At 33.6% G+C, this 243,493-nt stretch overlaps 2 protein-coding genes across 9 annotated transcripts; both read right to left on the minus strand.

Annotated features, from left to right (window-relative positions):
* Positions 1 to 1,733: 1,733 nt before the first annotated feature.
* ADAM2 (ADAM metallopeptidase domain 2) lies at positions 1,734 to 132,923 on the minus strand. 7 transcript variants are annotated; one of them, XM_038560007.1, is made up of 21 exons: positions 132,769 to 132,922; positions 132,204 to 132,280; positions 127,131 to 127,186; positions 119,777 to 119,855; positions 111,321 to 111,397; positions 110,529 to 110,697; positions 106,177 to 106,233; positions 81,746 to 81,817; positions 81,140 to 81,306; positions 80,097 to 80,178; positions 61,313 to 61,449; positions 58,534 to 58,714; positions 54,334 to 54,432; positions 54,026 to 54,221; positions 41,572 to 41,677; positions 26,699 to 26,882; positions 7,363 to 7,440; positions 7,009 to 7,144; positions 3,754 to 3,906; positions 2,493 to 2,554; positions 1,734 to 2,083 (listed from the first exon to the last, which is right to left on the minus strand). In XM_038560007.1, exons 1-21 carry the CDS (start codon positions 132,821 to 132,823, stop codon positions 1,973 to 1,975), a joined length of 2,334 nt encoding a protein of 777 aa, XP_038415935.1. In that variant the 5' UTR covers positions 132,824 to 132,922; the 3' UTR covers positions 1,734 to 1,972. The 7 variants fall into 7 exon arrangements, with proteins under 7 accessions (XP_038415935.1, XP_038415940.1, XP_038415938.1 ...); XM_038560012.1 differs by having other exon boundaries at positions 3,747 to 3,906; positions 132,769 to 132,921; XM_038560010.1 differs by lacking the exon at positions 127,131 to 127,186 and having other exon boundaries at positions 110,676 to 110,697; positions 132,769 to 132,923.
* A 14,526-nt stretch (positions 132,924 to 147,449) lies between these two features.
* Positions 147,450 to 241,900, minus strand: LOC607729 (A disintegrin and metallopeptidase domain 3-like). 2 transcript variants are annotated; one of them, XM_038560013.1, is made up of 21 exons: positions 241,742 to 241,900; positions 241,121 to 241,203; positions 236,532 to 236,587; positions 231,393 to 231,471; positions 225,650 to 225,726; positions 224,794 to 224,971; positions 215,285 to 215,347; positions 208,172 to 208,243; positions 207,770 to 207,936; positions 206,571 to 206,652; positions 204,529 to 204,665; positions 193,427 to 193,616; positions 179,292 to 179,390; positions 177,438 to 177,633; positions 176,861 to 176,951; positions 176,474 to 176,666; positions 162,148 to 162,234; positions 159,964 to 160,078; positions 154,712 to 154,874; positions 151,258 to 151,308; positions 147,450 to 147,618 (listed from the first exon to the last, which is right to left on the minus strand). In XM_038560013.1, exons 1-20 carry the CDS (start codon positions 241,797 to 241,799, stop codon positions 151,260 to 151,262), a joined length of 2,235 nt encoding a protein of 744 aa, XP_038415941.1. In that variant the 5' UTR covers positions 241,800 to 241,900; the 3' UTR covers positions 147,450 to 147,618; positions 151,258 to 151,259. The 2 variants fall into 2 exon arrangements, with proteins under 2 accessions (XP_038415941.1, XP_038415942.1); XM_038560014.1 differs by lacking the exons at positions 231,393 to 231,471; positions 241,742 to 241,900.
* Between the last annotated feature and the right edge of the window lie 1,593 nt (positions 241,901 to 243,493).

Below are 243,493 nucleotides of genomic sequence, written 5' to 3' on the forward strand. Positions count from 1 at the left end.
AGGCTCAGGGAATTCACTGGCTCTCCACTGTCATGAAGCTGTTGGCTTGATAGAATGGTGGAATGGCCTTTTGAACGTTCAATTACAGCATCAACAAGGTGGCAATATCTTTTGGGGCTGGGACAAAGTTCTCTAGAGGATAGTATATGCTCAGTGTTCAGTATATGGTGCTATTTCTAACATAACCAGGATTCATGGTTCCAGGAATTGAAGGGTGGAAATAGGAGTAGAGCCACTTATTCTTACCCCAAGTGACCCACTGGCAAAATTTTTGCTTCTCATTTCCATGACTTTATGCTATGCTGACCTAGAGTCTTAGTTCAGAGGGAGGAATGCTTTCATTAGGAGACACAACAATGATTCTTGAGAAGGAAATTGGAAGATTTTTTAGGATGTGTCTTAGTGTTGCCATGCCCTGTGATAAAAGTCAATAGAGAACTACAATGACAGGACTACTGATAGTCCAGAAGTGAAGGTTTAGATCACCAAACCAGGCCAGGTGCTGGCTGAGGTCATAAGGAAAACTGAATGAGTAGTAGGAGAAGGTAGTTGTGAATACCAGCTATGACCACATGACCAGTTACAAAAATGAGGACTGAAATGTTATGAATATTTCCTCTTTATTTTGTTATAAATACACTTATGTGTATATATGCATATCTTGAGCTTTATTTTTTCCTCTCTTATTCTTTTATAGTAAGAGGTTTTGACTTTATATCAATGTTTTAATTATTGCTGATTTTATTTATATCATAGTATTTAAGCTAAAGGATATCAGAAGAGTAAATATTACTCAAGGACTTTATTTCCTTTTCTGAGAAGGGATTAGTGCCTTTTTGTTTGTACACAGGATATTTATATCACAATAGACAGCAATGACATTTATTTGAAGAATACATATAGGAATGCAAGTTGAGCAGGGGTAGATTGTGATAGTTAATTGTAAATGTCAACTTATGAACCACCAGAAATCTGATAAATCATTATTTCTCTGAATGTGTCTCTAAAGAGATTAGTATTTTAATCAGAAGATTGAATGAAGATTACCCTCATCAATGAGAGTAGGCATTATTCAATCCGTTGAGGACTTAAGAGAAAAAAAAAGGTGGAGAAAAGGTGTATTTGCTCTCTGCTTGAACTAAGGCATCCTTCTCCTGCCCTTGGACATCCACTGGCACTTTTGGTTCTCATTTTGAACCCAGACCTAAACTTACACCATTGGCTTTCAAAGTCTCAGGACTTTAGATCCATACTGAGTTACACTACCAGCTTTCCTGGTTCTCCAGCATCCACATGACAGCTCATGAGACTTCTTGGCTCCTATAAACATGTGAACCAATTCCTATAAAAAATCTTCTCATTTACCTATCATCTATCATCTTTATCATCTAATTATCAATCATTGATATCCTATCAGTTCTGTTTCTCTAGACAATTTGACTAGTGCACTTGTATTGTTGTAATTTCCTTTTAAGAATAACCCTTTGCATTATGATTTTTTTTTTATCTCTATGAATGCTATCAGTGTTAAAGTCTATCAAGCTTTCTTTTGTATAAAGTTTTTGGATAAAGTTCCATGGCATATATCCTCCCATCCCTTACTTTGAACCTTTACATAACTGAGTTGTATCTTTTGTGAAGAGCATATAATTGAGATTTTTTTCCAAATCTTAGAATCATTGTTTTTTGATTGGTTACAGATCTGACTATAACATAACTACATAGCATTGCAATTTAAAATATAACAGTGAGCTTTAATCATGGTATTGGATTTATTATATTATAAAGTTTTTCTCATGCCTACTGATAATTTAGTGCATACTAACAATTAGTATGACATAACTTTAAAAATAAGAAATGTAATATAAATACTCATAAGCATGCATTTCTTACAAGTAATTCATCTGTGGCATTTTATATATAAGTATAGAGGTATATTTCTGTTATAGTAGAAATCTTCTATATATTCTTGTCATATCAGACCAATAAAATACAGGTTTTGAATCCTAGACAATCCAGCAATGCAAGTAGTTTTTTGTTTTTTCTTTTTTTCCATTTGTCCTGTCCATTGAAGATAACTGCTCTGAAAGAATAAATAAAAGGGGAAAAGTTACTTGTTTGACCAATCAATTTAAAAGTGGTTAATTCAACAAATAGCATGAGGTTATCCTAATTATAAGAGTTCTATCATGCAATTTATTTGTGACCAACTTTTGAATGCACAAATACTAAAGGATTAAACATTATTAGAAAAAATTTAAAAGATCACAATGCAAAGAAGTTTTTAAACTGCAAAATGAGGTCATTTATACTTTATCATGTCATGGTATAGTTTGCAACATTGAAAATATTCTGCAATTCAATTTTATTATATGTAGCTATATGACTATCATCATTAATATATGTTTATAGTATTTACATTTATTTAATATGTTAAATTTTTTTTCATTTCTCTGCCTCTACCTTTCACCTTTAAACTATTTTATACTCACTGTGATATGACGGATTCTGTTGTCCTGCCTACTCTTTAGGTTCACTCTCACTTTCAAGTTGCCTGTATGTTTCAAAATAAATATAGTCACTTAAAATTATATTTTCTTTAAGATTGTTCTATAAAACTCTGTATACAATATCAATTTTGAAAAATGTTTGAATTCCTATTTAGGATCTGAGGGCAGCCACTACTTGAGAATATCTTACCATTGAGGACATTTCTCAACTAGTATCTCAAGATTAACTTGAGAAAAAACACAGTAATACAATTTTACCTAAAAATGAACTAATAATTTTTCATAGTCATAACATTAACTAAATAGCTTTAAGTTTTCCTGTGATTCATCTTCTTACATATTTATTCCTACACATTTTCATAGCTCTTTCCCCTAAAGATATTTGATATCAGTTTTTCCACAATAAAGTCCTCCAACATATGAATATTACTTTAATATTGAATTATGTTAACTACATACTGCATATTATTCAGTAATTTTACATAAACTTTTCAAAACATTTCTGTGAAATGTATTGTTCTCTTTTCATCGATATCTTATCAATTTTAAATATTTTAATAAAATTTACTTTATGTTAAATAAAATGAATAATACAGATATAAAAATTCAAAAGCAGAAACTATTTTATAGCAATTTCTCTGAAGAAAACTAAACAATTTTAATATTATTTTTATTTTTGAGGCATATCATCAGATGTTTCTAAGGTTTTTTTAATGAAAAACCATTTGTCTTATTTTTTTTGAAGATTAGCTTTTACTATAATTCAGATTTTTTCATTCTAACTATTATTTATTGACTTTTAACATTTTCTATCTCTGGTTGCCCTACTCTCAACTTATTTAACTGCCTAAAGGGCTAACTACTCTTTTAGATTTATCTGCTTTCTTTTAGTAAGATAATAAACACAAAATACTTTGAAATATATATTAAAAAATAATGTTTATATTTAATAATTAAGATCAAATAATAAAAGGAGGTAAATAATCATTAACTAGAAGTCATTTCCACTTAATTTTACCCCAGCAGAGTTCAAGTTGTTATAAGACTAAAACTGCTGACCTTTGAAAAAATTCTGTTAACCACTATACTAATTATCAACATATTAAGTATTTTGTTTTCATGTAGAGATAAAATCTAAATCTGAATTATTAGTTACATCATGATGATATTTATTAATGTTATATATATGCCTACAAATTATAAAAGTAATGAATCTTAAATATTAAATCAACATACTCATCACTTGTATACTCCTCAGTTCTCCATTTTTTCCTTTGGAAATAAACTTTTACCAGTATGATGATCAGTACAGAGAGAATAATGAGAAAAGGAATTAGTAAGAAAAATGGCCATTTTGTAGATTTGCCATGGTAAACATTCTCAATGTAGCGTCTTTCTGGGAGAGAAAACATCAGTGATTTAAAAGCAATTACCAGGAATATAATAAAGACATTTCTATATTTTAATATGACTATCAGCACAAAATTTTTAACTCTTGTATAATGTTATAATTAACATGTTTTTAAATGAAGTAGATAAGTTAACAGCATTTCAATGTGCTCCAGAATCTTTTTAATCCATAATAGTCCTATTATTTGCTTTATCATTAAGAACCTTTTATTTAATACTCTTTTCAGAATAGTTTAATAATTAATATAGATGAAAAGAAAGTGTGACCCCTGGAAAAAAAGAATTTTTCTCAATACCCTATTTTTAGTAAGAGATACTGCTGTGAATGTTATAAAATTTTCATGAGGTCCAAAGTACTTTTCTTTTATTGCATCGATATGTATCATCACATCGTATCTAATAAAATTTATTTTATGTTAAATAAAATGAGTAGTACAGATATAAAAATTGCTTATTCCAACATCGTGTGGGTATTTCTCTGCTTCTTTCAAGAAGATATATAGTTTTCATTTATGTTCAGATTTATGATTTATTTCATATAAATTGTTAAATGAGTTGAGATTTTAAGGGTCATTTGATCTTATGTGAATATTCAATTATTACAGAAGAATGTTTTGAACTAATTTTCCTTCTTCATGGAACTATCTGTATTTTTCTTGAAAAATTGATTAACCATATAACAATGGGTATATTTCTGCCTCCCTATTCCATTCCATTGATCTAACTGTATATCTATCATTTACCAATGCCACATTGTCTTCATTAGTGTAACTATATGCTAAATCTATAACATAGTATATTCAATATAAGGGCAATAGACTAAGGTGTCTTTCTTTGTTGTTCTTTTTCAGGATTTTTTTTGGCTATTCTGAGCACTTTGGCAAATACTGTAGAATCAAATTGTTAATATATAAAAAGTTGCATGCCTTTATGATTGGGTTTTTCAATCTATAAATTTTGTGAGACTTGACATCTTAACAATAATAAACCTTCCAATGGGTAAACATGGCATATTTCTCCAATTATTTTTGTTTAACATCTGTCTACATTTCTTTTTTAGTTTCAGTGTAAAGGTATTACATTTATTTTGTTAAATTTATTTCTAAAATTTATATTTTAATAGTGTCCTAAATGGTACTGATTTTGATTTCCATTTACAGCTGCTATTATATAGCAATACTACAGACTTCTGTTTGCTTCAAGTTTTCGTTTAAAGTCTAGTTAGTTAACATATAGTATAATGGCAGTTTCAGGAGTAGAATTTAGTGATTCATTATCACATCGAGTGCTCAACACAAGTGCCCTCTTAATAACCATCACCCATTTAGTCCATGTCCCAACCACCGTCCCTCCAGAACCCTGTTTGTTTTCTCTAGTTAAGAATCTCTTTTTAAAAAGAAACTCTCATATGGTTTGCCTTCCTTTAATTTCCCCCCTCCCCCAATGTTCATCTGTTTTGTTTCTTCATTAGTTATTATTGTCTTCTCATGTTTTATCATAGATTACTTATAATCACCTACTGGAAATCTTTACAATCTACCTGGAAACCTTGCTGACCAGAACCAATGAATTTTATTTTCCACTTTACCACAGGCTGCAGTGATTTAAACTATTTACCACTTCATAATAAATGTCCTATTTCTCCAACTTCTAATAACATGTTTTTGAATTGTCTTTGGATTGCTCACCAACAGTATTCTCAAGACAATTTCAACACATAATAAATGTCTTCAACAGTTTCCTAGAGGTCTTTTTATGTTCTGTGCGCCATTCAGTTCCAAAGCTAATGCCACATGTCTTAGATTCTTTTTATATAAATACACCATCTGATTACCATATTGCTTTCTATATTATATATATAAATATATATTGTTTATGGATATGAGAGAGAGAGAGAGAGAAAGATGTGTAGGAAACTTCTCCCAAATGTAGTAATTTAAAACAACCATTTAATTTTGTTCATTTTGTGTGGCATGAATTTGAGGATTTTGCATTTTCATGTCTCAATGTAATCAAATTTCAAACAGGGAAGATGATTTTCAGCACAATGAATGTTCTAATAATGAGAGTTCCAAGAATTAGTATTCTAAAAGACCCAGTCAGAATCTCACTTGTATACATGTTATTGATCAATTACATTGTAAGGTCAACCTGGAATGATATGTGTGTGCTCAAAATATGCTTTTTTTAAAAAGATTTTATTTATTTATTCATAGAGACGCAGAGAGAGAGAGAGGCAGAGACAGAAGCAGGCACCATGCAGAGAGCCTGACGTGAGACCCGATCCAGGGTCTCCAGGATCATGCCCTGGGCTGTAGGTGGTGCTAAACTGCTGCGCCACTAGGGCTGCCCCAAAATATGCTTTAATTATCTGTTAATTTAGGTTTTTATATAGAGTTTGGCCCTAAGCATCATTGGATATACTGCATTATTCTAAAACCCACCTCTCTTTGGAAAAAAAGAAATGTAGGAAACTACTTCAAACTTCTACTTATAATTGGCTAATAGGAATAACTGGCTAACATTTGCAGGGTCAGAATAGGTCAGAAATATTAAAGATATTTATTCCCCAATCTCTGCAGCATCTCCCATAGTGGCTGCACATGCTCTATAGCTCCAACTTCTGCTGGGCAGTACTCTCCCTGTGACTTAGATCCTGATATGTGGCCCTGACCATAGTTACATGTCATGAAGGTGCCTCGGATTCTGGTTCTAGTAATAGTGCCTCCTTTCATTGTCCTTTTAGCCCTAAGAAGTAGTAGTGGATCCCTCTGTTGCCTCAAGATTCTCTGATTGGCTTTCAACTCTGCCATTATGTGTTAGCCTTATATTGAATATCTTCTGTGTGAAGGACTATAATGATTTTTATTTCCCTGTTTGGGCCTTTACTGATATATCTTATTTATGATATATGTTATGTATGTTATATTATTCTCTATGGTAAAACATAAACTAGCTTTATATGTTTTACTATTTGATGTCCATCTAAATATAGATTGGTAGGCAAATAAATAAAATTTTATTTTATTAAATTTAATAAATTAAAATGTTGTTTTAATTATGTTTTCAATTTGCTATTAATACTTACCAGAACTGAGTTGGGCAAGTTGAGGTGGAAAATTGCCACTGTCAACACTCCCACCAATCCATGCATCATCAATATTTTGGCAATTAGGAGGCAAGTATGAAGGATTACAATGACAGTTCTTTTTATTATTGCATATCTGAAACCAGGAAAAATATCACCTTATGAGATAGGTAGCTATAATTATTTGTGTTCCAGTAGAATTTTAAAATAATACTTAGGTCAGATAAGGCCAATCTTTTTACATGGTTTATGAATATATAAATGTGCGTGTGTGTGTGTGTGTTTAGTTATATGTTTGCTTTCTAGGATTATTCTCAATGAGTTTTATTCTCCCATCATATTACTGGTACTTACACCCCGTTCATTGCATTTTCTTGGAGTACAATCATAATCCAAGTACCCAGCATCTACACATTCTTGGTTCTTGCAAACCTAAAAGGAAAATAAGCCAAAGTAAATTAACTGAAATAACATTTGTATTTGACATTTTACTAAAAGAATTCTATATATTCTTATATAAGGATATTCATTTAGCTATAAGTGAAATATACTAAGTGATTAATTTATAGGGCTACTATGTTTCCAGCACTAGATGAGACTCTGATTATCTGATAGTAAAGAAAACAACAAAAGTATCTTCCCTTCTTATACCGGGTTAAAAAATACAGACATCAAATAAATAAAGTGGAGATAAATATGTCATAAATACTATAATGAAAAAATAGTCTTATGAAAGATTAAAGTACAGGCAATTTATCTGATATGTGAGAACTATTCTCATATCATATGTTCTCATATCATATATCACATATATCATAACTTTCTTATCAAACCTGGATGTTGAACAATACTTAGTCAAGAATAGAAATGAGAGGGGATCCCTGGGTTGCTCAGCGGTTTGGTGCCTGTCTTGGGCCCAGCGCGTGATCCTGGAGTCCCGGGATCGAATCCCACGTCGGGCTCCCGGTGCATGGAGCCTGTTTCTCCCTCCTCCTGTGTCTCTGCCTCTCTCTCTCTCTCTCTCTATCTCTCTCTATCTATCTCTATCTCTATCTCTATCTATCTCTATCTATCTATCTCTCTCATGAATAAAAAAAAAAAAAAAAGAATAGAAATGAAGAATGCCTGGGTGGCACAGTTGGTTAAGCTTCCGACTCTTGGTTTCAGTTCAGGCCTGATCTCAGGGTCCTGAGACAAGCCTGCATCAGGCTTCATGCTCAGTGTGGAGTCTGCTTGAGTTTTTCTCTCCCTCTACCTCTTCCCCCCTAAAATAAATAAATCTTTTTAAAAAAAAAGAATAGAAATGAAACACAAAGTACTTATAGGAAAAGAAATATTTAAAATGACCCTACATTGAAAGATAGTATAGAAATTTGAGAAATATTAGCAGCAGTGTAGCTGTTACACAGAGAATAGCCAATCATTAAATCACTATATATTTGAGTCCTACAATGTGCCTACCCTAACAACACACCAGTGAACAACAAAAAAATTCTCATATTGTTCATATGCAGTGAAAGATACAGAAATACAATACAAAATTTATTTGTAAAAGGGCAGGTATGATGTGATAGAAATTGTTATGGCAGGACTGTGTCGGTCCTGTGTCGGTCCGAAAGTAGGCCTATAACCTACAAGCAACTGATTATATTTAGAGATTTTATTGGAAGATGGAAAGCTAATAAAAATAGGTTTTTGAAAGAGGATGGAAAGGGCAAGAGAAAATGTAGGATACCATTACAGTAGTCCAAGAAAATGATAACTATAGAGTGAAACTGAGTGGCTGTGGTGTAGTGAAAATCTGTGGTTGTATTTGAGATATAACTTAGAAATTTAAATCGTTTAAGTTTAATTATAATTATGAATTTTATATAGAGAATGAAAAGGGAGACAGATCAATGACACTAAGTTTCCTGGCTTATCTAACACTTTGGTGGTGGTACAATCAATTGAGGTAGAGAAAGCTAAGCAGAAAACTCAAAAGTGCAGCAATTATGTTTTGAAATTTCTTTCAACTATGCTTCATATTTTAAAAAAAAATTTAAAATTTGCTGCCCTCATAGAAAGGTTCTGCATGATATGGTGAACATATAATTGGAAATAGTTTTTCTAAAAATGTTTTCTAAATAATATTGTCAATATTTCTTTGGAATTCTTTCCTCTTGAAAACATATGATCAAAATATACTATTTATAAAGATTTGATCTATTTGTTTATTTTAGAGAGAGAATGGGTGGGGGAGGGGGTAGGACAAGAAAGAAAACTCCACTCTCAATGGGGAGTCCAACATCAGGCCATGAGATCATGATCTGAGCTGAAACCAAGGGTCAGATGCTTAACTGACTAAGCCATCCAGGTACTCCCATAATATGTGAATTTTTAAACCCAGAGAATGAATCTGCTCAAATAGGTTTTGCAAAAATTACTGAATGTGGAAAAATATATCATTAAAGGTGTTTGATAATTGTAGCAACTCATATCTCTGTTTAAGACTTAGAAGGATATATACTGATGTTAAATGGATGGCCAGGTTATTCTGAGGGGTTATGGTAAGAGTATAAAACTTCTAGCTCTGGTTACAGACTAGTGTTGCTATAGTTAGAGATATATGTGTTCTGTATAAATGACACATTAACATCTAATTAGCACTTGTGCAGAGAAGTTAAGTATGTAATTTGCAGAGCTGTTGTCTAGAAGAAGATAAACTTAACTCTCAGAACCATGAAATAAATTCTTTGAACCAGAGAAGAAAAAAGTTGAAAAGATATTGTTGATATTATGGGTATCTATTACTGCAATGATTTTATTTTATTTTATTTTATTATTTTATTTTATTTTATTTATTTTGCTTAAACATGCTTACTTCAGTAGTGCCATGCAGAAAGGCTAGAAAAATATTATCTGAAGTGATGAGCTAGCTACAAAACCACAGAAGTTCTTTATCACCATATAATAATAACACAAAGAAAACAATGTTTTTTCACTAAAGTCTTTGAAATAGATTTTCAGAAATGTGGCTGTAGATAAGAAAATGATGCAGTTTCCTATTTCTCTTACTATGATAGAATAAGATTCTGTTTAAATCTTCTTGTACAGAGAACTTAAAATGGAGGATAAAATAAATTATGTACACCTATTCTTTAAAAAGAACACATGCCTATACCAGAGATAAAATAAACATTATTTTTATGTTCTCAAAATATAAGACATTGTGATTCCACAAAACTAACCAGAAACTGAAGCCAATATTCCTCCACAGGTCATCAGTGACCAAGCACATAGGCTTTAAATAATCATATTTACCCTGCACCAGTGACAGAATAACAAGCAGACTTTACCAAATACTGAAAAAATAATCTGGAGAATTGCTCAATATAATGGTGCACTAAGAAGTCTCAAGTTCTTGTTCTCCCTTGGAGATATTTTTTTAAAAGAAGAAGAAAAGCTGGCTAAAATAACCAATAGGAACTCTAGAAACAGTCAATGGTCTACGGCAACCAAGAAAATGCCCAATCAAGAAATAGCCACATTCAAAATGGTGGAAAAATGAGTGGGATGTTTGATCAAATTTTCCCCACTCCTTCCCCAACATGGCACAGTCTTGGTCTGGAGGAGGAAACTGCTGAGGTCACAATTATTTCCTTTGAACTGAAGGGAGCAGTGGAAACCTAGTTTTCAATATTAAAATATTTCTAGGAGCTTCCTGAAGGACTGGTCTCTGCTTCACCTAACTTAAATCTCAAATAGAGAGAAGCAATGAACGCTGCTCAGGAAAGCTGCAAGGAGACTAAGATTCTCAGACAGACACCTGGGGCAAAAGATTATGCATAAAACACACAATAGACTATTTAAGCCCCAAGGAGAGGCTGGTATGAGACTGTTTGGAAAAGTAGTACATTTGAAAGCATTCGTGTATGTGAGAAAAGGAAAAAGCCAAAAGGAAGACCAGAAAGAATGCATAATCACAAAAGTTCTGAAAAAACCACAAGCACTCTCTCTTCTCAGGCTGATTGCAAGGCCCAGAGCATCCCCAACTGCCCTAACACAGAGCCAGTCTACAGACAGTAGAAGTGTCTCTTTTTACAAAAGTCCAATGTAAAAAAAAAAAAATTAAAATGCAGAAAAAGAAACAGGAAAACATGTCCCACTCAAAGGAAAAAAAACAAAGTGATATAATGGTATTTTAATAACCATACTAAAAGGGTGCTTGGGTGGCTCAGTTGGTTAAGCATCTGACTCTTGATTTAGGCTCAGGTCATAATCTCATGGTCATGAGATCAAGCCCTGCCCTGGGCTCCATACTGTATTGAGCTTGCTTAAATTTCTCTCTCTCCCTCTCCCTTTGGCCCTCCCACCACTTGCAGTCTCTCCTCTAAAATAGTTAAAATAAAAATGCTGAAAAGCTAAATAAAAACATGGATTGAAAATGACCAAAAATCAGAAAAATTCCATATGAATTAAATAAAAATATCAACAGAGAGCAAATACAAATAGCAATCCAAAAAATATGATACTGAAACATACAACAGCTAAATTTAAAAGTTCAATATATGAGTTCAACAACAAATTTTGGTTGGCAGAAGAAAGAATCAGTGATTTAATGATAGGGTATTTTACATTTTGAAGTATTAGAAAGAAAAAAAGAACAAAGAAAAATGAACAAAACCAATGGGACTTATGAAATACCATTAGGCAAATCAAATACATATTATGGGAGTTTCTGAAGTAGATGAGAAAAAAAGGGAGAAGGAGATTACTTGAAGAAATGATGGCTGAAAACCAAAAATGATGGCCCCATGTTTGAAGAATAACATAGATCTAAAAATTCTAGGAGTCCAGTGAACTCCAGTAAGACAAATGCAAACAGACTCATACCAAAGCACATTACAATCAAATTCAAATGACAAAGAAAAAAAGAGAATCCTAAAAACTGCAAGTGAAAAAGTAATCACCATGTACAAGGGATCCTAAACAAGATTACAATAGGTTATTCAGAAAAACTTTGAGGCCAGAAGGCAGTGGACTGATATATTGGAAGTACTAAACGGAGAAAAAAAAGCTCTGACAACTGAGAATTCTATATCCAACAAAACTTTCCTGAATTTAATGGGGGAAATTAATACTTTCTCAAATTAAAAAGAAACAAACTTTAAAAAGTTGAGGGTACTTAATATCATAAAATTTAGCCTACAAAAAATACTAAAGGGAGTCCTACAGGAGGAATAAAAGGTTGCTAGTCTGTAACTAGATTTTAGAGAAATAAAGGTCTGTGGTAAAGTTAAATAAATGGTGAAAGTATAAAAAACAGTGGGACTCACACCAGGATCTCCAGGATCACGCCCTGGGCTGAAGGTAGGCACTAAACTGCTGAGCCACCCAGGCTGCCCCAGACAACATAGATCTTAAATCAACCATTACAATAAAAAAAGTTCTAGATTAATGTTCTAGATTAATAAGTGATCAAATTAATCAGAAAACATACAAATTATAGACATGTATATACCAAACATCAGAGCTCCAAAATATATGGCACAGAGAGAACTGCTGGGGAAATAGACAGCTCTACAATAATAATGGCCTTTAATATCCCACCTTTGAAAAGAAGATCAATAAGAAAACAGAGGATTTGAACAACACTATCTACCAATTGGATCTAAAAGGCATATATAGAACATTGCCTGACAACAGCAGATACACATTTGTCTCAGCTGCACATGAATATTGCTTAAATTAGGCCATATGTTAATTACAAAATGAGTCAATAAATTTAGACTAAAATCATACAAAGTACCTTTTCTGGTTAGAGTAAAGTAAAACTACAAATTAAAAGCAGAAGGAACACTGGAAAATTTAAAAATATATGGAAATTCTTACATTTTAATAAAAAATTGGTCAACAAAGGACACAAGGGAAATTATAAATTATTCTCAAACAAATTAAAAATGCAATACACCAAATCTGTGAGAAGCAGAAAAACGCTGTTGACAGTCATTTTTAACTATAAATCAGCATGTTAAAAATTAAAAAGTACTTTAAATCAACAACTTGAACTTGCACTATCAATAAATAAATGAATGAATAAACAAACCTAAAGATAACAGAAGGAAGAAAATAATAAAGAATAGAACAGAAACAAAAGAAAATTTAGAGAAAAAAAAAGACCAATAAAATTGAAAAAAACTTTTACCTAGGAAGACTAAAATAAATAATTTTCAAATAATTAAATTACAAATGAAGATGGAACATTGCTATCAATTTTACAGAAATAACAAGGTTTATACGATCAAAAACTGAAAGCCAACATTTGAATAAGATAACAAAATTGGGGATCCCTGGATGGCTCAGCGGTTTAGCGCCACCTTCGGCCCAGATCTTGATCCTGGAGTCCCAGGATTGAGTCCCACATCAGGCTCCCTGTGTGAACCCTGCTTCTCTCTCTGTGTTTCTGCCTCTCTCTCTCTCTCTCTCTCTCTCTCTCTGTGTGTGTGTGTGTGTCTCATGAATAAATAAATAAAATCTGTTAAAACAAAGATAATAAAATGAACACATTTTTAGGAACACCCCATCTACCAACACTGAATCACAAAGACATAGAAAGTCTGACTAGACCTATAACTCATAAATAGATTAAATCAGTAATCAAAATCCTTGAAACAAAGAAAATTCCTGGACCAGATAGCTTCACTGGTGAATTTTACCAAATATTTACAGAAGAGTTAGATCTATTTTTGTCAAACTCTTCCAACAAATACAAGAGGACATACACCCAGATGCATTCTATGAGGCCAGAATTACCCTAATATAAGAGCCAAGGACACAATAATAATGGAGAATTACAACCAAATATTATGAATATTAATGCAATGTCCACAACAAAACACAAGTAAACAGAATTCAACAGAATGTTAAAAAAAATTCTGTATTATGACCAAGTGGGAATAATTCATGTAATGTGAGAATGACTCAACATACAAAAATTAATGTAATATACCACATTAAAGGACTAAAAGGGAAAAAATCACACAACCATCTCCATTGAAGCAGAAAAATTGACAAAATTTAACATTTTTTAAAATTATAAAAAAAAATCTAACAAATTAGGACTAGAAGAAAACTCCCTCAATATAGTAAGGACTATCTATAAAGAACATACAGCTATACTTCCAGGGAAGATGACAGAGTTGGAGAATCCTAAGTGTACCGCATCCCATGGATACAACTAAATAACTCAGTATAAATAATCCAGAAAATGATCCAAAGACCAGCAGAACAAACTTTCCACATTCGAAATGTAGAGAAGAGACCATCTCAGAGAAGGTATGAAGGACAGAGCTATGGACCAGAGCTAAACAGCCCTGTGAGACTGACCACAGGAAGGACAGACATCTCAGGTGTGGAGAGAAGAAACAGACCCTCACACCAGAAAGCTCAGGCATGGGAGATTCATATGAGAAAGACAAATCCCCATAATATTTGGCTTTAAAAACCAGAGAGCATAACTTCATAAGAGTTTACAATCAGTGGGGCCTAATACTTGGAACTTTAAAAATCACTGGGCTTGGCTCTGGGAGAGCCTTTGAAAGGTGAGAGGAATTTGAGTCCCAGCCCTTAAGGAGAAGGCACAACAAACAGTGTAGAAGGAGATGGAGCATAGAAAGAGTTTTAAAAACACCTGGGTTATACAAGGGGGATATTTATTTACTAATCTCAGAGCCTGTGCTGGAGTGGAGGGATCTTTGAGATACTTCTCCAGGAACAACAGAGCTGGCAGACACCATTTCCCTCCTTTGCCCCACACCCTAGATATACAGACACCTGTGGGAAACAATGTAGCAAAACACTAGTTTGCTAAAAGGCCACTCTGCCCCAGTATTCTACTGCAAACATGCCCTTTCCAGCCAGATCTTATGCCAGGTTTCTTCCCATAGTTCCTGACACTGCACACCTTGCTCCTGAGTTACCCTGCAAACTTGTCCCTTCAATATTCCCTTGACCAGAGCCCATCCAAAGTGGTACCACAAGCCTGGCAGTGTGCAAGCTGTCCCAACAGGGGCCAGTGCCACTCCAAAGTGAGTCCAGCTCTGGGGAGAGAAGAAGGCATCTGGTCTGACTGCAGGCCCTGCCCACCAAGCTTCTCAGGGGACAACACAGGGAAAGTGTCTGCAATTTGATGCTAACATATCTCTGGGAAACTCCTGGTATGACCCAACTCAAGCCCAAGATAGCCCCAGATTTGCCTCCTGACAGCACAGGGACCAAATCCTGTCCATACAGGCAAAGAGAAATAAGGCAGGTGACTGAACTGAAGGCAAAACCAGCTTAACCATAATAGTAGGTGCATACAACAAACAAAGGAGATACCCTTGATGCACTAGGTTCTGGTAAACAGGGGACATTGCACTGCAGGGCACTTTGTAAAGCCACTACTTTCTAGAGAAGGACACCTAGCTTCCTTTCCTAACACATAGAAACAGAGAGGTAGACAAATATGAAAAGACAGAGGAATATTTCCCAAATGAAAGAATGGGACAAAAATCACAGCAAGACACCTAGATGAAATGGAGAGAAGTAATATGTCTGAAAGAGAATTTAAATTAATAATCATAAAGATACTTACTGGACTTGAAAAAAAGAGTGGAGGACATCAGTTAGACCCTTAACAAAGAGTTAGAAAACAAAAAATAAATCAGAGATGAAGAATTCAATAACTGAAATTAAAAATGCACTAGACAGAATAGTAGACTATAGGAAGGAGAAGAATGGGTCTGCAACCTGGAGAAAAGAGTAATGTAAAGCGATCAAGTGAATAAGAGAGAAAAAAAATAATACCAAATGAAAATAGGGAACTGGGCAACATCTAAAAGTATAATTACATTTGCATTATGGGATCTCAGAGGAGAGACAAAGGCAGTAGAAAATTTATTTGAAGAATAATAATAATAATGGTAGACAACTTCCAGAATCTAGGAAAGGGAACAAAACTCCAGACCCAGTAGGTATAAGTGGTCTCCACCAAATCATTCTGAGAAGGTCCACACCAAAAGACATGGTAATTAAAATGGCAAAAAGGAGTGATAAAGATAATTTTAAAAGGAGCAAGAGAAAAGAAAATGGTTATGTATAAAAGAAATCCCATAAGACTATCAGTTGATTATTCAGCAGAAACTTTGCAGGCCAGAGAAGAGTGGCATGATATATTCAAAACTGAAAAAAAAAAAAAAAAAAAGGCTGTGACCACAAACATTCAATCCAGCAGACCTATCATTCAGAATAGAAGGAGAGATAAAGAGTTTCCCAGATAAACAAAAATTAAAGGAATTAATGGACACTAAACTAATCCTATGAGAAGTGTTAAAGGGGATTCTTTGAGTGGAAAGGGAAAACCATAAGTAGGAGAAAAAAATAGGAAGCACAAAAGCAATAAAAATAAGTATATCTATAAAAATGAGTCAAGGGATTCACAAAATAAAAGGATGTAAAGGATACTATATGTATAAAGTTTAGAGATATTAAATAATGGGTTCAAACTTAAGCAACCATCAACTTAATATAGACTGTTATATGCAGAAGATGCTATATACAAATGTAATGGTTACCACCAATCAAAAAACAGTAACAGAGCTGCAAAAAATAAAAAGGAATCCAAATATATCACAAAAGAAGAAAGCAAGAGAGAGAACAGTGAAGAAATACAAAAACGGCCATTATACAAGTAACAAAATGGTAATAAGTACATACCTATCAATTATTTTGAGTGTAAATGGACTAAATGTTTAATCAAAAGATGCGGGGGGCATCTTGGTGGCTCTTGGTTGAACATCACACTCAATTTCAGCTCAGGTCATGCATGGTCTTGGGGTCAGGATGGGGCCCCATGCCAGGTTCCTTGCTCAGTAAGGAGTATGCTTCAGGATTCTTCCCTTCTGTTCCTTCCCACCCCCTCCACTCACTCTCTCTCCCTTTATTTTCTCTCTTTCTCTAAAATAAATTTTTTAAAAAAGATATAAAGTGACAGAATGGATAAAAAAGCACAACTCTTCTATATGCTGCCTACAAGAGACTCATTTCAGACCTAAAGACCAATGCAGATTGAAAGTGAAAAAATGGAAAATCAGTTATTATAAAAATGGAAGTGAAAAGAAAGCCACAGTAACAATACTTATATTAGACAAAATAAAATTTTAAAACAAGATACAAAGAAGAACACTATATAATCATAAAGGGAACAATCCAACAAGAAGAGAAAGTAATTATAAATATTTATGCAACTATCATGGGAGAATTCAAATATGTAAATCAGTTAATAACAAACATAAAGTAATCAATAGTAATACAACAATAGTAGGAGACAGTAACATTTCACTTACATCAATGGATAGATCATCCAAACAGAAAATCAACAAGGAAACAATGGCTTTGAGTGGCACATTGGATCAGAGGGATCTAACAGATATATTCAGAACATTCCATCTTAAAACAGCAGAATACACATCTTTTTCAAGACAATTAAAACATTGTCCAGAATATATTATATATAGGAACAAAACAAATATCAACAAATTCCAAAAGATCAAAGTCATACTACTTATCTTTCATCTTTTCTGACTACAATGCTATGAAACCAGGAATTAACCACAAGAAAAATCTGGACAGAACACAAATACATGGAGGTTAAATAACATGCAACTTAACAATGAATGGGTCTACTAAGAAATCAAAGAGTAAATTTAAAAATACATAGATATATACAAATGAAAACACATGGTCCAAAATCTTTGGGATGTAGCATAAGCTATTCTAAGAAGAAAGTTTGTAGCAATATAAGCCTACCTTAAGAAGCAAGAAAAATAAAAAAATAAACAATCGAATCTTACACCTAAACAAGCCAAAGAAAACAAACAAAACTCCAAACCAGGAGAAGAAAAAAAAATACAATAAAAATTAGAGCTGAAAAAATGAAATAGTAACTAAAAAAGTGAAACAGATCAGTGAAACCAGAAGCTGATTCTTTGAAAATACCAATAAAATTGATAAAACTTTATCCAGACTCATTATTACTCATCAGTAATAATAAAATAATAATAATAATTAATAATAATAATAATAATAATAATACAAAAGCTCAGGACCAGGGGCACCTGGGTGGTACAGTCAGTCAAGCACCTGCCTTCAGTTCAGATCATGATCTTGGGATCTCAAGATTAAGCCCTGTGTCAGGCTCTCTGCTCAGTGGGAAGTCTGCTTCTCCCTCTCCTTCTGCTCCTCCTCTGCTCATGCTTGTGCTCTCTCTCTCAAATAAATACTTTTTAAAAAAATTTCAGGACCTCACAGAGGAATTCTACCAAACATTTAAAGATGGGTTAATACTTATTCTTCTCAAACTATTCTAAAAAAAGGGGGGGGGAGGAAAATTTTCAAATCCGTTCTATGAGGTCAGCATTACCCTGATAACCAAACCAGATAAAGACACTCCAAAAAGAGAGTTAGATAGAGAAAACTACAAGTCAATGTCTCTGATGAACATAGCTGCAAAAATCCTCAACAAAATGTTAACAAACTGAATCTAACTCTATATTTTAAAAAATCATTCACCACAATAAAGTGGGATTTATTCCCAGAATGCAAGAGTGGCTCAATATTCACAACTCAGTCAACGTGATATATCACATCAGTAAGAGAAAACATAGAAACCATATGATCATTTCAATTGATGTAAAAAAAGCACATGGAAAAGTACAGCATATATTAATAATAAAAACCCTCAAAGAGAAGGTTTAGAGGAAACATACCTCAAGATAACAAAGGCTGTATATGAAAAACCCACAGCTAATACCATCCTCAACAGATAAAAGGTGACAGCTTTTCTATGATTTAAGCAATACAAAAATATCCACTCTCCCTACTTTTATTCAATGTAGTACTAGAAGTCCTAGCCACAGCAATCAGACAACAAAAATAAATAAAATTAGTAAGGAAGAAGTAAAACTTTTACTATCTGCAGAGAACATAATACTATATACAGAAAGCTATAAATAATCCATCAAAAACCTACAAAACTGATAAATGAATTCAGTAAGGTCACAGGATAAAAAGTTAATATATAGAAATCCATTGCATTTTATACACTGATAATGAAGTAACAAAAAAAGAAATTAAGAAAAAAACACCTTTACATTATATCAAAAATAATACCTTGTAATAAACCTGAAGGAGGTGAAAGAATTATATTCTGAAAACTATAAAACAATGATGAAAGAAATTGAAGTTGAAACAAATAGAAAGATATTCTGTGCTCATGGGTTGGGAGAACAAATATAGTTAAAATGTCATTACAATCTAAAGCAATCTACAGATTTAATGCAATCCCTATCAAAATATCAACAGCATTGGGCTACTTGGATGGCCCAGCTGGCTAAGTGACTGACTCTTGATTTGGGCTCAGGTCATGCTCTCAGGATCATGAAATTGAGCCCTAGGTCAGGCTCTCTGCTTAGAGTGGAGTCGGTTTAGGATTCTCTCTCCTTCTTCCTTTATCCCTTCCCACTCACAATCTCTCTCTCTAAAAACAAAAAATAAAAAATAAAAGACCAACAGGATTTTTCACAGAACTAAAACAAATAATGCTAAATTTGTATGGAGCCACATAAGACTCCAAAAAGCCAAAGCAATCTTTTTTTTTTTTTAAGATTTTATTTATTTATTCATGAGAGACACGGAGAGAAGCAGAGATATACGCAGAGGGAGGAGAAGCAGGCTCCATGCAGGAGCCTGATATGGGACCTGATCCTAGAACTCCAGGATCATGCCCTGAGCCAAAGGCAGATGCTCAACCACTGAGCCACCCAGGTGTTCCGAGCCAAAGCAATCTTTAAAAACAAAACTATAACATCTGGAGATTTGAGTCCTTAGGTCTGAGATGGTGCCTGGGAATCTGTTTTTGTGAGTAGAGCTTCAGGTGATTCTTAAGGACCAAGCAGGTTTGGGAAATATTGGTGTTGCAGTTAATAACAAGGCTTTGATATCAGATGGATCTGGGTTCTAGTCACATTGCATTTGCTTGACAGCTGTGTGTTTTGAAGCACAGAAATAACCTCCTTAAGTGTTAGCTTCTTCTAATAGCAGTACTTACCTCTTAGAATTGAGAGGATTCAAAGAAATAACATATATAAAGAGTGAGGCCCACAATAAATATGCAATAAACATTATCCACTATACTCATGTTCTATTTAACCATAATTAGACAGATATTTGACCATTAAAGGCCAATGATGAAGAAAACTCACTTTGCTTTCTAGGTGGAGTTGAGATTTTACAGGAAAGTCAGTAAGGGGCACTGACTGGCTTAGTTGGTAGAGCATGTAACCCTTGATCTTGGCGTCCTGAGTCTGAGCCCACTTTGGGTATAGAGTTTTTAAAAAGTTATATCATCAATAAGACCCATTTTTTAAAAAAAGATTTTATTTATTCATTTTTTCAGGTGCCCCACTTGTTTTTAAATGGACCATATCCAAGTCTCTACTATGGACATTTTTCTTTACTTAGATTATTAGAAAGTCTTTACTATGGACATTTTTTTCTTTATTTACCTAGATTATTGGAGTTAAACACATTACCTTTCAGATGTATTTTAAGCATTTGTATTTTGTTTTGAGATGTAGATTCCTATTGTTATTAACCTTGAATTATTATTGCATCACTATTACTATTGAAACAAACTCCTAATTTTTCCCCAAAATTAATTCTTACATTCACATTGCCAGGTTAATTTGAAGTACCTTTTTAAGATGTGTAAAGTACACTATACTCTTATTAATATTCTCCTGTTCAAAATCTTCAGTAGAAACAAAAGCCAAGCCCCTTAAATCTCTCAAAAACCCACCAATCTTATTATCTTTATCTCCTGACACTATTCCAAATTTACATATGAAAGAAACCAATGGGATTGATCCCTGTTTTGTGAAGAAGCTTTATCATTTCCTGCCTCTGAGTCTTCATTGTTCCTAGTTCCCATAGGACTCCATCTCATTCACTCACCCTATAACCCAATTCTAATATATTCTATTAGAATATATGTAATTTCTTTTATTCAAAAAATAGATCTTGGGGCACCTTGGTGGCTTAGTGTTTGAGCATCTGCCTTTGGCTCAGGTCATGATCCCTGGGTCCTAGGATGGGCTCCCGCATTGGGCTCCCCTTGGGGATCCTGCTTCTCCTTCTGCCTATGTCTCTACCTCTCTCTGTGTATCTCTCATGAATAAATAAATAATAAATATTTTTTAAAAGTAAAAATTAAAACAAATTTTTTTAAATGTAAAGCAAAAACAACACTGGAGTTATCATAATCCCAGATTTCAAGATATATCACAAAGCTGTAGTAATTAAAACAGTATGGCACTGGCACAAAAATAGACACATAGATCAATGGAACAGAATGCCCAGAAATAAACCCATGACTGTATGGTCAATTAATCTTTAACAAAGGAGGTAAGAATATGAAAATGGGAAAAAGACAGTCTCTTCAATAAATAGTGGTAGAAGAACTGAACAGCTACATGCAAAAAAGAACAAATGTTGATGAGGATGTGAAGCTACTGTAACCCTTTTGCACTGGTGGCAGAAATGTAAAGTAGTAGAAAATAGTAAAATTAACAACAGTGTTAAGTAAAATTAACAGTAGTGGTAACAACCCTACTTACAATAGCCAGAAGAAAAACAAACCAAATGACCATTTACAGATAGATGGATAAGCAATTTATGGTACAAACAGGCAATGGAATATTATTCAGACTGAAAAAGGAATGAAATTTTGGTATAGTAATAAAATGGGTGAATTTGAAAACATATTATCAGGTGAAATAAATCAGATTCAAAAGTTTAAATACTGTATGATTCCACTTGGATTAGGTACCTAGAATATTCAAATTTAGAGACAGAAAGTATAATAGTGATTACCAAGCATTGTGGGGAAGGCTCATTGGGGAGTTATAGTTTAATGTGTAGAAAGTTTCAATGTTTCAATTTATAATAAAAATTATCTGGAGATAGTGATAGTGGCTGCAACAACAATGTGAATGTACTTATGTTTCTGAACTGCACATTTGAAAATGATTAAGAGGGTAAAATTTATGCTATACATATTTTACCACAGAAAATTGTATGTATTTTATACACAGTGTTTTAAAAACTAAGATAGTAGGTACAATCACTAAACTGTGAGAACAGTATATACTACTATTCACAGCAGCCGAGGGCACCCTAAAAGATGGTATATTGTTTGTTAGTATTTGGGGAATATACAGTCTAAACAAATTGAATTATTTTCCACAGTTGAAAGGGTGGAGGAAAAACAGAATATTTATTTAATACACACTATAAAGTGATTACATGTAAATAAAATGTGAGATAAGTCAAATCAATCCAGATAAATGTTTTTAAAAAAATTAACATTCATTCCTTATAATAAAACCTATTTGAAAATAAGAAAGGGGCATCCTAAAGGAGTACCATTTTATTTTTTATTTATTTATTTTTTTTAGTAGTACCATTTTAAATGTTATGCATTTTTGTCCATTAAAATTGATTATGCCTGGAGTTTTATTCAGCACAGTCAACCAGTGTGATTTTTCAGACCCAGCCAGGTGACTTCCAACAATCTATTTCATTACCATCAGTAATATGATATACTGACTTGTTTTAATCCTTTATGTGAGCATGCAAAAAGTTTATGTTTTAGGAACATGAAATCAACTCTTGTTTTCCATTCTGTAGGAAGAGGCAAATAAAAATTACCCTGCCCACATTGTAGAGATTTTTCTCATACTGTAATGTTTTAGATTTTACTCAAGGAAAAACAAATAAAACCAATGTATAGCAGTGCTCATAATTATCATTTCTATTTTTAGTGCTGTCTTATTCCTGTCTTCCCTTATAGCTAGCCATAGTAGCAGTAAAAATGATGGCAATTGTCAGGAATTTCTTGTTTCCACCATATTCTTTTATAACTCTTTCAGTTTCTACCTCAGAATCATACAATATTTTCTACTCTGATCTTCCATAAATATTGTAATAGAGTATCTGTGCTAGTTTCTTTTTTAAAAAAATATTTTATTTATTTATTCGAGAGATAGTTAAAGAAAACAGGATCAGGGAGAGAGAGAAGCAGACACTCTGTTGAGAAGGAAGTCCAATGTGGGGCTCAATCCCAGGACCCCAGGATCATGACCAGTTGAAAGCAGACATTTAACCAACTGAGCCACCTAGGTGCTCCTGTGCTTATTTCTTTTGAGAGAACATTTTCATATTAGGTTTTGTGCTTATCATTTTTGTTTGAATTTCAAGATCAAGACTTAAATACAGATCTTAGCAAATCTGTGTTAGATTCCCTTTAAGATTAACTGTGCACAAGGAGGTAGTAACATCTACTATTTCTCATACTTAGTCACTAATGTCTGAAAATTGAAACAATATGTTTAGGATTCAATATCTCCTGCTATTTCTTTTTTTTTAAGATTTTATTTATTTATTCATAGAGACACACACAGAATGAGAGAGAGAGGCAGAGACACAAGCAGAGGGAGAAGTAGGCTCCATGCAGAGAACCCGATGTGGGACTCGATCCAGGGTTTCCAGGATCACGCCCCGGGCTGCAGGCTGCGCTAAACCGCTGCGCCACCGGGGCTGCCCTCTCCTGCTATTTCTTTGTAAACAAAAAGAATTATAAAATTTCTTGTGATGATGAATCCATTATAATTCAAATGAACATTTATATATGAAGCATGTAAAAAAACAATGATACTCTAATTTTCAGAATACCAAAATGATTTATTAGAACACTAACATGAAGCTAGCTTGATTATCTTTTGCTGGTAGAAATATATGATATAAATGAAGCCAAAAATCTTGCAGATACCATTTGGATAATATCTCCCATAATCTCTGCCCAGCACCTGTATCCTCCTTACCTTGAAACAGAAACTTTTCCAACATTATATCTATTGCTTATTTAATGATGAATAGTATAATGGTTTAAATCTGCTGACACAGATGTCTTATTTAATAAAGCATCACCTTAATCACAAATACTGTGGCAGAGTAGTGACTACCAAATATTCCTCATTCTGTTTACTAACTGTGGTGAATAAAAATGACATGCATTCTTTTTACACTTTAGCTATTTCCAAAAATCATTCTTAAAATGTGGAGATAGTTGGAGTTCCACCAATCATCTTGAAAACACCAGGAAGAGTATCACTGTTACAGGATCTATAGCTGAAAATTAGACTGAATCTAGATCATTGATGATATGGAACCCATTAACTCTTCTGGATAAACAATCTCCCCTACTTTTTAAATAATGGGAAAGAATAAGCCATCTACTGTTTAAGTCATTCTTAGTGGGTCTTGTGCAATTCCTAATTCATGATAGCCTATGTTTGGCTGCTTAGAAATAATGGAGAGTTAAAAATACAAGACAGTTTAGGCAATAATTTAGGAAATATTTTGTAAAGTAAATTTTATGAAATTAAAACTTATTACAAAGTTTAAAAATGAGTTTTTGTGAGAATTTGGGGTGACAAGTTTTAGATACTTTTTTACTTACTAATTTTTAAAATAAACATTAGTAAAGCTAGGTTATAATAGGACATTAATTGTATGGCAAATATTTCCATAATTATCAGGTAATATGTTAATATGTATATCCTTATTGAATATAATTAACATACAATGTTTTATTAGTCTCAGGTGTACAACATACTAATTTGACAGTTCTATGTATTATTCAATGTTCAACACAGTAAGCTTAAAAACATCTGTGACCAAACAATGTTATTATAGTATTATTAACTATATTCCCTATGCTGTACTTTTAATATATATATAAATATATATATATATTTATTTATTTACTTATTTATTTGAAGGAGAGAGAGAGAGGGTATATGAGTTGGGGGAGGGGCAGAGGGAGAGAATCTTCAAGTAGACTCCTAACTGAGCATGGATCCCAACATGAGGCTTGATTTCACTACCCATGAGATCATGACCTGAGCTGAAACAAAGAATCTGATGCTCAACTGACTGAGCCACCCAAGTGTCCTCTGCCTCCATCCTGTACTTTTTACCTCCATCACATTTATTTTATAACTAGAAGTTTGTACCTCTTAATCCACTGTATCTATTTCATGCATCCCCCAAACCACCTCCTTTATGGCAACCGCAACAAATTTGTTCTCTGTATATAAAAGTCTGAACAGATAGCCAAGACACACATGAAAAGACGCTCAACATCACTAATCGTCAGGGAAATGCAAATCAAAGCCACAGTCAGATATCACATCACACCTGTCAGAATGACTAGTTTCAAAAACTAAGAGGGGCTCAGCAGTTGGGCATTTGCCTTCAGCTCAGGGCATGATCCTGGAGACCCAGGATTGAGTACCTCATCGGGCTTCCTGCATGGAGCCTGCTTCTCCCTCTGCCTCTGCCTATGTCTCTGCCTCTCTCTCTCTCTCTGTGTCTCTCATGAATAAATAAAATCTTAAAAAAAATAAGAAATAACAAGAGTTATTACATATATAATAATATATACTATATTATATATAATAACTAAATAAAAAATCTATATATACTTTATATATAATAAATATAACATACACCAATATATACTACATTATATATAATAAAATATGTATTATATATAACATATTATATATAATAACTAAATAAAAATAAGAAATAACAAGAGTTATTATATATTATTATTACATATATAATATATAGAGAGAGGGAGAGAGAGAATATTTGTCATAAAAGATAATGAGATCTTGCCATTGGTGACAACATGAATGGACCTAGAGGATATTATGCTAAGTGAAATAACTCAGGCAGAAAAAGACAAATACCATATGATTTAATGTGATATATGGAATCTAAGAAACAAACAAACAAATAATAAAAATAGCAGAAGCAGACCTATAAATACAGAGAACAAATTGATGGTTGCCAAGACAGGGTAGAGAGGAGATGGCCAAATGAGTGAAGGACAGTGAGAGAAACAGGAATGGTGATAAATGGTAACTACCCTTGTTGTGAGCATAGCTTAATGTATAGGCTTTCCAAAAATCACTGTTATATACCTGAAACTAATGTTGTATGTCATCTATACTTCAATAAAAATTCAAGTATTGTGTATACAAAATATAGTTATTATAATAAATATTCTATATTTATGTAAATGAGTTGTTGGAAGGTTCATGAAAATAGAGAGTGGTTACATCTCAGGTGTGTGCCTTTGAAAGATTTTGCTTTAGTCTCTTTATGTTTATTATTTTCATTGCAAAAATGACTATATATTATTTTAACAGCTATTTTAAACAATTATAGGAAAAGATAAATTCATGGCATTGGTACTCTCTATGTAATATGAGACAGGTTAATAAAATACAGTGAATAAACAGTATGATTCCCAGTACAGTGAATATACATAATTTCCATGAAAAAAAGTATGAATAGCCAATAAAATGTTCATAGCAAAGTAATGTGTGTGAATGCAGATTTAAGTTTTTTTCTTATTCTTAAAGTTTTTTATTTTTGAAATCAAATGTGCACTTAGTTATGAAAAAAATATTGAACATGCATTTGAAAATAAAGTATAAAATACTAGGAATTTATTTGGTAATAAAAGACTACGTACCTTATTAAGACCACAAACAGTTCCTTCTTTTACCCACATCTTATTGCCATCAATAAAATCATGTGGAAAATCCAATGCAACACAGAGGCGTCCATTTATTTTGGTATAAATAGCAGTGGCATTTGGAATATTAATTATTTCTTCTCCTCTATATTCACATATTAATTTTCCACATGGCAGATCCCTATAATTTACAAATAAATGAAATCATTAGCTTTTAATAAAAAGAAATATTAGAATATCATTTATAAAGTAAAATGATTTAGGTAAAGCATTGAAGGCTTGCAAAGAGACGCATGCAAATTAATTGTAAAACGACAAAAAGTATTAAGGCCTTGCCTGCATTGTTAAAAATAACTCAATATTTTAATAATTTTTAATTATTCTCAGCCTGATCACTTTTTTGGTAATAATTCCTTCACTCTTTTTTTGATTTTTAAAGATAAGTAATTCCAAGCTTATTCCATTTTTAAAAATTGGTAAAAGTTCATCTAATTATGAATCTCATTGGATTTTCTTTCCAATTTTTCAAACATAATACCTAATATCAGAATTATTAGTCCCAAAAAGACAAGACATTGAGACCCATATTCAAAAAGCATTATTCATAATAAATATTAAAATATAGCCATGAAGATTCATCATAAAGATAGTCTATAAACCACAGACAAACTGGTAAAAGTAACCAGAATATAAAAATGTATTAAAAGCAAAAGGGCAATAATAAAATTTAAAATTGACTTTCCAAGAGAAACAATGGAAACCAGAAGATTATTGAATGACAGATTCAAAAAATAAACAAACTGTCTTCCCATTCTATAGATAGAGAAAAAAATCTTTCAAAATGAAATATAGCATTTTCAGACAATAATTAAGAAAATTTGTCACCAGCAGTCCTGGACTAAAGAAAATGTAAACCAAGTTCTTTACACTGAAGGGAATTTATCCTAGATGGAAGCTTGCAGAAGTACAAAATGTATATAGCTTTACCAGATTAAGGAAGTCTCTCTTTTTTTCTTTTTATTTTATTTTATTTTATTTTATTTTATTTTGAGACTGAGAGAGAGAGAGGCAGGGAGAGAGAGGGAGAAGCAAGCACCACGCAGGGAGCCCAATGTGGGACTCGATCCCAGGACTCCAGGATTATGCCCTGGGCGGAAGGCAGGCGCCAAATTGCTGAGCCACCCAGGGATCCCCAAGGAAGTCTCTTTTTATACTTAGTTAGATGACAGTATCTATCATGGATCAGTGCTAGATTTTGTGATAAGTTAGACACAGAATCAAGAAAATTGTGCAGATAAATCTAAATGAGGAGGCTATGAGAGAGAAGATATATTTAAATCACCTACCCCCAAAACAGATATAAAACTGGGCAAATTTGTCAAAACAACCATTTTGGGGTGACAGATCAGACAGAAATTAAAGGCATGATCCTGAAAATAATAGCTCCATAAAGAGTAATGATAAACTCTCCTTATATCACATCCCTAGCTGACAGGGAGGCTACATGCATGTGCTAGAGAGAACTAAGAAGACTGACAGGAAGTAACACCAGTGAAAACTTTAAATTTGCCTAGAATATAAATGTACTCCCCAATTACAAAGAAAAGGGCAATGCCATGTGGCTCATATGATAAAATCTATAAAATGCATAAAGAAAAAAGTAATTCTACCTAAAATTTACAGAAAGCGAGAAATCAATGCAAAACACATTAATAAAAGAAAGGAATAGAACCATATAATCATTTCAAGAGTTGCAGAAAAAGCATTCAACAAACTACAACATCCATTCATGATAAAAATCCTCAATAAAGTAGGGTTAGAGGGAACATACCTCAACATAATCAATTATGAAAAACCCACAGGTAATATCCTCTTCAATGAGGAAAAACTGAGGTTTTTTTTTCCATATAGTCAGGACAGGGATGTCCAATCTCAACATTGCTATTTAACATAGTCCAAGAAGACCAAACACAGGAATTAGACACACACAAAAAGAAAAAAAAGGAAGGAAGGAAGGAAAGAAGGAAGGAAGGAAGGAAGGGAAAAAGACAAAGAAAAGGCATCCAAATTGCAAGAAAGAAAACAAAGTTTCACTATTTTCAGATAACATGATACTATATCACATACACAAATTAGGTAAAGTCACAGGACAGAAAAATCAACGTAGAGAAATCTGTCACATTTCTATACAACAATAATGAAGAAGCTGAAAGAAAAAAGAAAGAATTGATACCTTTTATAATTGCACCAAAAATCAAAACATACCTAGGAATAAACCTAAACAAAGAGGTAAAATATCTGTAATCTGAAAACTATAAAACACTAATGAAAGAATTTGAAGATGTCACAATGAAATGGAAAAACATTCCATTCCATACTTATGGATTGGAAGAACAAATACTGTTAAAAAGTCCATATTACCCAAAATAATCTACACATTCAAAGCAATCCTTATCAAAGTACCACCATTTTTTACAGAGCGGGAACAAGCAATCCTAAAATTTGTATGGAACCACAAAAGGCCTTGAATAACCTATAAGCAAACTTGAAAGAGAAAAGCAAAGCCAGAAGCATCACAGTTCTGGACTTCAAGGTATATCCCAAAGAAAATATAGCTCTGGTATAAAAACAGACACATAGATAAACAGAATAGAATAGAAAACCTACAAATGAAACCACAACTACATGGTCAATTAATCTTCAACAAAGCAGGAAAGAATATCCAGTGGGAAAAAGACAGTCTTTTCCAGCAAATGGTGTTGGGAAAACTGGATAGCAACATGCAGAACAATAAAACAATATTTTTGGACCACTTTCTTACACCATACACAGAAATAAATTCAAAATGGATGAAAAACCTAAATGTGAGGATGGGAATATCAAAATCTTAGAGAACACAGTCAATGACCTCTATGACATTGGTCACAGCAACTTCTAACTAGATATGGCTCCTGAGGCAAGTGAAACAAAAGCAAAAATAGACTATTGGGATTTAAGCAAAATACAAAGCTTCTGCACAGCAAAGGAAATAATCAACAAAACTAGAAGGAAACCTTTGGAATGGAAGAAGTATTTGCAAGTGGCATGCCCAATAAAGGGTTATTATACAAAATATATAAAGGACTGATACAACTCAGCGCCCAAAAAACCTTGAAATATCCAGTTAAAAAATGGGCAGAAGATATGAAGAGACATTTTTTCAAAGAAGACATATACATGGCCAATAGACACACAGAAAGATGCTCAACAATTGCAAGTCATCAAGGAAATGTAAATCAAAACTACAGTGAGATGTCACTTCACAACTGTCAGAATGGTAAAATCAATAACACAAGGAACAATAGGTGTTGGTGATGGAGAAAGGGGAAAACAATAGCTATTGGTGGGAATGCAAGGTGGTGTAGCTACTCTGGAAAATAGTATGGAGGTTAATAGAATTCAAGAGACACCTCACTGGCTTAGTAGTTGAGCATCTGCCTTTGGCTCAGATCATGAATCCAGCATCCTGGGATTGAGTCCCGCATCAGGATCCCTGCAGGGAGCCAGCTTCTCTCTCTGCCTATGTCTCCGCCTCCCCCTTTGTGTCCTTCATGAATAAATAAATAAAATCTTTAAAAAGTAGAACTCAAAAGTTAAAAATAGAACTACACTATTATCTAGCCAATGGCACTGCTAGATATTTACTGAAAGGATACAACTTCATGTTTACAGCCACATTATGTACAATAGCTAAATTATGGAAACTGTCAACTGACTGATGAATAGATAAAGAAAAAATGATATATATATAATTTATATATATGGTAGAAGTGATAAATATATGAAATGGTGTACATATATAATATATATTATATATATACATCATCAATTGGTGCTTATTACAAGTGCACTCGTATGTATATATATATATGTATATATATACATAATGAGCTGTTGCTCACTACAAGTCCACTTCTTTATTAAGAAGCAATGAGCAACAGTAATGAGCAATGTTGTAATGAGCAACAGTTGTATGGAAGTGTTGAGTGACCATATTGTACAACTGACACTAATATTACATTGTATATTAATTAACTGGAATTTTAATAGAAACATTGTTAAGAAATTTTTAAAAACATTGTTAAAAAGATATTAAACATATAGTTGCCATCCAAGTATGCATCAAAGTGAAATTTTAAAAATATCTGTTTATCCAATGACTTGGACTTGCATCTTTGTCACTTGTTATATCCCAAGAAAAAGTGAAACAAATACATGACTTTACAAAACCAATCACAAACAATACTACATGAGAATGTTCACAGCAGCATTATTCTTAATAACCCCAAACTAGAAAGTCTAAATTCCCACCAACTGTTAAATAACTTAAGAAATATAACCATATATATCCACACTGAAAAATTCAGCAATAAAAAATTATAAACTACTTATTTATACCACAAAAAGGATGGACCTTAAACACATTATGATCATTAAAAGAAACCATACAAAAACCCTTATGATTTCCCTTATATAAATTTTCCAGAAAATCCAAATATATGGAGACAAATAGCAGGTTACTGGTTGCTTGGGAATGGAATCAGGAATAAAGGTTGATTTCAGAATGGTCATGAAAGAAAACAGGCACCATGGAAATCTGGGGAAAAAGTAAAGAATAGATGATAATAGGAAAGTATTTAAGAAAATTGATTGGGGGTGCTGTAGCTGTGGCAGGGACTCAGCAATGGTGGCATGTGATGGGAAACTCTATACCTGCAAAAGGAACCATAACACTTCCAAAATCCATACCCCTGACACAGCACATTAAAATACTAAGCTTACATGAAAACTACAAAAGGTCCCTACCCACACCCCATCCCCATTCTAACAAGTAACAACAAAAGTGGATTATTACTGAAAGAACTGCAAGATACATATGATCTCCGAAGGCCAATGTGAAGGAAAACCCTAATCTTAAGAGGGGAGAGAGTGTCCCACTAGAGAAATTTGAGGATTCTCGTGCCCATAGCTACAACAAGAGCCAAGCTTCTAAAAGATTAATATAAATCCTCGCTCTAAAGGCCCATTTATTTCAGTGGCTATTATCCTATAGAACATGCCCAACTGTATGTGAAAAAGCAAAACAAACAAATAAAACACAGTCTAAAGAGATAAAACAAACATCAGAAGTGAAAATAATATAAAACAGATGTTGGAAGTACCAGACATGAAATTTAAAATAACTGTGATTAACATCTTAAAAGCTCTAAAGGCAAGTTGACAACATGAAAGGCTAGAGAGAAAATATCAGCAGATATATGGAACCTGTAAGAATAAGATATAATGAAAAGGAAATAATAGCAAAATAATAATAATAATAATAATAATAATAATAGAAATTAAGAATGGCTTCCAAGGGCTCATCAATAAAAAAAATAAGAAAAATAAAAAAAAATAAAAATAAAAAGAGCAGAAGATTAAAAAAAACTCAACGATAGGTCAATAGAAACTTCCTAAATGAAAACTCAATGGTAGAAAATAACAGAAAAAGAGAACAGAAAATCCAAGAACGATGGAACAGTATCAAAAAGTGTAACATAGGGCAGCCCCGGTGTCTTAGCGGTTTGGTGCCACCTTCGGCCCAGGGCGTGATTCTGGAGACCGGGGATCGAGTCCCACGTCAGGCTCCATGGAGCCTGCTTCCCCCTCTGCCTGTCTCTCTTTCTCTCTGTCTCTCTCTCTGTGTGTCTCTAATAAATAAATAAAAAATCTTTAAAAAAATGTAACATATTCAAAAGAATTACAGAAGGAAAATCGGGCAGAAAAAATATTTTTGAAAATAATGGCCAAGATCTTTCCAAACATCAAGCAGGATAAATACCAAAACATAAACCACCTACAAATATATGACATCCAACTGAAGAAACCAAAGTCAATGAGAAAATCTTGACAACTAGGTTGTGAGCACATCTTACTTACAGAGAAATAAGGATAAGAAATAAAATAGACTTATTAAAAAATCCTAAAATTAAGAAAAGAATGGAGGAGGGCCTCCTGGGTGGTTTAGTCCATTAAGCAATCCACTCTTGATTTGAACTCAGGTCATGATCTCAGGGTTGTGAGATTGAGCCCCAGGTCTGGCTCCACACCTAGCACAGTCTTCTTATCCCTCTCCCTCCACCTGCTTGTGCTGTCTCTCTTTCTCTCTCTCAAAGAAATAAATAATAAAAATTTTCCAAAAAAACTATAAGGCAATGGAAGAAAAATTTTGAGGGGTGAAAGCAGAAATATCTAACTTGGAATTCTGTCCAGTAAAATGATTCTTTGAAAGTTAAGGAGAAATAAAGACTTTCTGAGACAAACAAAAAGTGATAGAATTCTTTGCCAACAGATTTGTTTTGCAAGAAATGTTAAAAGAAGTTCTTCAGGCAGAAGGAAAATGATTTGGGATCAGAAAATTGGATCTACATAAGAAAAAGAAGAGCATCAGAAAATGGATACATTAAAAAAATATTTTAAAAGCCATACATTTTCAGTGGATAAAAAAACATGACGCAAAGCTAGCTTAACATCTGAAAATCAATTAATATAACATACTATATTAATAAAAGAATGGACAAAAATAGAATCATGTAAATAAATGGATGAGAAGCATTTGAAATATACAACCAGAACTCAAGATTTAAAACTCTCTACAATAAATAAATAAATAAATAAATAAATAAATAAATACTCTCTACAAAGTAGGAATACAGGAGAACTTTCCTAGTCCAGTAAAGGCCATCAACAAAGCAGAGATAATGATAAACTTAATGCTTAATTTTTCTAAAAAATTTGGGAATAAACAAGTATCTCTTCTTTCTCCACTTACATTTAAACATTTTCAAGCAAAAGAAACAAAATAAAAAGCATCCTACTTAGAAAAGAATAAACAATTCAGACTTTACTTGCAAATGACATAAACTTGGACATGGAAATGCTAATAAACTCAGATACAAAAAAGAGAGAGAGAATTTAGGAAAGTCATGCAATATAACAATATAAAATAATATAAAATACAAAAACAAAAAAATATTTGCATTTTCATTATTACTGTTATTATATACCGGCAATGAACAATGTGAAAATGGAATTTAGAAAACTATTCTATTCACAAGTTTCAAGAGTAGAATGCTTAGAACATACTTAATGAAATAAATGCTACACTTGAACACTGAAAAACATTAAACCTTCCTTAGAAAAAATAAATAAGATAAATAAATTGAGATATTCTATATTTATATCTATCAATTGAAACTCAATATTGTAAGGTGGCAATTCACCACACACACACACACACACACTTAAAACTAACAAAATCTGAAGAGTGAGGTCTATTTACCAGTGATAATTTCCTGATTTTGATATTGTACTACAGCAAAAATACATATGATATAAATCATAGAAAATGCTACCATTTGGGGAAACCAACTGAAGGGTACAGGGGGGCTCTGTATTCTCTATATTTATTTTTGCTACTTCCTGTGAATCCACAATTAGTTCAGAATAAAAAGATATAAAGATACAAGTCAAAGATAGGAAGACTAAACTATTCTAAATACAATGGGAAAAAAATTGAACATATTCTCCAGTGGAACAGATTTACAGGTAAAAATATGCAGTGACAAGAGGACTTGGAAAATGCTCAAAAGTTTTAGATTAGATAAATATGTAAATTTAAACAGTTAAGACTAGAATGCTAAAATTAAAAATAATGGTAATACTAAGTAGTAGAATATTATAGAAAAATAGAACTCTTGCATTCTGCTAGTGTAAATGTACATTGCCACAGTCACTTTGGAAAATAATTTGGCAACTTCTTTAAAAGGCTAGTATGAAGTTATCATATGACTCACTAATTATAGTCCCTATGTATCTCTAACTACAAAATATAAATGAAAATATATTGCACTATAAAGACCTGATCTTAAAGATTTATAGCTTTATTCATATAGCCAAAAACAATGTACCACATAATTGACCATCAATAAGTGAATTTATAAACTAATCATGCTATTGTGATATATATATACATAAGTATATAAATTTTCAGTAAGATTCAGAATTATTTAACAATAAAAAAATGCTAATATAGTAGTAAACTATTTGAATCTCAAAACTATGTTGGTAATATAAAGTGTGACACAAAAAATGCATACTGTAGGAATCCATTTGTATGAAATTTTTTAAGAGACTACAATTATCTATCATCGAGATAAAGCACAGGTTTTATGGGGCAGAGATTAAAGAAAACATCTTTCCATCATGAAAATATTAATTAAGTTTTACATTTAAAGTACATTCAATTGGGCAGCCCAGGTGGCTCAGCGGTTTAGCGCCTGCCTTCAGCCCAGGGCATGATCCCAGAGACCCGGAATCGAGTCTGGTGTCGGATTCCCTGCATGGAGCCTGCTTCTCCCTCTGCTGTGTCTCTGCCTCTCTCTCTTTCTATGTCTCTATGAATAAATAAATACAATCTTTAAAAAAATAAATAAAAATAAAAAATAAACTACATTTTTAGTTTACACAATTATTTAGGTCTATGTACATTTAAAAGTCAAATAAAACCAAACAAAGTGAGGATAAACAAAAGCCTCAACAGGAGTTTGTATATACTCTACCTTTAGTATGCTGTATCTACACATGGACTTAAAGAAAAACTTTACAAGGCTAAAACAATAGTGTTTTCAGGTATTTAACGTGAAATTTAAATTATTTTAAAAGTTGTTTGAAGTACGAAGGGAAAGTATTATTAACAATAACAAAAATAAATAAAAGGCATCCAAATCAGCAAGGAAGAAGTAAAACTTCTACTATTTGCAGATGACATAATATTCTGTATAGAAAACCCACAAGAATCCACAAAAAAAATGCTAGAACTGATACACAAACTCAAGAAAGTCACAGGATACAAAAATCAACATACAGAACTCTGTCAAATTCCTATACACCAATAATGAAGCAGCAGAAAGAGAAATTAAAGAATCAATCCCATTTGCAATGGCACTTTAGATAATCAGATACCTAGGAATACACCTAGTCAAAGATGTAAAAGACTGTACTCTGAATACTATAAAACACTGATGAAAGAATTTTAAGATGTCACAAAGAAATGAAAAAAAGAAAAGTCCATGCTAATGGATTGAAATAACAAATATTGTTAAAATGTCTATATTACTCATAGCAAGCTACACATTTAATGCAATCCCTATCAAAATACCACCAGCATTTTCACAGAGCTAGAACAAACAATCCTAAAATTGGTATAGAACCACAAAAGACCCTAAATAGCTTATATAACCTTGAAAAAGAAACGCAGAGCTGGAGGCATCACAATTCTGGACTTAAGTTATATTACAAAGCTGTAGGAATAAAAACAGTATGGTACTGGCACAAAAATACTTACATAGATCAATAGAATAGAATAGAAAACCCACAAATGAACCCACACCTACATGGTCAATTAATCTTCAACAAAGCAAGAAAGAATATCCAGTGGGAAAAAGATAGTCTTTTCCAGCAAATGGTGTTGGGAAAATTGGATAGCAAGATGCAGAACAATGAAACTGGACCATTTTCTTACACCATACACAGAAATAAATTCAAAATGGATGAAAAACCTAAATGTGAGACAGGAATATCAAAATCCCAGAGAACACAGGCAATGACCTCTTTGACATCAGCCATAGCAACTGCTAACTAGATATGGCACGTGAGGCAAGTGAAACAAAAGCAAAAATAGACTATTGGGACTTCAGCAAAATAAAATGCTTCTGCACAGCAAAGGAAATAATCAACAAAACTAAAAGGAAACCTTTGGAATGGGAGAAGATGTTTGCAAATGACATATCCAATAAAGGGTTAGTATCCAAAATATATAAAGGACCGATACAATTCAATGCCCAAAAAGCAAATAATCCAGTTAAAAAGTGGGCAGAAGACATGAATAGACATTTTTCCAAAAAGAAATACAGTTGACCAAAAGACACATGAAATGATGTTCAACAGCACTGGTCATCAAGTAAATCAAAAGTACAGTGGGATGTCACCTCACACCTTTCAGAATGTCTAAAGTCAATAACACAAGAAACAAGTGTTGGCAAGGATGTAGATGTTAGTAGGAATGCAAAGTGGTGCAGCCACTCCAGTAAACAGTATGGAAGTTAATCTAAAAGTTAAAAATAAAATTACTCTATGATGCAGCAACTGCACTATTAGGTATTTACCCAAAGGATACAAAAATACTGATTCAAAGGAATATATGCACCCCAATATCGACAGCAGCATTATCTACAAGAGCCAAGCTATGGAAAAAGCCCAAATGTCCATCAACTGATGAATGCATGAAGAAAAAAGTGGGAGTATATATATATATATATATATATATATATATATATATATATATGTATATATATACATAATGCAATATTATTCAGCCATAAAGAAGAATGAAAGAAAAAGGTGGGAGAATATATATATATATATATATATATATATATATATATATAATGCAATATTATTCAGCCATAAAGAAGAATGAAATCTTGCCATTTGCAGTGATATGGATCAGCTAGAGTATTAGACTAAGTGAAATAAGTCAATTAGAAAAAAACACATACCATATGATTTCTCTCATTTATGCAAATTAAGAAACAAAGCAAATGAGCATAGGGGGGAAAAAGAGAGAGGAAAACCAAGAAACAAACTCTTAACTATAGAGAACAAACTGAAGGTTACCAGAGAGGAGATGGGTGGAGGAAGATGGGTTAAATAGGTGATAGGGATTAAGCAGTGCACTTGCTGTGATGAGCATCAAGTGTTGTATATAAGCATTGAATCACTAAATTGTATACCTGAAACTAATATTATACTGTATGTTAACTGGAATTTAAATAAAAACTTTAAAGGACACCTGGGTGGCTCAGTTGGTTAAGCATCTGCCTTTGGCTCAGGTCATGATCCCAAGTTCCTGGGATGAGCCCCACATTGGGCTCCATACTCAGTGGACAGCCTGCTTCTCTCTCTCTCCCTCTTCCTCCCCCAACCTTGCTCATGCTCTCTCGCACTTCTCTCAAAAAAATAAAATCTTAAAAAAAAACATAAAAAATTAAGATTTCAAGGGCTAAAGTTAGATTAATTAATGAAAGCAATTCAATTATGTACTCTAGAATTATCACTATGTACATTATTTAAGGCATATGCAGTATTTTAACAAAATGTGTATCTTGAAAATTATGTCTGATGGATAATGTGAGCATCTACTTAAAGTGTATTAACATACACTAAAAATTTTATTTGGCTTATGAATCCTTTTGGAGATCTTAAATTCTACCACACAGCCAGTGGTACATCAGAGGCTTCACCAAAAGTGGTAGGGGAGAGTAACACCAGCCTAACTGTACACAATGTTCTCTAAATAATTTCCTAAGCAGTAAAATCATAGCAATGATGAAAATATAGATATCTTGGAGCAATTTTTCTATGGTCTGATTTTTTTCTGCCTTTGGGCAAAAAAGGAAAGTGGAAAAGAAAAAGCAGCTCTTGACATTCGGGTGAAAGTATTAACAGCAAGGCATTAGAGTACTGACCTGCACTCATAACTAAATCATCATGCTTAACTGTTGAATATAAGCAATTTTAGGAGTATTAACTTTAAGCCAAGCCACTCTGTGGCCATGATGGATCAAGAAAAAAGAAAAACTTGCTCCATAAATTATGTCTTGAACATAAAAAGACATGACATAAATGTTGTCCAAACAAGATTACCAAGCATCCCTTTCATCCAGCTGAGTGACTATTGCTTCATTATCAATGACTTTAACTTCTCTCCAGTCTTCCTGCTTCGTATATAAGTTCTAATGAGGTATCCAATCATAGAATTACCTTCACTTTCTGAGAACATCCGATTCAGAAGAAAGATCCACTTTCTAAAATCCTGTTGAAAATCACTTAAAACACACCCAAATCCTATAAGAATAAGTTTCTAAAACTCTCGAACCAAGATGTCCCACAGTTTCCCATAGTGTTTAGTTTCACTGGTACATGTAACATATGTTCATATATGATACGAACATCACATGTTCAACTACAAGTGTGTTCCTGTGGTCTTTGGCTGGAAGGCATTGACACAGAACCTCATCTACAAAGCATGGGTTGAAGTATATTCCAGTAAGGGTACAATTCTAATCTGAAACACATGCACATACGCATACACACACAGAAGGCACCTGAATATAACCAGAAAGGGAAGAATTATATGATTAACTGAGCCTTACGAATGAGAACTAAATCAAGAGATACTGCGGATTGGGTTTTTTTTTTTTTTTGATTCAGTACAGAACATTCAATCTCTTAACTTGAATAATCAGAGTGCAGAACAAAACAATGGGCCTCTGTCAATTAGGTAACTGGAAATTAAAAGGTACTTAGCACTAAAGTGTGTACAAACTTCATCCTAAAACCTGGATGACCACTGAACCAACCATGTGCAGCGAAGACTCCAGGAAGTTCATAAAAAGCATCTTAAGAGGCTTAAAGAAATAAACAGTATTTCAGCTGCTACTCAAAGAGAGATTATTGTTTATAGCATGAGTCCAACTATGTTAAATGCCTCCCATAACAAAATTCTATAGCTTTCAGAAAGCATAAATGAATGCAAAGTATCTGCTACATATTTTTCATAGTATCCAATATAAAATTTAAAAATTGTGAAACATGCCAAAAAAAATAAATGTGACATAGTTAAGAAGCATATTAATCACTAGATACCAATATCAAAATTATTCAAATATTGCAATTAGCAGAGAAGCACTTTATAAAAGTTAATATAAAAATGATCATTAATTTAAAGGAAAATACAGTCATAATAGCTAGAAGTTTTTCTTTAGTCGGTATACACAATTTTTATACACAATTTTAGTAATTGTGAAACAAACTTCAATGTATTTTGAGCTTGAACATATGAAAAGGCAACTTATATAAATATACTAAAATGTACTTTGTGGTGTTTAATCAGAAATGAAATTATCACTGGAAGTTCATGTCTTAAATACAGAGATATATGTGAACATATAAGAAATTGCATGATGCATATATTACATGTATGTTCTAGCTCTACTGACTAAGAAGGCTTAGAAGTAATGAAAGACATTTTAAATAAGCACATCTGGTGCCCAGATATTTATTTTTTAAATATTATTCTCTACTAAAAGGAATATGGGCTACTTGGATATATAGCTGTATCCAGAGTAGGGGTAGGAAAAAGCATAACAGGAGTATAGAACGTTTTGTGATAGAAAAACTTGGAAGTTCTTAAAGAGCCATACACACTTTTGATAAAACACTATAGCCAAATAAAAGAAACTCTCAGTAGCCAAAACTGAGACAATTTGAAAAGGAATAAAAATAAATAACAGTAATGTATTCTATACTATTAAGTAAAATAACAATTGGTGAATCTGAACTGATATTAACAAATATGTAAACAAACAAATAAATATAGTGAAGGGAATACTTCCTACAGCACATTTCTAGCTTAAAAAAGTAGAATCAATAATGGAGTTACAAATCATCAATGGATTTTAAACCTAGTGGGTGAAAGTTTGAAGAGGAACAGAGTATGTCCATGGTCTCAATATAATGTAACCTAAAATATCCAAGATTGAGAAAAAATGCCAAGCACCTTTTAAAAACTTCATTAGGGCATACATCACTTCAGTAGTAAGCATGCCAAAATGCATAACATGAATAATTATGAAAAATATCCATCAAAATCAAATTGAAGGAAATCTTTAAAACAATTACTCTGTAGCATTTTTTAAAAACCCTATGGAAAAGAAAAAATTAAAACAAAATTTTCTAGATGAAAAATTGGTATGACTGGGTTTGTTCCTTAAAAAGGCAAAATCGCTATAAATACTTCACTGAAACAAAGAAATTTTAATACAAGCTATGTTTTTATAGCTGCAATGTAGTTATATAAGAAAATATCTTTATTCTCAGGAAAGACACACGATTTATTTAGGGGTTAGAGAAGGATAGTTTTTAATATGCTTTCAAATATTTTAGGAAAATCATTTTGAAGACAAGAGAGGAGAGTTGGAAAAACAGAAGGATAAAGCAAATGGGCAAAATGTAAACAATCGGTAAACCTAGGTAAAGGTGTATGAGGAATCTATACTATTCATGCAAACTGGAAATGTTTTACAGAATTTTTACTTTTACTATCAAACAAATTTTTAAATCATATCAAAATAAAATATTATAATAACAGCAACATTCTAAATATTCCCAACAGACTATCTAAATTCCACACTGGCATCAACCCAATAGTGTTAGTGGAATTCATGTTTATATTTTACATATCAGAAAAATGAAGCACATATCTAAGGTCACACAAGTAAGTAAGCAGTGGGATTAGGATTTGAAACCAAGATGCATGACTATAGAGTATCTATTCTTAACCACAGTGCTTTACTTACTGGATAGTAAAAATTCATGTATTTTCATTTCATCACCAGAAGAATGCTCATTCTTTGCAAAATTAAAGTGACAATCGCTTCTCAGCCTTTTGGCTAAGATCAAGTATTGTAAAATTAAAGTGACAGTATGCAAAATAAGAATGATCAGTCTAACTAATGTTAATGTACCTATATAAATTAAACACTGTGGGAAGGCATAAGGGATAATTAGATATAGAAGAAAGAACAGTATAAATATTCTGTATTAAAGACATAATTTCTAGTCTTACTTCATGATCAAGTAATATTCTGATTACTCATAACTTTAATTATCTGGTGGTATTTTCTAATTTAAAGCAATAGAGTTTCTCAAATAGATTTCTTAAAGCATACTTAGTTTTACACCGTATGTATCCTGAAGCACCTGAACCACAGTTCCCAGATATATCAGCCTTAGTATTAAGGTAAGCATAACACTCTTCAGGACCAAAATCTGCATCTGAAAAAAATATGTGGTTAGTCATATTGAGCTTGTATAAATTTAAAATATTTTATAAATATATTTGAAATTCTGAAATGTTTTAAAATATATTGTAGAAAATACAATCATAATATAAATTGAAAACAAAAACTAAATTTAAGATCACACAAAATTACCTCAATGAAATATTTAAAAATTGAAAGCACTCTTGTCAACTATCCAAAAGGATATCTTAATCATAGTGTACAGTTTTTTTTCTAGTTTTTAGTAAGTCTAGATATCTGTAAATGTATTCTTATTCACTTACAGATTCAATTAAAATTTGACTTATTAGTCAATAGCCTATTTTCCATAAATGTCTTTTTAAGTCAAACCATTAGACTAATATCTTATTTTTTATATTTTTCTCAAACCAAAAAATCTTGGGAGGTCATAATTTTTACATTCACTATTCAATTCATGCATATGATATGTTCAATTCTCTTAAGATCTAACCTACTCAAAGTAGTTTATTTATGATGACCTCTAATCAGTTTTAATGTAGTTGAAAGATTAACCCAAGAACTTTGATAGGAAGATTTAACCTCTGAATTGTGGTACTGAAGAAAAATGACACACCTAAGAGGATCCACAGTGGACACATCAGGATCTCAGCTGAAATTCCCACAGGCTCTAGTGAACTGAAAATAAGCAGTTTATTTTATCCCAGAGGTCATTTGCAAACCTCCTTATGGGTGAGAAGTCAAAATTATGTGCTTCAATAGGGAAGCAGGCCATTGCTGGTGGAGATAAAAATAGACCGAAGTTGAAAGATCTTTATAGCTATAGTGACTAAATTAGAGACTCAAAGGGCTTCAACATATAGTTTATCCCCTCCCCAAAGCTTTTTCCTGCTTCTAAATGTGTGAAGAGCAAGAGATTAACCCATAAGAGATCCTTGACTATAGGAAACAAACTGAGGGTTCCCAGAGAAGAGGTGAGTGGGGGGATGAGGTAAATGAGTGATGAGTAGTGAAGAGAGCACTTGATGTATGAGTACTAGGTGTTATACACAACTGGTTAATCACTAAACTCTACCTCTGAAACTAATAATACACTATATGTTAACTAATCGATTTTAAATATTTTTTTAAATAACAAAATTAAATAAAATATAAGATGACTTCCATAGAGCAGGATGGATTTTTCTGCAGTCTCTGTATTGTCACGTATCTGCCAAGGGCAGGAGTCTCAGTAAATACAACTCTCAGTTGAAAACCCTGAAGAGTTATGCCATAGAAACAGTGAACTAGATGGACCAAATTTTATTTAAACCACGTATCAGTGTCTGATTTAATTAAAGTGATGAGTCTCTCATTTCATACACTTAATAGAAGAAAAGATAGGAAATAGTAGTATCTATACAAAAGAAGCATTTTAGACTGAAAGCAGGGCTTCAAAAAGGCAAAGATTGAAGAAAATAAAAAAAAATTACTAGAAATATCTTTGTCATTCAAGAAAAAATATAAGATAAAGATATCTACCTACATTAAAATAGTTGAGAAAGGGAACAATGATATATATATGAAAATTACAAAGGATATAAATATGCGAGAAAGAAGAGTATCAAAAATAAATATATTGAAGTAATTTATGGAGAGACAATTAAATATAAATATAAACTGAATTTTTAAGAAAATATGCATAATAATACAGGGTTTACACCAGAGTTTCAAGAAATTCACAGAACATTAAGAAGAATTAAGCATACAAATATAGTTAAAAACGTCCAAACATATGATATGAAGACTGGCCAAAAACAAGGAAAATTTGTATCGTTCAAGGAGAAAAGAGACACAATTTGACAGATTTTCTTTAGAAAATATGGAAACCATATGACAATAGACTAACATCTTTAAAATGTTAACGGGGGGATAGAGGTTCTAATTCAAGATGGCAGTGTAAGAAGAGTCTGGGCAAATCTTCAGCTCCATCAGTAAAACTGATGGAGTAAAAATTTCACTTCAATTTCATCAGTAAAAATTTCACATCAGTAAAACTAAAAACTAAGTGGACAACTCCTACGGATTGAGCAAAGGAGAAAAATCCACATAGAATTTGATAGTAGAGACTGAGACACAGACAGCACCACCCCACCCCTGGCATAGTGACCTACAATCATAAGGGAATACAAAACCCAGAGCAATAACACAAAAAGAGCTGGAATGCCTATACTAACATCACAAAAATGCAGTATAAGAAAAATATTGTTACTAAAGACAACCAAAGAATTCTTACAATGATAAGTCAATCCACTAATAAAATATTACAGTTACTAAGTGTGTTCCCTAAGAACAAAACACCAAAATCTAGGACATAGAAACTGGCAGAATTGAAGTAAGAAATAGGCAAAAATAATACCTGATTTTTGTCAGCTTTTTTTTTTAAGATTATTTATTTATTTATTTGTGAGAGACAGAGAGAGAGAGAGAGAGAGAGAGAGAGAGGCAGAGGCACAGGCAGAGGGAGAAGCAGGCCCCAGGCAGGAAGCCTGAGGTGAGACTCTATCCGGGGTCTCCTTGGGCTGAAGGCAGCGCTAAACTGCTGAGCCACACGGGCAGCCCAGTCAGCTTTCAATAATGAATAGAACAAATAGATCAGTAAGGAAATACAAAACTAGAACAACATTACAAATGAAATAGACCTATCAGATATCTGTAGAACACTATCCAACAATAGCAGGATACATATTCTTTTCCATGCATTTGGAAATTCTCCAAAATAGATCAGATAAAATGTCAAGATAGTCTAAGTAATGTGAAATATGTTCTCTGAACACAATTAAATTACATTAAAAATCAATAATAAAAGTACATTAGGGAATGTGCAAATATGGGAATTATAAAACACACTCCTAAATAACCGAAGCATCAAAGAAAAAAAATCTCATGGGAAATTAGAAAATAATTTAAAGTAAATAGGTATAAAAATATGACATACAAAAATTTATGGGAAACATTGAAAGCAGTATTTAGAAAGTGTAAATTTTCTTAAAAAAAGATTTTATTTATTTATTCATGAGAGACACAGGTAGAGGGAGAAGCAGGCTCCACGCAGGGAGCCGGACATGGGACTCGATCCCAGGTCTCCAGAATCACAACCCAGGCCAAAGGCTGCACTAAACCGCTGAGCCACCCGGGCTGCCCGAAAGTGTAAATGTTTAAAATAGGAAATAGTATTTCAAATTAATAACCTAGAATTCCATCTTAAGATACTAAAAGTAGAATTCTTAACATAAAGCAAACAGAAGGAAAGAAATAATAGTGATTATAGCAGAAAACAATACAATAAAAGATACACAAATGACAGAAAATCAACAAAACTAAAATTTCGTTCTTTGAAAAGATCAATAAAGCTGACAGATTTGAATTATTAATTAGGAAATTTCCTGCAATAAAATGGCTGAGTGCAGATGACTTCATTGGTAAATTCTCCAAAATTTTGAGACAATATGATACATTACAGATTCTTCTAAAAATATGAGTAAGGAATGCTTTTGCATCATGCAATGTGACTTATTAAAACAACTCAAGATATTTCAAAAAAGAAAAAAATTAGAACAATATCTTTTACAAATATAGATATAAAAATTTCAAAAAATCTACAGAATTTAAGAAACAAAACAAATGAACATAGAGGGAAAATAGAGATGAGAATGAAAAAACAGACTCTTAACTATAGAAAACAAATGGATGGCTGCTAGAGGGGAGGTGGGTAGGTGGATGGGTTAAATAAGTGATAGGGATTAAAGAGCACACTTGTGGGATCCCTGGGTGGCGCAGCGGTTTGGCGCCTGCCTTTGGCCCAGGGCGCGATCCTGGAAACCTGGGATCGAATCCCACGTCGGGCTCCCGGTGCATGGAGCCTGCTTCTCCCTCTGCCTGTGTCTCTGCCTCTCTCTCTCTCTCTGTGACTATCATAAATAAATAAAAATTAAAAAAAAATAAATCTTTAATAAAAAAAAAAAAAAAAAAAGAGCACACTTGTGATGAGTACTGGTTGTTGTATCGAAGTGTTGAGTCACCATATTGTACACCTGAAACTAATATATTATACTATGTGTTAATTAACTGGAATTTAAATAAAACCTTTAAAAAATCTACAGATGAATGCCCTGTGTGAATAGCGATTTTAAAAATCTCAACAAAATGCTAGTAAGTTGAATTCTAGAGCATATTTAAACATTGTACATCATTACCAAGTGAGATTTATTCCTGGCATGCAAGGATGATTCAAATACAAAACTTTGTCAGTGTTATACACCAAACTAGCACAATAAAAGGGGAAAACACATGATCATGTCAACTGATGCAAAAAAAGTATATGAAAAATTCAATGCATTTTAATGATAAAAACAACAAACTAGACATAGGAAAGTCCTTCAATATAATAAAGGCCATCTATAAAAAAACACAGTGAACATAATACTCAATGGTGAAAAATTGAAACCTTTTCCTAAATGACAAGGAACAACACAAGAATGCCAGATTTTGTCACTTACTTAATGTAGTAGGAGTCCTACTCTAGAGCAAGAGGCAAGTAAAAGAAATAATAGGCACCTAAACTGGAACAGAAAAAGTATTATCTCTGTTCACAGTTGCCATGATTTTATACATATAGAACCCTAAAGATTTCACACAAATACACACACACACACACACACACAACTAACACATCAATTCAGCAAAGCTTCAGGAAACTATTAAGATGATCTACAGCTCCAATGCAAACTATATCAAAATACTGACTTTTCTCTGCAGAAATAGAAAAATCTGTCCTAAAATCTGCATAAAATCTCAAGGGCCTTAAATAGAGAAAATAAACTTAAAAATGGAGGACAAGCTTGGAGGACTCATACTTCCTGATTTCAAAACTTATCACAAAAGCTACAGTATTCAAAACAATGTATATTGGCATACTAGGATAAAGACAGATATATTTATATATATATATATATATATAGGATAAAGACATATATATATAAAGACAGATATATATGTATATATATAAATATATATACTAATAGAATAAAATACAGATAGAATAAAATAGAATAAAATATAATTTATAATAAATATATTATTTAATTATTGAATTAATTAATTATTAAATATTAATTAAATATAATAAATAAATAAATTTAATAAAGTAGAATTTATAGAATAAAATAGAATATATATAGAATAAAATAGAATATATATATATATATATACACACACAAATAGGATAAAATAGAGACCCCGGGAGTAAATCCTTTCATACGTCTGATAATTTTTGATTAGGGTGCCAAAACCATTCAGCTGGAAAGGATGGTCTTTTTGATGATTAGTGTTAAGAAACTGGATATACATATGCAAATAAATGAAGTTGAACCCTTAGTTATATGATATTCTAAAATTAACACAAAATGGAGTAGATACATAAATATAAGAACTACAATTATAAAACTCTCTTTTAAAATGATAGGGATTAAGGAGTGCACTTGTTTTGATGAACACTGGGTGTTTTATGTAAGTGTTGAATCACTAAATTGTACATCTGAAATTAATATTACCCTATATGTTAACTAACTTGAATTTAAATAAAAACTTTAACATCTTTTTTTATTTGTGTATAATTTACACAAAGTGTGTTGCATTAGTTTCAGGTATACAACATATCAATTCAATGTCTCTATACATTGTAGCTAAAAACTACAAAACTCTTAGAAGAAAATATAGAGGAAAAGTTTTCTGACATTGGATTTGGCAATTATTTCTTGGATGTGATGCAAAAAACACAGACAACAAAAGAAAATATAAGTCAAAATCTTAAAAACAGTTGTACTTGAAAATGAACAGTGAAGTCACCTTTAATGGATATGAAATTTCAGTTTGGAAAAGTGAAAAAATTCTGCGGATGGATCACCGTGATGTTTGCAAAGTAATGTGGATACATTTAATGAGATTGAATTTTACATTTACAAATGGTAAAAATGATATGTCATGTATATTTTTCACAATAAAAATTTCTCAAGCGTATACCAACAATCCATATCCATCAATATAAAAAAGAATACACCATGACCAAGTGGTATTTTTTCCAGATATGCAAGGTTAGTGTGATGCACTGTATCAATAAACTAAAAGACAAAAAAAAAAAAAAAAAAAAAAAAAGACCATTTCAATAAACACAGAAAAGCATGGGAAAACCTAGCATTTTACTCTTGATTTACAAAAAACAAAAACTGGGTGACAGAAGTAGAACTTCCTTAACTTAATAAAGAGTATAATAAAACCATAGTTAGCATCATCTGTAACATTGAAAAACTCAACTCCCAACCCCTAAGATAGGGAATAAATGAGAATATATGCCCTAACTACTTCTACTTAATATTGTACTGGAAGTACTAATGGAGGAAAAATAGCCAAGAAAAAAAAAAAAAAAAAAAAAGCATATAGATTGCAAGTTAAGAAATTAAAATATACTCATTTCCTATGACATTTTCTGATATATAGAAATTCTAGGAATCCACTAAAAATATTTATTAGAACTAGTAAGGAATTTTAGTAGTTTGTAGGATAAAGGTTCAATAACCAATATCAATTGATATCTATACACTAGTAATGAACAATGAAATTGAAAAAAAATCCTATCTATGATAGCATCAAAAAGAATACCAAGAAATATATTTAACAAAAGTATAGAGCTTGTATACTGGTAATTACAAAACTATAAAACATTTAGTTAAAATTAACTAAATAAGATACTAATAATTGGAAAGAAATATCATGTTTATGGATTAGAAGTCTTCATATAGTTGATATAACATTGCACCTCCAGTTGATGTACAAATTCAACACAAAATTACTATAAAAATTCTACATCTGACTTTTTTGCAGAAATTGATTAGCTGATTCTGAATTTCAAGAAATAGAAGAGACCCAGGATATCTAAAATAATATTAAAAAGAAAAAAATTGGATTTCTCACATTTCTTGATTTCTAAACTACAAAGCTATAGTAATCAAGACACTGTGCTACTGACATAAACACAGTGATGTATATATCAATGGACTAAAATTGATGGCCCAGATATAAACCGTTACTTTTGTAAACAAATGATTTTTCAGCAGAGATGCCAAGTCAGTTAAATAGGGGAGTAATCATCTTTTTAACAGTGATGCTGAGACATTTGGATATCCACATGCTAAAATACTGAGTTGGAACCATATTTCACATCATATACAAAACTAACTCAAAATCGATTCTAGACTCAAATTTATTTTTATTTTTTAAAAAATATTTTATTTATTTATTCATGAGAGACACAGAGAGAGAGGGAGAGACACAGGCAGAGGGAGAAGCAGGCTCCATGCAGGGAGTCAGACGGGGGACTCAACCCCGGGTCTTCAGGATCATGCCCTGGGCCAAAGACAGGCGCTAAACTGCTGAACCACGCAGGGATCCCCTAGACCCAAATTTAACAGGAAAACTCCCAGAAGAAAAAGAAAAGGAGTAAGTCAGAACCTTGGAATAAGCAATGCTTTCTTGTATATAACACCAAAATGTAAAGCAGACACACACAAAAATAGAGAATTTGAACCTCATCAAAATTAAAACTTTGCATTTCAAAGGAGGCTATCAGGAAAGTGATGATATAATCTACACAATGGAAGAAAAGATTTGCAAAATATGAACTTAATAAACTGAATACAGATTATATAAAGAGCTATTACAGTTCAATAATAAAAAAGACAACCCAATTAAAAAACAGGTGAAGAATGTAAATAGATATCTCTCCAAAGAAGACATACAAATGGTCAATAAGCACATGAAAAGATGCTCATCTTTAGTCTTCAGGTAAATGCAAATGAAAACCACAAGATACCACTTCACACTCATTAGATCTCCCACAGAATAACTCAATATCATATAGATATTAATTAAACTAAAATTAATGTATGAGTTAATTTATTAATCTAGTTCTTAAATTCATATGGAGAGGAGTAAGTCAATACATATGAAGAAGATACAAAAGGCTAAGATGCCTTATTTTTGAGATATTAAAATAATTGTAAAGGGAGAGAAATTAAAATAGCATAAGATTGACAAAGCAGAGAAAAATGACCAAGAGAACACTGAAAAACATTCACACTTTTAGGTTTAAAACCAACAACCAAACAGTCAAACAAACACTTAGCTTTTAGCAGATACCACATTGCAGTGCATTTTAGAATTAAGTTGAAGCAGTAAAGGTGATCACCAATATGCTGTAATAGTAAACTGAATATATGTTGAACAACACACACACACACACAATCACATACATCTTTTCTTTCCTTCCCCTAGCTTCAGGCAACTATTAATTTACCTTCTATCTTTATATATTTGCCTTTTCTGTATGCTTAATATAAATGGAATCAGAATCTGGTTTTTTTTTTTTGTGGCTGGCTTTCTTAGCTTAGCATAGGTTTTCAAAATTTATTCACATTTAGCAAATATCACTTCATTTTTATCAATTAAATGATATCCTGCTTTTTATTTACTCATTCATCAGTTGATGGATATTTGCGTTGTTTCTACATTTTGGCTATTATGAATAAATGGTATCAGGAATATTTGCATATAAGGTTTTGTGGGCATGTTTTCAGTCCTCTTGGCTAATACATACCAAGGGTTAAACTGCTATGTTCAACATTTTGAAGAACTTCCAAACTGCTTTTTTAAGCAACTGTACTATTTTATATAGCAATGCATAAGAGTTAGGATTTTGCCTTATCCTCACAAAACACAAAAATTGCTATTTCAATTATGGCTATCCTAGTGAATGTGAACAAGTATATTTTTGTGGGTTTAATTTGCATTTCCTTAATAATTAATGATATTGAGCATCTTTCATATGATTTGCCATTTCTATGTCTTTTTTTCCCAGAAATGTCTATTCAGATTATTTCCTTATTTGTTAAACTACATTGTCTTTTTTATTGTTGAGTTGAATGTCTTATGTATTCTGTATATGACCATTATTAAAAATATGGTTTGCAATATATTCTCCCACTCCTTGAGCTGTCTTTTCACTTTCTTGGTGATTTTCTTTGAAGAACAAAATCTCCTTAAAGTTTTGAAATCCAAATTATTCCTTTTTCTCTTATAACTTGTGCTTTGAGTATCTTATCTAAGAAAATTTAGCCTAATCCATGGTCATTAAGATTTATGCCTATGCTTTCCTCTAAAAGCTTTATGGTTTTAGCTCTTACATTTAGATCTACAATACATTTGAAGTTAATTCTTGTGTTTGGGGTGAGGTAGGGGTTCAAATTCATTCTTTTGTCTATGTACACTTGTTCAAGGACATTTATTGAAAATATTTACAGAGTATTTTGGATCATTACAGAATTCTGGGTGGGCAGTTATTTTCTTTTGGTGTTTAAGAAGTGTCTTTACTTCATCATCTGGCTTCTCTAATTGTTGACAAGAAATCTGACTCACACTTGCCTTTTCAAAGGCATTGTGTCTTTTTTCTCCCACTCTCTATGTTTTGTTTTCATCTTTTCATTTTTTGTAGTAGTTTTGCTATGATGTCTTTATGTGTTTTATCTTTAGACATTCTTCTTAAGATTCTTAGAGCATCTTGAATTTGTAGGATTAGCTTTCATTTGGAAAATTATTGGTTCTTAACTCTTTAAATATTGCTACTTTCCATTCTCTATCTTATCTTTTTAATGACTCTTTCCAAAATTAGGCAGGTTGACTGAGGTAGTGACCACTGAAATCAAATCAGGCAATTAAATGTGTCAGGGCTGATGTACAGTTTTATTCTGAATCTGCTCATTATCTTGGGTGTGACCCTTGCAAGCTACTGACTTATCAATATTTGTCTTCACTATAAGTCTGCTTGAGATAAATGTTTACCTTCAGAAAATCTCAGAAAGCTTCCTAGCCTGCTAACATAGGCACTTTAAATCTTTTAGAAGACTAAGGATTTGTGGTGGTAAGCTTACTCCACCATTTGGTCTTTGATTATCTTGTGACTGCAGGGAAATTCATAATGCCTTTTTAATGTTTTTAATCTAATTAAACAAATTGCTGAGCAGCTTCAAAGCTCCCAAAAAGCCTCACGGAAATTTTTTTCTATGGTTTTGACAGTCCCCTTAAATTTCAAATGCTAAAATTTTCAATTTTTTTTTCTAGTGGAAGATTTCTGCCTAATCCAAGCCTGACTTTCAGCTTTCAAAATCTCCAAATGTCTCTAGGAAAAAAATTGGCTAATAATAGTCCCCTAAAATACACAAACTTTCTCTCCTGTGGTAATTTAAACAATTAGCTATCTTTGGTTTCATTATAGTCTAATACTTTTTAAAATATCATCAGGGGACACCAGGTGGCTCAGGGGTTGAGTGTCTGCCTTTGGCTCAGGGCGTGATCCTGGGGTCCTGGGATCTAGTCCTACATTTGGGTCCCCACAGACAGCCTGTTTCTGCTTCTGCTTGTGTCTCTGCCTCCCTGTCTCTCATGAATAAATAAATAATTTTTAAAAGAATTTAAAAATACAGTATCATCAATACAATGCATCTTGGTTTTTCTAGTTATTTTCTCACAATTACATCTGTCGCTACTCGCTACATCCTATCCCTAAATTTAATATTGAATACAGATTTTATATTTAATTTAATTGCTAAATATTTAAATGTAAATAAGCTATCTTAGAATTTATCGTCCATTCTATTTTCTTTTTTTAACTTTGTTCTTGTCTTCTTTGGGGCTAATCAAGTATTGTTATTCTTTTTGGTTTTCTCCTTTATGAGAGAAATATTGTAGTTTCATATTATTTTATTATTATTCTTGTAGCTATCTTAAATTATAAAATGAATACTTGATTTATGAAAATTTTTCATTTTACTTTGTGCCACATTTTATTGGAATGATTGACTTTTGTTTCAGGATTTGTTTTTTTTCCTCAGTGAAACTATTTTTTTCTATTTTTATTCTTCTAGGGATTACCACATTTTTGATATATTAAGAACTCCATTTCATATTATTCTTTATGTTTTAAGAGATATGTTTATTAGTCAACAGTGAATTTTGCTAATTCCTATGATGATTATTTCTTCTGGCTAATTCTTCTATCCCCTGGTTTAGTCTCCCTTTTCTGCGACATCATTAACAACCAATTCTTATAGAAATAAATTTGGAAAGTAAATTATAGGAGTTCAAATGCATGCTATCACATACTTTTTTTGGGGGGGTGGATATCTACCGATTTAAGATTTGGTGAAATTTGCAATTCTATCATAGATGATAGATGATGATGAGGAGGAAAATAGATGATAGATGATAGATAGATGATAGATAGATGATAGATAGATAGATAGATAGATAGATAGATAGATAGATAGATAGATATCTGAGAGAGAGAGATGGGGAGATAGAAATATCTCTCTTCAAAATTTCCTTTGTGGTTCAAGTCACCCAGTTCTTTGGGAGAGCACTTTACCATAATATAAGTTTCTTCCCTTGTATCTTTGTGTCACCTTTCTTCAAACCAACAGTCATTCTATGTCATTGTATTTTTATTTTGGGTTAATAATCATTTTGCAACTCATTTTTACACAAAAACGAGAGGAGGCATTTACCTGTTACAATTGAGAAAAGATTGACCCACCTGGCTATCTATATGAATATCCTAAATAATTCCTCTGTCAATTGCTCTTGCCTTTTCTGATACAGACATGACATGCTGCTGCCATTGCTGCTGTCTCCATCTTTTTCAGCAAATGATTCTGTGTATATTTTGTACCATGATTTTCCTTTTTGTTTTCAACTTTGGTGCACATCATCTTTCAATGATTCCATAGTTACTGGATCTTCATGACCCCTTTTTGGGATTTTATAAGCTATCCTTGTGGTTCCCAGGTGTGAATTTGTGTAACTGGAAGTGTGTACCTGCATGTATGATTTAAATTGTATTCGTATGCCAACTTACATTTATGACCTTCTAATGCCCATAGCCATATGTATTTATTTTATATTTACTAATAAAAATTGTGGATATGGAGTAAGAGAAGGAAGTGTAACTTATGTTCAGTCTGCTTTCTTCCTTCTTAAATGAAGATCCCATGGACTTTGAATCTTTCCCTTTATTATTTTGTGGAAATAATTCATAACTTTAATTCCAGACAACTTGTCTAATTTTTTTCTTACAGAGTATTCATTATATCTTTCTGTAATCCTTTAAAATATTTATACTAAAAATCACATTATTTTTTAAAATCACAATTATGTATCAACATCTTTTTTTTGCTTTCCAGAAAAATACATATATGAGAGATCAAATTATAATAAATACCTTGACCAAATACAGCTATACATTGTCGTAGCCCACTTATACAACTTCCATTCAGACAGACCCATTGATTCTCTCCACATGGATGCCCATTCTGAACAAAAAAGTTATCTTGACATGTTGCAGATGATCCATTGCAATATTCAGGGAGATCACATTCATCAGTGGAAATTCTACATATTTCTCCTTTTGCAGAATACTGATGGAGTGAAGTAAATGACATTGAATAAAGCAGAATGTAAACATATAAATATTATGAAAAAATGACTTTGTTCATGTAAGTAACATAGAAAATTTTAAAAAGCTCTTACTTGACAATTTTTACAACATGCACCAGTATCACAAATTGAGCCAACTTTTAGTGTACATGTGGCAGGATTACAGCATGTGTTTGAAACAGTTTCACAATCCTAAAAGGCAAATCAAATGCTCTGAAGTATCTTCCAATTTTACTTGTGTTAGAGACATATTTTTATGATGACAACATATTATATAATATACAGATAGATGTTTAAATAACATGTTGGCGAACAAAATATGAAGCTACTTAATCATTTACTTAACAGATATTAGTTACTACTCTATGCTATATTGTATATCCCTAGGTAGGTTTGACTATGTTGGTAGTAGGATTTTCTGAAACTCTGGAGTCCACGAAAGGCAAGACATCAAGCTCTCTGATAAAGAGAGCTGGGTAGACAGAGATAGTTAAATACAAGACAAAAATAAATAGAAGCTATAATTTATCGCTTTCATTATAGTGACTAGCTCCTAATCAAGTCTTATGAATCTACTGTGTCTTAACAAGTCTGTAACTTTTATGGGATGCTCAAAGTTTACTTTACATTTAATTCTCTGAAGATGAAGAGCTAGAAAATTATGTTTCTAAACAAACATGACTGAAATTAACTCCTCTATATCACTCATCTATATTATTATGTCTTGATTAGTGCTATGATTCATTCAATATTCCCAGTAGTTGTCTTTTCAAAATTCAATTGTTATGCGTAATAAAAGCAACAGTTAAAATGGAGAAGGCTGGAGAAACAATTCTTACATACAGTCACACACACTTTTACTTTTTAAATTCCTAGGGATTTGGTATAGGGTTAATGGACAAAAATCTCAATAAGTTACACAAAAATAAATCATGTATTTCACTAGTCTTAATATGAGTTATAGCATAATACTTATTAAAGCAAACTAAATTTGCTGTATTTTCCAGAACTAATCTGTCTAATCAAATCATTGTATTGCCATCTATATGGGATTCCAGAAAGTAAAGTTATATCACAGGGGCTGTCTCAATTATATGATAATTAATAGAGCTATAATACACAGCTGTCAATTTTTACTAGAAATTTTCAGAGTTTCCATTCAGACCCAAACAAGAAAAGACAAGTGGGTACTGGGAAATAGTTTCTTAAAAACACATCACCCAACAAGGTATGTAAAGCTCACTTTCATATTGGGGAGGGTGCACATGAGTGACTTAAGCTACTGCTGTAGGGAACACTGAACTCCTTTCTTGTCTTGATTTTTTCACCTCCATATGCCCATTATGAGTCTCATGAACTCTTTCCTTCATTACATTCCTTTTATCTCAACTCTTCCCACCTTCCTTCAATTTATCTAAGACCTATGTGGTTTAGAAACATGTTTTTTTTTTTTTTAAGATTTATTTAATTGTGATAGAGAGAGAGAGAGAGAGAGAGGCAGAGACACAGGAGGAGGGAGAAGCAGGCTCCATGCCGGAACCCGACGCGGGACTCCATCCCGGGACTCCAGGATGGCGCCCTGGGCCAAAGGCAGGCATTAAACCACTGAGCCACCAAGCAATCCCCAGAAACATGGTTTTATTAATTATATATGGTCCAATATTTTTTACTTAAATATTGACCTGTATTAAAATACTCAAAGCCTCAAGTATGCCTCATTTTCTTGTTGAATTGTGAAAACTTTGTATCTATTTTTCTGAATGCCAGAAGATCCTAGGTTAGGAAGAAATATGGGAGTACCTTATTTTATTGTGCTTGACTTCATTGCACTTTACCGATATTACATTTTTTTTAATTGAAGATTTGATTTGATTTGATTTTGATTTTGATTCTATCAGTGTCATTTTCCCAACAGTCTGTGTGTCACATTTTGGTAATTCTTGAAGTATTTCAAACTTTTTCAGTATTATTATATTTGTTATGATGATCTGTTTTCAGTGATTTTTGATGTTACTATTGCAATTTTGGGTAGTGTCATGAACCATGCCCATATAAGACAATAAACTTAATTGTGTATTCTCTTGACTATTTCACTGATGAGCTGCTCCTCTTTCTCCCTCTTCTCCGGCTTCCTATTCCCTGAGACACAACATTGAAATTAGGCCAATTAATAACCCTGTAAAAGGAGTCGTCTCGTATTTCTCACTTTAAGTCAAAAGCTAGAAATGATTCAGCTTAATGAGGAAGGCATATTGAAAGCTGAGATAGGCCAAATCCAGGACTCTTACACCAAAAAATTAGCCAAGTTTTGAATGCAAAGGAAGAGTTCTTAAAGGAAATTAAAACTGCTGTCTCAGGGACACTTGAATGATAAGAAAGCAAAGTGGCCTTATTGCTAATATGGAGAAAGTTTTAGTGGTCTGGATAGAATATCAAATCAACCATAACACTTCCTTAAGCAAAAACTTCATCTACAGTAAGACCCTAATTCTCTTCAATTCTGTGAAGGCTGAGAGAGGTGAGGAGGCTGCAGAAGACTCTGAAGCTGGCAGATGTTGGTTCATGAGGTTTAAGGAAAGAAGCTATGTACATCACATAAAAGTGCCAAGTTAAGTAGAAAGTGTTGATATAGAAGCTGTAACAAGTCATCTAGAAGATTGACTAAGATAATGAAGATGACTATACTATGCAACAGGTTTTCAGTGGAGATAAAACAGGCTTCCATTGAAAGATGTCATCTAGGACTTTCATAGTAGGACAGAGAAGGTAATGCTTAACTTCAAAGCTTCAAAGCACAGGCTGACTCTCTTGGAAGCTAATGCAGCTGGTGACTTTTAGTTGAAGCCAATACTAATTTACTATTTCAAAAATTCTAAGGCCCTTAAATTTTATGTTAAATCTACTCTCTCTGTGCCCTTTAAATGAAACAACAAAGTCTGAATGACAGCACAGCTGTTTACAACAAGGTTTAGTGAATATTTTATGACCACTGTTGAGACACGCTTCTCAGAATAAAAGAAGTCTTTCAAAATATTACTACTGATTGACAATACATCTGGTCATCCCAAAGTTCTGATGGAGATGTACAATGAGATTAATGTTCCTATGATTGCTAACACAACATCCATTCTGCAGAACACTGATCAAGGAGTAACTTCAATTTACATTTCATAAAGTTACAATTACAATACATAGTGATTTCTCTAATGGATCTGAGCAAAGTTGAAAACTTTATGGATAGGACTCACTGTACTGGGTGCCATGAAAAGCATTCAGAAAGCATTAACATAAGTTTTGAATAAATTGATTCCAACCCTCATGAAAAACTTGAGGGGGTCAAGACTTCAGTGGAAGAAGTAACTATAGGTGTGGTGGGAATAGCAAGAAAACTAGAATTGAAAGTGAAGCCTGGACTGAATTACTGAAACCTCATGATAAAACTTTGACAAGGAGATGCTTCTTCTAATAGATAAGCAAAGAAAGTCATTTCTTGAGATGGAATCTACTCCTGCTGTGAAGATTGATGAAATGACAACGAAAGATATAGAATATCATATAAATTTAGTTGATTAAACAGCAGCAGGGCTCGGGAAGATTGACTCCGATTTGAAACAATTCTACTGTGAGTAAAACATCGTCAAATGCCATCACATGCTTACAGGGGAGCTGTTCATGAAAGACTCAATCAATGCAGGAAACTTCATTGTTGTATTATTTTAGAAACTGCCAAAACCACTCCAAATTTCAGCAACCACCATCCTGATCAGTCAGCAGCCATCAACATTAAGACAAGATTATGACTTGCTGAAAGCTCAGATTATAATTAACATTTAAAAAAAATGTATTAGCAAATGTATTTAGCAAAAAAATTATTTAACTATTTACCTTGTTTTTTAAACATAATTCTATTCCACACTTAATTGACTATTTTTATAGTCAATTTTATTACATATAAACATAACTTTTATATGCACCAGGAGATCAAAAAATTTTTGTGATATTCACTTTATTGTGGTGGCCTAGAACCAAAGGTATGCCTGTATGAAGGAAGACAACACTCAAGAGGGAAAGTAAAATATCAGACAACTCAGTTATATAATTAGTGACCTTGAAAATCACCTGTATGAATAACCTACAAACCACTGAATCCATATAATGATATACAAGTGCACTCGACATTTTAATATAAAAGTGAGTTTGATGTATTAGGGAAAATGGCAGCATAATACTATAAAAATTTATTTACAACTTTTCATGTAATTCTGTTATATATTCTTCCAAATTAGTACTAACCTCTGCACTTCCACAGTCACATTGTTCTCCTTGTTCCACTTGTCCATTACCACAAACTGCAACTTTGTATGATGGATCTAAGTGTGGCTGATTTTGAAGACATTGGGACTTTGGCTTTGAAATAAACTGTGCAAAATCCTCCATGCTGCAGTTACTAAAGATCTTCACACCACTGGAATGACTAAACATACATCAAATTTCAATTTTTTATGTAAGTTGTTGCTTCATAAATTGCCTAGACTTGGAATAAAGCTACTTAATAGCATTCCACAAGAGTCAAAATGCTCAATTTTGTTAGTGTCAAGCTTTCAAAATCTGTACAAGGGAAGTCAAATGTGCAAGAATTTATATTAAATAATTTTAGTTAGGATTAAAATTTTATTGGTTCTTATATTACACTCACTCATGACATTATTTTCTCTTATAGCTCCTATCTCACAAAGTACTCCACCTGTTTCATTTGTTGCTTCTTTTTTCTTTTCTTGATTCCTATATATATAATACCCTGTATTAACAAAAGAGATTGGGCTTTTTGCTGCTTTATCTATATTTAATTATAGATAATATTATCAGTACTGCATTTTGAGTAACATCTATACCTGACAGCTCAGAGAGTTGTATCTCTAACTCAAACATATCGCCTAAACTCAGGAGTCCAGTATCCAATTCTTTATTCAGAGATAACATTTATAAGCACACATTTAAAATATCAACCCTTACTATTCTTATCCTTTTAGTGACATTTATTTTTAAAATATTTATTAGCAATCAAAATTTTATTATTTGCTCATTATCATCTCCTACTTTTTTAGCTTCAGGAAAAAGGCATTCCCATTCTTGTTCTTTAGCCAGAGTAAAAGCGCTCTCTCTCTCTCTCTCTCTCTCTCTCTATATATATATATATATATATATATATATCTTTAAAAATGAATTCATGGTGGAAACCTTCTGTTGAAAATAGTACATTCTTTGGTTGCTTTTCTATTATGATTTTTATTATGCTGAGTAGCATTAACATGTGAAAAGATTATATTCATAAAGGTTTATAATTTGATGACAGATATAGCTAATGTGAATTTTTGAATATTAAGGCAATAGACTCAAATCACAGTTCTTTGAATTAGCACAGGGAAATGTTATTTACATAGAATCGAACAAATTAGGGTGTTTTGAATGAATTGCAATTTTGTTTAGAGGTCATATCCTGGTTGAACATACACTTCAGTTATGACCACAAATAATTTATTATTACATTGCCAGTAATTCAGATGATTTCCATTTATATACCAAAACACATAAAACATTATATTACTAAAAATTAGGCAATGCAAAATATTTTACTATGTGTGAACTGGTTTATAAGATATAAACTTTCTAGTAGTAAAATTAATGCTGTTATAAGAAAGAAAATATCAATAATTATATCCAACTAGAGAAATTTTTTGCAGCTTGAATCTTTGCAAACATTTGTTGGATGTTCCCATTCTCTCATTTTTCCTTGATAATAGAGCTGATTTTCAGTTGAATACAGGACTTCCAATCAGTTTATTTAGATTATCTTGACCTTATATCTGATCTATTTTGGAGAATTTCCAAATGCATGGAGAAGAATATGTATCCTGCTATAGTTGAGTTTGTTTTATGCTTTGCCTCCTTTCTCCCCTATGTTCATGTCTTATTTCTTAAATTCCATGTATAAGTGAAATTAGGTTTTTGACTTTCTCTGACTTATTTCTTTCAGCATAATACACTCTACCTGCATCCACATCTTTGCAAGTGGCAAGATTTCATTCTTTTTGATGGCTGATTAGTATTGCTATATATATATATAGCAATATATATATATTGGAAAGAACCCAAATGTTCATCAACTGATGGATTATTATTAGACAGAATGTGTTATTATCAACTTTGCTGCTGTAGGCAGTGGGGTTGATTTTCTAAAACATAGACAAGCAGAAAATGGCTGTGAGAAATGTCCTTCAGAAAGACAAGGGGCTGGCTCTAGTCACTGACTGGATGATGGTTTCCTAAATCCTATATTTGATCCTAATTCTATAAAATCTAACCATCATACTCTAAAAATAATTATGACTACAACAAATTCACTAGATCTTTAAGGCATGACAAGGATACTGCAAAAAAGCCTTCACTAGTAACAGAAAAAGCTGAATAACAGCTCCTCTGAAACCAGGAGATGCCAATACTTTTGGTTGAGTGAGGTCAAAATGAAAGAGATTGATGCAGACAAGACCAAACTAATAAATCATTCTTGTATAGGGATCACGAGCCTGAATTTGGCTTATCAAATCATGGATTAGATTATAAATTCAGGCATATAGTAATAAATGTAGAATTAGATCACATATGATAAAGCAAGTGTGACATCAGAATACAAGTGACAGGGCAGCCCCGGTGGCGCAGTGGTTTATCGCCGCCTGCAGCCCAGGGTGTGATTCTGGAGACTCGAGATCGGGTCCCACGTCGGACTTCCTGCATGGAGCCTGCTTCTCCCTCTGCCTGTGTCTCTGCCTCTCTCTCTCTCTCTCTCTCTGAATAAATAAATCTTAAAAAAAAAAAAAAAAAGAATACAAGTGACAGTGAGGTAGACAATCAGCTTGGGCATTGGAATGGATCCAATGACTTGGACATTGTTGGATAAAGCTTATATTTGACCATAATTAATTATTTTAGCAGCCTAGACTCTTTAAACTAAATATACCAAACTTATTTTTATATAAACTATGTATATAAAGCATATAAAAGTAAAGCATCTTACATCGCTTCTGGGTTCATTATGCAGACAGCTCCTGAGCACTGGCATTTGTTAATATCATCATAAGCTATTCCCATACTAAGGCTCAGTAATTGGGCTAAAATAACTGCAAGCGATTCCAGACTTATGGTTCTGGGGTGCTGGCAAAAAAGAACACACATGCACACACTCACATTCAGGAAGATAATTCATTTGCCTGGACGTTAATGTAATTATTAAAGATAGTCACTCAATAAAATTGAATAGAGTCATCTAATGTATTAAACACAGGCATGCCATCCATATTGGTCTAACATGATACAGGTACTATTATCAATACAAGAAAAATATAAAAAGTGACATCTGAAATTTTACCAAAATGTAAATACATGGTTCACTTGGCATCAGGGCAAGAAAAATATTACCCCAATAACTTTTAATTATATATACAAAAGTTATATTTGTATTCACAAAAGAATATCTTTAGACATAATACATATTGATCAAATTATTAACAGATTATGTTCATCTATAATTTAATTATAATTAAATTATATTTATATTATATATTATAATAAATTAATTATGTGAATCTTCCATACATTTAAAAAAATCAAAAATTAACCCATTGAGTTAGGCTAAATAATGACCAAAAATAAGAATGCTGACTTGGCACAGTTGCTTAAACTTTATTTTCAAAACTAAAATATCTTTATAATTTTGTTTGCAAATATAAAATACTTATTATCGTGCACTTGGGACATACTAAAACATACACAGTCTAAGAAAAATCCAAAACCCACACTATCACTTTTTAGTATATCCATACTTATCACTATTAGTATATATCTAATAGCATTTTGTCGAACATACTTCAAGAATGGTTTCTGGGAATACATTTGGGTATCTTATGTTTGTCTCTCTATATCAGCTTTGCAGCATTTTCCACCCTGCTCTCTAGCCCAGAAGGTGACACCAACAGATTAGGTTAAAGGGTTCCTTTACCCTCTGCTTTTACCTTGATTTGGTCTAAAGAGAGGAACAGGCTGAGAGCAAAGTATTTATTACCACCACTGCCAGCATGCCTATAATTGTCTGAAATATTGAGTGGAAGCCTCTGTCTGTGACCGTAGTAAAATGACATTGTCCTTTCCTTCAAGTCTGGGTGACATTTTTTTATTACTATCCTTACAAGCATGGCAAAGTTCTTATGTCTTGCATACCCATTGACAAATGGTCCCTTTATCAAATTATCACAGTTTAATATACCACCCATCTCAGAGAGAGACAGAGAGAGAGAGGAAGAATGCTAAAGAAATTGAAGGATTCTGAGGATTTGGCTAAATTTCAAGAATTTAAATAATAAGATATTATATAATAATATAACAAATAATAGCATATTATTACTATAGTTACAGATTTGCTTGTTTGCAGGATAATGTGGAAAAGGTATAGCAATTATTCAATGTATCCTTACAAAATCATTTCTTTTTTTAAAAAACATTTTATTTATTTATTCATGAGAGACACACAGAGAGAGGCAGAGACACAGGCAGATAGAGAAGCAGGCTCCATGCAGGAAGCTGAGCCACCCAGGCATCCTTTAACAATCATTTCTTATTCTGTATCTGTCCTGTTCCCTGTTATCATTTATAGCTCAATAAGATGGAAAAAAATGATATTCAGAAATTTCAATTTAGTTATTTGTGTAAAAGTAGTTTCCTTCTCTCTCTCAATGTATAAACAAATCTTTAAAAAAAAGTAGTTTCTTACCCCCACTCCCCATTAACTGCTTGTCTTCTATCTTCTTACTACGACATGTATTTTGACCTTTCCTTTCATAGTATGATGGGATCCGATACATGGTTTAGTTTTTGAGATGACCTTCCTTTACACTCTCATTATGACAATCTCACATTGAACTTCTACTAATCAGCTCAGGCCGCTATTACAAAATACTACAGATTGAAGTGGTTTAAATAACTAATTTATTTCCTCATAGTTCTGAAGATCAAAAGTCCAAGATTGAACTACCAGCAGGGTTAGTCACTGGTGGGATCTCTCTTCTATGGCTACCTTTTTGCTGTGTTCTCTCACGTGGATTTTCCTCTATGTACGTGCAGATAGGTATTTCTGGTGTCTGTTCCTGTTTTTGTAAGAACACCAGGTCTATTGAATTAGAGATCCACTCTTATGATCTCCTTTAATCTTAATTATCTGCATAAAGGGCAGCCCAGATGGCTCATTAGCGCCGCCTTCAGCCCAGGGCCTAATCCTGGAGACCCAGAATCGAGTCCCACCTCAGGCTTCTCCCTCTGCCTGTGTCTCTGCCTCTCTCTCTCTCTTTCTCTCTCTCTCTTTCTCTCTCTGTGTCTCTCATGAATAAATAAATAAAATCTTAAAAAAATATATATTTCCATAAAGGTTAAATCTCCAAATACAGTCACATGGGGCTTAGGGCTTCAATATATGAATTTTAGGGGGCTCGATTTAGTACATAACAGACCAATATGAAAAACTTGTAAAAGGTAAGGACTAGAGTATTAGAATCTCCTACAGAATATGTTTATGATTACTTCCATTTTGAAAATAAAATAATAGAAAAAGTAAAAAGTAAAATTAAACATTGGATTTTTAAAAAATATTTTAGGAAAAATATTGCAACTAAGCAGACAAGTTTCTTTTTGCAAATAATACTTGCTTAGGACAATAGTTGTAAAATAACAACAGTAACTGACATTTATTAAGGCTTCTTATGTGTCAATCACTAGAATGAAAAAAAATATGCAGATGAGTATTGATTGAGCAACATGTGATTACTTACCATAGTATGCCTGCCACTTATGCTTATAAAATCTTTTAGTCTCTAATTTAAGGTCAGATTCTATATATGCCTTTCAGACAAAGCTTGCCAATATTGTTCAAGTCTTCTAAATTTGGTCTGAAAAATTAATTATCCAAGTATGATTTATTTGGGCTAGTAGCTCTTTCAGTGTTTTCTTTGTGTTTTTTGTAGGTATTTAGTTAGGTACATATGATTTCAAGTTTATTATATAAGGCTGGTAAAATTTTGTTTAATTCGAAATAGTGAATCACTTAAAATTCATAGTTTACTTGAAGAACATTTTGCTGATTTACATTAACACTGATACATTAATTTTCCTTTGGCACTATATTCTGCATTTTTGTACTCTTCAAGGTTAAAATTTCTGGCATTATATATGGTTTTGAAACATAAAAGAGAAAACAATCTGATAACTTTTTTATTTTTAATAGTTGAAATTAAAATATTTTTAGCCACTTCTGGTTATTGCCTTTTCAAAATTGATAAAATTTTGTGTAATGGTTTCACACAAATCTTATGCCTTGATGCAGTTTTATGTACATGTACACATATATATAGAATACTTATTTAACATATATACACATTCACATACAATTTATACATATTATATGTACATACACATATACATACATATTTGAATTGTATTTATATGTCACATACCTGCATACGTAGTACACTGTAGAAGATATAGAATGTTTTTATTACTCAGAAAGCTTTCTTCAGCAAGTTTCCAGGCATGATCTCTCCACGAAATGTTTCTGTTCTGATTTTTAACAATATGGCATATCTTTAGCTATGCTTTAGCTTCATAAAAATGGCACCAAGAAATAAATAGCCTTTGTTTCTGTCTTCTTTTTCTCAACTTACAGTTTTTGAGATTCATCAATATTGAGTGCACCAATAGTTCTTTTATTGCTTACATTATATGAATATATCACATGTATATCCATTTCATGGATAAGAGGACTCAGTATTGTTAAAATGTCAATCTCCCTCAAATTGACCGAAGGATTCAGTTCAAAAACCAATCAAATTCCAAGCTTTTTTTGTTGGAATTGACAAGCTGATTTTAAAACAGAAATACCTAAATTAGTCTGAAGTAGTAGGGCTTATACTACCATTATGGATGATTTACTATAAAACTATAGTTATCAAGACAATGTGATGTTAGCAGGAAGGACAAAAAGACCAATGATACAAAAGAATACATAAAAAGAATATATATATGATGATTTGATTTATATAATAAAGGCACCACTGTAATTCTGTGAAAGAAAAATAACCTGTTTACTAAGTGTCATGAAATGATTGCTTGCCTACTGTGAATAAATAATCCTGACCCCTAACTCACAGCAAACAAGTTATTTGAATGTGATTTATATAGATCTGTAATTGAAAGGCAAAAATAAGTTTGTATTAGAAAATATAAATGATTAGCAAAAATTCTTTGAAGGTGTTCTTTTTTATATCTAGTTTGTTAACAGTTTTCTCTCTTTTTTTGTCATAAATGGGTTCTTTTTAAAATTTTTTATTTAAATTCAATTAACCAACATATTGAACACTACATCTGACACGAATGATGATATCATAAATGAGTTCTAACTTTACTAAATGTTTTTTTCTGCACCTATTATTTATTTTGGTATGATAGATCATGATTGATTTTCAAATATAAAATTAACCTTGCATTCCTAGAATAATTCCAACTTGGGCCATGTGTTAATCTGACAGATTGCAGACATAGTTGACCTAAATCTCAGTTCATAACACAAGTGAAGAAACAGGCCCCTCTTTTAATTTTCTCTAAAAGAATGTGTTATACATTGGTACTAGAACTTTTCAGGATTTCCTGAAGGAGGCCATATCAACCTCAAGTTTCTGTGTATTTTCATTTTTTAGTTTTATAAGATTCAATTACTCAATAGTTCAATGTTGATTCAGATTTTCTTTCCTATTGACTTGATAGATTTTTATTATTCAGGAAATTTGTTAATTTCATCCAGATTTATTGCCATCTGTTACTTAAGAACATGCCTTGTTTTATTTTTGATATGTCTGAGATCTGTGTTGATGGTGTCCCTTTTTTGTCAATGATGTTTTGATAATTCATTTGCTCTTTATGAGATAGCCTACTAATTTTGCTTGGAATTTATCAATTTTATTTATCTTCTTGAACAAATTGCTTTTGTACTTGATGATCTCCATGATATACATGTTTTGTATTTTTCACTGATAATCAATATTATTTTTATTACTTCCTCCTTTCTATACAGTCTTTCAGTTTAACTTACAACTACATGGTTTTGAAATTGGATTTAGATTGTCTATATTTAAGCTACCTTTATTTTAATTTTTATAACTAAAGCTACAATGTTCTCTGTTCTTTTTTTTTTATTTTTTCTGGCATCCCAGGAGTTTAAGTATGCTGTATTTTTGGTATCATTTAACTTAAAATGAGTTCTAATTTCTCATGTTTTATTTGCAAACCCTTAGAAGTTTTATGTGATGCTTCTATTATTTAGTTCTAATTTTAATCCATGGTGGTCAGAAAATTTTCTCGGTAAGATTTCTCTCATTGATGCTGTTTATTTATCACTGTTTTATTTATTTTGGTAAATTAAGAAAAAAGCAAGGGAAGAGAAGAAATCTTATAGATAAACATATCTGATAGATATGTTTATTCCCTTGTTTGGAGTGATGATATTATGGATTTATGCATATAATAAAATTAAAGTGTATACATTAAATATGAATAAATTGTTATGTTTAATGCAGTTAAAAATAAAATATTATTCTGCTGCTCTTTGGTATAAAGCTTTTAAATATGTTTCAACAAAATGGAAAATAGGGCATTTCTGAGTTAGATTTTTTTCTCATTCTCAAATATTATCATGGATGTCTTTTCTTCTTTTATTCTTTCACATTTGCTTTATGTATTTTGAAGCAGTGTAACTAGGTACATGAAACATAATGATTGCTATGTCTTTTCAATTCCTTTATCATTTAGTATTCCCATTTCTTGTTTTTTTTAAGTTTCTTTTTTAGATTTAATTATTCATTAATGAGAAACACACACAGAGAGAGAGAGAGGCAGAGAGGCAAAGACATAAGCAGAGGGAGAAGCAGGCTCCATGCAGGGAGTCCAATGTGGGACTTGACTCAGGATGCCCTGAGCCAAAGGCAGAGGCTCAACTGCTGAGCCACCCAGGCATCCCAATATTCCTATTTCTTGTAACACATCTTTCCTTAAAGTCTACCGCTATGGATTGAATTGTGTCCTCTGCAAAATCTTAGGCTGAAGCCCTAGCCCCCAGTGTGACTAATGTGACTGTATTTGGAGACGGGGTATTTAGGAAGTAATTAAGGTTAAATACAGGCATCTCATAAAACTGTGGGCTTAAAAAGAAGATCTCTTTCTCTTCTTTTTCTCTCTCCTTCCCCACTTCTCCCCACTATATAAAAACACAAGAGAAGATGGATGCCTGTAAGCAAGAAAGAGAGAGAGCTGTCACCAGAACCTGACCATGCTGGCACCCTTATCTCAGACTTCCAGCTATAAGAAAATAAACTTGTGCTGTTTAATCTACCCACTCTATGTTATTTGGTTATGGCAGCACAACCTAATTAAAACATCTATTTTATTTGCTATTAACATCTCAAGAAAAATTGATTTTGTTTAGTATTTACATTGTATAAATTTTCAATGTATAGATTCCATTTTCAGAAAAATGGAGCAAACAAACACCAGTTTATCTCTCCCATTGAACCCATCTATAAAACCTGGACAGAATGAAGAGACAGCTCTTCAACAAGTCTGAAAGTATCAGCATTCAAAGGGGGAAGAATACCCTAACCCAAAGTACCAGTGAATTGGTCTCTTCTGGCCTAAAAGCCATGTAGTGTGAATTTGGAAGTGAGCACTATATTGCAAATGGAGAACCAGGAGAAAAATCTAGAATTCTAAACTGAAAAGTGGGAAAGGAAACTTGAATCTCAGGGAAAGTGGGGATGTCCTGTGTATTTCTTTTTTTCCTTTTCCTTCTGTTCTTTCATGTCCCATCTATCAGATGATTCTTCAGGGACTGTAGCAGCACTGAAGTGGACAAAATGGGGGAAATTACAGAGCCAAAATTCTGAATCTGAAGGAAGAGCACTTTTCCCTTCTTTTAGTGGAGCTTTGGGTTCAAGAATTTGGGACGAAATAAGGTATCCTTGTTTTGTCATACTCTGTTCTCTACTGCTTGGCCTCCGGAGGTGATACAATCACAGAAATGGAAAGATTCTGGACAAAAGACTAAAAAAGGCAACCACAAATAAGTGAAACATACTGGATGATAGAGAGGTGTGAATTGAGGAAATCAATCCCACAAAGCTATCGTCTATCTATTTACCATCCATCTATCATAATCATCTCTATCCTGTAACCCTCTCTTAATATTTAAGTCTATATTTTTTAAAATTTATGTATAAACCATTGTATTAATCTGGGCTTGCTAGAGAAATAGAACCAATAGCACAGTGAGAGAGAGTCGGAGAGAAAGACATGTATTATAAGGAATTGGCTCATGTGATTATGGAGGCTGACAAGTACAAAACTGGGAGAGTGGGCCAGCAGCCTGGAGACCCAGGACAACTAATAATGCTATTCCAGTTTGAAGGCCAGCAGGCTGAACACCCAAGGAAGATGATGGTACAGATGAAATCTGAAGGCAATCTGCTGACGAATTCTCTCTTGCTTGTGCCGGATGATCCTTTTGTTCTATTTCAGCCTTCAAATGATTGGATTAGGCCCACCCACATTAAGGGAGATAATGTGTTTTACTTAAATTTCACCAATTTAAATATTAAATATTAAACTCTCCAAGTCAACATGCAAAATTAATCATCACAAGCATCATTCTAACATTTCAAATTCAGGTTCAAAATTAAACTCCTCTTTTACCCTTCCACTTCCCTTATGCCTCTGGCCCTGTTCCTCTGTCTAGTTTTTTTAAAGACAAATCTGAGGCATAATCATTTATTTTTCTATCCTACAGATTATGTATTCCAATAAGGTGGTAAGCCCTTTATGTTCTATTTTCATAGTATTTACTGAACAAAATCTACTCACAAATCCAAGAATAAAACACTAGCTTATATCATTCATCTGCAATTATCTCCTATCTGGTCTCCTTGTTTTAGAAACTTACCACTCAACAATTATTTTTCCATAAGGCTACTAGAAGAATATTTCACATTGGCTTAAAAACCTCCAGTGCCTTTTTATTGCAAGTTGAATAAAATTCAAAACTATTTACCAAGATCTATAAGGCCCCATATAATTAGACTCTTGTTGACTTCAACAATCTTAATATTTTTTCAGCCATCTTGTTCATGACATTCATGTCCATCTGAAAGCCTTTGAATTTAATGATCTTTCTTGTAGTCTCTGACTTCTTAGACCTTGCCATAACTGCCTCTGTTTCATCCTTCATCCTTCCCTCTTAAATATTTTCTCCTTAAGGTTTTTCTCTGATCACCCTAGCTTAAATAGTCCCCTCTTCATCCCACCGATTATATCACCCTAATGTATGTTCTTATTAGCAAATGCCATTAACTAAATATTATGACATTACTTTCAGTTAAATGATGTCAACAGATTTTCCAAGTAGAAATGATCCTACATTCTTTGGATAAAATCACCTTGGTCATGGTCAATTATCTTATAAATTGTTAGGTTCAGTTGGTTAGTATTTTTGATTTATGTTTCTACTTCTCTTCATGTTTGTGGATAAATGAGCTCTAATTTCATCTTGTGTAACATCCTCTTTGGGTATTAATATTATTATGGTAATTCTGGCTTCCAAATTTGTATTTTTATTTTTCTATTCTCCATAAATACCTAAGATTGAAATAATCAGTTCCCTCAAAATTGTGTAGAATGCCTAAAAACATTGTTTTATTTTCCTTATGAGATTTTTAAAATAATTGATTCCTTTAATAATTTGGTTATTCTGAATTTCTAGTTCTTCTTGTGTAAGTTTTAGGAAGTGATAGATTCCTATTAAAAATGTATTTTTCTACATTTGCAAATTTGTTATAATACCTACTATCTTCCTAATGTTATCTACATCTGCAGTATTTCCCCTTTATTTTTATAATTTTATTAATATGTCTATTTTATAAAAATTAGTTTTGACAAAAGTATGCTTGTTTTTAGTTTTTTTTTGAGACAATATTCCTTTCAAATATTTCTATTCTACCTATAATGCCTTGCATTGATTTCTGCTTTTATCTTCATTATTTCTTGCCATTTATATGTCTTAAATGTTATCTTGTTTCCATCTTTTCACATATTTTATATTAGATAATTAGCTCATAGTTTTCAGCTTTATTATCTGCAAAGTTCATCAGATACTAATTTCCTGGACTATTCTTCCTTTACTCCTTCACTCCTAAAGTTTTAGTATCAATTATTTTAGCATCAACAATGCTTTTGATTTAAAGTTTCTTATGAACATGAGATTTTAATTTTATTAATTATTTTTGTTTATTGTATAGCTGGAATTGCCTTGACAACTTGTCCAAAAATCATTTGATTATATATGTGTGGGTCTATTTTTAGATTTCTATATTGTTACATTGATCGGTTTAATTACACTGCAATATCTTAATTACTGTGTTTTTTGGAAGTTTTTATCTTCCACTTTTCCTCAATTTTCAAACTTGTTTTATCTATTTTCTTAATATTTGTATATAAATTTTTTGTTATCAGCTTGTCAATTTTTTCCAAAAAAAAAAAAAAAAAGCCTGCTGAGATTTTGATTAGGACTGCATTATTATCACTATAATATTGCAAAGGACAATTTAATTTCATATGAGAAAGACAACAATTTAATAATTTTTTTATAAGAAACAGATATAGGATTAAAAAATAAAATACCTTTTAAAAAGCTAAGAAAATTAGAAATGAAACTGAGCCTCCATATTATGTTACAAAGTGTCTATAATAATCTAGGATTATTAAATCTGGGATTTTTGAGGTTCTAGCCAATTCGATAGGAGAAGAAAGAAAAGATATAAGTATTAGAAAGGAAAAAAGAATGAAATTGTTCTTATTCACATATGACAAAATTGGACACGAAAAAGTTTAAATCTAATACTACTTTAGGTAAACATAGAAATATACAGGTCAGTGTATAATATTTGTTTTTCAACATAACAGAAACACATTATATTTAAAATATAATATTGTCAAAATCAAACCAAATATATGCAAAACATCTACATGGAAAGCTACTGTGAAGTTTATGCCTATTTGCTATGATATATATATATATATATATATATATATATATATATTTTTTTTTTTTTTTTTTTTTTTTAAGAACTGGTGCGTTATTGGCTTCTCTGAAGGTTCTTTTTTTTTATTTTTTATTTATGATAGGCACACAGTGAGAGAGAGAGAGGCAGAGACATAGGCAGAGGGAGAAGCAGGCTCCATGCACCGGGAGCCCGACGTGGGATTCGATCCTGGGTCTCCAGGATAGCGCCCTGGGCCAAAGGCAGGCGCCAAACCGCTGCGCCACCCAGGGATCCCGGTTCTTTTTTTTTTTAAATATAAAGACTTTATTTATTTATTCATAAGAGCCACACAGACAGAGAGAGAGGCAGAGAGAGGAGCGGGCTCCTCGCAGGGAGCCCAATGTGGGACTCGATACCAGATTCTGGGATCACGCCCTGAGCTGAAGGCAGACACTAAACTGCTGAGCCACCCAGGTGTCCCTGAAGGTTCTTTTTTTTTTTAAAGGATTTTATTTATTTATTATTGAGAGACACGCACAGAGAGGCAGAGACATAGGCAGAGGGAGACACAGACTCCATGCAGGGAGCCTGATGTGGGACTCAATCCCGGGACTCCAGGATCACACCCTGAGCCAAAGGCAGATGCTCAACCACTGAGCCACCCAGGCATCCCAATATATTTTACTATCAATTCTATTTGCTCATACTTGCTTGTTTCTTATTTAAATAGAATATATTTTAACTTTTTATGTTCACTTTCACTTAGTCCTAGTAATGTATCTCTTGTAAAGAACTAAACATTTGAACTTGAAAAAAACTTTAAATTCATCAGAGATTTTATCACTTAGTTGGTGAGCTTAATTCATTTACATTCACATAATTACTGTTATATTAAAATATATTAAACCATTTTATTTGATATTTTCAATTCACTTTATTTTATATTATTATCTTTCTTCTTCCTTAGCTATAATTTTCATTTATTTCATTAGATTATTACATGATATAGTTTTGTTCTTACTATCCATTCTTAAGATCAAAGTTCATCTCATATGCCCGTACTTCTTTTTTTTTATAATTTATTATTTTATTTATTTTTTTTTAAAAGATTTTATTTATTCATTCATGAGAGACACAGAGAGAGAGAGAGAGGCAGAGGCACAGGCAGAAGGAGAAGCAGGCTCCATGCAGGGAGCTTGATGTGGGACTCAATCCCGGGACTCCAGGATCACACCCTGGGCCAAAGGCAGGCACTAAACTGCTGAGCCACCCAGGAATCCCCCTCATACTTCTAAATTTTACTATTATCTATAACTTTCTCTTAAGAAGACAAGTTCTATAACATTCTTTTATGTCAATTCTATTACTCCTTAACCACACCATCATAGAATATGTTCTGGTTTAATATTGACATAATACCTATCATTCTCCACTGCAGCACAGTTCCAGCTATTTTCCTTTATAGCTTTTCATGTTATAAGTAATTTCTACAAATATATTCTGAATGTTAGTATATCTGGGAATATTTTTATTGTGTCTTATATTTGAATGACTTCTTTTAGGTATTAATTGTGCCTTTCAAGTACTTTTATATTACTTTTTTTATTCATTATTCATTATGATTTCTCCACTATAGAACTTCCTTGTTATTATGATCTTCATTTTTCTGGAAATAAAGCAATTTTCTTCATTGTATTTGATATTTCATTTCATTTTTGGTGTGATTTTTTATCTATTCTGTTTTGATGTTTTATATGACCTTTTCATCCAACGACCAACTTTTCTTTTCTCCTACAAGATGATTGAGTATAAGGGATATGGGAGACTGCAGAAGGGATTGCTTGACAAGGATTTTGTTGATCTGATAGTGGCTATGATTTAGTGAAATTTATTTTCATTTCTCTTTCAAAAGTCTTCTTATGACTTTTAATTATTTATCTCCATTACCTTTTTCTTAAAATATTTAACATACTTATTTGAGAGAGAAAGAGAGCACACACTCGAGTTGGGAGACGGGCAGACAGAGGAAGAGAATCTCAGCATGGAGCCCCATAGGGCGCAGTCTTATGACACTGAGATTATGACACGAGCTGAAATCAAGAGTCAGACCCTTAACCAACCAAGTCACCCAGGGGCCCCAATCTCCATTACTCTTAATATCTAGCTATTGGCACTTTTACTTCAATAATATATTTCCCTTAACTTTTCATTTACTGTTCCTATACCTTTTCTGATGTCTCCTGGGAGAGGTTCTAATTCTGATTTTATCCAATATTTTGTGCAGTTCTTATAATTATATTTTTTGTACCTAATGCTTCAAAGTAGTCCACTCCTATAATATCTTACACACTTCATTCTATAACTATAAATAGTTCTGCTTCAAGTGGTATATATTGTGTACTGTGTTTTCTTCCAAAGACGTATAATACTCAGGATCTACATAGTCCATGAACTGAGGTCAACAGATAATATGTCCAGTAATACATAATGGTATAAAAACCTTGAGGCCAAGAACTGCTTGTGTCAGTCCTCATGAATGAGTAAATTAGTGACTAACAAGTAAGTGGATGAGTCCAAGGAAAAAGAGTTGCAAGACATCAAATATCTTCTGCTAACTATTCTTACATGTTTCTACTAATCCAAAAGTCACCTGGGTTGTAGTTTCATCTACAAACTTTTAGGAAAAAGAAGCAACTGAGGGATATAGATCTTAGATTTTATTCCACAGCTCTGAGAAATTAGGTAGGGAGGTGGTGTTTAAACATAAGAGGACAGAGAGGAGCTAAGATAGGGTAGTAGGAGGACCCTAGGCTTGCCTGGTCCCTCAAACACAGGTAGATAACTATCAAGTCATTCTGAATATCAAGAAATTGTTCTGAAGACTAGTAGAACAAATTGTACAACTAGAGAGAGAGATAGAAGAGGCCACATCATGGAAGGTGGGGTGTAGGGAGGCATGATTTGGGGGAGAAAAGGATCCCAATGAGGGAGTCCAGGTCAGGGAGGGAGGCAAAAGAGAGAAAGAGAAGTGCACAAGAGATCACACAAGGAAAACATTTATCCAAAGACATTGACTGATAAAATGAGAGGGGCTGATTTTCATGAGCCCCTGGTTGTTTTTTTACAACCAATGGGGCCAAAGATTGGAATTTCAGAGGCCTAGAGTGTGATCAGGGTGGAGCCTGGTGGGTATTGCATTACTCCAATGGAGGAGGACAAATAGCCCAGTAGCAGGAATTGAGAATCCCCTGGTATACCCTGAGAGAAGTTCCCCTCCATAGACCACATCTTGGATAGATGGCATTATCTTTTCAGGGACAAGAGAGCTGGTGGGTGCCGTTATTCTTCCCTACCTTTAGGTCAGAAACACCTGCTGAGGGTAGCTCATCTGGACACTGGTTATTTGCTGCACTTTATTCCAAAACCCACTCCCTGTACTTTGCTGTGTCAGCTTTTCTGGGAAAAACTTACATCAACATCAGCATGGCAAGACCCTTCACCAGAGGACCAATGGGTCCATGTGATGACTGTTCCCTAAAGTTTGGAGTTCTAAAACTCAACCAGCCTGCCTGGGATAGAACACAGGTGCATGGTGCCACAAGAATGAAGTCAGTCACACAGTAAAGGAAAAGATCTGAGGGATGCCTGAGACACGTGATAGGTGATTATTTGCTCTTTAGGGAGGGCTTCCTAGACAGTGGCAGGCAAGAACTCCCTTCTCTAGGATGAGGGAAGGGGCTGGCTACATTTTTCTTCCCTTCCCCTCAATGTAAACTAACTTCAGTAAGCACAGCGCCAACAGCGGCAGCCTAAACTGCTTACACCAAATCCCACCTTCCTACACTCTTGCCATTGCTGCCTTTCTAGAGCAATTGTCCCAGAGAATGAGATCAGTGGATCCCTACATCAAAAGATTAGCACAAACTGCATGTACCACTTCTACTGACCATAAAATTCTACAAAGCTCAGTGACAGTAGAAATAGTATCAGGTCTCTTTTAACAAGCAAACCAGAGAACACTAGTTAAAATTCACCACACTCTAAACAAAGTCCAATGCTCCCCACTGCAGGCAAGAAGAAACTCTCCAGAGGGCTGACTTGAGGGAGCCAGCAGCAAAAAAACAGCAGCAAAGTGCACATAAAACACACCAGAGACATATCCTGAAGTGCCAGGACCTGGACAGTATATGACCTCTTCTTAATAAAGCTATTACTCCCAGGAGCAAGAGATATAACAGGCCTTCTGAAGACAAGACACCTAGCCAAAATGCCACGACAGAGGAATTCATCCCAAAAGAAAGAACAAGAAAAGATTACAGTCAATCAAAACAGATATAAGTAAGATGCCTTATCCATAATTTAAAACAATAATCATAAGGATACTAGCTGGGTTTGAGAAAAGCATAGAAGACACCAGAGAGTCCCTTACCATACATAGGAAAGACCTAAAACTAGTCAGGTTGAAATAAAAAATGCTATAACTGAGATGTGAAAAAGACTGGATATAATGACCTCAGGATGGAAGAAGCAGAGGAATAAAAGATAAAACTATGGAAAAAGTGAACTGAAAAAAAGAAGGAAAGAAAACTATTGGATCACAAATGTAGACTCAGAGAACTCAGCGAATCCATAAAGCATAATAACATTCATATCATAGGAGTCTGAAAAAAAGAAAGGAAGGGAAAAAGTTTTAGCAAATTGTAGCTGAAAACTTTCCTAATCTGGAGAAGGAAACAGACATTGCAATACAAGATGCACAGAAAATTCCCACCAAAGTCAACAAAAGCTGGCTAACACCAAGACATATTGTAGTCAAATTAACAAAACACAGACAAAGAAAGAATCTTGAAAGCAGAAAGGGGGGAAGAAGTCCTTAACTTAAAATAATCACTCTGAAAATGACCACTAAACAAGAAGCTGCAAGAAATATTAAGGGGGACTCTGAGTAGGGAGAAAAAAGACCAAAGGAATAAAGCAACAAAGACTAGAAAGGAACACAGAACAATTGTAAATATATATGCACCTCACTTGGAAGCATCCAGATATATAAATCAATTAATAATAAACAAAGAAAATCATTGGTAATAATACAATAATAGTAGGGGACTTCAACGTACCACTCACAGCATCCAGGCAGAAATTCCTCAAGAAAACAATGAACCAGATGTACTTAACAGATATATATATATATAATATATATATATATATTATATATATATAACATTTCATCCTCAAACAGCAGAATACACACTCTTCTCAAGTTTCCATGGAACAGTTTACAGAATAGATCATATACTGGATCACAAATCAGGCCTCAACAAGTACAAAAAGACTGAGATCACACTATGCATATTTTTAGACCATGACGTTATGAAACTTGAAGTACTTGAAGTCAACCACAAGAAAAAAATTGGAAAGACCATAAATATATGGAGGTTAAAGAACATAAGAATGAATGTGTTAACCAGGAAAGTACAGAAAATAAAAGTATATATGGAAATAAATGAAAATGAAAACACAACAGTCTAATACCTTTGGGATGCAGAAAAGGCAGGCCTAAGACAGAAGTATATAGCAATACAGGCCTATCTCAACAAGCAAGAAAAGTCTCAAATACACAATCTAAACTTACACCTAAAGGAGCTAGAAAAGGAAGAGCAAATAAAGCCTAAATCCAGCAGAACGGAAATAATTAAGATTAGAGCAGAAATAAATGATGTAGAAACAAACAACAACAAAAAAGTAGAATAGATAAATTAAACTAAGAGCTGGTTCATTGTCAGAATTAATGAATTGATAAACCCCTAGTCAGACTTATCAAAAAGAAAAGAGAAAAGACTCAAGTAAATAAAATAATGAAAGAGGAGAGATCACAACCAATATCACAGAAATACAAGCAATTATAAGAGAATATGATAAAAAAAGTATATGCCAACAAACTGGGCAATCTGGAAGAAATGGATAAATTCCTAGAAACATATAAACTACCAAATCTGAAACAGGAAGGAATAGAAAATATGAACAGCCCCATTACCAGCAAAGAAATTAAATCAGTAATAAAAAGTGTCCCAACCAAAAATAGTCCAGGGCCAATGGCTTCACAGGTGAATTCTACCAAACACTTAAAGAAGAGATAACTCCTATTCTTCTCAAATTATTACAAAATATCAAAAAGGAAGGAAAAATTCCAGTTTCATTCTATGAATTTAATATTTCATATTTAATATTCTACAGTACATTAAAAGAATCATTCACCCTGATCAAGTGGGATTTAATCCCAGGCTGCAAGAGTGGTTCAATATTTGCTAATCAACTTGATACACCACATTAATAAAAGAAAAGAGAACCATACCATCCTCTAATTAGATGCTGGAAAAGCATTTGACAAAGTATAGCATCATTTATTGATAAAAAACCCTCAACAAAGTAGAGATAGAGGGAACATACCTCAACAATGTAAAGGACACATATGAAAGACCCATAGCGAATATCATCCTCAAGGGGGAAAACTGAGAGCTTTTCTTCTATGTTCAGGAACAAGAGAGAAATGTCCACTCTCACCACTGTTAATTAGTTTTGTGCTAGAAGTCTGAGCCTCAGTGATCAGACAACAAAAAGAAATAAAAGATATCCCAATTGGCAAGGAAGAAATCAAATTTTCACTATTTGTAGATGACATGATACTTTATGACATGATACTTAGGCAGCCTGGGTGGCAGAGCGGTTTGGCACCGCCTTTGGCCCAGGGCGTGATCCTGGAGACCAGGGATCAAGTCCCACATCGGGGTCCCTGCATGGAGCCTGCTTCTCTCTCTGCCTGTGTCTCTGCCTCTCTCTCTCTCATGAATAAATAAAATCTAAAAAAAAAAAAAAAAAAAAACCTCCACCAAACATTTCAAGAATAATACATGAATTCTGTAGAGTCATAGGATACAATATTAACATGCAGAAATCTGTTGCATTTCTATACACCAATAATGAAATAATAGAAAAATAAATCAAGGAATTGATCCCATTTATCTCTGCACCAAAGATAATAATACCCCTAGGTATAAACCTAACCAAAGATGGAAATGATCTAAATTATGAAAATTATAGAACACTTATGAAAGAAATTGAAGAGGACACAAAGAAATGGAAAAACATTCCGTGCTCATGGATGGAAGAACACCTATTGTTAAAATATCTATACGACCCAAAGCAATCTACACATTCAATGCAATCCCTATCAAAGTACCACCATTTTTCACAGAGCTAGAACAAACGATCTTAGTATTTTTATGGAACCACAAAAGACCCTGAATAGTCAGAGCAATCTTGAAAAAAGAAAAGCAAAGTTGGTGGTATCACAATTCTGGACTTCAAGTTATATTACAAAGCTGTGGTCATCAAGACAGTATGGTACTGGCACAAAAACAGATACAGAGATCAATGGAACAGAATAGAAACCCCAGAAATGGACCTATAAGTATATGGTCAACTAATCTTTGGTAAAGCAGGAAAAAACATCCAATGGAAAAAAGACAACCTCTTCAACAAATGGTGTTGGGAAAAACTGTACAGCAACGTGAAAAAGAACAAAACTGGACCACTTTCTTTCACCATAGACAAAAATAAATTCAAAATAAATGAAAGGCCTAAATGTGAGACCTGAAACCATCAAACTCCTAGAAGAAAACACAGGCCACACATATAATAAGAAGCCAGAGGCAAGAGAAACAAAAGCAAAAATGAACTACTGGGACTTCACCAAGATAAAAGTTCTACTCAGTGAAGGAAACAATCAACAAAACTAAGAAGCAACTTTTGGAATGGGTGAAGATGTTTGCCAATGACATATCTGGTAAGTTTAATACCCAAAATTTATAAAGAACTTATCAAACTCAATAATCAAAAAACAAATAATCCAGTTAAGAAATGAGCAGAAGAGGGATCCCTGGGTGGCGCAGCGGTTTGGCGCCTGCCTTTGGCCCGGGGCGCGATCCTGGAGACCCGGGATCGAATCCCACGTCGGGCTCCCTGCATGGAGCCTGCTTCTCCCTCTGCCTATGTCTCTGCCTCTCTGTCTCTCTCTCTGTGTGACTATCATGAATAAATAAATAAAATCTTTAAAAAAAAAAAAAAAAAAAGAAATGAGCAGAAGATATGAACAGCCATTTTTCCAAAGAAGACATATAAATGGCCAATAAACATATGAAAAGATGCTCAACATCACTGATCATCAGAGAAATACAAATCAAAACCACAATGAGATATCACCTCATACCTGTAAGAATGGCTAAAGTTAACAACACAGGAAAGAACACATGTGGCCAAGGATGAGGAAAAAGGGGAACCCTTGCACTGTCGGTGGGAATGCAAAGTGGTGCAGCCACTCCAGAAAACAGTATGGAAGCTCCTCAAAAAGTTAAAAATAGTGATCCAGCAATTGGATAGTAGATATTCACCCAAAGGATATAAATTTTTATTTATTAAGGATATAAATTTATATCCTATAAATAGGATATAAATTTTTATTTATTAAGTTCAGTAAGAACTTTTTAAAGTTCAAACATTTCCAATGATCTTAGAATTATTTTGTAAATTTTAATATACATAAAATAATAAATATTAACTGTATATTAATCTAAATAGCATTCTACTTATACATTTCAGCCAAACAATTAAGCCATACTATACCAGAGCAACACCTCCTCCATAATGGCTATCACACATCTTCCCTTGAAAGGTTGCACCAACATAATTTGATTTTTCTCTGTAACTTAAGTTTAAAAACAGGATTATAATTATATGATTTTGTAAAATTAAGCAAATTACTATTGAATTTTCCTAATAAAACTTTTTGGTTTGCATATTTATATAATAAATTTATAAATATTTCCACCTAACATTAGAGCTTGAAATGACTAAACGTGTCTGCTTGTTTTGAAAACAGTGAAGCACATTTAAAAACAATAAAAAGTTTATTTTCATATTGAAGTTTTAGAAAATAACAAATCTTTATGTAATAAAATTTTTTAAAATTTTTGTTACATAAAAATTTTTTTAAATTTTTGTTACATAAAATTTTTTTAATTTTTAAATTATTTTTTAATCTTAAAAATTAAAAAAAATTTAATTTAAAAATATTTTTCAAAGTTAAAATTTTTTAAAAATTTTTTTAAATTATTTTTTATCTTAAAAGTTTTAAAAAATTAATTTAAAAATATTTTTCAAAATTAAAAATTTAAAAAAATTAAATCAATCCTAGAATATCAAAATAGAAGAGGAGGCTTATATTTTTTAAAGTGCAGCACAATGTAAATATGGTATGTTAGAGATATTAAAATATACAGTAGTATTGACATATCCTTGGAGGTTTTTTGTTATCTTATGAAAATAAAACATTAAAAGAAACCCTAACTACTACATCCATCATGTGTGTTTCTTTAGATACATATTATTAATATTTCAAACACAGTTAGGGACATTTAATGATATATTACACATTCTAAGGTAAGAAAGCATAAGAACAATATTGAAAGAGTGAGTTTTAAGTACAAATAAAATGATTGACATCAATAATTCTCTGTAAAATCTATGTTTTAAAAAATAATATTCCCATGATGTTGTATGTAGGGCAAAAATGGCATATTTTCCCTGAAGGCCTGTCGTTGTCAGAAATTGGGTCAAATATAGGTGTTTCCTTTGTATAAGATTTAGTAAAACCAAGATATGCTTACACAAGTAAAAATGCTACATCGTGAGGACGCAAAACAAGATAAGATCTTTTCCATTTTAAAAATCTGTGTAATAATTCATTAGCATCTCCAGTTACTGAGATTTTATTTTCATCTATCCAAAGTTCCAATGAAGAGAGAATTATTGTAACATTAAATGATGTAAAAATCTAAATAGAAGACATAAAGAAAATATGTTTAAAGGTCATGGTTTAAATAGATCCAGGGATTTATCTATAAAAATAAACACTACATTGATAACAATATTAAACAACAAAACTGCTAAGTCTGGTTCAGATCTTATAGAGTATATTAGTAAGTAATAAATACTACTTGTAAAACAAGTAATAATTAACATTTTGAAATACTTGTACTTCAGCAAGCCCCATGTGACATGCTTTATCAATTTTATAATTACCATAACTTAATTAGGTATATATAATAACTATTTTTCTTTTTATTATCCCTACTCAGAAAACTGAAACTTAAAATGGTTATATAATTTGGCCTATTCCATACTCATGTGTATTCAGGCAGTGCCATAAAAAAACGTATGGAAATTATTTAGGTAACACAGCAAATGCAAAAAACTAAAAAGGAAATACTTACAGCGTTGGTCAGTCCAATCAACTGGAAAATTTTTTGAGTGACAACAATCATATCAGAACCCATATAATTATACTGAAAAATATAAGAAATTGTTTAAATTACCAATTTATTAGTTTTTAAACATTATTATAGAATTATATATATTTAGTGTAAAATAGAAAAAATATTTTTACAATACAAAAGACACTAAAAACTCTTCCAAAAATAAAAGAGGAGGGAAAATTTCTAAACTCATTTTATGAGGCCACCATCACCCTAACACCAAAATCAAACACTGCAAGAAAGGAGAAATACAGATCAATATTCCTAATGAACATAGATGCAAAAAATCCTCAACAAAATATAGAAAGACTAAACTCAGCAGCATATTAAAAGGATAATACACTGTGATCAGTAGGGATTTTTTTCAGGAATATAAGAATGGTTCAACATCTGCAAATCAGTCAAAATGAAACACTACATCAACAAAATGAAGGATACAAATCATGAGATCAGATGATGAAGAACCATCAGAAGATACAGAAAAAAGCATTTTAACAAACTTGGACATTCTTTCATAATGAAAACTCTCAGCAAAGAGGATATCTAAGAAGGTACATCAACATAATAAAAGCCATATATAACAAGCCTATAACTAGTAGTATACTCAACCAGGAAAACCTGAAAGCTTTTAGTCTAAGATCAGGAACAAGACAAGGATGCTCACTCTCACCATTTTTATTTAACATAGTATTCAAAATCCTACCCAGAGGAACTAGGTAAGGAATAAAGAAGTCATATAAATTGGAAAGGAAGATGTAAATTGTCACTATTTGCAGATCATGTAATATTATATATAGAAAACCCTAAAGTTACACACACACACATATTTAGAACTAATTTTCAAAGTTAGCAAAGTTGCAGGGCAAAAAAATCAATATGCAAAAATCTGTTGCATTTCTGTATACTAGTAACAAACAGAAAAATTAAGAAAACAATTCCATTTGTATTTACAACAAAAAGAATAAAATACCTAGAAATAAGCATAAATAAGGAGGTAAAAGATATATACAGTGAAAACCAAAAGACAATGATAAAAGAAATTTAAAAAATGTATAAATAGAAATGTATACTACGTTCATGGATCAGAAGAATTAGCATTGTTAAAATGTGTATATTACCCAAATGAATATACAAATTCAAGGTAATGCCTCTCAAATTTCCAATGACATTCTTCACAGAAATAGAACAAAAAGTCTTGAAATTTGTGTAGAACCACAAAAGACCCTAAATAGCCAAAATAAATTTGAAAAAAGAAAAGAGCTAGAGACATCATACTCCCTGATTTCAAAATATATTACAAAACTATAGTAATCAAAACAGTATGATATTGCTATAAAAACAAACACATAGACCAATGAAATAGAACAGGAAGCTCAGATATAAATCCATGCCTTGTGGTCAATTAATTTATAACAAAAGAGTGAATAATACACAATGGAGACATTTTTTATTTGCCTAGTTATCAACTTATAAGAATTCTATGAATACTGAAAATATTCATGTTTTATTCTCTGAAATAAAATATCAAAATATTGACTTTGATAATTAAATTCATTTGCTTTTTAATCACAAAAATCTTTAATTTTCATGTATTCAAATATGACCTCACATTCCCACACAATTTTCACCTTTGCAATTTTAATTAGGAAGGTATCAATTCTTCCTATACTTTTTAAAAATGAGAAAAGATATAAGTTGTCAATTCAGAAAAAAGCTAATACCAGTGACCACTAAATATTAAATGATGTTTAAATTAATTATCAATTAAGGAGAGAGAAATTAAAATCACATTTAGATTACATTTTATGTGCAATGACTAGCAAAACTTAAAGAGAAATATAAAATGGATGGTTAGCAGGTATGAAAGGAACATTAGATTTTCATTTTTAACTTGGATATATTAAAAAAAGTTACAATCTTTTTATGAAGCAATGAATGATATCTATTAAAATTGAAAAGCATAAATCTTTTGAGCCATCATCCCTACTCCTGGTCACCATTCTCACAGGGTTAAATATCCAAGATGGAAGTACACATGAATAAAGGATAATTCATAAGCACTATATACAGTGGAAAGCAAAACAAAACTGGAAATAAAATGAATACTCAGCAAAAAAAGGAATCTATTTCACCACATGCATACCTGAAAGTCCTCAAAAAGAATTAACTACTCAGTTGACTTGAAGAAACACACACACACACACACAAACACACAAATTAAAAATTAAATAATCCAAGAAAACATCCTACACTGCCAGACTTGATCAAGAGAAGAATTAAATGTTTACAGAAGACATACTACATTTTCAAAGATAAAAATAACTTGAAAGTAAAAGTACTGAAAGAGCATACCATGCAAACAACATTGAGAACCGACATGTCCATGAGGAAGACATGTCCATAAAATTATAAATACATATGCATCTAAAAAAAAGATCCTGGGAAAGGGGAAAGAGTTAAGATGGCAGAGGAGTAGGGGACCCTAATTTCATCTGGAACCTGGAATGCAGCTAGATAATTATCAAATCATTCTATACACCTGAAAAATTAATGGAAGATCTGGGAAAAGAATTGCTGCAGTTCTACAAAGAGAAAAGTGATCACTTTTTGCAAGGTAGAAAGTGCAGAGGAGATGTGACTCTGGGGCAATATATCAGAAGATAAGCCTTGGAGGAGAGGGAGTTCCTAAGCAGGTTACCAGAAAGTATTAGAAACATCAGAGTGTAAAATTAGAACTTTAAGAAGTCTGTTACAATTGGGAACATCCCTAGCCTAAAGGTGCTCAGGTGGTGAATTAGGCAGAATCCCAGGTGGACAGTGTGGTCTCTGGATTGTCCAGGTCACAAAAAGAATGGGGGTGCCTAAGTGCAACAGATTTCCCAAGCATCAGAGTAGTGAAGTCAGCTGAAAGTAGCAAGTTTAAGCATCAGCCTTCCACTCAGTGTTGACATAAACTGAGAACCACTGCAAGGTCAGGCAACCATTCTCTGGGCAGGAGCCCAGGAAAAGGCAGAAGCTCAAGGACAACTCCTTCTTTACCCAGTAGGAATGGCTCAGGTCCACACTGTAGGAGTCCAAAAGTTTGGAGACTGGAAACTGGGTGATGTGCCTGAGATAAAAAAAAGGCTTAGTCGCAAGCTGGGTGAACATAGAGTTAGGATGAAAATCAGGAAACAGGATGAAAATCAGTGATTGACTACTTTTCTTTGAGAGATCAGTGAAGAGTTGGGGGCATGAACTTTTAGCTGTGGGGCTAGAGATCAGAGTTCCATCATTTTTATGACCCTTATTGGTGCTGAAAGTTTTCAAGGAGCAAAACAGCACCACATAGTGCAATCTGGAGCCACTTACAGATTGGCAAGGTGGGCACAATTCCATCGGCAAGAATACCTGAGAATCAGTGCAACAGGCCCTTCCCATAGAAGACCAGCAGGAGCAACTAGCTAACACCAAGTCAATCGATCATATAGAACTGCAAAATTTCAGCTCTTGGAGAAAACAGTACAGCATTTGTGGTGTTTTTATTATTCTTTAGTCTTTCATTTTTTTCCAGATATTTTCTTATTTTATCAATTCTTTTTTTAAAATTCCTTTTTAATTTATTAATATATATATTTATTTTTGGTTTTCTTTCATTGTAATATTGTAATAATACAATATTATTATTGTATTATATATAATGTATATAATATGTATGTATATAAATATATAAAAATCTATTTAAAAATATATTTTTTCTTTCTTTCTTATTTTGTGATCTAGTTTCCTCTAACAAACAGACCACAATACACCTAGGATCTAGGTTATTGTTTTGTCCTGTCTTACTTCTTGTTTGACTTTTTCTCATTTTGTTTTGTTTCTCTTTTCTTCCACTTTGGTTTTTTTTTTTTTTTTTTTTTTTTTTTTTTTTTTGCATCTTTCTGGTGTTGTTGTTGCTATTTTTGTCTATTCTCTCTCTTTCATCTATTCTTTTCTGGACACAATGAGGAGAAAGAGAAACTCACCCCAAAGGAAAGGACAGGAGGCAGTACACACTACCAGGGGTTTAACCAATATGGATGCAAGTGACATCAGAACAAGAATTAAAAACATGGCTATAAAGATACTAGCTGGGGTTGAAAAAAGTATCGAAGACAGTAGAGAATCCCTTACTGCAGAAATAAAAGAACTAAATTCTAATCAGTCCAAATTGAAAATGTTATTAATGAGATACAATAAAAAATAAAAAATGGAGATTCTAACTGCTGGGATAAAGGAGGCAGAAGGGAGGACACAATGATGGAAAGTAAGAAAGCTGAGAAAAAAAAGAAGAGAAAAAACACTACTGGATCATGAAGGAAGACTTCGAGTAATCAGTGATACCATAACACAAAATAATATTTGAATAATAAGAATCCCAGAAGAGGAAGAGAGAGACAGAGGGATAAAAGGTTTATTTGAACAAATTAGAGCTGAGAAATAAATAGACACTCAAGTCCAGGAAGCACAGAGAAACTCCCTCAAAGTTCATAAAAATAGGTCAACACCTCGACATATAAAACTGAATCTTGCAAATTTCAGAGATAAAGAGAAAATTCTGAAATAAGTTTGGGACAAGAAGTCCTTAACATACAAGGATAAAAATATAAGGCTAACGGTAGACCTGTCCAAAGAGACCTGGCAGGCCAGAAAGGATAGATGGCATGACATATTCAATGTGCTAAGTATGAAAAATAAGCAGCCAAGAATACTTTATCCAGTAAGGCTGTCATTCAGATTAGAAGAAATAAAGAGTTTCAAGGACAAACAAAATTAAAGGAAATCATGAACATTAAGCCAGCCCTGCAAGAAATATTAAAAGGAATCCTTTAAGTGGCGAGAAAGCACAAAGGTAACAAAAACCAGAAAGGAACAGAGACAATCTACAGAAATAATGATTTTACAGGTAATACAATGGCACTAAATTCATATTGTTCAATAATTACCTGAATGTAAATAGCCTAAATGCTCCAATCAAATGACATAGGGTATTAGAATGGTAAAAAGCAAGACCCACTGATAATGCTGTCTACAAGAGACTTATTTTAGATCCAAAGACACCTCCAGATTGAAAATGGAGGAGTGGAGAACCATTTATCATGGTGATGGGCATCAAAACAAATCTGAGGTAGCAACCCTTTTATCAGAAAAATTAGATTTTAAACCAAAGATTGTAATAAGAGATGAAAAGGGATACTTATATTATACTTACAATGTCTATCCAACAAGGAGATCTAACAATTGTAAATATTTATGCCTCTAGCATAATTGGGAGCAGCCAATTATATAAAGCAATTAATAACAGAAACTTAAAGAAGCTCATTGATAATAATACAAAAATAGTAGGGAATTTAACAACCAACTCAAAGTAATAGATAGGTCATCTAAGCAAAAGAGCAAGAAGGAGACCAGGGCTTTGAATGATATACTGGACTATGTCAACTTCACAGATATATTCAGAGCATTTCATCCTAAAGCATCAGAATACATATTCTTCTTGAGTGTACACAACATTCTCCAGAGTAGATCACATACTTGAGTCACAAATCAGGGTTCAGTCGGTACCAAAGATTGAGATTATTCCATGAATATTTTCAGATCACAGTGCTTTAAAACTTAAACTCAATCAGAAGAGAAAATTTGGAAGGAAAACAAATATATGGGAGTTAAAGAGCATCCTATTAAAGAATGAAAGGGTCAACCAGGTAATTAAAGAAGAATTTTTAAAATACATGGAAACAAATTAAATTGAAATCACAAAAGTTCAGAACATTTAGGATGCAGCAAAAGCAGTCCTAAGAGTAAAGTATGTAGCAATAGAAGCCACTCTCAAGAAACAAAAAATGGGGACCCCTGGGTGGCTCAGCAGTTGAGTGTCTGCCTTTGGTGCAGGGTGTGATCCTGGAGTCCCAGGATCGAGTCCCACATCAGGCTCGCTGTGTGGAGCCTGCATCTCCCTCTGTCTCTGCCTCTCTCTCTGTGTTCCTCATTAATAAATAAAAATAAATAAAATCTTAAAAAAAAGACTTAAAAAAAAAGAAAAGAAACAAAAAATGTCTCAGATATACAACTTAACCTTACACCTAAAGGAACTGGAAAAAAACAGTAAGTAAATCCTAAATCCTGCAAGAGAAGATAAATAATACAAATTAGAGCAGAAATCAATGATATAGAAATCAAAGGAACAGTAGAACAGATAATGAAACTAGGAGCTGGTTCTCTGAAAGAATTAATAACATTGATAAACCCCTGGTCAGACTTATCAAAAAGAAAAGAGAAAGGACTCAAATAAATAAAATCATAAATGAAAGAGGAGTGATCAGAAACAGCACCAAGGAAATACAAACCATTATAGCAATTATATGCCAACAAATTAGGCAATCTGGAAGAAATGGATGCATTCCTAGAAACATATAAAGTACCAAAACTGAAACAGAAGACCTGAACAGACACACAACCATCAAAAAATTGAAGCAGCCATCAAAAAACTCCCAGCAGAGTCCATGGCCAGATGGCCTCCCAGCAGAATTCTACCAAACATTTAAAGAAGAATTAGTAACTTTTCTCTGAAGCTGTTTAAAAAAATATAAATGGAAGGAAAACTCATACTCATTCAATGAAGCCAGCATTTCCTTGATCCCAGAATCAAATGAAGATCCCCCACCAAAAAGAATTATAGACCAATATCCCTGATGAACATGAATGCAAAAATTATTCCTAAGATACTAGCTAATAGAATCCAACAGTACATTGAAAGGATTATTTACCGTGACCAAGTGGGATTTCTTCCTGGGATGCAAGTGGTTCAATATTCAGAAATCAATCAATATGATAGACCACATTTAAAAGAAAAGACATATGATCCTCTTAATAGATGCAGAAAAAAAATTTGACGAAGTACAGCATCCTTTCTTGATTAAAACTGCACAGTGTAGGGATAGAAGGAACATACCTCAAAATTATACAAAAGCCATATACAAAAAGCCCACAGTGACTATCATTCTCAATGGGGAAAAACTGAGGGCTATTCCCTTAAGGTCAGGAACACAACAAGGATGTCCATTCTCACCATTGCTGTTCAACATAAAACTAGAACTCCTAGTCTCAGCAATCAGACAAAAAAAGGAAAAGAACGGTATCCAAATCAGCAAAGAAGTCAATCTTCCCCTCTTTGCAGAAGACATGATATTCTAAGTATACAAAATGTAAGAATCCACCCCAAAATTGCTAGAACTCATACAGGAATTCAGCAAAGTAGCAGGATACAAAATCAATGCACAGAAGTCAGTTGCATTTCTATACAATAAGAAGGAGGCCTAAGAAAGAGAAATCAAGGAATGGATCCCACTTACAATTGCATTAAGAACCATAAGATATCTAGGAGTAACCCTAACCAAAGAAGTAAATGATCTGCAGTCTGAAAACTATGTAACACTTTTGAAAGTAATTGAGTAAGACACAAAGATATAGGAAAACATTCCATGCTCATGGATTGTAGAACATTGTTAAAATGTCTATAATACTCAAAGTAATCCACACATTCAATGCAATCCCTATCAAAATGCCATCGACATTTTTGACAGAGCTGGAACAAACAATCCTAACATTTTATATTCATATGGAATGAGAAAAGACCCTAAATAGCCAAAGGAATGTTGAAAAAGAAAACCAAAGGTGGTAGCATTACAATTCCAGACTTCAAGCTGTATTACAAAGCTGTGATCATCAAGACAGTATGGTACTGGCACAACAACAGACACATAGATCAATGAAATAGAATAGAGAACCCAGAAATTGACTCTGAACTCTATGGTCAACTAATCTTTGACAAAGCAGGAAAGATCATCCAATGGAAAAAAGACAGCCTTTTCAACAAATGGTGTTGAGAAAATTGTACAGCCATATGTAGAATGAAACTGGACTACTTTGGGCACCTGGGTGACTAAGGCGTTGAGCATCTGCCTTCAGCTAAGGCCGTGATCCCAGAGTCGGATTGAGTCCCACATCCAGCTTCCCACAGGGAGCCTGCTTCTCCCTCTGCCTCTGTCTCTGCCTCTCTCTGTGTCTCTCATGAATAAATAAATAAAATCTTTAAAAAGAGAGAGAGAAAGAAAGAAACTGGACTACTTTCTTACACCATACACAAAAATAAATTCAAAATGGATGAAAGATGTAAATGTGAGACAGGAAATCATCAAAATCCTAGAGGAGAACACAGGCATCAACCTCTTTGACCTCAGCCATAGCAATTTCTTGGTAGACACATCTTGGTAGACACATCTCCAAGGTAAACAAAATCAAAAATGAACTATTGGGGCTTCTTCAGGATAAAAGCAAAGAAACCAGTCAACAAAACTAAAAGATGACTTACAGAACTGGAGAAGATATTTTCAAATGTCTTATCAGCTAAAAGGCTAGCATCCAAAATCTATGAAGAACTTATCAAAGCCAAAATCAAAAAACAAATAATCCAGTCAAGAAATGGGCAGAAAACATGAACACACATTTATCCAAAGAAGACACTCAAATGGCCAATAGACATGAAAAAATTCTCAAGCTCACTCAGCATCAGGACCACAATGAGATACCACCTTCCACCAGTCAGAATGGCTAAAATTAACAACTCAGGAAATGACAGATATTGGTGGGGATATAGAGAAAGGGGAACCCTCTTACACTATTAATGCAAGCTGGTACAGCTACTCTGGAAAACAGTATAGAAGTTCCTCAAAAAAGTTAAAAATAGAATTACCCTACAACCCAACAATTGTCCTATTAGATATGTACTCAAATGATACAAGCATAGTTATTCAAAGGGGCACATGTGCCCTAATGTTTATAGCAGCAATGTCCACAATAACCAAAATGTGGAAGGAGCCCAGATGTTCATCAACAGATGAGTGGATAATGAAGATATAGTATATATGTACAATGGAATATTACTAAGCCATCAAAAAGAATCATTATTTTGTTGTTTGGAACAATGTGGATGGAACTAGAGGGTATTATGTTGTGAAAAATAAGTTCATCAGAGAAAGACAAATATCACAAGACCTCACTCATATGGAATTTAAGAAACAAAAAAGATAACTAGAGGAAGGGGTAAAAAAATAAAATAAGATGAAATCAGAGTGGGAGAAAAACTGTAAGAGGCTCTAAACTATAAAAAACAAACAGGGTTTCTGGAGCAGATGTAGGTGAGATCATGGGGTAATGGGTGCTGGGCATTAAAGAGGGCACTTGATGTAATGAGCACTGAGTGTTATATGTAACTGATGAATAACCAAACTCTACCGTTGAAACTAATAATACACTATATGTTAATTAATTGATTTTAAATTAAAAAAAGAAAATAGAACATGAAATTACTAAAAAGATACAAAATGCAGAACTGAAAGGGGAAACAGAAAATTTAACAATAATATTGGAGACATAAGTATACAACTCTTAATAATTGAAGCAAAAACTTAGCACAACATAGAAACCTGAGACAAAACCAACAGATATCAATGGGACATCCCACCTCAAACAGTAAAAATTGATTTTTCTTGTATAGGCCACAAATAGACCACATGCTATGCCACAGGACAACTCTTCAATAGAGTTAAAACAATTTTTTAAAGTATAAAATATACTCTCTGACCACAAGAATTAAATAAAAAATTGACAACTAAGGGAAATTTGGAAAATTCCAAAATATGTGGCTATTAAGCAATCGATTATAAATAACGGATAATCAAAAAAGACATCATGGGGGTAGTAGGAAATGCTATATTAATCAAAATACAACATAGTAAAACTTAAGTTATTTAACACAGTGCTCAAAAGCAATGTATAGAAAGTGGCTATATATTTTTTAAAAATCTTCTCAAACTTAGGAAATTAGTCAAAGTAAAGCAAAGAACCCAAAGAAAGGAGGTTAAAGAAATTAATAAAGGTCAGAGCAATGTGCTTGAAATTCACATAAAAAATAACATAGAATATTAACATTCTTTGAAAAGATGAATATAATTGACAAACTTTTACTGACATTGACAAAGGATATGAAAGAAGTCTACAACTATTTATTTTTTTAAAGATTTTTATTTATTTATTCATTAGAGACACACAGAGAGAGACAGGCAGAGAGACACAGGCAGAGGGAGAAGCAGGCTTCATGCAAGGGAGCCTGATGTGGGACTCAATCCCGAGTCTCCAGGATCAGGCCCTGGGCGGAAGGTGGCGCTAAAACGCTGAGCCACCCAGGCTACCCGAAGTGTACAATTACTAATTCAAGATGGAAGAACTACAATTACTGACCATAAACAAATGATAAGTGTTATAAGGGAAGTCTGGGAATAGTGTGGTGAAAACTTAAATTAAATAGTTAATTCCTGGGATTCCTGGGTGGCTCAGTGGTTTGGTGCCTGCCTTCAGCCTAGGATGTAATCCTGGAGTCCTGGGATCGAGTACCGCATCAGGCTCCCTGCATGGAGCTTGCTTCTCCCTCTGCCTATGTCTCTGCCTCTGTGTGTGTGTGTGTGTGTGTGTGTGTGTGTGTGTGTGTTTCTCATGAATAAATAAATAAAATATTTAATTAATAAATAAATAAATAGTTAATTCCTTATAAGACATAAATAACCAAAACTGACTCAAGAAGAAATAAGAAATCAACAAGCTAAAGATTGAATAAGCATTTAAAAAATTTCTACCAAAAATAAATAAATAAATCAGTTTCAGAAGGCTTCATTGGTAAATTCTTCCAAATATTTAGAGAAAAACAACACAAATCCCTTATAAACTTTTCTATAAAATAGGAGGAAACTTTTTCCTATTTGTTCAATGAAGTTAGTATTACCCTGACACCTAAAGTCATAAAAGATATAATAATAAAATAAAACTACAAAAGAATATGCCACATGAATATAACTATAAAAATCTTAAAATACTAATAAACCAAATGATGCAATGATTTGGTTTGTAACCACACATTTGGTTATTCCACACATAACCAAGTGGAATTTGTCCCAGGAATACAAGGTTGGTTTAATATCTAAATACCAATCAATATAATTCAACTTATAAAACAGACAAGAAATGTGAAGCTTTAAGCAAATACAGAAGAAGTACTTGAGGGGCAGTCCAGCCTAGCGGCTCAGCGGTTTAGTGCTGCCTTCAGCCCAGGGCCTGATCCTGGAGACCTGGGATCGAATCCCATATCAGGCTCCCTGCATGGAGCCTGCTTCTCCCTCTACCTGTGTCTCTGCCTCTCTCTCACTCTCTCTCTCTGTATGTCTCTCATGAAAAAATAAATAAAATTTAAAAAAAAGAAGTACTTGAATAAATACTTGACTAAAGTATTGACTAAATATACTTATTCATGACAAAAACAGTCAATAAACTAGGGATAGAAGGGAACTCACTCAATCTGATAAAGGATATCTATTAAAAACCCACAGATAACATCATATTTAACAATGAAAGAATAAATGTTACTTCTTTTATATCATGACTAAGGTAAGGATATCTGTTCTCATTGTTCATTCCACCTTTAACTGAAGGTTCCAGCTAAGGCAATTATCAAAAAAGGAAAAGAAACAATAGGCATCTAAATAGGAAAGAAAGAAGTTAAGCTCTCTACTGATAGATAAAAAGATTTATATATTGAAAAATCCTAAGAGCCACTAAAGTATGTATGCATATAAAAGGTATTTCAGCAAATTTGCAGGATACAAGATCACTATACAAAAATCAATTACATTTCCATACATCTACAATAATCAATTCAAAATTAAATTAAGAAAATGAATCTATATACAATAACATTGAAAATAATAAAATATCAAAATATAAATTTAACAAAAGCACAAAATAAATATCAAAAACTCAAAGCCACTATTGAAAGTAAAAAGACATAAATAAATGGAAAGTTATCCTGTGTTCATAAATTGGAACATCTAATATTCTTAAGATAGCAATAATTTTTAATTGTTCTATAGATACAATTTAATCTTTATCAAAATTTCAGTTTTCTTTTTTGTTGATAGATTGACACATTGATCTTAATATGTGTATGATAATAAAAGTGATGTAGAGTGTCCAAAACAATTTTAAATAAGAACAAAGTTGGAGGACTCTCCTTACTCTCCAATTTCAAAACTAACTACAAAGTTACAGTAATTAAGAGTTATTAGGTTAGACTCATAAGTCAATGAAACAGAATTGAATGCCCAGAAACAAAATCTAACACTTATGATGAATTGATATTTGAAATTTTAAAAAAACAGCAAGAAAATTAAATGAGAAAGATGGATGCTTTCAAAATTTAAAGTCATTATGGTTTAAATGACACCATCATGAAAATGAATACACAGAATGGGTAAAAATATTTTAAGTCATATATCTGATAAGGGTTTAGTATCTAGAATATGTATAGAACATTTACAAATAAACAATAGAAAAACAAACAACCCAACTAAAATATATGTAAAGAATTTGAATAGACATTTCTCCAAATAAGATATGCAGATAATTTATAAAAAGTGCAAATATTCTCAACACCTCTGCCACGCATTAGGGAAATGCAAATCAAAAGCAGAATGAGAAACCAATTCACTTCCACTAAGGTGGCTATAAACAGAAAGATAGTCAATAACAAATGTTGAAAATGTAGAGAAACTGGAACTCTTATACATTTATCCATTGCTGGTGAACTATAAAATAGAGCAACCACTTTTTAAAACCATTTTTTTCCAGTTCATCAAAATCTGAAACATAAACTTACCATATAACCCAGCAATTTTCATCTTTTGCATCCACTCAATAGAAGTGAAAGTATATGTCCACAGAAAACCTTATACATAAATTAGTATTATTTGTAATATTAAGAAAGCAAAAAAACAATGTCTAACAAATGGGCAAACAAATGTGATTCATCTATATGATGGGATATTTGGCGATAAAAATTACTACAGTGTTAATACATGCTATAAATTGTATGAACCTGAAAATATGATAAATTAAAAGAGCAGAAATAAAAGGTTACATATTGTATGATACCATTTATATGAAATGTCCTTAAACCAAAAAAAAAAAAAAAAAGCATATGATTGCTTAAGTCTTCAAGGTAGGAAAGCAGGGAGTGACTGCTAATGGATATAAAGTCATTTTGTAGAGTGATGAGAATGTTCTAAAATTAGATTACTGTGCACACTGTACAGCTCTGCAAATATACTAAAACTCATTAATCATACACTTCAAATAGACCTTCTGAAGTATAAATTATATCTCAATAAAGTTAAAAACAACAATAAAACTGAAGCAGTTACATAGCTCCTTTTGCTCTTCAATGAGTTCAGTGACTGCATCTCTCCACTATAACTTAAGACTGGGAGGTTTATTTTCTTTTAAGGTTATATTACAGGATTTCTAAACAGGACAACAGGTAAGAAGCATTTCCCAAAAAGGGAGTTCAAATGCAATGTTGTTTTTTTATTTCTTCAATTAACTCTCGAGACACCTTTAATTTTGCCTTTCCAAAAGGAAAGATACACACATATAGACATCTATGCTTAACCAAAGAACACAAAGAGATCTTCTGATAAGCCTCAACTTGAAAATTCCTATCCCTGAAACCCAGTTTATCAAAGAATTTTAAGAAGACAATCTCTGAATATACTGGCATATTTAACTGCTTCGAACTATGCTCATAAATTGAGTTGGATTAGCTCTTTGAAGGAGATAATTAATTTAGAAAGATGGAAGTAAATTTTACATTAAGTTAATTTGGAGAATAGAAATAGAAATTTAAAAAATGAGATTGGACAGGTTAAGAGAGAATATTAAGAGAGGAATGGTGTTCAGTAAGTACAAACAAGTCTTTCAAGAAGTGTTATAAATAAAAGAAAAATATTGCTGTGTTACCTAAGAGAAGGGAGACTGTTGTTTTGTTTTTAACACAGAATAACACTTATTTTTTTTATGAAAATTGATGATGTGGGCTGGATTTTTTAGTGTCACATCCTTCAATGAGTGAGTGTTAATGTACACAATCAGAGTTCTCATATTAGATTGGAGCACCATTTCATCCATACTAACATCAAGGAAAGTAGAGAATATGATTATATATCCAAGTTCAGTATTTGATAAAGACTAAAGTTTGTGGGGTTTCTTCCTGATTTGTTCTATTTTATTAGTAAAATATGAGTCTGTAAGGTAACCAGTAAAAAGTGGAAAAGCACAGTGAAGTTTGGACATGTATGAGATTAAAGTGAGAGCATTCCCTATTATGGTGTATTCTTTCTAGTTATAAACAGATTTTTTCTAGACTTCAATTTAACCAGGTGTGAGGCTTTTCCAGGAAGATAATTAAAGGAAAAAATGGCAAGTGGGTTGAAGATGTTTGCAAAGGAGTGACAATAATAAGGAACCATAGGATACATGGTTTATATGGGAAAGGTTGATTACATGGTGAAGGCCAATGCAAAAGTGATAGAATCAATGATGAAAGTCTTGGTGGCATAAAATATGCAAGACTGGAAATGAGGAAAGAGAAATACCCCAAAAAAATGGAAGTCAAAGACTGTAATGCTTGAATATAAAAATATGGAGAAATGATATTATAGTAGTCATCAATTATAATGTATAATCATGGCAGCTGGTGGTTGAAGCAGGCTGATGAATAGTACTACTGAAGTAGTAAAGTCAAGGAATTGAAAAGTATGGGAATTGAAATGAACATTCATGTAAAATTATGATACGAGTATTATTGGAAAGTAGAGAGTGACCAAAGTGTTAAACTTTTTAGGAAAAAAAAGCAAGGAAAATGCAAAACTTTATTTATATTCTTTCCATTCCTGTATGATGTTACTTTGTAGTGTATTAAAGTATATTTTCCTACCCCTTGAATTAGAGGCTGGACATTGTTGCTCTTTTTGGATGTTTTAGCAATCATGATGTAAGGAGAAGCTTATAAGCCACTTACAAAGTGAATGTTGCTGTTTTGAAGGACCCTATCAATGCTAATAGCATGCAAACAACCCCTCAAAAAAAAAAAAAAAGACAAATTATAGGCCTATTTGCAGACTGATGAGACACCAAGTGGAGCAGAGATAAGATATGCTAGCTGAGACATCCTTGGACCAGTCAACCCAAGCAAAATTCAACCTTACTGAAGATACATGAGTGATGCCAGCCAGTAAGAGAAAATCAGAATAAATTTTAAAACTGTGAGTTAAATGAATAGTTGGGTGGCTTTTTTTTTTTTTTTTTTGAACCACTAAATTTTGGAGTACCTTATTATACAGAAAAAGCAAACTGATATACAAAAAAAAAAAAAAAAAAAAGGATTCAAGAATCTTTGGAGGTGCAGCTCCCGGCTTTAATGAGCCTGGGCTGCCCGCGCCCACCACTTGGGAGCTGCCGGTGCGGGCGCTGCCCCTCGCGCCAGCGCGCCTGGCCGCCTGGCTGCTGGCCCTGGAGCAGCTGTGCGCAGTCCTCAAAGTGTTGTTAATAACAGCACTTGTAGTCGAAGGGATTGTTGTGGCCCAAAAGACCCAGGATGGACAAAATATTGGAATCAAGCATATTCCTGCAACCCAGTGTGGCATTTGGGTTTGAACCAGCAATGGAGGTCATTTTGCTTCACCAAATTATCCTGGCTCTTATCCGCCAAACCAAGATACAAAGGAGTGTATCTACATTTTGGAAGCGGCTCCATGTCAAAGAATAGAGTTGACCTTTGACGAACATTATTATATAGAACCATCATTTGAATGTCGGTTTGACCACTTGGAGGTTCGAGATAGGCCATTTGGTTTCTCTCCACTTACAGATCGTTACTGTGGTGTGAAAAGCCCTCCACTAATTAGATCAACAGGGAGATTCATGTGGATTAAGTTTAGTTCTGATGAAGAACTTGAAGGACTGGAATTTTGAGCAAAATATTCATTTATTCCAGATCCAGACTTTACTCACCTAGGAGGTATTTTAAATCCATCCCAGATTGCCAGTTTGAGCTCCTGGGAGCTGATGGAATAGTGCGTTCTAGTCAAGTAGAACAAGAAGAAAAAACAAAACCTGGCCAAGCAGTTGATTGTATATGGACAATTAAAGCTACTCCAAAAGCCAAGCAGTCTTCACACCATCTTCACCAGGAGTACCTTCCATCCGAAGAATCACTTTCTTTGCTCACCAGTGAGAAAGTCCTCTTCTGTTAAAGTTTTATCATGAGATTGTTGCAATTCAAATCTAGTAATTTCAGTTTGAAATATTGAGAAAATTACCAAATGTGATCCAGAGACACAAAATGAGCAAATTCTGTTGGAAAACTGGCTCTGATAGATTTGCTTGATACAGCATTGCCACAGATTTTCAATATGTAAAAAATGCAGTATCTGAGAAGCACAAAAAACAGGGTATGCCTGTATTTTTACAGAAAGGCCACCAAGAACAATGAACTGGAAAACTACTTGCATACTCAAACACCAGTGACTTCTTTTTTATACATAAGTAGATTTTTCTGAAACATCACCCATTAACTACTTTATCCCATTTTGAGTATTCACTGGTTAGGGTGGTTAATCTTTAATATTTTTTACTTTGAATTTTTTTTTAAGATTTTGTTTATTTATTCATGAGAGACACAGAGAGAGAGAGGCAGAGGCAGGCTCTATGCAGGGAGCCCGATGTGGGACTTGATCCCTGGACCCCAGGATCTTGCCCTGAGCCAAAGGCAGACACTCAACCGCTGAGCCACCCAGGCGTCCCTCCTTTGAATTTCTTAAATCTGTTTGCCCATTTAGTTAAACACAGTTTTAAAAATTTGATCCAATTCCCATGTCAATTGTGTATAATATTTTGGATTTTTAATTTAAAAAATGTAGTGATTAAAGTTACATTCTCCAGTGTTCAATATTAAATTTCTAAAAATTTATGAATATAGAATTTCTCCAAGAAGTATTTCAGAAAGAGAGCAAGAACTAAAAAATAATAATTTCATAAACACTTAGATGACTAAATATTATCAAATAAAAAAGGAAAAACTATGTAATATTATAGGTATAGAGGAAATCTATGTTCCCATTATCTTTTCTACGTACCCTATCATGAGTTTGAGTTTTATAATTCTTATATACAGTTTTGTATCTTCATATTTATGTACTATTCAAATATATACTATTCTGTATATTTTAAAAATTTGTATCAATTGTGGAAATAAATCAGTATCCATTCTCCTTTAAAAAAAAAAAAAAAGAATCTTTGGAGGTGCCTGGGTGGCTCAGCTGGTTAGACATCTGACTTTTGGTTTCAGGCTCAAGTCATGATTGTGGAGCCTACTTGAAATTCTCCCTCTCCCTTCCCTCTGCACCCCCCCCCCCCCAAAAAAGACTTTAAATTACAAGAAAAAAATATACAAAAATATCTAATTTATGGAAATAATGAAATAAAATGCCTAACAAATGTGTGAAATCTATAGGAAGAAAATTCATAAACTTCTCGGGGATTAAAAAATAATTACAGGCAGCAGAACTTCTGAGATGGTAAAATGATGAGCTCTGTAAATCCTAAATCCTTTCCACAATAAGCAATGATAAAACAAAATTTTCAAAAAAAAAAAAAATTTTCAAGATTCTTGAAATTGACCACATACAAAAAACAAGAAGCATTTATTAAATAAAAACTTCTAATATTATGGAGAGAGTAGTAAGAATCTGTTGCATTTTATTTACTTGAGGCTGTTCCCATCACCATCTCAAGTTCTTCTGTATAGTAATTCTGCCATGCTAGGTCAAGACATATAAGCGAGCAGCTTCCCTTCTAGAAGAAGATGAGTTGATATGGAGCAGAGCAAGGGCAAAATGCCCTGAATGCATGCCTAGATACATCGTCAAAAACAATAGTAATCTCTGTATCGATTGAACATCAAAAGTCATTATTACAGCTAATCTCAGGATGTGATTCTCATTGTTTCAAAAAACAATCCAAAGACTAACATGGAGGTGGAGGGAATACAACAGCCATCGTATACAACGTATATGTTGATTCATATATCTTTGGTAGTCTGGAATATTCCATAAATACACAAGATATCATTCAGGCTCAGGAAAGACAATATAAGAATCCAAGATATCCACAAGATCATGTATAAACAAACTGGAGACATTACTTACTAGCAGAAGACACATGTGAAAATCCTGATACAAAATTAAAACCTCCCTGACTTGGAAGACTACGTAAATATTGAATACTATCCCCCATCCACAGATAAATCCCAGATAGAAGACTTACTGCTCAGTTGTTGAAAGATAACCTTTGACTCATCATTGACTAGCTGACCACTAAAATATGCTGACCATATTATACATACAAAACAAAACAACAAAACCTAGGAAACCTGGCTTAAAAATAGAAACAAAGGGGGAAAACCAGTAATAACCAACATTTTTAAACTGCCTACAAGAGACTCATTTTAGACCTACTACATCTGCAGATTGAAAGTGAAAGGATGGAGAAACGTACTTGATATAAATGGATGTCAAAAGAAACCCAAAACAGTAATATTTACATGGGATAAACTAGACTCTAAAACAAAGTCTTTAACAAGAGATAAAGGGCACTAAATAATCATAAGGGGGACAATCCAACATGAAGATGTAACAATTGTAAATACTTATGCCCCAACATGGGAGCACCCAAATATGTAAAAATTAAAAACAAATATAAAGGAACTCATTGATAAAAATAGTATGAGACATTAACCTATTACTTATATCAATAGGCAGATCATCTAAACATAAAATCAACAATGAAAAATGGCTTTGAATAGCACACTGGAACAGATAGACTTAATAGATATATTCAGGATATTCCATCCTAAAACAGCAGAATATAAATTCTTTTTAAGTGCACATAGAACATTCTCAAGAATAGATCATATATTAGATAACAAATCAGGCCCCCTCAAATACGAAAAGACTGAAATAATACCATGCACCTTTTTTGACCACAATGCTATGAAACTTGGAAGTCAGTTAAACTACAAAATTTAGAAAAACCACAAATACATGGAGGTTAAACAACATGCTACTAAACAATAAATGGGCCAACCAGGAAATATAAGAAGAAATTTTATATATATATATATATATATATATATATATATATATATGCAGTATATACATATATACATATATATATACATATGTACATATATACATGTATACATAGAGTATATATGTACATGGAAACAAATAAAAATGAAAATACCACAGTCGAAAACCTTTGAGATACAAGAGAAAAATATATAGTAATACAGGCCTATTCCAAGAAGCAAGAAAAATCTCAAATAAACAACCTAGACCTACATTCAAAAGAGCTAGAGAAAGAACAACAAGTGAAGCCTAATCCAGCAGAAGAATGATATAGAAACTAAGAAAAACAAAACACAATAGATCAATGAAATCAGGAGCTAGCTTTTAAAAAAAATAAATAAATAAAATTGATAAACTTAAAGCCAGGCTTATCGAAAAGAGAAAGGACCCAAATAAAATTACAAATGAGAGAGGAGAAATAACAACAATTACCACAGAAATATAATTATAGGAAAATATCATTAAAAAATATACCAAAAAATTGGTCAACCTGTATAAATTGCTAGAAATATATAGACTTTCAAAACAGAAATAGGAGAAATAGAAAACTTAAGCAGACCAATAACTAGCAAAGATATTGAATCAGTAATAAAAAAAAAACAAACTCCAAACAAACAAAAGTCCAGGGCCAGATAGCTCCACAGGCAAATTCTACCAAACATTTAAAGAAGAGCTCATGCCTATTCTCAAACTACTCCAACAAATAGAAGAGGAAGGAAAACTTTCAAACTCATTCTATGATACCAGCATTACCCTAATACCAACACCAGATTAAGACTCCACTAAAAAAGAGAACTATAGGCCAGTATCACTGAAGAATATTGATGCAAAAATTCTCAATAAAATAGTAGCAAATTGAATCCAACAACATAGTAAAAAAGTCATCCACCAATCAAGTAAGATTCATTCTTGGGTTGCCAGGGTGACTCAATAAGCACAAATCAATCTATGTGATATGACACATTAATAAAAGAAAGGATAAAAACCATGGTTATTTCAATAGATGCAGAAAAAGTACCTGACAAGTACAACAGCCATTCATGACAAAAACCCTCAACATAGTAGGCTGAGAGGGAACATACCTCAACATAATCAAGACAATTTATGAAAAATTCATAACTAACATCATCTTCAGTGGGAAAAACAGAATTTTTCCTCTATGGTCAGGAACAAGACAGGGATGTACACTCTCATCATTGTTATTTAATATAGTTCTGGAAATTGTAACTACACCGATCAGACAACAAAAAGAAATGAAATACATCCAAATCAGCAAGGGAGAGATCAAACTTTCACTATTTTCAGATGACATGATACTCTATATGAAAAACCTAAAAGACTCTACCAAAAAATTGCTAAAACTAATACACAAAGTTAGTAAAGTTGCAGGATATGAAATTAACGTACAGATATTTGTGCATTCCTATACACCAATAATGACACAGCAGAAAGAGAAACTAAGGAATTAATCCCATTTACAATTGCACCAAAAACTACAAGATACCAAGGAATCAACTAACCAAAAAAGTTAAAGACCTGTACTCTGAAAACTATCAAAAACTAAGAAAAGAAACTGAAGAGAAATGAAAATATGTTCCATGACTCATGGATTGAAAGAACAAATACTGTTAAAATGTCTATAGTACCCAAAGCAATCTGCACATTTAAGTAATCCTTATCAAAATACCAACATTTTTCACAGAAATAGAACAAAAAAATCCTAAAATTTGTATGAAACCATAGAGACCCTGAATAACCAAAACAATAATGAAGAGTAAATCTGAAGACATCATGTTTCCAGCATCATAATCACATCTTTATGTTACAAAGCTGGAGTGATCAAAACGATATGGTACTGGCACAAAAATAGACACATAGATCAGTAAAACAGAATAGGAAACTCAGAAATGAACTCAAAACTACATGGTCAATTAATCTTTGTCAAAGCAAGAAAGAATATCCAAGGAAAAAAGACAGTCTCTTCAACAAATGGTATTAGGAAAACAGGATAGCAACATGCAAATAATGAAACTGGACCACTTTCTTATACCACGCACAAAAGTAAATTCAAAGTGGATGAAACACCAAAATGTGGGACTTGAAGTCGTGAAAATACTAGAGAACACAGGCAGTAACTTCTCTGACATTGGCCACAGTGACTTCCTTTTAGATATAGCATCCTGAGGCAAGGGAAACAAGAAAAAATAAAACATTGAGATTTCATCAAAATAAAAACTTCTGCACAGCAAAGGAAACAATTAGCAAAACTAAAAGGCAGCCTAAGAATAGGAAAAGATATTTTTAAATAATGTAACTGGATAAAGGTTAGTACTCAAAATATATAAAGAAGGTATAAAATTCAATACCAAAAAAATCAATAATCCAATTTAAAAATGGGTGAAAAACATCAACATTTTTTCCAAGAAGACATACAGATGGCTAACATATACATGAATGCTCTACATCATTCATTATCAGGGAAATACAAATCAAAACTGCAATGAAATATCACCTCACAGTTGTCAGAATGGCTAGAATCCACAACACAAGAAGTAGCAGGTGTTGGTGAGGATGTGGACAAAAGAGAACCCTCTTGCACTGTTTGTGAAAATGCAAATTAGTGTATCATTCTGGAAAACAGCATGGAGTTTCCTCAAAAAGTCAAAAATAGAAATATCCTATAATCCAGCAATTACACCACTAGGATTTATCCATAGTATACAAAAATACTAATTATAAAGGATACATAAACTCCAACATGTATAGCAGCATTATCTACAATAGCTGAAATATGGAAACAGCCCAAGACTTCATCGACTGATAAATGAATAAAGAAGATGTGAGATATATATATATATTATATATATATATATATCACATGTGATATATGTATCTATCTGAGATATATCTCAGATATATCTAACGCTGTGGCCAATGTCGATAGATAGATAGATAGATAGATAGATAGATAGATATCACATATCAGAGGTATATATATATTATATATATTATATATAATGGAATATTACTCATCCATAAAAAAGAATGATATCTTGCCGTTTGCAACGACATGGTTGGAGCTAGAGAGCATTATGCTAAGTGAAATAGAGAAAAACAAATACCATATGATGTCACTCATATGTGGAATTTACAAAATAAATAAGCAAAGAGGGGGAAGAAAGAAAGAGGCCTAAATAAACAAACAAACAAATAAATAAACAGATCTTAACTATAGAGAACAAACTAACGGTTACCAGATGAGAGGTAGGTGGGAGAATGGTTGAAATAGGTGATGAGGATTAAGGAGGACACTTGTGATGAGCACTAGGTATTGAAAGCAAGTGCCAAATTACTATATTTTACACCTGAAATTAATATTATACTGTATGTTAACTAACTGTAATTTAATTAAAACGTTCATAAAAGGATAACAAAATATGCTGAAACAGCTAAGAGAAAAGAAAGAACTAAGGAAATTCAGGAAATGGAACATGATTTATGAACAAAATGAGAATAATAAAGATAGAGAAATTATAAAAAGAAATGAAACAAATTCTGGAGTTGAATAATGCAATAAGTGAATTGAAATTCATTAGAATGGTTCAAAAGTAGATTTGAAGAGACATAAGAATCAGCGGACTCAAGAATAGAATAATTGAAATTACTGAGTCTAAGAATCAGAGAGAAAAAAAATAATTATAAGATACTATTGTGCAGAACAATATATGAATTATGGAAGTCCCTAATAAAGAAGTTTTTTGAAGAAACAATGGCCAAAAACTTCCCAAATTTGATGAAACACATGAAACTATAAATCCTGGAAGCTCAACAACAATAAGAAGGATAAATCCAAAGGGCATCACATCAATACACTTTATAATCAAAGACATTACAACCAAACTATCAAAGTTAAGATAAATATAGAATATTGAAAGCAGCAAGAGAGAAGTAATAATAAATTATCAGTCAATTTTTCATCAGAAATCTCAGACACCAGGGACAACTGTGTGGCTCAGTCAGTTAAGTATTGGACTCTTGATTTCAGCTCAGGTCATGGCCTCAGGGTTGTGAGATCAAGCCCCGGATCAGGCTCCATGTTAAATGTGGAGTCTGCTTAAGATTGTCTCATTGCTCCTTTCCCTATTCCCTCTGTGTCTCTCTTGAAAAGAAGAGGAGAGGAGAAGAGGGGGGGGGAGGGGAGGGGAGGGGAGAGGAGAGGGAGGAGATATCACATATCTCCTATAGAGATTCTATCTATAGAGATTCTCCTATAGGAGATTCATATCTCCTATAGAGAGTCCCTAAACAAGAAAATAACACTGTTTTACTGGAGGATAAAAATGAGAGAGAAGAGAAGAGAAGAGAAGAGAAGAGAAGAGAAGAGAAGAGAAGAGAAGAGAAGAGAAGAGAAGAGAAGAGAAGAGAAGAGAAGAGAAGAGAAGGGAAGAGAAAAAAATGAAAAAAAAAAAAAAGAAGAAACCTCAGAGGTCAGAAGACAATGGGATGACATATTTAAAGTGCATTTTGCATTTATGCAAAATGGTACATTCACTTTAGAAGAAAGTCTAGCAGTCTCTTACAAAATGGAACAAACTCTTACCATATGATCTAGCAATAATACTCCTTGGTATTTACCCAGAGGAGTCAGAACTTATGCCCACACAAAGACCTGAACATGGATGTTTTTAGCAGTTTGGTTCACAATTTTCAAAACTTGTAAACAACCAAGATATCCTTCAGTAGCTGAGTGAATAAATAAATTGTGGTATATTCAGACAATAGAATTTTATTCAGTGCTGAAAAGAAATGAACTATTAAGCCATGAAAAGGCATGGAGTAAAGTTAAAAACATATACTAAGGTGAGGAAAATAGTTTGTAATGGCTACATAGTCTAATTTTCAATTATATGACATTCAGAAAAAAACAAAACTATGGAGATAGTAAAATAATTAGACATTTCCAAGCATTAGGAAGATGAGAGGGATAAATAAAAATTACTAAGAAACTATTCTAAAGGTAGCAATGGTTTTAATTTACGTCAATTATGTAAAACTAAGAATAAATTGATAGAGATTTGATTTCCAACTTATTAACAATACTAATAATTTAAAATACATTAAAACAGATATAAAGCAAAAGTAGTCATTTATTGTCATTTCTTAAAAATTTATTCCAATTTCTTATAAACCTTCATTGCTAATATAAATGGACATAAAACAAATAAATCAAAATATACTTACCAAATTCTTTTCAACTACAACATGCATTTCTATATACTGAGAGAACTCAGAAAGTGGCTGAAAAAAAACAAAAATTTTATATCAAAATAGAAGTATTACTTAAATATTTTAATATATATCATTACCTCATGAATTCAGTGTCACAAAATATACTTTTATATATAAAAAAAGAATTAGATAATATAATCAAAACTTGCTATCATTGAATCATTTTCAGAAATTTTGCCTTTGTCACTTCTTTTGCATTTGATCAAATATTCAATTTACTCAAGAAAAGCTTTCCATTACTTCCAGTGGGCAACTTCTCATTGGTACTGGGCTATTCATATTATTTTCTCTAAAGAAACTTTTCTATTGACTTTCCATTACAAAATATGTGTGTTTAATTAGCTTAAAAATTCTATTATACTGTAGCGTGTGGTCCTCTTTTTTTTTCCTATACCCCAAAGGAGTGAGGACACATCTCTATCTAAAAGAATGAGATATCATTTGAAAGATAAAGTAATTTTTGTATAATTTACTTCAGAAAAACGTTAGCCAAATAATTTTAAAAAAATGTTCGCCAACAAATAATTAAAATGACAAACTTTCTTAAATCAGATCACAGATATTTCAAGATGTATATTCTGAGTATGATGTGATCCACTTAGATCATAGTAGTTAAATTAGGCATAAATGTGAAGCCTAACGGTATTTCAAATCTTGCTTATCATTTATGTGACTTAGATTGTTTTCCCAAAATGAGGACAAAGTAATAATTGTTATAATTACTATTAATAAAATGTTACTTTTATTCATCATTATTTTTCATGAAGGAGGAACGCACATGTGAGACAGATGCTGCAAGCACTTTGAGACTATAAGTGTGGAAAATTCAAAATATTTTGTTACTAAAATAGCATATCGTCTATATGCACTGAAAAATATTTGGAAGCAGAAAAGGATAATCAAATATCAGAAATTGAGGAAAATTTTGTCATGTTTATTTTAGTGTCTGCATTTTTTCTTCTTTACACTGATATTTAATCCTTTGAAAGTTCAAAACCATTGCATTTTAAACTGTTTTTCTTTAACATAGAAAGAGAATAATTAAGGAGGGAACAACAAATCTGGGGATTTAATAAAGATGAAAAGAGTGATGATTTTAGTAATTTAAAGGAAAAAGAAAAGTTGAGAAAGGTCAGATAGAAAACTTTAGGATTGATTACTCATTTTCCCCCCCTCACTTTAAAATTCTTTCTTAGCCCAACTTTTGGAGATTTGAGGGTTTCATTTCAAAAATGCTGATGAGGGATCCCTGGGTGGCGCAGTGGTTTAGCGCCTGCCTTTGGCCCAGGCTGCGATCCTGGAGACCTGGGATCGAATCCCACGTCGGGCTCCCGGTGCATGGAGCCTGCTTCTTCCTCCCCCTGTGTCCCTGCCTCTCTCTCTCTCACTGTGTGCCTATCATAAATACATTTTTTAAAAAATTTAAAAAATAAAAATAAAAATAAAAAATGCTGATGAAATCCCCTTATGGTTTACTGCTTTCTTGTCATTTCTTCCAAAATTAAGCACTAAATTTTGCATAACAGTCTTGCATATAGGATTCTATCCTTTTATTAAAGTCCCTAAACAAGAAAATAACACTATTTTACTGGAGGATAAAAATAAAATAAACATTTAAATTAATTGAGAAAAATAATGTATTAATGGATTGAAAGATTCAAATCTGTTTTTGTTTTGTTTTGTTTTGTTTTGTTTTAATGAATATTAGTGTTGCTTAACATACCCTGAATTAATTTTTGATCATTGTCATACTTGAGATTGGGATTGGTAATATTCAGTTAATAATAATTTATTCATTTACTGAGCAATAAGCTTGTATGCAGAAAAAATACACAGTTCATCCTAAACAAATAAAAATTTAAGACAAAAATGCATAAAATAATGCCAGGAATTGTGTGTGTTGGAAAAGTGAGTAGATATTTGATTTCAAAAGACCTCTAAAGCCATTTTATTTAATAAGAGAAAGTAGCCATATACAGAGACAATTTGCTTAGATATATGTTATATAAAGATATCTCCAAATGCAGGAAAGTTTCCTTTAGTCAAGTAAATGCTAAAGAATTATATCTAAGCAAGAAAATCACATAATACTACCTGATGATCTAATTGCAACATGGATAGGTTAAAGATTTAAGTTTAAAAATTGTCAAAGGTCATTAATACAAATATTCAGGGAGTAAGATGGGACATGAAGATAAGTGATGATAGATACATAAATGATAGATAGATATAGGTAGATAGATAAGTAGGTAGATAGATAATGTGTGTTTGTATATTTTATCTTGGGATTACTCAAGAAAAAAACTTGAAAGAGAGTGGCAGATCTGTAAATCACAGTAGATAAATCAATGGAAAAATACATGACAAACAAATGAAAACCTGAGATATAACATGAAAAATATCAGTATCTAAAATGTGAATGCATAAGGAAAAGTCAGAAAAAGTGGGATAGAATGGAAAACTGGAGAGTTTTATCAGGGAGTAAAGTGAGTAAAAAGTTCTAGAGAGTTTTTATTTTATTTCACCATCCATATCAAACTTAATGGCAATGGACTGAATCCTTTCCTCCTAAGATTGGAAAAAGACAAAGATATCTCTTCTCACTAATTCAACATTATACTTGATGTGCTAACCAGGGCAATTTAGCAATTAAAAATAAATGGAAGGCATCTTAATTGCAAAAGAAGAAGTTTGCAATAAAAATTAAGTGTGCAATAGTATTTCAATAAAAAATGTAGAGATAAATTTCACAAAAGAAATTTTGATGACAACTTGAAGACTAAACTGTATAAAACATTGCAAAAGAAATTAAAACCTAATAGCCAAAGGCTACTCAATGTTCACAGATAGAAAGAATTAATATTGTTAAATGGCAATATTTCCCAGAGAAATCTACAAAATCAACAAAATCCCATCTGGCTTTTTAAGGGAATTAAAATAAATAAAATTTTAAATTTATTTGGAAATGAATACTACCCAAAGTAGCCAAACAGTTTCATAAAAGAGCATCCCTGAAGAGTGTACATCTACTAATTCCAAAGCATACTTCAAAGGTATAGTGGTTAAAAAAAAATAAAATGTGGTTCTGGTATATGAATAGACATAAAGATCAATGAAACATAACTGCAAGTGCAGAAATAATTCCAAACATTTATGATCAACTGTCCTTTGGGTGAAAAAAAAAATGAAAATTCAGTGGAACAACGTATATTTTTTTCAATAAAAAAATTTTTTGGGAAAACTAGATTCCAAATAAAAAATGATGAATTTAGAACTCTATCTGATTCCATTCAAAAAATTGACTTAAAATGTATCATATATTAAAATGTAAGAGATTGAATAATAAAAGTTTTAGAAGAAATATAGTAATGATTTTTCTAACTCTGGTGTGGTGGATAGTTTTATCTGTCAACTTGATTGGGCTACAATGCCCTGATTTGTAGTTAGACATTATTCTAGATGTTTCTGTGAAGGTAGTTTTGAAGATAAACATTTTTATTGGGGGACTTTGAGTAAAGCAGATTACCCTTCAAAATGATTGGACCTCATCCAATCATACATATATTACATGCATTTTGTTGGTTATGTTTCTCTGTAGAAATGTCTGCCCTGAAAGAAATCCTTAACTACTGTATTTGCTGAGCTGAGATTGTTGAAAACAAAACTCAATCTCATTTATATGAATGGATGAAATATTATGCAAATTGAATTTCCAATGTTACATGTGTCTACTATTAAAATGTGGACATAATTGGGAAGGAATAAGATCTTGAAAATTGGAATAAAAACATATGGGAAGACTCTGATGAAGCTCGAGTTCACTGAACCCCTAAATTCTGATGAATCTTCTTTTCTAGTAGAAGCAATCTCTCCATTCCTGTATAAGAAGATTAACCCTGTCTTTCTTGAGGAAAATGTAATGGTCTCTCATGAGGCTGTCGCCTTTAAAGATGCTGGTGACTCTCTTCAGGACCCTGGATATGTATCTTCAATATTTATGTGAATTGCTTTTGTGTTAATTATATCAAAATTTTGGCATAATAAATATGGAGAAAGGAGTGCATCTGCAGACAATAAAGATCTAGATCACAAGAAAACATGCTACTAACAGTGGAAAATGCCAGGTTGTAGTTCTAATAAATTGAATACTAGTTTTAAGGCTTACAATAGAGGTCATGAAGTTTCTGGTATATCTATCTATCTATCCAGTCTGTAATGTATGTTAATGTAAATAATTTGTACATTAGAAAAATACATTGTTTATATTGCTGCATAGTAATCATATAGTTTACTCAATCACCTACCTCTATACTTTGTATTTTATGGGACATTTCTCTTGACTCAATATCCTTCTCAGCATATAAAGAAACACCTTTATTCTTATGTTTTACTTGATAAACCACATGTTCAAAACCAATTGAAGGCTCCAAGGGCTCAATACCATAACTTACATTTTCAAACTGTAGTAAGCCCCTACAAATATCAAAAAATAAGTAAATAAATAAAATAATGCATTTTTAAAGTCAATACAATAAATAAATAAGAAAATGACAGTGAATGAGTTTAATAGTATGTAGATTATTTTGAGTCAGTCTTAGATGGTAAAGTAGGAAAGAGTTACTGAATGTCCACAAACTCACTGAATGGCAAGAATTGTAACATAATTGGTATTCATTTAGCCATTAATATTTTATAGTTTACAAATATATCAAAAATCTCAATTCAAGATTGAGTAGGAGACATAACAAGAATTTGCATATTATGCTTTTCCACTGACAGTTTTCTACAATAAGCCATGCCTCACTTTAAAACTCCTGAATATAATTTTTAAGAATTTAAAAATTTGGGGGGCCCTTGGGTGGCTCAGTCTGTTAAGCAATTGACTCTTGGTTTTCGATCAGGTCATGGTCTCAGGGTCATGAGATGGAGCCCCCTGTGGCAGGCTTCATGCTCAGCCTTCTCCCTCTGCTCCTCCCCACTTCTGCTCTCTCCCTAAAAAAATAAAAAATAAAAAATAAATAAAAAATTAAAAATTAAAAAATTAAAAATTTCTAAAACACGGTTCTACTTTGTAATCATAAAATTATATAACGAACCTGAGTCCAGAACATGTGCTAACGATGGCCATAGAATTTGGATAACCTTCAATATACCCTTGGTAGTAGCAAAAATTCTGAAAAATAAAGATACCTCTATTAGCATAATTCATTAGAACAATTCATGTTAAAGGAAATATTTTCAAATATTTAAAACATATATGTTTATTTGCATATATGTGTCAATTACTCATTATTTCCAAAATAGATTTATAAGATTATTCCTTGAGCATTTGATTCAATTATCCAAAAATTTTCCTGTTATAAATTACACATGACATTTGCAGTCACTAGGGTCAAAGTAAAAATCATCAAAAACTTTTTTTCCACACTCTCTTGACTTAATTTTGCAGGATAGAGGTTAAAAAATTGAATCCAAAAGATAATTTGTTCTTTTCAGAATTACTTGAGTACAATGGCCAACTAACTTGCATTAACTCTCACTGATAATAAAGCAAAAAGGTAAAGGAGGGGGACAGGGAATCCTCACTAGAAACAAAACTGCATTTTTTTAAGATTTGCATTTGTAATGGTTTTCACTTGAGGGCACTCCTCAAGTCAGGTCAGCATAATATTTCAACAAAAAAACCCAAATTATTGACCAGAGTTTGAAAGTGTCTAGAAAATGAGATATGATATTCAAGAAAGGAGGAGGCACAGAATCAGGCTTTAAAAATGTGTGCTATTAACTCAGGTGTAGGTTTTTTACTTACAACTAAATTGACACTTTATGAAAATAGTTTAGTAGAAACTAAAACCAAAAAAAATGGAAGAACTAAGGAGAGCTTTTTGGTTGTCTCCAAACTCAAGAGTAGAGTTTGGAAACTGGTTCCCGTCTAGTTATTTGTCTGCAATAGCAAGAATAAAAAAAAAAAAAAAAGTCACAAGCTCCAATGTATCATTGAATATGGCTAGTATATGATTTTAAAATATTGTATATATGAATAAAAGAAAAACGTGGCCCCTAGTCAAGAGAACAATCCAAAAGAGAGCTGACCCTGAAATAAGTCAGGATTTTGGAATTAGTAGAGGAAAAAAAAAGGCATTAAATCAGTATTAAAAATGTGATCAAAAATATAAAGGAAAGTTTGAGAACAATAAGCAAATTCAGCAAAGAAATAAGCGTTATACAAATGCCAACTCTAAATTTTAGAACAAAAAATATATTTAAAATGAAATGTACAGGATAGGTTTTACTGCACATTAAAGAAGGTAAAAGAAAAGGTTAAAAAAAAGAGTATGGATCTATAAGATATTATCAAATCTGAAAGAAAATTGAGAAAAAAAAGGGACTTTAAAAATTAAATATAGTTGCAGCTACCAGTAAGGCTATATTATCTAACATATGCTTAATTGGAGTTTCTGAGAAATGGAAAGAAAAAAATAGGTAGAAAAATATTGAAGAGATAATGGCTAACACTTCCCCAAATTCAGTGAAAAACTACAATTACAGATTCAGAGACTGAATATACAAATGGACAAAGGCCAGACCAAATATTAAAAATAGTCCTTCAGTAACCTGTCCAGAAAACCAATCCCATTGTTGACAATAAATAGCCCAGAAAGCCAGCCCACTGCAAATCAGATTTCATATTGCTATCTCCAGTAATAATCCAGGAAGCCGAACAATAACTTATATAACAGTCACCCCCAGATAATCAAGACTTGATTAAAAACTTTCAGCTTACCTAATTTTTTGTCTCTCCTTCCAATTTAGGACCAAGCAGAGAAAATTAAATATGTACTCCTAAACATAAAACATAAAATACTTCACCATTTCTAGTTAGCCTACACCTTCCTCAGGCCAACAACCTCTAATCAGGGATTCATGAAGCTTTCCCTTTTTTCTATCATATGAATGAGATAGGGACAGATAGGGCTAGGCAGGGAAAGATAAGAGAAGGCCCCCCCGAGTCAGGTTCCCATAAATCCCAAGGACATTGAGATGCAACAAAAACAGAGATAGGAAGTAAATCCAGCCCCCTAGCCCCAAAATGCTAGGGAGTATCTTCCTTTAACATCTACCAAGTAATCACCAAGACTCAAAACAATCATATGTCATTCATTCAAAATGGCTCAAGAAATCCCAAGTCCATCAACTTTCTAATGAGGTTTTCTATAAGAGGCAAGCTGAAAAAGCCCTCAGTGGCAACCCTGTCAGGATCCCTTTCACTTCTGAGAGCTTTCTCTGTATCTTTGCTTAATAAACTTCTATTCCTTTACTCCTCTCATTTCTCCATGAGATTCATTTTTTGACTCTGTAAGACAAGAGCCAAGTTCTCCCACTTCATAAACCTTTCCTACTTTCCTCCTGCTTTTGAGTGTCTGCCAAGATTCAACTCTCTCACTCTGGCAAGCTTTGAATAAGTAGTCTTCACTTATTCTCATTGTTTGGTTTTGCTTATTTCCACAAGATCTAAGGAACTCATTAGTATAAAAAAAAAAAAAGCAAGCAGTAGAAACTACTTATGAAAGTGACCAGATATTAGATTTAATAGGAAAAAAACTTAAAGGAGACATTATAATTATGTTCAAAGAATTATTGAAGGAAACCATGATTTAAAAATAGATGTATGATAATATCATATCCAATAGAGACTATCAATAAAAGGTAGAGATTGTCAGAAAAAGTAAAAAACAAGACAAATCTATAATCTGTCAACATGTACCATGCTTTAAATTCAAAGATACAAATAGATGGAGAATAAAAGAATGAAAAAAGTTGTATCATGAAATAGCATCCCCAAGCAAATCAGATAAAATAGACTTAAAAAAAATTTTTTTACTAGAAATGAAGAGTAACATTCTAGAATTATTAAAGTTTCAACACATCAGGAAGATATAACATTTTTAACACATGTGCACCAAATAACAGAACACCAAATGCACAAAGCAAAAAAAACTAGGTAAAATTAAAAGCAGAAATAGACAATTCAACAATCATAGTTGGAAACTTTTCTTTTTCTATTTCACATTCAGTAATGGATAGAACAACTAGACAGAAGATCAACAAGAAGATATAAAGCTTGAAAACAGCATAAATCAATGAAGCCTAGCAGACATCTGTTAAACACTCCACCAAATAACAATAACAACAGAATATACATTCTTCTTATGTATACACAGAACATTTTCTAGGATAGACTATATGCTAGGCCATAAAAAAGCCTCATTTAAAAGTATATAAATAATAAAAATATGTTCCTAAAATAGCATGAAATTCAAACTCGTTTACACAAAAATTTGGAAAAACTCACAAATATGTGGAAATGAATAACCTACTATGGGTCAAAGAACAAATAAACCTGAATCCACAAAATACTTTAAAGTAAGTTAAAATGAAGGTATACCATACTAAAAAGTATGGTAGGTAGTTAAATTAGAGATAAATTTATGTGGATAAGCGCATATATTAAGAAAGAAGAAAATCTTTTCTTTTTTTAAATATTTTATTTATTCATTAGACAGAGAGAGAGAGAGAGGCAGAGACATAGGCCAAAGAAGAAGCAGGCTGTCTGTAAGGAGCCTGATGCGGGACTCAATCCCAGAACCCTGAGATCACAACTTAAGCCAAAGGCAGATGTTCAACCCTGAGCCACCCAGGTGCCCAAGAAAGAAAAAAATCTTAAATTAATATCCTAACCACCCACCTAGGACATGGGGAAAAAAAAAAAGAAAAGAAACTAAATCTACATCAAACAGAAGAAAGGAAATAATAAAGATTAGAGTAAATAAATAAATAAGAACAGATAAAAAATAAATCAATAAAACCAAAATGTGACTCTTTAAAAAATTAAATAAAAATGACAAATCTTTATAATAGCCTGAGTTTGATACAGAAACTTATTTCTCAACAAATAAAGTGCATTAATGGGTTTATGTGCTTGAGATTAACATAAACTTTACCATATAACTCTATCAGTTGAAAGCAGCTAGTCTGGTTGGAAGATTCCCTAGGTTCCTTAATAGTCATATACCATGCCAGTTGGTACTCTAAAAGGCTAGGGTTATATTTGAACCAGAGATCATCATGGTTTTCTGATGGAATATGTGGGTTCAGGAAATAGTGTTGAGGTGGGAATGTCTCCTCTCACGATTATACCAAATAATCTTTTAGAATTTTTGCATTCCATCTCAGTAAGGAAATTTGTCCTTACATAAAACAGTACATAGCAGGGACATAAAAACAGTTCCACTAATTTGGAAGATGAAAACTTCCAACTGGATGTGTTCAGATTCTTATTTCACTAAACAAAGGCTAATCTAGTAGTTGGAGTGACTGACTCTGAATATCAAAGGGAAATTGGTTATCTTTACCAATAAAAGCAAGAAGGGCTATGACTTGAACCCAGCTGATTATTACAGCAACCAAAAGAAAGTATAGTTAAAGATGCAATAAAGATTTACTCTATTCTGCTTGATTAATATCCATAACAAGCTAAGGTTCTGGGTGAAAGCAATGGGAACAAGGAATAGGTAATAGGGAGGAAAAGCCATAGACAGCAATTATAACTTAATACAGAAATCAAGAAAATAGTGCCTTTGCATATTTTCTCTTTTTTTCTTATATGTATACATATGTGTTTATTTGTATGAGCTAACCATTTTCTTTTTCCTTCTTCCTATTGGTTTATCTACAAGTTGTTGAAAGTTAACTTCACAATTTAATCTCTAGTTATCATAGCATTAATTAACGATCACAATGGCTCTTGTGATTCTTTTTATCCTCAATTGAAGGGAAGAGTGGGAATTTCTTCACTCGTAAAAAGGGTAGCTGAATCTTGTTAAATAGAAATATAGGGTAAATATGTTGTTTTACCAGAGTTCAAATGTGTGCAAATGAAGCCTGACTAGTCAAAGTTGTAGACTTTATCAATTATTGATGTATTGGCACTCAGCTTCTAATAAATCTTTTATCCGCTTTGTGCAAGTAAATCTAGGCTCCTAAATTATTTTTTCCTTTGCCAAGAGGCACTGGAGATTTGCCAGAAGAGCATGTAAGAGAGCATGAGAAGAGAGCTTTGTTTCCTGGTTCCAGTGTGCTGGTTTGGAAAGCTCCTGTAAGTGTCCTGCTCATTGTACCACCAGGATCCCTCAGTACTTGATGATTCTCCAGTACACAGATCCTTTAGTGCATGATGGTCACTAGCACCCATCAACCAGTAGTTTCCTTTCATGATTCAGATCCCTTTCCTTTTGTAGCAGAGTAGTTTTGTGAGATACTGCTTGGTGAACAGCTTTCCTGACTACCTTAAACAGATTTCCAGAAAGTTCCAAAAAGAAATTCTATGGCAATACTTATGGGTACAGCACCATTGTGGCTTCCTGCTCTTCAGCTTTAAGTGTTCCAAATACATGAGATATTCTTAAATGTATATGAAGAGAGGCACAGTTGTGCCTCTTCTAACAAGGTTTGGATCGCAGCCCTGGGATAACAAGACTGTCTTCTTTATCCCAGTTCTAGGGTTGCTGGCTGCTTCTTGTATCTGGTATTCCAACGTTAATTTTAGAGTTCTCTCTACTTATTTTTTAATCCAGTCTCTGTTGCACTTAATAATTCTTTATGTAATATTTTCCCTGTTTAAGTTACTATATGGTTTCTTTACATTGAACTATAACAGTATCTTATTTTTTTTAAAAATTTTTTCATTAGCATATCATCATAACAGATTACTTTGCCTTTTTTTTTTTTTAATTGTGGGCCCATGTAGAGTTTCAACGGTTCGAATCATAGTTTATAAGATCAAAATAAAATACCTGGACCTTTCTACCAGCTTTTTCTACTTCCTTCCAAAGGTGGTTTATATAATTCAGATTGATAAATTTCTAATCTTTTGGAATAATCAGTAAGTTATATCAGCATTATAAATATTTGGAAAAGTTAAAAATAAATAAGTAAAAAAATCATTTTTAAGTAAGCATATGATAGAATTTTCAGAGGAATCAAAAAATTATTATTATTATTATTAATCAATTTCCTTCTTTGGTTTTTTTCTATTTTTATCATTGCCATTTCTTGCACTGTTTTCTTCTATCGCATCTTGTTTAATGTTCTTTTTGCACTAAAAAGAATGTGTATACTGTTGCTACTCTGTGTTATCTCCTATAAATGTTGATTAGATGAAGATGATGGATAGTTCCTCTCAAGATCCACCAGATTTGCTATTTGTTTCCTCTTCATCTATCAATTATTGAGAAAATATTTAAATCTTCAATTATTTTAATAATTTATATATTTCTCCTTTCATTTCTGCCAATTTCTGCCTCATGTAATTTGAGATCTATTTTTATGTGCATACAAATTTCGAATTGTTATGCTATCCTGGTGATTTTACCTTTTAATAACATGATGAATATTTATTTGTTCTAGGGAAATTGTAAAGTCCACATTCATGAATGGCTTATACTTGTGAGCTCTAGGCAATAAATAAATTCTTTCTATGTCTAATGGACTAATCTGTTCTTTTGTAGCTAAGTCTGTATTTTCCAAGATAATATGACTTTGAGGGATAAAAATCACTTGTAGATTTTATTAAAAACAAATTTACCTACACTTTTAACCTAATTCAATAAACTTTCCTGATTTTCCCTGCACTACAAATAGGCCTGCAGTTTTGGCAAATATCAGTTATCTATGTGGAACCATATATGTATTACATTTGAAGCCAGCATTAACAACCTACTTCATTCAGGTTTTCAATAAAGTATTCTTTGCTTTGTTTTTTAAATTATACATTTATCTCTCATGGTCACCTCCTGGGATGTAGGGGCAGAGGTAAGTGCTAGGAATGGCAGAATTACATAAAATTCCGGTATGGGATATTGTAGCTCTGGTGTCTCTTTGTCCCACTGGTTCCAACTCGGTCTCTCTCTCACACACATGCACATACATGCTTTTATGCCACACACACGTATCATACATTTATGTGTGTATGTGTGTATAGCGTTGACAGCACATAGTATTTATGTATTTCTGTAGATGACTCACGTAAAATTTAAACCAACTCACCATATCTATTATTTCTTCTGTTAAAAGCTTAGTCTAAACAAAAATGCTTTAATTTCAAAGTACTGGTTGATTCACTACACAGAAATCAGGAATACAAACAGAAAAAAAAAGCAATAAGAATTGGTAGGGCAGTGAGAAAGAAAAAAGAAAACAGTATATCAGACATGGGTCATCCTAGCAATTTTATGCACGTTTCTTGATTATTTTTACAACAAAGCATAGACACTATTAAACAAAGCTTCAACTGTCCAAATACATGAGATATTCTTAAATGTATATGAAATTCCATGTATATTTATTTAGTCCTTGAACATGTTAGACAAGTCTTTGGACTCTCCTTCTCTTCCCAGATTTACCTTTCTTGATTCAAATTGTGGGTTTTTTTTTTTTTTTCATTTTAAGTATTTCATGGTATTTTCAACCTTACTGCTACCTGTACTTAAGCACATACATCATCATGAAATAATAGCTTAAAGAAATCACAATCCTTTTTGGTTTGGTTAACCATCTTTGTAATAAGGGCTAACTTGTGACGCGTTGTAAGCAGAAGGTTAGAGGTTCTCAGAAAAAGAAAACGAGACACAGTTTTTGTGACCCAAGGGAAGTCATTTTAGGCTGGCAGGTTTTTTCTGTAATTTATCCCCACCAGCACACTGTATTTGCCCAAGCACACTTCCTGCAGAGCTTCCTAGGAAGTATCAGAATTATAAAGAAATGCAAAAACCTCAGTATTTAAGGATTTTAAGGTAACAAAAGGAATGCAAAAACTGAATCTCTATCAGGCCCGGAAATAGCCTAAGAATATCAGAGGAAATAAATCTGTAGTAAAACTCTCAGAGCTGTTTCAAAAATAAACAAGGCCCTGCATTCTCTACCCATGATAAGAGCCCAAGACTCCATCTCATTTATACTGACTCTCTGAGCATGCCCCATAGCCTCTAACCCCTTGTCCAACACTTACCTCTTTTTCATTATTATGTTAAAATCTCCACACCATGATGAACACAATCTTCATTAACAAGCATAAAAATGTATGTATAGGCATGTTTTCTAACATGCCTGCACAACATTTATCTGCACAACATTTTCTGCACAACTTTATCCCTGCCTTTGCACATGATAACTAATTTTCCCTCTCTGATTATTCACCCTAAACACAAAATAAAAAGAACCTGCTCCCTCCTGCTTAGGCTTTGGTGCTATTCCCTGTGATCTTGTTTGTTGCAAATAGTTTCCTTTGTGTGACAACCACCCAGTGTAGTCCCTATCTGTAGCTCACCAAGGAGAGAACCATCTTAGTTCAGTTACAGCATCATCAAAAGTAAATGTTAACTTCATTTTAAAACAACACATAACTCACAATCCTTTGTTTTCCAATATGCGAACCCTAAGTTACATAATCATAGGAACTCACATAGTAAAGGTAAAACAGACAGTAAAATCATACCTGAAACTGTTGTTCAAGAGGCTTCATACTTCCTGTGCCATTATATCCATAAACTCTAAAATTATGAGGCAAAAAAGCTCTGTAAAATAAGGATAAAAAGTATTTAATAGGAAGTTTGTTTTCTAAGCTCCTATTTTGAAAATATATTTATTGTATTGTATTTATTATAGACAGGAGTAGACAGGGTCAGGGGAGAAATAGAAAGATTACTTTATTCTAATTTTACTCAAAAATCCTGGTGTCCAGACCTCTCCTCATTCACTTTACCATCATACTGTCCTCTAGGCTGTTTTAATTTTATAATACACTAGGCAAGGGACACCTGGGTGGCTCAGTGGGTTGAGTATTTGCCGAGCTTAGTGGGGAGTCTGCTTCTCCTTCTGTTTCTCACCCTACTCTTGCATGTGCACTCTCTCTCAAGTAAAATCTTAAAGAAAAAAAAAAAAAACAGTAATAGGCAACATCCCTTCCTGGGATGTTCTTCAGCTCAGTTTATTGTCTTATCTACTTCAAGTCTTTACTTAAATAACAACTTATCAGTGAGGCTTATCTTGGCAAGTTTATTTTAAAAATTCAACTTTCCTAATTATCAAAACAGGATTTTCAAACAACACTTCTAACTTTGCTCTCTATTTTGCTTAAGCATTTATCACCTTCTAACATTCTTCCTAATTCATTCATTTTTATTGATGTAGGAAAGATGTTAGGGTTTGAAACCGACAGCCAAGAGTTCTTGAGACCTCTTTGGTAGAAAAAAGGTGATTTTATTAAAGCACAAGGTCAGGATCTATGGGTAGAAAGAATTAAACTAGGGTCATGAGGAGTGGCCAATTATATACTTTCAAGTTGGGATGGGATTCAGGGTAGACTTATGTCTCTAAGAAATTCGAAAGCAAGGTTTCCAAGACCTTGAGGGGCTAGCTGTTGTTAGGAAAAGTTCATTTATTACTGTCTAATAAAACCTTAGTCATGATACCCTTCAGATGTATATCAGTGGGTCATATACTTGGGGCATGGCTGCCAATATACATCTTGTGGGGTAGTGATAAAGGAAGTTTCTGAAGGAATTTTTGTAGGTTAAAGTAGACTTACAGGATCCCCGGGGGGGGGGGGGGGTCGGGCTAATACTACCTTTTGCCCCTAGCAAATATTAGTGCCAAAGCAGATGAGTTTCCCAAAGAATGTCACTCTGCCTGTTTCAAGGATTTGTCAGTGGGCTATAGGTAATAAGGAAATTTAATTTTTTCTTTGCCTTTGTTTCCCACATTAATACCATCAATAATCTCATTTGATAACAATATAAACAGAGATTCTTGTTTATTTTGTTTACTAGTGCATCCTAAGCACTTAGAAAAATATCTGTAATATAGCAAATGGTTACTAAATATTGAACTAATGTGACAAGAATTCAACAGATTAGATGGAGATCTCACATTGCAATATATTATTTATAAATATGGGAAGAATATGCCGAAATGGCTCTGTAAATTTTTAAAAGATTTTATTTATTTATTTATTTGACAGAAAGAGAGAGGGCACAAATAGGAGGGGCCACAGAGGAAGAGGGAGAAGCAGGCTCACCATTGAGCAGGGAGCCCATCATGGGGCTCAATCCCAAGACTCCGGGATCATGACCTGAGCCCAAGGCAGATGTTTAACTTACTGGGCCACCCACGTACTCTTGAAATGACTCTATAAAGAGAAAGGGTAATTGTAGATATCCCATTTCATTTTCCTAATTTAAGCGTAATATACAAATCTGTGACTGCCATGGCAGTCTGGATTTGTTGAAGCAAAAGGTCAAAGAGCCAAACCACTGACAAGCGGAGCAAGATTTTTTGCAATTTTGTCATACCAAAAAAGACTATGACCCACAGTAGAGTGGGGCTTCAAGAAACACACAGATCCTGAGTTGAAGGTCCTATAAAGAGATTTAGCTGTTGATATGTGGACACCATTTTTTGGCAAAGAAAGAAAAGGCCAAATGTCCATATTTGGGCAAGGAAGCTACTTGGGGATGCCTAGAAACAGGCAGAGCCCCTGATGTCATGTATCCCTCCAGTGAAAATAATGAACATTTGAAGTATATCAAATACATAGCTTCTCTCCCTGTAAAATCTTTTGCCAACATTGGAAATTATTCAGAGTGGCCAAGGAGCTAAACTTAAATTCTCTGAAAATAATAACGAATTTTTTTTTCAAAAATGATGATACAGAATCAATAAACTCAATGTAACTCACGTGTAATAAAAGCAAAGAAAAAGCACATCTGATTTGTTTAAAAGGCTAATGAAAACCAAAATAAAATCTTCAAAGCATTAAGACAAAAAAAGAACAAAAGATTTTATCTTCAAAGTAATAGCAGTAAGACTGATAACTACCTTGTCAATAAAAATGAAGAAAATCAGAAGATACTAAAATGACAATTTTAGAAGACTGAAGTTATTTACAAAATGTCATCCTAGAATTTATTCCAGCAAAAAAAGTTAAGAGTAGGGTTAGGTAAAAATGTAACAATGAACACAAACCAATATAATTAAAAACAAAGAGACTTACAACAGAAATATGGAGAATTCCAGAGATATATAAATTAACTGCACATAGAAATGAAATGCAGGAAGAAATGAAGAGCACCAGACTGAGTAAATTTATTGTTAAATATAAAAGAATATTGACTGGACAAAAAATAATAGTAATATCTCATTGGGATTGACAAGTATGCAGGATTATAATGGCTGAAAAAAATAATGCCACATGTATTGATATTTAGAAATACAGTAATGTAATATAAACTTGAGTATTTAATGTAATGTAAACTTGAGTATGTTTGCTAATAGTAAAACAGAAAATTCTACACATTCAAAGATATGAGGGGGAGCTAAGAAGTATTTGGAGAAAAAAGTTAGCCTTAAGTTTATAAACTAGAAAATAAAATTGTTGATGAATAATCACTTTAGAATTCACTTGCAGAAGTAATAAAGGTCAAAATAAGCACAAAAAAGTCAAAAGCAAAGCAATAATACAAAAATCATATAATGTAGGCGATGACTGAAGTAAAGGAAATTTTTTTTACATAAAACTAAATTTTTCAGAAAGGAAAAATTCTCTTTACTAAAATGTCATAAGTGTGAAAACAGAAGGCATAAAATAAAAGAAGTTATTTGAAAAACACATCATGAATTAAAGACTTTTAGGCAAAAAGTTGAAAGAATTCTAAAAATAGGAACAAAAATGTTAGATTACACATTACTTTTTAAAAAGTATAAACGTCTTACATAGTGCTTCACAAAGAAGACAATCCAAGTAGCCAAATGATATATTTTAAAAAGTATTCAGACTTACTTGCATTTAGAGAGATACATATTAAATCACAATAAGATGTCAGTATATAATCAATAGTTATTGAAAAGTTAAACTATCTACCATTATTAATAGAATATGCAATTCAGAGGGGTATATAAATTAGTATAATGTTTCGGGAGAATTGCTTAATAATTATGACAATGCACGTAATTTAACAATCCAGTCTATCTTTAGTTATATATCATAGAACATCTTGTGCACATGAACCAAAGAATATATATATGAATTTTCATATTTGAATATTTGCAATATCTCCATAATAGAAAAAAAACACAAAAAAGCAGAATATATTGTTGTATAATCATGAAATTGGATCTTATGCAGTAATAAAAATGAATAAACTGAAATTACTTTTAACAACATTGGTAAATCTCACAGGCATTATTTTGAGTGTCTAAAATAAGCTGTAGAAGAGTACATCATTTAAATTCAAAACAAAGAATAGAAATATATTACTAGGATAATTAAATAAAATCAAGGAAATGATTATCACAATGATCAGAAAGTGGTTACAAATAACAGAGATGGAAAATGATATCCATTTGGCTCTTGGAGGTCAGTCAATGTGTGTTTGATGTCAAAGGGATACAGGAATGTTCACTACATAATTACTCATTTAACTGCATAAACATATTTCAACAATTAATTAAATAAAGGTAATTAGTAGTGATTTTTATGAAAGAGAGAAGATTCAATCCCTTATTTCCATTTCTACTCTCAACACACAGAAATGACCAATTAACCGTACTAATACATTTTTTAATATGTTACTACACGTTAAACAATAAAGTGGTTTGACAAAGTATGGCCCATATGCCAAACCCAGCCCATCACTTTAGTGATATTAGAATATAGCTAGGTATATCTATTTGCATATTCCCTATGCTGGCTTTCACAATGGCAGAATTGAGAGGCTACACGAAAGATCAGATGAAGTTCATTCTAAAATGTTTACTATCTGGCCCTTTGCAAAAAGTGTACTGATTCTTGCTTTAAACAGAATGATCAAAAAAGTAAAAGCAAGACTAGTGCTTCAGCTAAAAGAGTAAGCAGGTGACACTACCAATTAGTACGGAATCTGAACCAGATTGTGTCTTAGGGATGGAGTTTTTTAAAATGCCCTTTAGTCTCTGGCATGAGAACACATTGTGGGCTTTCAAGTAAAGAGCATGGAGCTAGAAATATTCTCAGTAATTTGTAAACAGAAGGAGAAAAAAAATTAATGCCTGCTGTTGGTGAACAACAGGGTCCATGATTAAGATCCACATCAGGCTCCCTGCAAGGAGCCTGCTTCTTTCTCCCTCTGTCTGTCTCTGCCTCTCTGTGTCTCTTATGAATAAATAAAATCTTTTTAAAAAAATGAAAACCCTAAACTACAGCTCATGCAGATGTGGAATGGGTTACAAATGGTCCCATCATTTCTGAAACTCTGAGATAATGAATAATATAAACATTGGAGCCAGATAAATGGACCCACCAGGAATGAAGCAGAAACATCCATAAATCCATTGCTCTACTTACAGTTGCCACAAAAATCTTCACTATGTAAAAAATATAGTCTGTGTGAAGCACAATAAAATGAGGTTTGCTTTAGTATTATCCTCACTATTCCAATCTAGATCCATTCCTGATTTTGGCAAGAACAACTTTGAGCAATATGATAAAATTGGTGTTCTAATTCTTTTATATTAATCCCTGGGGGATTGCCAAGTTTCTGTGACAAGGCACATATTTTTGCTAGCTCTGCACACAGCCAAAACTTCATAGGCTGTTGAGAGTGCAAGTGATAGCGCCCTGTTTGTATATAGACTGTTGGCTAAGCCTGAAGCCAACTATCTGCCAAGACACCCTGAGTAGAGACAGTGGTCACTGAAGGCTTCATGACTCCACCAGCAGGGATTCCCTGGCCACACTTTATTTTGCTTCCTTTCATCACAGTATTAATCACTATATTCTCATCTGTTCATATAAAATGAAAGGAAAAAAAAACACAAAGTTTTACATTTTACTTTGATTAGAGATTTTGTCATATATATAAAGTTGAGTTCTATTTGTGATTACTTTATTGATATTTTGCAACAATATTTTGAATTTTTTGAGCCAAGATTTATTTGGTGACTTTTATTTTCCAAAAAGCTGGTTTTTCTTTGATTAAGCATTTGTAATTATGTTCTAATTTTATCATGCTAGTCATTGAGAATATGATTACTCTTCAAAAGATTTTGTGTTCTACTATGTGATAGCTTTTAAGTGTACTTTGTATGTAAATAAAAGCATTAATTGTAGGGTATGCAATACTCAATTCATCAATTACATTCTCACTAATTGTATGTTCTGTATCTTTTTTTCTTAATATAAAAAAGATAGCTTATGAATAGCAGTATACTCTTAAGCTCTATCTTTTTTTATATTAGAAAAAAAGTATAGAATATACAGTTCAACTAATGATGACACAGATAGCTAACAGACACAAGAAATGATGCTCAATATCACTTATCATCAGGGAAATACAAATTAAAACCACAATGAGATATCACCTCACACTTGTCAAAATGGCTAAAATTAACAATACAGGAAACAACAGATGTTGGCAATGATGTGGAGAAAGAGGAACCCTCAACTGTTGATGGGAATGCAAGCTGGTGCAGCCATCTGGAAAACAGTATGAAGATTTCTTAAACAGTGAAAAATAGAGCTACCCTATGATCCAGAAATAGCCCTACTAGCTACTTATCAAAGAATACAAAAAAACTAATATAAAGGGATACACGAACCCCGATATTTACAGCAGCATTGCCTACTATCACAAAGTTATGGAAATAGCCCAAGTGTCCATCAACTGATAAATGGATAAAGAAGAGGTTTTATATATATATATATATATATATATATATATATATATATACACATTGTATGTATGTGTGTGTGTGTGTGTGTATGTATATATATATATATGAACAATGAAATATTAGGCATAACAAAGAATGAAATCTTGCCATTTGCAATGACTTGAGTGGAGCTAAAGTATATTATGCTAAGCGAAATAAGTCAGTCAGAGAAAGGCAAATATCACGTGATTTCCCTTATAATGTGGAATTTAAGAAACCAAACAGATTAACATAAGGGAAAAAGAGAGGGAGTCAGGCAAACCATAAAATAGATTTAACTATAGAGAACACACTGATGTTTACCAGAAGGGAGGTGGGTAGGGGATAGGTGAAATAGGTGATAGGGATTAAGGAAGGCACTTGTGATGAGCACCGGGTATTATATGTAAATGATGAATCACTAAATTCTACTCCTGAAATTAATATTATAGAATGTATTAACTGGATTTTAAGTAAAAATTTGGGGAGAAAATACACAATTTCAGAGTTTTAAAAATACATATGTAGAGTTCTGAAATTCTTATTTTTACCATTTAAAAAGTACCACTACAGTTCTGATTTTTCTTTATTCCATAATATAATGTACCTATTTTTTTCCTCAATTCATCAGCTGGCATAGGATTGAGTTTGGCTAATCACAATATATATTCTAAGTCCTTAGTACATTCTGACAGGATATGCTAAGTAATTTTCTTTTTTTTTCAGTTAGTAATTTTCTTTTAATTATCACTATTCTTTCCACCCTAAAATTCATGATGTTCTTTTCATTAATAGCTGAATATTAGGGATTCAAAAACAAGACATAAAAAAAAACAAGACATATTTATGTTCTGATAAAATAAAAATAAAAACTAATGTTTCATGAAATCCATGGATAGCCAAATAAAAATCTGGTGCTACTGAGAAGGAGGAAGATGGGAGTATACACTACAGGTCCAACTTCTAGATATTTATTGTATAAACTGGAAGTTTTTTAAGGCATAAGAGAAAAATGAATAGCCAGTTACTAGGAACATCTGAAAATACAAAATAACTACATTCTGGATTAATTATAAACAACAATTAGAATAAATACAGGTGATAAAATAATGTAGATCACCTACTTTTGCATTAAGTTCACCGTGTATGTTTTCCCTTCAATTATAATGTTGTAGGACACCTGGCAGGAGAGTATATTAAAAAAGCAAAGAAAAGTGAGAAGAATGTTATTTTATATTAATGATAATTACAGTCAAAGCACATTAATACAATAAAGAGAGGAAAATATATAATTTAATGTTGCTTTATTTCAACAAAATTTGATATTTAAATATTGGCTTTCATAATAAAAATAGATGGAAGAATATGATTTGTGCCACTTCTCGTTAATTTTTAAATGAAGCTAACAAAACCTTTGACTCTGAAAGATTGGTTTTTTTTATCCAATAATCACATTAGCTTAATAAAGAATGAGATCACTGCAAAACTTATGCTAAATTATTCTACATTTGACTCTGAAAGATTGTTTTTTTATCCAATAATTACATTAGCTTAATAAAGAATGAGACCACTGCAAAACTTATGCTAAATTATTCAATACAAGATTTATATAGAAGAGCAAAGATTTAACAGCATATATAGTATTTGCAGATTTTATAAAATTAATTCCACTTTTGGATCAAAACTCATTGATCTATTTTATTAATAGTAAGATTAAGAAATGATGTCTCTTAAATGGGCAATTTAGTCTTAGTACATCAATTTGGGTAGCTTTGACATCTTTACATCATTAGGTCTTCCAATCAAACAGCATGAGATATACTCCATTTATTTAAGTCTTTAATTTTTTTCGTGTTTTATTGTCTTCAGGGAGGAAGTCTTGCTTATCTTTGTTAGATTTATTAAGATTTTGATTTTTATGTAGTGTAGATTTTCTTTTTAAAAGTTTCATTTTATATTTTTGTTTTGCACAAGGCATTTGATCTTCTCTATAAGCCACAATTGATTATTATTTTTAATTGTTACATACTTTGGGCATATAAACATTACAGCAAATTACATTAAATGCCTTGTAGTGAAAGGGAAGATGAGGGAAGGGAGAAGAAATGTGTGGGAAATATCAGAAAGGGAGACAGAACGTAAAGACTGCTAACTCTGGGAAACGAACTAGGGGTGGTGGAAGGGGAGGAGGGCGGGGGGTGGGAGTGAATGGGTGACGGGCACTGGGTATTATTCTGTATGTTAGTAAATTGAACACCAATAAAAAATAAAAATAAAAAAAAAAAAAAATAAATGCCTTGTCACCAATGTCTATGTTAAAAAATAAAAAGATTGCAAGTATTTGAAAACAATTTTAAGTGCTCTCTCATCCCATGGTTAATTCTCTTTCTTGCACTCCAGCTAACCAACATCCTGAATTTTGTGTTTATCATTCCCATGCATATTTTTATATTTGTACTAATTATGGATGTTTAATTTTTTGCATAAACTTTAGCCCTGCATAAATATAATACTTCTAAAAGTTATATATTTCATTGCTGGATTTCATTTGCTTGAAACAATCTCATACAAAAAGCACTATGCAAACATTTGCTATCATCATTGTCATCAATATATGTAGCTTTAAAATTTTTTTTTCTGATGTTATAGTATGCCATTTTCTGAATATAGCACAGTTGTTTCATCTATGCGGTTGATGGATATTTTATCTTGTTTCACTATTTTAGGAAATGCCCCAATTAATAATGTTAAACATATCTCTTTGTGAATATTCCTGAGATATATATTAAACTAAACCCATGAAAGAACTTCTTTTATTAAAAAGTACTTTTGCAACTTCACCTGAGGTTTAAAATTAATCTGCAAATTTGTTGTACCAATGTAGAGTCACAAAATGTGAATATTATCCTTTTATACAACTCCTCTAATTGCATTTTTTGTTAGATTTAACTTTTGCCATTGATGATGTTTAATAGTAACCTATTGTATTTCACTTGACAATTACTGATAAATTTTCTGATTTGTATATATGTTTGATAATTATTACTTCCTCAAGTTCAACACTTGTCACTCATAACTTTGCACATGTTTGTATTTTCTTTTTGTTTTTTATATTATTGTATGATTTCTTGATATATTCTGAATACCTTTTGTGTGTTATGTTATATGGGTTGCAAATATCTTCTGTGAGTCTAGAATATTTTTCAGTTTGTTTATGGTAACTATTTATATCTTTAAATCTAGGTATTCCCTAATCCTTCTCTTAAGAATTTGTGTCCTTTTTCTTTTTGGTATAATTCTTCTGTATTAAGGTCTTAGAAATAATCTTCTATCTGGTCTTTCAGATTTATAGTATTTTACTCTCAGATTTAAATGATCTTGAATCAATTTTGCTGTATAATGTAGCACTAATACACACTTTATCATAATTCTGTATCATTAATCAACTGTGAGTTCACTGTTTATTAACCAGTCTATTCTTTATCCAATGATTTCATTGCCACCATTGAATAGAGTAAGTTAATATGTGTGTGGGTCTTTAGGTGGCACTCTATTCTGTTCTATTAATTTGTCCCTTAGATCATATCACATCATATTAATTACTAAAACTTTATTTTTTTTAATTTATTTTTTATTGGTGTTCAATTTACTAACATACAGAATAACTTTAAAATATGTTTTGAAATGAATCAAAGTGAATCACTGTTTTGTTCTTCAAAGTTAGCAATCTTTTACCATTTATCATGCCATATATATTTTAGAATCAACCTGCCAATCTCCACGAAATTTTTTTAAAGATTTTATTTATTTATTCACAAGACACACATACACACACAGAGGTAGAGATACAGGCAAAGGGAAAAGCAGGCTCCCTGCAGGGAGCCCAATGTGGGACTCATCCCAGTACCTCAGGATCATGCCCTGAGCTGAAGGCAGCCACTCAACAACTGAGCCCCCCAGGCAGGCGTCCGTCCATAAAATTTCTTATTCGAACAGCAATCTATGGATTTGGTGAAAATTAACCCAAGAAAATACTAAGTATTCTTGACTGCCAACATGATCTATCTTTTATCTTTCCACTTTTATTAGTGGTTGTGTAATGCCTTTTTTAAAAAAGATTTATTTATTTTAGAGAGATAGATGGAAGAAGAGAGAGCATAAGTGGGAGGGGAACAGGGAGAGAGAATCTAATGTCTTTCAATAAAGGTTGACTCTATCCTAAAAAGTCTTTACCTTTTAAATAATATTTATTGTTAAGGGACCCATATTTTTGGCCTAAATGTGTGTGTGTTGTACGTATTTATGTGTGTGTGTATACATACATACACACATGTATACAATATGTACACTCTATCAAGATGTTATTTACCAATAAATATTAAATATATGTGTATATTTTCCCTAATTTTTTGTTCTACATTTCTACTTAATTTTAATATTTGAGTCTTATAGTTTGTTCTTATTTTACTCTTAGTTTATAATACCATGTAGAATATCTGGTATTCTGATTTCACTATGTCAAGGTGTTGTCAATACTGATTTTTATTTCTTCCGTGTTGTCATACTTGCATCTGAGGATTCTCTTTTTTTCTACCATTTCTCAGTTATTATATGTTTAATATAGCCTCTTCTCCAGGTTTTTTCCCCTCTTTCAGGAATTTAGTTATTATATACCTAAGCCTCTAATTCTATATTCCTCTTCCCTAGGCATTTGTATGTTACATCTATCTGGTGTCTTTAGCTAACTCTGGTCTACTGTTAATTCTTGATTTTTTTCCCGCTTTCATTATACTTTTTCCCAGCTAGATGTGCCATTCAGTTGTTGGGGTTTTTTTAACTGCTAGTTCAATATTCTTTTCTTATAATCTATATCATTTATCTGTGAATTATAACAATTATACACTATGTGGTTTTTTTTAAGATTTTATTTATTTATTCATGATAGACACAGAGAGAGAGACAGAGACACAGGCAGAGGGAGAAGCAGGCTCCATGCAGGAAGCCCGATGTGGGACTGGATCCTGGGTTTTTAGGATCACGCCCTGGGCCTAAAGACAGGCACTTAAACCGCTGAGCCACCCAGGCTGCCCTATACGCTCTGTTATATTTATAGCTTTGTTAAACCAATATATAGCCTCACTGTTTCAAAAAATACTATATATGTATCCAGCAGTATTCTAGAATGGGAGATAGAGATATTAACAAAATAGTAAACTTTTTCCCTGGTGAATTTGACAGTTGAGGACTGGTAATTTTTTTTTTTTTGTACTTCTCTTATGAGAATTATTATCATAGAAGGTAGTGATGCCTGGTTGGAGATATATCCTTCTAAGTCATTCTGTATGTATTTTCTAATATGAGCAAGCAATTTCATATTATTTTGCATTCAAAAATAAAACTCTTTCAAAATACCTTAATGCCTCACCTTTTTTCTATTTAAATTATTAAATTTTAAGTTTTCATAAATATGCATTCCTTTTAAAATGATATATTGATAATTTTAAGCTTATAATACCTGAAAGAGGGTGACAAGTGAGTAGTTGCTAAGGAAATATTTGCATTCAAATACTGGAACATTTCCTACCCAACCAAAAATAAAATTAAGGTGTGGTGTTTGAAAAAACACATTTCATATCTTGGAAATGACTCTAGAAATCAGAAATAAATAAATAAATAAATAAATAAATAAATAAATAAATAATAAGATATTTTCTAATCCAAAGAAAAGGAAACCTAACACCCTGAACCAAGATGAATTAAGATGGCATGAAAAAAGTCTTAATGATTAACATATTTGCAACCAAGATGCAAAAATTACTCATATAAAACTTCATTAAATGAAATGATCATTAGATAGTATAAGGAAGCCATAAGCTTAACAAACAAAAAAAACCCTCCAAATATAACCTAGTAAGTAAAAAGAGAATCTCTAGATGAATTGGGTCAATGATTATTCAAAAAAACTCAAGAGGGAAACATTTAAAAAATGGGACTTGGGGCTTTAATAATAAATATCACTGCACTATATTTCTATGAAGCATTATCTTGATTCATTTTCAAAAGGGCTTTTCCACTTAAGGAAAACTGGATATAAATATAAAATTCACCAAGTTGCATGGATGAAAATGCCAAGTTTTCTTCTTACAAAAAAATATCCACATGATTTTAGAATGTGAAGAATGTTAGTGCTTAATTACATGTGATTCAGCTCCTCCACTGATTGTTGACCGTATTTTCTCTGGTATGGTAATTTGCACACGAAGTCTTTCAGAATCTGCAAGATACAAATGTTTTATTAAAGTAATACCATCACGTCATAGCTTCCTCCATTATTTCCTCATCTAAATCCACAATATTTCATATATCACCTTTTTTTGAGCTATCTTTTCAAATACACTCTATTCCCACTTCTTTCTAGAATTACAAGAGAAATTCAGTACAAGTAAAGTCAGGTCCTTTGGACCTTCCAACTACAGAGTCCACAGGTCGAAAAATGCAGAGTAGTATATGAAACTCTAACCTTGAGGCATTCACTCGAACCATGGCATCTCTCATTTTTCATATGGTACCAAGATGACTGGGAAAGCCCCCTCATGTCCAATGTGGATTTTGGTCGGGGAAGGTGATGTGGTGGTGGGCCCTGGCTTACAGAGTCGGAGCCCCTGCAAGAAGGCACTTTTCCAGGGTATCCAGCCTCTTAGAAGAAAATGGAGAGAGGAACTGATATTCCCGAAAGGTCAGAGGCAAGGTTTTTGTACTTACTATTGTCTGTCTGGAGCCCGATGAGCCCGATGAGCAAAAGCAGAAAGCACAACATAGCTTCATGTCCTTGATGCCAGCCCGAATATTGGCGGTTGGCTTGCCTAGAGGGCAGTTGGGAGCGCGAGGAATATCCCTCCTGGCCACGCACCCTGCAAGAGACAGCCAACTTTGAGAGCAGAGGTGAGTCAAGAGCATGGGTATTGTGCACTGTTGAACGTGGACTATCTTGCCACCTGCGTCTGTGTAGATTTCGAACAGTGTGACCCCGCTTTGAGGATAAAAAGGAACAGAATCACTTTCAAAAGGAAGAGCTGAAGAACAATTAATGAACAGGAAGATTCATATATACTTCTTACTGAACTTTTAATTCAAGATATGTATGTATTTTCAATCAATATATAAGATAAACTTATATTCTTAGAAGTTATAAAAAGAACAAATTACATCCAGTATAGAAAAAAGGAACATAAGAGGAAAAATCAATAAAATAGAAAACATGTAATAGAAAAAAACCGAAATCCCAAATTTAGTTATCTTAAAAGTTAATAAAAATAATAAACTCAAAGAATGAATAATGTAGAGAAAAATCACAAATTATTAATCTTGAAAATGAAAAAAAGGAATTTGTTCTACAGAGTTCAAAAGAAAGATAAAGGAGGGAAGGATACTATGAACAGCTTTGGCCAATATATCTAACAACTCAGAAGAATTGGGATGAATATATATATCTTCAAATAATATTCAAGTAAACAAACCAGTGTAATTAACACCTAGATTCAGATCAAGAAATAAAACATAGAACCACAAAACCCCAGAGTGCCCCATGATAATTGTTACTGTCACCATCATAGAATAGTTTTGTCTGTTTTTGAACTTTAAATAATTGGAACCAATCACCATGTACTCTTTTATATGTGAGTTCTGTTAATATAATGATTATGAGAGCCAGCCAGCCATACTCTGAAGAGCAATAGCTTTGCTTTTTCCTTATAGGTGTTTATCACTCACTGAATGAATATAAGACCATCTATATTTTCATTTTACTGTTGATTGACATTTGGTTTGTTTATAGTGGTGGATATTAAAAACTATATTTAGCTATTTTATTTCTTTGATGAACATACGTAGTGATTTCCTTCAGTTACATTTCTAGAGTGAAGTTGCTAAATCACCATGTATGTTTTGTAGATATTTCTGAGTTTTCCAAGATTGTTGTACTAATTTATTTCTTCACCAGAAATATTTGAAAATTCCAATTCATATCAGTGCCTACACTTTTTTGTTTTTTTATTTCATTGTAGTCATTTTGGTGGACCTATAGATGCCCTGCATTAATTTGCAGTTTCAGTTATTAACAAATTTTACCACAATTGTATATGTTTATTTATATAACTTATTTGGTAAATGCTTATAATAGTCATTTATATAACTTATTGGCTAATGCTTGTTTGACACTTTGGTCCATTTTTCAATTGACTGGTGTTGTCTCTTTTGTATTATATGTTGAACCTAATAATGCATTCTAGATATGATTCTTTTGTTGGATATAATGGTTTGCAAATATCTTCTATACTGGGGCTTACATTCAATGGATTTTTGTATATACACCTTGGTATTCAGAAATTTACTCCCCACCCCTTCCGGTTTGCTGGGATTTTCATGATATGTATCTTATTGTGAATGTGAATTTTATCAAAAACTTTTATTATAGGGGCACCTGGGTTGAGTGTGGGTTGAATGTCCGACTCAATTTTGGCTCTGGTCATGATCTCAGGGTAGAGCCTACTTAGGTTTCTCACTCTCCCTTTCCTTCTACTCTTCCTCTCCACTCCACACCTTCATCCTTACTGATGCTCTCTCACTCTCTTTCAACTAAAAAAAGCTTTTGCTATATAAATTGAGGTGACTATATAGTTTTCTCCATTTTCTGTTAATTTGGTGAATTAAAATTAATGGCTTTCTAGAGTTTAAACAAATTGTATGCTGGAATACATCCTATTTGATGTACTATCTTTTTATATTTTGCTGGGTTGATTTGCCAGCATTTTGTTTAGGATTTTTGCATCCATAGTCATAACAAATATTTGTCTGTAATTTTCTTTCGTTGAATAAGCTTGTCAGTTTTTGTACCAGAGATATGCTGCCCTCAAAAGAAAGTGGGAAATGTTGTTCCTTCCTCTATCCTTTGAAAAAGTTAGTGTAATGTTATGAATATTTCTTCTCACATTTCTTAGAATTTAGAAATGGAGTGATTTGGACCTAGAATTTTATTTGGGAGAGACTTTCTTTTTAATTTATGAAACCAATTTTTAAAAAGAAATGGATTCAGATATTCTTTTCTCTTTGTGTTAGAAAAGTATTGTTTCTGATGGATTTTATCCAATTCTTCTGAGTAGTTAGATATATTGGCCAAAGTTGTTTATAATATCCTTCCCTCCTTTATTACCCTTTGAACTCTGTAGAATCTGTACAAATCCCTTTTTTCATTTTCAATATTTATAATTTGTGATTTTTCTCTAATTCTTCAATCATTCTTTGAGCTTATTATTTTTATTAACTTTTAAAATAACTAATTTTGGGATTTTTTTTCTATTACATGTTTTCTATTTTATTGCTTTTTGATCTTATGCTCCTTTTTTTTCTATCAGGATGTAATTTGTTCTTTTTCTAACTTCTAAGAATAGAGGTTTATCTTATTCATTTTAAACAATTCTCCTTTCTAATATGTACATTTAAAACTTTAAATGTTCATCTATTCATCACTTTAAATTTATCACCAAATTTATATGTATTATATTCAGTGAATGTTGATATACTTTATTACTGTTCATTTCAAAATGTTTTCTAATTTTCATCATGGTTTCCTCTTTGCCCCATGTGCCACTTAAATTCCATAAGTATGAGGATGTTCCACTCACATTTTTCTTATTAGTATCTAATTTAATCCTGTTGTGGTCATGGATCATACTCTGAACGATTTTAAGCCATTGTAATTCACTGAGATAAGATTCATTTTGTTCATTTAATGCTTCATTTGTTCATTAATGCTTCATTTGTTCATTAATGCTCCACATAAACTTCAAAAGAATGTGGATTATTCACTTGTGAGCTGTTATTCTATAAATGTCAAATAGGTCGTTAGATAACAGAGTTTCAAATATTTTTACACCTGTGTTAATTCTTTTGCCTGCTTGTTCTTTTAATATGCTCAACTAAGAGAATAGATATATCTATTACTCCTTTGTGTTCTATCAATTTTTTTATTCTTATATTTTTAAGACATGTTATTTTGTATATCCCCATTTAGAGATGTTTTGTCTTCTTGATGAATAGCCTTTATCATTATGAATTTCACTCTTTATCTATTGTAATACTTGTCGTCATCTTCTATTTTGTCTCACACTTACATACCCAGATTTTGTTTTATGGTTAGAATATGCATGGAATATTTTTTTTTTAATTTTTTTTTACTTCTTTACAGAGAAGGGTAAACTGCACCATGAATATACAAATAGAAACATCCAGACCAGGAGAAACTACCAAAAAACTACAAGTCAAACACCTGAGGCTTTTATGAAATAAATTTTTGGGGGAGAGGGGCAGTAAAATGGCATCTTAAAAAATGCATTCATATGTTGGTTTTCAGTATTTATGTCTTATTTTACTTTGTAAATAAGAAATTTCAAATTTCAAAATATTTTTAAATTGTTTCCTTATTTTTAAGGTGTGTATGTGTATTTTCAATAATATATAGATTTTTTAAAATCCAGATTGGCAATATTTAGCTTTAATTGAAGCAATATGTCTATTTCATTTACTGTTCATACAAATATGTTTACTTCTCTCATATTGCTAGTTTTTCTATTTTTTTCTGGTTATTTTGCTATTTTCTTTCTTTTTTAAAGATTGATTGATTGATTGATTGGTGATTGATTGATTTTAGAGAGAAAGAGAGCGTTGGGGGAAGGGCAAAGAGAGAGAGAGAATCTCAGACTTCCCGCAGAGCACAGAGCTGGCAGGGCTCCATCTCATGACCAGAGACGAAATCAAGAGTCAGGTACCTAACTGACTGGGCCACCCAGGCACGCATTGTCTTTTCTTTTTACTTGTTTACCTTCTTAGAAAATTGTAATGAGCACTGGGTGTTGTATGGAAGTGTTTAATAACTATATTGTATACCTAAAACTAATATTACACTGTATGTTAACTAACCAGAATTTAAATAAAAATTTAAAAAATATAAAGTCATTGTCACTTCCCCTCTAGTGACCATCAGTTTCTTCTCTATAGTTTAGAGTCTGTTTCTTGGTTAGTCTTTCTCTGTTTTCCCCTTTGTTCCTTTGTTTCTTAAATTCCACATATGAGTGAAATCATATAGAATTTGTCTTTCTCTGACTATTTCTCTTAGCATAATACATTCTACCTCCATCCATATCATTGTAAATGGCAAGATTTCATTATATTTTATGACTGAGTAATATTCCATTGTGTATATGTAGGACCCCTTCTTTATCCATTTATCAGTCAATGGATACTTGGGCTGCTTCCATGATTTGGCTATTGTGGATTATTGCATTGTAGTACTTTTGTTTTCTCCTTTCCACTCAAAGAGTCCCTTTTAATATTTCTTGCAGGGTTGGTTGGGTGGTCACAAACACCTTTAGTTTTTATTTGTTTGGGAAACTCATTATTTTGCCTTCTATTCTTAATGATAGCTTTGCTGGATAGAGTGATTTTTACATGTTTTCCCATGTAGCACTTTGAATTTATCATGCCACTCTCCTGTAGCTTGCCAAATTTCTATAGAGAAATACTGAGCTAGCCTTATAAGTTTTCCGTAGTAAGTTAAAGGCTCCTTTTATCTTACTGCTTTTAAAAATTAACTATAATTTGTTAATATAATATGTCTTGATGTTGGCCTGCTTTTATTGATTTTGATGGGAGTTCTCTGTGCTTCCTGGATCTGGATGTCTGTTTCTTTTTGCCAGATTAAGGAAGTTTTCTGCTATTATTTCTTCAAATTAATTTTCTACTCTATTTTCTCTCCATCTGAGGTTCCTATAATTCAAATATTATCCTGTTTGATGGAGTCACTGTATTCCTTAAGTCTATCCTCATATTACATTATTCTCCTCTCTTTTGTTCATCTTCATTATTTTCCATTACTTTGTCTTCCAGATTGTTCATGTGCTTCTTTCAACCTGCTGTTTGTTGTGTATAGGCTGCTTCTAATCTCATTTATTTCACTTTTCATCTCTGATTTATTCTTTTTTATTCCTTTATCTTTGTGGTAAAGGTATTATTAGTGTCTTCTATTCTTTTCTCAAGCCTAGTGAGTATCCTTATGATTGTTGCTTTAAATTCTCTATCATTTATGCTACTTACATCTGTTTTGCTTAATCTTTGGCCATGGCCTTCTATTATTTTTTCATTTGGGATAAATTCCTCCATCTTTGCATTTTTTCTAAGTCTCTGCCTCCTTCTCTATGTTACAAAAGTCAGTTGTATCTCCTGCACCCAAAAGTAATGACTTTATGTAAAAAAGCTCATGTGATGCCCACAACTTGGCACTTCAGGGAGCATCTCGGGTATGTGGTGCATTAACTCTGCTGTTGAGTTTTGGCTGTTCTATCCTTCAGACAAATCATTTAAAGAGGCTTTCTTTGCCTGCTGTGGGCTGTATATAGTCCTGGCATAAATGTGATGAGTTTTAACTAGGTATGCTCTGGTCTGCTTGTGAAATAACACTTGAAACCACCTCCAACAAAACTGAACCTCTGCAGAATTCTGGTTGGGAGACACAGTGGGGGCATTTGTGCATGTCTTCTTGGGGAGGGTCCTGCCACACTGGGATTGAGGCAAGCTTGACTGAGGAGAGAAATCCCACCAAAGTGCAGGGCTGTGGGGCTTTGTGTAAGTAAGTTAAAAAGCCAGTGTTGGCACTGTGCTACTTCCCACAGGTGGCTCTGTGTTTATGCTGAGGGGTAGGGAAGTGAAGGTATGTTGTCAGCCAGCTCCTTTGTCCCCAGAGAGGCATCTCTGTAAATTCCATCTCTCAGGGAAGCATATAATGAAGAGTAAATAGTCTGTCCATTGTGTGCCCCAGGCATTCTTCAAATCTCTGTTTCCATGCTACCTGGCCCCAGATTGTTTGCATGCCTTCTCTCAAGGAGCAGGGAAGTGCTCTACCCCAGCCATGCTCACTGACCTTTAAGACTCCAAGTTATAATCCCTGCTGGTTGAAAGAACTCAAAAAACTCAGCCTTTCTTATATCCCAAGACAATGGCTTTGGGGAACTATTCTCCTTGTATGATACCTCTGTGCTCCTCTCTCTCTCTCTCTCTCTCTCTCTCTCTCTCTCTCTCCCTTCTCTGCAAACACAGCTCCCTGTCTTCATAGCACCCATGATCTGTTTGTCCCCTATACCATGTCTCCACATTTCCTACCTTCTTCAATGTGTCTTCTCTCCCTTTAGGTATGGAATTTGTTCTGTCAGTCTTCAGGTCAATTTCTGGGGTATTTAGGATGATTTAATAGTTATGTAGCTGTGTTCCTGGAAAGAGACAAACCTAGGGTCCTCCTACTCCACTGCCGTCTTCTGACTCCAGACCATAGTTTTTTGTTTGTTTGTTTGTTTGTTTTTTTAATTTTTATTTATTTATGAGAGTCACAGTGAGAGAGAGAGAGGCAGAGACATAGGCAGAGGGAGAAGCAGGCTCCATGCACCGGGAGCCTGACGTGGGATTCGATCCAGCATCTCCAGGATCGCGCCCTGGGCCAAAGGCAGGCGCTAAACCGCTGCGCCACCCAGGGATCCCCCGACCATAGCTTTTTAAAATAAAACTGGTTGGGATCTCAGAAGACAGACACTCTTGAGAGAATTTAGAAGATGGAGATCTAATGCTTCATAATCAAGACTTCAGAAAGCAATTAACTAATTACCAAAAGGACAATACCCTCAGGAAAACAGATCCTGAAAAACACTGGGAAGCTTAAACAAAAAGAAGGATCTCAAATCCAAGAAGATACTTTCTAAACCAAAAGGAAAAAGATTACTCACGGAAGTGGAAAGCTGACTCCATTAATGTTGCAGTGGCTTCTCATTGACTGAAGGTAAGTAAGGGCAGCCTGCTTTTGCCAGACAAAGAGGAAATCTTCCTTCTTTCTGCTGGATTATGCAAGCTGTGATGAATGGTACATGCACGAGAGCCCTGCCTCCCTGACTTCTTCACACCAATTTAGTTAGGTTTCCTTGACACAGCATCACAAAATTGATCTAGAAATCTAGAGCCATTCCCAATAAAAGTCCCATTGAGTGAGTTTATATGAGCATGTGTGTGAATGTGTTAGAATTTATCAAGCTAATTATAAAAGGTTTATGGAAATGAAAAGGATCTAAAATGCCCAAACAATTTTTAAATAAAAAGTCATACAAGCATACTTTATTTTATTGAACTTTGTTTTTGCACTTTGCAGAAACTGCATTTTTGCAAATTCAAAGTGTGGCAACCCTCACTGAACAATTTCATAGGTGTGATTTTTCCAACAGCATTTGCTCACTTCATGTCTCTGTGTCACATTTTGGTAATTCTCACAATGTTTCAAACTTTCTCTTTATTTGTTATGGTGTGCATTATGTACATCTGTACATCTATAGATATGTACATTGCTTTTTTGGACATAATGCTGTTGCACACTTAGACTACAGTACAGGGTAAATATAACCTTTAATATGCACTGAAAACCCCCCAAAATTCTTACTTTATTGCAATATTGCTATACTGCATGGTCTGGAATGAAATCTGAAGTATGTCTACAGTATTACTGTACTATAAAGCTCCAGTAATTAAATGAGTGTGTTAATGGCTTCAAAGAGACACAGATTAGTGGAACAGAATATAGATTGCAGAAACAGATTACCTTTTTCATCTCTCTCTCTTTTCCTATAACTATATATGCATAGAAGTACACGTTTATATATAAACACATATGTATATATAACATATATAATATGTATATTCATGAACATATATATATATTTATATGTATAAATATACTCACAAACACATATTCAATTCTTTGTAGGTAAAGGTAACAAATAGTTTCATGAGAAAAGCACTGCCATGTCAATAAGTGGTTCTAGAAAAACTACATGTTCCTATGAGGACAGGAACCCTAAACCCTTCATCATGCCATATACAAATACTAATTTGAAATGAATCATTGAGTCAAACATAATCAATAAGACTATAAAACTTCCAGAAGAAAATATAGGGAAAAAAAGAAAATATAAGGCAACTTTTCATGAACATATGTACAAAAATTTTTTGAGGTAAGTGCAAAAGTAACTAATCAGAAAAGAAAAAAAAAGATAAATTGGACTTTGTTGGAATTAAGAAAATTTGACCTTTTTTAAAAGTTTTATTTATTCATGAGATACACAGAGAGAGAGAGAGGCAGAGAACACAGTGGGGAGCTAGATCAGAGGTTTTTATACAGAAGATGGAAAAGCAAAGTATTTAATTGGCTATAGTTTATTTATTTATTTATTTAAGATTTTTAAATTTTCTTATTCATGAGACACACAGGGAGAGAGGCAGAGACATAGGCAGAAGGAAAAGCAGGCTCCCCACTGGGAGCCCAATCCTGGAGTCCTGGAATCCTTACCTGAGCCAAAGGCAGGTGCTCAACCACTGGGTGACCTAGGCATCCCAATTGGCTACAGTTTAAATGGTTGCCCTTTTTGGGCTAATCTAGTTATTTAGATGTTTATAATTACTTATTTCTTGAGTTTCATTTTATAAGATACCAAAGCATTGATTCTGCCTTGGGTTTTGGTTTGCTTATATGGACTACCAAAGGCACTAGAGCCCCTCCAGTTTAACGTCTTTCTTGTTTAACTTCTCTAACAATATACATAAAGAGAGATGTACAACTTAAAATCAACCATCAGCTGAAGTAGATTATCCTGGTATTAAACCTTCCCCAAATCTCTATGACCTTATAAAGCATTTTTAACATCTTCTTGCTGAGATGCTCCAGGGGTCCCCAAAGTCTGTGTTCTTTCTCATTGCAATGACTAATAAACCTAACTTGTTTTACTACAGTTGTGTTCACAATTGTCTTTGGCAGGAAGGCATTGACAGGAGGAAATAAATCCACTATAACTCTCTCCTCAGTTAAGGACTTTCTTCTCGATGTTACAGCAATTAAGGCACTATGGCCTTCCACAAATATGCTTAGGTAAACCTTCAAAGGTTAGACACTGTCTGCATTACTCCTGCTATATCCCCATTTCCAAGCCATGCTTTAGTGGAATATACAGGAAACGTGAAAACGTGAAAAATTGAAAGCCCATGAGAAAAGAATCCTTTATATGTCTAAAAAAACCAACATGGCATAATGAGGTATTAAAGGAGGTAAAGAAGAGAGATAAAGGAGGTCAGCTCTAAGAAATAAAATGAGTATGTAAGCATACTCTATCACAGAATATAATGGCTTCAGTAATTCCATATATAAAATATAAAATATAAAAAATGAAGACAGGTACTGAACACTTCACATAAAACTCTTTCATGTCCTATATAGTTATACTTTTTGACAGACAATTTGATGTAAACAATTGAAGTTTAAAGTGATCATGCAATGGTAACTTACAAACAGAAGTAAATCTGAAAAAAATAGAAGAAAATAAACTTTTATGCAAATAATTTTTCAGCCAAAGGTAATGGAATTGTAATGGAATTACATTCATTACTGGTTTTTGATTTGTGATTACCATTAGGTTTGTCTATAGCATCTTCTACATATAATTGTCTATATTAAGTTGATGGTCACTTAAGTTTAAACCCATTCTTTCCTGCTTTACACACACACACACACACACACACACACAAAGACACACACACACATTTTAGGTATACGTTGTCATACCTTATATCCTTTTATCTTGTGCATCCCTTGACTGGTTTTAACAGATATACATATTTTCACTGCTTTTGTGCTTTCTATTTTACTCCTACTTATGGTCTTCCTTCCCACTCAAAGTCCTCTAACATTTCTTGAAGGAGTGGTTTAGTAGTCATGAATTCCTTCAGTATTTTTTTTTTTGTCTGAGAAACTCTCTATCCCTCCTTGTATTTTGAATAACAACCGTGCTGGAAAGAGTATTCTTGGCTGCAGATTTTTTTTCGTTTCAACACATTCCATATATCATGCCACCTTCTTCTAGCCTGCAAAGTTTCTGCTGAAAAAATAATAGCTTTATGGGAGTTCCCTTGTATGTAACTATCTTCTTTTCTCTTGCTGCTTTTAAAATTATCTTTATCACTACTTTTTAATTTATTTTTATTTATTTATTTTAGAGAGAGCATGTGTGTGCATGAGTGGGGGGAAAGGCAGAAGGAGAGGGAAAAAGAGAGAGAATCAAGAGAATCCAGGGTGCCTGGATGGTACAGCCAGTCAAGCAACTGACTTTAGCTCAGGTTATGATCTCAGGGTCCTTGGATTGAGCCCTGGGTCAGGCTACCTGCTCAGCAGGTAGTCTGCTTATCCCTCTATCCTCACCCCACCCCCCATTCATGCTGTCTCTCAAATAAATCAATTTTTAAAAAAGAGAGAGAGAGAGAATCTCTTGCTGAGCATGGAGCCTAACATCAGGCTTGATTTCAGGACTCAGATCATGACCTGAGCTGCAGCCAAGAGTTGGATGCTTAATTGACTGAGCCACCCAGGCACACATCACTACTTTTTACATTACTGTATGTTTTGGTGTGGATCTTTTTGGGTTGATTTTGTTCAGTTATCTCTGTGACTTTGGGATCTGGATTTCTGTTTCCTTCCCCAGATTTGGAAAGTTTTCAGTTATTATTTCTTCAAATATATTTTTCTGTCCCCTTTTCTCTTTCTTTTCCTTCTGGGATCCCTATAATGTGGATGTTACTACGCTTGATGGGGTTGCTGAGTTCCCCAAGTCTTTTTGCATAATTTTTTTCTCTCTCACTTTTTCAGCTTGATTACTTTCCATTACTGTGTCCTCCAGGTTGCTGATTCAGTTTCAGCTTCATCTAGTCTACTATATATTCCACTTAGTATATTTGTAATTATATTTATTATGTTCTTCATCTATGATTGGCTCTTTTCTATCTCTTTTTTAAGGGTCTCACTGTTGTCTTCCACTCTTTTCTCAAGTCCATTTAGTATCTTTATGATCATCACTTTAAATTCTCTATCAGACATATTACATATTTCCATTTTGCTTAGGGATCTTTATGATTTGTCCTAATTTGGGGGGTGGCGGGGGGGGGACATATCCCTCTGTCTCCAGTTTTTCTAACTCTCTGTGTCTGTTTCTCTGTATTGGGAAAGTTGATTACATCCCCTGCTCTCAAATTCAGTGGTCTTATGAAGTGCCCTGTAGTACAATGTCCCTTATTCACTAGAACCAGCTGTTTAAAAGGTGTCTCCTATGTGTACTGCATACACTCTGCTATTATGGCTAGGCTGCATTTCCCTTCAGTCTAGTTCTCTGGAGTGGTTCTCTTTAACCTGTTGTGGGCAGTGTTTGGTCTCTATGGTGTTAGTGGGCCAATGTGGGGCTGCCTTGGGCTTGAGTTGAGTTAGAACAGCATTTGCCATAGATGTGATAACACCAAATTTCAGAGTACTTTCCCTGTGTTGTCTCCTCAAAATCTTTAATTGGTGGGTGGGGCCTGCAGTCAGACCAGTTTTCTGCCCAGGCCCACTGCTGAGGATGCAGTCTGACTTGTTTGTATGTGGCTATTTTTTCTTCACCCTGAGGAAGAGGTCACTTTGGAGTAATGGTGGCCCCTGTCTGAATTGTTTGCCTACTGCTAGGCTTATGACACTACCTTGAATGGGTTCTGGCCAAGAGCATATTTTATGGAGTGGATCTACCAAATTGCAGAGGGGCAAGGCATGCAGTGTTAGCAAGTTAGCTAGTTAGTGTCTGTGCTACACTGGTTTCAGCTTGTGGCCCTGTGTTTATGCTGGGGGGCAAGGGAGAGAAATGGCATCTGCCAGCTACTTTGTCCTAGAAGAATCTCCCAAAGGTCTCTGTTCCTGCAAGACAAGTTCTGCTGGTTGTAAGAACTCATGAAATTCAGCCCCTCTGGTTTCAAAGTGAAATCTTATGGGGATTTGTCTTGCCCATGAGGAATCCCCAGTGTGGCAGTTTTCTTCACCATGCCTGTAGGCTCCTCCTTCCCGTTGACCATCTCTTGGGGTCATTTAGCTCTCCCACCACATCTACACCATTCCTACAATTTTCATGAGGTCTCCTCTTTTCATTTAGTTGTGAAGTTGTTCTGTCAGTATTTGGATTGTTTTCTGGGTTACTTACATTGATGTTAGAATTATCCCATTGTATCTGTGGGATGAAGTGAGGCTAGAGTCATCCCACTCACCATCTTTCCAGCAATCCTCACCCTTGACCCTTGATGCAGAGAGTGTATACCTTGGCTAACATCCTCAACCCTGGCCTGGGAATTAGGAAGACAGAGAGGAAGGAAGGAGCAGATTTAGGATGGGAGAGGTAGGGATCCCAGAGCTACAGGAAATTTCTCTCTGGGAAGAGCCTGGTTGGAGACAAAAAGAAATGGTTGAAGCACTAGTAGTCTCACCCTATTGGGCGTTCAATCTTCCAAGCTCAGAAAGCAATCCAAAGAGAAGGAACTAGGCTGGGCTAGAGCACAGCCAGCATGGCCAGGGCTGAAGGCCATTGGGAAGCTCTAAGGCTGCAGGCAAGCAATACTCAGGAGTTCATCACACTGCCCTAAGCCCTGTAAGGACTGTACTTGCTTTCAGCTCATGCTGGATCACCCTTAGGGCTTCCATGTGGCTCAGCAGCTGCCACAGGATGCAGAAGAAGAAGCAGACACAGGCTTATGCCTTTGCACACAACTGATTTGTTCTGGCTAAGTTTACATTGATTAAAGCCTTCAATAGTGACACAGGAGCAAATGAGCATAATTTGCTATTCTGAAGTTCTTGGTAATTTCATTTCTCCATTTCATGGTTTTCTGGCATGTTTTATTTGCTGTTTTGGAGGAATAGAGGAAAATAGAAATGTTAAAACCTTGTACAAGAAATTTTGTTTAAAAGCTACTGCAGAGTTAATTTAGGAAAAAGAAACCTAAGTGTTTTGTTAACAGTTACTCTAAGCACTAGCAGGGAAGCTATAGAGGTGGGAAGGGCAACACGGCAAATAGAAACTGTGTCCCAGGTGGACAAGAGCATGAAATTGTCTTTGAATATCCTAAGAGAAATCTTAAACCACACAAGTCCAAAACCTAACTCAACTTCTACCCACCCACTTCTCATCTATATCTCCTTTTATCCCAGCACACCCTATTGCAAGCATGAGTTGTGTCAACAGTTGCAACATTAAACTCATCAGGCTTAAAACGTGAGCCTGCTAGTACTACACCAGAGATCCTCAGAAATTTTTATTAAAATAAGGCAGGCCAGTGATCACAATGACCTAAAATAAGTTAGAAATGAGGATGGGGAAAGTAATGGTAGAATTATCCTATGTGTCATATACATGTATGACATATACATGTATGATATAATATATATATCATACATGTATTATATATGTATATATTATATATAATATATATCATACAATTCACCCACTAAAGTGTACAATTGAATGATTTTAGGATTTTTTTTCATATATTCACAGATGTGTACTTTGACCACCCCTCACCCAGCCTAAACAACCCAGCCCTACACAGCCATTAATCTTTGTCTCTATAGATGTCCCTGTTCTGGATATTTCATTAATATTGTCTCTATAGATGTCCCTGTTCTGGATATTTCATACAAAGAAATATGATTTTGTGACTGGATGTATTCACTTAGCATAATGGTTTCAAAGGTTCACCCACGTTGTTGAGGTGTGTTTCATTCCTTTTTATGGCAAAATAATATTCGTTGTGCATAAATTACTATCCATACAATGTTTATCCATTTATTAGTTGATGGACTTTTGGCAAAGGAATCTCTTGGGCTCTGTGGTGAGCTACTCTCAGGCCTGAACCAGGAGCAAAGAATCTTTGTTTATTGATGGAGACTCTGTAGGTTCTCATTAGATTCTACCTAGGTTGATGGTTTCTTTATCCATGTACAATGCTTTGAGGTATGCAGAAGTGCACTCATTTCAGTAAGAGGGAGATGAGGAGGAGGGCACTGAAGCAAGAAAATCTTACCCCGAAAGCTCAGCTCAGTGAAGAAGGAGTAACAATTCTGGGTTCCCCAAAAGAAAAAGATATATCCTAGATCTCAATTTACCTGAGGCCAAGGATGTATCACCTGGAGATGCAACATTTATATATGACCAGGAACTCAGTTCAAGCAATTCCCTGAAGATAGAGTGATCTTAATGACTCTCTGAAGGTTCTGGGGCTGTCCTTACCTAGCAATATTTCCTCTCAATATCCAAAAGCCTAGAATGTATAGAGCAGGGATACTGGAGAGATGTGGACTATGGGTGTCTTTCCCTGAGAAGGGATCAGTTAGCATGGCCCTGGGGATCTAAGGGTGGGCAGCAGCAGTGTAGCTTGGGATGTAACAATTTTCTTGGTTCAAAAGAGGCAATATTGTTTTTCCCCATTAAGGATCACAGCAAGTAGAGGAATCAATAGACACAAGCCTACATATTTCACTCTCAGGATTTATTTTTTTGTTTGTGAAATTGAAAGCTTTAAGCCATAACAAAAGGAGAGAATAGCAGATTTTTTTCATTATAAAATCAGATCACTTAATGGTGAATGTCTTGGTTAATAGTCTTTCTCCAACCTATGGCTTTTGATGTTGCTTAGTCACTGTTGTAAAACAGAGAAAAATGGAAATGTTAAATTTTAATTGTTAATAAAAGCTATCTAATTTTACTATGCAACTACAGGTGTAGGAAGTAATTAACATATAGAACACTGCTTATAATGTCACTGTCTATGCCAGTGCTCCATGAAATTATCAAACCCAGCTTTCTTTTTCCTGAATTGTCTGTGACAGCTCCAGTAAAAGGAAATACTATAAAGTGGTATTCACATGTATTTCAGTTACACAGTCTTAACAATTCATGTGGAGAAAAGAAAATTATCAGCAAGGAAAAAAGAGGAAAAGAACATATTTAAAAATATGTGAAGAAATAAATAACTATTGTCTATTTTTATCTTCCAGGGAAGAGTACTTCCAGAAGTCCTCTATGCATTTCCAACAGGTGTCCAACCTATGTACACGTTAAACTCAAACTCATTCTTCACTCCCTCCACGTGGTCACTCCCAACACAAACTGGTGCTGACCAGGCTGTACCTGTATGTCATTAGTAAAAGGTGTCATCATCCATTGGGTCAGAAATATTTATCCCTGCAGGTTTGTCTCTGTAGTTCTCTTGTATTCTAACCTAAATACACCTATCCAGTCACCCATTCAATTGAGTCTACACCTCTGTTATATCTCCTAAAACAATTCTTTTCCTCTTAATCCTGCCCTTCTCACACATTTCTGTGTATTCTATAGTCTTAAAGTTGTTTCACTAACCTTTAGTTCTTACTGACTCTGAATGACTTTTCCCCTACTTTATCCCAGTAAAATTTGTAAAAAGCAAACCATGTCATCCTGAATCCCTCCCTTACTACTTCAAAAATACTTTAACTATACAAGAAATACTTCTATATAAGAAAATGACTCCTTGTCATGGCATACGAGACACTTGTCTTGGCTCATAATTACTTGAGTAAATTTTCTCTTGCAATTTTAATTTTAATAAATTTTAAAATGTATTAAGAGCACACATTTGAAAACAGGACTGCATTTACATTTAATCTTGCTTATCTTGCTACTTTATCAATAAACATCATTTAAGTACTTCTTACACTTTATACTCAAACTGTCAATTCATTTTGTTGGTCACCTTCAAAATTTGTTCCTAAAATCATCTTTACTATCCCTGATCGCAGGTACCATCCCTTCCCTCCTGGATTGTTACAGTAGTTTCTCCACTCTCTAATTTCTCCAGTTCTACTGTTGCCATCATACAGACTATTTTTAACAAACCAACCTTTTATGTTTTAACAAACCAGCCTTTTAAAGTGGAAGTAATGTGCTTCAAACTTTAATCTTCCAGTGATTTCCCTCTTTCACTGGGAATAAAACACAGATGGCCCCCAAATCTCCCACAGCCTACAAGAGTTTTACTGTCTGATCTACTACTACCACAGCCCTCTTGCTAACTCTGCTCCAGCTAACCTGACATGACTTTTATTCATCAAACATTCCTGGCTTATTGTTTCATTGAATCATTCATGTGCTTGGAAAGCTCCTGCTCAGGTATATGCATGGATACCTCTGCTAGCTCTACTCCTATGTCAGAAAGAGTTGATTTACAGCTGGAATGGAAAAGCTCTACCTTTATCTCTGGGAAAGCCAGGGTCCCTGGTTTCACTTTTTGCCAAGATGTCAGTGAGATTTGTCATGGGCTCTTAATTTTTTTTTTTAATTTTAAGTTCAATTTGCCAACATATAGTATAACATCCAGTGCTCATCCCACCAAGTGCCATCCTTAATGCCTGTCATCCAGTTACCCCACTTCCCCTCCTGCAACCCTTTGTTTGTTTCCCCAAAGTTAGGAGTCTCTCATGGTTTGTCTTCCTCTCTAACTGTTCCCCACTCAAGTTTCCCCCTTACCCTAAAGTTCTTTTCACTATTTCTTATATTCCATGTATGAGTAAAACCATATGATAATTATCTTTCTCTGACTGACTTATTTCACTCAGCATAATACCCTCCAGGGTATTATGGATACCCATCCATGTCGATGTAAATGGTAGGTATTTGTCCTTTCTGATGGCTGAGTAATATTCCACTGTGTGTGTGTGTGTATATATATATATATATATATATACACACACACACACAATATATATATATATCACATCTTCTTTATTCATTTATCTGTCAAAGGACATCTTGGCTCCTTCCACAGTTTGGCTATTGTGGACATTGATGCTATAAATATTGTGGTACAGATCCCATCATTTCACTACATCTGTATCTTGGGGAGCAATTGCTGGGTTGTAGGGTAGCTCTATTTTTAACTTCTTAAGGAATCTCCACACTGTCTTCCAGAGTGGCTGTACCAGCTTGCAAGCCACCAACAGTGCAAGAGAGTTCCCCTTTCTCCACATCCCTGCCAACATTTGTTGTTTCATGTCTTATTAATTAAGGAAACTTGAGGCCTTGTGCATGAGGTGTACCTGTGGTGCCCATTGCTTGCCTGCACTCTCTTTGCTGCACTGTACCATTTACATTTAAATAAAAGCCTCATGTGAGTTGACCCCAGAAAGTCAAGTACCTCCTTTCAAATATCTAAACTGGGAAATACTCATTCAATCATATTCAAAATTTCTATCCAGCTCCTCCCTCACCATCAACTCTCCCGTTTACCTCTACTGAAAAATAAGAACATTTTACATGAAGGGTAGTAGTTATGTTTTCTTTGGTGGCAGATGGGAAATAGAAATCCATTAACAACAACAAAAGAAATCCAAAAAAACAAAAACAAACAAATAAAAACAAAAGAAATCCATTAACTTAACTCTCCATCAAAGTAAAATATGAAGGAGTGGCAAATTAGTAATTGGATGAACTCTTGATTTCACTAATGGTTGAATTTTTAATTTTTCCATTTACTCCCAGTGATAGGTCTGTCAAATACTATGATTTCTCTATGTATCTGACTTATAAATATGAATAAATATAGGTATACAAATGTATATATGTACATATACAATTTATAGATATATATTTTGAATATATGCAAATGCCAACTTTATCCTATTTATAGTAAAGAATTTTCTTTCTAACCTGGAGGGACAGTGCATTTATCATTTTGCCTTGCATCTAATAGATCATCAAAAATGGAAATTTCATTTTCCATCACCAGGTATATATCAGGCTATATGTATCAAAATTGTGAAGTTCTTAAGAGTTAAACCCTGGAGTCTGGTTGTCTTAAATGAAATTACATCTCCCAAATTTACTAAAATTTTGTACACATAGTAACTTAAGTTTTTTATGTCTGTCCCTTCATTTCTAAAATGAGGATAAATATAACCATGGAGCCTTAGTGAGGAAGAAATATCAATGTTGGGAGTCAATCTGTGTAAATCTACCAAGTTAGAACTTAAATGTGTGAGCAAGATGCATGATGGCTCATAAATATTTTAAAGTCATTTCTTATCATAAAAATGTTGGTTAATAAATCTCTGGTAATATTAACAAAATATTAAATTTTAGTTTTCAAATTAAATTAAAACTAAATTAAATTTAGTTTTAGTCTTTGTTTTAGTATGTCATGATGTAATATGGAATAATAGCTTTTTAACACTGAGGTATTGTTAAAAATTTTAAACTATTTTATGAATTATGTCACTTTCACTAATTTGTTTCCTCCATTTACCTTTAACTTGATGACTGGTGGCTGTTACTTTTGCTGTCTTCTGATACAGATCTGTAAAAAAGAAATAGCATTACATTAGGGTTAAAAAACATTATTTTTTTCTTTTTTGAGTATACTTTGCACACAATGTTACATTAGTTTCAGGTATACAATGTGGTGATTTCACAAGTATATGCACTATGCTATATTCACAAGTGTAGATACCATCTATCCTATTATAGCACTATTACAATGTCATTGACTCTATTCTCTGTTGTGCCTTTTATTGCCATGATTTATACATTCCATTACTAGAATCCAACCTTTTCCTCTCCCTTTCACCCATTTTACCTAGCCATCCACCCCACTCCCCTCTGGCAACCAACAATTTCTTTTCTGTATTTATAGATCTGATTCTGCTTTCTGTTTTATTCGTTATTTTTTCTATTCATAAGTGGAATCATATGGCATTTGTCTTTCTCAGTCTGACTTCATTTAGCATAATACTTTCCAGGTATTTTGTTAATTTTGAGAAATCTTCATGATGTTTTCCACAATAGCTATACCAATTTACAATCCTACTAATGGTGTACAAATTTGTTTTTATTTCCTGCACATCCTTCCCAACACATTATTTTTTGTTTTATTGATTCTAGCTAATATGATAGGTGTAGGTCATATCACATTGTGGTTTTAATTTGCATTTCCTTAATGATTAGTGATGCTGAGCATCCTTTTATGTGTCTGTTTGCTATCTGTATATCTTCTTTAGTAAATGTCTATTCAGGTCCTTTGCCCATATTTTAATCAGATCATTTATGGAGTCTATTTGGTTTGAATTGTATAAATTTGCAAATGTCTTCTCCCACTCAGTGGGTTTCCTTTTCCCTACTTCCCTGAGTATAAGCTGATTTTGGCGTAGTCCTAATAGTTTATTTTTGCTTCTGTCTCTTTTGAGGACACATATGTAGAAAAATGTTTCTGTCATCAATGTCAATGAAATACTGCCTATTGTAGGATTTTTATGATTTCAGGTCTCACTTTTAGGTTTTTTTAATCTTTTTTTTTTTTTTTTTTTGGTATATGGTGTTAGGAAGTGGTCCAGTTTCTTTTTTTCTTTCTTTCTTTCTTTCTTCTTTCTTTTTTCTTTCTTTCTTTCTTTCTTCTTTCTTTTTTTCTTCTTTCTTCCTTTCTTTCTTTCTTTCTTTCTTTCTTTCTTTCTTTCTTTCTTTCTTTCTTTCTTTCTTTCTTTCTTTCTTCTTTCCATGTAGCTGTCCAGTTTCCCCAGCGCTATTAGTTGAAGAGACTGCCTTTTTTCTCATTGTATATTCTTGCCTCCTTTGTCACAGATTAATTGACCAGTTTTAGGTTCATTTCTGCCTTCTCTATTCTGTTCCATTGGTTGATGTATCTATTTGGGGGCCAGAACCATACTGTTTTGATTACTAAAGCTTTGTAGTATATCTTGAAATCTGGGACTGTGATACCTCTAGTTTTGTTCTTCTATTTCAAGATTGCTTTGGTTCTTTGGGCTATTTTGTGGTTCTCTAAAAACTTTAGGATTGTTTGTTCTAGCTCTGCAAAAAGGAAATGCCACTGGTAGTTTGAGAGAGATTGTATTTAATCTGTAGACAGATTTGGGTAGTATGGATATTTTAACAATATTCATTTTTCCAATCCATGAGCATGAAATATCTTTTAATTTGTGTCATCTTCAATTTTGTTCATCAATGGCTTATAGTTTTCAGAGTAAACTTCCTTGGTTAAGTTTATTCCTAGGTATTTTATTCTTTTTGTTCCAATTGTATATGGAATTATCTTAATTTCTCTTTCCACTACTTCATTATTAGTGTATAGATTCACAATTGATTTCTCTGTGTTAATTTTGTATATTTCAACATTGCTGAATTCAATTAATATATCAGTTTTTTAGAGGAGTCTTTGGTTTTTCTATGTAGAGTATGTTGTCATCCACAAATAGTAACAGTTTTACTTCTTCCTTACCAACCTGGATATTTTTTATTTCTTTTTGTTGTCTAGTTGCTATGGCTAGGATTTCTAGGACTATGTTAAAAAAGTGGCAAGAGTAGACATCCTTGTCTTGTTCCTAATCTTAGAGGAAAAGTTTTCAGAGTTTCATCTTTGAGGATGATGTTAGCTGTGTGTTTTTCATATATGGTATTTTTTATGTTGAGGTATGTTCCTTATAAGTCCACGTTCTTGAGAGTTTTTTTTTTTTGGTGGAAGTTTTATATATTATCTTTATTTGCTCAAGTAAGCAACAGAGACATTTTCCTTTAGCGTAGAACAATGAGACCTACTTATTTATCCTTATTTCTGCATTCTTTTTTCCCTAAAGATCCACTGACTAAACAAAATTGTGATTTGTATAGTGATATGGTAAAGAAAAAAGTTGTGTGTAAGTGAAATGCTAGATAAAGAAAGACAACTATCATATGATCTCACTTATATTGGAATCTAATTTTTTTTAATTTTTTTTATTTATTTATGATAGTCACACACAGAGAGAGAGAGGCAGAGACACAGGCAGAAGGAGAGGCAGAGACACAGGCAGAGGGAGAAGCAGGCTCCATGCACCGGGAGCCTGACGTGGGACTCGATCCTGGGTCTCCAGGATCGCGCCCTGGGCCAAAGGCAGGCGCTAAACCGCTGCGCCACCCAGGGATCCCGGAATCTAATTTTTTTTAAACATAAAATAACCTCATAGATACAGAGAATTGATTGGTAGTTACCAGAGGTGGGGGTGTGCTGTGAGTGAAATGAATGAATGAATTCAAAAGATACAAAGTTCTGGTTACAAAACAATTAAGTCATGAGTATATAATGTTAACTATATTTAATAATAAAATATTGTATATTTGAAACTTGCTAAGACAATAGATCTTAAAAATCCTCATCACAAAAAAATAAAATTTTGTAACTATGTGTGGAGACAGATGTTAACTAGGCTTTTTGTGGTGCTCATTTCAAGTACCTTAAGTCTAATTTTAGAAACATGAGCAATATTAAGTGTAAAATGGGCATTGTCTTATCCATATTCTCCCTTTGCTATAATGTTTTTTTTATATTTTTCTCAACTTCAACATATTCTATTCATTAAATTTCCTTATCTCTATTAATCTCCTTGGCACAATGTGAAAAAAATAGAGGTTGCTTAGGTGGTAGACAGAGCCTACTAAAGCAATTGTAGTCAACATGGCTTTCACTTTGAAAGGCACTGTGAATTTATTAAGTAGCTTCAGTTATTTCTATATCTATAAGAACAAGATAACTACTACATGAAATTGGAAAAAATTTGGTATATAACAAGACTGAATATGTCTAAATACTAACCCAATTCATCTGAGATCCAAACTTAACACTTTTAAGTCCTATTAGTAATATTCTAAAATATATTTTAGTTTTTCCACAATTGGATTTTAATATGACTTTTAAAAATAATAAATTTACTTACTCTTCACTTTCTGATCCCTCTCTGTTCCAAAATCTTATTTTATTCCATTTAAGGGCAACAATGGCAATTAAAATAAGGACAGGTATAAAAATGTAGAAACTGATCAAGAGGCCATTTTTTTTAGGAGCAGCATGTCGCTTTCTGAATAAGGTGTTGCTTTTCTCTGAAAATGTGAAAGTACATTTTAACTTTTTCAAAAATAATATTCAAAGCTTATTAGTAATTTGAAATATAAAAATTTGGGATTCAAATAATACAGTCCTAGGATAAATAAGTTTATATTTTTAAATGTTTCCAGTAAATAAATAAATAATTTTTAAATGTAAAAAAATAAAAATGTTTTCCAATATTCTGACTATGCCCCATAAAGTATTATATATTTGTCAACTCAATATATAATTAATATAAATCTACATTTAATCTTTATATGTATATTCAATCTTTCTATATATTTTCATATTTTTCTATACCCTTTTATGGACTGCTACTTAAAACACATTAAACTGATATTCAAATTTATTCATTTAAAAAATAGAGTAAGTATAAAAGAGGGACTCTAGGGTTGGGGAAGACACTGGAGAAGTAGGGACCCGACTTTCATCTGGTCTCTGGAATTCAGCTGGATAGCTATCAAATCATTCTGAACTTTTGTGAAATCAACCAGAGATCTAAGAAAAGAATTGCTGCAATGCTACAAATAGAAAAGCAACCATTTCTACAATGTAGGAGTATGAAGAAGTGAATCCTGGTGATGTTCAGAAGATAAACCAGATGGAGGGAGCCTCTGTAAGCTGGCTGTGGGAAAGTGATATAGCAGCAGATTGCAAAATAGGAACTTTTAGAAGTCTGCTCTGGCAAGGGACATCCCTGCCTGAGAGGCAGTCAGGTAGAGAAGCCAGGTAGAATCCCTGGTGGGACAGTGTGGTCTCAAGTTCCCCAAGGTCACAGAAATAATAGGAGTCCCTTAGTGATGCAGAGTTCGCAAACATCAGAGCCAGGGAGCCAGCTGCAATCAGTGAGCCCAGGAGCGGGCTTTCAGCTCAGTGTTACCATAAACAACATAAGTATTAACTTTTTTTTTTAGTATTAACTATTTTTAAAGACTTTTTTACATTTACTTTTTATATGCATATTCTTCATTTTTGGCTCCCTTTTATTACGTTCATTTTTTTTTTTTTGTCTCTATGTTTTCCTTTCTTTACAATTTTGGGATCTAGTTTTTTGTAACAACAGACCAAAATACACCCTGGACATAGTGTATCACCCTGTTCTGTCTACCTATTTGATTATATTCTCTCTTTTTTTCCTTATTTTCTTCTTGGTTTTTGATCTCTTCTGATTTGTTTAGTGTATATTTTGCTGGGGTCATGGTTGTATTTTGTACTTTATTCTCTCATTCATCTGTATTTCTCTGGACAAAATGACAAGATGGAAAAACTCACACCAGAAAAAAGATCAAGAGGCTGTACTAACCGCCAGAGCCTTAATAACTATAGATATTAGTAAAAATGTCAGAGCTAGAATTCAGAATAACTATTATAAAGACACTAGCTAGATTGAAAAAAGCATAGGACACACTAAATAGTTGCTCTCTGGGGAAATAAAAGAACTAAAATCTAATCAGATCAAAATCAAAAAGGGTATTACTGAGATGCAATTAAAAATTGAGGCTCTGTCAAGATAAATGAGGCTGAAGAGAGAATCAGTGACATAGAAGATAAAATGATAAAGAAACTGAGGAAAAGAGAGATAAACAAGTACTGGAAAATGAGAGAAGGATGTGTGAGATCAGTGATACCATAAATCAAAATGATATTAGAATAATTGGGATCCAAGATGAAAAGAAAAGGGGGGGGGCAGAAGGTATACACTGGAGTAAATTCTAGCTGAGAACTTTCTCTAGTCTGAGGAAGGAAACAGGCATTCAAGTCCAGGAGGCACGGAGAACACCTTTCAAAATCCATAAAAATAGGTCAACACCTCAAACTATAATGGTGAAGCTTGCAGATTTCAGACAGAAAAAATCCTAAAAGCAGCTAAGGACAAGAGGTCCTTAATCTACAGAGGTAGAAACATAAGGCTAGCATCAGTCCTATCCACAGACAACTAGGAGGCCAGAAAGGACTGGCAAGATTGGAGCAAAAATAAATGATATAGAAACAAAAAAAGTAGAACAGATTGACAAAACTAAGAGTTGGTTCTTTGAAAGAATTACTAAAATTGATAAAACCCTCACAACACATATCAAAAAGACCCAAATAAATTAATAAAATCACGAATGAGAGGAGATCACAACCAGTACCACAGAAATGTAAACAACTGTAAGAGAATATTATGAAAAATTATATGCCAACAAACTGGGCAATCTGAAAGAAACAAACTACTAAAACTGAAATAGGAAAAAATACAGAAAATTTGAACAAACCTTTAACCATCAAAAAATTTGATTCAGTAATAATAATCTATGAACAAACAAAAGTACAGAGCCAGATGGCTTCCAGAGAGATTCTACTAGACATTTAAAGAAGAGTTAATACTTATTCTTCTCAAACAGTTCAAAAAAATAGAAATGGAAGGAAATTTTCAAACTTATTCTACAAGGCCAGCATTACCTTGATTCCAAAACCAGATGAAGACTCCACTAAAAAGGAGAATTACAGGTCAATATCCCTGATGAACATGGATGCAAAAATTCTCACCAAGGTACTAGCAAATTGAATTCAACAGTGCATTAAATGAATTATTAACCACAATCAAGTGGGATTTAGTCCTGAGCTGCAAGGGTGGTTCAATATTCACAAATCAATAAACATGATATGCCACATTAATAAAAGACAGGATAAGAACCACATGATCTTCTCAACAGATGCAGAAAAAGCATTTGACAAAAAAGTACAGCATCTATTCTTGATAAACTCTCAACAAAGTTGGGATAGATGAAATATAGCTCAACATTATAAAGGCTAGAGACAAAAGACACACAGCTACATATCTTGACATCATAAAAGCCAAAGAAAAAGAAACACAGCTAATATTATCCTCAATGCGGAAAAATTGAGAGCTTTTTTTCTCTATGGTCAGGAACAGGACAATGATGTCCACTCTTACCATTCTTATTTAATATAGTACTGACTTAGCCTCAGCAATCAGAGAATAAAAAGAAATAGAAGGCATCCAAATCAGCCAGGAAGAAGTCAAACTTTTACTATTTGCAGATGACATAATACTCTATGTAAAAAATCTGAAAGATTCCACCCCAAAATTGCTAGGTGATATACCAATTCAGCAAAATTGCAGGATAAAAATCAACATACAGAAATCTGTGGAATTCCCATATACCAATAATGAAGAATCACATAGAGATCAAAGAATTGACCCATTTACAATCAATCACACCAAAAACCACAGGATACCTAGGAATCAATCTAACCAAAGAAGTGAAATGCCTGTACTCTGAAAACTATAGAACTTATGAAAGAAATTGAAGATGACACAAAGAAATGGAAAAGAATTCCATGCTCATAGATTGGAATAACAAATATTGTTAAAATGTCTATACTATCCAAAGCAATCTACACATTTAATGCAATCCCTATCAAAATAACAAGAGTATCTTTCAGAGAGCTAGAACAAACAATTCTAAAATTTGTATGGAACCACAAAAGACCCTGAATAGTCAAAGCAATCTTGGGGGGTGGGGGGGAAGCATGAAGGGCACCTGTATGGCTCAGTCAGTTAAGCATCTGCCTTCAGCTCAGGTCATGATCCTGGGGTCCTGGAATTGAGCTCCCATGTTGGGCTCCCTGCTGAGCAAGGAGTCTGCTTCTCCCACTGCCTCTCTCTGTGTCTCTTTCTCTCTCTCTGTCTCTCTCTTTCTCTCTCAAATAAAAAAAAAATAGAAAGAAAGAAAAAAACAAAGCTGGAAGTATCACAATTCCAGACTTTAAGCTACATTATTACAAAGCTGTAATCATCAAGACAACATGGTATTGGCACACAGACAGATACATACATCAATGGAAAAGAATAGAGAATCCAGAAATGGCCACAACTATATAGTCAACTAATGTTTGACAAAGCAAGAAAGAATATCCAATGGAAAAAAGGCAGCCTCTTCAACAAATTGTGTCAAGAGTACTAGAAGCAACATGTAGAAGAATGATAATGGACCACTTTCTGACACCATACCCAAAAATAAATTCAAAATGGATGAAAGACCTACATTGGGACCAAAGATATAATTGAATCTTTGAACTGCTGAAAGTGAAAATTCTCAGTGCAGAATTCTACTTCCAGTTAGAATACACCTCACAATTTGAGACATTTTTTTAAAAACATTTTAAAGACAAAAGCTTAAAACAGTTGGTCACCACAAGGTACATTTAAAAAAAAAAAAAAAAAAAGAAGTTTTTTTCAGTGAGAAAGAAAATGACCCACATGGAAATTTAAATGTGCTGGAAGAGTTGAAAAGCCCTTAAAAACAGTAAATGCGTGGGTAAATGGGAATATTTATATAAAAAATTCTTTAACTTTCTTTTGACTGTTTAAGGCAAATATAAAATGTATTGTCCAGTTTGCAACATATCTATACATACACACACACACACACACACACACACACACACAGAATATATAGTTAAAAATGCAAATGATGGAAAGACATAGGGAATTATACCATTATGAAATTTTAACATAATATTTAGAAAAAATGAAAATGCTGTGAAGAACATGAGTTAATGTTCATGAATGTTCACCAAATACATTAAAAAATGTTTTATACCATCTACTATCCATATCTTTCAATAGGATGGTCTACTTCAAAGATGCAACTTGGTTGTGAACTAGCACATCACAATAGTTAACACCCTTGGAATATACAGAGTATATAATAAAACAATTACCTAGTCTGTAATTTAACCATACTTATCTATAAAACTCTGCCATATAAACAGAAATGTTTTGGGAAGTATGGTTTAAATTAAAGGAAGGCCTATTAGCATGTTCACTTCTTGACTGGAACTTAAAAGCATATGCAAAATTTTGACTGATAGTATGATCTGGAGCTGTACTGTTTAATTGCCACTAGCCACAAATGGCCACTTAAATTTAAATTCAATAAAGTAAAATAAAATGGAAATTTTAGTTCTATAGTGGCACCATCAACGTCATGTGCTCAATAGCCACACAGTCAGTGGAGACTATTTCTCTAAGTGCAGAAATCACTACTGAAGCACACTGATCTTGATACTAACTTTGTGGATGCCAAAATCCATCATTATAACTTCCTCCTGGTGATGATGGTGATGGGAGACAAATTGGAGGAGAATATCCAACATCACAGTGACAATTAAGCCTATCATTGCAAATCTAAAACCAAAACCAAACAAAAAATTAGATCATTTTAGGTAAAATGCAAACATTAAATTCATCATTTGTGACTGTTGGTCAATGTAAGTTATTAAAATATAACTTCATATACTATAATTTTTATTTTAATATGGAAAATAATTTTTAAAATATAATAAATATTTTGTAATATCTTTTCAATGTCATAGGTACTTCCTCTTATTTTCTCTTGTATTTTAAAATAACAATAGATTACTAGCTGATACAATGAAAATGTCTTATTCTACAAAGGCATAGAAATTATGAAGCTAGAAATTATAAAATAGTGGAAGTTGATATATATAATGAATTGTGCTAGGTTTTAAAATATGCCTGATATAAGAGCCAATTTTTACAAAAAATGGAGAAAAAAAACATAAAGGAAAAAGCTTGCTTAACGAGACACAGATACCAAAATGTATTTTGCTAGAAGTAGGAAGGCTATAAAATATCTATAAATGTGATCTGGTGGATGGGCACTTGGGTAGCTCAATCTGTTGAGCATCTGCCTCCAGCTCAGGTCATTGTCTCAGGGTCCTAGTATCCAGCCCCACATTGGGCTCCCTGCTCAACAGGGTGTCTGCTCCTCCCTCTCCCTTTGCTCTTCACACCTGCTCATGGTTTTCTCTCTCTCCAATGAATAAATAAAATCTTTTTTAAAAATGTGATCTGGTGGATGAATCAAAAGGGTCAGAAGCAGAAGAAAGAGTCTAGAAATAGATTCAAGCAAATTAAATTTAAACTAAATAAGAAAAGAAAGAAACAAAAGAAACTGTTAATAATAGGACATGTAAGTGATTTGGGAGAAAATTTGATACAAGTCATGTAGGCAGGTCACTTTCTTCCTGGATTATTATATAAAATATGAAGCATCAATATAGCAGGAGATATTAGCCAAAAAGTTAAAGCCAAATGCAGGCTTGGAAAATTTACTAAATTTACAAAATTTCTATTCCCTGGTAGATATTTTCACAATGGATGGACAAATAGAAATGCAAATGGTAAATATGACCATACATGCTTAAGAACTGTATCTTAATTTCTTAACTAAATGTAAATTAACAATAGATTTAGCATGTGAGAAGAGATTTTAAAAACTGAGAATGTAGTCTTGCCAAAATTTGAGAAAATGCATTTTTATCTATAAGGGTGAAAGTAAAAACAGTATAGTATTTCTAAAAAACATAATATCTATGAAAATTTAAACTGCATAAATTTGACCCATCGTATTTCATTGCTAGCAATTTAAGAAATCAGATAATTGTGTGAGGGGTAATATATAACAATGTCCATTACACCATTATTTACATTAGTAAAGTAAAAATTTGACATTATCTTAAAGTCCATTGGTAAATGAGTTTTTAAATATAGTTTGGAAGAGACATACATGGAAGTAAATTGAAGTTATTAAAGGATGAAAGATCTGGATGGATAAGAAATACTGCTCTCACAAAAATATTAGATTTTAAGTAATATGTGTAATATAAACAATATGTGCAATATAAATAGTGTGTTTAAACATCAGTACACATACATTCAATTACAAGCAAAATTTATATAAACATGTATAAATATATATTTGTAATCTTCAATGAACCCATTTCTAAAATTTTATACTGGAGTATTTTTCATGCTGCATTTTTGTACAAAGTTCAAAGTTTTTTTAGCTCATGAGGCCTATAATAACCTGAACACATAAATCATATGTATATGTATATGGAATGGAATCCACTTTATTAAATTTCTAAAGGAAATTTCTACATTGAATAATTCCAAACTTTATTACCACCTTGGAAAAAGTTACTGACATGGATTTTATTTTATTTTTTAAAATATATTACTTATTTACTCATGAGACACACACAGAGAGAGATAGAGGCACAGGCAGAGGCAGAAGCAGGCTCCTTGCAGGGAGTCTGATGCTAGACTCTATCCTAGGACCCTGGGATCACTAACTGAGCTAAAGGCAGACACTCCACCACTGAGCCACCCAGGTGCCCCTGACATGGATTTTAAACATTATACATGAAAATAGAGGAAATATTACATACCCCATGTCCACTGCAATTTTTTTCTGACTCACAATTTGGTCTATTTGGGTAGTTATTGATGTCTTCGCAGAGTCCATCAAAACAATACTAAAATGTTAAAACAACCAACAACAATTTAAATGTAAAGTCAAGAGTTGCACAATTATACTTGGTACAAAAATTAGACACACAAGATAGATTCATATATACACACACATACAAAGCATATGAATCTGGATTTCATGACATCTATTCCTTCTAATAAAATTAAGTTGAAGTCTAAATGGCATGTTATTACTTTACCATATAAAATTCTGAGAATGAGATACTAGTTATTTCCCCATGAGGCAGCAGAGCTGTAAGTTAGTTGATACTAACTGGCCTAAGAACTAATATAGCCAACTTGTACTGACCATTTGTAATAAGCTAGTATCTGTCTTTGCATTTTCTATACATTTTTATAATATATACTCAGAATGACCCTCTGAAGATGTTTTAACCTCACCTTATATTTGATAAAAATAAATGTACTCTTTCATGATCATGCATGAGTGATTAACAGAGGCAATATCAGTGCAGAAACTACTTCAGTCTCAGAGCCACATATTTATAGATCAATGTTAAATATTAATGTTCCTGTCATTTTTAGATTTATTTCCAACTTTAATGATAATCTTTCTTCTCTTTCACATTAGCAGTGTGACCTAGTACAAATTATTTAAACCCTCCTTGCCTCAGTTTATCCATCTTTGAATTTGGAATATAATTGATACCCAAATTTTTTTAAAACTATAGGTTATAAAAATGTAGGTTATAAGGATGAAGTAATTTGTTAGACATAAAGGGATAACAGCAATGTTTGGCACATAGTAAATTTTCACTAACACAAGATATTGTTTTACTGATTATTTATTTCATTTTTTTGTAGACTTTAAGTGCTTATTCCCCTATCCAAATTTTAATTTACCCTAAATATCTTACCTGTTGACAAAACCATTTTCATTCTCCTTAAACATTGTCACTGTGGCAATAATACACTAGTCATATTTCACTTGGTTGTCCTTAAGGGAAAAATAAGCTATGAAAAGTTAAGACCTATGCTTCTGATACAGTTTCCTTCAAGTAAACAGACCAATTTATAGGTGGCTTTTTTGTAATGACAGCAAACAAGAGATGCTATAAAAGTACATAGCCTTGGGATGATGTTTTGAATATAAACTAATACACAAGACTTCCTTCTTTGAACAAGAGACACAAATAGTGTCAAACAGAAGCAGACACATCATAGTTCAAAGGAAAAAAAAGCAATATAAGTAAATACATATTTCCTAAAGAGAAATACCTGGATTATATAAGCATATTTTCTTATATAGTCCCAGGTATGAGTAAGAAAAAGGCAGATAATTTTTTTTATTTATTCAATGATTAGCTTATCTCATTTTGGATGATTAAATGTCTCAAACATACCCCTTTTCAAGTGTAAAATGAATGTGCTGAGATGTATTTGTCCTAGCCTACCTGTGTGAGCTAGAAATCACTGAAACTCTTTACCTGTTCTAAGTCTTTTTTTTTTTAAGATTTTATTTAATCAAAAAAGCTTTCTATCACATCTAATATTAAGCAAACTTGTATTATGAGAATAATGTTTATCTCCATGTAGTATACTTTTCACTCAATATATTACAGTATTAAATACATATGTTTTTAAAATTTTTAAAAAATACATATGTATTTAAAATTTCATTGTGATTAGTAAGAGAGACATACTTTTCTTTGTGTTAATAAGTAAGATATAAAGTCTCCCCTCTCCCTCTTTCTCTTCTTATCTAACAAGATAATTTTTACAAAGGACCCACATTTAATGAGAGTAAGGTAAGAAGTCTTTCCTTTCCAACCATTCTGAAATCAACTGAATAATGTAGAATAACAGATGAAAATAAAGTGTATCTTTAATTTTCTAAACAATCATAGAATAATTCCAGTTCAAGTTCACAGACATGGCAGTCACGATTGTTCCCCCTTTCCTAATTCATGTGAGTAAAGGAGAATCAGAACAAGCCAATTAGAAGATGAGAGAGTTAAGAACTTCCTGGGGTTTTGAAATAAAATGAAGGCCACTGGTGGATAAAATGCTGTGTGGAAGCGACCACATCAAATGCAATGATAAAAGAGAGAGCCTAGTTGATCAGCCTCACAATGCTCTGGAGGAGCTTCAGCCTCAGAGTAATAAGGAAAAGCAGAGGAAGGAGACCCAAAAAGTCAGGTTGGGCAGGGAGGCTAACAGGTGGAATTGTCCATGGAAGTCTGTCCACAGAACCACAGAAGTAGTTAGCTCTCATGTTCACCACTTGCCTCTCCTTTCTCTCAATTACAAAATGCAGCCAACACAACATTTTTTATCCCAAGGAAGAAAATTTAGAAAGGTATTTTGTTTCCTAAAGCAACTGAATTAATGATGAATATAGAATTTAGGCTTTTCAAGTGGTCTGTCCTCTAGGAGAGTCCTAACCAATTAAACTACAGGATGTACCATAGCCGAAATGGCCAGTTCCCAAATGAAGACAGTTTGTGAAAAGTCCCTGTCACATGGATAAGGCTGTAAATTAGTTTTTTTTTTTTAATTAAAAATAAAATGGGAGTAAAAAGTCATGCCAGCTCAAAGTTCCTACTGAACCAAGTAGGAAGAGTCAGTTTCCCTTCCTTCCTTTCTTTCCTTCCCTTCTCTTCCCTTTTCTTTCTCCTTCACTTCCTTCTTTTCCCTCCATGGGCACATTAGTCAAATGGGCATAAGCTAGTGATCAGACCTTCCCAGGCAGAGAATCACTGATGGTGAGATGAGTGGTCATACAGGGCAGTAGGACACACCAGCATGGCATTCTTCTGTGGCATTCGTATGCCTCATCCTCATATGATTTTATTTCAATTGTTATCGTTATTTTAATTGTATTCTCCCTGTAGGTAAGATATGGTTTCACTCTCATTACTTTTTTTTAACATTCTTCATCTTGAGGGGGTGTGGCAAGATGGTGGAAGAGTAGGGTCCCCAAGTCACCTGTCCCCACCAACTTACCTATATAACTTTCAAATCATCCTGAAAACCTATGAATTCGACCTGAGATTTAAAGAGAGAACAGCTGGAACACTACCGAGAGAAGAGTTTGCACTTCTAACAAGGTAGGAAGACGGAAAATAAATTAATAAATAAAAAAGAAACCAGTGGGGGAGGGGGCCCCACAAGGAGCCGGGCTAAGGTCAGGCAGCGACAGCCTCCAGGACAGGAAAGCCCAGGCCTGGAGAAGCAAGAACTTTAAAAATCTTCTCAGACAGAAAAGTGCTTGCAGGGAACTTGGGCAGGATCCCAGGGGGGCAGGGGGGAGTGGTTCCTGGGGTCACTAAAAGAGGAGGTGCATCCTGGGGGGAGAGCGCGCGACACACTGCAGGCCCAGCGGGGTAAAGGGCAGGGCCTTGGGGAGAAGCTCAGGCAGCGGCTCCAGGCAGAGGGGGCTGCGGGCCAGGGAGCACAATTCCTGCAGTGCAGGCCTTGCATTCCAAGGCTCATGCGGGACACAGCCCAGGATCTTGCATCCCGCCCAGGGGAGGCGGAAGCCATGAGGGCACAGGACAGCGAGGATGATCCAACCGCAGGGCGCCCCCAGAGCATCCAGGCCAGTGCGGACTGGGAGACTGTGGTAGTTACTACGGGAGGTGACTCTAGGGATGGAGAGCTGGCTGCTGCCACTGTTGCTGTTCCTCCTGACATCCTGTGCCTGGGAGGGTCGGGGCCACCGGGGAACTGGGCCTCACATGATAAACAGCTCCCACTGAGCCATGCACCTGGTAAGGGCAGGGCAGCTCCCCCAGGTGCACACACCTGAGAATCAGCAGAGCAGGCCCTTCCCTGAGAAGACCACCTGCAAGGACAGGGGAAGAGCAAGTTCTTGACCAAGCAGCACTGGGAAGCTCCACAGGAAGTCGAGGGATTTACAGTACATAGAACCAGAGGATACCCCTCCTGTTTTTTTTGTTTTTTGTTTCTTTGTTTTTCCCTTTTTTTCTTCCTTTTTCCAGTACAACTTGTTTTTAGGCACTCTGCACTGAGCAAAATGACTAGAAAGAAGAGCTTACCACAAAAGAAAGAATCAGAAACAGTACTCTCTCCCACAGAGTTACAGAATTTGGATTACAATTCAATGTCAGAAAACCAATTCAGAAGCAAATTATAAAGCTATTGGTGGCTCTGGAAAAAAGCATAAAGGATTCAAGAGACTTCATGACTGCAGAATTTAGATCTAATTAGGCCAAAATTAAAAATCAATTAAATGAGATGCAATCCAAAATGGAGGTCCTAATGACAAGGGTTAATGACGTAGAAGAAAAAATGAGTGACATAGAAGACAAGTTGATGGCAAGGAAGGAAGCTGAGGAAAAAGAGAAAAACAAAAGACCAGGAGGAAAGGTTAAGGGAAATAAATGACAGCCTCAGAAGGAAAAATCTACGTTTAATTGGGGTTCCCGAGGGTGCCGAAATGAACAGAGGACCAGAAGGCATATTTGAAGAAATCATAGCTGAGAACTTTCCTAACTTGGGGAAGGAAACAGGCACTCAGATCCAGGAGATAGAGAGATTCCCCCGCCTAAAATCAATAAAAACCGTTCAACACATCGACATTTAATAGTGAAACTTGCAAATTCAGAAGATAAAGAGAAAAATCCTTAAAGCAGCAAAAGAGACAAGAGATCCCTAACTTCTATGCAGAGAGATATTAGATTAACATCAGACCCCTCCACAGAGACCAGGTAGGCCAGAAAGGGCTGGCAGGATATATTCAGGGTCCTAAATGAGAAGAATATGCAGCCAAGAATACTCTATCCAGCAAGGCTCCCATTCAGAATAGAAGGAGAGATAAAGAGCTCCCAAGATTGGCAGAAACTGAAGGAATATGTGACCACCAAACCAGCTCTGCAAGAAATATTAAGGGGACTCTATAAAAGAAAGAGGAACTCCAAGGAAATGATCCACAAAAACAGGGACTGAATAAGTATTATGATGACACTAAATTCATATCTTTCAATAGTAACTCTGAACATGAATGGGCTTAATGATCCCATCAAAAGACTCAGGGCTTCAGACTCGACAAAAAAGCAAGACCCATCTATTTGCCGTCTACAAGAGGCTCATTTTAGACCTAAGGATACATATAGCCTGAAAATAAAAGGTTGGAGAACCATTTACCATTCAAATGGTCTTCAAAAGAAGGCTGGGGTAGCAATCCTCATATCAGATAAATTAAAATTTATCCCAACGACTGTAGTAAGAAATGAAGAGGGACACTATATCATACTTAAAGGATCTATCTAACAAGAGGACCTAACCATCATAAATATTTATGCCCCTAATGTGGGAGCTGTCAAGTAGATCAATTAATTAATAACCAAAGTTAAGACATACTTAGAATAATACACTAATAGTGGGAGACTTCAACACAGTGCTTTCTGTAAATGACAGGTCTTCTAAGCACAACATCTCCAAAGAAACAAGAGCTTTAAATGATACACTGGACCAGATGGATTTCACAGATATTTTTACAGAACTTTACATCCAAATGCAACTGAATACACATTCTTCTCAAGTGCACATGGAACTATCTCCAGAACAGACCACATACTGGTTCAGAAAACAGGTCTCAACCGATACCAAAAGATTGGGATTGTCCCCTGCATATTTTCAGACCATAATGCTTTGAAACTAGAACTAAATCACAAGAAGAAATTTGGAAGAAATTCAAACACGTGGAGGCTAAAGACCATCCTGCTAAAAGATGAATGGGCCTACCAGGAAATTAGAGAAGAATTAAAAAGATTCATGGAAACTAATGAGAATGAAGATACAACCATTCAAAATCTTTGGGATACAGCAAAAGCAGTCCTGAGAAGGAACTACATTGCAATACAAGCATCTCTCAAAAAACTGGAAAAAACTCAAATACAAAAGCTAACCTTGCACCTAAAGGAACTGGAGAAAGAACAGCAAATAAAACCTACACCCAGCAGAAGAAGAGAGTTAATAAAGATTCTAGCAGAACTCAATGAAATAGAGACCAGAAGAACTGTGGAACAGATCAACAAAACCAGGAGTTGGTGCTTTGAAAGAATTAATAAGATAGATAAACCATTAGCCAGCCTTATTAAAGAGAGAAAAGACTCAAATTTATAAAATCACAAATGAAAAAGGAGAGATCACAACCAATAACAAGGAAATACAAATGATTTTAAAAACATATTATGAGCAGCTATACGTCAATAAATTAGACAATCTAGGAGAAATGGATGCATTTCTGGAAAACCACAAACTACCAATACTGCAATATGAAGAAATAGAAAACCTGAATAGGCTGATAACCTGGGAGGAAATTGAAGCAGTCGTCAAAAACCTCCCAAGACACAGAAGTCCAGGACCAGATGGCTTCCCAGGGGAATTCTATTGAACGTTTAAAGAAGAGATAATACCTATTCTACTAAAGCTGTTCTGAAAGATAGAAAGGGATGGAATACTTCCAAACTCATTCTACGAGGCCAGCATCACATTAATTCCAAACCCAGACAAAGACCCCACCTTAAAGGAAAATTATAGGCCAATATCCCTGATGAACACAGATGCAAAAATTCTCAACAAGATACTAGCCAATAGGATCCAACAGTACATTAAGAAGATTATTCACCCTGACCAAGTGGGATTTATCCCCAGGATGCAAGGCTGGTTCAACACTCATAAAGCAATCAATGTGACTGATCATATCAGCAAGAGAAAAAACAAGAACCATATGATCCTCTCAAAGATGCAGAGGAAGATTCGGCAAAATACAGCATCCATTCCTGATCAAAACTCTTCAGAGTGTAGGGATAGAGGGAACATTCCTTAGCATCTTAAAAGCCATCTATGAAAAGCCCACAGCAAATATCATTCTCAATGGGTAGCACTGGGAGACTTTCCCCTAAGATCAGGAACACGACAGGGATGTCCACTCTCACAAATGCTATTCAACATAGTACTAGAAGTCCTCGCCCCAGCAATCAGGCAACAAAAAGAAATAAAAGGCATTCAAATTGGCAAAGAAGTCAAACTCTCCCTCTCTGCAGATGACATGATACTATATATAGAAAACCCAAAAGACTCCACCCTAAGATTGTTAGAACTCATACAGCAATTCGGCAGTGTGGCAGGATACAAAACCAATGCCCAGAAATCAGTGGCATTTCTATACACTAACAATGAGACTAAAGAAAGAAAATTAAGGAGTCAATCCCATTTATAATTGCATCCAAAAGTATAAGATACCTAGGAATAAACTTAACCAAAGAGGTAAAGGATCTATACCCTAAAAACTACAGAATACTTCTGAAATTGAGGAAGACACAAAGAGATGGAAAAATATTCCATACTCATGGATTGGAATAATTAATATTGTGAAAATGTCAATGCTACCCAGGGCAATTTACACATTCAATGCAATCCCTATCAAAATACCATGGACGTTCTTCAGAGAGTTGGAACAAATCATCTGAAGATTTGTGTGGAACCAGAAAAGACCCCAAATAGCCAGGGGATTTTTTAAAAAGAAAACCAGAGCTGTGGGCATCACAATCCCAGATTTCAAGTTGTACTACAAAGCTGCGATCATCAAGACAGTGTGGTACTGGCACAAAAACAGACACACAGATCAGTGGAACAGAACAAAGAACCCAGAAATGGGCCCTCAACTCTACGGTCAACTAATATTCAACAAAGCAGGAAAGACTATTAACTGGAAAAGGCCAGTCTTTTCAGTAAATGGTGCTGAGAAAATTAGACAGCCACATGCAGAAGAATGAAACTAGACCATTCTCTTACACCATACACAAAGATAAACTCAAAATGGATGAAAAATCTAAATGTGAGACAAGAATCCAGTGTCCTAAAGGAGAACACAGGCCACACCCTTTTTGAACTTGGCCACAGCAACTTTTTGCAAGATACCTCTATGAAGGCAAGTGAAACAGAAGCAAAAATGAATTATTGGGACTTAATCAAGATCTAAAGCTTCTGCGCAGCAAAAGAAACAGTCCACCAAACTAAAAGGCAACCTACAGAACGGGAGAAGATATTTCCAAATGACCTATCAGATAACAGGCTAGTATCCAAGATCTACAAAGAACTCTTTAAACTCAACAGCAAAGAAACAAACAATCCAATCCTGAAGTGCGGAAAAGACATGAACAGAAATTTCACCAAAGGAGACATACACATGGCCAAAAAACACATGAGAAAATGCTCCGCATCACCTGCCATCAGGGAAATACAAATGAAAACCACAATGAGATACCACCTCATAGCAGTGAGAATGGTGATAATTAACTAGACAGGAAACAACAAATGTTGGAGAGAGAGGATGTGGAGAAACGGGAACCCTCTTGCACTGTTGGTAGGAATGTGAACTGGTACAGCCACTTTGGAAAACTGTGTGGAGGTTCCTCAAAGAGTTAAAAATAGAGTTACCCTACAACCTAGCAATTGCACTGCTGAGGATTTACCCCAAAGATACAGATGCAGTGATATGCCAGGACACCTTCACCCCAATGTTTACAATAGCCAAACTCTGGAAGGAGCCTCTGTGTCCATCGAAAGATGAATGGATAACAAAGAAGTGGTCTATATGTGCAATGGAATATTACTCAGCCATTAAAAATAACAAATACCATTTGCTTCAATGTGGATGGAACTGGATGGTATTATGCTGAGTGAGTAAGTCATTAGGAGAAGGACAAACATTATATGGTCTCATTCATTCGGGGGATATAAAAAATAGTGAAAGGGAATAAAGGGGATAGGAGAGAAAATGAGTGGGAAATATCAGAGAGGGTGATGGAACATGAGAGACTCTGCGAAATGAACAAGGGGTAGTGAAGGGGAGGTGGGTGGTGGATTGGGGTGAGTGGGTGATGGGCACTGATGGGGGCACTGGACGGGATGAGCAATGGGTGATATGCTATATGTTGGCAAATTGAACTCCAATAAAAAAAAAAAAAGTCAGGAGCTTAGCCGAGGGATTTGTATTAATAGCAGAAAAATAGATATCTTGGTGTGGAGACATATCAACACAAAGTCAGAGTTTATTAAATGTGAAAAAAAAGATTCTTCAGCTTAATTTTCATAAATTTAATTATGCTGTATCCTACTGTAAATTTTACTGGGTTCATCCAATATGATATTTCTTCATGTTCTTACATTTTTATGTTTTTATGTTGATGCTTTTTGGCAAATCTTTCTGGCAAACTCTTTCCAGGAGTCACTTCCTCAAATACTTTTCCATCCTTAAATTCTTTCTCCTATTCTAGAATGACAATGTCATGGATATTATATCTTTTGTTATAATCTCACAGGTCCCTGAGGCTCTATTCACTGTGTTTTTAGTCTACTTTCTGTTATTCAGATTAGGTATTTTCTATGGTTGTATCCTCAGGTTACTGATTCTTTACCCTGTCCCCTCCATTCTGCTCCTGAGCCTATCACACTGAGTTTTATATATTGATTATTTTTATTTTTTTAATTTCCAGTTGGTTCTTTTTTATATCTTCTCTCGGTGTACTAGAACTTTCTATATTGTTTCTTTTCTTTTTTTTAAATTTAGATTCAATTAGCCAACATATAATACACCATTAGTTTCAGATGTACTTTCTATTGTTTCATTAGTAGTTTCAATCATGTCTGTAATTGCTCTTAAAAAATGCTAATGATGGCTGCTTACATTCTATGAAGTATACTGATAACCATCTTGGTGTTGTCTTGGTATTAGTGTTTGGGTTTTTTTCCCTTTCAAGTTGAGATTTTCCTGGTTCTTGGTATGAAGAGTGATTTTTTATTGAAAGCTAGATATTTTTAGTTTTATGTTATGAGATTCTAAAACCTGTTGAAACCTGTTGTAACAGTTCCTGTTAGAGCTCTAGAGGAAAGGCAAGGGACATTGCCTCATTATTGACAGGTAAGGTTGGAAGTTTGTTTCTTGGTGGTATATTCATCTATTGATTGAGAACATTAACATCATAACAAATTTAAGTCTTCCAGTAAATGAGGATGGTCTATCCATTTTTTAAAAGATTTTATTTATTTATTCTTGAGAGACACAGAAAGAGAGGCAGAGACATAGCCAGAGGGAGAAGTAGGCTCCATGCAATTAGTGTTTCAGCACTAACACCTGAAATGAGAAGAACTCCTAATTACTAGAAGGGTCAAAGAAGGACAGATGCCACTGGGCCTCTGCTCATTCCACCTTGGTGAGAGTGTAGATATGACCCCAATTTTTTCTATGTTTTCAGTTGAAGTAGAACAGCTATTATTTAAAAGTGTGCTATTTGCTATACTGCTTTTTTGGCTAAAGAAGTTTGGCCTTCCTTGATGACTTCTTTTTGTCTGTTCTATTTGGCATTTCTGAGTTGCTAGCTTCTCTGACACCCAGCTTGGGATATATGAGGCAAAAAGGAAAGGAAACACATTGCTATGTTGTTCCTTGGGTTTTGAAGTCTCTACTTAGTTTGCCTTTCTCTCTTCAGCTTTCAGAGTCTTCTTATTTTTGCCTTACATATAAAATTGTTTTTTTTAACTGTACATAGTAGAAAAGTATGTCTAGTGCATCCTTCTGGAACCTCAAATCTCTATCTAGTCATTTTTAATCATCACATATATATTTGTCAATATTTTCCTATACATGTAACTCTTTTTGTAGCATTTAAGAAATCTTTTAGTGTACTAGACACTAAATTTTCTTTGAGCTCTGTATTAAAAATCTTTATCTGCAATTCCTCTGAAATAGTATTTTCTATTTTAGCCTAGAGATTAGTTTATCTATTCTTATACCAATACTGCAATGGTTTAATTATTTTAACTTTACAGTAAGTCTTGATATTTACTAGTATGAATTTCCAGTTTCCTTTTTCTTTAAAACTATATTGACTACAGGGTGTCTGAGTGGCTCAGTCAGTTAGGTGTCTGCCTTTGGCTCAGGTAATGTTCTTAAGGTTCTGGGATCCAGCCCTGCCTCTGGATCCTCTGCTTCTCCCTCTCCTTCTGCCTCTGCTCTCCCTCCTATTTATGATCTCTCTCTTTCTCTCTCAAATAAATAAAATCATTTTTAAAAAATAAAATTACATTGATTATATTGCCCTTTGGAGTTTGTTTCTTGGTGGTATATTCATCTATTGATTGAGAACATTAACATCATAACAAATTTAAGTTTTCCAATAAATGAGGATGGTCTATCCATTTTTTAAAAAATTTTATTTATTTATTCATGAGAGACACAGAAAGAGAGGCAGAGACATAGCCAGAGGGAGAAGTAGGCTCCACGCAGGAAGCCTGATGTGGGATTCGATCCCAGGACTAGGATCACGCTCTGAGCCAAAAGCAGATGCTCAACCACTGAGCCACCCAGGCATCCCAGATGGCTCATCCATTTCTGTAGATCCTCTCTATTAGAGTATATCTCTACTTTACACTATACTTTGCAGTTTCAATGTAGAAGTTGTCTTGCATATCTTTTATTTAGTTTTCCTAGGTTATAAATGCTTTTAAATGCTATCAATGCCACAATGTCATGATGCTAGCACTCCTTCTAAAAACTTCACTTTTAAACTACTTATAATGATATAACTTCAAAGACATAAAGTCACAGGGCTGTTACAATCTTGGCTTGGGAAGGACCAGCAAGACAACTTTAGCAAAACCACAATCTACACTTCAGTCAAAATCAAAACCCACAGAATTTCCATGTGTAATCCAAACAGAAGAAATGCATGTTTTGTAGGTTTTGCTCTTATTTCTTATACACTATGTTGGAAATATATGGTGGGGTCATTAAAAATTATTTGCAAATGTTGCTGTATAGAGAAATGTAACATACTATAATTTAACCAACCTACAGTTGGTGTTTAATGTGTATTAGTTTTATTCTCTATTGTAACTCAATTCATAATTGCTCTATACTAGTGTATATTTCCTAATAGCTAAAAATTAATTCATTATTACATTAGAAATGGATTTAAAAGTATGTTAATATATTAAACTCTTTACACATTATTTTTAAAGTAGGCTCCATGCCAAGCACAGTTCAAACTGATGACCCCGGATCAAGACCCAAGCAGAGATCATGGTCATACACTTAACTGACTGAACCACCCAAGCATCTCACTCTTTACATATTTCTAAATCACTTTACAGAAGGCATGTGCTAATTTATACTTAGTTTAAGATGATACTAATTATGCTTCTCACCATCAAATGCTATTTTCAATGCCCAAATAACACAAAAATAATTGCTGGATATTCATTTAATTTGTATTCATATAGTAACAAGTTAGATGGAACATTTTCATATTCTATAGTCATATATTCAATTTCATGAGACTTTTTTGCACTGATATATGTTGGGGTATGTGTGTATGTGTGTGCATATACACATATACATACTATACACATATATTGTGATATATGTATATGTTGTGATATATATATATTATGTGGTGTTTTCTTTAATACCAACTGAGTGTCTAATAATTCCATATAACTCAATTCTGACACTATTTGGAGTTAAAATCACATTCTACAACTTAAAAGTGCCATAAGACTGCCCCCATGTCAGATACCAGATGCAAATCCCAGACCACCTATACTTCTAACCATCTGGCTTATAAATTGGAGGTTCCCATGGCCCCCTCCTCAGGTTTGATAGTTTGCTCATTTGGCTCACAGAACTCAAGAAAACACTTTACTTATATTTACCAGTTTATTACAAAGTATGCAACTCAGCCACAGTTGAATGAAAGAAGTGCATAGAGTAAGTTATACTGGGCACTACGGGGCAAAGAGGATGTCATAGTGCCCATGACATCTCTAAACATCTTATCATTGCAGCAAATTGTTCACCAACTTAGAAAGACTCTGAATCTCAATGTTCAAAAGTTTTTATGAAATTCAACCTCTAGCCACACCACTTTTCTTTCATAGAGGTCTGTGAGTGGGGCTAAGTCTTCCAACTCTAATCATTTGGTTTTTCTTATAACCAGTCCCACCCTAAAGCAATCTAGAGATTCCACCCTAAGTCATCTCATTAGCATAAACTCAAGTTTGGTTGGAAGCAGATGAATAACAGAACACATTCTTATCACACAGGAAGTTCCAAGGGGATTTAGAAACTCTGCCAAAAATGAGGGACAAAGACCAAATTATTTTTATGTGTTATACCACACACACATACACACACACACACACACTCAAATACCACCTTAAGGTATATTAATGATTAAATTAGTTAATAAATTTATGTATTTACTCTGTCATATTTATAGTAAATATTTTTTTTCATTTTAAATATCTTTGAAAGGATGACATATTATTTATAATATAGTCAGTGATAGTTTGTTCCTTTGCAATTATGTCATTTTTATGTCAGAATATCTTTTCTCATTCTTAGACAAGCTTACTAGTCACTTCCGTTTTCCTCTTGATTTTCATTTCTTAAAATATTATATCTCAATATAAATATTTTTATTAAAATATGTGTACTTTTTTCCTTTGGTCAACTTATTTTTTAATGGTAGTTTAAAAAGTTTATTTTGTTTCTCAAAATTTTTAAGAAAAAAATATAAACAAAGCTTAAACTCTGTTTTATTATTGTGTCTTATGGGAAGGCCAAATTTTTAACATACATATATTTTGCTTTTGGAGGAAGAATTAGGCAAGTTGGCCAATGACAAATAAATGTTTTACTTTCATTACAATCAAATTGTCAATTATAGAAAGATTAAATTCTTGGCTTCTTTTGCTTTTCTTCGTTGTTCTTATTAGATTGTTCTGACCTCCTTTTTCATGTATTATCTGATTCTTTTTTGTTTTTTATTTACACAGATTTTTGAAGATTAGATTCTGGCTTACCTAAGAGGTTTAGATTCTCAAGTATGAGAAAACAAGTTTAAATATCTATAGCAAAATTTATAATTAAAAAATGATAGTGAAGTAAGCATTCCTTTGGTTAATAGAAATTCTGATGTTTTAATCTTAAGATCACGAAACAGTAACCAAAATTTGTAATATTAAATATAAATGAAAAATCTTAAAGTCTCTCTCTTTCCAGAGGGAACAGTTCTATATCTCAGTGTAGATGCAGCGTATCCAGCGGAGGAAGTGAGTTCCGGGTCTTTCTAGATCATCATCTTGGACCTCACCCTCTTTTTTCTCTTTCTTATGCACAAATACTTACATACACAGACACTCAGACACACACACGTATCATGTATGGAATCAAGTAAAATTTTTACTTACCTTATTGTATCCACACATAGTGCCATTGCTCATTTGGGTAAGATCCATAGCTGAAGATGTTGTGTCATTTCTTACATGGGCTGACAAACAAATATGGCCTCCAAGGTAAGTATATTGAACATCATGAACTGATGATTTTGGTACTATTTCTGAATGCGTCCAGTGACAAACTAACTTTCCACAAAGGATACTCCTGGCAATATGAAGATAATTCAAAATGTTATTCAGATCATAACATCAAAGTTATTCAGAACATACAGAACATACATCATCTTATAGAACAAATAAATTCATCTGTATATATTAGGTCCATCTCTCATTTGTATTAACTTATTTTTGCATACACACACACATGCATTTGAGAAAAGCAGTTAGCTAAATACACACCCAAAACTGCAACCTGTGTTTCCACAATTTCCAAAAATATCTGCTTGAAAATTCACTTCTTGTGTACATAGATAAGTAGAAACTTTAGCAACTGAAAATATAAAGTTATAATTAGTCATCTTAAAAAATTTTTAAAATAAAAGTGCTTAATTACTATAGGGACATCTAGACAATAGCAATGCCCAGTCAGTGTCATCTGCTATAAATATTTAGTGTCATCTACTGGATATATGAGAAGGAGAAACACTAAAATCTACCCACTTGAGAATAGGAAAATTGTATCACAGGCAGAAATAATTAAGAAAGTAGACATTTGCTCTTTTATCTATAATTCTAATATTCTGCTCTCCTTTGCACCTATCACCTGAAATTGGATTAATATCCTCTTTTATTGGTCCTGTACTTATTAAATCTGTTTTGCCTGTTTACATAGTTCAAAGTCACATTGATTCACAATTTTATTTTCAAATTTGGATTTAAACAAAACATATCTTTTATAATGGCTATTGGATGGATTATTGACTTTAGAAAAATATAGTTTGTAAATGAACCCCAGAACAAAAGACACAATGATTACATTTTCCAAATAATTTTTCACACTGTACATCCGGATCTTGGCATACTCCTCCAAAGCAAAAGGCAGTCTTATTATTGCATGGTTCTAAATCAATAGATTTCACATCAGGTACACAAGATGTAGATGTTCCATTGCAAAATTCTGGAAAATCACATGGATCTGTCCTTTGCCTACATAAACGTCCTCTTTCTGCTATCTGTGAGACAAAGAAAAACTAGTATTTTTTTAAAGTAGTAAACCAAAAATGTAAAAAAATTCTTAAATGAGAGCAGCATATTTCTGTTACTTCCACTAGTAAAAGTGGAAGTAACATTTTAACTACTTAAAGTCAAATTATGAATTTACTTAAAAGCTCAAATGAAATAGATTGGAAAAAACCCAACTGTCCATCAATGGATGAATAGATGAACAAATTGTGGTATTCATACAGTGGAAGGAGCACTGATATATATGCTACAAGGTGGATGAAACTTCAACACTATCTTAAGAAAGCCAGACACAAAAGGTCACATATTCTATGCTTCTACTTATATGAAATATCCAGAATAGGTTACTCCAGAAAGAACACAAATTGGAGGTTGTCAGAGACTGAGGCAGAGGGAAAAAGGAGAGCAAGTGCTTAATGGGCTGGGAGTCTCCTGTTTGAGTGAGGAACATGTTTTGGAATTAGGTAGAGGTGGTAGTTGTACAGCATTGTGAATGTACCGAATGCCCCGAAATTGTTCACCTGAAAATGGTAAATGTTATGCTATGGGATCTTACTCTTAATTTTTTTAAAGGCTCTACCAAATGTAGGAATTATCCCCATGTGTACGGAAAAGGGCAAAGGACTGTGTAGAAAAGTCTTATTGTTCAATACCGCTGATTTGGAGACCAAGGCCAAGATGAGAGTTCTGGTGAACGGAAGAATGATAAGCTTTATAGCTAAGTAGTAGAAACTCTAGACTTAAAAAAAAAAAAAAAGAAAGAAAGAAACTCTAGACTTGCCTCTTTATTCATGCTCCTTTAAGACAAGTGACCACTGGCTTTAATTACTAGCACAGAGAGTGAAAAAGAAACACACAGAACAAAGTAGAATGATGTTAGGAGAGATTTCATTGACAGAGAACCTACCAATCAAAATCTCTAATGGATCAGCTTCTATGACTGTTGTTGACACCTGAAAGTGACACAAAGGCAGCAAGAGGCTGCAATGAAGTGATCCCCAAACACAAATCTTACTCAGACTCCTTTTAGGTGTGGCAATAAAGGAAAACTGAATGGAAAACTTGCCAAGGGAAGTCAATGATTCAATCCACTTCTGGGACCAGGAGTCCTTGCATAGAACTTCAGTACTAAACATGCTACATCTTGCTGACTATAGATTGTTATTGTCTGTTTATTCAAATATTGTATGTCAACTGTGTGTTGGGCAGCTTATTTTCAATTTTGTCATAAATTGCCTGATCGTGAAGAGCTAAATTCAGGTATGATCAAGAATAATTCATAGTGTCCAAATAATCAGAAATTAATACTGAATCATAACTGGATGGGTCCTGAGTAGATTAAAAATGATGCAGTGAAAGGCATAGCTAAGGAGGTTGGAAAAGATCTAAAGACATCCTTGGAACTTAGAATTAAGTACATATATGAATGTATGTACCTGAGTCAGGTACATAAAGTTGTATGAATGTATGAATTAACTAAATGTATGTATCAGGTACATAAAGATACATATTGTATATATAAGTCAGGCACATAAAATTGCATATTTGAAAGCTGTGTAAAAAAAACAGTCTAAAAAATGCTAAAAAAAAATGAACACACAACACAAAAAAATATGGAAGAAAACCAAATAGTATTTTGAAAGCTTACCAGACAAGTTTTTCTATCACAGCATGGTCCGCTGCCACACTCTGCAAATCCAATCAGAGTACAATCTACAGGGTTACAACATTTTCTATGACTGCATTCCTATAAGCCAAAATAAAAGAGTTAAATAATAGGAATTTTCAATCAAATAAATAAATGCATGTATTTCAAAATATACAAAATATTTCCTCAAGTTAATTACAAACACAGTATGATTTTCACTTCTGTATTTAACACTACATCTAAACTTATATTTTCAGCATAGGAAAAAAAAAGATGGTAATTAAATCCATGCTTCTATACTCAAGAAACTGAACTACAAAAAACTGAATGCAATTTCTTTCAATCTTCTAGGAGTATGTAATTGAATGCACTCTAACTTCTTAGTTTTTAATTTATTATGCCCTAAGTACTTTTCTATTTTACCAGACCTCCTCAAGATCTCATATTGGGAACATATAACAATTTATGCATGTAACAGCATAGATATTCTAATCTATAACATTTTATTATCATAAATAATGGGTCAAAGAAAATAGTTTATCTTTTTAGCTCTAAGGCCTTATATTAAATATTAATTCTAGAAATTATTAGATAATAGAGCACAAAAATATGACTCTTCATAATATACAATTTTTTCTTTTCATACAGTAAAAGAGTGATGTTTTACAAGACTGATAGTAATATCTAAAAATTATTAAAGTGGAAAGGCACAAATAACTGTATTTATATTTGTTTCAATATTATTTTTATTGCTAGAGTGATGAAAATGTCACATATCTGCACATTATGGTTTATTTTATATTTTGTGTCTGTATTTCTGTTCATGTATTCCTGTTTATTTTATTTATAAGCACTATATTAATGATGTTAACTTCTAGCCACCAATGTATATCACTACATTTTAAAATTTGTCATGACACTTACTTTTGTTTTGATTTATTGTTCAGGTAAGTCTTTGAAATTGTGATATTGTGAAATGGTATACCCATGAAATCTGAGAATCATCATCTTATTTTTTTCTTCTTTTGTTCTTTAAGTTTATGGATAAAACTTTATTCCACCCTGACCCCACTAAATATGTGAGTTTATGTTTATAAAATGTTAGTGTCATATATTCACATATATTCACTTATTTTCATTTTACCTTTTTTTTTAGATTTATTTATTTATTTATTTATTTATTTATTTATTTATTTATTTGAGACACAGAGAAGGGGGCAGAGACACAGGCAGAGGGAGAAGCAGGCTCCTCACAGGGAGCCCGATGTGGGCCGGGATTCTGAGATCATGCCCTAAGCCAAAGGCAGACGTTCAACTGCTGAGCCACCCAGGCAAACCTACATTGAATTTTTAATTTGAGTATAGTTCACACAATGTTATACTAGTTTCAGGTGTACAACTTTGTACTTTGACAAGTTTATACATTATGCTAGGTCTGTAAGTGTAGCTACATCAGTCCCCATACATCACTCTAACAATATCATTGACTATATTCCTTATGCAATGCATTTTATTCTTGTAACTTATTCATTCCATAACTGGAAACCTGTATCTCTCTCTCCCCTTAATCTATCCTGCCCAACCATTCACTCTCTACCCCTCTGGTAACCATCAGTTTGTTCTTTGTATTTATAGATCTGATTTTGCTTTTTGTTTGTTTATACATTTGGCTTTTTTTTTTTTTAGATTCCACTTAGAAGTGCAATCATATGGCATTTTTCTTTCTCAGTCTGACTCACTTCACTTAGAAAAATGCCCTCTAAGTATATCCATGTTTTCTCAAATGGCAGAACTCAGCCTATTTTACAGCTGCAGAATATCCCATTCTGTGTGTGTGTGTATGTATCATTTTCCTTATCAATTTGTCCATTGATGGACAATAGCTTCCATATCTTGGCCATTGTAAATAATGTGATAAGTGATGTGTATGTCTTTTTGAATTAGTGTTTTTGTTTTCTTTCGGTAAATACCAGTAGTGGAATTACTGGATCATATGAATTTCTATTTTCAATTTTTGCCTCCATACTGTATTTCACAGTGCTGCACCAATTTAAATTCCCACAGTGTACAATTCCCTTTTTCTCCACATCCTTACCAATACTTGTTATTTCTTATGGGTTTTTTTATTGTTATATATTCTTTCCAGTGTAAGGTGACATGTCATTGTGACTTTGATTTGCATTTCCCTGATGATAAGTGATGTTGAGCATCTTTTCATGTGTCCATTGGTCATCTAGATGTCTTCTTTGGAAAAATGTCTATTCAACTTTAAATCAGATTGTTTTTTTATGTTGTTATATCAATTCTATATGTATTTTTTATATTAACCCCTTATCGGGTATATCCTTTGCAAATATCTTGCCCCATTTCATTTTCCTTTTTTTTTCTTTATTTTAATTCCAGTATGGTTAACATACAGTGTTATATTACTTTCAGATTCCATACATCATCCAGTACTCAGCATGCCAAGTGCACTCCTTAATCCTCATCACCTATTTAACTCATCCCCCTACCCACCTCCCCTCTGATAAATATCTCTTTCTTCTATATAGTTAAAAGTCTGTTTCTTGGTTTGTAAGGATGTAGAGAAAGGGGAACCCTTTTGCGCTGTTGGTGGGAATTTAAAATGGTACAGCCACTATGAAAAACAGTATGGAGGTTCTTCAAGAAGTTAAAACTAGCCTAGTTGTGTTACTAGGTAATTGCTGAAAGAATACAAAAATACTAATTCCAAGGGATTGAGGAACCCAATGATAGCAGCATTATCTACAATAGCCAAATTATGGAAGCAGCCCAAGAGTCTACTGATTTATGAATAGATAAAGATGTGGCATATATGTATGATGTATTATGCTAAGTGTATTATGCTAAGTGAAATAAGTCCGTAAGAGAAAGAAAAATATGTGATTTCACTCATATGTGGAATTTAAGAAAACAAATAAGCAAAGAGGGGAAAAAAGAAAGACAAACCGAGAAACAGACCCTTAACTATGGAGAATAAACTGATAGTTACCAGAAGGGAAGTGGGTAGGGGGATGTGTTAAATAGGTGATGGTGTTAAGGACTGCTCTTGTTTTGATGAACACCAGGTGTGGTATAGAATTGTCAAAACATTATATTGTATACCTGAAACTAGTATTACATTATATGTAACTGGAATTTAAATTTTAAAAATTTAAAATTTAAATTTAAATTTTATCTGATGCAAGTAGTGCTGTTACACGTTTCTTTCTTGTATTTGCATGATTAGTGTTTCCCCATCTCCTCACTTTCAATCTACGGTATCTTTAGGTCTGAAATGAGTCTCTTGTAGGCAGCACATGGATGGTTCTTGTTTATTTTATCCACCCTAACATGCTCTGTCTTTGGTTGGGGTATTTAGTGCAGTTACATTCAAAGTAATTATTGATAGGTATGTATTTATTGCCATTATGTTACTTGATTTATGGTTATTTTTGTAGCTTTACTCTGATCCTTTCTTCTTTTTATCTCATGTTTTGTTGGTTTTCTTTAGTGATATACTTGAATACCTTATTCTATTTTTTGCACATCCATTACTGTTTTTTGATTTATAATTACTATTTGTTTTATATATAACATCTGCACATAGTAGTCTATATTAAACTGATCGTCACTTATAATTTTGAACTCATTTGGTACTCCTCTCCCTTTCATATTTCAGATATTTGTTATCATATTTTATATCTTTTTATTTTAGGAATACCTTAATTGACTTTTACAGAAACACTTATTTTTTACTGCTTTTGTGGTTTTTATTTTTTGTATAGTCTTTCCTTTCCACTCAAAGTATGCCCTTTACTATTTCTTGTAAAGCTGGTTCAGTGGTTATGAAATCCTTTAGTTTTTGATTGTCTAAGAAACTCTTTATCTTTCCTTCTATTCTGAATTATAGTCTTGCCGGATGGAATATTCTTGAATACCGATTTTTCCCTCAGCACATCATTCCACTCTCCTCTGGCTTGCAAAATTTCTGCTGAAAAAACTAACTCATAGCTTTATGGGGTGTTTCCTTTTTATGTAACTGTCTTTAATTCTCTTGTAAACTTTAAAATTTTTTATCATTATTCTTTGCTATTTTAATTACTATATGTCTTGGTGTGGACCTCTTTGGGTTGAGTTTGTCTGAAGATCTCTGTGCCTCCTGAATCTGGATCTCTATCTCCCTCCTTAGACTTCGGAAGTTTTCAGTTATTATTTCTTCAAATACATTTTCAGCCTCACTTTCTCTCTCTTCCTCTTCTGGGATCCCTAAAAGGTGAATGTGATTATGCAATAATGACAGTAATTATTGCATAATAAAAATACACTCTGTCTCTCCCTTGTTTAGCTTGATTACTTTTCATTACTCTATTCTCTAGGTCACTAATACATTCCTCTGCTTCCTATGGCCTACTATTTAATCTATCCATTGTAGTTTACATTTTATTTATTGAGTCTCTGTTATTTTTTATCTCTTTATCTAGGCTTTATCTGATCTCTTCCACTTTATTCTGAATTCCAGTGAGTATCTTTATAATCATCAAATTCTCTATCAGGAATATTACTTATTTCTGTTTCACTTAGATCTCCTGCTGTGATTTTGTCTTGTTCTTTCATTTGGGACAAGTTCCTGTTTCATTTTGTCTTCCTCTGTTTCTCTGTGTTAGGAAAATTATATCCTTTGCTCTTTAAAGTAGTGACTTTATAAAGAAGAGGTCCTACAGTGCCCTGCAGTGCAGTATCCTCTGTTCACCAGAACCTGGAATGTCAGAGGAGTCTCCTATGTGTGTTGTTTATGTCTTGCTATTGTGTCTCAATGTCTTTTCCTTTCAGTTCAGACTTCTGCACTGATTCTCTGCCTGTTGTGGGCTGTGCTTGCTCTCTGTGGTGTTAGTGAGACCCAGGCAGGCTAGCTCTCAGGGACATGACTGCAGGAGGGCTCACAGTGGTGTGATGGTTTTAGCAAAATTTGCACTGAGCTGCTAGTCCTAGGCTCAGATCCCCAAAGTGCAGCAGTGGCCAGGGACATGGCACATGTTAGTGGCAGCAGCCAGGGTGCAGTGTGTGTGGATGGCAAAGTGGCCAGGATCATGTGGTGGCTGGCCACAGTGTGAGGCATCTGTGAACACAGAGGCTGGGCATAGAGCAAGGTTGTGGCTGGATAAGGCACTCACAGCATTAGCAAAACTTGTGCTGAACCAGTAGTCTTATGTTAGATTCCCAAAGCAAAGTAGTAGTCAGGGGCACAGTGCATGTTAGCAGAAGCAGAGAGGGATGCTGTGTGGTGTCTATCTCAATCAGTCGGAGGCCCCCAAATGTGGAGCAATGATTGGGTGAAAGCCAGTGGTATGGGCAGTGAAAGTGGTATGGAACAAAGGAGACATTAGTTTATTGAATACACTACAAGGGAGGGGGGCTGGAGGCAGGACAACAAAGGAGAGAGAGAGGCTGTCTGCAATGGGAGCCATATTTAAAGTGGGAAAGTGAGGAGGTATGGGATGTGTGGAATTTTTCCTTTTATCTAATGAAAGGGAATATTCCCTTTATTTATTTAAAACTGCCTAGTTTTAAGTAGTTTATTGGTTTGTTAGGTCATGGATATCTTGAGGTGAGTGGCCTGATGGGGCTGTCTGTATTCAGCCAGGTGGTCACTGGGGCCCTCTCTACATTGCATTGCTCAAGACTGTTTGCCTGAAAGCAGCTTCTACAGGCAGCACACTGCAGTTGTGACAACCAGGATGATGTGATGTCTGTCTGCCTGATGGCTTGGGAGTGAATTGTGGCAGAAGCTGGGGACTTGTAATGTCTTTACCTTCTGCAGGTGGGTGGGGCAAAACACAGCAGTTAGCAAAATTTGTACTGAGCCATTAATCCTGGGATGCAGGGCCTGGAGGCAGAAGTTGGGCAGGGTGTGCAGCATTAAAACAATTCCCACTAAGCCCAGCTCTGAGGCTAGAAGGCTTGGAGTGGGCAAGTCTTCAGTGGGTGGCTCAAAGTGCTAGCAGGTTAGGTAGCAGGTATACATGTGGCACCACCTTTTGCACCTTCGGCTCTGTGTTTATGCTGTGGGATTGTGGAGGAAAATGGCAGCTGCCAGCTCCTTTGTTCCCAGAAAAGACCCCAACATGTTCTAAATCCTTATAAAGAGGTATCTCTCCCGTTTGCCCCAGGCATTGTGCAAAATGTCTATTCAATATTGCCTCCTGTAGGCTGTTGTCTTTTTAAGTGTGGGGACCCAGCTATCACTTGCCCTCCAGGTTAGTTCAGTGCCTAGTCAGCTGACTTTTAAAGCTCCAGGCTACAAGTCCCCCTGGTTATACAAGCACAGTTCAGTCCCTCTGGTTTTCAAGGCTGGACATTATAGGGACTCATTTTCCCCATGTGGTCTCCCTAGTACTTTCCACTCTGCACACCTGCAACTCCCTCCTGCAGACAACTCTCAGCCACTGTGTCTGCCTTTCTTAACCTCTCAGATTCACCTTCTTCCCTACATGTAGTTGTGGAGTTTGTTCTGACAGTCTTCAGGACGCTCTCTGGCTTATAAACTCAGATATGAGTGATATCTAGTTGTAAACATGGGGCAGGGTGAGCTCAGGGTCCTGCTACTCTGCCATGTTCCTGGAATCTCCTTGGCTTTTTTATTTTCTTGATGGCTTCCTTCACCATACAAAAGCATTTCATCTTGATGTAAGTCTCAATAGTTTATTTTTAGTTTTGTTTCCCTTGCCTGAAGAGACATAGGTAGAAAAATGTTGCTATGATTGAAGCCATAGTAATTATTGCCTCTAAAAATCTCTTCTAGTATTTTCATGGTTTCAGGATCACACTTAGGTCTTTAATCCATTTTGAGTTTATTTTGTGTATAGTTTAAATGGTCAAGTTTCACTCTTGCATTTTAGCCATCCAGTTTTTCCAACACCATTTGGAAATGGTAAGAGACTGTCTTTTCCCAATTGTATATTCTTGCCTCTTTTGTCAAAGATTAATCGAATATATAAATTCGGATTTATTTCTGGGCTTTTGATCTATTCTATTGATTGATGTGTCTAACTTTATGCCAGGACCATACTATTTGGATTACTACATTTTTGTAATATATCTCTGATTCCGAGATTGTGATACTCTCATCTTTGTTCTTCAAAGATCACTTTGGCTATTCAGGGTCTTCTGTGAATCCATATAAATTTTAGGGTTATTTGTGTTAGTTCTGTGAAAAATGCTGATGGTATTTTGATAGGGATTGTACAGAATCTGTAGATTGCTTTGGGTAATATGAACATTTTAACAATATTAATTCTTCCAATCTATGATCATGGAGTATCTTTCCATTTGTGTCATCTTCAATTTCTTTCATCAATGATTTTTAGATTACAGAGTACAGATCTTTCACCACATCTAATATCATACTTGGTGTGGAAAAACTGGGAGTTTTTCTTTAAGATCAGAAACAAGATTCCACTCTTATCCCTTTTATTCAACATAGTACTAGAAGTCCTAGCCACAACAATCAGACAAGAGAAAGAAATAAGAGCCATCCATATTGGTAAAGAAGTTGAGCTGTCTCTATTTACAGATAACATAATACTATACTCAGAAAATCTCAAAAACCCCACCAAAAAACTACTAGAAATAATAAATGAATTCAGTAAAGTTGCAGGATACAAAATTAATGCCCAGACCAATAGTGTTTCTATATGCTAATAACAAAGTAGCAGAAAGAAAACAAATAGAAAACAACACCATTTATATTTGCAGAAAAAAAAAAAATTACCTAGGGATAAACTTAACCAAAAAGGTGAAAGACCTATACTCTGAAAACTATAATACATGGAATTGTTTTGAGTGTTAAGTTGTAAGAGCAGCTTTGATGAGAGATTTTTCTTCTGAAATAGAAGATAAATTTTTTAGGTGCCTTTATAACACAACAATTTATTCCTGACCTTTTGTAATACCTGGATTATCATGTAATATTTTATATAAAATTAGATACAATGTTTTCACACTAACTGCAAAGTTAGTGTATTATTAAAGTATATCAAACCTTTATTACTATATAACATCTTTTGAATTTATAGGAGTCAGATGATATTCTTTTTCATTTTTATATTTCAATATTAACAAAAGTTTGTTATTCTTCACAATATAAGTATTTTAATGAAAAATTATCTAGAGTAGGGAAGATAGAGGATTGAATATACATTAAATATTAATGTGGGGGGGGACAAAAATCAATGACATGACAGGGAATTCCCAGGATAGTATCAAAGAAAGGGCCTATAGTAGAGAGCAAGTTTTCACAATATTCGATGAATAATGTAAATTTAGACTAAATGCCTGGCTTAGAAATTGACTTGTAAGGGCAACTGTGCTGTAGGAATAGAATCTCATCATGGGACTAGAAGCCAGAACTTTATAAAATAGGTAGCTAAGGTTCATCATTGAGAAATTTGAGAGTCAAAAAGACATTTCTTTTTCTCCTACTTGTCCAAACCATTATCAAATTCTCTTCAATATTTAATATCCTACAATTTTTCTCTCTTGGTAAACTTAATATATGTTGAAAAATACTGAAATGTTTACTTCTGGAATAAACCCCAGAAGCATATTCTTTTTATATACTAATTTCAGTTGATAATTCTAATTTAGATATTTTGTAAGTATTTTCCAAAATGTAAATCAGTCATTCAAAGTAACATTAATAGAAGGCATCAACAATTGTCATGATTTAATTCTATTTCTATATGCCTGCAAAGGATACTGGGAATTAAAATTTTTGCAAGTACTCATTTTACAATAACATTCAAAAACATTAAATATTTAGAGTTAACTTTAAGAATTAAAGATACTAAATAAGTGAAACAAAATATGCTCATCTTTTGAAAATCATAACATTATGAATATGTCCACTCTCCTCAAATTCATCAAGATTTTTAAAAATCTCAGTCAAAATTGGATATACATACATATAGAAAAAAAATACCCTATGCTTAATTTACATACATTACTTAACATGGATCATATATATATATATATATATATATATATATATATATATATAAGCTAAAACCAAAAAAAATTCTAGAAAAACATTTATGAGAAATCTTTACAACCTTGGAAGAGATAGGGCACAAGTAGTATAATGCATAAAAGAAAAAAAATGATAAACAGCTTTATCCAATTAAAAACTTTAAGCACTGGGTGTTATTCTGTATGTTGGCAAATTGAACACCAATAAAAAATAAATTTATTATTAAAAAAAACTTTAACTTTTTGAAAGATATCATTAAGAAAATAAATATGTACAAAATGTTTGAATAGACACTTTAAAAATGGGGACAGGGATCCCTGGGTGGCGCAACGGTTTCGCGCCTGCCTTTGGCCCAGGGCGCGATCCTGGAGACCCGGGATCGAATCCCACATCAGGCTCCCGGTGCATGGAGCCTGCTTCTCCCTCTGCCTGTGTCTCTGCCTCTCTCTCTGTCTCTCTGTGACTATCATAAATAAATAAAAATTTTTTAAAAAATGGGGACATATAGAATTCCCATAATCATATGAAACAATGTCAAATATAATTAGTCATCAGGAAAATACAAAATGAAGCCACAATGCACACATTCAAATGACTAAAATGTAAAAGAATGGCAATAACAAAAGTTGATAAGGATTAAAAACTATCACTCTCATACTCAGATTTTTTGAATGTAAAATATTACAATATTTGGGAAAGCAGTTTGACATTTTGTTATAGATTTAAGAGTAAATTAACATATGATTTAGCAATCCCACCACTATATATCCGCAGAAATAAAAACATAAATTCAACAAAAGATCTGAACATGAATATTCCTTAGAAGCATTTTTCATAATAGCTGCAAATGAAAACAACCTAAACATTCATTAATAATTTCATGGATAAACATTCCACTATATAAATATAATGAAGACCACCTCGACACATCATAAGTCCTTTTTGTTAAAAACCAAAGATAAGGTCGCAATGCCTTTGTGATACAACAAAGATGGGTTCTATGGATCATCTGGCTAGGTATGGCAGGCAGAAGCAAAATTGGGCACTGATGTCTTCAGTGAAAATGGGACAAATGGTTAAAAACAGAACCACTCTATGATCCAGCAGTTGCATATGGGGTATTTACCCAAGGATACAAAAATACAGATTTGATGGGATACATGCACCCTGAGGTTTAAGCAAGCAGCATTATCAACATTAGCCAAATTATGGAAAGAGCCCAAATGTCCATCAATTGATGAATGGATAAAGCAGGTGTGGTATATATATACAATGGGATATTACTCAGCTATTTAAAAAAAAGAAATCTTGCTGCTTGCAATGATGTGGATGGATCTAGAGAGTATTATGTTATGCAAAATAAGTCAGTCACAAAAAGACAAATACCATGTGATTTCCTTGATATGTGGAATTTAAGAAATAAAACAGTGACCCTAGGGAAAAAATAGAGAGGCATCTCTATTATGATTATGTTCTTAACTATAGAGAACTGAGTATTGCTGCAGTGGAGGGGGGCAGTCTAAATGAGTGATAAGCTTTAAAGAGGGCACTTGTGATGAGCGCTGTGTGTTTTATATAAATGATGAATCACTAAAGTCTACTACTGAAATTAATATTACACTGCCTGTTAACTAACTGGAGTTTAAGTGAAAATTTGGAGAGAAAAAAAAGCCAATTGCATAGTTTTAAAAACACATTAATGTAGACTTGTGAAATTTCAGAATTATTATTATTTTAATTTCCTAAGAAAAGAAAAAAGAACACATTTGACCAGATGGACTAATAGATCAACATTCCATCCAAAAGCAGAAAGAATACACATTTTTCTCAAGTTCACATGAAATATTCTCCATTTTAGGTCATGTGTTGGCCACAAAGGAAGTCTTAGTAGTTTTAAGAAGACTAAAATCTTATCCAACATCTTATCTGACAAAGATATGAAAGAAGAAATCAATTGCAAGAAGAAAATTGGAAAAATTACAAATATGTGGTGGTAAAACAATATGCTAATGAATAACCAATAGGTCAATGAAGAAATTTTTTAAAAATCAAAGGATATTTTGAGACAAATAAAAATTTAAATGCAACCCAGAAAAATGTGATGCAGCAAAAGCAGTTCCAAGTGGGAAGTACATAGCAACATAGGCTTATCTCAAGAAATAAAAAATATCTCAAACAATCTAACTTTATACCTAAAGTAGGTAGGAAAAGAAGAACAAAGTTAGTAGAAGGAAGAAAATAACAAAAATGAAATGGAAGTAAATTAAAGGGAGACTGAAAGCCTAATAGAAAAGATCAATGAAACTAAAAGCCAATTCTTTCAAAAGATTAAAAATATGATAACTTTTAGCTAGACTCACGAGAAAATGACAGAGAGGTTACATAAATAAAATCAGAAATGGAAAGGGAGAGGTTACAATGGATACTAAAAAATACAAAAGTTCATAAGAGATTATTATGAATAACTTAGTAGAAATGTATAAATTCTTAGAGACACATATACCAAAACTGAATCATAAATAGAAAATATGAATAAACTGACTACTAGTAAGGAGATAGGGTCAGTAATCCAAAACCTCCCAAGAATCATAAAGCCAAGATCAAAGGGCTTCACTGGTGAATTCTCAAACACTGACAAAAGGTTTAACACTTACCCTTCTAAACTCTTCCTGAAAACTGAAGAGCAGGGATCAATTTCAAACTTACTTGATGAGGCCTGAGTGCAAATTATTCAGGTGCTTGTTAAGTATCTATCCATTGCACATTTTATTCATCTTCCATGCATATATTTCTTGTGTATTTTATATCACAATGAAATGATGAGTATGAGATATTTATTGTTAAAGTGGGCAGAAAACTACCTTTCAAAAGAACTAAAATATACTAAAGTATATTTAGTATAAAATATACTAAAGTATATTGAAAATTTATTTTCAAGAGAACTAAAATATAGTGAAGAATACTAAAATATACTAAAGCATATTCTCTTAGTATATACTAGTATATTAGTATGCACTATTATGCTTTCTTAGTATATTTTAAGAAAGAGAATATAATTTAAATGAAATTCCCTCAGAAGGGAACTGTGACATGCAAAGAAATACTAATAACCAAAAAGAACAATAGATAAAAAAAAGAGTACTTTCTGAATAAAATCTTCAGGGCATTTTCTAATGTAAAGTACAGAGGTGACAGAAATGCAATGTTTACAAAAATGTTATGTAAGTTAAGCCCTGTTATTTTGGAGGTGGCCTAGATATGGTTAAAATTTACATATGTATAGTAAAAATGCAAGAATAATCACTAGAGGAAAATTAAAAGTACACATCCACTAAGCTATAGAAATAAATGGTGGAAGAAAGAAAAACAAAGAACACAGATTAAAAAAAATGAACAGAAATTCAATTTAAAAACATGAAAAATTGGGATCCCTGGGTGGCGCAGCGGTTTAGTGCCTGCCTTTGGCCCAGGGCGCGATCCTGGAGACCCGGGATCGAGTCCCACGTCAGGCTCCCGGTGCATGGAGCCTGCTTCTCCCTCTGCCTGTGTCTCTGCCTCTCTCTCTCTTTCTCTCTCTCTCTCTGTGACTATCATAAATAGATAAAAATTTAAAAAAAAACATGAAAAATTTGAGGCTAATAAAATTATAAAAAATATGCAGTCTAGAGGAGTGTAAAAAGTCATAACAGCTAAGTGTAATGAATTACCTAGAGAAGATTCTGTTACAGAAAGATGCTATTGAGTAAAAAGAAAAAAAATCCAAATAAATTATGGACTTTAGTTAATGAAAAATATGCAAAAATGTTAATCACAATGATGTTTAAGAAGATAATCTGATTAATCAAAGACAGACTGGATAGTAACTCAAAACCCAGTGTAGATCTTGAACTTAATAGTACAGGAAAATGAAATGAGAAGAGAGAAATAACAGGGAAATATCAATTAAGGGTAGTAGCTACTGTGTGCATAGATACATAGATAATGTCAGACCAAATAGACTTTAAAACAAAAAGCAACATTAAAGAGATTCAGCATTTGAAAATAAAAGTTAAATTTTTAGGAAGATATAACACTCATAATTGGGGCACCTGGGTGGTTCAGTTAGTTAGGTGTCTGCCTTCTGCTCAGGTCATGATCCCAGGGGCCTGGAATCCAGCTCCTGCTCAGCAGGGAGCCTGCTTCTCTCTCTCCCTGCCCCTGCTCATTCTCTCTCTCACTATCTCTCTCTCTCTCAGATAAGTAAATAAAATCTTAAAAAATAATCGTCATAATATATCTCTTCACCATATAAAACAGCTTCAAAAAACAGAAAGCATAAATTGGATAATGTATAGTGAGAATTAGGCAAATCGAACTGTATGGTTAAAGGTATCAATATTATCTCTCAAGTACCAAGTTCAGGCAAATAAAACTCATAAAAATACAGAAGATATGAGGCATTCACCTAAAAATTATCATGTAATTAAGTTGTATAGAATTTTGATTCTAACAATTCAAGAGTTAACATTTTCTCAAGTGAACATAGAACATTCCAAAAACTCACCATGCATTAGTATATGAAAACAGGCACAACAAAATACAGTGATTAGCTATCTTACCACACACAACTAAAAAAGGGCAATAGCAAAAAGCTAAACATAAAATAATAAGCCAAGGATTATTATTAATCCAATTCTGTGAGATCAAGTTAAAATAAATGAAGTTCCTCCAGATGCAAGAATGGAAATTAGGAGATGAAGAGGTATACAACATACACGTAGTAACTTATTGAGCCACTGCAGTCACTTTGATGAATTCAGAAGATCCTTGAAATGACATAGTATTGACATTACCAATGTTTATCATACAGAAATATGGGTATTACTACTAATGGTTACACCATGAAGAAAATCTACCTCTTTAATCCACACTACACTTACCTCTTACTTAAACTCTTCAAGTGCTTTAAATTCAGAGTGAGTCAGTTATTACATACCCCACATCTCCATATCTTGGATGTTTAATAAAATGGTGCTGCATTTCAAAAAAAGTCCTCCTGTATCACATCTATATTTATAAAACTACATAAAACGAATCTTTGGAAGAGTTATAAATGTTTGTTACTAACCCCTTCAAGGCCACAATCACACTGTTCTGGTGGTTCCAGAATTCCATTGCCACAAGCTGCTGCACTTCTTCCTTGGTAAACCACTTCTGAAACTTTTTGATTCTGAAGACACTGAATTTCAGGCTGTGAAACCATATGTTTAAAATCATCCATGCTGCAACTGCTAAAATACTTTACACCATGGGAACGTCTAAAAATAAATTATATTCCTCAGATACATGGAATACAGTCAGTATCAAAGTAACACTATGAATTACTGAAAAGTACCAAAAATTCTGTAGTGCTGCATTTACAGAGGAGCCAAGAAGGAAGAGAGAGGATTTTTATCTTTTATATAAGTTCTAAGTAAAAGCAATATGTTTATTTCTATTATAATCCAATATAATAGACATCTAGGAAGTAGAGGAAGTTAAGATGACATGAGTTAAAATATATTAAAACATAAATAATGTTTGCCACAAAAACTCTCTTTAAATATGTCCTATTATTATTTACATTATGATTATCAACATCACAATTTTAATAATTATTATAAGCACTAGTTATAAGAAAATGACACATGCTAGAAAATTTATGTGGAAAACTGAAGAAATAATGATGGTTGATTGTGTTACAGAAAAATCAGAATCATTTGTACTTTGATAACAAAATTAATCAATTAAAATATCTCAACATTGATTATATAAAATGTATAAGCCCTAGATTCATTTTATTTTGTTATCTTTGGAAATATTTCTGTGCTTCTATGTGTACTGTTTAATGATTTTTATTTAATTTTGTAACAATCTAAAACTTAGAGAAATTACACAAAAATAGACCAAAAAAATTTTCCCCAAACAATGAGGAAACACAATCCCAATAACTCTAAATATTATGCTATATAATTCCTACAGACATTAATTCTTAAAAAGACTCTTCAAAATCAGGAAATAATTACACATTATCTAATCCTCAGATGTCATCCAAATTTCCCATCATTACAATATTTGTACTTTATAGCAAAAAGATCCAGTTGAGAGTCAATATTGCACTTTTTTCAATTTTTTTCTCCAAGTTTTTATGTAAATTCCAGTTAGTTAACATGCACTGTAATATTGCTTTCTGGTGTAGAATTTAGTGATTGATTCATCACTTACATGAAACACTCAGCGCTCATCACAAGTGTTCTCCTTAAATCTTTCACTCATTTAACCCATCCCCCCCACCCAAACTCCCCTCCAGCAAACCTCAGTTTATTTTCTATAGTTAAGAGTCTCTTTTATGGTTTGCCTCCCCTAAGTTGATTGTTTTATTTCTTAAATTCCACATGTGAGGGAAATCATATGGTATTTGTCTTTCTCTGACTTATTTTGTGTACCATATGCTCTCTAAATCCATCCACATCATTGCAAGTGGCAAGATTTCATTCTTTTTTATGACTGAGAAATATTCCATTGTGTGTGTGTAAATATATATATATATATATATATATATATATCACATGTGTATATATGTACACATACTACATCTTCTTTATCCATTCATCAGTCAGTGGAACCTTAGGCTCTATAATCTGGCTACTGATGATTATGCTGCTATAAACCTCGAAGTACACATTTTCCACAAAATCAGTATTTTTTTTTATCCTTTGGGTAAATACCCTGTATGCAACTGCTGGATTGTAGGGTACTTCTGTTTTTAACTTTTGAGGAACCTCCATATTGTTTTCCAGAGTGGCTGCAGCAGTTTGCATTCCCACCAACAGTGTAAGACTGTCCCTCTTTCTCTGCATCCTTGCCAAGCACCTGTGTTGTTTTTTCCTGTGTTAAGTTTGACCATTCTGATATATGTGAGGCCGTATACCTCATTCTGGTTTTGACTTTTATTTCTCTGATGATCAGTGATGTTCTTTTCATGTGTCCATTAACTATCTGGATGTCTTTGAAAAATGTCTATCTACGTCTTCTGCTCATTTCTTAACTGGATTACTTGGTTTTTGATTATTGAATTGAAGCTCTTTTTTTTTCTTTAAAGATTTATTTATTTATTCAGAGAGAGCGAAAGAGAGGCAGAGACACAGGCAGAAAGAGCGAAAGAGAGGCAGAGAGAGAAACAGGCTCCATGCAGGGAGCCCGACGTGGGACTTGATCCCGGGTCTCCAGGATCACACCCAGGGCTGCAGACGGCGCTAAACCGCTGTGCCACCGGGGCTGCCTTGAATTGAAGCTCTTTAAGGATTTTGGATACTAACCCTTTATAAGATATCATTAGCAAACCTCTCCCATTCTGAAGGTTGCCTTTTAGTTTTTTGTTTCCTTCAAATTTGCAGAGGCTTTTTATCTTGATGAAATCTCAATAATTCATTTTTGCTTTTGTTTCTGTTGCTTTTTTCAGACATATCTAGTAGAAGTTGCTACCTGTGCTCTCCTGTAGGATTTTGATGATTTCAGGCCTCACATTTCAATCTTCCATCTATTTTGAATTTATTTTTGTGTATGGTGCCCAAAGTGGTCCAGTTTCATTCTTCTCCATGTTGCTGTCAGTTTTCCCACACTATTTGTTGAAGAGGCTGTTCTTTTTCTCCCTTGGATATTCTTTCCTGCTTTATCAAACATTAGTTGGCCATATAGTTGCAGGTTATTTCTGGGTTTTCTGTTCTGTTCCATTGATCTGCTTTTGTGCCAGTACCATACTGTTTTGATTACTACAGCTTTAAAATACAGTTTGAAGTCCAGGATTGTGATTCCTCCAGCTATGCTTTTCTTTTTCAAGATTGCTTTGGCTATTTGGGTCTTTTGTGGTTCCATACATATTTCAGGATTGTGCTATTTCTGTGAAAAATTACGTTGGTGTTTTCATATGGATTACGTTAAATGGTTGGATTGTTTTGGGCAATGTAAATATTTTAACAATATTTGTTATTCCAGTCCATGAGCATGGACTATTCTTAAATTTCTTTGTGTCATCTTCAATTTCTTTCATCAGTGTTTTATAGTTTTCAGAGTACAAATCTCTTTCCTCTTTGGTCAGGTTTATTTCTAGGTGTCTTATGGTTTCTGGTGCAATATTAAATAGGATGGATTCCTTGACTTTTTCTGTTGCTTCATTATTGGTGTATGGAAATGCAACAGATTTCTGAATACTGATTTTGTATCCTGTCATTTTAATTTATCAGTTCTGGCAATTTTTTTTTTTTTTTTTTGGTGGACTCTTGGGTTTTCTATATAGAGTATCATGCTGTTTGCAAATAGTGAAAGACTTCTTCCTTGATGATTTGGATGTCTTTTATTTCTTTTGGTTCTCTGATTGCTGAGGCTAGGACTTCCAGTACCATGTTAAATAATAGTATTGAGAGTGGACATCCTCACCTTGTTCCTGACCATAGAAGAAAAGCTCTCAGTTCTCTCCCATTGAGAAAGTTATTAGTGGTGGGTTTTTCATGTAGGGCCTTTATGGTGTTGAGGTATGTCCCCTCTATCCCTATTTTGTTGAGGGTTTTTTTTTTTATCAAGAGTGGATTTGTACTTTGTCAAGTGCTTTTTCTGCATCTATTGAGAGGATCATATGGTTCTTCTCCTTTCTTTTATTAGTGTGGTGCATCACACTGATTGATTTGTGGGTCTTGAACCACTTCTACAATCTAGGAATAAATCCCACTTAGTCATGGTGAATAATTCTTTTAATGTACTGTTGAATCTGATTAGCTATTATCTTGTTGAGAATTTTTGCAGCCATGTTCATGAAGGATATTGGTCTGTAGTTCTCTTTTTTCATGGAGTCTTTGTCTGGTTTGGGAATCAGGATAATGCTGGCTTCATATAATGAATGTGAATGTTTTCCTTTCATTTATATTTTTTTTTGGAATAGTTTGAGAATAGGCCTTAACCCTTCCTTAAATGTTTGGTAGAATTCACCTTTGAAGCCATCTGGCCCTAGACTTTTGTTTGTTGGGAGATTTTTTATTACTGATTTAATTTCTTTGCTTATTTTTCAGTCACTCAAGTTTTCTATTTCTTTAAGTTTCAGTTTTGGTAGTTTATATGTTTCTAGGAATCCATTCATATCTTTCAGATTGTCTAATTTGTTGGCATATACTTTTTCATGATATTCTATTATAATTGTGTATCTGTTATTTCTTCTCTCTCATTTGTGATTTTTTTTTAACTTGGGCCCTTTCTCTTTTCTTCTTGATAAGTCTCTCTAGTGGTTTATCAATTTTATTAATTTTTTTCAGGGAAATAACCTCCTCATTTCATTAGTTTGTTTTACTATTCTTTTTAGTTTCTTTTTTAAGATTTATTTATTCTTGAGAGACACAGAGAGAAAAGCAGAGACACAGGCAGAAGGAGAAGCAGGCTCACTCTGGGAAGCCTGATGCAGGACTTGATCCTGGGATGCTGGGATCACAACCTGAGTCAAAGGCAAACGCTCAACCACTGAGCCACCCAGATGCCCCCCTTTTTAGTTTCTGTATCATTTTTTTTTCTGCTCTAATATTTTCCCTTTTTCTGCTGGCTTTCTCATTTGTTGTTCTTTTTCTAGTTCCTGTATGTGTAAGACTAAGTTGCTTACTTGAGATTTTTCTAGCTTCTTGCTATACTTCCCTCTTATGACCAATTTTGCTGCATCCCAAAGGTTTTGGACCATCATATTTTCATTTTCATTTGTTTCTATGAATTTTCTTATTTCTTCTTTAATTTCCTGGTTAATCCTTCATTCTTTAGTAGCATGTTTAACCTCCATGTATTTGTGTCTTACCAAATTTTTCCTTGTGGTTGGCTTTAAGTTTCATAGAGTTGTGGTCAAAAAATATGCATGGTATGATCTCAGTCTTTTTGTACCTGTTGAGGGGTGATTTGTGACCCATGATTTGTGACCCAATATGTGATCTATTCTGGAGACTGTCCCATGTGCACTCAAAAAGGACGTGTATTCAGCTGCTTTAGGAAGAAATGTTCTGAGTATATCTATGAAGTCCATCTGGTTCAATGTATCATTCAAAGACATTGCTTCCTTGTTGATTTTCTGTTTAGATTATCTAAAATCCCCTAATATCACTGAATTATTATTAATGAGTTGCTTTATGTTTGTTATTGTTTGAATTATTTGAGTGCTCCCATGTTAGGGGCATATATATTTACCTTTGTTAGATCTTCTTGTTGGATAGACCCCTTTCTTATAATACATTGCCTGCCCTTATTCATCTCTTGTGACCGATTCCATTTAAGATCTATTTTTGTCTGATAGAAGTATGCTACTCTGGCTTTCTTTTGATGTCCATTGGCATGATAAATGGTTTGCCATTCCCTCAAAATCTGCAGATGTCTTTAGGTCTAAAATTAGTCTCTTGTAATCTTGTAGGTAGCATATAGATGGGTCTTGTTTTGTTTTGTTTTGTTTTTATCCATTCTAACACTCTATATCTTGTGGTTGCAGTTTTAGTCCATTTACATTCAAAGTATTATTGATTGATAGATATGTATTTAGTGCCATTTTATTACTGTTTTGTCATTGTTTCTGGAGTTTTTCTCTGTTCCTTTCTAGTTTTTGTCACTTTGGTCTTTCCTTCCAACCAAAGAGTCCTCTTTAATATCTCTTACAGGGCTAATTTCTCTTAGGTTTGTTTGTCTGGGAAATTCTTTCTCTCTCCTTCTATTCTGAATGATAGCCTTACTGAATAAAATATTCTTGGTTGCAGATTTTTCCCACGCAGAATGTTGAATATATCATGCCAATTTCTTCTACCTTGTCATATTCCTGTGGAGAGATCTGCAACAACCAGCAGGGTCTTCCCCGTGTAAGTTAGAGACTTCTTTTGTCTTGCTGCTTTAGGATTTTTTTTTAAGATTTTTAAATTATTATTATTCATGAGAGACAAGAAAGAGGCAAAAACATAGGCAGAGGGAGAGGCAGGCTCCCTGCAGGGAGCCCGATGCAGGACTCTATCCCAGGACCTTGGGATCCCACCCTGAGCCAATGGCCGCCACTCAACCACTGAGCCACCCAGGTGCCCCAGGATTTTTTTTATCATTGTATTTTGCAAAATAACTATAGAATGTTTTAGTTTTGGTGTGTTTTTGTTGATTTTAATGGGACTTCTCTGTACCTCCTGGATTTGGATTCCAGATTAGGGAAGTTTCCCTCCCCACATTAGGGAAATTTTCAGCTATTTCCTCAAATAAACCTTCTGCCCCCTTTTCTGTCTCCTCTTTTCTGGGACTTCTATGATATGAATGTTATTACATTTGGTGGAGTCACTGATTTCCCTAAGTCGAATCTCATGATCCATAATTCTTTCTCTTTTGTTCAGTTTCATTCTTTTCCATTATTCTATCTTCCATATCACTTATTTTTATTCCTTTTCTTCTTTTATCTTTGTGGTCATTATGTACACTCTGGTTTGAATCTTGGTTATTGCATTTTTCATTTGATAGTTTTTAATGCTTTTATCTCTGTGGTAAGAGCCTCCCTGAAGTCTTCCATTCTTTTGTCAAGCCCAGTGAGTATCCTTATAATTGTTTCTTTAAATTCTCCATCAGGCATATTCCTTGAATGTTTCACTTAGATCTCTGGCCATGACCTTTTCTTGTTTTTTCTTTGGGATGGATTCCTCTGTCTTGACATTTTGCCTAAGTCTCTTTTCTTCTTCTGTTTATTAGAGAAGTCCGTTATGTTTCCTGCTCCTGAGTAATGGCCTTATGAACAAGAGGTCATATATTGTCTAGGGCCTGGTGTGTCAGGTAACATGTCTGGTGTGTGCTACATGTACTCTGCTGCTGTGTTTTGGCTTTTCTATCTTTCCAGCAAGTCATCTGTAGAGCCTGTCCCTGCTGGCAGTGGATAGTGTTTGGACCTTGGCTAGCGTGTGGTGAGTTTTAACTAAGTGTGCTCTGGTTTGCTTGTTAAATGAGATCAGATGCTACTTCCACTAGGACCAAAGCCTGCAGAACTCTGTTCAAAAGATGTGGTGCATGCAGGGATTTCTGTTGGTTTTCTGGGGAAGAGGCCCACCGGGCTGGGACTTAAGCACACTTGCCTGAGAAAAGCAGTACCAGTAGAGCACAGGGGTATGGGACTTGGTGTAAGCAGGTTAGGCAGCCAGTATCAGTGCTGGTTTATGCTGTGGGGCAGGGGAAGGAAATGGGGCCAGCCAGGTCCTTTGTCCCCATAGAGGGGTCTTCATGCTTGCTGCTCTCAGGGAAGCACTCCCAGAAGAGCAAATAATCTCCCCTCATGAGTTCCAGGTGTTTTTCAGATTGTTTCACACTGTTTCTGTTGCTTCCCTGTCTGGAGCAGTGCAGTGCACTTTGGATTCTGTCCCAGTGAAGCCTGCTGACTCTGAAAATTCCAAACTTTAGGGATATGCTATGGCAGGGGCCTTGTGCTGGTCTTTTGGACAAGGTTCTGACAGTGTTGGGACAGATGCAGGTTTGACTGAGAAGGACAGGGATCTGGGATTTGGAGCAAGCAGGCTAAGGAGACAGTGTCCATCTAGGTTAGCTGCTCTCAGCAGGTGTCTACTGTGCCTACTGGGTAGGGGGAGGAAATGGTGCCCGCCAGTTCTCTTGCCACCAAATTGTCATCCTGTGACCACTACCTCTCACAGATATGCTCCAAGAAGAGTGAGCAGTCTCTCTCCCATACACCTTTAGTTGATCCTCAGATCACTCGCTGTCTATCCCCAGGATGCTTGCCCGCCTTTTCCCTAGGAGTGGCAGCACCCTCAGGGCTCTATCACAGCTATGATGGCCATCCTCTAAAATTCCAGACTTTGAACCCTGCTGGTTGCAAAACCTCTTGAAAATTTGCCCCTCTGGTTTTTTTCAGCCAATGGATTTGGGGAAATGTTCTGTTTGTTTCTCTGTATATCCCCACTACCCATTATCTGCTACCAAGGCTCTCTCCCCTCTGCAGCACCTGGAATCCATTTCTGCCCCAATCCATGTCTCCATGCCTCCTACCATCCTTGATATGGCCTCTTCTCTTCCTATAGTTGTGCAGTTTATTCTGTCAGTCGTCAGATTGATTTCTTGGATGTCAGAATAAGTTGTTATCTAGTTGTGTTCTAGGTACCAGACAAGCCAAGGGCCTCCTTACAACGATGCCATTTTAGCTTCTCCTCAACCCTTGCATTTAATTCTCATGTCTCCTTAGTTTACTTACATTGTTTTTTGTTGAATTACATGATTATGAGAAGTTCTGTGATTACAGACTTATTATTCGGTAGAATGTCCCTCAGTTAGGACTATAAAATATTTCCTCATAATTAAACTGAGGCTATGCATCTTGGCAACATCATCACAGGAGTGTTGCTGAGTCTGTTTCACTGCATTCTAACAAATGGCATAGGATTTCAATTTGTTACAGTACTGATGAAAGTCGTTTTGATTAGCTAAGGTTTATCTGCTAGTTTTCACTCTAAAATTACTTTTTTCTTATTAGTTAGTAATTATCTGAAGAGAAATACTTTGGTTTTGTGTTAATATCCCATTCCTAATTATGTTTTCAATTTTAATTTATCCATATATTTATATGAATATGGAATCATGTTTTTTGGTCATGTTAATAAATAGGCTATAATCCATTAGTATCATTATTACTTATAAAATTCAGATTCCCACAGATTTGACTATTGGGAGTTGGCTTTTGTGTCTCTTTGATGAATCTCCATAATTCTTTTTTCTCATGCAAAAGAAATTTTCTCATGCAATATGTTCCAAGCTTCTTTTTATTTTCTTTTATTTTTCTTTTATTTTCAATCATTCCTTCAAAGTGCCCCAGTTATTTTAGTGAGGAATAGTATTTTTAAAACATGATTTGGGTGATACATGTATTATTGTTACTAGATTTTTTTCAAGAGGAGAGATCAAGGCCATGCTCACATCTTAAAAAATCACAGCCCCTTTGCTCTTACCTACAATTTGCCATATCCCCACCAATTCTGGCTCCTGCAATGGCATGAGCTTACTGATACTTCAGTCTCAGGAGAGACAACTCGTTAGGGTATGGCTAGCCAATGATTTGAGTCCCCAGGTCAGTAAGACTTTTAGAGTTCCTATTGTCATCCTATTTTATTTCCTGGTACACAGCTACTTACTTCATGCTTCTTAGTTCTTGTTAGTGGATTGGTCCCACCTGGTAGTATTTATGGTGCATTTCAGTTTGGTAAACTTGTGGAATATGCTTTTGCTGTTTGTTTTTCTAGTTTCACTGTGTTTTATGAGAGAATAGGGGGAGGCTAAAATACCATGCTGACACTTTTACCACTTGATTTCCATCCTTTCCCTTATTCTTGAAACACATCCCTCCCTAGGTAAAATTCCATCCTATCTTGGTTCTTGTTTCTTTTTTAAAGACTTTTTAAATTTACTTATTCATGACAGACACACAGAGAGGGAGAGAGAGAGGCAGAGACACAGGCTGAGGGACAAGCAGGCTCCATGCAGGGAGCCGGACATGGGACTTGATCCCCGGTCTCCAGGATCCGGCCCTGGGCTGAAGGCGGCACTAAACCGCTGAGCCACCTGGGCTGCCCTTGGTTCTTGTTTCTAATATTTTCTTCCTTTCTGTTCCTGCTCACTGCAATTCACCTGTTTTTCCTCAATTATTCAGCCTGTAAATATGAGAAGTATACAAAGCTAATCTTAAGGTATCCTTATCACTCTTTTAACTTCTTTGTAAATGATCCTCATGGTTTTAACTTCCATCAATAAAGTGATGGCACATTTTAAATTCCTTACTCTCTGAGATCAGGACCTATATATAACTATGCATCTAACTCTAATGGATGACTCAGAATCCTCATCCTTAACATAAACTGCCCCTCAAGACTTCTCATTTCTCTGCTTTCCTAAAATATTTTTCTTTTTCAATATCTGTTAATAAGTGTGATAGCTAAAAGCCTACAAATAATTCTTCACATCTTTTTTCTCTCAATCCTAATAAACTGCCATAAATTATTATGAGAATTATCTCTAAAATTTTACTATGTTGTTATTCCTTCTGATATATATTACATTCCTTTTAAGATAATTTTTACTATTCATACTGATAAATTAATTTAAAATGTGTTTGGTTACCATTTATCATAAAACTCTAGTTCTTGCATCATGATTGCACAATCAAGCTCTTCCATATACATTCTTGAATCATCTGGCTTTCTTCCCCTGACTTCTTATGTTTTAGCTTCACTGTATTTTACTTTCTTTTCCCTATGTCTAAAACTTTCTTCCTTATAGTCTCAGCTATTTTTTTTTCTTTTTTATCCTTCTCTCAATCTCCTTATTCTAGTCTGTCCAGCTTTTCAGGCTTCTTGCTCTTCAAGTATCACTTAATTTGCCAGCCTGAAAAGTTTTCAACATGCTCTTATGACCAAATTCATATCCTTCATTATTGTTTCCTCAGAAAACTTTCCTTTATCAGAAAGTTTCTCCCCGCCATGTATTCCCTATTTATTTCCTTCTTGGCACCTATCATAAGCTATTTATACTTTGTTTAAAAAGTAGGTTTACTTTTTAATTTTCAGACACTGATAGGATATTTATGACAAATCTATCTTGTTAGCCATTTATAAGACTATCACAATCACTACAACACAGTAAGTGCTGATTATATATTTTTAGAATGAATGAATTTCATCTCAAGACTCTAGTAAATGCCCAGAAAGTTATCATCAACATTCACTTTCTCTGTAACATTTAATATAGAAATATTAAGTACATTTTATGCAATATCAAATACTCCTCTTTAAATAAGATAAAAACAGAGGGGGGGGGCAAACCATGAGAGACTCTTAACTCTAGGAATAAACTGAGGATTGCTGGAGGGGAAGTAGGTGGGGGGATGGGGTAACTGGGTGATGGGCATTAAGGAGGGCACTTGATGTAATGACTATAGGTGTTATATGCAACTGATGAATCACTAAATTCTACCCCTGAAACTAATAATACTATATATGTTAACTAAATTGAATTTAAATAAAAAATTAAATAAGTTTAAACAAGCACATTATGTTTTTAATAAAAATATTCTTACTCAAGTTGTATTGCAAGAGATGAAACATCAGTTACTGCTACAAACATTTCCCAAGAGAAGATATAGATTTGATAAAAATAAAATCTTACATTGCTTCAGAATTCATTATGCATGTAGATCCTGGACAATAACAATTGTAGATGTCATCATATGTTAATCCTAGATTAATTCCAAGCAACTGTGCCATAACAACTGAAAATGCATCTAAAGTTATCATCTGTGGATACTAAATGCAAAAAAAAACAAAACAAAGCAAAACAGAATTGTTGCCTAAGTTATTTCTTCACCTCTTTGATCTTTTCTTTTTGGCCATATGACTTAAATGTAAATACAAATTTAAGAAACTACTATGTCAGAGCTCATTATTTTCTTAGGAATATGGAGAGCAAGAAAAAAATAGGTAATTTTTTTTCTTTTTGAGTTATTATATTTTTAATCCAAATGGCACTGACATAGAACAAAATAAGATTAATGCTTTTATTATATATTAAATTCCAATAAGCTTTAAAAGTTTTTGAGAATATGCACTGTTTCAGTAACTATATTATTTTTTAATGAACACTTAGAAAAAATGCATAGATTCTTAAGGGTTGAATTTGCGATCAGTTTTGACTTCAGAAATAGTTTTGGGAGAAAGTCAAATTGATTTTTTTAAAAGCCAGAATACTATAACAATTTGCAATTAGCATTTGCCTTCAAAAAACTCTTGGGAAGTAATGATGGCAGTAGACACAGACCTTGGCAACTTATAATCTTTTTACTATCTCCACAGTTTTCCCTTTTCAGAAGATCATATAGTTGGACTCAACAGTATGTAGCATTTCAGATTGGCTTTTCTCACTAACCACTATGCACTTAGTTTTTTCCATGGCTTTTCATGGCTTGATGGCTCATTTTTTTTTAAATCATTGGATAGTTTTCCTTTATATCAATTTACTCTAGTTTATCCATTCATATATTAAATGACATCTTGGTTGCTTCCAATTTTTAGCAATTATGAATAAAGCTGCTATAAACACGTATGTGCAGGTTGTTGTGTGGATATAAGTATTCAACTCATTTGGGAAACACCAAAGAGGACAATTACTAAATTATATATATAAAAAAAAAAGACTAAGGACTTGAATAGATATTTTTTTCCAGAGATAGTATACAAAAAGCAAAAAGAATATGAAAAGATGTTCAGTACCAGTAATTACAGAAGTGCAAGTCAAAACCACAGTGAAATATCACCTCATACCACTTAGAATGGCTGCTACTAAATAACAATAACAATAACAATAACAATAACAATAACAATAACAGAAAGTAATGTGTTGGTAAAGATGTGATGAATGTAAAATGTAAACTGTTGGTAGGATTATAAAATGATGCAACCACTCTGGAAATAAGTATCTTGGTTCCTCATAGTATTAAGAATAGAGCTACTACATGATCCAGCCAATACCTACTTCTGGTATATATCCAAAATAATTGAAATCAGTATCTTGAAGAGCTATCTGCATTCTCATGTTCATTGCAATATTACAATAGCCAAGGTATGGAAATAACCTAAGTGTCCACTGACAGATAAATGGATAAAAAGTGTCATATATATATATATATATTATTCAGCCATAAAAAGAATGCAATCCTGCCATTTGCAACAAGATGGATGAACCTGGATAAAATTATGCTAAGTGAAATAAGCTGGACACCAAAAGAAAAATACTATATGATCTCTCTCATATGTGGAACTTAAAACTGTCACACACAGAAACAACAAGTAGAATGTGGATTCCAGGGGCCAGATTGTATGGAAAATGAGACAAGTTGGTAAAAAAGTACAAATATTCATTTACGGAAGATGAAGAGGTCTGGAGGTCTGTTTCACAACAATGTGAACATACTTAGCACTACTGAATTGTACACTTAAAACTAGTAAAAATGGTAAATTTTATATTACTTGCATTTTACCACAATAGTAAAAAACTTTTAAAATTATAACATTTGAGTTTCAAAATTTAAAAAAAGTATACTCTTATAAAAATTTGTCAAAACATTATGGCAGATATACTATACATATTTTGTTCCTTGAAGTGGATATTTCAAAACATGATATAAACTGAGTAAATGGGAATAAAATACATACCAGAGCAATTCCTGCAGCAAACTTTGGATTGCAGGCCATTCCATGATATGTTGCTCCCACATAATTCAAAAGGTCCCTATAACTAAATAATATTTTTTTTCTCAATAAATGCATTTTAAATTACTAACTGAATGACTTTTAAGAATTGGATTTCTCAATAAACCTTTTTTTTTAAATACAAATATTGCATATTACATCTAATGCTTTCAATAGTTTTGTATTTGGGTAATCTCCCATAGTTCCTACAAAAGTTAAGTTCTAAAGTCTATTTTAACATTATATGATACACGTCCAAAACCCAGCAGTGCCTAATCCTTCCAAAAAATTAACCACCGCTGGATGGATATAATTCTAATATGTACAAGTCAGGATAGCTTACTGCCATGATTTGCACATAGTGAACCCCTAACGCATGTAAAAAATGTTGGATTGGAGCACAGGGAGACAAAGAGACAGAGTATGCACTAGATCCATTAAGAATAAAAGAGATAGCACGTAGAAAGTGTCCTCATACATTTCAGTCTTTAGTTTTTGTAGCTCTTGAGTTCCCAAACCTGACCTTAAATTCCACAGGAATCACCAATATATTTAGGAATATCTTGCATATTATACCTTAAATTCCACAGGAATCACCAATTTATTTAGGAATATCTTGCATATTATTCAGAATTGTTTTTATTATTTCCATCTCAATAATCAAACTATTAAGAGAAACCTATATAGAGACTCTTAAAAAAAATAGTGCAAGTAGTTAATAGCTACATCTTAGGTCAGTATAGATATACCAGACAGTAACCACACTACTAATTTGATGTATTATATTTTAACTAGCATTATATGCAATTATTGCATTCTGTTAACTAATTTACATTGTGTTTAAAGTTCAAATGATGGTTTTAATTATTTACTAAGAAAACCTTTAAAACCATTGAGGCGCTGTTTATCTCAAGGCTTTCAGAATTTTCAAGTTTACTATATTTCCATAGGTAACAGCCTACTCTGAGAATACTTGCCTATTATGACTTAGCATTCTACGCTATTGTCAGAATTTTATATTTTGCATTTCATCAAAACACTATGCATATAATCTTTTTTTGAAGTGTCTTATCATTACATAAAACACACTTTGTATATAACCTTGACAGCTATCATATGAAATAATTTAACAAACCCTATGTCAATACAAATAAGATACTTGCATTAATAAGTATGCCATATCATGGGACCTTTGAAACAAAAATTGTTCTTTCCATGACACAAATCTTTGTAGTACTTCATTAGCATCTCCGCTAAGTGAAATCTTATTTTGATCTGACCAGAGCTCCAAAGAAGTTAGCATAATAGTCATATTTAGCTGGGAAAACATCTGAAAACAGAAGGTACATAATATATAGTTTTAGGTAATCATAAATATAACATTACATTTCTATACATAATGTTAATATATTCAATTTACTCTTTTTTGGAGATGAAATTCATTCATTGAGGGATGAAACTAGTTGATAGGACTAGTTTTTAAAAAACTGGAAATGGTATTTACACAACCAATATTACTGCATTAATAGGAATGTTTCTTACTTAAATGAAACACAAATACTTACAGTGTTGATTAGACCAAAGATATGAACAACTTTCTCAGCTGCAATTGCTACTTCAGAGCCCATATAATCAAACTGAAAGGCAAATTTTGTTTCTTAATTGCTAGTGACAAGTAATAAACTATTACATATTAAATGGATATAAAATATTAAAATAATGCAGGGCTCAGGTGAAAGGAAAAAATAGAATTAAGATTTATCAAGTACTTAGTAAGTTTTAGGCATAAACCTAGAGACTTCATATATTAATCAATAATCTTAAGATGAAAAGGTTGTGATTGACTTCCTCTTCACACATAGAGAAATTAAGAGTCAAAAGTTAAGGTTCCAAGATTCCGTAATTACAAGGGTAAGAACCAGGACTCAAGTCTCCAACTAACTACACTACTAAGTCTTTTTTTTCCCCACTATAGTATGCTGCCATCATTTGTCTTCATCCCACTAAAACATGACTATAAATCCTGGATAAACAGCGTACTTTCTAAATACAGACCTCTGAGGACCATAACAGTGAATAATTTCAAGAATATGTCTTCATTCAAAGGAACAGAAGTCATAATATTTTCTCTAAATATTTCTAATTATGTGTATGTACACATTTCTAAGTGTTAGCAGAAAATATAAAAAGTGGCATCTTGGTATCTTCAATAATCTAATTTTCAGCAAGTCTGCCAAAAACTACTAATAGAAAATTAAATATAATGGATAGACTTCTCTGATTTGGACAAAAGAGATGTTATCCTCCCAGGTCCTTAGAAACTATTTATACTTTATTTCTCTGTATGTAGCCTATCCCAATAAACTATATTGCATAGTTACACAATGCAGCATGAGTGATATGAGTGAAAGTGATCCTTTGCAAAACTGAACATATGAAAAGCAAGACAAAAGAATACAAAAATATGACTATGGAAATAAACCCATATATTTCAATAGTCACAAATTATCAACAGACCAAATATTAGGTAAATGAGAGAAACTATTGAAAAAATCCACTACATGCAAATTAAAATAAAAACCTCTAAATTATGAGTACATAGAGATATTAAGAGTCAAAGCATGAAAATATACACCAGGAAAATAATAGACAAAAAGCATATATTATACGATAATTATATTAATCAATGCAATAATTACATTAATATTTAAAAAGCTTAAAAGCAAAAAGTGTACATGATAATTATCACAGTGCATTAATATTCAATTATTAAGAAAAATGGAAGAATTCTAAACTTGACTATAATAGCGTAGCAACAAAATGTATAAAACAAAATTTAACAAAATTAGAAATTATCATAGTGAGAGATTTTTACATAGTTTTCTTAATCATTAATAGATCAAACAGGCAAATTAATACAAGAATTTTCAAATTAAAGCAAAACTTAGATATGATATGTATAAAAACATATAAAACAATGAGACTTTTTTTTCAAATATACATAGAGGTTTTACATAAATTGACTTATATTAGGCCATAAAACAGTTATTTGAATATAAAACATAAGTGTCACTTAGATCACATTGTCCAATCACAATGCAATTTAGTTATAGTAATATGTATAGTGTTATTTGATAAAAAGTATTTTAATCATGTTATTTTTACTTACATGGATAACTCTAAAAGCTCCATGATGCAATTTATAACTTACTTTCAAACAGAGAGAGCACAAGTGATAATGGGATACATTGTAAAACAATAAGTCTAAGAAAAGAGAATATAGGTGTTGTTTCATTATTCTTATTTTTACAGCTTTCTTAGTGTATGTGCTGCCGAAGCGAGCACTATTTTTACAACTTTTATGAAAGTTTGAAAATATTTCCAAGTAAGATGTCTTAAAAATGAAGATAAAATAAAGACAACTGCATATGAACAAACGCTGAAGAGACCTCATCAACAGGCTAAACAAAAAAATCAGAAATACAGACCAACAAAAGGAATGAAGAGTCTTGGAAATGTTAAAATGTGGAAAAAATGAAGTGCTTTTTTCCTTTCCTTAATATCTTTAAACAAATCAATATTTTATTTAAACTAATTCATTTTGTGGTTTATAACATATGAAGAAGTAAAAATATATTACACTAATATCACAAAGAGGTTTTATGGAATTTTACTGTTGTAAGGTTCTTACATTGTATGTGAAGTGGTATAACATTAATTCTAGATTGTAAAAAGTTAGGAACATTTCATTGGAACACTAGAGAAACCACTGGTGTAAGATATGGGGATAAAGAGGTACAGCAGGAAAAAAAAAAACAGTATGGGAAATAAAAGCAAGTGCTGAAAATAATCCACTAATCCAAGGGTAACAAAGGAGGAACAAAGAAGTAAATCATTGATGGGACAAATAGAACACTAATAGGACAATAGCACTTAACCTACATCCATATTTATCAGTAATTTTGATAGACATAATTCAACTGAATTTCTAATGAAGAGGCAGAGATTATCTGACTGAATAGAGAAAAAAAAAGACCTACCAATATTGTTTACAGAACTATACTTTAAAATTTAAGATAGATAAACCCAACATAAAAGAAGAAATACTAAGCATATTTTAAGGAACTCCTCCAAGTTTTTAGTAGTTGGGTTTCTTTGTTTTGTTTCGCAGGATGTCATTTGCATTGAAAATGCCTTCTGTTGTTACTGGAATGGTAAGAAGGTACCCAGCTAAGTGGAGAGAGGAAAATAGGCCATCTAGATTCAATGTTAGCAACCTGATGGGAGAAGCTGTGGCTAAACATAATTCCACCACCTGTGATCTTGATTTTAGGCCAAATACTATTACTCCCATGTAACAACAAAAATCAAAATCTAAATGCTCCTGGGGTTCAGTTAAGATGGTGGAATAGTAGGAGGATCCTATGTTTGCCTCATCTCTGGAACAAAGCTAGTTAAAATGTTAGATCATTCCAAACACCCAAGAAATCAATCTGAGGACTGACAGAACAAACTGCAGAACTTGGAGGGAGAGAAGAAGTCACATCATGGAGGGTAGGAGGTATGGAGACATGATTTGAGGGAGAAAAGAACCACAAGTGCTACAGAGGAAAGGGAGCTCTGACCATGGAGAGAAGGGAGAGAGGAGAGAGGGAAGGGGAGAGGGAAAGAGAGAAGTGCACAGGGGATCACATAAGAAAAACTCTCCCCCAAAATCATTGACTGGGAAACAAGAGAGGCTGATTATCTTAAGTGTTTACAACCAGCAGAGCTCAAAGACTGGTGTTTTATTAGTTCCATGCTGTAATTTGTATGGAGTCCAGTGGGTGCTGCCGTGCTCCTGTGGAGAAGGAGGGTAAATGCCAGGAGCTAATGATGCAATCTGAAGATCCCCAGGGATGCACTGGGAGAGACGTTCCCCTTTCTTGGAACGCATCTAGGAGAGGTGACTTTCCCTGTCAGAGACAAAAGAGCTGGTGGGCACCATTGTGCTCCTCATCACCCTTTATGCATGGGGGACAGAGACATCTGCTGAGGGTGGCTAACCTGGACTTGGTTGGGCTTTTTGCTGTGTGTTACTCTAAACTCCAAACTCCTGTGCATTGGTGCAACTGCCCCTTTGGACAAAGTGGTACAAGCCTCAGCCTGGCAAGACCCTCACCCCGAAGATCAGCATGGGTCTTTACCACAATGGGTTCTTAAAGTTTGGAGTTTTGAAACTCATCCAGTGTGTCTGAAATAGAACATAGGTGCACTGCATGGCCTGGCAGGCAGACTACCCAGACACAGACAGGGAGAAGGCAGGGATCTGAGGGATGCCTCTGACACACAAGAGGAGACTGTTTGCTCTTCTATGAGGGCTTCCTGGACAGCAGTGGACATGAACTCACCTCTTTAGGGACAAGGGGTAGGGCTGGTCCACTTTTCTCCCATACTCATCAGCACAGACTGACTTCAGTGAACAGCACCGTTCCATCAACAATAGAGGCTTAAGCTGATTACAAACCACTCCTGCTTATGTTCTGCAAGTGCTTCTTAACTAGGGCAAGTGTGCCTGAGAGCAGCAGGTCCCTACCCCAGAAGACCAGCAAAAACCTCCTTATGCACCAAGTCTACTGACCATAGTGCTGCAAAGCTTCAGCTCAAGTGGAAATAGCATCAGGCTTCTTTTAACAGGCATACCAGAGCACAGCTAGTTAAAATTCACCACACTCTGGACAAGGTTCAAACTCCCCCACTGCAGACAAGGAGAAACTTCCTGAAGCATCAGGCCAGGAAGAGTATATGACCTCTTCTTAGCAAAGCCATTACTCCCAGGAGCAAGAAACATAACAGGCTTTCCTAACACAGAGAAGAAGACAGAGACCTAGACAAAATACCAAGATGGAGGAATTCATCCCCCAAAAAAAGAAGAAAAGGTCATGGCCAGGGATCTAATCAAAACAGAGATAAGTAAAATGCTTGGCCCAGAATTTAAAGCAAATCACAAGGATACAAGCTGGGCTTGAGAAAAGCATAGAAGACATCAGGCAGTACCTTCCACAGAGATAAAAGAACTAAACACTAGTCAGGCCAAAATAAAAAAATGCTGTAACATAAATGCAAAACTGACTGGATGTAATGACCACAAGGATGGAAGAAACAGAAGAATGAATAAGTGAATAGAATAATGAAAAATAATGAAGCTAGAATAATGGAAAATAATAAAGCTGAAAAGAAGAGGAAAAGAAAAATATTGGATCATGAATGTAAGACTTGGGGAACTCAGTGACTTCAATAATATAATAACTGATATCATGCAAGTACCCAAAGAAGAGAGGGGAAACAGAAGGTTTATTTAAGGACACAGCTGAAAACTTCCCTAATCTCGGGAAATAAATAGATATCCAAATCCATGAGATACAAAGAACTCCATCAAAATCAACAAAAGCAGGCAAACATCAAGACATATTACAGTAAAATTTGTAAAATACAGACATAGGGGGAAAAAATCCTAAAGGCAGCAAAGAAATCCCCAACTTACAAGAGAAGACCAGTAAAGATAGCAGCAGAGGTCTCCACAGAAACTTGGCAAACCAGAAGACAGTGACATGATATGTTCAACATGATGAATGGGGAGAATGTGCAGCAAAAATACTTTATCAAGCAAGGCTATCATTCAGAATAGGAGAGACAAAGAATTTCCCAGACAACCAAAAACTAAAGGAGTTCATGACCATGAAACCAGCCCTACAAGAAATATTGAAGGAGACTTTTGAGTGGGAAGAAAAGACCAAAAGTGACTAAGACTAGAAAGGAACAGACAAAATCTCCAGACACAATGACTTAACAGGTAATAATACAATAGCGTTAAATTCACATCCATCAATAATCACTCTTAATGTAAATAGAATAAATGCTTGAATCACAAGACTTGGAGTGTCAGAATGGATTAAAAAAACCAAGACTCGTTGATATATTGCCTACAGGATACTCATGATAGACCTAAAGAAACCTGCAGATTGAAAGTGAGGGGGTGGAGAAAAAAGCAGGAAGGGAAAAAGTCCTTAATCTACAAGGGAAAACAGATCAAGTTCACAGCAGATCTGTCCACAGATACTTGACAGGCCAGAAGTGAATGGCAGGCTATATCCAATGTGCCAAATGGGAAAAATATACAGCCAAGAATACTTTATCCAGCAAGACCAACATTCAGAATAGGAGAGATAAAAAGTTTCCCAAACACAAAAACTAAAGGAGTTCATGACCACTAAACTAGCCCTGCAAGAAATATTAAGGGGATATTCTTTGAGACGGAAAAAAAGACCAAAAGCTGTAAAGACTAGAAAGGAGTAGGCAAATTAGATTTCAATTTATATTAAATAAAGTAGTTGGACACTATGTGAACTCAAAATTTAATTGAGTTAATATATTTCATTAATATGTGGGAAAATATTATTTTAAAAAACTTACAAAATAGTATATCTAAAACAAAAATGGGACGCCTGGGTGGCTTAGCAGTTGAGCATCTGCCTTTGGCTCAGGGCATGATCCTGGAGTTATGGGATGGAGTCCCATATTGGGTTTCCTGCATGGAACCTGCTTCTCCCTCTGCCTGTGTCTCTGCCTCTCTCTCTCTCTGTATCTCTCAGGAATAAATAAAATTAAAAAAAATCTTATAAAACAAGAGTATATTAATATATATGCATGTGTACAATTAAAACAGGACATGTATACATATGATTTATCTCCTGGTAATAAAATTATGTGTGGGGTCGCCTGGGGGCTCATTTGATTAAGTTTCTGACTTCAGCTCAGGTCATGATCCTAGAGTCTTGGGATTGAGCCCTGCATCAGGCTCCCTGCTCAGTGAGAAGTTGGCTTCTCCCTCTACCTCTCACCCCACTGGTGTTCTCTCTCACTCTCTCTCTCAAATAAATAAATAAAATCTTTAAAAAAAACTGTGTTTTTTCTTTATTATTTTTTGTCTATTCTTTACTGTTATTGATTTTTTAAATTATTTAAAGATCCAAATATTTCCTTTTTTAAAATTATTTCCGTTTATGACCAAAATCATGACATTGTGACACTTGTTAAGATACTTTATGCAAAAATATCAGTGATAATGGACAAATCTGATTTTTTAACTTGCTACTCATATGACTTTGCTCAAAGTGATTACATAAACAAGAATTCCATAACTAAATGGATATTCCTATGAATAAATCTCATTTTCGGAATACAGAACTTCCACTAGAGAACTCAAGCAATTATACAGCCAGCATAAACTAATCTCATAAAAGAGAATATTTAACGATAAGGGTCTAATAAACAAAATAGCTTGTTTTAAAACGGAAATCAATTCAAGGAAAAGAATTCACCACATTACAGAGTGGATTCAGAAATATCTATAGCTAGTTGTAATCCAATAGTTATACTGTAGTAGAACCCTTGCATACATACATATACATCATTGCTAGAATTCTATACTGATTTGGAAATCAATACCATAAATATTGGTCCCTGTATATCAATGTAAAAGCAATTAACAACGTTTTTTTTATATCCTGCTATCCTAAGATACATATTGTGAACAGAATGAAATATCTGTATTGCAAACAAGGCAAGTTTCTTTTTCATATTCCCTTTGAACTTAAACACAGGACAAAGATATGATGCAATTTATCAATAGTACCTACCAAGGCTTTATCCATAACGACTTGTATTTTCAAAACTCTTTTCAATAGCACATCTGAATTTTTCTGTGAAACAGAGAACATGCATTAAATAAAACATTTTTAAAATTCTTATATTGTTTGTAATTATCATGAACATTACCTACATATATATGCACATAATTACATACATACATACACAAAGAGAGGTATAGATACATAGAAAACCAGATAGATATAGATTCATCAAGATATAATTAGAAAATAAGAGAATACCCACTGAATAAATAAGTAGATTCAAAATACAAATTTTAGGAAGAAATCAAAAGATTTTACCTATATTCCTGATAATTAGAATCCTCAAAAAATTACTGGAGGGAGAACCCATGTTTCCTTCCTCTGAAAACCTCTTCCCCAACCTTGAAGTTAAATGAACTTCCACTGACTGTCCTCCAAATGTTGCCTCTATATTCTCATTATTTTAATTATCTGTATTAACTTGTGGCTTATATTCAATAGAATGCATCCATTTTAAGAATACAGCTATAAGAATTGGTACTAATGTAAATACCCATGTAACAATTTCCAGAAGTAAGATAGAGAAAATTTCCATTTTGCTCTGCCAAGTCAATCATCCACATGGCTGAAGGCAACCAATTGACCTGTTTTCTCTTACCATAGGTTAGAATAATCTATTCCAGAATTTCATATAACTGGAATCATATAGTGTGTACTCTTTTGTTTCTGACTTTTTTCCCTCAGCATTCACTCATGTTGTTGTGATTATTAATTCATTAGTTTTTACTGCTAAGTAGTGTGTCATTTTAGAAATATACCATTTTATAAATATACCATTGACCTGTCGATGCTGTGAAAGATGGAATAAAATGGTGTCACTTATGTAAAATGTGTTTTAAAACATAACTGGGAGGACATAAAGGAGGTAGGCCTTATGCACATCCTCACTGGGTAGAACCATGAACTTTTGAACTGGGCCCAAACTTAAATATTCCTAGGGCCCTGCACAAACTTATCTGCAACTTGCTAATAGTAACAAATTTTTACTTAGTGACAGCCTTAAGAACCAATTATGTTTAGCCTAGTTTACGTTTCTGCTAACAATCAAAATCTTTGTAAACATATGCAGGCAGATTATAAAGACATAATAAATAAATATTATGACATGAATAAATCTATGAATATCCATGTACAGATCATTGTAAAGTTATATTCATTGTTCTTGGTAAATATTTAAAAATGGAATACTTGAGTCATATGGTAACTGTGGGTGTGTAAAGTAATACAAAAGTACCAGATTGCTTTCTAAGATAGTTTGATTATTCTAGGGTCTTTGCATCTCCTCATGAATTTGAGAACCAATATGTGTGAAAATGTTTTCTGGAATTATCAAAATTGGGATTATACTGAATCTACAGATTAACTGAGGGGAAATGAACATTTTAACAATGTCAATATCTTTATTCCTTGTGACCTTGCTCTTATAGCAAAGGGACACTCTTACAGTCCTGATTGACAGAATTTCTTTTTAATCTATACACACAGAGTTAGGTCACTAAAAACATAAGGTTATTTTTTTCCTTTAAACAATGTATGCCATTTTTTTTAATTTTATTTATTTATCCCTGAGAGATACAGAGAGAGAGAGAGACACAGACAGAGACACAGGCAGAGGGAGAAGCAGGCTCCATTCAGGGAGCCTGATGCAGGACTCGATCCCCGGACTCCAGGATCACGCCCTGAGCCAAACGCAGAGAGAGACTCAACCGCTGAGCTACCCAGGTGTCCCTGTATGCCATTTATTATTATTCTTTTTCCTATTTAGCATCCAGAAACTCTAGTAAAATGCTGACTGGCAATAGTGAGGGCAGACAGGCTTGAGTTATTCCTAATCTTAGGGTCTGTTTTAGTCAGTGCAGGTTGTAACAACGTATACCACAGAATAGCTGGCTTAAACAGCAAACCCTCATTTCTCACAGCTCTAGAGGCTGGGAAGTTCAAGATCAAGGCCTGAGCAGATGCCCTTGGGTAAGAGCACTCTTCCTAGTTTGCAAATGGCTGCCTTCCTCTCACAGGACAAAGCAGAGAGAGAGAAATCCATATCTCTTCCTTTTTTTTTTTTTTTTTTTAAATAAGAGCATTAATCCCATCCTTAGGGCTCTACACTCACAAATGATCTAATTTAACCCTAATTATTTTTCAAAGGCTTCCTGATGCCATCTTCCTGAGGGTTGGAGTTTTAACTCAACTCTCAGGGGAATTTGGGGAACACAGCATGCAGTCCATAACAGGTAAAACATTCAGTCACTTACATTTATTAGGTTAGCTGTAGATACTCACAGATGTTCTTAATTAGATCAAAGAAGTTTTCTATTCTTAGTTTTTATCATGAATGGGTATTGAATTTTGACAAATGAAATTTCTAGAACAACTGATTAGATCTTATGGCTTTCTACATAACTATGTTAAATTGTTTTATTTAATTCCTCTTTTTTTTGTACTAATTTAGTAATAATGTCTCAAAATCCCATAGTCAGAATTCTTGAAAGAATATTTTTATACTATAATGGCAACTGGACTGGGTAAAAAAAGAGTTGGGATATCGTATACCCCCTAAAGAAGCCATTCTCAACATCCTCTCCATAGATATTCCTGTCTTATAAGCACTTCATTTTGGCAAAGGCTAAAAAGCCAATCTTGAGTTTTTCCATATTTGTAGTTGATTTTCTTTGATGCCAAAAATCCTATAGAATATTTATAAAGTCCAGCATATTAACAACATTATATATATCTGGGCGTTGCCAGTTTCTATCATAGTTTCTTGAGAAATTTTTCAAATTTAGGACTCTTTTTTCCAACGTTTTATTCTTTAATAACCTAGAATACTTTGGGTGCTAGTTTATTCATGAATGACAATATTATCTAGAATTTCTATTATCGTCTTTCACACTCCATTAGTCAGGATTCCTCCGAAAAACAGAACACTTATTATAATTTGTTATAATTAGATTTATATAAGGAATTGGCTCACATAATTATAGAGGCTGGCAAGTTCAAAATCTACAAAGTGGGCCTGTAGGCTATAAATCTACAAAGTGGGCCTGTAGGCTATAAATCAGGCTGAGGTACATTTCCAGACTGAAGGCAGCTGGCTAGAAGATTCTGTGGGAGGGTCCATCCATTTGTCCTATTCAGGACATCAACTGATTGGATAAGGTCCATCCACATATGGAGGACATTTCTCCTTTATTCAAAGTCCACTGATTTAGATGTTAATCTTATTCAGAAACACCCACAAAATTTGACCAACTGTCTGAGCAATATGTCCCAGCCAAGTTGACACATAAAATTCACCACCACACATTCTTAGGTTTTTTTCTATCATCATTTTATATAATTGCTTTCTAGACTCCTAAACCTGACTATAATATCACGTATTGGGGTTTATCGTAGTGTCTATTATTCATTAGCTACTTATCAATGGCTTTCAATTTTAAAATAGCTTTATTTTTCTCTTACATTTATTTCCTGAGCTCTTCCAAGGATCTTTTAAACAGATTATATAAATGTAGACCATTAGACTACTATAGAATGTATATCTCAGGGCTCACATTATCTAGGTTTGAGTTTTATTTCTATATCTTAACAAAGAATTTTCCAGAATAGTAATTTAAACTCTAAATCTCTGTTTCCTGATCTGAAAAGGGGGACAGCCATACTAACTTTTAGAATTGTTCAAAAAATTGGAAAGACAGAATATATGTAAAGCTCTCAGAACAGTATGTGGCACCTATGAAGCAGTACATGAATATAAAATAGTTTTTTCATTCACTTTGGATTTTGTGTTTTTCTATATTTATATTTCATATACTTCATTTATTCTTTTCTAAATATTATTATTTTAGAATATGTAGGTCTTTCAAGTCAAATCATTCTTAAACAAAGGGTAGAGATTAATGATTTTTATTATACTTTTGCTTTATTATAAGAAATAACCAATTATCTAAGGATGTTTGCTCCCTTCTCCAAGAGAACAGATATCAATGAGACACCTGTCCAGATTCAACTGTATTGAGGTAGGGATGCACACACCCTTCTCCCCTTACTCTTGACTAAATTCAAAGAATCTAATTGAGGACTCTTATGGGCCCCAAATCAGAGCTAGGAAGGGAATTAACCAGGAGAGTTTCATCCACTTTGATATTTTCCTGAGCAAGACATAAACCTGTTAAGCCACTGACAGTTGGAATTGCTTGCTTCAAAATCTTCTGGGATTTGACTTAATAGCAATTCTCATGAAAATACGGGATGAGGACAGAAGCTTACACAGCTCTTCCATCTTTTCATGTGATTGAAATTTCATGATATTTGGCAACTATTATTTGTGAATTTGGTTGTGATTGCTTTTGGGCTACTATCTTCAATCAGGAGGAGATCAGAGTCTCTCTTTTTCTGTTTAATTGTTGTTTGTTTTACTTTGAGGGAAGAATATTTCACATTAGGAGGAAAGAAAATTTTTAAATTTCAATAAAATATCTCAGTTATGTAGTTCTGGCTTCATACAGAATTACAGATCAGAAATTACTTTGCCTCAGTTTAAGTAATTGTGGTATTGCCTTTCAACTTCCAGTATTGCTGCTGGGAAATTTCATGCTATTCTGCATCCTGACCATATATAGGAAACCAGATTTTTTTTAAAATATCAGTTCAGGGATGCCTGGGTGGCCCAGTGGTTGAGTGTCTGCCTTTGGCTCAGATTGTGATCCCAGGGTCCTGGGATCAAGTTCCACATCAAGCTCCCTGAGTGGAGCCTGCTTCTCCCTCTGCCTATGTCTCTGCCTCTCTTTCTGTGTGTCTCTCATGAATAAATAAAATCTTTAAAATAAATAATTAAAATATCAGTTCAGAAACTCACTTTAAACAATTCTGATAAGTTTTCATTTTTTTGAAGATTGATTGATTGATTGATTGATTTGGGGGAGGAGAGAAAGCAGGAGCAAGTGGGAGAAACAGAGGGAGAGGGAGAAGCAAACTCCCTGATGAGTAGGTAGCCAGATGTGGGGCTTGATCCCAGGGCCTCAAAATCATGACCTGAGCAGAAGGCAGACACTTAGATGACTGAGCCATCCAGGTGCCCCTCTGAGAATTTTTCTTGGATTATTTTGTGATTTATTAATTTCAATTTCCTGTTTATTCATACTGGGAACTCCTGTTGTATTACCCATCTCTTATTTTAATTTAAATATCTTATCTCTTGATTTTCCTTGTCATTTGTCTTTGTATTTTACTTTTTGTGTGATTTCTGGAATTTTATCTTGTGAAATTCCTATGGAGTTTTCTTTCTTTTTTCATTTTTATTATCATACTTTTAAATCCCTAAGAACTATCACTTATCTGCTAAGTGTTTTATTTTTTAAATAGCACTCCATTCCTAAATTTATGGATGAAATATTTTGTCTAACTCCTCTAAGGATATTGCCATTTTATTTTCTTCACCCTCTGTATTTTTTGGTACCTCAAACTTTAAAAACTTGATCTTTTCATGTCTCTATCTTCCATGTTAAATTGTTTCAGCATATGTCTAGTACCCCTTCATATTAGCAGTTGAGCTCTCAGCAGCTTATTCCAATATCTTGATGACCACATATGGAATTTTTGGGTATTGTCTTTGGAGAAAGCAATGTGTCTTGGTTGGGAAAATGCTGTCAACATAAATAGTTTTGATTCTTTTGGCTGGTTTAATTCCTTTCTGACGAGTCTTCCAATACACTTCTCAGAATGTATAAGTGCCAATTGGAAATTAAACACACTAGTTTCAGTATGGTATTCCTCTACGGGGAAATACAATAGGATATCTGTGACTGCTGTCCCCATTTCATAGACTCCCCAAAGAAAGCAGTCTTCAATTATCTCTCAGTCTACAAATAATTCATTAGGAAAGGAAACCAGGATGGCTAAATACTTACACATCTTATTTTCAACCAATTATCTTAAGTCCCTTTAAAATTATTTCTTAAGGTAACTGTACATGCAATTCCAGAAACATTTGAATAGTAATGTAGTATGTGTCACATTTCCCATAGCCTATTCCAATTCCTATTTCAGGATTTCTATTCCTTTAGTGCCTGGGATTTTTGATCACATCTCTTTAAAGAATGAAGAGGTAGACAGTGGTGGACAGCAAAGCAAAGTTTATTGAGTGATAGTACAAGGCTCCCAAAGAGGGAGGGGACCCAAGAGGTATGCCATTTTGGTGTTCAAATCAAGGGACTTTTATAAGGTCTTCTGCACAACTATTTTAAGCAAGTAGAGTGTGGGCCCTCTGCAGATTGGTTGCTAAGGCATGCTAATCAGGGTTTCAATCATGTACCTGTCTACCTATCAGGTTAATGTTTAAATTCTGATGGTCCTTTTTGGACTGACATCTGGGGACTTATGTCTTAACTGTTTCAGCTCACAACAAAATGTCAATAGTTGCATCTGAGGATGTTTTGCAAAAGTCACTTTTACAGAAGTTGCAAAATGGGATGCTATTGTGGTCTTTCTAAGCTGTAAAACAGGATAGTAGTCCAGTTTTGTCTTAGCTGGCCTGGCTCCCTGTCTTCTTGGTGGGGACCCTGGCCCTGACTACCTAATTGTCCAACTAATTCCTAACATTATCAGTTTAAGATTCATCTTTTTGGGGGCTAAATCAGCTATCTGCTATTTGATACCCATTATTATTTCTTCTGTTCTGTATGTGTTTATATGTTTATGCCACTTCAAAAATCCCTTTCATTTAGTGGGTTTCTTAAAAGGGATAAGAGGGATAAGTGCATGTGTTTAACATGTTTTTAATAGATAAGCTCTTTACAGTATTTTATCTGGTTTCTGTTCTACTTTTCAACTCTTTGTGTTTACTTTTATGAATATAAAAATATGCCTAAAATATGTTTTTATGTTATTCTTTCTGTTCCCTTTTAAAATCTGATATATAATCTCTTCATTCATGCTCATAAAAGCACTAGTCATGTGATAATATGCTTAACTAAACCTATAGATCTAAGCCTATCAAATATAGGATGAAAAGCAACTTTCGAACTATTTCATGAAAGATAGAAAATTCACAAACATATATCAATATTGACTTATCTCCATTCCTGCAATGATATATTTGGTTTTGTCTTTGGTTCTGACATTTTTGTTTCTATTTTAATTCATTACAACATTTTGTTTTGTACCCAAACTTTCCATAATGACTTCATTAGCTTGATCCACTACATTAGAAAATATGGTATGGTAAGCAAATAATAATAGTAATAATGATTTTTATTTATCACTTTTTAAATTTTTCTATATACTATGCTAAGTAATTTCCATTTATAAAGTTAATCTTTAAATAACTGTATGAGTCATGTATTATTTTTATTACTGCTTTTTCACAAGTAAGAGAATTTATACACAGAAAAGTTATATTACTCATCCAAGTTCTTAAAGCTAAAATGGACAGACTTGTAATTCAAACCAAGGCAACTAGGATGGTATGTTACCCCTATCCTGTCTGATCTCTCTCATTGCTAATTCACTGGAGGAGGATGGCTTCAAGTACAGTGTTACTTGAATTTTCTGTCCATCCCTTCAGGTTCTTCCTCTGCCACAGAATATTCATGGAATCCTTCAAGTTTTTTAATTTACTTATGTGATAGTGCTCTGTTTCAGTGGTGAAAATTGTCTTCATTTGTATCCAGTGTTGTACTGCAATATGCAAATGGTTTAAAGAAATGGCATAAAGTTTGTAGTCATCTCTATATCTTTTATTATTTTTATGAGTTTTTGTAAGGGCAGCTTTATTAACCTGTATATGTACCAATATCTTTGACAAAATAAACACAAGCAAATTAAAGCAACAGAGATGGAATTCATCATAAATTCAGTTCAAGTATCATTCATTACTATTTTACTTTGCTTCTCTTTAAAATGATATCCAACTGTGATGAGAATATGTGGACAGAGATTCATTCATTTTAGCCACTGATGATGAAAAACAAAGCTGTTCAAACATTTCCAAGGAGAAAGTTAAAATATATATTTTTTTGAGAGATACATTATGTGTATATATATTCTTTGAGATATATATATTCTTTTGAGATATATATGTAAATATATATATTAATTTTTTAAAAGCCTCAAATAATTCATGAATGTATCTTCATATACTCATATATATATTTTTTTGAGATATATTTGTATATATCTCAAACAGTCTTTGGAAATATGCCTACCCTAGATGTAAGTGTTTATAATCAAAGTGTGATTGTTTAGAACTGTGCTACATTCATGAAGTACATTTCTTGATTAAAGTAAAAATATAAAAATGGAAAGGGGCACCTGGGTGGCTCAGTCAGTTAAGCATCCAACTCTTGATTTGGGCTCAGGTCATGATCTTAGGATCCTAGGATCAGCCCCACATCAGGCTCCATGCTCAGTGGGGCACCTGCTGAGGATTCTCTTTCCCTCTCTCTCTCTGCCCCTCCTCCTGCTTGTGCACACTTTCTCCCTTTCTCTCTCAAATAAATAAATCTTTAAATATATATATATATATATAAATATACACACACACAAATAATGACATAATTATATAACATATACATTTTAAGTCTATATATAAGTTTATTTTAAATTTTATATAAATTTTAAATTTTATATAGATTTATATATATAAATGGAAATAACCTATATACATTTCATAATTATATAACCCATGTACATGATAGATAGATAGATGGATAGATAGATATCACAAAAGGGTATACATCAAATGGTTGTAGTGGATTCCACAACCTCATTTACCTCTAGAAAATGGTATATGGTCCATTCTTATTTTCTTACATATGTATATGTTTATTTTAATAGATGTTAAGCAATATACTTAATTTAAAATAATAAATGTAACAATTTAATTATAAGTAAAAATATGTATTATTCTTTTAATAGAAAAAAGAAAATTTCAAAGAGGAGTATATAGCTATATCATTATATAAATCAGTATACTTATAAATTTCTATTTATAACTAGAGATACTAAAAGAATCAGAATACTTCACTACTCTAAGAGCACTATCTCTAGACAATGAGATTTAGACAATTTCCTGCCTCTTTTCTACTTTTACATTTTCTAGCAAAATTTTCTATTAAAAAAAATATTGGTGGAGAAAATTTCATACAAACTAATAATCAAAAACTTTGTGTAATATTATATTAATAGAATGTTAATTCAAAAACAGTACAAATATGTATATATGCATCAATATACTCACAATTAGAAAAATGTAAGAATTTTGGTTTTTTAATTTTGTGCATTTATAGCTATTACATTTTCTAGATATATGACTAAACGTAAAAATATATTTAAAATTAATATCTTACAACAGAAGATATTAATTACCAGTGTATTTGCTTTCCAAATGTAATAAATCCAATGTGAATAAACTTATCAAAGATAACACAAGCAAAGATCACATATAAGTGGTTACTTACTTCTGATTTCACAAGAATCCTGTAGGGTTGATCTACCAGTTGAGTCGTAGTATAATTTTCTTGTACAGGGGAAAAATCAATTTTATTATTCTTTATTTGATAAAGCATATGCTCATATGCAGCTGCAGATTCCAATGGCTCAATGCCATAACTGACATTCTGCAACAGCAATAATCCCCTAGATATTTAAACACATAAGAAAGAAATAAAAACATAATTAATCTAGATTACCTACTGAGAAATGTAAATCAACATTATATAAAAACATTTAAAAAAACAGGCTTTTTTTTTTTTAAGATTTTATTTACTCATGAGAGACTGAGAGAGAGAGAGAGAGAGAGAGGCAGAGACACAGACAGAGGGAGAAGCAGGCTCCATGCAGGGAGCCCGATGTGGAATCGATCCCGGGACTCCAGGACCACACCCTGGGCCAAAGGCAGGCACTAAACCACTGAGCCACCCAGGGATCCCCTATAAAAACATTTTGTAGGAATTTAACAGTGGCCTTTGTGGTCTAATATCTAAGAATTATCTCTTCTTACTTGGCTAAACTTTCAAACACAATTTTATAGCTTCTTCTCTCTATTATGACATTTAGAAGTCATTGTGGTGCTAGTGCCAAGAAATGTGAATATTGTTCCTGCTAGCAAAAACTCTTTCTGTGTAAGTTTTATGACTACCAGCCTGATAAAGAGAATAGGAAAAATGATAAGAAGAGGAGGAGGAAAGTATATGAGAAGAAACAAAATCAAAGTCTCTATTTTCCTTGTCTTCACTCTAACCTTGAAGACATTTCCAAAAATTATAGGGCCACACAAGATTTTCAATCATTTATATCTCTAGAATATGCCATTACCTGAGTCCAGAACAAGTGCTAAGTGTCACAACTGATTTTGGAACCTCTGCAGCATATCCTTGATAAAGGCAATGGCCCTAAAAAGAATATATGAAGATACATTCATGAATTATTTGAGGCTTTTAAAAAAGTTTTTAAGATATTTAAATTCCAGTTAGCTAAACACATGTATAGTATAATATTAGCTTCAGGTGCACAACGCAGTGATGCAACACTTCCATACAACACCGGGTACTCATCACAACAAGTGCATGAATGATTTTTAAATAGTTTCTGGTTTATCTTTACTTCCTAGATATCATCAAACATTCGCATTTAGCCATTACCATAAAATTATCCACCAGATATTCCATTATCTGCAATCTCTTCCTCTTAAACCTTTTTTTCTAATAGTCATGACTCCTATCCTTTGCCAAATAATTCTTGCTTTAATTCTAATTTTTTGACAAATAACTTTATCTGCATCTTTTCTCTCTTAGCCACATTTCTTAAATGTGTAGTTTATAACTGCTAACTTGATGTAATTCACAGCATTACTTTAGCTTCATATGTGAACATGTCACTTTTTTTTTAAGTTACCCAAAAGTATCTTAATCAATATTTCTTCATTTCTTTCTCTTTAGTATCTTACCATGTTCATTACCCTTAGTTTGAGCTTTCCTTCTTATGGACTTCCACAGCATTAATCTTCCCAGATTCTCCCCTAATACTCTCTTTCAGTGAATATTCACTTCTCTTCCCTTAAAAGTCTAGTGACATCTACAGTCAGTCCTGTTCCTTTGTTAATGCTATGCTAATAAAAACTATAGTATCATCACATTCTTTATGAATTTGTTTCTATGTCATTATTATATGTTATTAGCTGTCATGCATATTATTTCCATTAGTTCCAGATAAGAACTTCCCTCAGTGAGAAGGGAGTAGCAAAAATAGAGGAGAGGCACACTGACATCCAGTGGCCTTTGTACAGCCAGAAGAAATGCTCTCCATCACATTGATGCTTCATCATCTGATCCTACCTATCAGTACAAGATGGCCCAGGTAAGTACCTCTTACCACCACAGGCTGCAATAGCAGAAGTCGAGTAGAGTCAGAAGAACAACGCTCAATGGAATAATATAAAAAGCTATAAAAAAGCTAAATTGTCATTGGAACAACACACCACACTAAATCTAAACTTAAACTGGGTTGACTGCCTTCAAAAACAGATTTAAACATCAAAGATTCAAGCGAAAATCACTCACTATACCAAGAACCAAAAAACTCACAACAAAAATAAGAAAAGACAACTGATGACAGTATTGAGATGAGCCACATGTTAGAACTATCAGACAAACATTTTAAAGCAGCCATGGAAAACTGCTTCAGTGAGATTACAAATTATCTTGAAACAAATGACAGAATAGAAACACTAGCAAAAAATCTACTTGGGACAAAGAGAGTCATTACCTAATCATAAAAGCATCAATCCATTCAGAAGACATGGCAATCCTAAATGTACTAGGCATCAAAAAACAGAGCTTCACAATACATGAAGCAAACACTGATACAACTGAAAGAGAAAGACAACAAAAAAGCAATAATAAATGATGAACTCAGTATCCATCATTCAGTTATTGGTAGTACTAGGCAGGAAATCGATAAAAATACAGAACTGAATAACATTAATCAATATGATCTATATTACATTTATGGAAGACTCCACCCCAACAGCAGAGTACACATATTTTTCAATTATCCAAGAGCATTCATTTACACATACAATATAGTGGATTGTGAAGCAAGCCTTCACAAATTTAAAATAATTGAAATCATACAGGATATATTTTCTAACCATAATGATATCAAAGTAGAAATCAGCAGACAAGAAAAACAGGAAAAATCTCCAAACATTTGGAAATTGAACAACACACTTTTTAAAACCCCATGGATAAGCAAGAAGCCTCAAAGGAAATTTTAAAATATATATAACTGTGTTAAAATGAATATACAGCATATTGTTGTAGGCTGAAGCTCAGGCAGTGCTGAGCAGAAAATTTTAGTACTAAAATTCTTACTGTAGCAAAGAGAAAAGGTCACAAATTGATAATACGCTTTTCTCTCAACAAACTAAAACAAGAAACTCAAGGAAAGGAATAAGGAAGAAAATAATAAACATAAAGCTAAATGCTATGACACTGAAAATAAGGTAATAGTATGGAAAAAGCAAGAAAAAGCTGATTCTTTGATAAATTCAATAAACTGAAAAATCTCTAGTATGATTAACACAGTTAAGAAGAGAGAAGAGAGCAGTCATTCATGTCAGAAACAAAACATTCCTGTAATCATTAAAGGATACTAAAGGCCATGACAAAATTACACTACTAAATTCCACACCTAAGATAGAATGGATCAATTCCTTAAAAACCACAAATAACAAACAATACATATGAAACAGATAAATAAGATATTCCTATAACTATTAAATAAACTGAGTCGGTAATTTAAAATTTCATACACATACATACACACACACAAATCCCCAGGACTAGTGACAACAATAAAGAATTTTACCAAACAACTTAAAAATTACTATGTTCTTTATACAACATCTTCCAGAAAGTAAAACGGGAAATAAGACTTCCAAATTTATTTTGAGGCAGATATCATTCTACTACAAAAATTAGACAAAATCTGGACAAAAAAAACCCACAGATCAATACTTCTCATGAACTTTGATTTTAAAAAAAAATCCTCAAGATATTATTAGCAATCAAACCAGTCATGGGTAAAAAGAATTATCCATCAGAGCCAAGTTGCAGCTTGCACAAGGTTTTTTTAGGTTTATACCAAAGCATTTTCTTTCAATCAACTACAAATGCTATTGCATTTTAATTTCAGTTTCCACATGTTGTTAGCTGGAAATGCAGTGTATTTGTTGTGTTGATCACATATCCTAAAACCTTGCAGAAGTTACATATTTTATGGTGTTTTTTTAGATGGATCCTTGAGATTTTTTACATAGATGTGTCTTGTACAAATATGGGGCATTTTTCTTTTTTCCTTTTCAATCTGTATACTTTTTATCTCTCTGCTTTGCCTTTCTGTGTTTGCTACAACTTCTAGTGCTGTACTGAAGTGTGTTCCCTATTTGCAGGATATGCATGCTGAAATTACAAAATGTTATTAAAATACATAAGAAAAGAAAAAAGATTAAAAAAAATGGAGAGTCTCACTGCATTCACAGATTGGAAGACTCAACATAGCAAAAATGTCAAGTCTCCACAAATTGATCTACAGGATTAAGACGTTGTCTATCACAATCCTAGCAAGTTTGTTTGTATTCATAAAGTAATTTAGTCTGAAATTTATATGAACAAGCAAAGACTATCCATGATAAAAATATTAGAAAGGAATAAAGTATGAGAAATCACTGTTGTCTGCAATAAATGCTTAATTTACAAGTAGAAGCATGGTAGTGGCAGAACTACAGACACAAAGGAACTGGACAGAATAAATAAGAACTGAGAAATATATCCACAAAAATATGCCCCACTGACTTTCTGACAAAGATGCAAGAGCAATTCAATGTAGACCAGTCTTTTCTATCAATGGTGTTAGAACAAATACACAACCTCAGTCAAAAGAATAAACCTTAATCCAAACCTCATACCTTACACAAATTATCTCAAGATGAACATACAATTAAATGTAAATAAAACTGTAATACTTTTAGGGGGAAAAAATCTTCAGGAACTAGGCATACATGGAATTCTTAATTTGATACCCAACTCCATTTATAAAAGGAAAAGTTGATAAATTCACTCTCATCAAAATTAAAGATTTCTAATCAATGAGGGACCTTTGAACAGGATAAAAAGAAAAATTACAGACGGGGAATAAATATTGGTACATCATATATCTGGCAAAAGACTTATACTTAGAATATATAAACTGCTTTAAAATCAACCATAAAAACTAATCAATCCAATTAGAAAATTATAAAGGATATTAATAGACATTTCATTTCACAAAAATATGTTCAATATCACTGGACATTAGGGAAATGCAAATTTAAAAATTAAAAATTACATGAGATATCACTAGGCATTTATTGAAATGACTAAAATTCTAAAAAAATGTAAATACTGATCAAATGGTGTCAAAAATACAGACATTCTATCTTTCCTACATTGCCAGTGGAAGTGTAAAATGGTACAGACACTCTGGAAAATAGTTAATATTTTAAAATATTATATATATTAAATATATAATATTAATATTATAATATAATATTATAAATATTAAAAATATATATATATTTACCATATAATGGCAATCATATTCCTGGGCATGTATCCCAGAAAAATGAAAAATTATGTCTACACAACAAATCGCACATGAATGTTCTTACAAGCATTACTTTCAATGGTTAAAGACTCTAAAAGATAAAGCATGAGAAGATGGAGACCTGATGTTTCTTTGTGGGAAAGTGATTGTTTAGAAATTTAATTTCTTAAATAGATTTCAAATGATTGAGATTTTCTATTATTTCTCCCCTCAAATTTGATAATTTCCCTTCCTTTTCAGGGAAGTTGGCCATTTCATCTAAATTATCAAATTTATTGACATAAAGGTTTCATAATACTTCAAAATATTTTATTTTCTGTATGACTAATCATATTTCCCCTTTGTCCCTAATATTGATGGAAATTGTTTTTGTTCTAGGTTAGTCTTACTAAGGGTTATTAATGATATTTGTCCTTTTAAAGAACTAAATTCTGAGCTTTAATTTTTTCTATTCTTTTTCCTTTTTCTATCTCATTGGTTTCTACCCTTATCTGCATTATTTCCTTCCTCTACTGTGTTTTTACGCTTTACAGAGTATTTCATTTTGTATTGAAATTAATTTAATGGCAACCTTCCTGAATCCTCTTGTTGCTGAGTTTTAGGCCTTGGGGTAGGGAATGAGGGTGATAAGAGTATCTCTCACTCTCTGCTCTTCAGTAGAGTCTTACCCTCTTCAGTAGAGCACACAGGCAGCCTAATCGTTAGTCAAGGGCATAAAGACAATTCCCTCCCTGCAAAAAATTCATACATCTTACGGCCCCTCTATCTGGTCCTGAGTCATCCCAGTTAAAGCTGCATCAACAGCTCTGGTCCAAGTCTGCAAGCTTTGCTTGGTCCCAACTCCCTATGCTATGGTTGAGACTTTACCCTCAATCAGAAGGGCCAAGTTGAATGTGACTCACCTTCTGGCTCTCTTTTCTCTCAGAGAGAAAATTTTTCCTGATCTGCCTATTGTCAAATGTCTCAGAACAGGTGTCTTGTGTACTTTGTTCTGCCTTCTACTTGCAGATGGTGACAAAAACAATGTTGCACTAGTTTATTTTTAATTTCATTATCTCTCCATTGCAATATAGCAATAGAATCTGACCCTTCACTTGCATTTACTTCTTGCCAATCATCTGTTCTCACAAAGTAAATATCTCACAGACTAAAGCTAATTTTCTCACATACTTAAAAATTTCTTGAACCCTATCCACATTTTAGGATACAATGTAAACTCGTATGTTTCACACGTGAACCTCTTCAGATTCTGTACCCAATATGGTTTAGCATCCTTACTCTCCCTTTCAATAAGGGCTTCTGATCTGTTTGCCCAATAATTCTGTGGGGTAGAAAGCATTTTTTCTTCTTGCCAATGGCAACTTAATGATATTTAAAAAGTAAACCTACACAGCATAAAGCAAAACTAACTTACCTTTTTAAATGAAGAATCTGGATACAATGTTCCTGATTTGTTGTATGCATACACCAGGAAATGAGGGTCTAAAAATGACCTAATTCAACCAAAGTAATGACACTTCATTGTAATTGTAACATTAGCAAAACCAGAATCATGAAATTAAAATTTACTTTCAACTTTACAAGTTCAAATATCCAAAAATTAAATGGTCTCCTCTCTCCATTACCTCAGTTGCATTCTGATAGCACATTTCATATATAAGAAAAAATATTAAGTGGCATAATCAGATAGCAGCAGGGACACACCATAATGACATAGATTTATGTATACTAGAAACCAGGACTTCTGGATTCCAACAGCAAACTTTTCTTTTAGATTCAACAATCAATACATCGCATTGCATAAATATGTTAATATTTCCTAACAAGTAGCCATAGGTTGATAAGAAAAAAAAATATGCTTTTTCCAATAGTTTTCATGAAATTATACTGTGGTAAAAACACTTCCCAAATTTTCAATGCCTCAAAACAACAATGAATGTTCTTCACAAGTTTATTGCAGGTTCAGCTCCACTTCATTCTGGAACCTAGGAAAAGACATACCTTCTTTCTTTCTTTATTTTTAAGATTTTATTTAGTTATTCATGAGAGACAGAGATGCAGAGACACAGGCAGAGACACAGGCAGAGGGAGAAGCAGGCTTCATGCAGGAAGCCCCACATGGGACCCGATCCTGGGTCTCCAGGATCATGCCCTGGGCTTAAGGCGGCGCTAAACCACTAAGCCAACGGGGCTGCCCAAAGACATACCTTCTAACCCTGGAACATGCCTTGCTTGAAGCAGAAGGAGAAGAGAAATTGTAGAAGCACACAACAGTTCTTAAAGCCTTTGTTTAGAAGCAGAAGATTAGTGCCTTGCTCAAATTTCATAAGCTAAATGGTATCTATAAACAAACCTCATATGAATTGTACCAAAGTGTCATCTTCTTACAGAGAAGATAGTGATTGTTATGGAACAATCTGACACCACTATTTATTGCTGGGAGACTGGGGTTTCTTAAGGATTCCAAAAACTAAAGCGTAGTTCAAGGCCAGAATCAAAGAGGGGCCAGAGCATTCATTGAGTGTGTGCTTTCACCTCTACTTTTTTTTTTTAAGATTTTATTTATTTATTCATGAGAGACACAGAGAGAGAGAAAGAGGCAGAGACAGGCAGAGGGAGAAGCAGGATCCATGCAGGGAGCCCGATGTGGTACTCGATCCTGGGACTCCAGGGTCACGCCCTGGGCCGAAGGCAGATGCTCAACCGCTGAGCCACCCAGGCATCCCTCACCCCTACTTCTCATTCCAGATCTGCTTCTTCATCTTCTTTCATTCCTGACAACTCTTCCTTTCCTCAGTTCAAATAACAAAACTAGAGAGCTTCCCAGAAAAAAAAAATACTGATATTTATCAGCTCATATCCCACATATATTCAAGGACAATGCTGAGTGGCCTGAATTGTTTTAGGAGCGAGTACCTGGAACATGAATTCTGGCACATGGGCAGAGCCACATTTTAGCAACTAAGCAATTATTATACTCATTTTTTTAAGATTGTATTTATTTATTCATGAAAAACACACAGAGAGGCAGAGACACAGGGCAGAGGGAGAAGCAGACTCCCCATAGGGAACCCGATTTGGGACTCCTATCCCAGCAGCCTGTGATCACACCCAGCAGAAGGCGATGCTCAACCACTGAGCCACCCAGGTGTCCCTCATGAATATTTATTTTTATCAGCAATAAATCCCACAAAGGAAGAACACAATCAATAGGTTGGATAGCATGTTTGCCACATATAGAACAGATTAAGAGTTAATACCTACAACAAACAAATTCGTCATGGGAAAAAAAGAAAAGAAAAGCAGAAAAGTAAGTCATAAATTGAAAATAAATAACACAAAACATATGAATAAAAATGAAAACCAAGGGCAATCCCGGGTGGCTCAGTGGTTTAGTACTGCCTTCAGCCAAGGGCGTGATCCCGGAGACCGGGGATCGAGTCCCACGTCGGGCTCCCTGCATGGAGCCTGCTTCTCCCTCTGCCTGTGTCTCTGCCTCTCTCTCTCTCATTCTGTGTCTCTAATGAATAAATAAATAACATCTTAAAAAAATAAAATAAAATAAAATAAATAAAATAAATAAAATAAAATAAAATAAAATAAAATAAAATAAAATAAAAATGAAAACCAGAAAGGAAAAACAAAAGCTTAGGAGAAGCAATTCAACTAGAATGGTCAGTAAACATTTGAAGATACTACATATTAATAATCAGGGAAGTGCCTATTAAAATAACAATAAAATAGCATTTCTTATCCATTAACAAAAATAAGTGAAGATACTTATTTTATTGAGAATGTAGATAACAGAAATGTTTCTGTATTGGTCTGAGTGAAAACTGGGATAAACCCTATTACGTAAAAACTAGTAGCATATAGCACTCTTGAGAAATGTATCATTTATAATCTATCTATTTCATGGGTGCCCAGAGTATCATGGCCAAAGATATCCATAATATGGCTTTTCTTGCTATAAATATATAGGTGGATAAATAATAAATGAGATATATTTATTTGATGGCTACATATGTATTTACAATCAATTAACTCTTTCTGCACAAAATCAGTGTAAATAACTCTCAGATAAAAATGACATGTGAGGTGCCTGGGTGGCTCAGTTGGTTAAACGTCCAACTCTTGGTTTTGCCTCAAGTCATGATTTCAGGGTCATGAGATCAAACCCCACTATGGCTCAGTACTAGGCATGAAGCCTGCTTAAGATTCTCTTTCTCTGGTTCCCTCTGCCCCTCACTGCCACCCCACCCATTCTTTCTGTCTGTCTCTAAAAAAATAAAAATAAAAAGTTATACAAAATGTTTCATGAAAAGCATAACCACAAAACCAGAACAATAACATAGTAAGTATCTACTGTTCACATTTTTGGGTCATTAGTTCTGCTAATGATGGCCAGGCTTGCTCATTGGTTAGTCTGGGATTCAGCTGGATTTTGGCTGATCTAGAGATGATTAGGCCAATATAAAAAATACTGGACTAATATAAACTATGGTCTTTGTGCAATAATGATGGATAGGATCATCAGTAATAATAAATATATCATTCTGGTGGGGCACATTGATAATGGGAGAGACTACACATGTGCAGAGGCAGGGGGCATATAGAAACTGCCTGTACCTTCCTCTCAATTTTTCTATGAACCTAAGACTAGTCTAAAAAATTAATATTAAATTGGAAACAGGAAACAGGAAACTGCAAACAGCTGATAATTGTTTAGAGAAGTTTCTTTAGGGAAATACAAATTGACACAAAAATGTGATAGAAATTTTTAACACATCTTGCATGCTTTTGAAAATCTGAACTGCTACTGTCTTTTCAGAAACTGGCAACATCTCTCAAAATCCTAATACAAAATGTGAGTAATAAGGAAAGTTGTTGTGCAAATTAAATCAGTTACTACATGCAAATTGGAACATGCCTATCAATTGGTAAGAGTTCCATGAACATCAGTTACTTTTGTTGCTTTTGTTGTTGTTATCATTATCACCATCATTACTATTATTCATACATCTTGATCCAGAAATCCATTTCTTGGTAGCAAGCCCACAAAACAAAATATTTATTACATAAGAAAATACATACAAGGATGTTTATTGCAGGGCTCTATACTGACAATCCTTGGAAATATAACCTCATTACCTATAAACATGCCATACTAGAACTACAGTTATCTTTTAAAGAATAAGTTAAGATATATAGAGAGAAGAGGAAAATGAACACCATTATTAAATAAGACCTGCCAATTGCAAAACAGCATTTCCATTTCTCTAAAAAACTTTTTTGGTAGGTTTCTACATATTTTATTTAAAGAAAAGGTGAAATTTAGAATAGAAAATGGTGGAAAGACACATATGAGGTTATTAATATTGTTTTCCTCATGTAGTGAAAATTTAAGATAAAAAAATATTGGTGTAATATCAAATAAAATGTTTAAAATCATATAAATGTATAAAATGACATGAACAAAATTAAACATGGATAAATTAAATCATTGCCTTAATTATTATAGTTATAATAATAATTATAAATAATTAATAATTAAGAACTACATAGACTAATTTTCATTTATCTGACATAAACATTAGCTTTGTAATATGAAACTAGAACTTGGCTCAAATACTAGATTTAAAATCTCAAGCTGAAAACTCAGATGCTAAAACAAAGATGTAACATATTAAATATGTCATTTTTCTTGTTTAGGCTCAACTTAGAGTAGTAACTATAAAAATTTCAGAAGTTAAAAAGACTGTATGAAAAATCAAAACTACAATGAGATACCACCTCACACCAGTGAGAATGGGGAAAATTAACAAGGCAGGAAACAACAAATGTTGGAGAGGATGCGGAGAAAAGGGAACCCTCTTACACTGTTGGTGGGAATGTGAACTGGTGCAGCCACTCTGGAAAACTGTGTGGAGGTTCCTCAAACAGTTAAAAATAGACCTGCCCTACGACCCAGCAATTGCACTGTTGGGGATTTACCCCAAAGATACAAATGCAATGAAACGCCGGGACACCTGCACCCCGATGTTTCTAGCAGCAATGGCCACTATAGCCAAACTGTGGAAGGAGCCTCGGTGTCCAACGAAAGATGAATGGATAAAGAAGATGTGGTTTATGTATACAATGGAATATTACTCAGCTATTAGAAATGACAAATACCCACCATTTGCTTCAACGTGGATGGAACTGGAGGGTATTATGCTGAGTGAAGTAAGTCAGTCGGAGAAGGACAAACATTATATGTTCTCATTCATTTGGGGAATATAAATAATAGTGAAAGGGAAAATAAGGGAAGGGAGAAGAAATGTGTGGGAAATATCAGAAAGGGAGACAGAACGTAAAGACTGCTAACTCTGGGAAACGAACTAGGGGTGGTAGAAGGGGAGGAGGGCGGGGGGTGGGAGTGAATGGGTGACGGGCACTGGGTATTATTCTGTATGTTAGTAAATTGAACACCAATAAAAAAAATAAAAAATAAAAAAAATAAAAAATAAATAAAAAATAAAAAGACTGTATGAAAAATGGAATGTCAACTTACTGTTTTTCAAGATGGAGAGTGTACCTTTTCCGGTCAATTTTGATGGCATAAGTGACCTATAGCAAAATATTCAAGAAGAATGTAATTATTAGAAATTCTGAATTCTTAAAAATCAAAAGCCATAACTTCTTAAAATATATTTACTCTTCCATATAGACAACACAGATTATATCACATGTCTCAAAATAATATATACATATATAATTGTAATCTTCCTTCAATCTTGGAATGTATGACAGAATTAATCATAATTAAACTTAAAATCAAAGAGTCTCAATCAATTTCAAAACTAAGAGCATTAGTCGTAGAGTAATCTTGGGAGAAACTAATTTTATTATCTTTTTTCTACTTTGCAATTTCTAGCCCAAGTACATTAAAAAATTAAAGAATATATCACAGTTCCCTTTTTAAGATTAAAGGAAGTATCCCCTAACTATAAAAACACTCTATATCTCCCTCTCCTCTTTAGGAATTGCTTTAGTTACAGAGGGTCACCTCACACCAAGTCACAACTTTCTGAGACAGCCCACATTTACCGAGAAGCCCCCTCATCCCAACTCCAGAGATTGATGGACCATGCCAGCTTTATGCTTTGTTGAGACTCAAATGCGTCTCCATCTCCCCTTCCGACTTCCTGCCCTCCCCTTCCACAGGGGCTCATCACAAGAGCATACCCTAATAAACTGCCTTCATGGGAATCTTCTCAAAGACTCCATCCCAAAGAACCCAATCTGTGACATGATCATAAAACATACACATTCTTCACAGCATAGCACTTGGTTAATGTTGGTAAACTTTCCACATTTGCAAAGAACATGAATTTTGTCATTGGATACAGTTTTCTGCATTTTAAAACTTCTCATGTTCGGTCCCCTGTAAGCTTACAGCTATTGAAAAACGTGTATGGAGTTGCCAGCGGGCACAGTAAGCTAAGCATCTGACTCTTGATTTTGGCTCAGGTCATGATCTCAGGGTCCTGATCTCAGGGTCCTGATCTCAGGGTTGTGAGATCGAGTCCCACATCAGGCTCCCTGCTTAGTGCAGAGTCTGCTTAAGACTCTTTCTCCCTTTGCCCTTCTCCCACCTCTAAAATAAATAAATCTCTAAAAAAAGATGTGTTGACATCTTCTCAAATTATTGTGATATTATTTTTTTCTCCTTTAATCTGTAGTTTTCTTCATTACATATTTTGAACCTTTGTTGTTGGTTGCAAACAGGAGTAAAATTAACAAAATGGCAAATACTTATAAAGTATGCCTCTATGTCATCTTCAGAATTTGACTTGAATTTTGGGTTGTAATTTCTTCAATATCATACATTATCATTTAATATATATGAATAATAAATAATGTAGAAGAGTATTTTCAAATTTCCATATACATTTTCAAACCTTAATATTTCACTTAATTGCATTGTTACCAGATAAATACTATATTATCAGTATTTTATTTTTAATGTTTTTTCCTTGCTTTTGTCAATTGTGTTGAATAATCTGTATATTCCTGAGAAGAATGTGATTACTACAGTGATAAAGTTGAATTACAGCTAGATTAGAAAAACACTATCTTTATTTCTGGGGTTGCCTAGAAGTCTAGATTTTCTGATTATCAGTTAAGACAAAGGTGGTAAGATTTAAAATGTACTTTTTAAGGGACAAAATCTCTCTTGGCCAAGGTTAGCTTCTTTAGTGCTTGCCTACCTAGTTTGACAAGGCTGGCTTGGCTACTTAGAGTCACTGAAAGCTTTTTAAGAAGTTTTTCCCAAAGTCAAAATTCCACCAATAAGTCTCATTATTTCAAAGACTCATCATGTTCCAGGAGAACAGAGACTGGACTCATAGGGAGCTCACTGTGGATGTTTCTTGAATTCCTGATATTTGCCTGAATTATTTCTCTTGCTGCACCATATGCTTTGCCATTAAATAAAAGCCCCATGGTAATACCCTGTAGAGTCTAGTGAGTCCTAATGAACAGCAGAGGGAGAAAAAAAACAATATATTCACTGTGATGGGTTAACTTCTATATAAATCAATCAAATAAAATATTTTTGTTGTTCAAATTGTCTTTAACTTTATTAATCTTTTTATGATTTGTAAGCCAATACTTGAGGAAAACATTTTAAGACCTATGAAAATGGATTTGAAATTTTCTCCCTCTAGTACAATCCGATCTTATATGTGCTGAGAGCATTTTTAAAGACATATACAAATTTAGAATTTTTATATGTTCCTAGTAAATGGAATATTTTATTAAGTAATGATGTTTATCTCTCACAATGGTGTGAGGGTGTGTGTGTTAAATGTTGGGTTTTTTTCTGCTTTTATCATGGATATTTGGTTTGCTTTTGGTTAGCATTTTCCCAGTATGTGTCATATTCCTCTAAACATTTGTTTAGATATTTGTTTTGGTGTAATAGCTTTTATGAACACATAATCACTGGCTGGTTTGGGTGCCATAAATAAAGACAAACAGACCAGTCTATCAAACCTGTCCCAGTGTCTTGTTTTCCACTTAGCAATTCAATGCTCCTCTCCAATCTTGCCACTAAGGTTCCAATCCTTGGATTCCTATCAGATCCCTGCGTGTCTTTACATCAACACTTCTTGAAAACAAAGTGTCCTAACCAAAACTTCTAAGTCATATAAAAAGGGAAGTAAAAATCAGTACAAAATTATTAACCAGAAAAAAAGATTCAAAGAGGCAATATATAAAAAAAGGTATATTAAGACTTAATAAAAAAAAATGCCAGTTAAAAATGAAGCTTTCATTTTGATGTTCATGTTAACAAAAATGAGAAGCTAGAAAGTGTCATTATTCTTTGTTAATGGGAGTCAACTATCATACAACTTTTATGAAAGATGTCTTGCAAATATTTATCACTTTTTTAATGACTTGCTCATGATCCTATGGAGATAACTACCTAAGAAGGCTTATAAAACTACATGTTTAAATGTGGCAAAGAATGATGTTACATCCATATAATGCGATAATCATGCAGTTATGAAAAATGAGAAAGCAATGTTTACTATAAAAGTAAATTCTGACTTTATAAATTAAAAGCCAATTAGCACATCATATATTACCATCAAAAATATATGTGCAAAAAAATATGTGCAGGAGTGTGCATGTCTCTAAAAATTCATTCAGTTCAAATTTACTACCTTTAGAAACTGAGGCAGACATTCACTTTCTTAACAACTCTTCGTACTGTCTAGATTTAATTTTACAACGTACGTGCTTTCCTTCTGAATCAGGTTAAAAATATCATATTTGTTTTAATAGATGTATATATTTCTATATAAGCAAATATAAGCATGAAAAAATTCTTTATAGTCATTTTAAAAAATGTTACACAACAAATACTAGTGTGACCTCATTTACATAGAATATTTCAATGTACATATTTTCTAGAAAAAGTCCAGGAGACTTTTATATGATAAGGATTTGGGGCACTTTTGTCTGAGTCTGTTTTTAAAAATTTTCATAATGTTCATTGGGAAATGAAAAGAAAAATCAAAATACTTGCTTTCATTTAAACAACATGACTCTTTAACACAGTAATTAGAACAAAAAATTTCCAAAGGATATACATGAATTGATTTGGGTCATGTACTGCAATAATAAAACACTCATATAAAAAATGAATTTTCCACAGGATGGCTCAGTTGGTTAAGCATCTTGACTCTTGATTTTGGCTTAGGTCATAATTTCACAAGTGGAAGCCCCAACTGGAGCTCTGCCCTCAGTGGGGAGCCTGCTTAAGGCCCTCTTTCTTTCCCTCTCGTACTCTCTCTCAAATAAATAAATTCAATTTCTACGACCCAGCAATTGCACTGTTGGGGATTTACCCCAAAGATTTAGATACAATGAAACGCCGGGACACCTGCACCCCGATGTTTTTGTTTTTTTTTTTTTATTCATGAGTATACACAGAGAGGAGAGAGAGAGAGGCAGAGACACAGGCAGAGGGAGAAGCAGGCTTCACGCAGGGAGCCCGACGTGGGACTCGATTCCGGGTCTCCAGGATCACACCCCGGGCTGCAGGCAGCGCTAAACCGCTATGCCACCGGGGCTGCCCCACCCCGATGTTTCTAGCAGCAACGTCCACAATAGCCAAACTGTGGAAGGAGCCTCCGTGTCCATCGAAAGATGAATGGATGAAGATGATGTGGTCTATGTATACAATGGAATATTCCTCAGCCATTAGAAACGACAAATACCCACCATTTGTTTCAACGTGGATGGAACTGGAGGGTATTATGCTGAGTGAAGTAAGTCAATCGGAGAAGGACAAACATTTTATGTTCTCATTCATGTGGGGAATATAAAAATTAGTGAAAGGGAATATAAGGGAAGAGAGAAGAAATGTGTGGGAAATATCAGAAAGGGAGACAGAACATAAAGACTCCTAACTCTGAGAGGCGAACTAGGGGTGGTGGAAGGGGAGGAAGGCAGGGGGTGGGGGTGACTGGGTGACGGGTACTGAGGGGGGCACTTGACGGGATGAGCACGAGGTGTTATTCTGTATGTTGGCAAATTGAACACCAATAAAAAATTAATTTATTTAAAAAAGGTGATTTTTTTAATTACGTGCGTTTCTGAAGCTTCACCGTCATTGGTACTTGTCCCAATCTTCCGCGGCACGGTAATTTGTAGAAGGGATGGTTCAGGATCTACAGTAAGGACAACATGTGTGAGCATTCCCCAGTGCCCGGCCGCATCCTGATTCTTCACTTCTCCTCTCACACCACCTCACTCTGAAGCTCCAAGCCCCAACACACACACACACACACACACACACACACACGGGCACGCACGCACCCACCACAAAATCAGACTTTGTACATCCCGGGAAGAGGCTCCCAGGAAGTGGGGAGCGTGACCCTGCCCCGGTCCAGACTTCGGGACTGGCCGACCTCAGCCCGCAGGTGAAGGAGTGCTGCGCCCCAGGCCCCAGGCCCCAGGCCCCAGGCCCCAGAGGTGCGCGCCCTCCCCTCCAGGTGCAGGGTCCGGCGAGGGAGGGGCACCTGTCCCAGCCTCGCTCCGAGCCCTCCCCGCAGCAGGCCCAGGACGACCCTGACGCCAGGCGGGCTCTGACAAGACGCTGGTCTCTCCCCAGCGGACCGGGGCTCTGGAGCAAGGTCCCGGGGCCCGCCGAGCCCAGAGGCTCTGCGGCCGGTGGCCCTCCGCGGAGCAGGGTCCGTCACTCACGATGGCCCGCGGAGGTCAGCCGGCCCAGACCTGAGAGCATCAGCAGGAGAGACAGCATCGCGGGGCCCGCCGGCCTGGCCACGGTGACGGCTGTTGGCTGCGGAACGGCGGCCGCGCGCGGGGCCCTGCCCTCCGGCCGGTGGGAAGCGTCGGCGCGGGCCGCGGGGCGGGGCGGGGCGGGGCGGGGCGGGGCGGGGGCGCGGCTGCTCCGCCCACCCCGCCCCCTCCGCCCCCTCCGCGGACCCGCGCGCAGCCGCAGTCCCCCCGCCCCGCCCCCTGCCCCGCCCGCTGCGCGTGGGAAGCGCACACCCGCGGGTCCTGCTGCCCTCGTGGGCTTGCGCTTTATTTTGCAAGGCGGGGACATCGGAGACTCGTTCGGGGGTGACGTGAGGGTCACGAAGTGCATTTCCACCCTGGAGACGGGCCGTTTGCCGGTGAAGTGCTTGGCGGTGTTAATAGTCCACGTCGTAGTTTTCTGGCGCAATGGCTGAATTACTGCAGTGAAAGAAAATAGAAAATGGAAATTCACAATATGTTTATTAGCAGACAGGTGTCTGTTTTAAGCATATCTACTGCCAGATTTCTAGAAGTCTCGGATCAAAACAAATACACACAGGTGCACACAGATAAAGAGAGTAGAAAACGTATCTGAACCAATTAGTTCTATGGTCGATAACTTTAATAGAAAGCTCCTTTGTTAAGGAAACTAAATAAAACGTTAATTATGACATGGATGCATGTATGTGTTTTAATCCTTCGGTATAGAATTGCAATTTATTTATTTATTTATTTATTTATTTATTTATTTATTTACTTATTTATTTAATAATTGCAATTTAAATACCAGGCCAAGAAATGTGTGGGCAATATCAGAAAGGGAGACAGAACGTAAAGACTGCTAACTCTGGGAAACGAACTAGGGGTGGTAGAAGGGGAGGAGGACGGGGGGTGGGAGTGAATGGGTGATGGGCACTGGGGGTTATTCTGTATGTTAGTAAATTGAACACCAATAAAAAATAAATTAAAAAAAAGAAAAAATAAATAAATAAATACCAGGCCAAAAACAAATCATAACTATGAAATAATCCTGTAAGAACAACTTTATTTTCCCATTATTTATTTATTTCATTGTGTATAGCTTGGCTTCTTAGGAAAATCTGTGGCTAGTAAAACGTTAAATGTAAACTTTTCTCCCCATTAGTATGACATTCACACATGTGAAGGGAGTAACTTGGAAACAGCATTCATTTTCTAGCTAAATGCACAAGTGGTGACTTCTATAATTTCAGTTTTGCAAGGACATTTTTGCCAGACAATTCTTGAGTTCTCCATCCATGGAACACTCTGCTTATATTCCTTACATGCAATATTTATGCATAAAATCAAATGGTGGTTTTCTCAGTTTCTAAAAGGAAAAAAAATAAAAAGAAATGGAAGAAGCTAACTTAAAAAAATATATACATTCCTTTTTCATGATTTTCCTAAATCTATTTTAGTGTCTATTTATTAGGAAAATATTGGTACAGGTAACAAATGATAACAGTAGGAATTTAACTTAAAAATAGCCACTTCTGCATATTTCACTGAAGTCACTGAAGTATGTGATGCCTAATCATTTAGCTTTGTTATGATCTGTGTTGTATCCTGTATTTAATTTATTTGAATATTTCTATGTACCTTATCTTTTTTTCCAAATTACATGAAAAAAATGATGGGATTAACATATCAAAATTATGTTGCTTATGGTAAATT

This window comes from Canis lupus, chromosome 16, assembly GCF_011100685.1.
Source record: "Canis lupus familiaris isolate Mischka breed German Shepherd chromosome 16, alternate assembly UU_Cfam_GSD_1.0, whole genome shotgun sequence".
NCBI classification, from domain to species: domain Eukaryota; kingdom Metazoa; phylum Chordata; class Mammalia; order Carnivora; family Canidae; genus Canis; species Canis lupus.

Bases quoted from the DNA above. Each gene is read 5' to 3' on its own strand.
- ADAM2 (XM_038560007.1), bottom strand. From the start codon at position 132,823: ATGTTGTGCTTTCTGCTTTTGCTCATCGGGCTCATCGGGCTCCAGACA. The intron at 81,818-106,176 runs GTAAGTATATTT...TATATTTTTCAG, and splicing joins TTGTAGTTGAAAAGAATTTG to TATAATTATATGGGTTCTGA. The intron at 26,883-41,571 runs GTATGCTTTAAG...TGTAAATTATAG, and splicing joins TACATACGGTGTAAAACTAA to GGATCTGCCATGTGGAAAAT.
- LOC607729 (XM_038560013.1), bottom strand. From the start codon at position 241,799: ATGCTGTCTCTCCTGCTGATGCTCTCAGGTCTGGGCCGGCTGACCTCC. The intron at 208,244-215,284 runs GTAGGTACTATT...TTTGCCTTTCAG, and splicing joins TCGTTATGGATAAAGCCTTG to TTTGATTATATGGGCTCTGA. The intron at 177,634-179,291 runs GTAAGCTTTCAA...TTTGTCTCACAG, and splicing joins GTGATAGAAAAACTTGTCTG to ATAGCAGAAAGAGGACGTTT.